A 275,532-nucleotide genomic window follows, 5' to 3' on the forward strand; every position below is an offset into this window, starting at 1 on the left:
TGGGAGAAAAGCAGGAGCGAATGATGCCAATAATTCAAACACATAGTCTAGTTAAAAGGTAGTAATTGTTGCAGAGAGAAGTAAAGCAGGAGAGGAGTTGGGGAGCGCTGGCGGGGGCAGTTGGAAAGAGTGATTCAAGAGAGGGATATGGGAGGAAGCCACGTGACTATCAGGGAGAAAGCTCCGAGCTGCAGCAACAGCCCATGCAAAGGTCCTGGGGTATGAACTGTGAGGAGGCATGTGGGGAGAGGCAGCAGGACCCCGGGGCCTTTGCCCCTGAGATTGATGACAGCCACGGGAAGGTCTTGAGCAGAGATGTGGCCCGAAATTCCACCATCTGGCTCTACATTTGTTCCCAGGCCAACCCCCAGCGCAGGCACCCTCCAGGTTGAGGGCAGGGACAGGGCCAGGGGCCGCAGCTGGGTCGGGAACCTGAGTGGCTGCAGGTGGATTCCAGCAGTAAATCAGGATTTCCTGGGCAGGCACATTCAGGGAGCCTGGGTAGGGGGAAATGGCTGCTTGCCGGAGCACGCCCGTGGAGACAGGGATGGGGGCAAATTCTGGGCACATCTTCCGCACGTGGCAGCTCCATCTGCTCCCTGCAGGGCCAGGCCCGGTGCCCAGGTCGCTGGCATTCCTCGCCCAGATTTTTGCCAGTGGAGGGACAGGTGTCTTAGATCTCTGGAAAACGTCCTCCAAAAACAAACCAACGAATTCTATGCTTTTCTGTTTCCTTGTCCCAACAGATCTCCGAACCGCTTTCTGTCTTGCAAAACATCTTCACTGGCTTTTCCGATTCTAAAACCACCACACGCCAGCGAGTGCCACAGCACCCTTCCAGGGTGAGAGGAAAAAGGGCCCTTTGTTCCCCAGCCCCCAGTCTTCCCTGGAATCTTCTGTCTCCCGCGCTGGGCAGCGGCGATGCACCGAGACACTGGTGTTTCTTCACACCGAGTTTTGCAACGGCTTTTTTCCACTCGACAATAGAGGGCCCCACAGCTTTTATTTCCAGAAACTGGAAAATGAAGCGTGTCCGGCCCCCGCCCGCGCACCTACCACGGGCTGAAATTTAAGCCACGTGAAGCGGCCGGGCCAAGGTGCCAGGAGCAGGCAGACCCCGACGTGCCAGGGGGCCAAGGTGAAGAAAGGCGCAGGGCGGGCAGCTCAGGGATGCCAGCTTTCTGTCACCTGGCTTCTCCCCACTCTCCACACAGCAGCCCCCAGCACCATGACGATGGGCAGGAAGAGGCCAGTTCTTAAAGATAACCCAGGAGGGGAAACTGAGGCCCAGAAAGGGCCAGGGGCCCAGGCCTGAGGGTTTCCACCCCACTGCCCACAATTCTGCCCAACAGAAACTCTCCAGCGTTGCAGGAGGATGAGGGAAACGCACCAGTTCACCTGAAGAGGGTGCCAGCGTTGGCTTCCTTCTGCAGAGCAGATGACTGGGACCCCAAGAGGTGGCATAACTCACCAAAGGTCACCCAGCTGCTAGAGGTCAAAGTCTATTCTCTGAAGCTCTTGTGGTCAAGAGCTCTGGGGTCAGACCGATGGTTCCAGCCCAGCTCTACCCCTCGGGGGTTGCAGGGTGGATTCTGACTTTAAATGAGGCCTTCTGGAACATTCTAGAACATTCTGGGGTTGGGAGAAATTGCTGCTCTCTGGAGAGAGCAAGAGCCAAGGGAGGCTCAGGGGTATTTTTGGTGGTGTAGGGGGATGAATTCCAAACACTCTGTGAGCCTCAGTTTCCCTGTCTGCACAGTGGACACTCGGTAATCTCTGCAATGCCTTTGACTGGGGCCGGGTGAGAGGATGGATGGGGCACTGGTGGGTGAGGGTTTGGGGGGCCTAGAGGGCCTCTGCCAAGCCCGCCAGTAACCCCAGAGCTGAGCCAGCCCCACTGGCCCATCGCTCACCCGCCACCCACATTACGCACCTGGGGCTGCTCTCCTCACTGGCTGGCTGCAAGCCAGGGGTCCTCGGAGGCCAGGCCAGGGCTGCCTTGCAGGCTGGAGCAGGGCCAGTCCCTGGGGTGGGAGGCATGGAGTGGAGCCGAGGGACCCTTTGTCTGTAGGGTCACTGCCTCCGATTGAACTGATGTGTGAGGGCTGAGTATCTCCCTTGTTCTGGAAGTTTCTCCAAGGCTCAGAAGGGAACCTTCCTTGGCCCCGGCCACCTGGGCCAACATCAGGGGATGCTAGAGTGACCCCATCGTGCCCAGGCACCATGCCTGCACCCCCGTCACCTTTTCCTGTGCCTCAAATCACACATGTGGTTCATTTCTCACCCATCCCAGGCCAAGGGGGCCCCTGCCTGCCTCCTGAGCCGCCAGACACCCTTGGCTCACAGCCCTGAGGCCCCAGGGGGAAAGAAATTTCCAGCAGGCTGGCAGCTCCTTCAAGCACCCAGCCCCAGGAGCAAGGCACTGGGGGGTCCGATGTAGGCAGAGACCCCGGCTGGGGAAGACAGACGGCCCTGCTCATTCCACACACGGGTGCCAGCTCAGCCTGAACCCAAAGGAGGGGGGTCCCCCCAGTCTGGGCTCTGGGACCAGCTTCCTTCCAGGGAGGCCTGCCTGGCATTGGCTACACAAGCCTGGCCCAGAGAGGGTCTGGCAATCTCTCAGGTCACACAGCAAATCCAGGATAAGCACCAGCTCCCTCTGGCTTTTGGCAGGAGGGGTACTGTGACCTGCAAAACCTGGACCCCAGGGGGTTGACTTTTGGCCCAGCTGCACATCCTAAGGCCAGTGGGTTCAAATGCCAACACCCCCCACCCCATCCCACTTCCCAGCTGTTTGGAGCAGACCATAAAAATAGCAAGAGTCGGAAATCAAATTTTAAGCAGAACAGGTGGTTTGGGCCGTAAAAGGAAATGAAGGGAAGGACCATGGCCAGAGGCCCCAGGGGCAGGTGGCACATTGAGAAGGAGGAGAGTAAGGGCAGGGAAGGGCGTGCCAGGTGGAGGGAGCCGGTGGGAAGGGCTTGAGGAAGGAGTCGGGGTAGGCGCCGGGGCTGCCAAGGGCGATCACTGTGCCAACTGGGGTGGTTGGGATGTGATCCGCCCCTGCCTGACCCCTGTTATACCCACGGACTTCATTCCCAGTCTCTGTCGAGGGGCAGAACTCGGAGGGAGGGGGCGAGCGGGCAGAAGCAGAGTGACCCGGTGCCTGCAGGCCTCCCATGGACCCCGGTCACCACCTCCCCCTTCTCTGCGGTTGGGGAAGCCTGGGGTCAGGGGCTCAGCCTGGCTGCAGTCGCTGAGCCCAGGAGCACCTCCAGCCTCCTGGTGCCCCATGGGGCGCTCGGACAGTCAGCTTCGGGGAGCCGGTGCATGCAACATACCCATCAGCCCCCCAGCCTCGCTGCCCCTGCTCCAGTCCACACCCTCCTGTGACTCCGTGACAGATGGCCAGAGCACCGGTGCGGCTCGAGGTCCAGTTGTGCGTGGGGACCCTCGGGGGACAGCACCACCTCCATCCCCTCTCTGGCCACGGTGACAAGTGGATCTGACCCAGAAGATCCAGGAGCAGGTGGGACAGGGGCAACGGGGGGGGGGGGGTCTCCATCTGGCTGCTCTCCCAGCCCAGCCTCTTGGAACCTTCCTGGCCTGGCCCCAGTGGGGATAAGCACCTCCTCGCTCCTCTGGGGCATCTGAAAAGTGCTGGGGAGCCCTGACCTCCACCACAGAGCCAGCCTGCTTGGATCCTTCCCTAGACAGGGCACTCACTCCTTCTGGAGGAGTCATGAGCAGAGCCAGAGATGGGTCACGCCTCAGAGGAGGGACGTGGGGCCCTGAGCACAGCCACCTGGTCCAGGGTCCCTCAGGGAGTGAAAGGCAGGACCAGGGCCCCAACCCAACACGCTTGCCGTCATAGCCAGCCAAACTCTGATCACACGAGTGGAAGAGACAGAACCCAGGCCCTCCACTAAACGCCTGCTCTGGGTTTTGGATTTTTTAAGATTTTATTTTTAAGTCCTCTCTGCACCCAAGGTGGGACTCAAATTCACAACCCCAAGATCAAGAGTCGCACGCTCTACCGACGGAGCCGGCCAGGCGCTCCCAGGTTTTCAATCCTTGAGACACAGCCTCACTTCTTACACTCTCTTCAAGCCTCTTTGGTTCTTCGGCTTTTCTGTCCCCGTGGGGCTGTCGGTTGAGCAGAAAAAGCGGCACGGCGTGGCCAAAGCTCCCATGAGGACAGACCTGGCCTGAGCCAGGGCGTAACAAGGGGACAAGGGGCGAGCAGTGTTTCTGGAAGAGCAGCTTCAGTCTCTGGTGGCTCCTTAGTGCACAGGAGCTCCAGGTGACCTGCGGCACAGAGTTCCCCTAGGGACCTCCATTGCCTTACCAGTAGGGTCGCCGTGGGAAGGCTGGCATCTCGCCCTGGCTGTGGGCGGGTACACAGTGACATTAGCACCGACAGCCCTGTGACTTATAATTTAATGAGCCGCCAGACAATTCCCCCTGCGGGAGAGTGAGCCATGAGTAGATTTGGGTCAGCCTCCTGGGTCAATGTCTGGCCCCATGAGACCACCCGCCTCCCAGAACCTCCACGGGCCGAGAAGAGCATCTCACAGAAATGGTATCCCGGCTGGGGACAGGGTGACTCCAGGAGCCAACTTCAGACTTTGGCCAGCCTGGAGCAGCCTCTTGTTTCCTGGTCTCCCTGTCTCTGCTCTGTCTCCAGGAGCCTGTCCTCCACGTGGCGGCCTGAGAGAGTCCCAAGACAGGAGGGGATGTGGTGACGGCTCTGTTGGAAGCCTCACATGGCTCCCTATCCCTCCCCCAGACCCCCGAGCATTGAGAATCCCATTGCTGACCGTCGGCAGACACGGCTCCATGTGGCCTGGCCTCCATGCCAGCTTTAACCTCATCTCCTGCTTAGGAAGACCCAGCCTTACTGAATTCCTCCATCCCTCCTTTCCTTGCAGCCTGTCTCAGGGCCTTTGCACAGGTCATTCTTCTGCCCAGAAAGCTCTTCCCTCCTTTTTATGAAGAGAACTCCTATGGGGCTTTAGCTAAGTGCTCACACACCCAGGAAGGCCGGACCAGGTCCCATCCACCTCACTTGGTACCAGTTATAATTTTACATTCACTCTGAGTTCCTTATTTGTGGGTTTGGTTTGGTTTGGTTTGGTTTGCCACTTGCTTCCTGCAGGATCCCGGGGGCCTAGCACATAGCCGGTAGTCAAGAAATGTTTGTTGACCCACTCAACACGGGAGTGGGATGTAGTGGAAGTGAAGGTGGGAGCTGGAATTTCTGCCCACCTGCCCCTTTCCACCATCCAAGGAAGCCCCGCCCACCCCTGGACAGAACCCACTTTGAGAACCAGTGGTTTTGGTCATCCTTTTCCCCTTATGGATGGGCCGGCCCCAAACCGGGTTTTGTGTGCCCAGAACCACACAAGCCTCAGAGCACTGGTACTGCCCGTGATGGGGTTGGGGTTCCCACCCACGCCCACAACACCAAGTTGTTTCTTTTTTTTTTTTTTTAAAGATTTTATTTATTTGACAAAGAGAGATCACAGTAGGAGAGAGGAAGGGAAGAGATCACAGAAGAGATCACAGAGAGAGAGGAAGGGAAGCAGGCTCCCCGCTGAGCAGAGAGCCCGACGCGGGACTCGATCCCAGGACCCCGAGATCATGACCCGAGCCGAAGGCAGCGGCTCAACCCACTGAGCCACCCAGGCGCCCCAACACCAAGCAGTTCTAAGAGAATTCAGGTCGAGGCCAACACATCTCCGCAGAGACCGCGTCGGTGCCGCCAGGCTAGGGGCTCTGGCGCACAAGCCTGCCCCCCACCCCCACTTCAGAAGCCGGCCACAAGCCCAGGCCATCGCCTGCGCTTTTTTCTTTTTAAAGGTTTTACGTATTTATTTGAGAGACAGTGAGAGCACACGAGCAGGAGGAGGGGCAGACAGAGGGGGAAGCAGGCTCCCCGCTGAGCAGAGAGCCCGATGCGGGACTCAATCCCAGGACCCTGAGATCATGACCTGAGCCGAAGGCAGAGGCTTCACCCACTGAGCCACCCAGAGGTCCCCGTCACCTGATGCCCAGCTAGAGAGGGGAGGTTCCAAGGTCCCGCTCCTTGGGCTTCACGACTTGCCTGGGGTGGGTCACAGAACTCAGGCAAACACTTACCTTTACCAGATTTTTAAAGGACGTAATAAAGGATGCGAATCAAAAGTCGGACGGAGAGAGGCACAAGGCAAAGGATGGGCTTCCTCGCCTTTCCAGCCAACAACGCTGGCCACCTGCTCACCAGCCCGGAAGCTCTGAGCGCCTGGTCCGTCTGGGGTTCCCGCATAAGCGTGACTGACTTACACACCGGTCATGGGCGGGTTCAACTTGCCCGCACCCTACCCCCAGCCTTGGGTGGGTCCCAAAGTAACCTTGGTGAACAAGGCACCCGTTTCACGTTTAGGGCTCTGAAAGCTTTCCGGGACCGTTGGATGAAGAGTGAACACATCCGAGAAATAGATTTGGGGGATTCAAATGATCAAATACGCGCATACTCCTTATAAATCATTATATCACCGCAGAGACGGGGCGGGGGCTCCCACAGGTGGCTTTTTGGTGATGGTCTGGCTGCTGGGAGCGGACACCTGGGTCACCTGATGGCAGGTGTGGGGGCTGGACTGAGCCGCGCACCCTCGATCGGGCCATTTCCTTCTCCTCCCTGGTGTGGTCTAATCCATACCCTGAGAAGCCCATGCCTCCATCCTAAACCCGCCGACCGACTGCCAGCTGCCCCGCATGCCTCCTCTCCCCAGGCAATGCCTCCGAGGCAAGTTTACCCCCTCCCGGGATGCAGTGGATGCCCCCTAGACAAGGCCTCGTGACTGCCATCCTGGGGTCTTTCTGGGTCCAGGTGGGGCCCAGGTGGCGTGGGGTGTGAGCCGCCAGAGCCCTGGCCTCCATCAGCAGCCCAGAGCCCTTCAGAGTTCTTGACCTTGGACTCTCTCCAGCCCATCCGATGGGAAAAGGGCTTGCAATACAGGGAGATTTGTGTTGGGTTAGGGTTTAGTGTCTTTCTTTCTTTTCTTTTTTTTTTTTTAAGATTTTATTTATTTATTTGACAGACAGAGATCACAAGTAGGCAGAGAAGCAGGCAGAGAGAGAGAGGGGGAAGCAGGCTCCCTGCTGAGCAGAGAGCCCAATACGGGGCTGGATCCCAGGACCCTGAGATCATGACCTGAGCTGAAGGCAGCGGCTTAACCCACTGAACCCCCCAGACGCCTCTAGCGTCTTTCTTTCTGTCTTTCAGATTTTACGGGGACACCTGAGTGGCTCAGTCCGTTAAGCAGCTGCCTTTGGCTTGGGTCGTGATCCAGTGTCCTGGGATTGACTCCCACATCGGGCTCCCTGCTCGGTGGGGAGCCTGCTTCTCCCTCTGCCTTCGCCTGCCACTCTGCCTGCCTGGGTACTCTCTCTCATGAATAAATAAAATTTTTTATAAAAATCTTTAAAAAGATTTTACTTATTTACTTGTGACAGAGAGTGAGTGAGAGAGAGAGAGAAAGTTAGCAAGCATGCCTGGGGGGCTCCGCTGAGCAGAGAGCCCGATGTGGGGCTTGATCCCAGGACCCTGAGATCACGAACTGAGCGGAAGGCAGATGCCCAACACACTGAGCCGCCCAGGTGCCCCTTAATGTCACATTTTATTTACTTTATTTTTTTAAAGAGAGAGAGCACGTGCACCCTTGTGAGCAGGGGGAGGGGCAGAGGAAGAGGGAGAGGCAGATTCCCCTGAGCAGGACCCTGAGATCATGACCTGAGCTGAAGGCAGACCCTTAACCCACTGAGCCGCCCAGAGCCCCAGTATCTGTCTTTTTAAAAAATTATTGTTATTCCGATCTTTGCAGCATCCCAGCGCAGCAACATTTTCATTCTGTTTTTAGGGAAAAAAAAAAATCTTGGGTTCAACTTGGATAGGATCCCCCTGCCCCCTAAATCTGTGCTCTTCAAGGTCACTGCTAAGAATCTCCTGGCCCCTAGGAGGGGCCGCTGTAAATCCAGAGCCCCTACGGAAAAGCACAGACTATATTCACTTTATTACATTTCTATGTATTAACCTTTTGTGCCCGGCCACCAAGCCCTGAGGCAAAAGTAGCAAATGGTCAACTTTCAGCCCCTTCCCACTCCTGCCAGGGGATATCTCCTGGAAGGTCTATCTGTTGGGTCTCCTTCCAGAAGTGTTGGCACCAACACGTGATTCTGCATTCCGCTCCTCTCCGTCATTCAAGGCCACCTGCCTGTTGCCGCCCTCCCCCCGGGAAGCTTTGCCCAGCTCCGCCACGGGGCACAAGCCTGCCAGCCACTGATGACCTTTCTGAGACCTACTAAAATAAATAAAATAAAATAATACAAAATAATAAAATAAAATAATTAAGTAAAAATGTTGCATCATTTCAGAACCTGTAGCAAAATCCATATGACGGGCAATTTGCCATTTTACCCACAGTCAAGGGTGCCACTCAGTGGTTTTGAGAGCATCTGTGATGGCGTGTGACCATCCCCACTATTTCCAAGACGTCTTCGTCACCCAACTAGAAGCTCTGTCCCCAGGAGCAGAAGCTCCCAGCTCCCTTTCCACCTCCCAGGCCCCTGGTAATCTTTAATCTACTTTCCATCCCTTCAAATTTACCTTTTCTCGATGTTTCTCGGACGTGGAATCCCAGAACGTGTGTCTGGTTTCTCTCGCTGAGCCAGTTCCCTCCAGGTTCATCTTACCGTCGCCTGTGTCAGAGTGTCCTTCCTTCTAATGATGATAATAATATTCCAGCGTGTGGGTGGACAGCATTCTGTCAATGCATTCGTGCCTCAGGGAGGGTCCGGGCTGCCGGCGAAGGTTGGTGCTTGGGAATCGAGCTGTTCTGAGTACGAGGGTCCAAGTAACTGAGTCGTTACGTTCAGTTCCTTTCGACAGACATCGGGGAGTCTGCGTACAACATTCACACGAGGCCCACGTTTCTGAGAAGCAGCCAGACTGTTTTCCCCCATATGTGATTTTCACTGTTCTAGCAACTGTATTAGAAGTAGAAAGATGGGGGCCGCCTGGGTGGCTCAGTGGGTGAAGCCGCTGCCTTCAGCTCAGGTCATGATCCCGGAGTCCTGGGATCGAGCCCCGCATCAGGCTCCCTGCCCAGCAGGAAGCCTGCCTCTCCCGCTGACCTCTCTCCTCTCATGCTCTCTCATTCTCTCTCGAATAAATAAATAAAATCTTTAAAAAAAAAATAGAAAGATACCAGAAAAGTTCATTCTAATAATATATGTAATTTTACCCAATGACACCCAAAACATCGTCTCAATAAGTAACCGGTAGAGAAAGGTCAGTCTGGGATATTTTATATTCTTTGCTGTGAATTCCGTAGGACCCCTGGTCCACTTTACATGGCACACCCATCTCTGTTTTGATAGTAAACCCACAGGCTCCTGGGAAACCCAGATCTCCGCTGAGGATCTGTGCTGATGCAGGGTTTTATTCCTTCTGCGAGCTGCCCAGTATCTTACTGTAGCGAGACACCCCAGTTCAACCAGTCCCACCATGGCAGGCACGTGTAACTTGTCCCAAATGCCCTGCTAGGCACATCTGTGGCATTTGGGCCAATCCCGGTGGCCAGGGGGTATGGGCATTTTAAATTATGATGCTCACCAGTTTTCCTTTGTTAGAAATTCTAGAGCAGCCCATGCTTTTGGGGAGGGAGTGCCTGAGTGGCTCAGTTGGTTAAGCATGTGCCTTCGGCTCAGGTCATGGCACCAGGGTCCTGGGATCGAGCCCCACATAGGGCTCCTCCTGCTCTGCGGGAGCCTGCTCCTGCAGCTCCCTCTGCCTGTTACTCCCCCTGCTTCTGCTCTTTCTCTCTCTCTAAATAATAAAGAAAATCTTTTAAAAAAGGAAAAAGAAAACAAAATGTTTTTTTTTTTAATTTTTATTTTTTTACTTATATTTTTGAGAGGGAGCAAGTGAGTGGGAGCGGGGACCGGGGCGGGGGATGGGGTGGAGATCAGGCAGAGGAAGAGGGAGAGAGAGAATCCCAAGCAGACTACGCCCAGCAGGAAGCCCAAAATGGGACTTGACCTCATAATGCTGAGATCATGACCTGAGCTGAAATCAAGACATGGATACTTGGGGGCACCTGGGTGGCTCAGTGGGTTAAGCCTCTGCCTTTGGCTCAGGTCATGGTCTCAGGGTCCTGGGATCAAGCCCTGCATCGGGCTCTCTGCTTGGCAGGGACCCTGCTTCCTCCTCTCTCTCTCTCTGCTTGTTTCTCTGCCTACTTGTGATCCCATTCTCTGTGTCAAATAAATAAATAAAATCTTTAAAAACAAAAAGAGAGATGAATACCTAACTGACTGAGCCTTCCAGGTGCCCTAAGATTTTATTTTATTTTTTAGTTTTTTTTTTTGTTTTTTTTTTTTGACAGAGAGAAATCACAAGTAGGCAGAGAGGCAGGCAGAGAGAGAGAGAGGGAAGAAAGCAGGTTCCCTGCGGAGCAGAGAGCCCGACGTGGGGCTTGATCCCAGAACCCTAGGATCATGACCTGAGCTGAAGGCAGAGGCATTAACCCCCTGAGCCACCCAGGCGCCCCAGATTTTATTTTTTAAAGTAATCTCTAGGGACACGTGGGAGGCTTCGTCAGTTAAGCCTCTGTCTTCAGCTCAGGTCATGATCCCAGGGTCCTGGGATTGAGCCCCACATCTGGCTCTCTGCTCAGCAGGGGGCCTGCTTCCCCCTCCCCCTCTGCCTGCCTCTCTGCTTGCTTGTGATCTCTCGCTCTCTCTCTGTCAAATAAATAAATAAATTTTTTTAAAAAAGTACTCTCTACACCCAGCATGGGGCTCAAACCCACAATCCTGAAATCAAGACTCACAGGCTCCGCCAATCAGCAGGCTTTCGACAGAGCCACACATGTATAAAATACTTTTCTAGTAGCCACATTTTCAAAAATGTAAAAATAATATGGTGGAATTAATTTTAAAAAGACTATCTTGTCCTCAACCCAATAGATCCTAACTAGTATGATTTCCGTGTATAATCAATATGAATTTCCTGAGATATTTACATTCTCTCTCTGATCCTGTGCCTTGGAAATCCGGTGAGTCTTTTACACTGGGTGCACCGAGAGTCTGGAACGCGGTTTTCATCCGCGATTACTGCTCAGTTTTTAACTCCAGAAGATGGACAGTTGAAGAGGCAGATTTGCACATCTGGGACATTCCACATATAATTCCAGGTTTCCAATCATTGAATTGACTATCGGAGGTTGCTTTCGGTTTTGTTTGATCTTTCTTTTTATTTGTTTATTTCTTTATTTTTTATTTGTCAGGGAGAGGCAGAGAGAGAGCACAAGCAGGGGAGCAGCAGGCAGAGGGGAAAGCAGGTTCCCCACTGAGCCAGGAACCTAATACAGCATCCCAGGGTCCTGGGATCCCGACCTGAGCAGCAGGCAGATGCTTAACCGACTGAGCCATCCAGGCGTCCCTGATCTTTCTTTTTATTTAAAGACTTTATTTTTAAGTCATCTCTGAACCCAGCATGGGCTCAAACTCACAGCCCCAACATCAAGAGACCTTGAGGCCTCAAACCTTCAGCTCGGCCCTGACGTTCCGCAAAGCCTGCTGGCGGCAGCAATGGGACACCCCCACCAGACGGCGCCCAGCAGAGCCTCCTGGCTCATGTGGGCTGGCCTGCGTTGGCCGTGGACTGCTCCAGAAGCACCAGCCAGGGACCTCTCTCCCGGACGCATGACTGCTGGGGCCTCCCTGAGCAGGGACATCACGTACCGGGCACCGCAGCTCCAGAAGAGCCACTCCAAGGAAACTTGCCTCCAGGGGCCTCACCTCCAGGGGGGTCTTACCTGCCAGGGACGTCAGCTGTTGGGGACCTCGCCTGCTGGGGATCTGAAGCCAGTCACCTAGCCTCCCTGAGACTCATTGCGAGAGCCCCTCTGAACGGGGGCCTCACTTACTGTTCCCCTCACCCACTAAACTCCCCGGGGAGAACTGGCCTTGGGGTCCCGCTCACTGGTGACTGGTTATCGTTGCTGTCGCCAGCCACCCGCGGGGTACGCAGATGGGCAACGCTGACTCCGTACTCCACATGGGAATGCTCCCGGGAAAACCACTGTCTCCTCCCTCATTTGATAGCAGCAGCTCGCACCCGGGCGCCTCCGCCTGCTCGGGCACACTCGGCAAAGACTCAGGAGGCTTGTGCTTGGCACAGAGGAGGTGGGCTGAGAGCATCGGGTGGGAGGGGGCCAGGGATGCTGTTCACAGCCTACAGGCCCAGGAAGGCCCCCAAAGCCAAGACGGCCTGGGTGCCCATGCCAAGAGGTGGTAAAACCCTGAGGTCAAGCCCCACAGTGGGCAGGAGTGAGGACCAGGCTGTCTGGGGACCCATGGGGGGCAGGAGTGGGACAAGAGTGGAGGAAGGGCAGGGACTGGCCCGTGAAGGACGGGGAGGGGAAAGATTGTGGTGCTGAGCACGTGTAGACCAGAGAGTGTGTGTGACCAGGGCTGACCATGGCGGGGGCGGGGGGGGGGCAGGGACTGTCCTTGGAGTGAGGCCACAGGGGAGAGATCCCACTGGGTGTGGCCGAATACCAGACCTTCCCATGGTCTTGCTCATGAGAGGGGACACTGAGGGGTGTCCCTCCTCCTGTGCGATTTCGACTGTGGAAGCATCTGGGCCATGTGTCCCCATGTGATCAGATCTGCTAAGCCACTCTCTGCGCTGAGTGAGTGTGCCTGTGTGTGCGGACTGCAGACAACCCCACCCCCAGGCAGCTGTGGGGGCAGCTGAGTCTCTCTCCAACGCTCTGGGGGGCTGGGCCAGCGCCCCACGGTTGGGATGTTGGAACTGAGCAGAAGACAAGGAGGTCCCAGAGACCATGAGAGGGTGCACACACACACGACCCCAACACACACACACACACACACACACACACAGGCAGACAGGCTTCAGGGGCCACAGACGTGGGCTCCAAGGTCAATTTTCCCACTGTGTGCACTAGGCTGAGGAACTTCCGCCGCTGTGGCTCAGGGCCATCTGGGATGGGGAAACTGAGGCTTGGCTTCTGACCCAAGCAGTGGACCCCAGCCTCTCTGCGACAGCTGGGCCGAGTCAGCCCAGAGGAGGGGTCCACCACCCCAAACCTCAGACGACGGGCGACGGAGGTGAAGGGAGGGTGGGGGTATTCGGGGGGGGCGTGTGGAGACCCCAGACAGTCTCAGCCCTGAAACTTCCTACTAAGCAGACCACCCTTCGGCCAAGCCCTGCTCTCAGGACTGCCTGGAAGTCCTGCATGGTAGCTGCCTCTAGTGTCTCCAGCTGCAGCCAGGGACTAAGTAGCGGGGAACAGGGGATATTCCCATTCGGCTGGGTGATCCTTCCCGAGACAGCTTCCGACGGGGCCCTCCAGCTTCAGGAGGGGGCCTGGGCTGGGTCATGGTGTTTAGATGGCGGCCCTAAAATCAGATGTGTGGGAAAGAGGGGAGAGGGCAATCTAGGAGAACAGTGGAGGGAAAGGGCTCTGTTCCTGGGAGCCTCCCTGGAGTTGGGGTGAGGGAAGAAGGGAGGGGACCATGTGCTCAGGAAGCTGTCTGGGGTGGGAGGGGCTTGTGCCCTCCAGAACCCCACTCCAGGTGCAGGACAGGAGGGTCCATACACACTGGAGTCCAGGGTGTGGGGTTCCCCAAAGGGCCCTACCTCCAACCCTGGGATGTGTAGACCCCTCCCCAAAGTCTGGGAACCCAATCTTCCACGCTGTCCCGGGCCTGCCAAACACCCAGGTGAGACCGATTTTTCTGTCCTCTGCGAGGACACATCGTAAATCCCCTCAGGAGCTCGGGCCAGGGCTTTAATAGGCCCAGGACCTAGGTCCTTGGGGACGGGGCTCTGCCCTAGCAGGCGCCGCTTTTGGGCTGGACGGGGCTGGCGCCCGCCCCAGACCTATCCCCACAGGGAGATGGGCAGCGCACATATATTTTTAGCTGGTGAAAGGAGATAGTGGCTCCGTGCGGGTACACGGGGCCTGAGGCGGCCCTTGGGGGGAGGGAGGCCGGGGTCCACCTAGACCTCAGGCTCCTCATCTGCCATTTGGCTCCCTCCTCCCATTCAGAAGCCCACCTTTGGGGGCGGTAGAAGCGGGACACGTCAGAAGGGACACACGGACCTAAAGGCAAGTGGGATGGACGGCTCCCGTCGACGTTGTTCCCACTCACACCCCTTTCCTTGGTGTCACCGCAGGGAAAGAACCCTCTGTAGGCCAAGCGGGTGGTTCCCGGCCCGTCCCCCTTTGCCCAGTGGAGCTGGCGCCGCGCCCCACCCCACGCAGGCTCGTGTCCCTCCGACAGGTGGGCTCCCCCGGAACGCGGAATCACACCCAAGCTCCATTTTCCACACTTTATCTCGGTGCAGTAACTGGACAGTCCCGACGCCTGGAAGGCACCTGCTGCGCACGCGCAGTCCGTCGCCGCGGGCCTGGCCAGGCCGGGCGGGTGGGGGCGCCGCCGCGCGGGCGTAGAGGGGGAGGCCGCCGTCCCGCCGGCCCGGTGAGGTAGGCTCAGACGCAGGCACACTCGCGCGCCGACAGCTCGTGGACCGTGTGGTAGCGGCTGTGCGCGTCCAGGAAGGACACCTCGTCCTCGTAGGCCGTCGGGCGACAGCAGGGCTGCGCGCGCACCCGCTCCCGCCGGACGCGCCTCCGCTGGCGGAGCCGCCGCAGCCCCAGGTCGTACACGCGCGCGGCCGCCTCGCAGGCGCCTGCGCAGTAGCGGAACAGCACCGTCTCGTCCGACGCGTAGCCCAAGCCCAGCTCGCTCACGCGCACTTCGAGCTCGCGCAGCCCGCACGGCCGCGCCCCCGATCGCGCGCGCGCGCGTCTGGGCCGGGCCCCCGCCCGACGGTGCGGACGCGGGGATCTGCCGGCCCAGGGCGTCAGCTGGCGCAGCTCCACCGCGTCCGGGGCGCCCTGCAGCAGTGCACGATCTGCGGGGAGAGACACAGAGCCGGGTGGGTCGGTGGGTAGCTGGGGGAGAGCTCCGACCGTCGCCCTGCCCCTCGGAAAACAGCCCCTTTCTGGGCCCCGGGGGCCTTCGCGCACCCTGCCAAGGCCAAGTCTCAGCTCACGGCCACTTCCCAGCAGGGCACCTAAAGGGTCCCTGTCTGGGGGCCCTGCGGGATGCCTGAGCAGAAGCCCAGGCAGGGCCCCATGTCTCCCAACGGCTTTCTCTGGACCCAGCCCCTGTGTTGGGCACCGGCCCTTCCACTGGGCTGTTAATGTGTCCCTAGCTCACTCTGTGGGGGCCCCACCCAACACCCGCACCCACCCCCCCTCCGCTCCATCGCGTGCTGGCACTCAGTTTCTCCGTGAACAGCACCACATCGGGCTGGGTGGGCTGTTCAGAACGTGCAGACAACAGCAGCAGACACCGAGGCCTGCATGTGGGGACCGCGTGGGGAGGCAGCAAAGGGATATCCCGGCCTCCCCCGTGTTACAGGTGAGACAACTGGCCTCCAATAGGGCAGAGCCTGGCCCAAGGCCACAGCACTAGCAGGTGACAGAGAGAGAGAGAGACGAGCCCAGGCTTCTTCCGGCCTCCCTTGTGTGGCCAAGTTTGGCCCAGGTCCAATTCTCTGCGCTCCCACGGTGCCGGGAGGTGCCCGGAGTCACAGATTCCCAGGGCCCCGGAGCCTAAATTTATTTCCCAGGCGGCTGGGCTGCCCCAATCCTCTGGAGAGCCTCGCAGGCATTCAATGGCAGGTGGCACTGATAGTGGAAAGGCAGGCGGGGGCTCCCAGCCTCTGAGCAGGTGGCAGGCATGCTTGTGGTTAGGAGAGGAGACCCCGAGTTTATCCCCTGCCTGCCCCACCCTGGCTCTCCTAGGAAATGGCTCAGGGAGACCCTAGGGAGAGGGTGTGTTTGTTTCCGCAGGGCATCTCAGGAAGCAGACAGACCCTAATTGTGACCCTTGCTCTGCCAGTTCCAGCCCTATAAAACTTCAGGCAGGTGATGGCCCTGCTCTGTGCCTCAGTTTCTCTGTCTGCTCAAGGAGCTCAGAGTATTCCGATCTGACTGAGGCTGGGGCACTGGAAAGTGGGGATCAACTGAGCATGTTTCCAGTTCTTGAAGCCCTGGGGGAGGACTGGGGTGGCCGGCGGCGTCTGCTCTGGGGTTAGGTTGGAGCCTACCTAACTAAGGGTGCCTAAATTTCCACACTGTAGTGTGCCCGCCCTTCAGGTATACATCCGCACAGTTATTGTGGGCGTGTTGGGGGCCGGGCAGAGGAGGTTGCCAGATAAAGTACAGATGCCCGGTTAAATTTGCTTTTCAGATAAACAGTGAGAACTCCCTTAGCCTATGTGTCCCTGCCTCTCTCCAGCGGGTCTGGCCACCTGCACAGGGTCTGAACACACAGAGAAAGGATGAGCAATAGCTCCCCCCAACCGGAGCCCCACCCATGTTCCCACCGCCCCAAGCCTGCAATTCCACCACCCGCGCATTGGGCTCAGAGGGACTCTGGGGGGGTCAGCGGCCACTCTCTTCCCTTAGTAGGACTGCGCCCAGGAACAGGCTGCCGGGTGGGCAACCCCCGCCCAGGGACCGAGAGCCTTCCCAGTGGGTGCCCGAGATCCCACCGTCGGTGCCGCAGCCTCAGGCTCTAAGCGCTAGGTTTTGGGGGCCCCACCCGCGTCTCTGGAACTCAGGGTCTTGGGAAGGATTTTGCTGCCCGCGGGAATAAGCGGACGGCGGAAGTGGAGCCCGTGCCTCAGGCCGCCCTTGTCCATTGTAAGGACAAGAAAGGAGGATTATGTGGGCCGAAGGGCGGGCGCGGACTTGCCCACGAACCGCACGCGGTGCAACCCCGCGGGCGCCATGCACGCGCCGCAACCGCGCCCACACCTCGGCCGCCCGCGGGGCACCCGCGTGGACACGCGCGCACTCACAGGAGGTCGGGACCCAGGCCCTACCACACCCACTCCGTCCGGTGGGCGGGGCAGTGGGCGGGCCCCAGGGAGGAGCGGGGATCAGGGGCGCGATGGCCACGCCCCTCGAAGGGGGCGGTTCTATATCGCCACCCCAAGGCATTTTCCCCTGCCCATCTCTCCCAACCTGTGTCTCTCTGTCTCTGAGCATCTCTGTTCTGTTTCTCCCCCCCACCCCATTTCTATGTCTCTCGGGGTTTCCCCCTCCCCTTGGTCCTTGTCCACTGGGCAGGTCCTTGGGGTCTCGGGTCCGGCCTTCCGGTACCTGCATCCCGTGCAGCACATGGGAGCTCCCCCACCGCAGAGGTTGGATGTCCCGGTCTAATCTCCATCCGGACCCCTGGCCCCTCAAGACCAGAACCTAATTCCTTGTGACAGCTGAGCCCAGAGACCCCCAGCTCCCAGCAACCCCTCCACCGCCACCCCTGCCAGGACCTTGGGGGAATTTGCACCCTCTCCACCCCATCTAAATTAAGCCTCTTTGGCCCCTAAATAGAGTTCCACCACTATGGTCGCCTCCCTATCAGGGCAGCTGACCTAAGTCGGGGACCCCCTTACACTGGGCCAGGCGGGCGATCCGGGCGTCCAGGGTGCGAGGTGGCCGGCGTAGTGGCGTCAGCGCGGGTCCCAGGCGGTGGCTGAGGAGCAGGCCGTCCCGACACATCCAGATGGAGAGCACCGAACTGCAGAGCACCGAGGCCAAGGCTGCCGCCTTCCAGCGCTGCATCCTCGGCCTGCGGGCACGTGATGGTCAGCCCCACGGCCTCCGTCTGTCTGTCTGTCAGTCAGGCAACAAACGGGAACAGAGAGCTGGGCCAGGCGCCGGGGACACGGTGGGGCCCCTGATTTCCAGCCACTTCTGCTTAATGATCAGTAATAACATAGACACGACTCATCAAGGAACCCCTGAACCAGCCTGTGAAAAATGCTGCCCAGGAAAGCGGTGGGCACTGTGCCAGGAGTAGCAGGGCAACCGCCCCCATCTGGGGCTGCCACAGTGCTTTCCTGAGCATTGACAAAAGCTGAGGCTTGAGCAACAAAGGCAGGAGTCCGCCAGGCACAAGAGAATGGCATCTCGCGCAGGCGGGAAGAGCCAGTGCAAAGGTCCTGAGGCTGAACCAAAGTTGGCCATGGAGCCAGGAAGCTGGAATGGCTGGAGCCCAGGGAGCCTGGAGGGGAGCCTGGAAGGAGGTGAGGGTGCTCCCAGCAGGGGGCACTGTGGGACTGGGGGGCGTGGAGAAGAGAATGTGCTCTCCTGTGTTCCTGACATTGGGGTCCTCCGGAGTACCTCCCTCCCCTCTCCGAGCCTGAGTTTCCCCTCCAGACAGATGAAACTACTGCCCAGGAGCAGGTGTCCATGGACCTAAGCTGCACTCGACCCACCCACCCGCAGGCCTTTGCACAAGCCCCTCCTCCCACCCAGCACAGTCTCTTCTCCTCCTCCCCACTCCCAACCCCTGTGAGTCTCAGCTTGGACAGCGACTCCCCCAGGAAGCCCTCTCTGGCTGCTCTCACCCGCGCCCTTCCCCCCACCCCAGCCCCGGGTCGGAGCAGGTGTGCACCCCCAGTGGCCCCAGCCTTCCCGCCGTTTCACGGATGACTCAGTGCTGGGCCCGCTCAGCACACAGTAGGTGTTTCCTGAGGCCTGCGCATTCCCGCCCACCCGGGCCAGAGCTTCTCCCCGCCGCTGGGCGGCCCCCAACCCGGGTTTACATTCCCAGGCCTGGCAGCCTGGTGGCGGCCCGAGCGGGGCCTGGCGGCCCGCCCGGTGTAAACATTTACACGGAGCGCTGAAAGCCGCGCTGGAGGCCGGTCAGCGCCTGGGCTGGGCTGTGGGGTGCCGGGAGCCCCCACGCGCGCACCTCGGGCGGCTCAGGCTGCTGGCCCCTGCGGGGAGCCGACATTTGCGTGCGATTTGCATTTCAGTCTGGCCTGAGTGAGTCTGGAACCACCTCTCCATGCTTCCTCCCAACCCGGCACCTCCGCCCCACGGAATCGCTGGCTTGGGACCTACAGCCGCTAGACAGTAGCAGGGCACATGTATTAAGCGCCTGCTGTGTACCCGACCTGGTGCTGAGCCCACCCAGGAGGCATGGTGAGCTCCACTTACAGCTGGGGAAAGGCGGCACACAGCGGCACACAGCAGGTAGGGGTTTAGGCAAGGGCACAGCTAGAAAAGCATCTGGGATTGGTATCTGCCTTCTTGGGTGGGACACACACGTGGGGGCTTTGCGGGGCTGGGCTTGGGCGCCAATGCCCGATGCCTGCGGAGTCCCCCTGAGGACCTGGCTGCCCTGCTTGGTGGTGTGTGGATCTGGCGTGCGGGAGGAACGTTGTTGGCCCCTGTGGCTGGAACAGAGTGAGGGACTGGGGGGGGGGGAGGAGGGGGGAGGAGGGGGGAGGAGGGGAGCCTGGGGAGGGGCCCCGGGGCGGGTCTCGCATGGCCTTTGTGGCCACGGGGAGCACATCTCATTGTCAGGCTGGTGCAGCAAGCACAGGGCGGCCTGGAAGTTGTCAGGTGCCCCAACCCGCCCCCTGGCCTGAAGGAGCATCTGCTTTATGCTTTGGGGCCATAAAGCCCTCTCTGCACGCCGCCCTGTGCTAGGCTCTGGTCCTGTGTTTCTGCGGAGGCCTTCCCGGGGGCGGGGGGTGTCGAGGGCCAGAGAGGCTGGATGGGCCTGGAGACAGCCTGATCCCCAGAACCCCCAGTGTCCTTGGAGCCGCGGACCCCCCGGAGCTCTGCTGGGGGGCAGGAAAGCAGAGGGCCAAGGGTGGAGGGGGCCGGTGGGTGCGGCTGATAAGCGTCTGTTGACAATGGGCCTTTCAGGAAGGGGGTCACCCAACTGGTTTGTGTCTGGCGCGGCCCTGACACCCGGAGGTGCTGCGCGTGCGGCCGAGGGCTCGGGGAGGGGGCCCGCTGTGCACCATCCGTGTGTCCGGGTCCCTGAGGCTCCTGGTCCCGGGTAGGTGGGCTCACAGCACACGTGGGGGCTCACAATCACTCACACTCGGCCTTCTTGTCCTCGGTCACGCACCTGGGTGCTCCCACTCCCGTGCACTCCCAGACGCTCCTGCGCGCAGACCCTGGGACACGCTGTCGCTTGCACCCTCCGACCCCGGCCCACTTACACTCCCTCCGTTCGTGCTCACCAACTCCTTCCGGCAGGGTGGGCTCACGCACGCAGGTGTTTTCACGCGCACACACGGGCATTTTCTCTCATGTCGGAAACACTTGGCCGTGCCCTCACACTCACACGGGCCGGTGTCTCACACGTCCATCCGAACGGGAGCACACTCACGCCCGAGGGCATTGTCACACACACTCCCGACGTTATCTCATTCATGTAACAAAACATGATTCAACAGACACACGGGGACACATCACACCCACATACCTCCCCCGTAGCACACACACGCACCGATGTTTTGCATTCACCTACAGGAACACTGACCCCTGGGCATTTTATCTTCACAGTCACTTTATGACCCTCGAAGATGAGGAGGTTCACACATCGCTGTATTTCACACACTCACACTCTCACATGTGGGCATTTTTCCTTAACATTGTTCTACACTTGAATAAGTGGATTTAAAAAAAAAAAATGCCAAGGTCTTGAGCCTACAGCATTATATTAATTTCAGGTATACAATATGGTGATTCAATAATTCTGTTTCAGCATTTCTCACTGGGCATCGGGGACCCCATCTCCTATCCCCCTTGCCCCCGCCCACCTTCCCTTTGGTAAACACGTGTGTTCTCTATAGTTAAAAGTCTGTTTCTTTGTTTGTCTCTTTTTTTACTTGTTTTGTGTCTTAAATTCCACCTGTGAGTGAAATCATAGGCTGTCTCTCTTTACCTGACTGATTTCACTTAGCCTAATACCCTCTAGATCTACCCGCCTTGTAGGGAATGACCTGATTTCATTCTTTTTTATGCCTGAATAATAGTCCACATCTTCTTTACCCATTAATTAATCAATAGACTCTTGGGCTGCTTCCATCATTTGGCTATTGCAAATAATACTGCAATAAACATAATGGTACACATATCTTTCTGAATCAGTGTTTCAGGATTCTTTGGGGAAATATCAAAGAATCATACGGTACTTCCATTTTTAATTTTTTGAGGCACCTCCATAATGTTTTCCGAGCTGCTGCACCAGCCTGTATTCCCACCCACAGCGCAGGAGGGCTCCCCTTTCTCCACATCCTCGCCAACACTTTTTTCTTGTGTTGTTTATTTTAGCCGTTCTGACAGTTGTCAGGTAATATCTCGCTGTGGTTTTCATTGGCATTTCCGTGACGATGAGGGACGCCGAGCATCCTTCCATGTATCTGTTGGACATCTGGATTTCTTCTTTGAAGAAATGTCTGTTCAGGGACGCCTGGGAGGCTCAGTTGGTTAGGCAGCTGCCTTCGGCTCAGGTCATGATCCCAGCATCCTGGGATTGAGTCCCACATCGGGCTCCTTGCTTGGCAGGGAGCCTGCTTCTCCCTCTGTCTCTGCCTGCCATTCTGTCTGCCTGTCCTCGCTCTCTCTCCCTCTCTCTCTCTGACAAATAAATAAAATCCTAAAAAAAAAAAAAAGAAATGTCTGTTCATGCCTTCTGCCCATCCTCAAGTGGGTTGGTCTTTGTTTGTTTGCATTTTTTGGTGTTGTTTTGTGCTTGTTCCTTATATATTTTGGATAAGAACCTCTAATCAGCTGTGTCACTAGCAAATATCTTCTCCCACTCTGTAGTTTGTCTTCTTGTTATGTTGGTCATTTCCTTTGCGGTCCAGAAGCTTTTTATTTTGAGGTAGTCCCAATAGTTTATTTTTACTTTTATTTCCCTTGCCTCGGGAGACCTATCTAGAAATACGTTGCTATGGCTGATGTCAGAGATGTTACTGCTTGTCTTTTCTTCTAGGATTTTTATAGTTTCAGGTCTCACATTTAGGTCTTTCATCCATTTTGAGTTTATTTTGGGGCATACTGTAAGAAAGTGGTCCAGTTTCATTCTTTTGCATGTAGCTGTTTAGTTTTCCCAACACCAAATGCAGAAGAGGCTCCCTTTCTCCCCATCGTGGATTCTGGCCTCCTTTGTGGATGATTAACTGACCATAAAATCGTGGTGTATTTCTGGACTTGAATAAGTGGTTTTATTCACTCTTCACAGCTGCCTAGTATTTTATTTTAGCGAGAGACCCTACTTTGACTAGTCTCACGTTGACGGACGTATATCTTGTACAGAACAGCCTGGTAGGCACATCAGTGATACTCGGACCAATGCATCTAGAGAGGGTGGGTACATTTTAAATTATGATTCCCGCCAGTTTTCCTTTCTTAGAAATTCTAGAGTAGCATAACATTTTGATAGAAATGTAAGGGTCACACAAATCCTTAATTTTTTTCAGTAGCCACATTTTCAGAAATGCAAAAAAAAAGTGAAATTATTTTTAGTAAGGCTGTCTTCAACCCAATAGGTTCTAACTAGTATTTTTCCATGAGTAATTGATATAAAGATGATTGAGTTATTGACATTGTATCTTTGTACACCCTGGAAATCTGGTGAGTCTTTTGCACTGGGTACGCCTTGAGTCTGGACACCCGGGTTTCATCTGTGATCCTTGATCTGTATTTAGACTTCATAAGGTAGACAGTCGAAGAGGCAGATTTGCACATCTGCGACGTTCCATATATACATCGAAGGTTTCCAATCATTGAATTGACTGAGGTTGCTTTTGGTTTTGTTTGATCTTTCTTTTCATTTAAAGGCTTTATTTTTAAGTCATCTCTGCACCGAACGTGGGCCTCGAACTCACGACCCCAACATCAAGAGACGCCCGCTCGACCGACTGAGCCACCAGGCACCCAATTTTCTATTTTGAAGTTGGTTTTGATTCACAGAAGAGAGTATTCGTTTTTAAATTTAAATTAGCATTAAAAACCCCATTTCTCAGACCCAACAGCCACACTGCAAGGGCTCCGCGGCCTCATGGGGCCAGTGGCCACTGAATTGCGGTGGTGTAGGGACAGAGTCTTTCCCTGACTGCAGAAAGGACAGTGTCTGCTCTACGGGGAGCTCCACCTGCAAAGCAGGAGAAGAGTTCGGGGTTAGGTCAAGAACAGAGACTTTATGTTCTGGACCATAATGGCTTGAGGGGGGTGTACTTGAGCAAGAGACATGTATGTATACCTGAACCTCAGTATTCTCATCTCTAAAGTGGGTGATCAGGGTGGCAGGGAGTAGAGTGGGCAGAAACAAGGTTCTAGATTTCTGCTCCAGGATTTGGGGTCTGGGGTCTGGGAGGACCATGCAACTGTCTGCGGGGAAAGGTAGGATCCGGGAATGGAGGGACCTGGGCCAGCCCACGAGACACCGAGGACCAGAGGGGCTGCTCTTCGAACACTAAGGGATGGACACTGAGTAAATACGTCCAGCTCATACTGGCATCTCCAGGTGCTTCCTGTGCTCCCCCCACACACTGGCCAGGCTGTCCTTCTCCTCCACACCTCTGCACTGGCTATTGCTTTGACGGGAACGCCCTGTCTCCCAAGCTGTATGGTACCGGTGAGCTCTGGCATAGCCTTCCAGACCCAAGGCCGTTGTACCCCTCCCAGATGGAGCCTGGGGTTCAAGACTCAACTCCAGGGCATTGGGGAAGTCTGAGAAAGCCTGAGGGGGCGGGGCGGGGTCAAGGCAGAACCCGAGAGCCCTTGGGACCCACTCCAGCTCCCTGAGGCCCCCTCCCCAGATACAGAGGCTGCACTGCCTAGTGGCTGGTGAGCCGGGCTCTGGGGCTGGGATTCCCACTCGGCCCCATCTCCCGCTGAGTCACGTGGCCTCCGTGAGCTCCTCTGTCCGCTGCCACAAACAACAGCGCTGATCCCAGGACTCACAAGTGTCACTTCGGAAATCCACCTGTGGCCGCAGGCATGGGCTGTCACATTTCTCATCAGTGATGTTGTCTCCACTCCCCGCCCCCTCTGCCCACTCTCTCCACATGTTTTACCTAGCTTTCGAGAAACCCCTGCATCCTGCCTGCATCACAGAGAAGCCGTGCAGGAATGTCCTGGAGGCCTGGGCCGTGCCCATGGTGCTCGTCCCAGCAGAAGGGACCACAAGAAGTTCCTGTCTCCTGACGCTTTCATCCATCCCAGAGCTCCACGGAACTGGCTCAGTTTCTGCTGGCGCCGGACAAGGACCATATGCACCGCCTCAGCTACCTCGGCTGGCTGGAGACCCTGTGGCCTGTCCCACAGCTCGGCCCTGACGTTCTGCAAAGCCTGCTGGCGGCAGCAACGGGAGGCCCCACCCTTCCTGGCTCACGTGGGCTGGCCAGCCTGGGCCGTGGACGGCTCCAGAAGCACCTGCTGGGGACCTCACTGCCGGGCGCGCGACTGCCGGGGCCTCCCTGAGCAGGGACATCACGTACCGGGCACCGCAGCTCCAGAAGAGCCACTCCAAGGAACCTTGCCTCCAGGGGCCTCACCTCCAGGGGGGTCTTACCTGCCAGGGACGTCAGCTGTTGGGGACCTCGCCTGCTGGGGATCTGAAGCCAGTCACCTAGCCTCCCTGAGACTCATTGCGAGAGCCCCTCTGAACGGGGGCCTCACCTACTGCTCCCCTCACCCACTAAGACTCCCCGGGGAGAACTGGCCTTGGGGTCCCGCTCACTGGTGACTGGTTATCGTTGCTGTCGCCAGCCACCCGCGGAGTACGTGGATGGGCAACGCTGACTCCGTTCTCCACATGGGAATGCTCCCGGGAAAACCACTGTCTCCTCCCTCATTTGATAGCAGCAGCTCGCACCCGGGCGCCTCCGCCTGCTCGGGCACACTCGGCAAAGACTCAGGAGGCTTGTGCTTGGCACAGAGGAGGTGGGCTGAGAGCAACGGGTGGGAGGGGGCCAGGGATGGTTCACAGCCCACAGACCCAGGAAGGCCCCCAACGCCAAGAACGGCCTGGGTGCCCATGCCAAGAGGTGGTGAAACCCTGAGGTCAAGCCCCACAGTGGGCGGGAGTAGGGACAAGGCTGTCTGGGGACCCATGGAAGGCAGGGGTGGGACAAGAGTGGAGGAAGGGCAGGGACTGGCCCGTGAAGGACGGGGAGGGGAGAGATTGTGGTGCTGAGCACGTGTAGACCAGAGAGTGTGTGTGACCAGGGCTGACCATGGCGGGGACGAGGGGGGCTGTACTTGGAGTGAGGCCACAGGGGAGAGATCCCACTGGGTGTGGCCGAATACCAGACCCCCCCATGGTCTTGCTCATGAGAGGGGACACTGAGGGTGTCCCTCCTCCTGTGCGATTTCGACTGTGGAAGCATCTGGGCCATGTGTCCCCATGATCAGATCTGCTAAGCCACTCTCTGCGCTGAGTGAGTGTGCGTGTGTGTGCGGACTGCAGACAACCCCACCCCCAGGCAGCTGTGGGGGCAGCTGAGTCTCTCTCCAACGCTTTGGGGGGATGGGCCAGCGCCCCACGGTTGGGATGTTGGAACTGAGCAGAAGACAAGGAGGTCCCAGAGACCACGAGAGGGTGCACACACACATGACCCCAACACAGACACACACACACACACACACACACACACACAGGCAGACAGGCTTCAGGGGCCACAGACCTGGGCTCCAAGGTCAATTTTCTCACTGTGTGCACTGGGCTGAGGAACTTCCGCCGCTGTGGCTCAGGGCCATCTGGGATGGGGAAACTGAGGCTTGGCTTCTGACCCAAGCAGTGGACCCCAGCCTCTCTGCGACAGCTGGGCAAAGTCAGCCCAAACAGAGGAGGGGTCCACCACCCCAAACCTCAGACGACGGGCGACGGAGGTGAAGGGAGGGTGGGGGTATTCGGGGGGGGCGTGTGGAGACCCCAGACAGTCTCAGCCCTGAAACTTCCTACTAAGCAGACCACCTCTCGGCCAAGCCCTGCTCTCAGGACTGCGTGGAAGTCCTGCATGGTAGCTGCCTCTAGTGTCTCCAGCTGCAGCCAGGGACTGAGTAGCAGGGAACAGGGGATATTCCCATTCGGCTGGGTGATCCTTCCCGAGACAGCTTCCGATGGGGCCCTCCAGCTTCAGGAGGGGCCCTGGGCTGGGTCATGGTGTTTAGATGGCGGCCCTAATATCAGATGTGTGGGAAAGAGGGGAGAGGGCAATGAAGGAGAACAGTGGAGGGAAAGGGCTCTTTTCCTGGGAGCCTCCCTGGAGTTGGGGTGAGGCAAGAAGAGAGGGGACCATGTGCTCAGGAAGCTGTCTGGGGTGGGAGGGGCTTGTGCCCTCCAGAACCCCACTCCAGGTGCAGGACAGGAGGGTCCATACCCACTGGAGTCCAGGGTGTGGGGTTCCCCAGAGGGCCCTACCTCCAACCCTGGGATGTGCAGACTCCTCCCCAAAGTCTGGGAACCCAGTCCTCCACGTTGTCCCGGGCCTGCCAATCACCAAGGTGACACCGCTTTTTCTGTCCTCTCCGAGGACACATCGTAAATACCCTCAGGAGCTCGGGCCAGGGCTTTAATAGGCCCAGGACCTAGGTCCTTGGGGACGGGGCTCTGCCCTAGCAGGCGCCGCTTTTGGGCTGGACGGGGCTGGCGCCCGCCCCAGACCTATCCCCACAGGGAGATGGGCAGCGCACATATATTTTTAGCTGGTGAAAGGAGATAGTGGCTCCGTGCGGGTACACGGGGCCTGAGGCGGCCCTTGGGGGGAGGGAGGCCGGGGTCCACCTAGACCTCAGGCTCCTCATCTGCCATTTGGCTCCCTCCTCCCATTCAGAAGCCCACCTTTGGGGGCGGTAGAAGCGGGACACGTCAGAAGGGACACACGGACCTAAAGGCAAGTGGGATGGACGGCTCCCGTCGACGTTGTTCCCACTCACACCCCTTTCCTTGGTGTCACCGCAGGGAAAGAACCCTCTGTAGGCCAAGCGGGTGGTTCCCGGCCCGTCCCCCTTTGCCCAGTGGAGCTGGCGCCGCGCCCCACCCCACGCAGGCTCGTGTCCCTCCGACAGGTGGGCTCCCCCGGAACGCGGAATCACACCCAAGCTCCATTTTCCACACTTTATCTCGGTGCAGTAACTGGACAGTCCCGACGCCTGGAAGGCACCTGCTGCGCACGCGCAGTCCGTCGCCGCGGGCCTGGCCAGGCCGGGCGGGTGGGGGCGCCGCCGCGCGGGCGTAGAGGGGGAGGCCGCCGTCCCGCCGGCCCGGTGAGGTAGGCTCAGACGCAGGCACACTCGCGCGCCGACAGCTCGTGGACCGTGTGGTAGCGGCTGTGCGCGTCCAGGAAGGACACCTCGTCCTCGTAGGCCGTCGGGCGACAGCAGGGCTGCGCGCGCACCCGCTCCCGCCGGACGCGCCTCCGCTGGCGGAGCCGCCGCAGCCCCAGGTCGTACACGCGCGCGGCCGCCTCGCAGGCGCCTGCGCAGTAGCGGAACAGCACCGTCTCGTCCGACGCGTAGCCCAAGCCCAGCTCGCTCACGCGCACTTCGAGCTCGCGCAGCCCGCACGGCCGCGCCCCCGATCGCGCGCGCGCGCGTCTGGGCCGGGCCCCCGCCCGACGGTGCGGACGCGGGGATCTGCCGGCCCAGGGCGTCAGCTGGCGCAGCTCCACCGCGTCCGGGGCGCCCTGCAGCAGTGCACGATCTGCGGGGAGAGACACAGAGCGGGGTGGGTCGGTGGGTAGCTGGGGGAGAGCTCCGACCGTCGCCCTGCCCCTCGGAAAACAGCCCCTTTCTGGGCCCCGGGGGCCTTCGCGCACCCTGCCAAGGCCAAGTCTCAGCTCACGGCCACTTCCCAGCAGGGCACCTAAAGGGTCCCTGTCTGGGGGCCCTGCGGGATGCCTGAGCAGAAGCCCAGGCAGGGCCCCATGGCTCCCAACGGCCTTCTCTGGACCCAGCCCCTGTGTTGGGCACCGGCCCTTCCACTGGGCTGTTAATGTGTCCCTAGCTCACTCTGTGGGGGCCCCACCCAACACCCGCACCCACCCCCCCTCCGCTCCATCGCGTGCTGGCACTCAGTTTCTCCGTGAACAGCACCACATCGGGCTGGGTGGGCTGTTCAGAACGTGCAGACAACAGCAGCAGACACCGAGGCCTGCGTGTGGGGACCGCGTGGGGAGGCAGCAAGGGGATATCCCGGCCTCCCCCGTGTTACAGGTGAGACAACTGGCCTCCAATAGGGCAGAGCCTGGCCCAAGGCCACAGCACTAGCAGGTGACAGAGAGAGACACACACACACGAGCCCGGGCTTTTTCCGGCCTCCCTCGTGTGGCCAAGTTTGGCCCAGATCCAATTCTCTGCGCTCCCACGGTGCCGGGAGGTGCCCGGAGTCACAGATTCCCAGGGCCCCGGAGCCTAAATTTATTTCCCAGGCGGCTGGGCTGCCCCAATCCTCTGGAGAGCCTCGCAGGCATGCCAATGGCAGGTGGCACTGATAGTGGAAAGGCAGGCGGCGGCTCCCAGCCTCTGAGCAGGTGGCAGGCATGCTTGTGGTTGGGAGAGGAGACCCCAAGTTTATCCCCTGCCTGCCCCACCCTGGCTCTCCTAGGAAATGGCTCAGGGAGACCCTAGGGAGAGGGTGTGTCTGTTTCCGCAGGGCATCTCAGGAAGCAGACAGACCCTAATTGTGAGTCTTGGTCTGCCAGTTCCAGCCCTATAAAACTTCAGGCAGGTGATGGCCCTACTCTGTGCCTCACTTTCCCTGTCTGCTCAAGGAGCTTGGAGAGTTCGGATCGGCTGAGGCTGGGGCACTGGAAAGTGGGGATCAACTGAGCATGTTTCCAGTTCTTGAAGCCCTGGGGGAGGACTGGGGAGGCCGGCGGCGTCTGCTCTGGGGTTAGGTTGGAGCCTACCTAACTAAGGGTGCCTAAATTTCTACCCTGTAGTGTGCCCGCCCTTCAGGTATACATCCACACAGTTATTGTGGGCACGGTGGGGGCAGGGCAGAGGAGGTTGCCAGATAAAGTACAGATGCCCGGTTAAATTTGCATTTCAGATAAACAGAACTCCCTTAGCCTATGTGTCCCTGCCTCCCTCCACGGGTCTGGCCACCTGCACAGGGTCCTAACACACAGACATGAGACAAGCAATAGCTCCCCCCGACCCGAGCCCCACCCCGCGTTCCCACCGCCCCAAGCCTGCAATTCCACCACCCGCGCATTGGGCTCAGAGGGGCTCTGGGGGGGGGGGTCAGCGGCAACTCTCTTCCCTTAGTAGGACTGCGCCCAGGAACAGGCTGCCGGGTGGGCAACCCCCGCCCAGGGACCGAGAGCCTTCCCAGTGGGTGCCCGAGATCCCACCGTCGGTGTCGCAGCCTCAGGCTCTAAGCGCTAGGTTTTGGGGGCCCCACCCGCGTCTCTGGAACTCAGGGTCTTGGGAAGGACTTTGCTGCCCGCGGGAATAAGCGGACGGCGGAAGTGGAGCCCGTGCCGCAGGCCGCCCTTGTCCATTGTAAGGACAAGAAAGGAGGATTATGTGGGCCGAAGGGCGGGCGCGGACTTGCCCACGAACCGCACGCGGTGCAACCCCGCGGGCGCCATGCACGCGCCGCGACCGCGCCCACACCTCGGCCGCCCGCGTGGCGCCCGCTTGGACACGCGCGCACTCACAGGAGGTCGGGACCCAGGCCCTACCACCCCCCACTCCGTCCGGTGGGCGGGGCAGTGGGCGGGCCCCAGGGAGGAGCGGGGATCAGGGGCGCGATGGCCACGCCCCTCGAAGGGGGCGGTTCTATATCGCCACCCCAAGGCATTTTCCCCTGCCCATCTCTCCCAACCTGTGTCTCTCTGTCTCTGAGCATCTCTGTTCTGTTTCTCCCCCCCCCCCCATTTCTATGTCTCTCGGGGTTTCCCCCTCCCCTTGGTCCTTGTCCACTGGGCAGGCCCTTGGGGTCTCGGGTCCGGCCTTCCGGTACCTGCATCCCGTGCAGCACATGGGAGCTCCCCCACCGCAGAGGTTGGATGTCCCGGTCTAATCTCCATCCGGACCCCTGGCCCCTCAAGACCAGAACCTAATTCCTTGTGACAGCTGAGCCCAGAGACCCCCAGCTCCCAGCAACCCCTCCACCGCCACCCCTGCCAGGACCTTGGGGGAATTTGCACCCTCTCCACCCCATCTAAATTAAGCCTCTTTGGCCCCTAAATAGAGTTCCACCACTATGGTCGCCTCCCTATCAGGGCAGCTGACCTAAGTCGGGGACCCCCTTACACTGGGCCAGGCGGGCGATCCGGGCGTCCAGGGTGCGAGGTGGCCGGCGTAGTGGCGTCAGCGCGGGTCCCAGGCGGTGGCTGAGGAGCAGGCCGTCCCGACACATCCAGATGGAGAGCACCGAACTGCAGAGCACCGAGGCCAAGGCTGCCGCCTTCCAGCGCTGCATCCTCGGCCTGCGGGCACGTGATGGTCAGCCCCACGGCCTCCGTCTGTCTGTCTGTCAGTCAGGCAACAAACGGGAACAGAGAGCTGGGCCAGGCGCCGGGGACACGGTGGGGCCCCTGATTTCCAGCCACTTCTGCTTAATGATCAGTAATAACATAGACACGACTCATCAAGGAACCCCTGAACCAGCCTGTGAAAAATGCTGCCCAGGAAAGCGGTGGGCACTGTGCCAGGAGTAGCAGGGCAACCGCCCCCATCTGGGGCTGCCACAGTGCTTTCCTGAGCATTGACGAAAGCTGAGGCTTGAGCAACAAAGGCAGGAGTCCGCCAGGCACAAGAGAATGGCATCTCGCGCAGGCGGGAAGAGCCAGTGCAAAGGTCCTGAGGCTGAACCAAAGTTGGCCATGGAGCCAGGAGGCTGGAATGGCTGGAGCCCAGGGAGCCTGGAGGGGAGCCTGGAAGGAGGTGAGGGTGCTCCCAGCAGGGGGCACTGTGGGACTGGGGGGCGTGGAGAAGAGAATGTGCTCTCATGTGTTCCTGACATTGGGGTCCTCCGGAGTACCTCCCTCCCCTCTCCGAGCCTGAGTTTCCCCTCCAGACAGATGAAACTACTGCCCAGGAGCAGGTGTCCATGGACCTAAGCTGCACTCGACCCACCCACCCGCAGGCCTTTGCACAAGCCCCTCCTCCCACCCAGCACAGTCTCTTCTCCTCCTCCCCACTCCCAACCCCCTGTGAGTCTCAGCTTGGACAGCGACTCCCCCAGGAAGCCCTCTCTGGCTGCTCTCACCCGCGCCCTTCCCCCCACCCCAGCCCCGGGTCGGAGCAGGTGTGCACCCCCAGTGGCCCCAGCCTTCCCGCCGTTTCACGGATGACTCAGTGCTGGGCCCGCTCAGCACACAGTAGGTGTTTCCTGAGGCCTGCGCATTCCCGCCCACCCGGGCCAGAGCTTCTCCCCGCCGCTGGGCGGCCCCCAACCCGGGTTTACATTCCCAGGCCTGGCAGCCTGGTGGCGGCCCGAGCGGGGCCTGGCGGCCCGCCCGGTGTAAACATTTACACGGAGCGCTGAAAGCCGCGCTGGAGGCCGGTCAGCGCCTGGGCTGGGCTGTGGGGTGCCGGGAGCCCCCACGCGCGCACCTCGGGCGGCTCAGGCTGCTGGCCCCTGCGGGGAGCCGACATTTGCGTGCGATTTGCATTTCAGTCTGGCCTGGACCCGGCAAGGGCAGGCTGGGCTCAGTGGGTCTGGAACCGCCTCTCCCCGCTCCCTCCCAACCCGGCACCTCCGCCCCACGGAATCGCTGGCTTGGGATCTACAGCCGCTACACGGTAGCAGGGCACACGTATTAAGCGCCTGCTGTGTACCCAACCTGGTGCTGAGCCCACCCAGGAGGCATGGTGAGCTCCACTTACAGCTGGGGAAAGGCGGCACACAGCGGCACACAGCAGGTAGGGGCTTAGGCAAGGGCACAGCTAGAAAAGCATCTGGGATTGGAATCTGCCTTCTTGGGTGGGACACACACGCGGGGGCTTTGCGGGGCTGGGCTGGGGCGCCGATGCCCGATGCCTACGGAGTCCCCCTGAGGACCCGGCTGCCCTGCTCGGTGGTGTGTGGATCTGGCGTGCGGGAGGAATGCTGGTGGCCCCTGTGGCTGGAACAGAGTGAGGGAGTGGGGTGGGGTAAGGGGGGGAGGAGGGGAGCCCGGGGAGGGGACCGGGGCGGGTCTCGCAGGGCTTTGGTGGCCATGGGGAGCACATCTCATTGTCACGCTGGTGCAGCAAGCACAGGGCGGCCTGGAAGTTGTCAGGTGCCCCAACCCGCCCCCTGGCCTGAAGGAGCATCTGCTTTATGCTTTGGGGCCATAAAGCCCTCTCTGCACGCCCAGCACCCTGCCTGCTCATCCTGCCGTGGTCTGCCTCCGTTTCCCTGTTAGGCTGGAACGAGAGCCCCGCCCGGTGCCAGGCTCTGGTCCTGTGTTTCTGCGGAGGCCTTCCCGGGGGGTGTCGAGGGCCAGAGAGGCTGGATGGGCCTGGAGACAGCCTGATCCCCAGAACCCCCAGTGTCCTTGGAGCCGCGGACCCCCCGGAGCTCTGCTGGGGGGCAGGAAAGCAGAGGGCCAAGGGTGGAGGGGGCCGGTGGGTGCGGCTGATAAGCGTCTGTTAACAATGGGCCTTTCAGGAAGGGGGTCACCCAACTGGTTTGTGTCTGGCGCAGCCCTGACACCCGGAGGTGCTGTGCGTGCGGCCGAGGGCTCGGGGAGGGGGCCCGCTGTGCACCATCCGTGTGTCCGGGTCCCTGAGGCTCCTGGTCCCGGGTAGGTGGGCTCACAGCACACGTGGGGGCTCACAATCACTCACACTCGGCCTTCTTGTCCTCGGTCACGCACCTGGGTGCTCCCACTCCCGTGCACTCCCAGACGCTCCTGCGCGCAGACCCTGGGACACGCTGTCGCTTGCACACTCCGACCCCGGCCCACTTACACTCCCTCCGTTCGTGCTCACCAACTCCTTCCGGCAGGGTGGGCTCACGCACGCAGGTGTTTTCACGCGCACACGGGCATTTTCTCTCATGTCGGAAACACTTGGCCGTGCCCTCACACTCACACGGGCCGGTGTCTCACACGTCCATCCGAACGGGAGCACACTCACGCCCGAGGGCATTGTCACACACACTCCCGACGTTATTACACTCCCGGAAGTTTTCACAACTCCCCCCCTCAAGGAAGATGACACTGACAGACACAGACACAGTCACTAACGAGTGCGTGCACACTCATATCTTCCAACACGATCACACTCACTTATTGGAACACAATCGCGCATTCAACCATTCTCACACGCCCTATCACTACCTCACCTACATCCTAGTGTCCTGCACTCGGAAGCTTGGGCGTTCACACTGAGGCATGTTCACGCTCACACTCCCGTGTTACGGCAGCCTTGTTTACTTGCTAGTGTAATTCACGCTCTCACAGGGTCCCACTTGGGCAGTTTCCACCACACTCGTAGGTTACCGTGTCTGAACACAGCCCTGCTCACACACTAGCACGTGTGCACACTTGGGCACTCACACAGCACAGACCGGCTGCCCTTGTCCTTCGGAGCGCTCACCCTCCCGGCCCCTCGGGTGTTCTTAGCCTCTTGCACACCTGGGAGCCCCTACACAAGCGTTTTCACACTCTCAAGAACAACACACATGGTCTCTGGCACACTGGCCCAGAGAACAGCAGGTCTGGCCATGCAGGCTTGTCGCCCCCCGAGCCCTCCCCTGAGCACTCGACCTGTGCACACTCAGGGACACACACCTACAGGCGTGGAATGTCCCACATTGTTTGCACGCTTGGCCTAGGACCGAACTGGGCCCGCCACCTGCTTGCCTCTGCCATTCTCACTTCGTGTCCACAAGCTCACTCTCATGGGGACACACTGGTCCAGGGCCTCCCTCACTGCTCAGACAGGGCCTGGCCGTGGTGTCCTCTCAACTCTCAGAAAATGTCCAGACCCTGGAGAATCCTCACTGCCCAGGGAAGGGAGCCCACCCATTTCTTGGGGTCCCTGACAGTCTGAACTCCAGAAAGTCGGATCGAGGATGACCTTACTTCCAGCTGCAGGCCACAGAATGCCCAGGGCTGGGACGAGGCCCAGAGAGGGGTGATGAGTAACCCAGAGTCCGACAGCCAGGTGAGCCCTTCCTATCTTCCAAGGAACAGACAGTCAGGGTGAGGGTGTGTGTATGTGGGTGTTTCTGGAACCTTTCCTTGGTAGTGCCAAGAAACTCTGCTCATTATCCTGGTGCCCAGGCAACGCCCTAAGGCTCCACCTTTCCACGGAGCCTCCCAGGAGACACAGGCCAGGCATTCCTGTTCTCGAGGTCAACAGCCTCCTTCTTGCAGAGCTCCTGGCCTCAGGGAGGCTCTGGTTTCTTGCTCATTCCCAGGGAGAAGAAGGGTGGGACAAGGCACTTCTTTCCATCCACTCGTCTCTCTAGTGTGAGGGAGGTCTTGAATCCGGGCCTCCCCCCATCTGGTAAACTCCTACTCATCCTTCAGAGCCCTAGCTCCTATGGGACCTCCTCCAGGAAGCCTTCCTGGCTTCCCATCTTGGATCCCCAGCTGTGGGTCCCTCCCTCTTAACCAGCCCCACTGGCATAGTGTTTGGACCCACATCTGTCTTTTGTGGACTGGGGATTTTTGAGGGCTAGCCCGGCCTGGGTCCTTTTAAGGCACGGGCAGGCGTCAAGAATTCTGTTCACAAAGGTATGAGCTTGAGCGCCTGGGTGGCTCAGTCAGTCAGGCGTCTGCCTTCAGCTCAGGGCATGATCTCAGGGTCCACGGATTGAGCCCACATCGGGCTCCGTGCTCAGCAGGAAGCCTGCTTCTCTCTCTGCCTATGCCTGCCTCTCCCCCCGCTTCTGCGCTCGCTCTCTCTTTCTCTCTGTGTCAAATAAATAAATAAAATCTTCAAAAAAAAAAAAAAAAGGTATGCTGCGGCTCCTTGGTCTCCGTACTTGAGCCCATGTGGGGTCTCCTTCCACATACATCCTTCTCCTTCGCCACCGCACTCCTGGACACCTCCTGGGCCTTCCCAGAGGGGATCTCCCTGAAGGGTGCTGCCCAGCCCCGTGGGAACTCGAGGGAGGACACGGAGGAGCTGGACCGGCGGCTGGTGGGGCCGCCGTCACTGCCCGCGGGCAGAGTGAGCCAGGCCCCGAAGCGCTGCAGGGACGGCCGCGTGTGCCCACGCGGGTGAGCGGGTGTGCACGGGAGGAAGGGCTTGTGTCTGAGCCCCCACGGCACCCGGGTCTAGATGGCTGCCTTAGGATCCCTGCTCTGCCTCTTCCTTGCTGGATGACTCAGGGCAAGCCCCTCCCCCTCCCTGAGCCTCGGTTTCCCCCTCTGCACAGGAGCTGCCTGGGACACCTCTGGTCTCATCGGGGAGGGCCAGCTCCTGCATTCAGGGCAGACCTGCGGGCCTGGCCGGTGGCAGCAGCGGGCCGGGCCTCGGCCCCCGGGGCTGACAGCAAGGGGGCTCCCTGCTCCTCTCCTTCCCCCTAGAAGACCCCTGCAAGTTCCGGTGGTGGGGAAACTGAGGTCGCAGGAGGGGCAGGACTTGGCCTCCGTCGAGGCAAGACTCAATGGTCCCTGCAAAAGAAGAACCAAATTCCAGAGCCCGCAAAAATGTGCCCCCTCCCTGGGAGGCCCCAGGGCCCAGCCCCGCCCCATGGTGGAGATGGGGAGGCCAGGGCAGCCTCGAGCCGGCGACACACATCTGGGGGTAAACCAGGAACATCTGGCTAGCGCAGCTGGTTCCGATGCCGCGTCTGCAGGGGCCTCATGGGGGTGGGGGGAAGCAGTTACAAACACCCCAGCCAACCTTCCATGCCTAGCTGGAGGTGGGGGCCCAGCCTCTCGTCTTTTCCCCACCCAGAAGCTCTCTGTTGCCCACTTGCTAGAACCATCACTGGCTCCCTGCCTCTTTTTTTTTTTTTTTTGATTGATTGATTTGAGATTGATTTTTTGATTTGATGGATTTGACAATCAATCTGACCTCCTGAGCTTCCATGAAGGGGCTCCAGGTCTGTCTTCACCAGAGGGAAGCCCAGAGAGGCACAGACAGAATGACATCTGGGGGGGGGGGGGACTGTGCTGATCGCCCTCTGACAATAATAGCAGCAAAAAATAAATAAAACTAAAACTAATAGCTCACACTTGCACCAGCGCACGCCGTACTGGTGCTGTTCTAAGCACTTTACACAGAATAATTCACAGCAAAGTATGGACTATTTTATCTCCATTCTGTGGGTGGGTAAACGGGTCCAAGAAGTGACATTATTTGCTCAAGATCAAACAGAATAGAGTGTAAGTGGCCAAGCTGGGACTGGAACAGATAGTCAGGTGAACTCCTACTCATCCCTCAGAGTCCCAGCCCCAATACCCACTCCACATTCTTAATCATGGTACCGTATGGCCTCTCTAATAGCAACAATAATAACATTAACGCCCCCACCACGCAGGCTATTATGTTTACGTAGTGTCAAGTACTGTGCTAAGTGCTTTCCACAGGTTTAATGGTCCCCACAGTCCCTGGAAAAGATGTCGTTTCCCCCCACACAGCTGGTTGAGCATCTGACTCCTGATTTCGGCTCAGGCTCTGCACTCAGTGGGGACTCTGCTAGAGCCTCCGCCTCTCCTCCTGTCCCTCCTTCCCCACTGGTCCCCAAGAACGCACTCTCTCTCTCTCTAAATATAGACAAATAAAATCTTTAAAAAAAATAAAGAAAAGAAAAGAAAAAAAGTGCCAAACTGAGGTTGAACCTGGGTCTCACTCCAAACGTATCCTCTCAAATGCCTCCCCAGTCCCTGGGTCCTGGTGGCCAGGGCCATGGGGAGGGGGTGGGGAGCAGCGGGAGGGCACCATAGGTCCTGCTATCTGGGAGAAAGGGGGGCTGATATCCATGGAAATAAGAGGTTTTCTCAACGACCCGTAGCAGAGCAGAGCCAGCAAGTAAATAAAGTGTCCACATGGCAGCAAGCCCCGTGTGCCAGGCTGAGTTCTGCCCCCAACACACCAGATCAACACTTACTGAGCGCCTACTGTGTGCTGGGCCAGGCAGGGAACCGAGGCTAACCTGCGCCCCACCCCCTCCAAGCCCCCCCTCATCCAGTCAGGGAGGGGGAGAAGAAAGAAGAAATGAATAAGGTAGTTTAGATGTTGGCAGTAGGGTAACAAAACAGAACACAGGGAAGTCATAGTGACTGGGGGAGATTTGGGGGTGAGCAGCCAGGGGGGCTTCTTAGAGGAGGCCGCCTTGCAGCTGAGACCAAGTGAAGATTTGGAGAGAGTGTTCTAGGTGGAGGGAGTTGCAGGAGCAAATGGATTTTGGGGTCAGTGCGGGGAGATGAGGTAGGGGAGACAGAGGACCATGGGACCTGCATGGTCAGCTCTCCAATCCACCCTCCCCAACCACCACCAGTGCCTGGAATTCTCCTCCTGAACCTGCTGCCACGCGGGGCATGTTCTCAGGGAGACTGGGCTGGGGAGTGTGGGGGGCGGGCAAAGCCGCCAGCTTTTCTGGCCCAGCCCTCATCGGCTGGCCTGTAAAGTTCTCACCTTGACCGTATGTAGCAGGCTGGTCTGCCTAGCCAGGCTGGCCTGGGGCTGGCCTTGCAGGCATCTGGGGCGGGCAGGAGGGGGCTCCCTGGGGGGGTGGATAACAGGATCAGCCTAATTAAGCCTGGCATGGGTGAGCAGCTGGTGTGGGGCCGGCGGGTGGCACAAGAGACTTGGGTCCTCTGGGAGAGCCAGGAGGACACCGCGCAAAGCTGGCCAGCGGACAGAGGGGGAACAGAGGCACAGAACTTGGGCCTGACTCAAACCCTACCATTGGTTTCCTGGGAACCTGGGGACCTGAGTCATCTCTTCTACCTCCCCAAGTGCAAATTCTGCACTTGGTCCTCAACACATTGAGCTTTTTAGGCACGCTCTCTCGGGTGTCGGTCCCCAAAGCTGGGAAGTGAGACTACCTACTGCAAACAGGAGCCCCTTGTCTGATTTCTTCCAGGACCGACCTGAAGCCTGGTTTCACTTGGATTTGAAAAGAAGATCTTTCCTCTCCTGAATACCTTTGCTGAAGTGCCCCATTCTCCCCTCAGGCTTCCTTTGTAGCTGTTACCTCCCCTGAAAGTAACTTCGCCTGAAAATAACTTCCCACAAATATTTGTTGGTCAGGGAACGGTGTGGCCGTTGGGGTCAGGGCTCCTGGGCTTTGTCCTCCAAGGAAGACAGACTTGGACCCAGGGTGGGGCCCCGTGTGGGGAACAAAGTGTCTACATCAGGGTAGTAGGGTCGGAGGAGATTTCCTGGAAAAGGGGATTGAGGATGGGGCCGTGAAGGATGAGTAGGAGTTTCTAAGTAGGAAATGAGAAGTCATTCCAGGTGGCAGGAACTGCACACGCAAAGATCCGGCTGGCTAGCTTGGAAACCTCTCTTCCACTCCCTCACCCACCCCCAGGTGTGTCAGGCACCAGGCCCATCTTATCCTGTGCTTTGTCCTAGCACAGAGCTTGGCACACAATAGCTTGATGCTTAGAAAATATATGGGGCAAGAAGGAAAGATCCCTCCGGCTCACACAGTCTCAGTTTTCTCATCTGCAAACTGGGGAGAACCAGCCTCCTGCCGGGCCTGCCCGATGCTTACTTGGTGCTCACTAAGCAGAGGGAAAACCCCATCTGCCCGTCCTCTATCTCCCCATGTGGGCCTCGCCCCAGAGGCCCAGACTCCTCTGTCCTACCTTGGGGACCAGGAAAGATGTAGCTGCATTGGAATTTAAAGTCTCAGCAAAGAACTCTGGGCCCAGTGGTGCCAGATGCATTAAAGACCCATTCCTCTCTGCTCTGTGTTTCCAGCCCTAACTTCTAGGAATCTGGCCCTGAATGCCCCAGGCCGGTTTTTCCTGGGCCAACCTCTTGGAATGGTCTCTCCCTCCCATACTCATCCAGACACTGGATTCTCCAAAACCAGTTGTGTTTTTACCTGCCTCCAGATCTCTGAATGTGCAGTTCCTGCTACCTGGAATGCCCTTTCTTTTCCCACTTAGAAAACTCCTATTCATCCTTCACAGCCCCAGCCCCAATGCCCCTCCTCCAGGAAGTCTCCCTTGATCGTCTTACCCTGAGGTAGACCCTTTGCTCCTCACTCTGGGCTCCACTCTGGGCTCCACCCTGGATCTGTCTTCCCTGAAGGACAAGGCCCATGAGCCTGGATACCAACAGTCAGCCACACCATCATCATCCAGCAAACATTCATGGGAACAATCTCTCGATTGTGTCCGTGTGCCAGGCTGCAAACTCGTTCCTTCTCCTGCCCAGATTCTTGAAAGCTATATCCTCTGCTTCTTTCCCAGAAAACTGAGGTCTGAAATCTGAGGGATAGTCCCGATGGTGGAATTCCAGCCAGGTGCCCTGCCGCTGGGGGGCTGCTGCTCACTTTCCTGCACAGCTAGAACTAGCTCTTTGTAGCTCGCCACTAGGAGTAGTCTACAAGGCCCAGGGGTGGCTTCAGAACCCTGAACTTCAGGAGTCCTTGGATGAAGGGAATGAGGAGGGGTGTCCAAAGGGCCCCAAGGCAAGGGGGCTGGTGGCGGGGGGTAGGGGGGACTGGCAAAGCTAGAAGTCTTCCCTCCACTGACATCCGCCTAGACCAGTCACGCCCCACTGGGGCTTCCTCAGCCTGGGGCACTTGAAGACAGACAAAGAGTGTCATGGAACACACAGAGAAGGATTGAGCAGAGAGAGGGCAGGGCAGGAAGGCAGGAGTGAGGAAAAGTCAGGAGTCTGGCCTCCAGCAAACCCCTCCCTCCCAGGACCATGGCCATGCTCCCCAGATCTGGGTTGGGGTCCCAGACTTGCAGGTAACCACAAGCCCAGAGCCCAGCCAGTGACACCACGATATATACAGTTACTTCTTGGGGGAAGGAGTAGTGGTACCACCCAGTCCTGGGAGTGGCTGTTTCTCTCTCCAATCCCACCCCAAATCTGTCCCCGTCTGTATCCACCGCTGCCTAATGACTCCTAACCCACACGCTGCACCTTCTGCGAGAATTCCGAGACTATCCTGAGCAAGAGATGCCTTTTTTAAAAAGCAGGAGGCACAGCCCCCCCTCCTTCAAATATACTCTTCGCCCTTAAGGGACTACCCTCCCCCCAAAAAGGGTTTCGCGCCCTCTTGTGGCTGAACAGGCGGCTCCCAGAGCCGAGAGAGCCGGGCCCTTACCGGAGGACACCGTGTCCCCGGAGGCGGCGGCGGCTGGAACGCGCCACTGACAGATGTTTACTTCTGCGCGCAGCTGGGCCGCGACGGCAGCTCCCCGGCTGGGGTCTGCGGATCCGAATGTCCCCCACAGCCCCTTGCACACCACAAGGCAGCGCGTGTGTCTGGGTCTCGCCCTCCTGGAGGCTGGGGAGGGGATTCAGGCTGCCCCCGCTTCCACCCTGTTCAGACGCACATTTGGGGGGTCCAAGGAGGCAGAGGCGCGCCCGCCCCGTCGGACAAGGACCCTGGCCAGATCCTGGCTTGGAGAGGCGCCCAGGTTCGCCCTGCCCACCTCTGCCCCCCCTGCCATGCGCGGACCTGTCGCCCCCTAGACCACACCTTCATACACATGCCGGTTCTTGGCTAGAGGAGGGAAGCTACCGGTCTATCCGGAGCCCCTGGTAGCCCCCAGATCCCCGTCCACGGGGCTGGTCCTCCCCCAGCGCCGGTCCCTTACGGGTCCCCAGCCTGCCCTTGCTTACCTGCTCCGGGTGCCCGACTACCCGTCAGTGGTGGCCGCGCCTGCCGCCCGCGCCGGCCCCAGCCCCTGCCCCTGCCGCCGCGACCGCCATCCGGGCCGCCTGGGCCCGCGGCGCTCGGGGGGGCCCGGGCCGGAGGGGGCGGCCGCGGGGGGGACGCGGCGCGGGCCGGCCCATGGCCCCCCCCGGGCTCGATCAGCCGCGGGCTGCGGCCAACCCGGCGGGGCTGGGGCTGGGGCTGGGGGCGCCCTGGACGGCCCGCGGCTCGGAGGGCGCGGAGCGCGGGGGCGCACGGACGGCGCGGGCGGCCTGAGCGCGCGGCGCTGGGCTCCGGGGCTGCTGCGCGAGGGGCCCGGGCTTTCGGAGCGGCTCCACGGCGCGCTCTCCCGCCGCCTCCGCCGCTCCCGCCGCGGACGGCTTGGCCGTCTCCGGGCGGGGGGCGGGGCTGGGGGCGGGGCCAGGGGCGGTGGCTCGGGTTTCCCGGGACGGGAGCCGCCCCCGCCCAAGGCGGGGGCCGGCGGAGCGCAGGTGACTGGGGTGCAGGGGCCACAGAGCCCCCTCTAGAAGGTGATCTCCCCGGGCCCCCGGAGACCACGGCGGCGCCCCTTTAGGAAAGCCACCCCCCCCTGACGCCGCCTCCCCAAGGGCCCTCTTCTGGGATAAGAGGCACAGCGCCCCCGACGCCAGTATCCGCGGCCTTGAGCGCTCCACGCTCTAGTGAGGATCTGATTTTACTGCCAGACTCCTGGGTCCTGCCTGGTCCCCTTTCGGAAAGCAGAGTCCCAAGAAGTACCCTCACCAAGGAAGCCCCTCAAGGGAGCCCCGAGCAGGGCCCCGCTAACTAGCTGTTTCCCACCCGTATTCCAGAGACCCGGACAGCGCATCTTCGAAAAGTCTGGGGCCCCGAGAAGCCCCTCCCCAGATTCTCCTCGGGGGAATGAAGAGCTCCAGCACTACCCCAGACGGCGGTTACAGCGGCTACAGTTTCCTCTTACCCCGCTGAAGATTGTGGGGTCTTCCTAGTCCTGCCCCAGGTCCTCTTTTTAGAAAGTTGAAGAAGCCCCCGGTGACAAAGCCATTCTAGAGAACTGAGACTCTTAAGTTTTTTCCTAAGACCGTAAGTGATACCCTGAGACTGATGATACCCGCTGCCCACAGAGCCCATCACCAAGGGGCAGTTCTCCCCAGTCTGGCCTCAGAGCCCTGCGGGGGATCCCATCCCTGGCTCTCCACCGCGCTCGCAGGGTACCAAGACCCCGCGTTGCCCCTCCCGCCAGCGCGCCCAAACCCACCCGGCCCCCTCCCCGACGGCTCCGCGTTCCTAAAGCGCCCCCTGGCGGCCCCAGCCAACAGCGGGGAGGGTGGAACCGCCGTGGCCCCGCCCCACCGCGGCCTAGTTACCGAAAAACACCCTCCCTACAACCCCGCCCTCGGCCTCCGCGACCGGCTTTTTCCCGCGCGCCGCCTGCGTTCCTGGGGCCCCGTGCTCTGGTTTCTCTCTCCTGCCTCCTGATTTCTTGGGGCCTCCTCGCTCCCGCACAGGCCGCCTGCCTTCCTCTGATCCCAGACGCCCTGGGATTCGTCTGGCTATTAGACCTTCCTAAGACCAGCGTCCCGTCTCCACGCCCTCAACGCGTGTACACACACGCACACGCACACACACACACACACACACACCCAAGGGGCCTGTACAACTTGCACTACAACGCAGTGTAGGCGGTGACAGGAGACACTCAGGCAGTCTCACTTCCTGTACTCAGGCTCATGCGGGTGGGGGGACGTCGGGGTCTGCGCACAGCCCCCAGGAAGGAGTCCGCCAGGACGTGAGCTTGTGGGTAGGGTGGGGGCATAAGGATGAGCGGGTGTCAGAGCTGCCTGGTCCTGGTCCAGGATGGGAAGGACAGGTGTCTGCTCTATGCAGCCTTGGGCCCATCCTTCTTGAATGTGCCTCAGTTTCCCCCTCTGTAAACGGGTATTATGCGTAGATTCTAATAGGGTTGTGGTAGAGATTGAGTAAGTAAATAGGAGTGACCATCCCTGGCTTGTGGTGAGCGAGGCCCATGCCACCAGTGTCTGCCATCGTTGGTGTCACCACATGCTCCCAGTGACTTCCTGGTCGGAAGGGAAGGGTACGGTCCCTGTGGCCTTTCACACACAGATGCCCAAATCTTTGGCCCAGGCAGGCTCCAGCCAGCGCCATCCTTATTCTCACACACACTGGGGCACACGGATGTCCAGCAGCATCCCTAACACACACAGAGTGGTCACAACAACCCATGTCCTTGCCAAGGACAGGCATGGATGCACACACACACACACAGCACATTCACACAGGAGCCCACCGGCCCTCCAAGCAGCCCCTTGGTTGCTCGTGTCTGCTCACGCACACTCGGTGGCTTGCCCTGCACTCCCATGCCGCCAGGTGCCAATTTGCGCCGTTAATACACACGCCGTGCGGCCCGCTCCACACCCACTGCTGGGACACATGGCCACGCGGAGACAGCTCCGGTCCCTGCCGTGTGCACACACACAGCCCCCACGCAAACGTTCCACAGTCACTCGTGGTGCACACGCCCCCAAGGGTGCAGTACACACCCCACAGCCACCCAAGCGCAGGGGCCTCGGAGACACGATCACGCGTGCACACAAGCACGCACACACGTGTGAGGCCAGTCTGTGGGGTACAGCCCTCTGCACACAGGCGGCCCGGCCAGGAGCCCATCCCCATGTACCCAGCCACCATTAAGCTGTCACCAGCCACCCTTGGCCACCTCCCACTCACCCCACACTGCTGGTATCCCCCTCCCCACCGTGGCTGGGGCTGTGGGGGTGGGGGTGTGCAGACACGTGGGGTGCAGGACACACACATGTGCCCACCATGTGGACGCTCGTAAAATGGTTGCCCGGGCAACAACGACTCGACAACCCTCAGGGCTTCCTCTGGGGTGGGGGGGGCACAGGGTGAGGCTGCGGCCAGGCGACACAGCAGGCTGGAGGTGGGACGCCAGCACACACCACCACCCTCTACCGCGGCCAGAGACCCCATCACGCTCAGGCCCCCGGGAACCCTGTTGTGCTCGGGGCCAGCCCCACGTGGTCACAGGAGACACATGTCCATGGCGTCCTGACACCACCACACGTTGCTGCGTCACCTCTGGACGCTGTCACCAACCCACAGACTTTGTCACCCCCTGGACAGGCGGTGACAGACACCCTGTCGCACCGGTTGACTCACACAGCAGCTGGGAACTGGGGCGCACGCAGACACGCCCACCCTCTGGCCCCCGCCCCCCTCAAAGGAGCTGTCTGGGCCCGGCTGTCTGGGAGGCCACGGGGATTCAGGGGCTGGTTCTATTTGCAGGAAACACGGGTATTTACAATGCTTTATTTTTAAACCCTCCTTCTCCCAGACTGTGGCTGCTGTGGGGCGGGGGTGGGTGGAACAGAGCCTTGAGCCTCCCCTGCTTCTAGAGCAGCCTGAGGGTTGTGCGGGGCTGTGTCTCCCCAGCGTGCAAATAGGCACAGAGAAACTGAGGCCCAGTGTGGAGTAGGGGGCATCTGTAGGCCACATGGCCAGTGTGGCCGATTTGAGCCTGCTGGCCCTGGGGTCAAGGCCAAGGTAGGGGTGCGACAGCGCAGGTGCACCCAGAGCCCAGGCCCTGTCACCTGTCAGCCCTCCATGGTGTTTGCCTGGAAATTGGTTCCGCTCCCTCGCTGCCTCCTCAGATGTCCCCCCACTCCCCCGCCAGGTAGCTCCAGGCAACGCCCCCGCCCCTGCAGTACTCTGTGCTCACTTGGCAGCTGTGAAACCTGGGGATCAGAGAGGTCAAGAGGATGGCCTAAGGTCACGGAGTAGGGGAAGAGGCTCAAACCGGGGCTGGATGATTCCAGAACATTCAGCCATGGCCATGGCCCCTCCTTCAGCCCTGACCCCCGAGGCTGGCCCCCCTGCCCTTGCTGCACAGTCACGGCTCCCAAGGGGAGTGCTCTGTTCACTAGTGGAGGCCCAGGCAGAGCTTCTGGGAGGCCAGCGGCCGCTGGCCAAGACATGGACTTGGCCGGTGGAGAAGTTTCCATCTTAGCACCAGGAGCTGGTCCAGGCCCTGCAGGCCCCGGGCTGTACCTCAGGACCCCCAGGAACCAGCACCGCAGCAGGGGAGGTGGCCAGGAGCCCTCTGTGTCTTCTGCCTCTCCTGCACCCGCCCCCAGCATCTCCATATTCAACCTTGCTCCACTCCACAATGAGCCGGTCACGGAGATGGCTGGGCCTCTTGGCTCCTCAGGGAAATTGCTCCCACAGCCGTTCTGTGCCCAGTGCAGACCCTCAGGGACTAGCAGTGTCGTTCTCCTGCGGAGAAGGGAAAGGGCTTGCCAGGGGTCACTGGGACAGCTCAGGAACGCCAACTGCCAGCCAAGAGTCTCCCCTAAAGTGGGCTTCAGTTCTCAATTTAACATCCTGGCCCCAAGCTGGAGGATGCTGAGCAGAGAAAAGCCTCAGCCCCGATGGGACCTCAGCCCAGGTCAGAGAGAGGGCCCCGGGGGGCCAAGAGGAGCTGGTGGCCTCGGCCAGCATAGGGCCCCTGAGGCCTGTGGGCGGCGGGAAGGAGCTGGCCAGTTCCAGGCAAGGGAGGATGGGAAAAGCAGGGCCGGCGGCCGTCCCCATAGGGCCATTTGCAGCCACAGGCCACAGGTCGGGGGGCCCTCTCCCTGGGGGCCCTGGGTCAGCAAGGTGGGAAAGCCATCAGGCCAGCCCAAGGGAGAAAGGGCAGCAAGGCAAGCGGCCGGGTGGGGCCTGGGCGGGTGGGGGGGCGGTGTGGGCACATGTGGAGCAGGGCAGGGGCTCACACAGGCACAGCCAGCCACACCCCCACACACAAAAGCCACAGATGTGTGCACACTGCCACACACACACACACACACACAACACACAGACACACATAAACACGTGCACTCAGAAACACAATTATATTCACAGCCCCCCCCAAATCAGACACACTCCCCAGTCACATAGCACAATAGATGCGTATACACCATCACACGTGCAAAAGCCATAGACACAACACATACACACTCACACACGCAGCAGCCCCAGCTGCCAAGGCTCACTGGTGCCCTGCGGTATGCCCCCCCCACCGCACCCTGGCTCTTACCACCCTCCGCCCAACCCTGCTGTCTCTCGTCCTTGGCCTGGGCTGCCCTAATCCCTGTCTCGTGTCCTGAAGCCAGGAGATAAGGGGCAGCTGCAGCCCCAGATAAAGGAGGCGCAGCCACAAATCCGGGGTGGCCCCGGCAGAAACAGGCACTGAGCCCGGGCCGCACCTGTCCTGCTGCTGCCTCCCCATCCGGCCTGGCTGCCTGGCTGAGAGGGCCAGTGAGGGCAGGGGAGACAGAGACACAGGGAGGGAGCCGGGGACAGAGAAGAGAGACTCAGAGGGAGAGAGGAAGGCAGAGACCAAAAGAAGCAGAGGCGGGGGTGGGGTGGGGGTGGGAAGGGGGGGGAGTACAGGCAGCGCCTTCCCCAGGCCCTGCCTCCCCCCATCTGAGTGCCTCAGTGTCCCCACTGGCACTGGCACCCCTGGGCCACCTGCCTCCTTTCTGTTCTCCGAATCAGTCAAGATAGGGCATTCAGAGGACGACTCAGGCCTGAGTCGTCCCCACGTTCTCCAGGGTGACACCTGGGACGTTCTCATCCCCCTGCCACAGCCTCAGTGAAGGCAGGGCCCCCTAAAGCAGGTCCTGGCCCCTCTGGGCCTCGGTCTCCCAGCCGTGGTAAGACGCACTCAGCATTCCTTGGGCACCTCCTGTGGGCTGGGCCTGGTCCTGGGTGCTGGGGACACAGAGTGACTGAGGTGGGCCAATTCCCACCCTCTCTGAACTCAGTACAGTGGGGAAGATGGCATGTGGCCAGGTAGCACCAGGATGGTGAGGGCCAGGATTCCCAGGGGATGTCTGGATGGCTGCCAAGCCTAAAGGGGGCCGTATCCCCAGTATGGGGCAGTTAGAGAGGTTTCTGGAGGAGGAAGGTGGGGGAGGAAGAGGAGGAGGAGGAGGAGGAGGAGGAGGAGGAGGAGGAGGAAAAGGAGAGAACTAGAGGGTGAGTGGAGATTGGGAGCAGGGAACAGACTTCTTGCAAGAGGGAATAGCACATGCAAAGGCCGAGAGGTACAACTGCCTCATGGAATGTCTGGAATGAACTTGGTATTTGAGTTTAGGGTGTGGGGGGTGATGAGGAATGAAACGGGAAGGTAGCAGGGGCTAGGAACTGCAGGAACTTGGGGGCCGTGGTACAGGGCTGGGACAGTAGGGAGACATGGAAGCACTGGGAGCAGGGGTAACGCCATGGTCAGATTTGTGCCTGGGAGTCTGGGCTTTGGGGGTAGGATGGAAGATTGAGGCTCAGAAGTTGCGAGGGGGTGTGATGGGAGAGGGGATGGGCTAGAGAGAGACTCTGAAGGGCAGGTGGTCAGGACACAGGAACCCACAGGCTGTGGGGAGAGGGGCAGGGTGGGGAGGCTGATGCCCTGGTCTCTGGCTCAGGACGGGTCGGCAGTCCCTGGGCCAGGGACCTCTGAGATCCTTGGATTCAGGTGGGTTGGGGATGAATGCCTGCTCCCTCTGCACAAAGTCAGAGTAGAATAAGTGAGTTAATGGAAAGGGCTTAGACAAAATTGGTGGTCAACAATTGTTTAGCTACTGGTAAACAATTAATACTACACCATTATAATAATAAGCAATTAATATTGCATCATTGGTATTAATGTTGTCAGTGGCCAATCCACAGTCATACCCCTTTCCCCCGCTTACAGGAGGCCCTCCTTGATTGCCTCACACAGAAAATACAGGCCATCGCAAGGCAGACCCAGGGAGCCCTTAGAGGCCCAGAGAGGGGAGGCTATGTTCAGACAGCCCTCTGCGGGCCTCAGTTTCCCTTTCTATCCAACTGCCTCCCCGGAGGGGCCTGGGTGCCGTGGGAAGGTGGGGGGAGACTCCAGGTGGAACCTCAGAGAGCAATGGGACCGGCAGTCTAGGAGGGAGGATGGAGGAGGGAGCTCGGGCCCCTGGAGGTGGGCACGCACAGCCGGGCTCGACGTCTCAAGACTGGACGCCGCAGGTCCTCCGTTTATCCCCAGACTGTCCTACAGAGGGCAGCCGAGGCCAGCGCTGGGAGCCAGTCCGCTCCCCCGCGAGCTCTCAAGGGCAGGGTGCCGCCTGTCGTCGTCGCGGGGGCTCGCCCGGCGTCTAGGACCGCCTCCGGCACGCAGGCTTTCAACTGTCGATAATGCCCCGCAAAAAGTGAAGTTTAAGCTTTTTTTTTTTTTTAAAGCCCCCGTTTTAAGGTTCTTCGAATACCCTTGTGGGTGGAACGCAGCCGATCAGAAGAAGCACGGACCGTTTCCGGGACCTGCAAACAGCCCCGCGGTACCAACCTTAGCGGCACCGAGGCTCCACCCCCACCCAGGCTCCGCCCCCTTACGTAGGCTCGCGAACAATGGCGTCACTTGGAGCGCCCTGGGCATGCGCGTTTCCCCAGCCCGACGGGAAGACGCTCTCGCGACCCGGAAGGCCTTCCCGCCGCTCTCTAAGGCCGGCGTGAGGGGGGCTGATGGCGGAGGGAGCGGCGGAGGCCCCAGCAGACAGTGGTGGCGGCGGCAGCGATTCGGGAGCCGGCGCACCGGAACCGGGGGTGGCGCCCATTAAATCTCGGTGAGTCGCCGGGGCCGGGGGAGGCCCTCACGAGGCCTTCCCGGCATCTACAGGCGGTGCACGCCGGGTGGTGGGGCAGCGGCTCAGGTGGGAAACTCGCCGGCTCTTCAGCCTGGGCTGGTTCTGCACCCGCAGGGTCGGAGCTGACAGCGCACGTTGGGGGCTGTCACGTGTGCGAAGGACACCACGGTGCTTGTAGGGGCGCGCAGGGTTGGAGGCTGGGGCCCGCAGTGCATGCTGGGGACTGTAGTCCGGGCGTGTGGCGGGAGTAGCACTCGTGCACCTGCCGCTAAGCGAGGGCCGTGGGCATGCTGGGGAATGTGGCGACCGTGGCCCTGTTGCAAGGCATGCTGGGACATGTAGTTTTCTCTAGCCGAATGTTGTCGGGGATATTCTTGCTGTTTGTAGTGTGGCTGGACTCTGGGCAGTGAGACCCAGGGACAAAATTCAGGCTCTGCCTGTGGCCTAGAGACGCGCCCCGACTGGCAGCTGGCCGCTTCTAGGTGGTGTACTCCCCATCAGCAGACGCACCTCGGTCCCTTTCCCCAGTGTCCCTTGCGTCTGAGCCGGAGAAGGGGTTCCTTCCACAAGCGCTCTTCCCGCTGCCTCTCTGCTGGCAGGTATCTCACCACCAAGGAGCAGTTCCACGAATTCCTGGAAGCCAACGGGCAGGAGAAGCCCAGCCAGGGAGTCGAGGCAGGAGACCGCGGTGGCAATGACCCGGCCGAACCTGAGGCCAAGCGCATCCGACTGGAGGATGGGGAGGCGGGGGAGGCGACCGAACCCGGGGACAAGCCGAAGGTTCAGAAGAGAGCCCGCGGCCAGAACAAGGGCCGGCCCCACATGAAACCCACCCACTACGACAAGAATAGGCTCTGCCCCTCCCTGGTCCAGGTGAGTGTAATTGTTGCTTGAAAGTCCTCACGACCTTCCATCTGAGCCTCTCCGCTCCCCATTCAGTCCTCCAGAAGCTGGGACGTTAAGTGTTGCTGTCCCCATCTCGTCCCTGAGTAAACTCAGGCTTGATGGGTTCCTGACTTGCCCTGGGACACCCACCAGGAGGGGAGGGCCTCTCACCCAGGCTGCCTGCTGGCCCAGCGTGCCCCCATCCTTCCTCGTGGCCTCTTGGTTCCCACGCAGGAATCAGCAGCAAAGTGTTTCTTTGGCGACCGCTGCCGCTTCCTGCATGACGTGGGCCGCTACCTGGAGACCAAGCCTTCGGACCTGGGCCCCCGCTGTGTGCTTTTTGAGACCTTCGGCAGGTGCCCTTATGGCGTGACCTGCCGCTTCGCCGGTGCCCATCTGGGACCCGAAGGCCAGAACCTCGTGCGGGAAGAGCGGGTCCAGGCCCCGCCAGTCCGCAATGGCCTGGACAAGGCCCTGCAGCAGCAGCTGCGGAAGCGCAAGGTCCGCTTCGAGCGCGCGGAGCAGGCCCTCCGCCAGCTGAGCAAAGGCCACCTGCCAGGCCCCTCCCCGGAGGCTGCGGTCCCCGACGTCTCGGGGGCCGAAGGTGCCCCTGGACAGGACAGCGGTGACACCCAGCAGGCCCTCCTGGAGCCAGCTGCTGATGCCCCAGTCAGTGGCTCGGGGCGGACCTGTGGACCCCTGACAGATGAGGATATAGTCCGGCTGCGGCCTTGTGAGAAGAGGAAGGTACGTGTTGGGGGCTTCTTGCTGAGGGTGCTGGGAGCGTGGGGGCAGAAAGAGCCAGACACACCCCCTCAACCCCAGATAGTTGGGGCTGGGCGGGAGGGAAAGGAGGAGGGAGGGGAAGTCTTCCTGGAAGAAGGGGCATCAGGCCTGCGGTTTTGACGGTTGAGCAGAGACTGAAGCAGAGGTGAAGACGGAGTGGTCTGCGCACAGGGATCCATTGGCTCGTGCGGAGGCCCAGAGGAGGACTGCGGGCTGGGTGGGGAGCAGGGAGCTCCAGAGGCCTGGCGAGCCCCCCTGGGTTTTCTTTTGCTGCAGCTGGACCTCAGCGGCAAGCTGTACCTGGCCCCCCTCACCACGGTAGGTCAGCCCAGCAGGGCCCTGTGTTAACCCATCTGGTGGGTTTTGGGGCTGCGATTGGCGTCCGGGGTTCCTGCCTGCTGCCCCTCACATGTGCCCATGGCCCCCAGTGCGGTAACCTGCCCTTCCGGAGGATCTGCAAACGCTTCGGGGCTGACGTGACGTGCGGGGAGATGGCCGTGTGCACCAACCTGCTGCAGGGCCAGACGTCTGAGTGGGCCCTGCTCAGGCGCCACCCCTGTGAGGATGTCTTCGGCGTGCAGGTCGGTGCCGCCCCATTTTTTTTTGAGGAAGGCAGGAGGGACAGAGGGACTCTCGGCTGGCTGCTCGCCCTGGGGCAGGTTTGGGGTTGGATCTTCCTGACCGCAGGCCTGACTCAGTCACTCTCAGACCCGTCTTGCCTCAGCTGTGGGCTCAGGGGCTGACCCGATGCCCCTTTGTGGGTCGGTGGGACAGGGAGGGCCCCTGGCTGGATCCCCACAGTGGGCAGGGCCAGCCTGGGCCGGCCCCTCACTCCCTGCCCCGCCCCTGGCCGCAGCTTGAGGGCGCCTTCCCTGACACCATGACCAAGTGCGCCGAGTTGCTCAACCGCACCGTGGACGTGGACTTCGTGGACATCAACGTCGGGTGCCCCATCGACCTCGTGTACAAGAAGGTAGTAGCTGCACAGCCCTGGACCTCCATGGTGTGGGTGGGGATGGGAGCCTGGGACCCGGCCTTCCTCTTGCCTGAGTGTCTGGGGGACCCGTGGGTGCTGCTGCGCCCTGGTTTCCCCCATTTGGCTGGCGCAGGCAGAGAAGGGTGGCAGGCCCGGCTCGCATTCTGCCGTCCCTTGCTCCAGCCCCCCATCTCTCCCAGGGCGGGGGCTGTGCCCTGATGAACCGCACGGCCAAGTTCCAGCAGATCGTCCGCGGCATGAACCAGGTACACCCTCTGCCGCCGCCCCCCTGCCCCTGCCCCGGCCGGCCCAGGTCCCGCTGACCGCTGCCGCCCTCCCCGCAGGTGCTGGACGTGCCGCTGACCGTGAAGATCCGCACCGGCGTCCAGGAGCGCGTGAACCTGGCCCACCGCTTGCTCCCTGAGCTGCGGGACTGGGGCGCGGCCCTGGTCACGGTGGGTCTCGGGGCACGGAGGGCGTGGGGGCCCCCACCGGAGCGCGCGGTGGGCGGCCCTTCCTAACGGTCTCTCTCTCCCCGCTCCTTCCTCCTGCTCTCTGGCTCTCCCTCCGTCTCTGTCTCCGTCTGTCTCTTCATCTCTCTGTCTCTCTCTCTCAGCCCGTTCCTCTTGGTGTCTCTGGGTCTCTCTCTCTGTGTCTGATCCTCCACCCCCCGGACCGGCTCTCCCTCCCCGCGCGTGGCTTCTCCTTCAGCTCCACGGCCGCTCCCGGGAGCAGCGCTACACCAAGCTGGCCGACTGGGAGTACATCGCGCAGTGTGTGACGGCAGCCAGCCCCATGCCGCTGTTCGGTGGGTCCCCCGCCCCCACCTGGGACCCTGCCCCGCCCCCGTGGGCATTGCTGGGCTGCCAGAAGCTCCCCCAGAGCTCCCGCCTGCCCCCGGCTCCCTGAGACCCCGCCTCTGTCCCTCAGGAAACGGGGACATCTTGTCGTACGAGGATGCCAACCGCGCCATGCAGACTGGCGTCGCGGGGGTGATGATCGCTCGGTAAGGGTGCTCTGTGCCTGGGGCGCGGCGAAGAACTGGCCGGCGCCCCCCCCCCCCGCCTCCCTCCCCTCCTCCCTGCTCGGTGTCACTGGCAGGTGGCTCTGCCGGGGGGCGGGGGGCGAGCAGCGGACCTCTGTGCTCTCAGGGGTTGGAACTCTTGGGCTTCGAAGGTTGGCTGAGCCTGGCGGAGAGGCAGGGCCCCGGAGCCCTCCAGACCAGCGCTCCCTACCCCACTCCCAGGGGTGCCCTGCTGAAGCCGTGGCTGTTCACGGAGATCAAGGAGCAGCGGCACTGGGATATCTCGTCGTCCGAGCGCCTGGCCATCCTGCAGGACTTCACGCGATATGGCCTGGAGCACTGGGGCTCGGACACGCAGGGCGTGGAGAAGACGCGCCGTTTCCTCCTCGAGTGGCTGTCCTTCCTGTGCCGGTGGGTGCAGGGCCACGCGCGGGCTGGGGGGGTCCCGTGGAGGGGACCGGCCTGGCCTCACCCCTGCGCGCCGCCTGCAGGTACGTGCCCGTGGGCCTCCTGGAGCGGCTCCCGCAGAGGATCAACGAGCGGCCCCCCTACTACCTGGGCCGCGACTACCTGGAGACGCTCATGGCCAGCCAGAAGGCGGCCGACTGGATCCGGATCAGGTGCCGGGAAAGCGAGGCGCCGGGCTGCGGGAGGCCGAGGGGCCCCTGGGCCGCGGGCCTGACCCCGCCCTGTGCCCTCTCCACAGTGAGATGCTGCTGGGACCCGTGCCGCCCAACTTCGTCTTTCTGCCGAAGCATAAGGCCAACGCGTACAAGTAGCTGCGGGCTGGGGAGGGGGCGTCTGAGGGCCCAGCGGGGCCTCCTGCTGCATGAAAACACAATAAATCTTATTCTTTTAAAACCCAGGCCTTTCTGTGACCCCAAGGCTGCCCCGTCCCACTCTGGGGTTTTGTCCCCATGCAGGGCCGACCCTCTCCCCAGCACTTAATTGTCCTTTTTCATTGACAAGAGTCTCCCAGTCGCCCCCATGGGTCCAGCCCTGTGCTGGCCACCACGGCTCCCCAGAGCGGCTTTACCCACCAAGAACGCGCTAGGCGCTCACGAGGCCGGGGCCTCGGCCTACGCAGGTGTGGATCAGGGCAGGCTGCCTGGAGGAAGGAGCCCTAGAGCTGCCCAGAGCATGGAGGCAAAGGCAGAAGGTGGCAGACTGAGTTCAGGGTCTGCCCCGCTTTCTGTGAGTCCTGTCTCTGACTGCCTTGGTTTCTCCCTCTGCCCCCTGCCCCCCCACCCCCCCGATACCCGGAATCCCGACCAGTGGGCGGGCCATAGCCTGGAACCCGCTGCCCAGAGTAACCAGGCAAACAGAACTCGGCAGGACTGAGCCTGCTCTCCGGGTGGGCTGCCTGTGCTCCCACCTGCTGCCCCCCCCGGCCTGCCCAGGCTGGCCCCTCTGTCTCCCCATGCAGCACCCCAAACCCTTCTATGCGCCTCCAGCTCCCCAAGAAGGCTTCAGCCCCCGGGGCCTGGATGGCACCGAGGGGTCAGGCAGCCAGCCTGCTCCCGCCTGCACAGAGCCGCTTCCTGCTGTGGGTACGAGTCGGAGGGTGTCGGGTGTGGTGGGTGTCGGGGTCCCCAAGGGGGTGGGGCCCAGGGCTCAGGACCCTGCCCAGCCACCTACTTTTGTCCACAGGCTCCTCCAACCTCTATCAGCCCCCAAACCCGGAGAAAGAGGTGTTTCCAGGCCCTCCGGCAGGTACCAGCCTCCCCCCAACCCTTGATAGGGATTCGGGGGTGGGCTGGAGGGGTTGGGGCCTGTCCTGCCCATGCCCCTGACCTTAGGTGGCCCCCAAAAGGTAAGGCCTATGTCTCTGGTCCCTCGAGTAGGCCTTCAGGGGCAAAGCCTATGCCCACCGTTCCCCGGACAGGTCCCCAAAACAATACCCAGGTCCCTGACTCCCAGATGGGTCCCCCAAAGCGGGATCTCTGTCCCCATTCCTCAGACGGCCCCCCAGGCCAGGTGTCTATCCCCTGTCCCACAGATGGGCCCCCAGGGTTTGGGCTCTGCCCCTCCCCTGCACTCCTTGCCCCAGGTGGGTCTCAGAACGCCTCTCAGGGCTGCCCCTCCCTGGCCTGCAGGTTTCCAGATGGCCCCCTGCGGGTGCTTCTTTGACCCCCGCATCTACCGAATCGAGTGGGCCACCACCGACTTCGGCCAGTCGTCCCTGTACAAGCTGACGGCAGTGGGCGGTGGGGGACCCCCTGGGGGTCCGGCTGGGGGTCCCGCCTCTCCAGGCACCTACCTCCTAGAGCCCCAGCACTACCTCAAGGCCCCCGTGCCGGCCCCACCGCCCCCGCCATACCCACACTACCAGCCGCTGCCTGGGGGCCCCCAGTACCTCATGCCCTACTTCCCCCCTGAGGGGCCTGGGCCAGAGGCTCTGGGCTTTGTGGGTGATGGGGGGCCCCCCGCCTACATGGAACTGCCCCCGCCCCTGCTCAAGGAAGGCCTGGGGCCAGCCGTGCCGCCACCCCCAGCCCCGCCCCCACCCCCTGTGCCCAAGGAGAACAAGCTGCCTCCCCTGCTCATCACGTTCCCCACGGAGGCCGTGTTGTCCCCTGGCGCCTATGGCCACCTCAAGGGCCGCCTCAGTCAGTTCCACGGGCCCAGCGAGCCGCTGGCCTTCCCCTCCAAGGAGCTGCCGGGTGGTGGGGCTGGGCCGGCCCTACTGTACCCGCCGGGCCTCGGGGAGCCCAAGGTGGCGGAGGCAGAGGCCGCCCCCCTCGGGGCGGGTGAGGCCAGGACCCCCGAGGCAGCCAGGGCCTTCGTGCTGCCCGAGAAGGTGCTTCTGGAAGACGCCATGAAGCTCTTCGACTGCTTGCCGGGCAACGCTGAGCCCGATGGGTCCCCACGCAAGGCCCCTGGGCCAGCCCTGCCGGACAGCGGGGGCGGCGGGGACGACTCCTCCAGCGACATCCGCTCGCTGCACCTGCCGGACGAACTGCTGTCCTTGGACTACAGTGTGCCTGAGATCCTGGACACCGTGTCTAACGTGGACTACTTCTTCAACTTCAAGGCCTTGGATGAGGAGCCACCACCCCGCCCGGGGCCCCCCGTTGGCAACACCGCGGCCCCCGCGGCACGACCCGAGCTGCCTGGCAAGAGGAAGGCCGGCGCCTCGTCCGCCAAAAAGGGCAGGCAGGGGGGCAAGGGCAAGCAGGCTGCGGGCCCGGCCAGCGTCGCCCCCTCGGGGCCCAGGCAGGACCTGGGAGCCGCCCCCCATTAAAATGGATTTGACCTCTCAGCTCACTGTCGGCTTGGTGGCATCGGGGCCTGGGGACAGCAGGCTGACGCTGGACGTGGAGGACGGTCCCCTCCTGCACCGTCGCAGGGGTCACACGGGGTCACACGGGAAGGCCCAGCAGGCCCGCAGCACCTCCCGGGTGAGCCGGGCAGCCCTACCGTCCCGAGGAGTCCTGAATCCCTCCTTTCCACGCCCCAGAAAGTTGGGAGTCCGCCAGCAGAGATGGAGAGGGGGGGCTTCTGCAAGGTGGGGAGACGCTGTCCGGACTGCACTCGAAGGATCTTTCGGCCAGGTGTTTGCTGGGGAAAGGGTTGCTGGAGAGGGCCAGGAAGTGGTCTGGGGTTGAGGCCTACCCTCCCCCGCACCCCTCCCCCAAGCTCCTGCTCTCCCCACGCAGAGGACCAAGGGGCCCTCCTGCCCCGGGCCCTGAGCTGGGTCCCTGAGTGGTCGGACTCTGCTGGGGCAGAGCCCCGGGGGTGGCAGAGTCGGTAGCGAACCCGGGACTTTCTGTCTGCCGAGCAGGGCGCCAGGAGCCTGCTGGGCTCACCTCGTCGCGCGCTCATTCCACACAGACCGCGGCACAGTCTGCCCCGCCCGGCCCGGTTCTGTGCCCGGCTAGGGGAGCCTGGAGCCCGCTGCCCTTCCGCGGCCACGTTCCGGATATTTTTGAGATTAAAGCCAAATGCGCTTGACGAAGGGAAGGCCCTGGCGAAAGACGTTGGCGAATGGGCTTGGTTTCCTCGAAGGTCAATGCGAACGTTAGCGGCTGGCCTAACGTGGAGAGTGGCCGCCGTCCTGCTCACCGGCTGGGGTGGGCTCCCTGCACTGTCAAGGCCACGATTCCACGACCGGACTGAGGCGGGACGGGGCCACGAGGCGGACCTCACTGAACCTCAGAAGAATCAGGAAACTCACGGGACCCCCCGAGTTCTCCCTTGGGATGAGCTGGCCGTCCGGGCCACCCGGGAGTCAGAGTGAGGTGGTGGGAGGGGAGGGAACCCCCCCCTGGACGGCTAGGGAGAGTGCACAGGGCTGTGTACGTTGTGTATACGTGCACACGCGTGCGTAGACACGTGCGCGGTTGTGTATACTTGCCGTGTGTGCAGGTCTGTGTATCTGTAGATGTGTAGACGTGTACACGCGTACACACATGTTCATGTCCTGGGTAAACACCTGTGACTGTGTACACACGTTAGGGATGCATGCCCACACGTATCCACGCCACCAAACACCCGTGTGTGCGTCCCTGCACACTATGCCTGTGCGCCTTGCCCAGGCACACCCATGTACATGTGTGCACGGGCATGCCTGCGCCCATGCCGTAGGCACGCGTCCGTACGTGTGCGCGCACATGAAATCACGCTTCCAAACATTCCTCCAGGGACACAGCAGAGCACACACGTGCGTGTTTGTATACACGGAGGGTTTATGCCCCAGAGACGGACTCCCGGCAGTGGCTGCCTCCTCCAGACACCCCGTGCCCCCTCGAACAGGCCACGGGGCTGTGTCTTAGGCCTTTCAGGGGACCGCCCTCTCTCCGTGGGGTGCTCTGCTCCCTCACCTCGCCCGCGTCCCGTTGAGGGTCTGGGCTGCCCCGCTCCCAGCGCAGGTGCCGCAGGGCAGGGGAGCTGCGACAGGATGATGGAAGGTGGGGGGGAGGACACAGCACGCTCCCAGCACGCGGCACGAACACCGCCACCAGCCGCTTTATAGAACACTTTAAGGCCACGCGGGGCTCCCCCGGTGCACTTAGCACCTGCCTCGGAAACACGCACAGGCCTTTCGGCACCTCTTGCACAGATAAATCCAGAAGCCCTTGAACTTGAGGCCCTTCTCCGTGTGCAGCAGTTTGGGGATGGCGTAGGCCAGCCACACGGACAGCAACATGACCGCCACGAGCGGGATGATCGTGGCCGCCGCCAGGATGACGGACAGTGGGAAGGCGCCGTACACGTAGATGCTGAAGGTGGTCTCCAAGTGACAGTAGCTGCAAGGGGCGGGTGGAGAGAGGCCATGGGGCGCTGTCCCGTGGGGCCCTGCCCTTCGCCCCATTGAGTGTGCTAAAACCCACAGAAAGGAGTCCTGGGCCCCGGGTGCTGAGCTGGGACGCCTGGTTCCACTTCCATCCGTTTCCGCTCTTCTCCAGTCCGAGTCTGCTGTCCTCTCTCTGCTGGCAACAGTCCTGTCCTCCCCCGGGTTTCCTGCGGCCCCCTCCTCCTCCGGGGACCGGCTGTCTCCCTGGCTCCATGCCCACACACAGTCTAGAGAGGCGAACTAACCATCCCGCTCCCGAGTGGAAGCAGAGGGCGGGCGTGATGGGGCCACAGGTGTCCACGAGGTGGGCAGCGAGCGCCAGGGTGTAGCAGGCCGGGAGGGAAGGGCACCCAGGAGACGGGACCCAGGGTAAAGGAGATCTTGCTGGACCCACGGTGCGGACAGAGGAGCGGATGGGACCAAAGGCCGTCCTGTCTCTCTTGATATGCCACCCCGTCCCCCACCCGTTGGCCATCCCAGAGCTGCCCCCCTAGATCAAGGCGCGGGGTGTCAAGGCAAGTTCTCCATGTACTTTGGGGAGTGGAGTTCATATCCGTCTAGAGAGGACAGATGACAGGGGGAAGGATATTGTCCCGCACGCACCCCCACAGTGGGAGATGTTGGCAACCTAGGCCAGCACACCTAGAAACCTCTTCGCACAGGTGGGTAGTAAATATTCAACAACCAGCTCTAAGGGGAAAGGCTGAATTTGTAGGGTGTGCCGAATCCCATGGTGTAAATTCTCCCACCGTGGCTGATTCCAGGCAACCAAGGGAAAGGCAATTGGCTTGCGAGATCCCTGGAGATGTAAGGGTGTGCACGTGCACTCCACCCATGAGGTGGGGCTTGAGAGGGGCGTGGCCACCCGCCACTGCTGCCCCCGCCCCCGGGAGCTCCCTGGGAACCCAGCTCCCTGGGAACCCAGCGTGGGCTCTGAGTAAGGACTTATTTAGGGAGTGAACAGATGTCATCTAGAACTTCGGATGCCACTCTTCCCAGGGACAGTCTGGGCTGCTGGGAACATTGATGTTTATCCAGGACCCATCCAGGGGAGGGAGAAAAGTGGGTCCCTCGCCTGTGTGCGACCCTCCCCGGGAGAGCCAGTCATCCCCCCCAAAGGTCCCTGGCATGGAGTGACTCGCCCCTGCTCACCTATAGTACGGATCCACGATAGAAATGTAGAAGATGTAGATTCCATTCCTCTGGTTAAAGATAACCTTGTTTGCCGTCGGGCCTCCCAGGATCTGATACGGGACGTTTGGCCATCTCAAGGGGGCTTCATTGTCGGGGTCATGGCAGCTCACATAGTTCTGGGGAGAAGGACAGAGGCATGCCCAGTAGCTCCGGGGGCTGGGGAGGGCCGGGCCCGTGCCCACAGATGTCCCCCCACTGCAGGCTGCGCCCCACCTGCAGCTCACCCAGCACCCATGGGAGCGAGTCCAGGGCCAAATGCCTGATGGGCGGGTGGGGCGTGACCTTGGAGGGACACTGTGGGTGGCTGCCCTCCTGTATCCAGGCCTTGAACCCCCGAGTCTGGTGTGAATCAGATGCCTCTATTTCACGTACTCTTGGTGTTACGGCCTGACGTGTTCCCCACATACACACACACACAACGAGCCCACCGCCAATGAAATGCTGGAATCCTAACTCTCAGGGCCTCAGAATGTGACCTTATTCAGAGATGGGGTCTTTTTCAGGTGATCCACTTAAAATGAGGTTGTTGGGGCGCCCGGGTGGCTCAGTGGGTTAAGCCTCTGCCTTCAGCTCAGGTCATGATCTCAGGGTCCTGGGATGGAGCCCCGCATCGGGGTCTCTGCGCAGCAGGGAGCCTGCTTCCTCCTCCCTCTCTGCCTGCCTTTCTGTCTACTTGTGATTTCCGTCTGTCAAATAAATAAATAAAAATCTAAAAAAAAAAAAAAAGAAAAAGGTGGCCCTTGATCCAACAAGTTTCGTGTCCTTATAAAAAGGGGAAATTTGGGCGCCTGGGTGGCTCAGTGGGTTAAGCCGCTGCCTTCGGCTCAGGTCATGATCTCAGGGTCCTGGGATCGAGTCCCGCATCGGGCTCTCTGCTCAGCGGGGAGCCTGCCTCCTCCTCTCTCTCTCTCTCTGCCTGCCTCTCTGCCTACTTGTGATCTCTCTCTGTCAAATGAATAAATAAAATCTTTAAAAAAAAAAAAAAGGGGAAATTTGGACCCAGACATGCCTGCGGAGAACAACATTTGTAGACAGAGGCAGAAATCAGGGTGAGTATCTACAAGCCCAAGAACGCCGGAGATGACCGGGAAAACACCAGAGGCTGGGAGCCTGGAACAGATTCTCATTCACCCTTAGAAGGTACCGACCCTGGCAACACCTTGATCTCAGACTTCGGCGTCCAGAACTGGGAAAGGATCCATCTCTGGCATCAAAACTACCTGGTGTGTGGTGTTTTTGTCACAGAAGCCCTAACTCCCTGGTGCACCTGGGAAGTCTGAAGGTAGAGAGGGCACAGAGCCACCTTCCTGGGGCTTCTCCGTGGCGCTACTGCCAAGCATAGCCACAGCGTCAAGAAGTGGTCAGGGGGTACCAGCAGCTTCTCGGCCCAGTCTCCAGGGCCCAGGATATTGTACGAAGGGGAAACACCCTTGAACCCAGCTGCTTGCCCTTAACCAGTACATCGTGCTGCCTCCCTGAGCAGAATAACTTTGCCCTTCTGCGCTATTTGCTGGTGGACCCAGATGGGAGGGGGAGCTAGGCTTATAAAAAGCAAAGACAGAAAATGGAAAAGCAAGAAAGTCAAAGTGATGGGGAGCCCAGCGAAGGGTTGGGGCGCCTGGGTATCTCAGTGGGTTAAGCCTCTGCCTTCGGCTCAAGTCATGATCTCAGGGTCCTGGGATTAGGTCCTGCATTGAGCTCTCTGCTTGGCAGGGAGCCTGCTTCCCCCTCTCTCTCTGCCTGCCTCTCTGCCTACTTGTGATCTCTCTCTCTCTCTCTCTCTCTGTCAAATAAATAAAATCTTAAAAAAACAAACAAAACTGAAGGGCTCCTATCATATGGCATCAGCAAAAACCCAGAAGACATCACGGACACACCATGGGACAGCTGCACTGCATTGCAACAGAGGGTTAATCTCTCAGCTCTAGAAAGAGCTCTTGACAAATGAGCAAAGGAAAGAAGTGAAAGTGGCTCTCAATCAGGAAAAGGCATGAAGCCCGAAGCCTGGTCTGCAGCAGAAGTCAGACACATGGAAATGGACAAGTCCATCCTGCGGTGGTACACCCAGCTGGTGTGCTGTGGAGAGAGGTGCGTGGTGGGAGGCATGTGGCGCCGGCCCAGACGGCGCATGCGTGTACCTTATAACCCAGCCAGCCCTTCCCTGCCTGTAGACAGCTCCCCAGGACAAGGGACCCATGCAGATGGATGGAAGTGAGAGACTGGATATAGCCCAAGATCATGGGTGTGGCAGCAGCTTAACAGCTTGGAAGCACCAGACTTTGGGGGTCTGGTGGAACCCCAAGCCATGCTGTAAGGGAGCCCAGGCTACCCTGCTGGGGAGAGAAAAAGCACATGAACAGACAGCCCGGCTCCTGCCTAACAGAAGCCCCACACAGGAGAGAACCTTCTCAGACCTGCCAGCTGAAGCCCTGCAGGGCCACCCCACCCATGCCACAGGAAAGCACCCTGCTGAGTCGGGGGTGGGTTGTAATGGCCAGCTGTCCATCTTACTGCTCTTCCAGCCTTTCTGCGGGTTCGGAAGTTCTGATTAAAAACCAGAACACAAATGCAGAAGCAATGTCCATGGTGTGGATGACCACTGGGGTGTATGCTCCCCAAACCCAGGCCCTGCCCGCCTCTCCCCACAGGTCAAGGGATGGGGTGAGGGCGGACCCCTGATTTCACCTGTGCCCCAGCATCTAGCAGCCCTTGGATCTCAGCCTCGTGGCTGTTAACAGCAACACGCCCTCCCATCTGTCAGCAGCTCCCTGCGTGGTGGAACCACACAGTGCCCCACGAGGCACCCCTCCTCCGGGTCTCCCTTGGCTTCCTTGGCAGACGCATCCCTAAGTTAGCACCCCAACAGGGCCGGTTCTCATACCCATGCCAGACCTCACTTGTCCGTATGTTTTGCCTCTGGCCTCCTCTGAGTCACCTCTGAGCTCCCCCATACAAACAAGCTCTGTATTTGCTTCTGCTGCTCCCGCTTCATCCCTATGATGTCACTGGCCCCAGGGTCTGCCCAGGAGCTTCAGGCTGGAACGCCTGACTCTGCCCCTCTCCTCCTACATCATCCCGTCCCTCCCCAGGCCCTGTTGGTTGTGTCCCTGTTAGGCACCGAATGTGTCCCCCGGCTCCCCAGATTCATATGTTGAGACCCTAGTCCACAGTGGAATTTGGAGGTGGGCCCTCTAGGAGGTAATTAGGTTTAGATGAAGTCCTGAGGGTGAGAACTGAAAACAGGGTCTCAAAGGAGAGATTTGTATATCTGTGTTCACAGCAACATTAATTATCCAAAATGCCCAACGTCCACTGACAGGTGAATGAATGGTGTCCACCCAGCCGGTGGAATGTTATTCAGCCTTAGAAAGGAAGGGACTCTGACACCTGCCATGATGCGGAGGGACCCCGAGGACAGTGGGCTCGGCGAGAGGAGCAGACACAGTCACATCCCACAGGACCCCACTCCCAGGAGGTCCCCAGAGGAGTCCTGTCCACAAAGAGAGGAGACTGGGGGAGCCAGGGCTGGGGCAGGGGGTAGGGAGTCTATGCTTTGTGGGGACAGAGTTCGGTTTGGGGAGATGGAAAGTTCTGGAGACGGAGGGTGGGGGTGGCCGCAGGACAGTGGGTGTGTGCTTCATGCCACTTAAAATTATTACAATGGTACATATTAGGTTGTGCATATTTTACCACAATTGAAAACATTTTTTAAATCCTTAATTTTTAAAAGGGGTTTGGGGCACCTGACTGGGGCCAGTCAGTACAGCATGCAACTCTTGACCTCAGGGTCGTGAGTTTGAGCCCCACGTGCAGTATAGAGCCTACTTTATAAAAAAAAGGGGGGCACCTGGGTGGTTCAGTAGGTTAAAAAAATCCTTCAGGAGGCACCTGGGTGGCTCAGTCAGTTAAGCATCCAACTCTTGGTTTCAGCTCAGGTCTTCATCTCAGGGTTGTGAGTTCAAGCCCCACATTGGGCTCGCATGGAGTCTACTTAAAAAAAAAAAAAAGGTCTTTGGGAGTTAAAAAAACAACAACCTGGGTCATATAAAGACCACAGGAAATGGAAAAAGGAAACTATTTCTTAGCCTCTAAAGCCCCATTTATACTGACAGAGCCAGCTGCACCTGGTTTCGGTTGCTGAGTGGCTTATTACAAGCAGTCCGCCCAGACGTGCTGAAGATGCAGGCATTCAAAATTGCCAATCACTGGCACTGGTGGAAAAAAAAGTAAGGGGACCACCTCCTAAATGCACGCTACTCTGAATGACGGCCCTCGCGAGAAGAATGCAATACTCCGTATGGGCACAGTCGGAAAATACAATAAACGCGAACCACATATGTGTGGCTTTCTCTATTTAAAAAAAAAAAAAAAAAGGATCAGGGACGTGGTGCCTGTACAGCCTGGCGAGTGCACGGAACCGATTGTGGCAGTGAGCTGCGCAGAGCTTCGGAGGCGCGGGGCTAAGAAAGGAAGCGCAAGAAAAGGAGCCGAGGTCTGCCCGCGGGGCCGGGCTGCGGGCGTGGGGAGCGAGCGCCACCTGTTGGCCGCGTCGCCGCGCTGTGTCCGCGCCCTTGGCCTTGGCCTTGGCTGGGAAGCGCACCCCCGCGGGTTAGCAGCCTAGCGGCGGCCCGCGCGGCAGCTTTTCCTTCCGCAGCACCGTGCGCTCGTTCCTCGGTCGTGCAACGCCCCCGCCGTGCCCTGAGCCCCCAGACGCGCACCCCTGGCCGACCAGTCCGCGCGGTCTGACCGCCGGCCCGCAGCCCGCTGCTGGGGCCTGTCTTGGAAAAGGAGTGCACGCTACCTCTCGGTCCCAGGCGAAGGGCCGCCTGTCGCCCGCGGTCTCCATGATGGTGGTCCAGTTCTGCGGCTGGGCCTTGCAGAGCGCCGTCTGGGCTGTCAGGGAGTAGGTGTACGTGAACAGTCCGTGCACCTCCAGTAGGACGAACTCTGTCTCGATGACCTCCTGGAACTTGCCTTCCCGCCACCTGGGACACAGGCGCAGGGCCGGGCTGAGGGGGCATGCGGCAGCCCCCGGCTGTGAGGAGCCCATGCTGGAGGGGTGGGGGAGAGGGGCGGCAGGAAAGGCGGTGCTCCCCTCCCCCGAAGCCTCCCCAGGAAGCAGCGGCAGGTGGGACAGGGGAGGGCGGGGAGGGGGGGCAGGTGGGGGGCGCGGGCCCTGTTTCCCCGCTGTGTCTCTCTGCCTCTTAGCTGAAGTCTAGAGCCAAAAACCACCACTTGTAAAGAAATAGATTGATTAGATAATAAGCAAGTCAACACACACACACACCCCTTCAGGCCTGTCCTCTGACACTTTTCGGAGGCCATCTGCCAACATTCCAAAGGGATATATTTAGGGCTGTTGATTGGGGTTGTTCTAAAAATCATGGGACACACCGTCTGTGATCTCCTGGCAGGTGGGAGCTCCGGCCCTTCCCCTGGCTGGTCGCTTTCCTTGATCTTTACCGAATGGGGGCTTGCGTCCCCGCACGTGGCGGCCCAGAGTTTGGGGATCGATCCGGCATGCCCGGCCCCACAGTCTTGCCAGTGTGTGGGATTAGGGCCACGGGGAGCAGAGACGTGGTGTCCGAATGACCCCGCCTCTTTTCAAGGGTAAGCCGGTTTCTGCTGTCGCGAAGTCAGCGCGCTACTATTGAGTCTGACGGTCTGCGGGGCACAGAGCTGTGCCCAGGCCGGCACATGCCTTGTGTAAGTCAATTACCAATAAGGAAAATGGAATAGCCAGTTCCTGGAGTGCCCTGGCCACACTTGGGAGTGCTCGGGAGCCACATGTATACTGACTGCGGACAGGGCTGCACGGAAGGATGGAGAACTTCCACTGGGCAGTGCTGGTCTGGGGCAGCAATGAGGTAGCTCCCTCCCAGGGCAGTGTGGCTCTGGTCTCCCCGGGCCGGGGCTCCAGGGGGGCACCACGGGCTGGTCGACCCACCCACGACAGTGTGGAAGCTACGCGCGGCGGGGTGTGCAGGGGCTGTGATGAGGAAAGGCAGCAGAGTCCACAGAAGGGGGAGTGACGTGAGAGCCATGGGCTAAGTCGTGTCCCCCCAGACTCCCACGTGGCAGCCCTAGCTCCCCACGTGACTGTGTTTGGATGTGGGGCCTTTAAAGGGGTGGTTGAGTATGACCGAGGTCAGGAGGGTAGGCCCCGATCTCTCCATCTCTCGGGAGGAGAGCAGAAGCATGGCTGTCTTTGCTCCCTCCACCACCTGAGGACACAGCAGAGTGTACACCAAGGAGGGAACCTCGGCGAACCCAGCCTTGCCGCCCTCTGACCTTGGACCTCCAGCCTCCTGGACTGCGAGAAAACCAGCGCCCATCATTTAAGCCCCTAGCGGGTGGTATTTTGTTATGGCTGCGGGAGGTAAGACATTGCAGGAAGACATTGCAGGTTCAGTCGCTTGGGTGTCCAACTCCTGGTTTCGACTCAGGTCAGGATGGATCATGAGACCAAGCCCGCATGGAGTCCCCTGGAGCTTCTCGCTCCTCTGCCCCTCCCCCCACTGGTGTGCTCGCTCTCGCTCTCTCTAATAAATAAATAAATCTTAAAAGAAAAAAAAAAAAGACATTGCAGGGAGAGGGCATAGCAAGGGTGGGGCCTAGGGGGTCCACTGGGGGTCCAGGCTGTACAGAGAGGGGTGGGGAGGCCGGCAGGGAGGAGGGAGCGCTGTGGGAGGGAGCAGGAGGATTGGAGGCCCCCGGGGTCTCACAGCTCCAGCGTGGGCTTCCAGGGGTTGTCCCAGTAGACGAGGCTGGGGCAGCCCAGCTTCTCATACTTGTACTGCACCAGCAGGTCCTCCGCGGCCTTCTGCCCCTGGAAGCTGGGGTCGTAGGCATCCCTAGGCAGAGATGGGGTGGGAGGCGCCGCAGAGGGCCGTTCAGAGCCATGGACCGAACGACCCCAGGAACCGTGCGGCAGTTAACGTCTCGGGCCCCCTTGGCGGGGGCGGCAAGCCCGAAGCCCGGCCGACGGCCGCTGGACTCGGACTGCAACAGTTCCCAAGCCTGCGGCCTCCCGCATCGGACTGTGGACCTGCCAAACCTGCGCACTGATGGGAACGGACTCCTTAAACTCTCCCTCTCTCTGTCTGGCTCTGTCTCTGTCCCTCTGTCTGTCTCTCATGGTCTCTTATCTCTCTACGTGTGTCCCGTTTACCTGTCTTTCCGAGGTCCCGCCTCCCGCGCCCCTCAGTGCCCCCACGAGGTCTGACTGCGGGCTTCCTGGTCAGCAAGTCCAGCAGCGTCAGGATGGGCCTTGGCCGTGAGTGTGGACAGGGGCCTGACCCCTGGCTCATGTCTGAGGGGCTGTGGTGTGTAAAGCACACATGTGTCTTCCCGTGCTGGGGGTCGGGGCTCTCTGTGCCCGGGGGCCAGGCAGGGCCAAGTTCGGCCCCATGCTCTCTCAATGGCACTCAGGACCAGCCACGCCATACAGAGGGTCACCCTGGCCCTCACCCCCTCCCGCTTCGGCTGACGGGGTCTGGCCCCCTCCGCTCGCTCAGGTGAGCCGGTGCCCAGGCTCCAAGAGCAGGTGGGAGACTGCAAGATGGCAGCGGGGGTGGCCCGGTAGCTGGGCGGACCTGGGCTGGGGGTCCTGCCACATCGCACCGGCTCCCTGCAGACCCGCACCTCCCCTACCAGTCCCCTCCCCGCCTCAGATTCCCTATAGTCCAGATATCGATCTAAAAATGATTTCCAGGGAGCCTGGGTGGCTCAGTGGGTTAAAGCCTCTGCCTTTGGCTCAGGTCATATTCCCAGAGTCCTGGGATCGAGCCTCACATCAGGCTCCCTGCTCAGCGGGGAGCCTGCTTCCCTTCCTCTCTCTGCCCGCCTCTTTGCCTACTTGTGATCTCTGTCTGTCAAATAAATAAATAAAATTTAAAAAAATAAATAAAAATTATTTCCAATTAGCCTTTGGGGCTAGGGGGCAGTCATGGGAGGGAGGGCGTGAACGGAAATCTCGGGCTCACCTCTCAATGACGTAGCTGTAGTTGTCCTGAAGGCCCACGGGGTCGAGGATGTTGTTCTGACAGGCTGAGATTTCGCTGTGAGTGACAGAAGATGGTGAGAAGTTCCCTATCCCCATGTAGCACCGAAAGGATCGTGAATTCTTCCCTTGGACATGTACACCCCGGCTGGTTTCATTTTTGAGTCCTTTCTTACTTCCAGGTTCAGTCTGCATCTTCCCTGCCCACAGTCTCCAAGGAGCCTGAGTTCATGTGGGAGAATGATTATCCGAGCCCAGACCTAGGTGCTGGGTGTCCTGACTCTTGAGACAATCATTTCCTGGATTTTCTTTGTAGCATTAGATCTGGGCATGCCTCCTTAGGCAACACGGTTTCTTTCTGCCTGATTTGGGGTTTTAAAGACTAGAATCACGTTGTGTGTGTTCTGTTGCTTTCTGTTCCATGTTTCTACAACCCCATCCAGGCAATTCTGCCTTGACGGTTTGCGTGGCTGGGACAGTCCGTTCATCCAACCACCGTACCTGTTTGTCCATCCTATTGAGGGATTCGAGCTGGCTTGCTTCCAGCTAGAAGCTATTAGGAATAATACTGCTCAGAACATGCTGGAACCCTTGCCAGTGTCCACATGCATGACTGGAATTGCGGGGTCAAATGACGTGCTTTCTAAAGCACCTGAAAAATGTACCTACCCACCCACAAAGTTGGTGCGTTCTGGAGGCTACCTGGGGCTCCCCTTGCTGACCAGCCCTTGCTACTGGCCACGCTCTGTAAATTTCACCACGCTGGTGAGTGAATTTGGCCTCTAAGAAAATTTTCTTTTTCTTTTCCCTATTATGTGAGGTTGGCCACCCTTTCAGCACTTTTACGAAGCATATGGATTTCTTTACTTTTTCTTTTTCAGAAGTGCCTGTTCAAGGCTTTCGCCCCTTTTTAAAAAATTTGTCTTTTTTAAAATAATGATTAATTTGTAGGAATTCTTTATAAAGCCTGGATACAAGCCTTTATTGGTTCCACGTGGGACAAATATCTTCCTACTCTGTTTATGGCAGAAGCTATGTGTATATTGTTTAAAAAATATTCCCTGTACACATGTTCTAACTATACAATTTATTGATTCAACAAAATGTTTCCATCTGGGGGAAACGTGGTAAAATCATCGCCTGAGTTTATCATTGCCCTCGAGCAGTGGAGAGCTGAAGCCAGCCTCGACTAGCTCCTGAAAGCCAAGTGTTAAATCTTCTGGAATTTTGTGGGCCAGCAGAAGCTGGACGACAGGGTGGGCGTATTCACATCACAGGAATTGGCACGTGCTTGGACTTGGGGCCTTCCCCTCCACCCAGAACCAATTGTTATACATTTATCAGCACACCACTGCCTGAGGGGGGAAAAGTATGGCAATTTGGCCAATCTTCTGGCTTTTTTTATTTTTAAAATTGGATTCTCATGGCTGCATTCCCTGGGGGGTAACTATGGATACTGAAGGCAAAGTTCTGCAAAATTTCAGCAACCAATTAAAACCCAAAACCCTAAGCAATTTTAATCAAAATGAGGAATTCAGGGACTCATAAAAGAAAGAGAACACACAAAGGATTAGAGAAGAGGGGAAATATGTAAATATCACCAAATTGATAAAGGAGGGGAGGCCACTGTGCCAGAAGACCAACTTAAACCATTAGTATTCATTATTTGACTATTTTCTATGGAAATGTTAAATATACACAAAAGTGGACAGGACCATGTCACTCGACTTCAACACACTTACTTCTGAATGACGATCTTTTTTTCCTGGTCACAACCCACTGAAATGAACGCCGTCTGTGGAGGAGAGAGGCGGACACGCTGACCTGGGTCGGTGAGGGCCACTGATGGTCCAGCCACAGCAAGCACTCACACCCAGGGGAGACTGGACATGATGAGCACAGATCCTGACACTGTGACCCAGGCTCCTGGGACTCACTGGTGCCAGGCTTGGCTGTTGGAGCTTTCAAGCCCTAAGACCCTCCCAGAGCTATGGGGTGAGCCTAAGTGTCCCCTACCACTTAGCTCCAACCAGAAACCAATTTATAAATGCAGGATAATACTTGGCATATAGAAGGCTGGGGAGAAGAATGAATGAATGAATGAATGAACCAACTAATGAATGAGTGGATGGGCTTCAATAAACAAACAGGAGAAAAGAGGAAAAAGCTATTTGTGCTTCTCAAAAAGCTAACACAATCTTTATATTTTTATATTAAGTTTTTATATTATTGTCTTTATATTAAAACAAACATGGATTGGGGCACTTGGGTAGCTCAGTGGGTTAAGCTTCTGCCTTCACTTCAAGCCATGATCTCAGGGTCCTGGGATCGAGCCCCACATCAGGCTCTCTGCTCAGCAGGGAACCTGCTTCCCCCTCTCTCTGCCTGCCTCTCTGCCTACTTGTGATCTCTCTCTCTGTCAAATAAATAAATAAATAAAATCTTTAAAAAACAAACAAACAAACATGGATTTATCAAGGAACAGAATGCAAGGTTTATATCAGTTTTACAAAAATTGTGGTATAGAATATATATAACATAAAATTTGCCATCTTTTTTTTATTTTTTAAAGATTTTATCCATCCATTTGACAGAGAGAGAGAGAGAGCACAATCAGGGAAAACAGCAGGCAGAGGGAGAGGGAGAAGCAGGTTTCCCACGGACCAGGGAGCCTGATGTAGGAGCTCAATTCCAGGACCTGTGACCTAAGCAGACACTCAGCCAACTGAGCCACCTAGGCACCCCTAAAATTCACCATCTTAGCCATTTCGAAGGGCAAATCACAGTGGCATCAAGCGCATCCATCCTCCTCCAGAACCTTCCATCTCCCCACAAAGACTCTTTCCCCACAAAGGATGGACTCCCCACCCCCTGCCCGAACCCTGGCTCCCATGGTCTCTTCTCTGTGTGGACGGGACTCCTCTGGGGACCTTCTGGGAGTGGGGTCCTGCAGGATGTGTCCTTCTGGGTCTGGCTTCTCTCACTAAGCCCAGTATCCTTGAGGTCTATGTTGTAGCAGGTGTCAGGATGTCCTTCCTTTCTAAGGCTGAATTCCAGTGTGAGGATGGGCCCCCATCTGTTTATTGATTCACACACAGGTAGACATTTGGGTTGCTTCCACTTTTTGACTACTATGAAAATGCCACTATGAATACTTGTGCACGGGTTTCTGTGTGGATGTATATTGTTTTCTGTTCTCTTGGAGCACCAAAGAGTGCTGTGACCAGAGTCAGTAAGTCTTGTTCTGGGGATATCTAACAAGGAAAGAGACTATCCATGCACCTGCTCCAAGGATGGTGAATCACAAGGGGGCGCCCTGGGGAATGCTGTCAGGGGGAAAGGGAGTGACCCTGGCAACTGGGACAGGATTACCTCCATTTTCAGATTCTGATCATGGGCTCAGCCAGCCCCTCAAGGAAAAGATAGAGGAGGCCCACTGCCATTATTCCTTTTTTTTTTTTAAAGTAAGGTCCACATCCAGCATGGAGCCCAACGCGGGGCTTGAACTCATGACCCTGAGATTAAGACCTGAGGTGAGATCAAGAGTCAGATGCCTAATCGACTGAGTCACCCAGGTGCCGTGCCCACCCCTCACCACTGCCATCATTCTTAACACTACCAACAAAGAATATGGAACAAAAATTTTACCAGCGGCTTGAGGTCCACACATGAAATTTCCTTGTTGGCTATGTCCAGAGTGATGGTAGATCCTGTGGGTCTCTTTATGCTGCAAGGCAATGGGATTGTGTGGTATTGCACACCTGTGTCACACATAGGGTCAGTGTTAAAAATAATCACTGACTCATCAATTTATTTATGCATGCATGCATCCATCATCCATCCATCATCCATAATCCATCCATCCATCCTCCCTCCATTTGTCCATCTGTCCGTCTATCCATCCATTTGTCCATCTGTCTATCCATTCATCTACCCATCATCCATCCATCATCCATCCATCCCTCCATTTGTCCATCTGTCCGTCCATCCATCCATCCCTCCATTTGTCCATCTGTCCATCTATCCATCCATCCATCCCTCCATTTGTCCATCTGTCCATCCATCCATCCGCTCAGCCATTTGTTCCAGAACAGTGACAGAGAACCTCTCCTATTACATGGCGGCCCCACCCTTCCTTGAGTTTCTACCTCTTCTTGAGTCAGTTTTGTTCATTTACATATGATAACCTGTTGAAAACATCTGAATTCCAATTTCATTATCCCCGAGCTACATTCATGTTTTCTTGTTCTGTTTTTTGCTGAGGTGTAAGTGAAATACAATACCATATTTGTTTCAGGTCTATGACAGAGTTATCTGAGGCTTATATACATTGCAAAATGATCACCGTAATAATCCTCGTTACCATCTGTCGCCATACAAAGTCAGCGCATTTTATTTTATTTTATTTTATTTTATTTTTTTATTTTTTTCAAAGTCAGCGCATTCTTATTGACCATATTCCCCTGCTGGACATTACAGCCCCGTGACTTGTTTATTTCATAACTGCTAGTTTGTACCTCTTGATCCTCTTCACCTGTTTTGCCCACTCCCCATTCCCCTCTCCTCTGGTAACCATCAGTCTTTTCTCTGCATCTATGAGTCTGGTTTTGTTTTGCTTGTTTGTTCATTTGTTTTGGGTTTTTTGGGATTCCACGTGTAAGTGAAATCATATGGTATTTGTCTCTCTCTGCCTTATTTCACTCAGCACAATGCCCTCAAGATCCATCCATGTCGTCACAAATGGCAAGAGTCCACTCCTCTGATGGCCGCGTGATATGCCATTGCACACATACACTCCATCTTCTTTATCCATTCTTCTATAGATGGATACTTATGTTGCTTCCATAATTTGGTTACTGTGAATAATGCTGCTATAAACATAAGGGTGCATGATCTTTTCAAATTAGTGTTTTTGTTTTCTTCAAATAAATATCCAGAAGTGGAATTACTGGATTGTATGGTGGATCTATGTTTAACTTTTGGACTAAACTCCCTATTGTCTTCCGGACCGGCTGCATCAGTTTGCATTCCCACCAATGGAGCAAGAGGCTCCCCCTTTCTCCACATCCTCGCCAACATCTGTTGTTTGCTGTGTTGTTGATTTTAGCCATTCCAACAGTGTGAGGTGGTATCTCGTTGTAGTTTTGATTTATATTTCCCTGAGGCTCACTGATGTTGAGCATGTTTTTATGTACTATTGGCCATATAGATGGGAAGTGTCTATTCAAATCTTCTGTCCATTTTTTAATCGGACTGTTGCTGTTGCTATTGGGTTGTGTGTGTTCTTTACATATTGTGGAGATCAGCCTCAGTATCTTCTCCCAGTCAGCAGGTCGCCTTTTCACTTTGTTGATGGTTTCCTTCGCTATGCAGGAGCTTTTTAGTTTGAGGAAGTCCCCCCCCCAACTATTCTTTTCATGGGTTCTGTGTCCATACTTTTCATTTTCTATTTCCAATGTTCATTTCGCTTCCTCCTCCTTTGTCAGTATCACGGGGTCTCATCTAGTGTACTGGTCTTCTGAAGAACCAGCCTTATACTGGTTATATATACTTGATACTGTTCTTTGGCCTCTATTTAATACATTTCAGGGGCTCAGTGGGTTAAGCCTCTGCCTTCAGCTCAGGTCATGATCTCAGGGTCCTGGGATCGAGCTCTGTATCGGGCTCTCTGCTCAGCAGTGAGCCTGCTTCCTCCTCTCTCTGCCTGCCTCTCTGCCTACTTGTGATCTCTCTCTCTGTCAAATAAATAAATAAAATCTTTTTAAAAAAATAATACATTTCAGATTGTATCACTGTTAATTCCCTTCTTTTTGTGGTTCCCCTAGTTCTTTAAGTTAAATATGTAGTTCGTGCATTCTTAGCCCATCTTCTCCCTTAATAATAAAAGTGTCAAGGTACTCATTTTCCTGAGTACTTTAGGTGTGTTCCATGGATTCTAAGATTCAAGGATTATCTAGAAAAGTGTCTCTTAATTTCCAAGAAAAGGGTTTTTTGTTATTGTTGTTGTTGTTACTGGTTTTACTTCTCTGGCTGTTCAGTTCTAGTTTTGTTGGATTAAAGTCTGAGCATGTGGTCTGAAAAATCTCTCCTGGGAGGTCTGGTGGATATTTCTAATGGCCAAGTACATATAAAAAATGAGTGATTTTAAAACAAATTCACCATAAGTGTGGGAGAGAAGAACATGCATTCTATATTAATAACATACAACGTACTTTCCTTTTTAACTTTCTATTTACATTTTTCAACTTCACTCAGGTAAAACTGATAAATAAATTGTAAGACCGTTAAGGTATATAATGTAATTATTTGGTATCTGTGCATTTTGTGGAAGGATCCCACCCCCCAACACACCCATCACCTCACATATTTACCTTTGTTTGGGGGTAGTGGTGAGAATATTTAAGTTCTACTTAAATTATACTATACAGTGGTACAAAATTCTAGATCTAGAATTAAAACTTTTTCAACTACATACTCTGGGGACCTCCTGGGAGTGGAATCCTGCAAGACGTGTCCTTCCAGGAGTGGATTGCTTTACTGGGCAACTTGAGTGTCCTCAAGGTTTGTCCACATCGTGGCAGGTGTCCGGATGTCCCTCCTTTCTAAGGCTCAGTGATGTCCCGTTGTGTGGATGGCGCCATTGTGTTGATGCAATCCTCTGTCTGCGGACACAGGGCTGGCTTCCATGTTTTGGGGACTATAAATCATGCTACTGCGAACACCGGTGTGCAAGCATCTGTTTGAGTCCCTGCTTTTCGTTCTTCCTGGTGTAGACCCAGAAACGGGATTGCTGAATCATATAGTAATTTTAGGTTTAATTTTTTGAGGAACCCACCACTTAGAAACTGTTTTCAATTATTCTGGTCTTACTGTCCTTGGAGGGAGGGAGTCTGGATCTTGGCCCCGGGTTCCCAGTTCCCATTAAGGGAACCCCTTAGATAGCCTGGGCCACCACTTCCCCACTCCGGTCTAGGTGACCGAGCACATACCTGGAGGTGAAATTGGGGTCGGCTCTGCCCCAGTGGTGCTGCTGCTTCAGGGAAATGTTCTGTGGAATCAAGGGTAAAAGGGTAAGTGACAGCCTGGAGCCACGCACAGTCAGGGCTCGGGGGAGGTCGAGGTAGGACGGGGGCCCTGGGAGGAGGAGCCTGGAGAGCGTCCAGCCCTCTCCTGATTCTTTTTTTTTTTTTTTTAAGATTTTATTTATTTGACAGACAGAGATCAAAGTAGGCAGAGAGGCAGGCAGAGAGAGTGGGGGAAGCAGGCTCCCTGCTGAGCAAAGAGCCCGATGCAGGGCTCGATCCCAGGACCCTGAGCCGAAGGCAGAGGCTTTAACCCACTGAGCCACCCAGGTGCCCCAGCCCTCCCCTGATTCTAATTGTACCACTGGTGAAAGACTTCTAGAAGCTCATGGAAATGACCACCCCAAGCCCTTGCATTTCCTTGCTGCCTTTGTCTGGAGGACCTGTAGTGAGGGGTGACTGTCTCCCCTCTTCTTTAGAAGGTGGCAAGGACTGGTCCAAAGGCTCTGTTGTGGTGGACTGATGCCCTGCCCTTGCCCCCTGGAAACCTCCCAACCCCACCCTAGGCTTCTGGCATCAAGCACAAAGCCCGCAGTGCGACCAGGAGGCCTGGCTTGCCCTGTGGATCCTCCAGACCCCTATTTGGCTAAGCCTCTCCTGATCCCCCTAGGTCACCTCCATCCTGATGCCTCAGTTTACCCAACCACCCACATTTCCCCAGGGCTGTATTAGGCTCCCTGCCATGGCCTCTGAGCTTATCCCCGTGAACCTTAAAGACCTCACTTGTCCTGGGAGACTGCTGCCTGCCTGCGGGGAGGGGCCCGGCTGTGTCCTCTCCAAATTCCCCAGCACCTTACCCCGCTGTGTGCTGTGTACGAGGAAGGAAAGGAGGGAGGAAGGTCAGGCTGAGGAGTGCTTTAAGGTGGCCGGAGTGGGCTGGGTGCCCACAAGGCTGTGCCCTTCCTCACGTGCACCTGGGGCTGGGGCTGGGGCGGGGTTCGGGGCGCAGCTCACCATCCTGTGTTTGGTGTTCCCGTCATAAGTGTAGCCGTCCTCATAGATGATGGCCTGCAGGCCCAGGGAGTGGGGGTTGCTCACCATTGCCTGGCAGGGGCCAGAGAGGAGAGGCACACACAGATGTTCTGGGCTATAGGCACAAAGGGGTGCCACAGGTGGGGGGGGAGCGGGTCTCGTCCACACGTATCCTCGTGCACCTTCCCACCAAAAACCAAGCTTGCTCTGCAAAAGCGGGTGCCCCTCTGATTCCCGAACGTGCCGCACTTCAACTATTCCCCAGCTGTGGCCACACAGAGACACGGCTGTGTCTCTGCAGACAGCTCAGAGCTGCAGCTCCGTGACCCGTCCCGGGTGCCTGGAGAGACCCAGAGGCCCGACCTGCACAGGAGGAGCTGGGAAGGAGAGCCCGAGATAAGAGCCGGAGCCAGCCTGGTGTCCGCTTCCAGGCACTGCTCCCGGCGGGCCGGACGTCGTCCCATGACCTTGCATTAACCGCCCCGCCCCCACCGTTTCCAGCTCTTCTACTGGTACCGGGGGTTCCAAGCTTAGACATTTGGGCTTCAGGTCCGGGGAGACCCACTGTCTCTGGAGCACCTCCCGCTGCCTGAGGGAAGGCATGAGTCAGGCTCCGGCCAGACTAAGAGGAAGAGGAGCTTTTGGGAAGCTCGGGGCAGCCCCAGAGAAGGGTGGAGAACCAGGCGCACAGGTCCCGGGACAGGAAGCCAGACAGGCAGAGGGTCATTGAGGAGCGGGACAGGGCATGTCTAAGAAGCATCCTGAGCAAGGTCTCCCCCTGTGGATCCCCGGGGACTCTGAGAGCCTGGGACCCTGGGGAGCACCCCATCTCAGGAGCGCCCACCAAATGCGGGAGGTGGCCTTACCAGCGGGATCAGGGACTTGCCGGGCCGCGGGATCATCAGGGCGGTCAGCTCCAATTTGCTGTTCATGTCAATGGTGTACATTTTGTTGTCAAATTCTCCTTCCAGAAGTTCCGCCTGAGCAGAGATGCCAAACAAATCCATGAATTAAACCAAACTCCTGTTCCCAAAAGCAGAAAGGACAAGCAGGTGGGTGGCCCTCAGTGGTCTCCGCCAGGGATGGAACTTTCCACTCTGTCACTCATGCCAGTGTCTTCCCGGCTAGATCCTGCAGCCCCCTGAAGACCCTCGAGGTCCACCCCATCACCCCACCACAGGGCCTCCTCTCTGCAGAAGTGCTCCCCCCAACACCTGACTTTTTCCACCATCGCTTTCTTGCTACGTGTGCATCCCTAGGTGATGCGACTTAGTCCTGCCCATTTTCAAACGTTGCTCTCTCGAAGGCTCCTTCAATCCACAGGACCCCCGCCTCGTCCCTTTCTTTTTGTTTCTATGCAGCTTTGAAGCGCCCAGGAAGCTGGACCTGTAGATTCCCACAGTCTGGATTTTCCTGGCGCAGGTAGGCATGTTGCTTTGTGCTCAGAGTTTCTGGCAGATCGGCGGCTGGATCCGCTGGGTTTGGGTTGGATCGTGCTGGCAAGACTCAACGGGTGGTTGATCCTCCATCAGCAGCGCCTGGGGCCAGCTGCCACCCTTTATGGTGTTGGGGTTGCCGCCAGACCACATTCTATCATCTCGTCTGCACACATGGGCCGGGGGAGTTTTACAGACTCTCTCCCACTTCTACTGTTCGCCGGCCCATTGGAACAGTTGGAAGGGAAGATGGGATGAAGGCTTGCATCTTGCCTTTTATTTACCCCACGTTCAAGGAAACGAATTGGCTTCCTACCGTCCTAGCAAGGCAGCCAGCCAATGAGATGCTTCTTGGAGAAGCGGCTGATTCCAGGTCTGGGGTGGAGAAAAGGCCAAGAGAACCTGGGACTTCCTGTCCTTCCTACAGGACTGTCGAAGTGGATCCCATCTCCCGGCTAATATGGTGCTTGCCAGGCTTCTCCACGACCAAGTGGTACTCCCTCTTTCCAGACTGTTGCCTGTGGGCTCATGACGGAGACCAGTCCAGCCTCAGGCGGGGGGTTAAACTCCTCTAGGAGGGAGTGTATGCAAGCACATTACTCAGAGTTCTTCTGTAGCGGGAATGTGTCTCTGCTCCCTTATTTACTCAGTCACTTATTTATATCCCTGTGGACTCAAATTATCCAACTAATTGCCCCAGCTTTCTCTTTTTAAATTAAATTAAATTTACTTATTTGACACAGAGAAAGCATAAGCAGGCAAAGTAGTAGGCAGAAGGAGAGGGAGAAGCAGGCTGCCCACTGAGCAGGGAGCCCGATGTGGGGCTCAATCCCAGGACCCTGGGATCATGACCTGAGCTGAAGGCAGAGGCTTTAACCCACTGAGCCACCCGGGCGCCCCTGTCCCAGCTTTCATCCATGGGCTTTTTGCTGTTTGTTTTAGTCTTGGTTTTTGTTTTTCGTTTTTGGTTTTTGTTTTGGAGTAGGCTGCACACCCAACGTGGGGCTCGAACTCACAACCCCAAGATCAGGAGTCACACGCTCTTCCAACTGAGCCCACCAGGCCACCCATCATCCATGGGTTTTTGTTATGCTATGTAGTTGCTGTTTGGGTGCTTTGTATTTTTGTTTTGTATGTTGTTGTCATTTTTGGTGGGATTTGGGAAAACTTCTTGCTAGTAGCAAAGCTGCCTTCCTCAGAAGAGTTCAAGGGGCCAAGCATTTGCACAAAAGCTTACTACTGCTCGCTCTCGATCTCTCTGTCTCTCCTCCATGTGTGCCTAAGACCAGCAATTTCCAGACACGGGATTTCAAGAGCCCACAAGGAAATCCCCATGGCTAGGGATGGATATTTTACAGTGGCAAGTCAAGAAAACAAGAAAAAAAAAAAACACACTCCCATCTATCAGCACCATCGTTTCACAAAAGGGTATTTTAATAAATCGATATCCTGGGGCACCTGGGTGGCTCAGTGGGTTAAAGCCTCTGCCTTCAGCTCGGGTCATGATCTCGGGGTCCTGGGATCGAGCCCCACGTTGGGCTCTCTGCTCAGCAGGGAGCCTGCTTCCTCCTCTCTCTCTGCCTGCCTCTCTGCCTACTTGTGATCTCTGTCAAATAAATAAATAAAAATCTTTTAAAAATAAATAAAATTTGTGAAATGGGGACTGGGTGGCTCCTTCCATTAAGCATTTGCCTTTGGTTCAGGTCATGATCTCAGGGTCCTGGGATGGAGCCCTGCATCGGGCTCTCAACTTGGTGGGGAGCCTGCTTCCTCCTCCCTCTCTCTCTCTCTCTCTCTCTGCCTGCCTCTCTGCCTCCTTGTGATCTCTCTCTCCGTGTCAAATAAATAAATAAAATCTTTTAAAAACGAAACGAAAAAATTAAACTCATAGATGCTGAGAAAAGATTGGCGGTTGCCAGGGGTGGTGGACAGAAATGGGCAAAATGGGCGAAGTTGTTCAAAAAGCTCCAAGGGTTCGGCTGGGAGATAAAGCGGTCGTGGGGATGTCACGCCCAGCGCGGCGACGGCAGGTAACAGCCCTGCACTGCGCGCGGGGGGGGGGGGGGGGGGGGGGGGAGTGCCAAGAGAGGCGACCCTGAAAGTGCTCATCACCGGAAAAAAGCAAGTGTGATTGCGCCCTGGGGACAGTTTAAACACTCAAAGTGAAAGAAATGGTGTTCTCCTGCACTTCTGACCCATGGGATCGCCAGGGTCTGCGGGAGTGGCTTCGGGAGGGGCCCCGAGATGCTACCGTGCTACTTCTGTCCCGGGGCTGGTCTCCTCCCCAGGGTATGCGCATCCCCTCCCGCAGACAGGTCCTCGGCTCATCCTCCGCAGATGGCCTGGTGGACTGACGTCATTGCTATCCGAAGGTGTGGACGCTGACGGGCTCACCCCCAGCCCTGCGATTGGCGCGGAAGTGGGCCTGTCATCTCCCCTAAGCCAATGAGATGCGGGAGACACTCGAGGGGGCGGGGATTTCTCACGGCACCTGCAGAGCGCGGATGAGAGGTCCTGTCTCTTGCCGGGGGATACCGTGCGAGGCTGCCCGTCTGCACCTGCCAGCTCGATGCCGCGGTGTGAGAACCCAGGGCTTCCCAGCGGCATCTAGATGGATCTTCAGGGTGAAGCAGGGAACACCCCCGCAGGCGGGGTAGACAGATGGACAGGAGCCTCCTCCTTGCTGGCCTGACCCGAGTTGCTGAAATCAAGCCTCGCCCGAGGTCTTCCCCCATCAGACCTTCTGGCTGCACGGGGCAACAGTTGCTTTTGGAGTAACCCCATTCGATTGGGACTTTCTGTTACTCGCAGAACGACGAGTCAAAATTGATGCATCCATGTTTCCATAGTTGTAGAATTTCCCCCCGCCTTGAGCGAGGGTCAAGGCTGACCCCAGGGCTAGGTGGAAGCCTTGAGCCCAATCGAATCTCCCTCTCCAGAGCTCTCCAGGTCAGATTCCGGAGAACACTGACTGTTCCTTTGCTGGAGGAGGAAGCAGGCCCCGCAAGCACATCATTTACTTTATCCTCTTCCAAACCATTGTTAAGAGATGGCCGGCTTCCGGGGCGCCTGGGTGGCTCAGTGGGTTAAGCCGCTGCCTTCAGCTCAGGTCATGATCTCAGGGTCCTGGGATTGAGTCCCGCATCAGGCTCTCTGCTTAGCTGGGAGCCTGCTTCCCTCTATCTCTCTCTCTGCCTGCCTCTCCGTCTACTTGTGATCTCTGTCAAATAAATAAATAAAATCTTAAAAAAAGAAAAAAAGAGATGGCCGGCTTCCTTGTTACAAAGAGTGTCTACTAAAGTGATGTATGTTTCTATCCGAAACAAGGGGCATGAAACCCACATGAGGCGAGGGCGCTAGCCTTTGGGGGCAGTGGTGGCTGGCTGCCAGATTCAGTCATTTAGGTGAAATTCGGGAATAAGTGCCCGTCCCGTCCCGTTTTCCCCCAGCAACACCCATCGGAGCTATACGGTGTGGTTACCAACCACAAATGCCCAGCTCTGGCTCTGTGAGGTTTGCTATTTTTTTTTTTTTAGAAAGAGTACCCAGAACATTGATCCAAACAGCGATGATCACATACTTTGCAAACGTCGACTTCGAGTTGGGGATCCATGAGAATCGCCTGGATGTTCACAGAACACTTCTGGAAATCAAAAGCTGGAAACATCAAATCGGGGATTGGGGTCAGTATTTCTACTCTCCCCACATCAGTGAACATCAAGGCTGCGTCCTGGGTGCAGATGTTTTGGCCTGCAAACTAAGAGGAAAGCGATTTCAGGAATCAGGTCATTCTAAGTCGTTTTTGAGGATGCCAATTTTATCTTACGTTTCAGGTTTAAAGAAGGCAGACCAAACAAACAGAAAGAAAATCATCGGCACACTTTATGGAAATACCTGCTCTCCAGCTTTATTCATTCCTTGGTATGAATAACGGAAACTCTGTCTTTCCTCAGCAGAGAGGGTAGGCAGGAACTAAGTCTAGACTTATGCACAGGTCCTGGATGGCTCTGGAGAGTCAGGACGAAGGCTACAGACCTTCACCCAGAAGACGCCCTGGGCGTCAGAAGGTCAGGGTGAAGGCTTCAAGGAGATGGCCCTATATTCCTTGTCCTATCCTATGCCAATGTCAGGCAGCCTTCTGTAACTACAGTGTTTGCAGCTCAAGCAGCAAAGGACCAAAGTAGGGATCATCACACGTAAGGACTTTTCTGGCTCAGCTGCTGATGAACCAAGGGGCCCGAGGAAAGAGGCAAACTTCAGTTTTTCCTCCCTTGTAGAAGTTGGATGCTATGCTCTCCTTCCTGGGGCATTGTGAGAATGAAATAGAAGCAGATAGGCATGATGTCTAAGGCAGTGTGAAATGACCTCTGCCTGCCACCACTTCCTACCTCTCTGTGCCTCTGTTTTCCAGTCTGTCCAATGGGGACCATATAAGGCTCTACTTCTTTTCTTTCTGGCTTTTTTAAAGTTTATTTATTTATTTATTTTAGCCCCTCCCCCCGGGGGCTCAAACTCATGATCCTGAGATCAAGAGTCACATGCTCTCCCGACTGAGCCAGCCAGGTCCCCTTAAGGTTCCACTTCTTAAGATGCTGGTTGGGATTGTGTTGCCTGGGTGTCTCAGTTGGTTGGGCCTCTGCCTTCGGCTCAGGTCATGGTCCTGGGATCCTGGGATCTGGTCCCGAGTCGGAATCCTTACTCTGTGGGAAACCTGTGTCTTCTTCTGCCTGCCCTTCCCCATGCTTGTGCTCTCTCTCTGACAAATAAATAAATAAAATCTTAAAAAAAAAAAAAAAGATGATGGGGGCGCCTGGATGGCTCAGTGGGTTAAGCCTCTGCCTTCGGCTCAGGTCATGATCTTTGGGTCCTGGGATCAAGCCCCACATGGGGCTCTCTGCTCAGTGGGGAGCCTGCTTCCCCCTCTTTCTCTGCCTGCCTCTCTGCCTGCTTATGAGCTCTCTCTCTGTCAAATAAACAAATAAAATCTTAAAAAAAAATGATGGTTGGGATTAAATGAGGGAGCAGGTGGAAAAGGCTCAGACCAGCACCTGCCACATTCCCAGGGCGCAATAGGTTTTAGCTGCTGTCGTGATTTTCACAACCAGTAAAATCACTATTAATGTTAAATTTTTTCAATATTAATGTTAATTCAATATTAATTAAATTATTACTGTTATTGAAGTACTACGATTGTTTCAATAACTAGAGTGATTTCTAGCCTTCAGAAAAAGGACAGAAGTTTGAGATTAGCCAGGCGCGTGGCTGGCTCAGTGGGTTAACCATCCGACTCTTGATTTCGGCTCAGATCATGATCTCAGGGTTGTGAGATCAAGTCTTGCTTTGGGCTCTACTTTGAGTGTGGAACCTACTTAAGATTCTCTCCTCCCGGGTGCTAGGGTGACTCAGTCACTGGGCACCTGCCTTCGGCTCAGGTCATGATCCCAGGGTCCTAGGATAGAGCCCCACATCTGGTTCCTTGCTCAGCAGGAAGCCTGCTTCTCCCTCTCCCACTCCCCCTGCTTGCATTCCCTCTCTGTCTCTCTCTCTCTCTGTCAAATAAATAAATAAAATCTTTTTTTTTTAAAAGATTTTATTTATTTATTTGACAGAGAAATCACAAGTAGATGGAGAGGCAGTCAGAGAGAGAGAGGGAAGCAGGCTCCCTGCTGAGCAGAGAGCCTGATGCGGGACTCGATCCCAGGACCCTGAGATCATGACCTGAGCCGAAGGCAGCGGCTTAACCCACTGAGCCAACCAGGCACCCCAATAAATAAAATCTTTTAAAAAATTTTCTCTTCCCCTCTCTCTCTGCCCCTAGCCCCCACCACCTGCTTGCTCTCTAAAAAAAAAAAAAGAAAAAGAAAAAAAAGGCTTGAGAACAATATATTTCCTCACTGACAGGTAACAACACTACTTTGATTTTACCTACTTTGATTAGAGAACTTGACAGGATTCCTAAGCTGCCGTAATACAAATTGTTCTCCTGGGTTAAAACTGCCAGTTCATATTCATCTAGGAAAGACCAACAAGATGGAACGAAATTGAAATGAGGTTGTTTCAATGGACAAAAATAGAAAAAATAGAAGAGGTTTATTATAATTTTTTTAAGAGACAGAGAGTGAGCGGGGGTGGGGGCAGGGAGAGAGAGGGAGAGAGAGAATCCCAAGCAGGCTCCACGCTCAGCATGGAACCCGATGCAGGGCTCGATCTCATGACCCTGAAATCATGACACAAGCCAAAATCAAGAGTCAGACGCTTAAGCAACTAAGCCACCCAGGTGCCCCAAGGGACTTTAACTGTACTTGGAATTTTTTTTTTTAATTCTTTAAAGGACCATGCACTACTGGTTTAATTATAAGAGCATTTTATAACACGGATTTCTGTAACTCTAAGTTAACTTTAAACAGCTGCAGGGACACAGACGGTAGGATGTTATGGGATGATCAGCAAACAGGGGAGACACTGACTTAGCACCCAAGTGACCCCCCCAGTGTGTCTCACTCTCTGCCTCTAAGTTTGCAGCTCGGGAGCTGTGTGAGGAGAAACACTAGTCAGGAGAAGCTCATCTTTGGGGATAGCAGCGGGACAACAATGGAGCAGCAAAGAAATCCTGAGATGCTATTTGTGATGGCTTGAAATGGGTCCCTTCCAAAAAAAGGTATGTAACAGTCCTAATCCCCAGGACCTCAGAATGTGACTGTATTTGGAGATCGGGTCTTTAAAGAGGTGCTAAGTTAAAATGAGGCCATCGGGGTAGGTCCGAATCCAGGAGGACTTGTGTCCTTGTAAAAAGGGGAGGAATTTGGACACAACCGCGCACAAAGGGATCGCAGTGTGGAGACACGGGGTGGGGGGCGGGGTGCAGCTATCTATAAGCCAAGGAGACAGACCTGGGGCAGATCCTTCCCTGGAGCCTATGCCCGGAGCGCGGCGCTGCTGACACTTGATTTCAGGACCGTCTGTCGTTCTATGGCCCCCAGTGCGTGGGCATTGGCTGCAGCGGCCCCTGGAAGCCAACACCCCATCCCCTCCTACCTCACGGTGCAAGAGGACAGAAGTTTATGCCGAGAATTGTTCTCAAATATGCGATAATCATGTCTGGGTTTGGGTTTAGGTTGGTCTGGTTTGGTTTTGGCTGGACGGGGTCTAGCGGGTCAGTGGTTAGCAAGCCCGGGAGAAGGCACTTCTAGAAAACTACCCATAGGCAGGGCACGCACTGGCAGCAACGCTGTGGATGGTGATGTTGGCTTCGGAAATGGATGAATACAAGGTGTTCGGTCCCTCTCGCACATGGACAGGGTAGACGAGCTGACCTGTGAGACGACACAGCGGAGTCACGAGGAAAGGGACCCCCCACTGCTGACATGCAGAGCGATTCCGCCGCCTGCCCAGTCCTTGGTGAGGGACTCAAATGATGCCTGGTGGGGGAAAACACAGCACCGGGGCGCAGGGCAGAAGGCGCCTGGGTTCCAGAAAACCAACCCCGTGCGCCCCCATGGGACAGGAACGCGGCACATCGCTGCGGAGCTCACGAGAAAGGCTGTCTCATTGCAGGAGGCGTGGACGTCCTGGAATGCCTTTCACTGTATGCGTAACATATGTAAGGAAGGAGAGCTTCTCCAACGAGCTCTCCAAACGGACAGGCCAGCCCTGAGCCCTTCTCTTGCTCGGGGGTAGGGGGGTGGGAGAGGGCGGGGGAGTAGGGGGGGAATCGATGGTGTTCAGGACGCCTGGCTGGTGCTCAGAGTGGGTGGTCTTGCAGACACACCTGTGCCCAGGGGTCCCCGACGGTACCCCTTTCCTCCTGGGGGGGGGGCTGCCTTCTGCTTCTTGTCTCATGCTTGCTGGCTGACATCGCTGGGATTCCTCAGCTAGGCCAGCGGGAGGAGCTGTGCTGTTTCCGCGTTCTCTCTGGCCAGGGGAAGTCCAAGTGGGCAGCCCTGAGCCAGGTCCCAGAGACGCAGACCTTGGTGCCAAAACAAGGCTTGTGGTTCTTGGAGGGAAGACTTGGACTCTGCCCTAGGTGACCGGTGGATGACTTTCAGACCCTGCCCATGTGGCCCTAAGAACTCCAGGGGGCAGGAAACGGCGGGGGGGGGGGGGGATAGGACACAGCCAGGACTGCCATCCAGAATGGGCGGGTCCCCGTCTGTGGGAGGTAGGAGAGAGAAGAGCTAGCGGGACACCCAGAGCCTGGGCCTGGCTCACCTGAGTTTCTGGAGACCAACAGGCTCTTCTCGAACCAGAAGATGAGAATGCCTTTCTGGCCTGGGGTGATGAGGATGCCCAGGGTTCCGTTGTAGTCGAAGGGCAGCCCAAAACTGCTGTTCAGGGGGTGTTCTGAGTAACCGAACCGAGCCTGAGAGGAAAGATGACGGAATTTGGGAGAAGACATCACGGGCTCAGCGGTAGCAGGGGTCCAAGAGTTTGCGGCTTTGCTGTAGAGACTTCCTTCAGACCTTATAATCTGGGCTGGTGTTCTCAGCTTGGGGCAGCCCTGCCCTCAGGGGACACTGGACGATGTCCCCAGGGAGATAGGAGGGGATGTCAGGACTGGGGGTGCTTCCAGGATGGCGTGGGGTGGGGGGCTTCTCCACACCCCACAGTGCGTGGGATGGCCCCCAGACACAGAACTCGTCCTCGTTCAATGCGCACAGTGGGAGGCTGAGAAGCCCTGTCCTCTCCTTCTGGGCTGCCAGACACACGGCGCCCAGGGCAGGATGGATGGCGCTGGACCCCCAATGAGGCCACCTCCCGGACACGGCAGTGGGGAAAGATGGATGGATAGTTAGGGGGCACCTCAATGGACCTTAGGCTAGGAATGTAAACGTGCAGGGAGCGGACCTCTGGAGCCTGCAGCGCATTTGCTCCGCACCCCCGTCCCAGGTGTGGTGGACACGCCAGCCAAAGCCCACAGTGGGTCTGCCCACCCTCCCAGTGTGGACACACGCCAGCCAAGGCCTGTGGGATTGCGGGTGGGCAGCCTGAGAAATCGTGCGTAGGTGGTAACCCTGGACTCTGCCGTCACTCGGGAGCAGAGCAGGGCCCCGGCACTTGATGCTAATGAGAGCACTCTGGGCAGGGACTATGCTACTGAAACACTCTGGGAGGGGATGGGACCCAGCATGTGGTCAGAGGGTGGGGACTTCCACCCCAGAGGTCAGCCCAACCTCCCGAAGCTTCCTGACAGCTGGGCTCCCCTGAGCCCCCAGAACAGCACATCCCACCTATGCAGGGTGCAATACCGTACTTAACCTTTTTCTGCCTTAATAGTTTTTCTTCAAATGCAGTTTACATGGACTGACTCCTCTACTTAACTTAGTCTTATTCTAAATAACGATACCCGTGAGGTCACAGGTATCAGGTACTGAACTTCCAGATACCCATGAAAATAATCATTAACAAAGAGTTCAGTGTGAAGCATTTAACACAGTCTTGTGCATTGTCAGCGAAAGTACACTGCACTTTGTATCTTATCCTTAGTGTTCAGCACAGTGCTTAGCCCCTCTAGACACTACTTAAATACTGCCAAGTGCATGACTGAATGAGCAGATGAAACAGGGAGGAGGGTGGTAGTTTGTGAGTGGGAAGATAGGCGCGTGGGTGAATAGGTAGGTGACTAGGTAGGTGAATTGCTGAGTAGGTAGGTGCACAGGTAGGTGGGTGAATGGATGGATAAGTAGGTAAGTGGATGGAGGGAAGGTCGAGGGAGGAATGGATGGACAGATGGATAAGTAGGTCCGATAGGAGGGTGGGTGGGTGGATGGATGGATGGTTGGTTGGATGGATGGATGGATGGATGGATGGTTGGTTGGTTGGATGGATGGATGGATGGTTGGTTGGTTGGATGGGTGGATGGATGGATGGTAGGTTGGTAAGGTAGATGGATACATGGATGGACAGGTGAATGAAAAGCTAGATGGATTTCAGATATGAAAATCCAAGTGTCTCAGTCTTTTTTTTTTTAAGATTTTATTTATTTATTTGTCAGAGAGAGAGGGAGCACAGGCAGACAGAGAGGCAGGCAGAGGCAGAGGGAGAAGCAGGCTCCCTGCCGAGCAAGGAGCCCGATGTGGGACTCGATCCCAGAACGCTGGGATCATGACCTGAGCCGAAGGCAGCTGCTTAACCAACTGAGCCACCCAGGCGTCCCCCAAGTGTCTCAGTCTTAACAAAAACCTGGCTGGGGGCAACAGTCCCTTAAATCATTCTTCCTAGTCCAAAGTGACTCACCTTTCCTTGATCAATGAGAAGCAGCCCAACCTGCGACACGGAGTGAAAGTAGAAGGTCCCACCCAAAGACCCAACTAGTTCTGCCTATAAAACAAACACACAAAAAAATCACACATGAATAAATCATTAATGCATTTGATTTTCACTCCAGATTACCTCATAAGCTAAAATGAAGCAAAGCTTTTTTTTTTTGTTATGATATATTTCCCCTCTATGGAAATGTAGCATGTAGGATAGAACCTTGAATGAAGATAGCTTTTTTTGGGGGGGGTTGTTGGAGGAAGTGGTGTGGACCCAGACTGTTAGATGGTTGTCTAAATCCTTCACTCCTGCTTTGGTTCCTCATACCTGATTTTGAATGGTCAGCAAAGCATCCAGAAGCCAAGTGGGAGCATAAGACCAAGGGCCCTATCCTCGGGACAGTGGGACAGCCCAGCTAACTGTCTCCAGAAATCTTTCAGGTAAGAGAGAGAGAAAGACTACTATTTTATTTAAGCCTCTTAGGTTATCGTGGGGAGTTTTCTATTATAAACAGCACCATGAACTGAACTGTCTCTCCCCCAGTTGTGTGTGGGGGGGACACACAAACATTCAAACTAGCATCATCAATGGGACGGTCCTTAGAGGTGGGGCCTTTGGGAGCTAAGTGGGTTTAGATGAGACCATGAGAGTGGGCCCCAAGGATGGGGTTAGTGTCTTTATAAGAAGAGACAGCAGAGCGCCAGGGCAAGAATTCCCATTGGAAGGGGCGCCTGGGTGGCTCAGTCAGTAAAGAATCTGCCTTGGGCTCAGGTCATGATTGCAGGGTCCTACTCAGCGAAGAGTCTGCTTCTCCCTCTCCCTTTGCCCCTCTCCCACTCATGCTCTCTGTCTCTGTCTCTCTCTCAAATAAATAAATAAATAAATAAATAAATAAAATCTTTAAAAAAAGAGAGAGAGAGAGGGAGGGAGAGAGAGAGACCAAGCATTCTCCCTTCTTCATGTGAGGACACAGTATGGAGATAGCCATCTGTGAGTCAGGAAGTGAGCCCTCACCAGGAGCTCAATCAGCCATCATCTTGATCTTGGGTTTTCCATCCTCCAGAACTGTGAAAAATAAATGTCTGCTGTTTACGTCACCTAATCTGTGGTGTCTATTAGGGTGGCCTGAGGTGACCCAAGACATAGAGTCAACCCATCCCAACTGGAACAGGTTGCTGGACTTCCCAGCCCATCACCTCCCTACCAGATGCCCCAACTCCTTCCCTGCTGGCAGAACTCCCAAGGAGATGAATCAGGAACGTCAGCCTTCTGGCCTTGAAAAGAATAGTAACCGCCCTCCCTGCCACACACACACACACACACACACATATGCAAAGAGCAGGACTATTGTATTAATAATTGGTGTTTGAGTGAAGGGGCATCAAAGAGGAGAGTAAACGTCACACAGAAGGGAGAAGTGCATTTGTAGTTGTACTTGGGATGGTTGTGTTGTGTTGAGTGGAATGAAGACCTCGTTAACATCTCTATTTGGAGGTTAAGGGCGGTTGAAGGAGATGCATATAGGCGCCAGGCTGACAAGAGGTGGACTTGGGTTGGTTCATTTTATGTGTCAGCCAGACTGAGCTAAGGTATGCCCAGGTAGGTGATAAAACATTCTCTCTGGGTGTGTCTGGGAGGGTGATCCTGGAAGAGATTTGCATTTAATTTAGTTTAGACCCAATAAAGATCACTCTCACCTATGTAGTCGGGCATCACCCAATCTGTTGGGGGCCCTCATAGAACAAAGAGGAGGAGGAAAGGTGAATTTGGTCTCTCTTCTCGAGCTGGGGTGTCCTGTCCATCTTCTGCCCTCAAACATCAGAGTTTCTGGTTCATGCGCCTTCGGATGCTGGGACTTCTACCAGTGGTTCCCAGGTCCTCAGGCCTTTGTCTTCAGACTGAGCTATGCTACCAGGCTTCCTGGTTCCCCAGCTCACAGATGGCAGACTGTGGGGCTTCTCTGCCCCCTTAAGCATGTGAGCTGATTCTTACTGTCTATCTACCTACCTACATCAGTTTTTTAGTGATGATCAATTCCAACTGAGCACAGATGTTAAGTCCTTCAAGCCTAATTTTGAATGCAAACATGGGGTCAGTTAGGTTCTAGGCTCCCTTTGGCTTCCTGGGCAGGGCAGAGAAACTGCATTCAGAACACGGTCAGAGCTGGAGAGCAGAGTAGGCTCCCTGCCTTGCTTTGCACATACTTTCCGAATGTTTGGGGGCAAAGCCACTCTCTGCCTTAGAACATAGCAACCTCATGCCCTTAGCTACCAAGGATCCTGTCCACTTGAGCTGTTCAGATCCCAGCTCTGCCAGGCTGTGTGGTAAAGGCCCCGCACCGCTCCATGCATTCACCCCTGTATCCGTGTCCTGGGGCTGCCCTGTGCTTGATGGCTTCAAACGACAAAAATGTACCATCACATTGGTGGAAGCCGGAGGTCTGAAATCAAGGTGTTGGCAGCGCTGGTTCCTCTGAGGAAGAAACCTCGCCATCCCTCTCTTCCAGCGTCTGGTGGTTGCCAGGAGTCCTCGGCAACTCCTGGCTTGCAGGTGTGGCCCTGCAATGTCTCCTGCAGCATCACAAGAACTTCTCTGTGTGCATCTCTCCATGTCCTCTCTTCTTAGAAGGACACCAGTCATTGGGTTGAGGACCCACCCCGATCCAGAATGATCTCAGCTTAAATTATTAAATCTGCAAAGACCCGATTTCCAAGTTGGGTTATGTGCTGTGGTTCTGGATGAATATACTTTGGGGAGGGGAGGAACTGAGCCAGGACTGTTCTGTCCTCTGTATAACTGGGATGTTGATGGTACCCGATGGTACTGAGTTTTGGGTGGACCTGGGGTTAAGTGCAGACTTTACTGTGGCCACAGCTTTGTTTACATGAGTATTCCAGAAGCCATCCAATGCCCTAACACCTTTTGAAACCCTTCCTAACTTCCTACTCTCCCTAGCCAGCTCCTTTGACCTGAATTGTTCCCTACTCTCTTCAGCCCATCAGACTCTTCAAAAGAGAAAAGCTCTTGCTCACCCAGGGATTGCTAATGACTCCTACCATGCAGGACATAAATATATATTTATTATTTTGCTGTTCATTTTTTTTTTACCAAATTGAACATACCTGTCTTTCATAGGCAAACTTCTGAAATTTGTATCCCCGGGTGTTTGAGAAATATATAGTTGTCTGAGATATCTGATCTCCGTACAAATAAGCAAAAACTGAATTACTCATATCCTGGAAGAAAGCACACATTCAAAAGGAGATAGAGGGTTAGGGTTGTTGGGGAAATGTTCTTTAAGGGTACAAGCTTGCAACTGGTAGATAAATAAGTTTGAGAGATCTGATACACAGCATAGTGATTACAGACAACAACTCTGTATTATACGTTTCAAAGTTGCTAAGAGACTAGATCTTAATTGTTCTCACCACAAAAAGGAAAAACAAAGATCATGTGATGGCGGTATTAGTTAATGCTATGGTGGTCAATCACATTGTAACATATAAATGTATCAAGTAAACACACTGTATACCTTAAATGTCTACATTGTTGTATTTCAATTATATCTCAGTTTTTAAAAAAAGGAGATAGATGCCCATGATCATGCTCCTGGGCATTTAACCCAGAGATGAAAACTTATGTGCAGACACAAATGAATGTTCATTGCAGCTTTACTCGTAATAACCAAAAAGTGGAAACAACCAGATACACTCCATGGACTATTACTTGACAACAAAGGGGAATGGAATAGATACACGCAATGAGTGGGAGGAGTCTCCAACCAGTGGGAGGAGTCTCCAGTGTGGACAAAAGCTAATTCCCCAGAGTTAAATGTTGTAGGAGCCCTGGTAGAAAATATTCTTGAAATGATGAGATTATAGAGATGGAGAACGGGTTAGTTCTTGCCAGGGGTTAGGGACCATGGGGCAGGGATGTAGGGAGAGCTTTGGGCTGGTGGAAGAGTCTAGTATTTCGCAGGGTGTAATCTTTCTGTGACTTCACACATAGATAAATGGCACAGAATTAGATGCACACAGATATTTCCATGTCAGCTTCCCGGTTGTAGTTTTTTACTACAGTTACATAAGGTGGAACCATTGGTGGGATCATTGGTGAAGGGCACGTGGGACGTCCTGCAGGGTCTATAATCATTTCAAAACAACAAGTTTAAAAAAGGAAGGTAGGCGGGTATATTCCTAGGGTGTCAGCCAGGTGATCCCGTATCTCAGGTCCTCTCTGAACCCTGGGGCAGGGACCCTGCCCATGTCCATTATGGAACCTGATGCCCCAGCTGTCATGTCTCTATTTTCATTCATAATCATCTATGAATAATAAAAAGAATGGCAGGCTCCACACCATATACTCACCACACAAAATGGATGTCTGCTGTAACAACAGTTGTCACCAGAAACATGTGAAACAGGGCGTTCTATACCTAAAAGGACAAGATCATTTTTAAAAACATGAGCTTCTGGGGTGCCTGGCTGGCTCAGTTGGTGGAACATCCAACTCTTGATCTCAGGGTTGTGAGTTCGAGCCCCACGTTGGGTGTGGAGCCTACTCTTTAAAAACAAACAAACAAATAAACCATGACCTCCATAAATTTCAGAGAAAAGGGTAGAGCAGGGTTTCTCAACCTTGACACTACTGACATTTGGAGCCAGATGGTTCTCGGTTGTGGGGCCGTCCTGTGTGTATGGTACTCTGTCCTGCAGCAACTTTGTCTCTGCTGACTCGATGCCAGAATGGCACCCTCCCCCAGTCTTAACAACTAAAACTATCTTCAAACATTGCCAAGGGGGACATACCTGTTACATGTGAGAACCACTGGTTTTGCAGACACTCTTAGGACCCTGCCAAAATGGCGGGAAGGGCTCCTTTCTCTTAGCTCCTTTCTCCTTCTCTTAGGGAGGCATTCTTTGATTCTATTGTAAAAGCAGAAGTTTCAGCTCCAAAGAAAATATGCATGTGGCCCACAAGACAGAGAAAGGTGCTCTCGGCATCACCGATCATCAGGGAAATGCAAAGCAAAACCCCAGTGAGATGGCACGCCCATGTATTGGGATGGTTATTATCAAAGAATCAGAAATCAAGTGTTGGCGAGGATGGGGAGCTTAGGAGCCTCGTGCACTGTTGGTGGGAATGTAAATGGGTGCATGTGGTGTGGGAGACAGGATGACAGCTCCTCAAGAAACTGAAAATAGAAATCTGGCAGTCCCACTTCTGGGTAGACCTACCACTCCCAAGATTCGAAAGCAGAGACTAAAAAAGATATTTGCATGCCCGTGTTCAAGGCGGGATTATTCACAATCACTACAACGTGGAAGCAACCCAGGTGTCCGTTGACAGATAATGAATGGATGAGCACAAATGTCATGCAGACACACAGTGGAATATTATTTGGCCTTAAAAAGGAAGGACATAGGGCGCCTGGGTGGCTCAGTGGGTTAAGCCGCTGCCTTCGGCTCAGGTCATGATCTCAGGGTCCTGGGATCGAGTCCCGCATCGGGCTCTCTGCTCAGCAGGGAGCCTGCTTCCCTCTCTCTCTCTCTGCCTGCCTCTCTGCCTGCTTGTGATCTCTCTCTGTCAAATAAATAAATAAAATCTTAAAAAATAAATAAATAAATAAATAAATTCGATCCTCAAACACTTTAAAAAAAAAAAAAAAAAGGAAGGACATACTGATACCTCCTGCAGCCTGGATGGACCTTGAGGATATCGTGCTCAGTGAGAGGAGCCAGGCCCGAGGACACACCCTGCATGAGTCTACTTGTATGAGCCCCATCCACAGAGACAGAGGGTAGATGTAGGAGCTAAGCTGGGTCAGGGGGTGGGGAGTCAGCCCTTTGGATGCTGTTGAAGAAAGCGATGGAGAGAAGAGGAAGACGAGAGGCTGGACCGACTGGCATTATGAGGAGCCCTTATGGTCCCTCAATACTTAAAACATGGAGTTTCCAGATGGCCCAGCAATTCTACTCCTAGGTTAGGTTACTCCAGAGAACTGGAAACTTGCATCCACATGCAGACTTGTACAGGAATAGGCATCGAAGCCCTATCGCACAATGGCTCAAAGGATGAAGCAAGCCAAGTGTCCAGCAGCTAATGAATGGATAAAAGTGGTTCATCCACACAGTGGAATATTATTCAGCCTTAAAAAGGAGCAAGCCGCTGACACACGCGAAAATGGGAAGGAAGCTCAGAAACACAATACTCGGAGAGAGAAGCCAGACACACAAAAAAAAGCCACAAAGTCTGTGATTCCATGCGTGTAAAACGTGCTGAAAAGGCACGTCCATGGAGACAGAAAGTGGCTGTGGGGTTGCCAGGGGCTGGGGAGGGCTGGGAAGGGACTGCTGATGGGGAAGGTCTTTCTCCTTGGGGTGACGGAATGTTCCAAAACTAGATAGCAGTGATGGGGCACAACATTGGGAATGTACTAAATGTCACTGAATTGTGCACTTTAAAATGGTTAAAATGGTCAGTTTTATGTGGCTTTTATGCTCCCTTCCCCCCTCCAAAATGAGAAAGGCATGAAATGTGAGAGAGAAAAGAAGGGATGCCGGAGGGGGTAGAGAGGCTGGCAGGGCAGCAAGGCAAGAGCCAGCTCAGGGGTGAATTTTGGAGGCAGGGAGGTAGGGGGAAGCAGGGAGGGCTGTGCAGCTGTTTGGCTCCAGGCAGTAAGTTCTGCAAGGAATGGATGGACTCGTGTTTCAGAGGCAGCTGGGTGTTTGATTTGGATGTGACAGTTGATCACGTGGCCCCCAGACTGGTCAGAGCAGGTTTCTGGGGCTTGTTTCTACAGTCCCTGAGGGAGGCCCGGGGTCCCAGCTCCATCTGGGTTAGATACATTCTGTACCCGCCCAGCCGCCGCGCATCATTCACTCAGAATCCCCAGGTCACCTTGTTGCTGAGGGCCAAATCCCAGCGCAGTAATGAGAAGTCAGACGGGGGCCCAACCAGTGTGTGGCTCTTCTGCTCTGCTTCTCTGTCCCTCCCAGGGGCTGTCAGCCCCTCTCCAGCCAGGGCTCAGCAAGCACCTGGCAGGCACTGCACTGGCTGGATAAGGTTCCCTCTCATGGGGGCCACAGTCTTTCACCAAAACTAATATAAGTGAAGCAAAAGAATAACACATGGCAAGATGGTGATCTACCAACCCTTATGGCTCTCAACTGAGGAGATTTTGACTCCCGGGGGACACTGGGTGATGTCTGGGGACGTGTGTGGTGTCAGGACATGGCAGGGGGGGCGCACTCCTGGCAGGGGGTGGATGGGGCCAGAGATGCTGCCCCACATCCCCACGGTGCCCAGGGTGGCCCCCCAACAGCCCCCACAGAGAACGACCTGGCTTTAAATGTCAGCAGTGCTGGGGCTGAGAAACCGTGAACTGACTTCTTGCCTGTCCTCTCCTTGTTAAATTTTTTTAAAGATTTATTTAAGAGAGAGAGAGAGCAGGAGAGTAGGGAGGAACAGAGGGAAAGGGAGAAGCAGACTCCGTGTTGAGTGTGGACCCCAACATAGGGCCCGATCTCTTGACCCTGACATCGTGACCAGAGCCACAATCAAAAGTCAGACGCCGAACCATCTGAGCCACCCAGGCACCCCAAACTGACCTCTTCCTCATCACAACGGGTACCCAACCATCCCTCTTCCCTAAAGAATGGCATCTCCCTTCTCTTCCTTCTTGACCTCCTCCCCTCGCCTCCTGCAGGAGGGTTCTCTCCTTTCTCTGTCCTCATACAGCTTACCTTCTGTCCTGTTCCCTGTCCCTAATGGGCAGCAGGTGGGACTGAATATTCCCATCGCCCAGCCTTGTCACCGAGCACGTATGAGCCACTCTCGGCCCTCCTCGGTCCTCCGACACCCACCCTAACACAATTCCCGCCGGAGTCCCTCATTTACTCCAATCACGTCAGAGCAGGCTTTTGTGGTGTGTAACTACAATCCCCAACAGAAACCTGAGGTTCCCACCGTATGAGCAATTTTCATTTGAATTTTAAAGGACAAGGTAGTTGTCTAGGGGCTGAACATCCAGGGAGCAGCTTTGTTTCTAGTTCCCAAATTAATAAACCTGTTCTTGGATGTTGGCGGATTGCAAACAAAATAAGAAAAAATACAAAACACATATACCTAGAGATGTGTTCCAGGAATTTGCTTCATAGTCATAAATATAGACTTTTTGATTCACTACTAACACCAATACTGAGTCAGCAATATGTGCCGATGTTAATTCTGCTGTGCCAACCTGAAAATAACGACACAGGACATCAGGAAGTGCATCCTTTCTGACGGTTTGGAAACTAAGACGTCTAGATGCACATTTAGGAAATATGTGTGCCAATAAGTTGTTTGGTTCCTCGGTGTTGGGAACTGAATATTCTGGGCTCACCTGGGACAAAAACTGAGGGCTCAGAATTGGTGTTTGGTGCCCTCAGATACCTCCTTCCTCCTTATCAAAACGTTCTCTGAGGATAAAGCTTAAAGTGTAAATTATGAACGATGAACATAAGCAATAAATGTGTTGCTTTCAAGAGAAACACTGCTCTTTCAATAGATGGCAAAGCCTTCTTTAGTGGAGGGGCCAGCGGTAGAATTTCTCAAGATACTGAGAGGGTAAAGGTTTTTTCTGTTTTGGTTTAGGACAATTTAGGGAGGCCCTGAAATTAATGCATATAATCAATCTATTCATAATGCACAAACAGTTATAAGGAGCACTTCCAACAATTCTGCTTCAGTGAAAGAAAAAAAAAAAGCCTCTCTTAGTCGTGAGGGCAGAATACAATCAAGCCTTCTTCTGGCTTAGAAATTGCTCTCAATATCTTTTAGAGGTATTTTTTAATATAAGCCCCCAAACTAACAAAAACAGACCAGTGTGATATTTCCAACCTGTAACTTCTCCCCGAATGGTACTTATGTTGAGAATCCTTCAGATGGTTCAGTAAAATAACTACCTTCAGGGATGCAGGGATGGAAAGTGGAAGGAGACTACTTCGGAAATTATCCGTCGTGAAAAAGACTTGTCTTCTGAAAGACAATAAAAGAGTTCAATTAGGACAATTTCACACAAGAAAAGAAAAAGGATAATGTCAGACACTCTAAAAATGTTCTACTCAAACAAAATTCCTTTAAAAAAAAAACACATTTTATTTGAGAGAGAGAGAGAGAGAGAGAGTGTGTGTGTGTGTGTGTGTGAGCAGTGGGGAGAGGCAGAGGGAGAGAGAGAATCCCAAGCTGACTCCCCACTGAGCACAGAGCCAGACATGGGCCTCGACCTCACAATCCTGAGATCACAACCTGAGCCGAAATCAAGAATCAGATGTCCAGTTGACTGAGCCATCCAGGTGCACCCCCTCCTGCCCCTGCTTTTTAAAGACAAGGTTTGGGTTTTTTCTTTTTTAAGATTTTATTTATTTATTTGACAGACAGAAATCACAAGTAGGCAGAGGCAGGCAGAGAGAGAGAGGGAAGCAGGCTCCCTGCCGAGCAGAGAGCCCTAAACGGGGCTCGATCCCAGGACCCTGAGATCATGACCTTAGCCGAAGGCAAAGGCTTAACCCACTGAGCCACCCAGGCGTCCCCAAGGTTTGGGTTTTATCTATCTTTGCATGAGTAAACTTCTTTTTTTTTTTTTAAGATTTTATTTATTTATTTGACAGACAGAGATCACAAGTAGGCAGAGAAGCAGGCAGAGAGAGAGGAGGAAGCAGGCTCCCCAGCGAGCAGAGAGCCCGATGTGGGACTCGATCCCAGGACCCTGAGATCATGACCTGAGCCGAAGGCAGAGGCTTTAAACCACTGAGCCACCCTGGCACCCCTGCATGAGTAAACTTCTATAGACTGGGTATTTGACTTATTGAAATAATATTTTTAAAGTGTGACCATGCCACATATAAAATTATATAAAAAGTACTTTAAGCAACAGCTTGCCTTACTCAGGATGAACTTCAGCTTTGTCATTTATATGGTTCTGACCCCACTAAAGTAAAAGGTTTCAGGCCAGGAATCTGTATGCATGAAAGAAAAAATGTGTCCCCTCAGGGCAGGAAAGTTTTAAGAAGTGAAAGGCCATCCTTGGAGATGGTATACTGCCTCCTTATCCAGGTCTTTTTCTTCTGCCTCCTTCAGGAGGGTCTTATGGTTTTAGACAGAGAGGAACTGCGAGTTATTTCTTAGGTTTTAAAGTGTTTGTTGCTATTGGGAATGATGTTTCTCGTAACTAATTTTCTGAGTCGTCATGGCTAGCTTACAAGAGAGGTGTTGATGTTTTCAACGTCTGTGTTGTACTTGGCCCTCCGGCTGCACTCAGTTATTACTCCGAGGAGCTGACACTCTTGGTTTTGGCAAATGTTGACTCTTTCTTTCCAATGGGATTTTACATTTCATGTATTTATCTAGTCATACTGCATTGGCTGGGAACTCCAATACAAAGTAAATTAAGAGTGATATGATTCTCTGTTACTTTTACCTTTATGTTGTCTCTTTTACAGGGCTGAAAACATTCAGCAAATACATAGTCGACATCAAAACCAATAAAACATTGGAGGAGAAGGAACACTGAAGCACAAACCGAGGAATATTATTTTATTTGTTTATTTACTTTCAGGTTTTGTTTCTCTTACTCTCTTTTTTTTGAGTAGGGGCCGTGCCCAGTACAGAGTCCAGTGTGGGGCTTGAGCACATGACACGGAAGCTGAGACCTGATCTAAAGTCAAGAATCAGATGCTTAATGGACTGAGCCAGGCAGGTGCCCTTGGGTTTTGTTTCTGTTTTAGAATCTGTCACTGAGGTTTGTTTTGTTTTGGGTTTTGTTTTGTTTTCTCTTCTTTTCTTTATTTAAAATTTTTAAAAGATTTTATTTATTTACTTGTCAGAGAGTGAGAGAGAGCCCACACAAGCAGGGGGAGGAGCAGGCAGAGGGAGAAGCAGGCTCCCCACTGAGTAGGGAGCCGGATGTGGGACTTGATCCCAGGACTCTGGGATCACGACCTGAACCAAAGGCAGACACTTAACTGACTGAGACACCCAGGCCTCCCTTTGCTTTTTAAGAGAAAGAGAGAGTGTGCTCGAGCGAGCCAGGGGGGGAAGGGGGTGTTGTTGGGGAGGAGGGGCAGAGGGAGAGGAAGAGAGAGAATGCCAAGCAGGCTCTACGCCTAGCACAGGACTTCATCTCATGACCCTGAGATATGACCTGAGGCAAAATTGAGTCAGATACTTAACCAACTGAGCCGCCCAGGTGCTCCTAAGTATTCTAAACAAAAGTTTTCTGAACTACTATAAGGTTTTCACCTATTTTGACCTTTTTGTTTTTTAAAACAAACTCTAATTCATTCATGCATTTGGTACCCCTTTGTTGGATACCAGGCTCTGATGCCCAAACACTGTTTTTACCTACAAGACCTTCTTTAGGTCACTAGGGAAAAAAATATAAAGAAACAAGTTTGGGGTTGAAATAAATATATAATGGTTCACTTTTTCAGGAACCTTAGCTATTAGAAACCTAGTTAAGAACCTAGAAGGAAGTAACCGCAAATTCAGCACATGCAAAATCAACAATTTTGTTCACAGGCTAAAGTTCAAATACCTTAGTAATACGCTTTCCTTCAAATTTTATTTGGTCTGGTTTTAGACACAACTTGAGCACAGTAAATCAGAGGCGCACCTGGGTGGCTCAGGCCGTCAAGCATCTCACTTTCGGTTTCGACTTAAGTGAGGATCTCAGAGTTGTGAGGCTCTGTGCGTCTCTCCCTTAAATAAATGAATCAAATCTTAAAAAACAAAAAGAAAAGGTTTGAAACAGTAAATTAGAAAGTAGGAGACTCCCAAGACAGTCTTGCAAAAGACTGGCATGTGGTCAACAAAATATGATGTCTGTAAACATGGGAAAGAAATAGGAAACATGTTTAAGTTAGATATATCGGGGCACCTGGGGGCTCAGTCATTGGGCGTCGGCCTTTGGCTCAGGTCTTTGGCTCAGAACCCTGGGATCAAGCCCCGCGTTGGCCTACCTGCTCAGCAGTAAGCCTGCTTCTCCCTCTCCCAATCACCCTGTTTGTATTCCCTCTCTCGCCATCCCTCTCTCTGTCGAATAAGCATTTTTTAAAATCTTTTAAAAAATTAGGCATATCATGATTTTATAGCAAAAGATAACAGCTAGCTCCAAAGGCAGTGGCTGCTGGTGTTAGCCAGGCCACACTCCTACTTAGAAAACTTGACTCGCTACCTATATCCTAAAGAATCAAGGGCAAGATTTCTAAACTGGCCTGCAGGGCGGTCCATTATCTGAACTCTACACATCTCCCTACCCTAGGGCTTCTTGCCCTCAGCACTATTGACCTTCCCCACTGTCATCCTGATGGACTGAAATCCTACCTGGGCTTCAACTAGTCCCTGATGCCCCTTCCTCCATGCAGCCTTCCTTGATTGCCCCCAAGCCCGCTCCTCCTCTGAACCACTAGATTTCATGTCTGACTCTCCTAACCCTATCTCCCTCCAATCCTGCCTCTCTGGTCTCTCACTGTGCTATAGCCCAGCCCCTCACTTGTGTCCTTCTGCTGTCTCACCTCTCTGCTACCTGTTTGTCACCCAACAATCAACAGTCATTTAAAAAAGAAGTTAGATTGCTTCACTCCTCTGCTTAATCTCTGGTGGCTTTCACTGAAATCCAAAGGTGTCACCACACCTTACAAAGCCCCACGTGATCTAATGTGGACATCTCCCTTCACTCCTTCCCCTCACTCATTGTCCTTGAGCTGTTCCTCCAAAAATCAAGCAAGGTCCTGCCTCAGGACCTTTGCTCATGCTGTCCCTCCCACCTGGAATGCTCTTCCCCCCTGACTGGAAAGGAAAGGACACTCCAGGGAGAGGTTCCAGATGGGACAAAGGGCTCAGGAAGCACATGCACGAGCAACATTTTAGGTTAACTGCCAAAAAATGGGGTCCTTGTGTCTGAGAATGTGTGTTGAACATTTTGACAGATTCTGCCAAACTGTCCAAACCCACTTAGCCTCATCCATGTTTGTCCTCATCCTCACCAGCGCTCCCGGCAGAAAAGTGACATTTTCATCACTGTAATAAGCATTAGAATGTCTCATTGCCAGAAGCTGTTGGAATCAGACCCTCTCTGACTCCAGCGTGCTGTGGGGATCAGGATTTCGTTTAAGCATGTTATGCTCTAAGCCGGGTGTCTGGCAAACTTTTCCTGTAAAGGGACAGAAAGGCCATAGTTTAGGGACCCCAGAGCCTCTGTCTGGACGGCTGAACTCTGCTCTTATAGCACAAATGCTTCTGTGGACAATTAAAACCTTATTATGGACATCAAAATTTGAATTCCACGTCATTTCACTGCCACAAAATACGGTTCTACTCTTGACTGCCTTTCAGTTGTATAAATATATAAAGACTATTCTTAACTTGCCAGCCACACACAGTCAGGTGGCAGGGCTGAATCTGGCCGGGGAGGCCACTGTCTGTGACTCCTGCTCTAAAGCAGAGGTGATGAGGGGACCATTCTGCTCCTGGGCTGTCCCACACGCTTGCCACGAGCTCCGCTGAGCGCTTGAAATGTGCTTCGTTTGCGTGGCTTCTACACTGCCTTTAATTTTAATCAACTGAAAATTCTAATTTTTTGAACTGCAGTACAACACACACAATATAAAATGTGTGTCTCACAATTTATTTTAATTGTGATAAAATACACATAAAATATGCCATTATAATTGTTTCTAATGTCCAGCTCAGCAGCGCGAAGCACACTCCCACTGTCCTGCAGCCACGCCCACCCTCTGACTCTAGAACTTTCCATCTCCCCACACGGAGACTCTGTCCCTGTGAAGCACAGACTCCCCACCCCTGCCCTAGCCCTGGCTCCCACCATTTCCTGTCTCTGTGGACGGGACTCCTCTGGGGACCTCCAGGGAGTGGGGTCCTGTGGGACAGGTCCTTCTGGGTCTGGCTTATGTCATTGAGCATAACGTCCTCCAGGTTCATCCACATTGCTTGCACCAGGTACAGGAATGTCTTGGCTTCTGGAGAGAGTGACATAAACCTTGGACCTCTCCGCCCTTGCTTTTTCTCCTGTATGTACCACTGCTTTGTCAGCTGCTTCCCCACCCACGTGCCCTGACTTCTCTGTGACATTCCTCTGTCCTCCCTCGCTCCTGCCTTCCCTAGCTTCTTGGGTCTCCTGGGTTCCCATTTCCCTTTCTCTTCTCCCACATGCTCTGTATAATCAAGATTCACCAGAACCTCCGGCCGATGAACATGAGATCACTGGGTGACGGCCCACAGCCAGAACTAGCACTGACAGGTAGAAGACCTACTGTTCCCAGCTTTGACCTCACGTGTCCTCAATGCCTCACAAGCAGCAAGCCACCTCACATGGCCAACTCTCTCCCCCACCCTGTTCCTTTTTTTTTTTTTTTTAAAGATTTTATTTATTTATTTGACAGAGAGAGATCACAAGTAGGCAGAGAGGCAGGCAGAGAGAGAGAGAGGAGGAGGAAGCAGCCTCCCTGCTGAGCAGAGAGCCGGACACGGGACTCGATCCCAGGACCCTGAGATCATGACCTGAGCCGAAGGCAGCGGCTTAACCCACTGAGCCACCCAGGCGCCCTCCCCCGCCCTGTTCCTTACACCAGAAACTTGAGGGCCATCTTAGACGGCTCGCTCACCTCCGATCTCCACACCCCAGGAGAACTGACACATCCTGCCGTGTCTTCTCCTGTTTGTAGCCTTGCCTTCTGTTTAGACTTTAGCACATTGTTGTTTTGTTGTGTTTCTTGTTTTTTTGTTTGTTTGTTTGTTTTTGCCTGGGCTCTTGAAATCCTCCTGAACACAAACTGTGTAGCTCCCAACCCTCCACTGCCCTTAGGATGAGGAGTAAACATTTCAGTATGCTGTACACAGCTGGTTTCCTAACCTTGCACCCTGATGACCCCAAGTGCATGCTGGGCAGAGTATCCCCATTTCTTTGAATGCACCCCACCTCCATGATGGTTAATTATATCCAAGATCTGCGACAGGTGATACCATACCACACTGTAATTCTTTTATTTGCTGGTTTCTCTATTTCTCTTGCTCTGACCCTCACCCTGACTATGAACTCCCTACAGGCCAGCAACCAGCAACACCCATCTGCCTTAATGTTTGTTGAATGAATGAATGAATGAGGTCAAATCTAACATTTTACTAAAAAGGAAGTTAACAGTACATAAAACGGTCACTTACCCTAGATACAGGGCTACGTTTTTCTTGCAAGGATGTTTAATCAACTGTGCTCTCGGAGATGAAAAATACAGTTGGTCCTAGAGAGAGAATGTCACACAATAATATCAGTAATAATGAACGGCTGAGAAAAATAATTTCCTGATATAGAACATTGAAACTGTAAATGTGAAGTTGAGGCAAGTGCGTAATAGGAATGCAATGTAATCCTCCTGTTTTCCTAGTACACTCTGGTGACGTCAGATGTCAAGGGGAGGATGGGGAGGAGGGTAGAGAAGCTGGGTGAGCAGTATCTGAGACATCTCTGTGCTCTATTTGCCACTTGCTGTGTATTTATGTCAAAATAAAAAATTATGAGAGGGGCGCCTGGGTGGCTCAGTGGGTTAAGCCGCTGCCTTCGGCTCAGGTCATGATCTCAGGGTCCTGGGATCGAGTCCCACATCGGGCTCTCTGCTCAGCAGGGGGCTTGCTTCCCTTCCCCTCTATCTGCCTGCTTCTCTGCCTACTTGTGATCTCTGTCTGTCAAATAAATAAATAAAATCTTTAAAAAAATTAAGAGAGATTAACAGGATAATTACTGATATCACATTCCTTGTCCATGTTACTGCGTATTTACAGATCATGAGTTATTTGTTAGAGACGCCAGAGGGTGAGGAATGGTAAAGGTAACATGTTAGGGACCAGGCACTTGGAGATGATTTAGAAATGCAGATATCACTTTCTGAAATAAGGCTGTGTCGACAGGAAACGTATTTTAACAGGTGAAATATTTCTTCCTGCATTGTAGGCACACACAGGGTGAAAAAAAAAGTTTGTTCTTGCTGGACCTAGTGCAAGCCAAGTAACGGTTTGTTTCTTATTATCCGAGAGTTACAGTGTAGCAAACGAACACTGAAAAGGAGTATCTGAGTTCTAAATCCACTTCCACCTCCTGGCTTTCTTCATGTCATTTGATTACTTGCAAGTTTTTTTAGTAAAACGGGAAAGATTAAGCCCTACTTCCAAGTGCAATGGTAGGAATTAGATAATGCTCTATACCTAACACATCACGGGCACTGAGAAATACTGAGTGTTAGTTCTGAAAGTGAAGGACAGAGAGAGAGCGAGAGAGCGAGAGAGAGAGAGCAGTACGGAGCCACATACCCCTTGAATTTGCTGTCTGATATGAAACACCTTTCCTGTCCTCACCATGTGATTACTAGAGATAAGTGACAAGAAAGACCACCTGTCATTTTTACCAGTTATTCAGCATGACTCCTACCAGGGTACACACACATGTACATGCAACAATGGAGATTTAATTTCTGAGAGCTCATAAAGGCTCATTTGCAGATCTCAGATTAGGAACTCCTACTTCAACCCCAAGGTCTTCTTTCTCGCTCTCCTTTTTTTTTTTTAAGGCTGTGGCCAGGCCAGGGGTGGGGAGATGGATGGTCTTGGCAGCTGGAGAAGGTTGGTATGGTTTATAACTTATAGCAGAGTTTGTCCAGCTTGACATGCACCGGAAGCATCTGGAGGCTTGATAAAGGGTAGACTGCTGGGCCCCACCTCTGAGTCTCTGATTCAGTAGGTCCAAGTCTAACAAATTCCCAGGTGATGCTAATACTGCTGGCCCAGGACCACACTTGGGAGAACCAGTCCGAGGAAATGGGAGAATTGGGTATCACCCATCTTTCCAAACTCTGGGACAAATCCCATTGGTAAATCGTACTGGAAAACTGCTTTTTGCTTACTAGCTATGTGCCTTTAGTTTGGTGAGTCTTTAATTTCACTGGATCTGTTTTCACATCAATAAACTAAAGTTAAGGAATCATTGCTCCGTGAACTGTTGTAAAGCTCAAGTTAGGTCATGCACCAGGAGCGCACGTTTACTATTTCATGGGCAAACAGGGTCCTGCAGAATAGGACAGCTTACTCCAGGCAGGAGTTCCCTGAGGGCAGGAACTGGGCTTTCACATTTCCCTAATCCCTGTGGAACCCTCCACACAGTATCCACTAATCTAATATACACTGAAATCTAAAAATGTTCTGGGTAACGAGTGAGTGAGATAAGTACTCCACATCCTCATGGAGTTCACATTCTAGTGACAACATCAGACAAAAATTTGTCAAAACAGTAACAGAAATTAGCATTGCTAGGAAAAAGACATTGCGGGGTGGGGGGAGAGCTTTATATAAGGAGATGTGCGGTTTAAGTCAGGATCCGATTGACCTAAACCAGGATCAGGAACCAGACATGGAGAAATCTGGAAGCAAAGTGTGCCAGGCAGAGAGGATACCAAGCACCCTCTCCCCTGTCCCCAAGGCTGGCCAGAGTTTGGCTTGTTCAAGGGATGGTGTGACTGGGGCATTGATTTAGGGAAGGGCAGGCACCAGACTGGTGGTTCTCAAATTCCCTAGGCAGTGCCTAGAAACATTCTTGATAGAAGTACTATGGCACCCAGCAGGTGGAGGCCACGGACCCTGCTCCACATCCTACACGCACAGGACGGCCCCACCCCAAAGCGTACTCAACGTCAGCAGCGCCGCTGTTGAGAACGCCCGGGCCAGATCATGCCGGGGGATTCAGGAACTTGGGTTTCTTCCCGGGCGCCACAGAGAATCGGGGCAGGCGAATGACGGGATCAGATTCTTTTACCGATGATCCCCCTGCCTGCGGCACTGGGCGACGGAGAGGAGCGCACGGCCAGGGCGGCGGCAGCGGATGTGGCTCCCAGAGTGGGAATCGGACCCAAGTTTTGAAATGGCAATGGGGGGGGGGGCGTGGTGATGGGCTGGAGGGAATTGGGGTGAAAGAACGGGAAACATCAAGTTCAACTTCTAGAACAAGAAACTGGGAACCCTTAACGAGGTTGGGGAGCCTCCGCTCAGGGACGCGCCGGCCCCCTCCGCGACCCCGGGCAGCACCCCTCCCCGGGGAGGGCAGCCCCACCGGCACAGCGGCTGAGCTCTGGCCAGCAAGCAGAGTCGCAGGGTCGCCGCAGCCACCAGCATCAACACCAGCATCTTGCACAAAGAACCACCGCCACCAATGCACCTCAACCGCCGCTGGGTGTCGCCTCACAGTCTGGGCATGCGCACCCTGAACCTGAGCTCGCAGCTGCCGGCGGGCGGCGGGCGGCGGGCGGGGGGGGGGGTGGCCTGCTGGCATCTGAGCATGCGCCCCTCGTCTCCCGGGGAACGCCTAAGCTACACACAACACGCCCCCCTTCTGGAGGGCCGGGCTGTGCGCTCACCGCGGCTCACGCTCTCCCCAGTCTGAGCATGCGTTCATCGTCTCCCGAACGCGCCACCAGGGAGGGCTCAGGCTGGCGCGCACAGCTGCCCGAGGGCAGGCTCGTTGGGGCATGCGCACGGTGTCTCCCGGGAAACCCGAGTCCACCAAGCAGGACGCGTTCCAGAGCCGGAGCGCGTGTCGCCGGCGCGCCTAAGCGAAGTGTACGCACAGGGCTGCCTACGCGTTCTCGCAGCTGCGTTTGCAGCACCAGGGGCTCCCTTTTCAGAGGCGCTGGGGCGTGCCCACAGCCCTCCACGTGAGCCGACGCGGCTTGCAGCTTCCCCGCTGGGCGGCCGGAAGAGGCGGAGGCAGTGAAGAGGCTGAGCCCCGCCTCCACGCTTCTTCGAGCCCCACCCCCGCCGCTTTCCGTTCCGGGTCACGCCCCCCCGCCCCCCGCCCCGGGTCCCTGGGCACGCGCGGGACTTCACGTGCGCGCTAGCGGGGCGGGGGGAAATGACGCAAGTCCTGTGCGTCGCTAGGATGGCCGGGGCATGGCGGCGGGCACAGGCTACGTGCGGCTGTGGGGCGCTGCGCGGTATTGGGCGCTGCGGCGGCCACTGTTGGCCGCCGCCCGGGGGCGGGTTCCGACTGCCGCTGGAGTGTGGTTGCCCAGAGGCCGGCGGGCCTGCGACGCCTTGCCTCCCTGGGTTCTGTGGGGCCGAGGCCCTGTGGCCGCGGGCCAGTGGCGGGGACTTTGGGAGGCGAACAGCCGCGGCGGCGGTGGCTCATTCTCCGGCGGCGAGGATGCCTCCGAGGGCGGTGCTGAGGATGGAGCCGCGGGCGCCGGGGGCAGCGCGGGGGGTGGGGAAGGCCCGATCATAACGGCACTGACTCCTATGACGATTCCGGACGTATTCCCGCACCTGCCGCTCATCGCCGTCACCCGCAACCCCGTGTTTCCGCGTTTCATCAAGATTATCGAGGTAATGAGCGCCCCCCGCCGTGGCCTCCAGTTTCCCCTACTCTCCAAACGGCAGGTGGAACCGAGGGATCCTTGGGCACCCTCATGTTACACAACTTTTTCCACGCAAGAACGTTCTTAAAAGTTGAAGTTCGAGTCCTTGTCTTCTCACTAGTTCGTGAATTTGAGCCAGATTCCTCCCCCTTTGAGGTCCCTGATGAACCCAGTGAGTTTAGGACTGCCCAGTTAGAGCCCTAGTCATAGAAATCTCCGATGCTGGGAAGGACCGGACCAGAATAGTCTTTGCCGTCCAGTAACTTTTCAGCGGGTTTTGGTAAATGTTTCATGACACTCTCACTCGGGGCGGTTTGCAGTCTGGTTGCGAGCCCCTTTGAGATTAGGATTCATTCCTTCCTTAAACATTTCTTGCCGGCTTACCAGGGGCCAGGCACGGTTCTTAGGGCTACAGCAGTGAACAAGAGTGATAATTCCTGACTTTGGAGCTTCCGTCCTAGCGGGATACAAGAGGCAATAAACCAGATTAGTAGGTAAATTTCATGTTGGAAGGCAGTGACTACTGGGGGATAATAGAGCCAGGAATAGAGTACGGGAGACTTAAGAGGTATGTGGGGGAAGGATGTTCTCAGAGGGGAGCAGCCATGGTTTATTCATTCAGTAGAGTGTTTTTTACTTGTTATGTAGCAGGCACTGGGGAAGCAGACAAGCCACATGCAGTCCCTGTGCCTAAGGAACTTGTGTTCTGGTGGAAGAGACATTAAGCAACATCATTTCAGACTAAGAGCCAAGGGGATGGGGAGATGGACTTGGGTGATGTAATAGAAAGCAACACGAGTGCAAGGAACTTGAATTTTTAGGATAGGAAGGACCCGAATGCCTTCTTTCTTCCCTGACCCTTCCCCCACCCCCACTTTTTTTTTTTTTTTTTTTTAACGATGTGGAAATTAGAGTCCTTGGTGAAAAGTTATCTGTTAACAGAGCAAGGTCGTACAATGAGTCAGCCTCCGCATTCACTCTCCAGCCTCTCCCTCATACTTGAGTCTCTGCTAAACAAATCTCGGGTCGGGAGGAGCCCCTTCTACCCCCTCTCCCACCTGCTGATGGTGTGTGTTCGAGCTACTCTTCCAAGGGCCTTCCTTGGTTTTGAGTGGTGGTTACTTGTGGGCCCCAGAACTATGGGTTCATATCCTGGCTCCACCACTAGTAGCTCCTTCACCTTCAGAAAGCTGTGGTTCTGGGCCTCCATTTTCTCATCTGTGCAATGGGTATTATAATCAAACCTCAATTTTTAGAGCTGGTCGGGGAGGTAAGTCCACCAGTGTCGGGGGTATGGCCCCATACCTTAATCAGAAGCTGCTGCTGCTCTTTCCTGTGTGGTACCCTCCTGACATTTCAGAAGCTTGCCCTTGAGGCCTTTTTTCTGTCCTTGACCCCAGTCGACCTCTGGGGCCAGGAGTGTTCAGCTACAGTCCCCTCAGTCCTGCAAAGTGGCAGATGCCTTTTTTGCTCTTTGTCCAGAGAGAGAGGATTCCTCCAGGAGATTCTCTCTCCCCACCCGGCATTAGCTAGGAGGGTTGACTGAATCGCTGTGGAAAGCGGGAGACTGGCACGTGTTGTTGTTACCTTGTCAGACAACAAGAAATCCTGCCAGAGGGAGGAGGCAGGTGCTAAGATGCAGCAGTTATCATCAGAGAGGAATGAGGGAAACTTCCATGGCACTGGGTGAAGGTTTCTGAACCTGTTAGCAAAGCTCTGTTCACTCTTGCTTCTGTGGTTGACACGGCCTGTGGCTAAATTGCCCCTGTAGTTTCTCCCCTTATTAGTGGCCTCTCAGTGTAGATCAATGGCTCTTAATTTGTGATGGGTTGGGGTGCCTGGGGGACTCAGTGGCTAAAGGTCTGCCTTCAGCTCAGGTCATGATCCCAAGATCCTGGGATCGAGCCCCACATTGGGCTCCCTGCTCAGCGGGATGCCTGCTTCTCCCTGTCCCACTCCCCACTGCTTGTGTTCCCTCTTTCGCTGGGTCTTTTTCTGCCAAATAAATAAATAAAATCTTGAAAAAAAAAATTGTGGTGGGTCATGTACCCATCCTATGGCCGTCATGGACCTTTTCCCCAGGGAAAAATGCATCTGTAGGGTCAGGAATTCCTGGATCATAAGTTAAGAGCCCCTGCTGAGGGATGAGTTTATAACACTGGTTCTCAGGCCGTGGTGCGGAGGCGGCAGCGTCAGCATCACTTGGGAGCTTGTGTGAAGTACATGTTCTCAGGCCCACCCCAGGCCTCATCTGTCAAGACGCCGAGGGCTGGGGCCCAGCCACCTGTCTTACCAAGTCCTCTAGGTAGCTCTGGTGCTGAAGTTTGCGGGCCCTGAAATGTAATCAGAGTCTGGGGTGGGAATTGATGCCTGCTGGAAGGAAATCACTTGGCCTTACAGACGTCGCTCCTGCCCATCAGATGTTGCCTAGAAGATGTTAGTCCTCTCCCTGCCGTTGAAATGACATCAAGATGATGCGTTGTCATCCCGGGGCTTTCGATCCTTGATGAAAAGGGTGTAGACGTGATTAAGAGATACTTCCAACGCGAATTGGGGGAAGTTACCAGTCTGTGGGATGGGCCACGGTTGAATCACACACATTTAGTGTTGTCTTTCTGGCGTTGATAAAATCGGAATAGTCTAGATTTTCAGGCCAAGACACTTCACTTCTGAAACAGCTCTTAAAATCGGAAGTTAAATCAGTTTCTTGGTTCTGGCTGTTGGTCTACTTTGAGTTTTCTCCAGAAGGTGGTGGGGCCCACCGCGGCCTGCAGCCCTGTCAGCCTGTCCCACCGCATTCTCTACGCCTTCGTGTGTGTGTGTGTGTGTGTGTGTGTTTGGTTTGGGGCTTCCTGGACTGTGTTGGTTAATGTCCTGGTCAGCCTGTCCCACTGCATTCTCTACGCCTTCGTGTGTGTGTGTGTGTGTGTGTGTGTGTTTGGATTGGGGCTTCCTGGACTGTGTTGGTTAATGTCCTGGGTCAGGTTAACATAGCTTTGAGAATCATCTTGAAAACGCCAGAGCTGTTGTCAAAATGTCAGCTAGGAAACCTGGCCTGCGTTTTTCACTTTGGGGTCATTGTCATGCTAGGTTAAAAATAAGAAGTTGGTTGAGCTGCTAAGAAGGAAAGTCCGTCTTGCCCAGCCGTATGCCGGCGTCTTTCTAAAGAGGGATGACAAGTAAGTGTAACTTTTCCTTCACTGCTTCGTTGAAGTTGCCCTGGAGTGTAGTTGACCACAAGTCCTGCTCCGTAGAGTAGCCGGGACCTCTGACCTCTGACTGGGAAGAAATCAAGCAAAACCTTCTGAGCACAAGGCCAAGAGCCGAGCCATCTTTTTAGTCTGGGCTGAAGACTTGGCTCAGCTCTAGGTTTCATGTGGTCAGTTGTTGGGGAGGGGGGAGGGGGTGCAGGTGTTAACCTCCAGGACCTTTGGTGGTGACCCCACTTGTGAGGTCGCTTCAGAGCAGAGCTAGGGGAGCAGATAGGGCAGCTCCAGGAACACCCACCTTGACTCTAGGTGAGAATTAGTTCCACTTCTGAGTTAGGAGGTAAATTCTTTAGGGGGAAGTGTGGAATGAAATCTCTTCCATCCGGGCCTGTCTTTACAGCCAACTTAGCCCATGATCTGCTCACCTGGGTGCAGTGGCGGTGGATGCCAGGGGCCACGCTCAGCCCGTAGGTGCTCCTCGGGGCTTTGCAGCACCTGTGGGAGCGAGGAGGTTGCCCTCGGGTTTCCGTGGAGGCTGGCAGGGGTGTTTCTCTTCTCTTCCTCCTCCCTCTTCACTCAGGACACCCCGTTGAGAATTGGGGCCTGTGACCATGCACCTTTGTGTCCCTGTCCCTTAGCAATGAGTCTGACGTGGTCGAGAGCCTGGATGAGGTCTACCACACGGGGACGTTTGTCCAGATCCACGAGATGCAAGACCTTGGGGACAAACTGCGCATGATCGTCATGGGACACAGAAGGTGAGGGGCCCCGAGAGTCTGGGGTGAGGCAGGAGGAGAGGCCCTGAGTGTCCCCAGGTTCCTGTCCTGGCCATCCTTCTTGCTCAGCCCTCCTGCCTTGTCACTGCCAGGACTAGACCAGAGCTGGAGGTGGCGGAGACAGGTCACTTCTGGGTGCCTCTTCTTTTTTTTTTAAGATTTTATTTATTTATTTATTTGACAGAGAGAGAGATCACAAGTAGGTAGAGAGGCAGGCAGAGAGCGAGAGGAGGAAGCAGGCTCCCTGCTGAGCAGAGAGCCCGATGCGGGACTCGATCCCAGGACCCTGAGATCATGACCTGAGCCGAAGGCAGCGGCTTAACCCACTGAGCCACCCAGGCGCCCCTCGTGGGTCCCTCTTCTTAAAGTGGCTGTATGGGTGGCCAGAGGCAGGTTGTATCTTTTATGCACGTCATTCACACAAGCGTCACAAATACAAAGTAGCAGGTTGCCTCATGTCCCGTGTAAGGTGTCAGCCGTTCACAGTTGGTGTGCTTCTCCTCCAAGTGCCCTTGTCCGTGTCTGGCCGCGGATCGTGCTGGATGTCCAGCTTAGCACCGCGGGTTTTGACTCAGCCAGACACATCGCCTTGCCAACAAGGCAGCACACCCAGGGAAACAGGGTGTGGCAGGCACTGGCTCTGTCCCGGGTCCTGGTAGTGGACTTACTTTGTGAAGCCCCTTCTCCGGTCCTCATCTGCTCATGTTAGAGGCTGTTTTTAGGATAGAGGCTGCCGCTCTGTCTCCTGCGGGGGATTCGTGAGCTGGAGGGAGGAGACGATGCCACAAAATGACTAAGAGCTTGGTCTGCTGCTAAGTGCTGTCCTAACCTGCAAGGTGCCTCATGGAAGGGTTCCCACTGGCTCTGGGGGCCAGACCTGCTGTTCCCGTGCGGTTTGCTGGCGTCAGCCAGGCACTGGGTCCACATCCCGCCAGCTCTCAGGCTAGTCCTCTGGAAAAGGTGGCATTAGTGACCCTGTGGGACAGGAGGGAGCTGAGAGGGGAGGTGGCAGGTTTGCATTCACATCACTTAAGCCCTGGTGTCTGCTGGGTACTTGGGTGTGTATGGAGAAACAGGCCTGGGGCCCACTCCGCACCCTCAAGAGAGGTGGCCGGGAGCATCAAAATGGGCTGCCAGCTGAATTTTTTTTTTTTTTTTTTTTTTTAGATTTTATTCATTTATTTGACAGACAGAGATCACAAGCAGGCAGAGAGGCAGGCAGAGAGAGAGAGAAGAGGAAGCAGGCTCTCTGCGGAGCAGACAGCCCGATGTGGGGCTCGATCCCAGGACACTGGGATCATGACCTGAGCCGAATGCAGAGGCTTTAACCCACTGAGCCACCCAGGCGCCCCCAGCTGAATTTTTTTTAAGATTTTATTTATTTGACAGAGATCACAAGCAGGCAGAGAGGCAGGCAGAGGGGTGCAGGGAGCAGGCTCCCTGCTGAGCAGAGAGCCCAATGTACGTCTCGATCCCAGGACTCTGGGATCATGACCTGAGCTGAAGGCAGAGGCTTTAACCCACTGAGCCACCCAGGCGCCCCTGCCTGCTGAATTCTGACAGTGGTGGGAGCTTTTCAGGGAAGTGAAGATGGGCAGGGTGAGGGGTAGGCGTAGACGGGGGCTGGACCTCACATGGAGTGGACAGGGAGGGCTTCTCTGTGGAGGTGCCCTCGAACTGAGGTCCGAACAACAGAAGGAGCCGCTGTCTGGTGAGCTCCAGGCCGAGGGCGGGGCAGGTGGAGTCCTAGAGCCGGGCTGTGCTTGGTGATGCCCGCGGCTTGTGACGGGCCCCATCGCTGGCTGCTGCTGGCTCGCCGGGCAGACTTCAGAGGTGCGTGGGGGACAGTGGGTTGTTGGTGTGGAACGCAGAGTGGCTGGGGCAGCAGGAGCCCAGCGGTGTGCCCAGTGCGGGGGTGGGAGGTTGCCGGTCTTGGGGTTCTGAGACGGCAGCTTGGTCTCCAGCCCCGGGGCCCGGCACATCCCTCCGTTATCAGCACTGGAAACCCCAGTAGCTTCACGTCTGCCCCGTTTCCATCTTCAGGATTCACATCCACAAACAGCTGGAGGTAGAGCCCGAGGAGGCCGAAGCTGAAAACAAGCAGAAGGTCCGCAGGAAGACGAAGCGGGGCAAGAAGGAGGCGGAGGAGGAGCTGAGCGGCGGGCCCCTTGCGGAGGTGGCGGCGGAAGCTGCCTCGGGCCCCCTCGGTGAGGTGCTCATGGTGGAGGTGGAGAACGTTGTCCACGAGGACTTCCAGGTCACCGAGGAAGTGAAAGTAAGTCATTGCTGCGGCCCACGGGGCCCCCTGAGCAGGGGACGTGCTCCCCGAGGCTCTAGGCCGTTCGGCTGTCAGGCTCTTGTGGAATGCAGAATGTGCCTCCCCAGCCCCACAAGTCCTAGGAAGAAACCGGCAGCCAGGAGTGAAGGATTGGAACCTGGGTCCGGCCCCAGCCCATGTTGGCTGCGCAGGAACCCCCGGGCTTCTTTCCATACTGGCTCCTTCCGCTCAAGCCCGGGGCGCTGGGGAAGGGGAGCAGGGCCCACTGCCCATTACCCGTGGCTCCTCGGCAGGAAAGCAGCAGCCTTCTGGCCGCCTTGACCCCAGGTGCAGGCCTGCTTGCCACCTTCGTAGCCTGGGGAGCCTGCTGTCACGGTGGTAGGTGCTGTCCTCTTACCTGTTCTGGGGCAGGGAGCAGCAGGGGGCCCGCCTCCAGGGGTGGGTGTGAAGAAAGGCAGAGGTTACGGAAAGCCCCCCACCCTCTGCGCAAGTTCCGGCATCGTCCTGCCTGGGGGAGAGCGCACCCTGCGTAGCCGGCCAGCAGCCTCAATTGGCTCCTGCAGCACCATGTCGAACAGAGTTCTGGGGGCTTCTGAGTTGAGGGAAGGAGTCCTGCGGTCCGCAGGTGACATCTGCCCCGGGCGCTGGGAGGGCCTTGGCTGCGTCTGCCCGGGGCAGCCTCACACCATGCAGCCATGCTGTCCGGAACTCACCGACACGGTCTCTGGTTCTGCGCCATCGGCCCCCGGCGGCTGTCAGGCGCTCCATCTGTGGCTGGTACCACCGAGGGACAAAATGTCAGCTTTTGTCTTGATTCTAAATTATTTAAACCTGGGTGGCTCCCCCGGCGGCTGGACTGGGCCTCAGAGCTTCCTTCCTCTGAGGAAACTCGCGTAGTGGGGGGAGAAAGACCGCGAAATGCATAGGTGCCACAGGGAAAAGAATCAGGGAGACTTGAGGAGGCTTAACGCTCGTGCTTGTCTGCGCAAGCGATGGGCCTCTAACTGCCCTCTGCAGGTTCCTTCTGGAAAGTCCCATCGTTTGAGGGACAAACCCGTAGCTAGAGGCTGAGTGCTTGCAGTGAAGGAACGCACGGCGGCCGCTTCCCGATCCCTCCTGTGCCCTCGTTGGGGTTTGGTGTGCTGGGAGCCGCCTTCCGGAAATCGCCAGGGGCCGGTGGTCGCACCACCAACTGCCCTTGGTCCCGCCAGGAGCATCCTGGCCTTTGTTGTGGCGGTGATGCTCCTGGTGTCCACAGTGTGTGGTGGGGGTGGTCCTCCACCTCCTCGGGGAGTCTGGGCCCAGGGTTCTGGCAGGGGACAGGCTGACAGCCCCGGTGACGCGCAGGGACCTCCCCAGACGGGATTTTCAAGCCAGGGTGTGCTGACGTTGAGGACGCGGGTGTTGGTTGTGAGGCTTGTGCTTGAAATGAAGGAATAAAGAAACCCGCGTCCCCCTTTTTCCTCCAGATGGCTCGTTCTAAGGTCCAGGTTTGACAGGGTGTAAGGAGCTAGGCACTGGTGTTTGTTTTTATGGTCTTGATCCCAAGCCCCCATGGCTGGTGGATTCAGGGTCCACTCCTGGGCGTCTGAGGCCATCCGTGGCCTGGGCCAGGCGGGAGGGGCTCCTTGGGCCACGGCCCCTGCTGGCCCCAGGGATCGATGGCCGCCTCCTTGTTTGCCAGGCCCTGACCGCCGAGATTGTGAAAACCATCCGGGACATCATTGCCTTGAACCCGCTCTACAGGTCGGTCTTCGGTGCCATTCCCCAGGCCTGGTGTGCGGTTAGTCCTCCCTGAGGCCAGGCGGGGGTCTGCCTGCGTCTTTCTGCAGCTGGGTCGGTGGGAGGCTTTCTCAAGAGTGTCGTCCCGAGAGAAAACTGGGGGTGGCCCTGCGGTGGGAGGGTGGAGGGAGATGCCTTACGCAGTGCACGTTTTTTGAGAGCGTGGGCTTGCCCGGAAGCCTTTTCATCATCAGCTGAGGTAGATGGGGGGAGTCTCGTGCGGGGGTCCCTCCACGGCCGGAGGGGGCTTGTGTCTGGCATGGGGTTGTGAGTCTCATGGCTTTAGGACGGGAGGCCCCACCGGCCCGCACCCGGCGCTCCGTGAGCATCCCAGACCTTGACTGTTGCTGCCGGGAAAGGGACAGGCGGGCCAGCGCTGCTGCCGGGCCGGCCCCAGCTGCAGCAGCGCGCTCTGTCCCTGCAGAGAGTCTGTGCTGCAGATGATGCAGGCGGGCCAGCGCGTGGTGGACAACCCCATCTACCTGAGCGACATGGGCGCCGCGCTGACCGGAGCCGAGTCCCACGAGCTGCAGGACGTCCTGGAGGAGACCAACGTGAGTGCGCGGGCCGGCCTCCCGGCCTGGCTGCTTGTCCGGGCTCGGCTTTGCCATTCCACCTCGCGCTCCCTGAGGCCGTCAGGCCACCCCCGCCTCTCAGTCTCTGTGGCGACAGCGGCCGTTCGCTCCGGGTGGGGTCTTTGTTCATCGGGGGGCGTATTTAGCTCGTCACCAGTCTTCTGCGGGGACCAGCGACAGCGCTATGAAAGTTCTCGACCACAGCTTGCAGACGTGCTGGCCTTTAACTGTAGGAGAACTGGGACAGAGGGGGCTTGTCTGCACTTGGGGACGCGTGGCTGGGTCGAGCTGCCCTTGTGCGTCCGTCGGGAGGGGCCTGCTCCCCCCCCACTCCCCCCACACAGAGATGCCCATTTCTGACCATCACTTGCATTTTCCCTTTCTCGGCAGATTCCCAAGCGGCTGTACAAGGCCCTCTCCCTCCTCAAGAAGGAGTTTGAGCTGAGCAAGCTGCAGCAGCGCCTGGGGCGCGAGGTGAGTCCCGGGGAGGGCGGAAGGTGGGCCTCACTCTTGTCCGGGGCGGCGAAGCTCTCTGAGAACCCAGGGCTGGTCCCGGCGCTGAGCCCGGGGCCTGCAGCCCCCCGGATGCCCTCCGTCGCTGTGGAGCTGCTCTCCCGTCCACGTCCTGGGAAGATGCTGGGCACGGGAGCCAGTCTGGGAAGGGGTGGAGCTGTTTCCCGAGGCTCTGCTGATTGTGGCCCAGTCCAGGGGCCTCATGGGTGGTCGGTTGCTTACCGCGCGTGTCGCTTCTCAGAACTGACTTGCTTTTTCCACTTTATTTTCGAGAAAATTTTCAAGTCACATCTTTACGTGGAAAACTTTTAACACTGAGTTATTAGCCCAAGGCAACTTCTTTAATTTTTAATTTTTTTTAAAGTCTTTTTTATTTGAGAGCGAGAGCACACGCGGGGGAGGGATAGTGGGAGAGGGAGAAGCAGGCCCCCTGCTCGGGCCCAGCTTGGGGCTCTATTCCAGGACCTGAGAGGATGACCCAAAGCGAAGGCAGATGCTTAACTGCCAGCCACCCTTTGTGAGGCTCAGACTCATAACCCCGAAGTCCGAGTCGCATCTCGACCAGCTGAGCCCGCACGGTGCCCCGGCACAAGGCAGTCCTTAACGCACCTCCGGTAGGAGACAGGAATGGGGCTTGTAGGCGGGCCTGGTGCTCGGCGGCCTCCGAGCCGTCACCCGCCGCCCTGTCCACGTGGAGGAGCTCCGTGCCCGTGGCGGCTGCACCAGCATCAGGCCGGCTTCACCTGGTCATGGTCAGGACGGAGGATCGAATCCGCTCCTCACCTGGAACTTGGCATCTTTATTTCCAGCTTGGGGAGACTGGGTTCACGGGGGAGGGAGCTGGAGACGGGCTTCCTGTGTCTGGAGGAAGCTGCGCCCCTGGCCCGCGGGCCGTGTGTCGTCCCCCACCCGCACCGCGCTGACGGCTGTGCTCGGGCCGCAGGTAGAGGAGAAGATCAAGCAGACGCACCGGAAGTACCTCCTGCAGGAGCAGCTGAAGATCATCAAGAAGGAGCTGGGGCTGGAGAAGGAGGACAAGGACGCCATCGAGGAGAAGTTCCGCGAGCGGCTCAAGGAGCTCGTGGTCCCCAAGCATGTCATGGACGTGGTGGACGAGGAACTGAGCAAGCTGGCCCTGCTGGACAACCACTCCTCCGAGTTCAAGTGAGCCTCCCGGGGCGGCCCGGCCGTGGGGCGTCCACCCTCGAGGGCGGCCCCCATCTTGCGCCTCAGGCTCAGAGAAGCTGGTGACCGCCAGGGGCCGGGAGGGAGGGTGGGTGCCTTGGCCACTCTCCAGTCACGATGGAGAAACCCAAGAAGCACTTGGCATGTGGCGGTCCGCTCTCGGTGCCCCCGAAAAGACACACTTCTCTTTGTCACTCGTTTCCCGCTGGGCAGAGGCAGCTCAGAGAAGTGGAGTCCGTGAGCAGGGCCTCTGTGCTGCTGGGTGGGGATGGGGCTTTGAACCCAGGGGTGTCTGGCTTTAAGCAGTGCTTCCAGCCAGGGCCCCTCCTCTGCATGGCCTTGAGAGCCTGGAAGTCTCTTGCATCTTCCTGGGTGCTCAGCCTTGCCCTGTGGGTGTGCAGCTCCCAACCCGGGGTCGCTCTCGGGGCAGCGCTGACTGGCCACCAGCCGGGCCTCTGCCACGCATGCCCTGGGAGGGGTCATCTCCCATTTTTACCTCTGCCGCCTCTGGAGCAGGATTCTGAGCAGTCCCTGTGCTGCCAGTGTCCAGGCCCCTGTCCTGGGAGCCGTGTGGTTCCCATGTCGAGGCCTTTGCCGATTACCGGCTCCTCCAGCTGACGTGCCCGGGCGCAGTTCGAGCGGCAGGGGCAGCGGGCGCCGGCACCGTGGATTGGCAATGGCAGCACCAGGCAACGGGCTGGGCTCCGCTCACCGGGTCTGGTCTGTCCCCCGGCAGCGTCACTCGTAACTACCTGGACTGGCTGACGTCCATCCCGTGGGGCAAGTATAGTGATGAGAATCTGGACTTGGCTCGGGCCCAGGCGGTGCTGGAGGAGGACCACTACGGGATGGAGGACGTCAAGAAGCGCATCCTGGTGAGGACCCCTGCGCCCCACCCTTGGGTCCCAGCCTGCCCCCATCTCCATCCCACCCCGTCCCTGTGAGGCCCCCCGCGCCCCTCTCCTAGGTCCCAGGCCTTCCCCCACCCCACCCTGCCTGTACCCCTCCTGCATGTCCTGGGGCACGGGCCACTGGAAGCCTCCGCTGGGCGCCACAGTCCCACCTCCCCGGCTCTTGTTCTGAGCATGCAGGGCGGGCACTGAGCAGCAGGGTGTGTCATCATCTGGATTCCGGACCCAGGATTCCCCCATGGTGGGGTGGGGTCCCAGAGGAGTGGTTTGGGGGGTTTCTGGTCTAGGGTCCAGGAGGGCCTTTGCCGAGGCAGGGCTGGCGGGGTTGGCAGAGGCTGAGGAAGGAGAAGGTGGAGGGCTTCAGGGGGAAGGACTGGCATTGGAGCAGATCAGAAGGCGGCAAGGGCACCCTGGGCCGGGCACACTGCTCTAGGGGCCTCGGATTCCTGAGGGGAGGGACAAGAGTCGTGCCTGAGACAACAGGTGATGGGCCCGGCTCAGGGCCAGTAATTTGTGGCCGGAGCAGCAAGAGGGTCAATACGTTCCAGGATGTGGGAGGAAGGGGTTGCTACCAGCTCATCCTGGCGCCCTGATCACCCAGTCGGTCACTGCAGTCACCTCGGCCCCTCTGGGACATGCCTTGTCCCTTCCACAGCCCCCCGAGGTCTGAAAGGCAACGTGACAGTGGCGAAGGTCACAGCAGGCAGGGCTCCTGAGCGAGGGCGGCGCGGGTCTCATGGGAGCCGGCCTCTGCCCACAGGAGTTCATCGCCGTCAGCCAGCTCCGAGGCTCCACCCAGGGCAAGATCCTCTGCTTCTACGGTCCGCCTGGCGTGGGCAAGACCAGCATCGCCCGCTCCATCGCCCGTGCCCTGAACCGCGAGTACTTCCGCTTCAGCGTCGGGGGTATGACGGACGTGGCCGAGATCAAAGGGCATAGGTAGGCCTGGCCTGGCTCCATTCCTGTGTGTGCGAGGGGGTGTCAGCGGCGAGTGGTGGCCTCCGCTCATGCTGGGCTAAGTGCCGACGAGCCCGGGCACCGCTGCCTGCAGGCCCGGCGGAGTCCGGCCGCTCAGACATCGGCTCAAAATCTTGGCCTCTTGACCAGTAGGAGGGTGGACCCCCAGGAGCGTTTGTTTACCAGGTTCTTGGCAGATGGTCCCCGCCAGTTCCAGCTCCCATCCTACCTGGTTCAGCTCCCCCAGCGCTGCGGCCAGAGTTCCGGAGCAAGGCGCTCTCCCCACTGAGAACAGGGCCGCACGCCCGTGAGGCCTCAGCGCCTCTCCTGATTCTTTGCTCCCTCACCGGGTCTAGCAGGGGCTGGTGCTCTGGGTCCAGGGTCTGAAGACTGCTGGGCTGTGTGCGCGCGCCCTCCGGTTGCAGCGGGCATGGCGTGTTCTCCTGGGGCTCGCATCCTCATGCCTGGTCCTGCTCTGCCCTAGGACCTTTGCACAGACTATTCCTGCTACTCAGAAAACCCTCTTCTTTCAAGTACCCGCACACCTTGTTGCTTCACGTTTTTTTGCTGAGAACGTCTCCCTGAGACATTTCTTGTTCCTGCTTTAATGCCCCTGAGACCGTATTCCAGGTCCCCTGTCCCATCTTACTTTTGTAGCACGTATAAAGTTCATCACACCTCTGAGTTCCTCCTCCATCTCTCGTGCCATTTGTCTGCCCTGCGGGGCCGTATCTCTCAGGCACAAGACTCGTGTCTGCCTTACTCTGTGAGTGCCAGACCTCCGCACCTGAGCTGGGACAGTAGAACAAGGAGGTGGTCAAGAAGCACCCCGACAGGTGCCAGGCAGGTGCGGGCCGTGGGCCCCGGGACCCCAAGGCCTAGGAGGCCATGCTGTGCCCGCGAGGACCTGGGTGGGGAGAGCATTTCTGCTGCCAGCATCGGGCTGCTGCTGACCTCTGTTCTGTTACATTGGGCAGTGTGCACTGGGTTTCACCGTCCGGATAGGAGGTGCTGGCTTCGGGGACAGGTTTGTGCGAGACCTGGTTTTGCATCTGTACCCGGCCCAAGTCAGAGCTGGGGTGAGATGGCGACATTGCCATTGCTGGAGAGCCACAGGCCATCGGGGAGGCCATCAGCCGGTGCCACACGCATCACCTCCCCGTTGGCCACCTCTGGGCGGCCCTCCTTGGAGGCCGAGTGCTACACTGAGAATCTGTGCGCTCTGGGAGCCGGCAGGGGAGGAGCCGACCACTCCAGCTGTGCTCTGCCCCCCAGGCGGACATATGTGGGTGCTATGCCAGGGAAGGTCATCCAGTGCCTGAAGAAGACCAAGACGGAGAACCCCTTGATCCTGATAGACGAGGTGCGCATTGGCTGGGGGCTGGGTGTGCGGCGGGGCTCAGGGCTGACACGGCAGCACGGCTTCTGTTCCTAGCACCCTTCCCCGAGGTCAGACGTCCCTGAGGCCTTCCTGGGCCAGAGCTCCAGACAGTCCCAACCATCTCTCTGAGATCGGACCCATGTTCCCCGCCATTTCGGTTGTCCCCTAGTCCCTGGGGGTCCGCACAGCTACTGGGCCACTTCACACTTCTGTCCTTGTCCTCGGATGACCCCATGGCAGCCCTCCTGCTCCAGGCTCACCCAGTGCCGGGCCCTAGTGCTGGTGAAATGGGGTCCCACCCTCCTCCCTCCTGCCAGGAGCGGGGACCAGTGCCCAGAGCACCCACCTTGCGCTGCCCCTTCAGGTGGACAAGATAGGCCGGGGCTATCAGGGGGACCCGTCATCAGCGCTGCTTGAGCTGCTGGACCCCGAGCAGAACGCCAACTTCCTGGATCACTACTTGGATGTGCCCGTGGACCTGTCCAAGGTGTGTGTGTCCTGCCGGGGAGCCGGGCCCAGTGGGGAGAGGCAGGGGGGCTGGTCCTCCAGAACCTTCCTGCCGGCCTCCCCAGGTGCTGTTCATCTGCACAGCCAACGTCACCGAGACCATCCCCGAGCCGCTGAGGGACCGGATGGAAATGATCAACGTGTCAGGCTACGTGGCACAGGAGAAGCTCGCTATCGCAGAGGTTAGGGTGGGACCCTCGCCCCAGCTCTGGACAGACGGGGGTGCCCACTGCAGCTGGGGGTCGGGGCATATTTGAGGCCAAGTGCCAGGCCCCTAACCAGAGCTGCAGGGGACAGTCCATAGTGGTCCTGCTCGGAGTAGGGATGGCCAGGGTCTGTCCACTGGTGTAGCGTGAGCATGGCCAGGAGCAGCGGCGCGGCCAGCTGTGAGCTGTGTAGCCGCGCACGGGTGACCCCTGCGTGGGCAGGTCCCCGCCCCACCCGCTTTCCGGCTGGATGTCCCATGGCTCCCATTTGCCCCTGCCCGGGCCTGGCATCAGACCCCTGGGCTGTTCCTGCTTGGGGGCTGGTTGTGCATTGCAGGGCTGGCTGTCCTCCGACCGACTGTACCTTGGGGGTTCCCACACCTCGTGTTTGGGTTTGGCGGTTTGCTATAACAGCTCCCAGAGCTCGGGGCCACAGTCTGCTTCCTCACCAGTTTGCTACAGAGGATACAGCCAGGGAACAGCCACGACCATGCATCAAGCCCAGCAGGGCCACGGGCTTCTGTGTCCCTGGGTGCGCCCCCCTTCCAGTGCTGCCCAGTGGGCCCGCCTTCTCCCAGCTCTGCGGCCCAGGCTATTCAGGGAGGCTTCCGATCCTGTGCATTGTTGAGTAAATCATGATCCGCTGGTGCCGGACTGGCCCTCTAGTCTCTCCTCTCCCTGGGGGTCAGGACCGAGGCTGACCAGTACCCACCCACCGCACCCCACCCACCGCACCCCACCCCGGCCCTCAGACCCCCACTCCAGGGGCCGCCTCACTGGTGCAGGCCCCGGTAGGGTGGCAAGGGGCCCTGGGAGGCAGCAGCAGCTGCGCTGCTCCCCCCGCTCTCCTGTAGACCCACGCTGTACAGAGTTCTCCTACCCCACTCTCCGGGCTCCAGAACAGGAATGAGGGAGAGACCACCGTGAAGGTGACGTTGGAGGAACACAGCAGGGCTATCCATGCACTGTGGGGGGCCGTGTGCTGGGCCCTCCTGGTCCCCTCCCCCATTGGTGCCGCTCTCTATCCCGCTGCACAGCTGTCCCAGGGCCAGCACCCCTGCCGCCCGTCTTCCCACCGGCTGTGGGCCTTTGAGTTCTGTGGCCGCGGAACGCTTGTCCGAGGCCCAGGCTCAGCCGGAATTCAGGTCTCTGCGTTTCCTAGACCTTACTGGTCTCCTGGCCGGGGGCTGGCTTCCTACCCAGAAGAATGTTAGAGCAGAGCCAGGTTTCTCTCTAGAGCCAAAGGAAGGTATTTCTGACTTGTGGTTTTCTTGCTGGAAGGGAGTCGAGCACATTTTTTACTGAGCCCATTTCAGCCCTCAGGTGCTGGGCCCCAGCTCTCGGGGCCTGCTAGTGGCCTCCTGTCCCCTGCTCTGGGAGGGGAGCCAGAGGAGCTCTTGGCTGAGTTAGTTACAGGGGTCCTGGGGCCTCCCCCGCCGGCCAAGGAGCGGGGCAGGTTTGGGGACCTGGACAGGGAACTTCTTTTAAAACTTTGAAGGGGCGGGACGCCTGGGTGGCTCAGTTGGTTAAGCAGCTGCCTTCGGCTCAGGTCATGATCCCAGCGTCCTGGGATCGAGTTCCACATCGGGCTCCTTGCTCGGTGGGGAGTCTGCTTCTCCCTCTGCCTCTGCCTGCCATTCTGTCTGCCTGTGCTCGCTCTCTCCCCCTCTCGCTCTGATAAATAAAATCTTTAAAAAAAAAAAAAAAAACTTTGAAGGAGCAAGAAGAACATGGACTTACAGAGGCTTCGGGGCCAGCCCATGTCAGTTGACAAACGTACTGACGTGTAAGGTTGTGTCCCCCATGTTTGCATTGCCTTCTACCCCAGAGCTGGTGCTCAGGCCTCTCTGTCCCATGACTGCTGTATGGCAGGGGTCGGGCTGGGCTGTGAGTGACCTTGTAGCCTCTTGACCTTCCCATTCCTGTCTCTTCGGGGTGGCAACCCCGAGTGTGAGGGTGAGCCCAGGGATCCAGGAGACCTTCCTGGAGGGGTGATGTCTTAAGTGCCATTTGGAGGAAGGGCAGGAATGTAACCTGGACAGAGGACGGCCCAGGAGCAGAGCCCTGGGAGCTTCTGGAGGTGGCAGGCCGGGCCTCCGTGGGCTCCCAGGAGGGCCTGGCGCCCGCCATGCACTCTGCCCAGACTCCCTGCCTCCCTTCCTCCCCGCCCTGCTGGCTCCTTACCCTCAGGTCTCCACTTTGGTGCTCCCTCCTGGGGCAGCATTCCCCGAGCGCCCCGCCCCCCGAGCCCGGGGATGAGAGCTTGTGCAGACAGATGCTGGGGCCACCTCCATTACCTCTAGCCAGCCAAGGGTTGTGGGAAGGTTTCGGGGGTGAGTGGGGGTGGGGGCACGCGGGAGAGGCACCCGTTCCTGGTCCCAAGGCCCCGAGGGTCCTGATGGCGGCGTGCTCCTCCTGCCAGCGATACCTGGTGCCTCAGGCACGTGCCCTGTGTGGCCTGGACGAGAGCAAGGCCAAGTTGTCGGCGGACGTGCTGACCCTGCTCATCAAGCAGTACTGCCGGGAGAGTGGCGTGCGCAACCTGCAGAAGCAGGTGGAGAAGGTGAGCCGGGCAGCTGCGGGGAGCGGGAGGCCTGCAGGCTGTGCGGGCGGGTGGGGGCTGACTCAGGGACCTGTCCTGCCAGACCCCACTCCCAGGAGGTCCCCAGAGGAGGCCTGTCCACAGAGACAGGGAGGAGCTGGTGGGAGCCGGGGCTGGGGCAGTGGGTGGAAGGGTCTGTACTTCATGGGGATGGACCCTCCATTTGGGGAGATGGAAAGAGATTCACATGTGGAGACAGATGTGAATGTACTCGATACCGTGAAGCTGCAAACGCGGAAGTGGTTGAACTGGTCACTTTATGTACTTTATCCCGATGTTAAGAATTAAAAAGCGGAGTGCCGGGCGCACGCTCACGCTGCTGCCTCGCCTGCTCCAGGTGTTGCGGAAGTCCGCCTACAAGATCGTCAGCGGCGAAGCCGACCAGGTAGAGGTGACACCCGAGAACCTGCAGGACTTCGTGGGGAAGCCCGTGTTCACCGTGGAGCGCATGTACGATGTGACGCCGCCCGGCGTGGTCATGGGGCTGGCCTGGACCGCCATGGGTGAGCGGCAGAGTCCTCGGAGCCCCCTCGGCAGAGGGAGTCCAGGAGACCGGGGGCTGATCAGGGAGGGGAAAGATGGGCCCCCAAGGTGGCAGGAGTGCCCCACAAGCCTTATTTGCGTTGGGAGTCCCTCTGGCCTGGGGGCGGGGCTGCCACCCAGCAGTGGGGGCTTCCTTACGCAGGTGACGTCACTCCACCCCAGGCGATGGGTGGTGCCGTGGGAGGAGTTTGCAGACCAGGCGGGCTGAGTGGCGTGCTGCCTGCACATCTGGATGAATGTAAAGGAACTGGGGTTCGGCGCTGGGAGGCTGCACCCTCGCTGTGCCCACCAAAACGAAGCAGAGGGCAGCAGCCGCCCCAGGGGCAGTGCTGCATTGTGGAGAGGCAGGCGGGCATCAAACCAGGGAGAGGGCCCAGAAGGAACACTTGGGGTGTTCCCCAGGCACCCCACTGTGAAGGTTGGGGGAGGGGTCCTAGGATTCCCAGCCTCTGCCTGCTGGTTCCCAGGAGGCTCAACGCTGTTTGTTGAGACGTCCCCTCGGCGGCCCCGTGACAAGGATGGTAAGGGGGACAAGGATGGAAGCCTGGAGGTGACAGGCCAGCTGGGGGACGTGATGAAGGAGAGCGCTCGCATCGCCTACACCTTCGCCAGGGCCTTCCTGATGCAGCGCGAGCCCAGCAACGATTACCTGGTGACCTCCCACATCCATCTGCATGTGCCCGAGGTGAGGACCCACCTGGCAGCCCGGTCCCTGGTCCCTTGCCCCGGGCTGTGCCCACCTGTCATCCAGCCTGCCCACCCGTCATCCAGCCTGCCCACCCGCATCTCCCCACCAGGGTGCGACCCCCAAGGATGGCCCGAGCGCCGGCTGCACCATCGTCACGGCCCTGCTATCCCTGGCCATGGACCGGTCTGTGCGGCCAAACCTGGCCATGACAGGTGAGGTGTCCCTCACTGGGAAGATCCTGCCAGTGGGCGGCATCAAGGAGAAGACCATTGCGGTGAGTCTCACCCCCTCTGCCCCGGGATGGGTCTAGACTAGAGGGCCCCCAGGAGACACGGTGTCCTTGCAGAGTTGGTGTAGGCCTCAGGCAGGCAGGGAGGGTACTAGGGTTTGGGTCCGTGTTGAGTGTAGTGTCCAGCTGTTCTGCTCCGTAGCGATCCTTTGTCTCTCCAAGATTTCCATCTTGGCTGCTCTCAAGCTAGCAGGGCTTCCTGCTTCCTCAGCCAAGCACCAAGGATGGCAGAGGCAGAAAAAGCGGGAGAGTCTGGTCTGGGAGTACGAGGCCTTGTGTTGGCCAGTTAAGTCCTGTGCTTCTCCCTCAGTGCTGGGCTCCCATCCTTGCGTCCAACCCGTGATCCCGAACTCCTGAAACCAGGACGCCCCCATCCGTCCCTTGACCAGCCCACTAGGCAGAGTTCACGTCTGGGGACTTCAGAGGCTCTATACACTGTGCTTTCCCCGGTTGCAAAGTGGAAGAGGAAATAAGGCTGCATTCACTGTGTCCCTGGGTGGTGCCAGGTGGCCAGTGGAAACCATTGTTCCCCAGGGGGTAGTCAGGCAGGGTGAAATTGGGGCTGGTGGCCTGTGGGCCGAACACAGACCAGCATCCAGAGCTCACAGGTGCTCACTCGGGCTGTGCCTTGCTTTAATGCACTTCGTGTTCGGATCCTGTTTACTTGTAGCTGCCAAAACGCTTAACTGGCTCTGGTTACTGTCATTGATTAAAACCGGGGCTTCTGCGGGAGCAGTCTGCCGGAACGGAGGTCAGGGATGGCCCCGGGCTTCCAATTTCTCAGCTGTGAGGCCTGTGTGAAGGGGAGGCCGACGCCCCGTCCCATAGCCCTTCCATTCACCCTCTGGCCCTCCCTCCCAGGCAAAGCGAGCTGGGGTGACGTGCATCGTCCTGCCGGCGGAGAACAAGAAGGACTTCTACGACCTGGCTGCCTTCATCACGGAGGGCCTGGAGGTGCACTTCGTGGAGCACTACCGAGAGATCTTCACCATCGCCTTCCCTGAGGAGCAGCCGGAGGCCTTGGCCGTGGAGCGGTGACGGCACCTGGGCTCACTGGCATGGACAGGCCCGTTTGGGCCAAGCAGTCAGTGGACCAGGAGCCCGGGACCGCTGAGCCCTCCGGAGACCCGGCAGAGGCCCGAGGAAGGGCCACAGCAATGGCTAAATCACGGCGCCCCGCACGGATGATGAACTATTTAATTATGATTAAAACGCCTTTCCAGGACTGCTCGCCTGCTTGTTCTGTGCCCTCCGGCGCCTGCCCCTCCCCAGTGCGCGGCGAGGACTCCCCAGCCTTCACACCAGCACGACACCCCGAGTTCCAAAAACGCTTTATTACAGACGGGCGGGGGGCTCAGTCCTTCTTGGCCGCCGCTTTCCTCATGGCGGCGAGGACGTTGCTCAGCTCCTCTCGCTTCCTCTTGGCGCGGATGTGCGTCCCCACCTGCCGGGCAGGGAGCGCGCTCAGTCGGGGAGTCGGGGACCCGGGACCCCGAGCCCCGGCCCGCGACCCCGCACCTACCCTTTTCTTGATGAACTTGAGGGCGCGCTTGTCCTTGGACACCTTGAGCAGCTCCATGGCCCGCCGCTCGTACGGGGCGAAGCCGCACACCTCTCGGATCATGTCCCGCACGAACTTGGTGTGCTTGGTGAGGCGCTGCGGGGCGGGCAGCGCTCAGAGCCGGGGCCGCCCGCGGTCCTCGGTCCCGTGCGCCCGCCCCCCCTCGCCAGGGCGGACCTACCCGGGCCCGCGCCTCCTCCCGCGGCCGGCCTCGCCCCTGCGTCCGGGCGGGCCCCGCCGACCGTTCCCCGCGTAGGCGCTTCCCAGGGGTCTCCGCCCTCGGCCGGGGCGAGCCCTGCGTCCCCCGCCGCTCCCCCCGTCGCCGGGGCCGTGCCCTCCTCCCGCCAACGCGGCCCCCGACGGCGCGCGCCCGCACTCACCCCGCGGCGGCGGCTGTGCCTTGGCTTGCTCACGTTCTTGGTCACTTTGTGGCCCTTGTTGAGGCCCACGGCCATAGGGTAGCGCAGAGCCATGGCTGCGGACGGAAGTGGAGAGGGACGTGGGGCTGAGTCTGGGCTCGGCCCCCGCCGCCCGGAACCCCGCGTCCCGACTCCCCCGGGTTCGCTCGCGGCGCCCAGCCGTAGCCCGGAGCCGCGACGGGGCCCGGGAGCCCGGATGGCAGCAGATCCCAGTCGCCCGGCGCCCCACTAACCTGCAGCTCTCCAATGGCTCCCGCGGCGGAAGGGCTGTGGCCTCGCGGAACTCTGGGATTTCTAGCTTCCGCGGGTCGAGCGGGCCAGAGCGGCAGGAACCCCGCGGGCTCCCCCTGGAGGCTGGAGGCCATGCGGTTCCCGCCCCCCTTCCCCCAAGCGCATGCGCAAACCGTCTTCTGCGCACCAGTGCTCAGTACCAAAATTAGCCTTAGCTGGAGTTGCCATGGCTTCGTTTGCGGAGGACTTGAGTGTTCCAGTCCTACTTTCCGGGGGCTTGCGGACCCGTCGCCAGGGACTTCAGCTCCTGTACTTGGGTTTCCTCTTGTATAGAATGAAAATAATAAGGGCCGCCTGGGTGGCTCAGTCGGTTAAGCATCTGCCTTCGGCTCAGGTCTTGCTCCCAGAGTCCTGGGCTGGAGGCCCGCATGGGGCTCCCTGATCATGGGAGCCTGCTTCTCCCTCTCCCTGGTCGTGCTCTCTCTTAAATAAACAAACATTTTTTTTAAGTCTTTATTAGAATGAGGACAATAATAGCAGCTATTGCGAACTGTTTGAATAAGATATAATGATACTTGATACAAAATAAAACTTCCATAAATAGGGGTGCGTGGGTGGCTCAGTGGCTTAAGCCGCTGCCTTCGGCTCAGGTCATGATCTCAGGGTCCTGGGATCGAGCCCCGCATCGGGCTCTCTGTTTGGCAGGGAGCCTGCTTCCCTCTCTCTCTTTGCCTGCCTCTCCATCTACTTGTGATTTCTGTCAAATAAATAAATAAAATCTTTAAAAAAAAAAAACAAACCTTCCATAAATAGGTATCGGCTTCATTCTATATGACACCAAACTCTGTGTTAGAACTGAAGAGGATGATTTGGTATAGTAACCCCTGATGGCGTTTGATATAAGTTTAGGTCGTGCAGGGACAGGAGGTGTGGTAGAAATAAACAGAAACCACTTTTTTTTTTTTTTTAATGATTTTGTTTATTCATTTGACAGATCACAAGTAGGCAGAGAGGCAGGCGGGAGGTGGAGTGGAGGCAGGCTCCCTGCTGAGCAGAGAGCCTGATGCGGGCTGATCCCAGGACCCCAAGATCATGACTGGAGCCTAAGGCAGAGGCTAAACCCACTGAACCACCCAGGCACCCTTATCTTTTAATCCTACTCATCCCCCAAATGATGGTCTCCATTTGGGGCTAGTCTGGGGTTAACCCTTCTAACTCTTGCTAATTCTAGAGCCTTCCACATCCAACAATAGCTAGCATTTTGTAATGTTGTATTCATCCTCCAGTTGTTGTCTGTAAAGTTGTTTTTTCTTTATGCAAACCACATTAACTTATCATCTTAGAAGAACTGTTCATTTTTCACTAATTGATGTAAATATCCGTGAAGTGCAAATAGAAGTAGCCCAAACTTTAAAGCCCGTTGTCAGAATCCAACCTCCTGCCACCGACTTTCTCCCTCTGTTTTTTTTTTTCTCCCTCTCTTTTTTAAAGATACTATTTATTGGGGCACCTGGGTGGCTCAGTGGGTTAAGCCACTGCCTTCGGCTCAGGTCGTGATCCTGGGGTCCTGGGATCGAGCCCCGCATCGGGCTCTCTGCTCAGCCGGGAGCCTGCTTCCTACTCTCTCTCTCTGCCTGCCTCTCTGCCTGCTTGTGATCTCTCTCTGTCGAATAAATAAATAAAATCTTTAAAAAAAAAAAGATACTATTTATTTATTAATTTGAGACAGAGAGAGAGCACAAGTAGAGAGGAGGATCAGAGGGAGAGGGAGAAGCAGACTTCCCAGTGAGCAGAAGCCCAATGTGGGGCTCCATCCCAGGACCCTCGGATCACGACCTGAGCTGAAGGCAGACACTTCACCAACTGAGCCCCAAGATGCCCCTTCCTCCTTCTCTCTCAGCACATTTCTTTATCTATAAAATGGAAACAATGGTAGCACCAACTTCCGGTTGTGAAGATGCCACGAGACCACTCATGTCAAGGGCTCAGTGCCTGATACACATTTTCATCATTGGCACAAAAACCACATACTTTACACTGCAAATAAGACCTTTGGCCCACTGACTCTGTACCTTTTCTTTGACCCCTGACCTCCTGGGGTAGATCTATCCCTTTCAGCTTCCACTTCTCCACTGGCAAATAGGGTGGAGAGGTCCCTCTTTACCCACCTCCCACCAGCAAACTGGAGAAACAGAGCACCACGAACAACCTACGAGTAAAGGAAGAAGGGTTTTATTATGAAACAGAAGGCTGGGTCCAGCCCAGAACACATTCTTTCCCGCCTTCCCTGCCTTAGACCCCGTGGGCAGGTGGTCAGTTTGAAGGCTGTCCCCTGCTTGGGGCAAGGGTAGGGGGACGCTCCAAGGCTGAGCGAGTGCAAAGAGGATCAGAGATGCCCTGGTTCCAAGTGGGAGATGGACAGGGTTCCCAGGGTTCCCAGGTCTCAGGGGTCTAGGCAAGTCACGCCACCTCTCTGAGCCTTAGTTTACTCATCTGCAAAATGGAAGCAGCAACTGTGTCACCGAGGGTGGCCCAGAAAACGGAGGTAACGCTTTCCAAGTTGCTGACTGGCTGCCTGGCCCACCATTAGCACTTGCACACCCGCAGCTGGGGCTGTTTCCAGGGGCTGGTAGTTTTTCTCGATTGTCCTTGTCTGTCTTGATGACTCTGTCTTGAGCCACGGCCACCAGCTCAGAGGTGTTTCGGTTTGTGTCACCGCTCCAGGGCGGATGGATGGAGGGTTCCCCTCTGGAAGGATGAGGGCCACCCCCGGGAGCTCAGGCAGCAGCGGCAGCCGAGACATTGAGCTCCTGGCGGATGAACCAGGCCCTCGGGTGCGGCAGCCATCCCCGCAGCAGACAGAGCAGGTGGAAGCGCCAGGGGTAGAAGACGCCCGGGGCGCGGGTGGCGCCACCGCGGATCACCGCCAGGGCTGCCTTGGGCCCTGGGGCCGCCTTGGCCCTCGAGACGCCCCTGCGGACGGAAGGATGCGGGGGAGACTGCAGGCGGGCGGCCCCCCACCGCTCCCCTCCCGCCCCGGATGGCCCTGGGGCCTCACCTGACTCCCTCGGCGGTCGAGGCGCGATCCCGGAGGCCCAGGACGCACATGGTGATGGCCACGTTCACGTCCTGCACGTCCAGCTCCCGCCGGAGAGAGCCGAAGAAGCCGTCCAGCGCGAACTTGGCCGCCGAGTACGGGCTGGAGAAGGATGTGGGCACAGGGCCTAGGAGCGCGGGAGGGCACCCCTGAGCTCCCCCTCCTCCAGGCAGCCTTCCTGCCCTCTCCAGGCTCGCCCGCCTCGAGCCCTGTGGCCTCCCGACTCCCCGCCCCACGGGCCCGCACCGAGCAGCGAGGACACGACCACCAGAGAGCCTTTGCTGTCCGTCAGGCTGGGCAGCGCCAACGAAGTCAGCTGCACGTAACTCAGGAAGTTCACCTGGAGGCGGTGGTGACTGCGAGTCACCGCTTCGCGGACAAACTGCTGCCCGGGAGGGGCGGGGACTGGCGGCGGTGGGAGGGGCCTAGGAGGGGCCGGACCTGGGGTGGGAATTGAGAGGGGCGGAGGGTGCAGCCCGGGGATAGCAGGGGTGAGGCGCTGGGCGCGGCGGGGCGGGGCACCTGCAGGAGCCAGCGGGTCGCCTGGACGCTCCGAGACCGCGTGCCTGCCGGGGTGGCGCCGAGGTGGTTCAGCACGAGGTAGTCCAGCCCTCCTGGCCCGGAGACGCCCATCAGCAAGGACTAGTCCTTGAGGCCCCGCCCCTGGCCCAATTATCTTGAACTAGAGAGCTGGGGCCAGAGCACTGAGCCAGTGAGTTCCGCCCCGGGTAGCTCCCCGCCTAATATCAAAGAGATCAGGCCCTACTCCCCGGATCTTGCCAGGTTTCGTCCCTGATCCAATAAGGCCCAATGCCGAGCAATAAGGCCCAGTTCAGAGTTGCGCTCCCTGGAGGCAATAAGGTCCCACCCCCCTAGCCACGCCCCAGACAGCATAGTCCTCCCCCCACCGACTGCCCCCGCCCCACCGCCTTCGGGTCCTGCCCTTAAGGCCTAGGCCAGGGTCCCAGAGTGCAGGCCCGCCGCTCACCCAGCTTGTCCAGCGCAAACTGCACCACGCGCTCGGGCACCTCCGGGGAGGCCATGTCCGCAGCGATGAAGAAGACCTTGGGAGCGCCCAGCTTCCGGCAGTTCCCCACCACCTGGCGGGGGGGTGCAGAGCTACCCGTGGGCCATCCACCGGGGCTGGGCCCCTCCACCTGCTAGACCATTGGGGCCCCACCCTCAAGCCCCCTCCCCGACCTTGAACTCCAAGTGACATTCGACATTGTTCCCAAGCGCTGCCACTGGAGTCACAAACTGGCAGCCTGGGGGCCCAAATCGGGTACATTTTATTTGCTCAATACCAACATTTAAAACTCAGGAAACTTCATATAAATCTCGACAGTTCTGGCCTTTCTAGAAATTTTGCAAGGTTTGTCCCCAAGGACTGTAAATCTCCGTGGAGCCACAATGGGCTGCTGCTAAGGAGTGTCCACCCACCCCTCTTTTGAGAACCCTGGCTGTTGGCACAGGCTTTGGACACCACCAATAATCCCATTTTTAAGGAACACTCCCTGTTTTACACTCACTGTCTTAATGGATCAACCCAACACTGTAACCGGTGAGAAGGTACTTTTGTGGTCTCTGGCTTGCAAAAGTGGAAACTAAGGCTTAGGGACTAAGCTACGCCCTTAAGGCCACCCAGGGGGCCTGGATCTTGGCAAGGAAGGGCCCTGTTTTCCAGCCACTCCCCACCACCACTCAGCTGGAAATGGGTGGTCTCACCTTCTGCAGGAGGGCCTCGGTGTGGGCTGTGAGCACCAGGTGGGAGCCCAGGCGGGCGTAGTGATACGCCAGCTCCTCCCCAACGCCGGCGCTGGCCCCGGTCAGCAGCACTCGGGCTCCCTGGAGGCTAGCTAGCAGGGCGCAGGGGTGGTCAACCCGAAAGGGGGAAGGCAGCACGGGACAGCTGGCCGGATTCTTCCCTCCCCCACCAACAGGCACTCACCAGGGTCGAAGTTGTCATCCCAGTAGTAGGAGAAGAACAGGGCCCCCAGCCCGGTGAGAAGCAGAACCTTCATGGCCCACCCTGGGTCTGTAGGTTCTGCAGCGGGAGAGAGGACGGCGGGCAGGGACCTGGCCCACAGCCATCCCCATTCCCCCAACGAGGCCCTTGTTTGATGAAGATGCTCCCGGCCCTGCCCTCTCTCCTCCATCTGGCAGCCACCACCTGGTCCAGGGCACCACACAGCTTTCCCTGGGCCTCTTCAGGGTTTTCTCCCTCCGCCAGGCAGCCTAATTACATCTTGCCTCCCCGTTTCACTGAGGACAAAAGCCAGGCTCCTTGATGGTCAAAAGGGCCTTGGGGAGCGGGGGGGGGGGGGGGGGGGGGGGGACCAGCCCTTCCAGCTCACTCGGCTGTTTGCCATGCCCCGCCTCCTCACGGTTTCTCAGAACTAGCCAGTCTCCAGCCAGCCTCAGGGCCTTGGCATAGGCAGTTGCCTCTGCTAGGAATGCTCTTCCCAAATAGAACCTAATGAGTTGCTCTCTCACTTCCTGAAGTCAGCACCAAACGGACCTTCTCCAAAGGAAATTCCCTGGCCTCCTTCTCTAAAGCTACTCCTGGTCCCTGTCCCTCCCTGGCCTCGGTCTACAACGTCTTGACATGACCCGAAATTATCCTGATGGGTTGTTATATGTTCACTATCCCTCTCTCCTCCCTGGCTGTCAGCTCCAGGAGGCGAGAAGGAAATGGAAACCTGGAGCTGCTTGGTTCACTGTCGGGTCCTCGGGGCCCCAAATGGTGCCAGGCATGCTGTAGGTGGTCGGCAGATACCAGACTGACCCTGAGACCTGGAGTGATACGAGGAACATTGGAGGGAAGAGCTAGGGGCAGGGGGCAGGAGGTACAGAAAGACGGCTCTGTCCGGAGACACCCAGAAGGAATCTTAGGGCTCGGTAGGAGACACAGGAGCAGTATCAGTGGGATTAAGATGTGACTTCAGCTGTGGGAGTGGATTTACTTGTTCCAGAGAAAAAGTGAAAGAAAGAAATGGGCCAAATGCTTAACATTGGTGGGGGCCGGGGGCGTTCATGAATCTTCCCTGAGAAAGGCACAGGCCCATCACATCTTGGGGTTTCTGTCCTCTGAACTCAGTGGGACAGAGAGGAGAGGGAGACTTCCAGAACGGAGAGATGGTGGGTTGGGCTGTCCTGAGGTCTCTAGATTAGGTCTCAGTCCTTTGCCCCCTATTGCAAAGTCCCAGCTGCCTCCCCCCTGCCCCCCCTACCCTCCTTCTCCCTTCCTTCCACCCTATGCTTTTCGGGCAGCCAAAGCGATCTTCCAAAGAAATCTGATGTTCCCCTTCCTGCTCCAAACCGTGTTAGGGTTCGCCACTGCCCCCCATGGAGACCTAGCTCCTCACCTCAGTGCCTCGAGGGTCTGGCCCAGGCTCACCGGTCCAATCTCATCTTCCACCATTACCGTCTATGAATCTTTCTCAGCTCTCAGAAAGGTGAACTCGCTCTTCCCCAGTCATGGCAGCCATCCCACCTCTCCCCACGTTGCAGGGGAAACCCGTGGAGCCCCGCAACCTGACCCTCTTCCAACCTTGACCACAGCAGCCTCTCAGGGCAAGGTGCGGTGGGGCGGATGAATGGCTGGCTGGCCGTCTGGGTGGATAGATGGAGGGATGGAGGGAGGGATGAAGCGGCCGCCGGCGACCGGGGAGGACGTGGGAGAACCAGACCCTCGCAGAACGTACTGGTCCCCTGACCTCGCCAGGCCTTAGTTTCCCCTCTGGACAAAAAGGGTGTACGACGTGCTGCGCGCTCCCAATCTCGCACTCACCCGCTCGGGCCTCAGGTTCTCTCGCAGTCCAGCGGGACTGGATCCGGACCTGGGAACCCGGCGCGCACCCCTCGGGGCTCACTAAGAGGCCGGTTCGGCCGGGCCCCCGACCGCGCCCCCTCCCGTAGGGCCCAGGTCACGTGACACCGAGCCCACCTCCTCAGGGGGCGGGCCTAGCTACGAGAACTCCCTGCCCGAGCGTTGCCCGGCAACGGCCTTCCACCGGGCTAGCCCCCTCCCGGCACCGGTACTGATCCCGGTCCCGCCCCCTCGACGAAAGCCCCACCCCGGATCAGATCACGTGATTCAGGCTCCGCCTCCCTCGTTCAATTCCGACCTCGCGTTGCCATGACAATGTTATCGGTACCTTCTTCCTGGGCCTGGGCCCTCAGTCTCCCGCGCGGGCGCGGGTGGATCTCCCGGGCTCCGAAATCTTCCTGGGTCACTTTCAGGTCTCACTCTAGACGCCTGACTCCTCTTTCTCCCCCACGCCCCCCGGGCGGTGCCAGGCCGGACTGCATTTCCCAGGAGCCTCGGCGGCGAGGCGAGGCTTCCGGCGCCTCACGGGGCGGTGCTGACTCCATTTCCCAGGCAGCTTTGCGGCAGACGGGCTCTGAAGATCACTCCCCTCGGGATCCTTTCAATCCCTTCGCGGTGGGACTGCGGTCCCTCTTCTGGCGTCTCTGAGCCGTAGCGCGACTTCGACTCCCGCAGGCCTTTGCGACGCACCGGGACGACTACACTTCCCACAGGCCGCTGCGGCGCTGTCACCGGAAGCGGCGGGCGAGCCGAGTGTCCTTGCGCGCGGAGCCGGGCGACCATGGTTCCCCGAGTGTGGTCGCTGATGAGGTGCGTCGGGCTCCAGGGCGGGCCCCGAGCCCCGGAGCAGGTCCCCTCCCGTGGGCACCCCCTCTGGTTTGCTCCCAACTGGATCTCCGAATTCCGTGGTGTCAGGTCCCGCGTCGCGCAGATGGGGAAACTGAGGTTCAGGCGGGGACGGCCTTCCCGAGATCGCTTGTCGCGCGTCGTTCCCGCCTCCCAGCGAGCCCTTGCCCCTTGATCGTGTCCGAGCGCCCTCGGATCCCCAGTTGCCTCCTCTGTAAGGTGGGCATGTCACAGGCGCCCTGTCAGGAAGCGACGTATGACACACAGGAAGCGACCAGGGCCACTCGGAAACCCCTCGAGGGTGGCGCGCAAGTCGGGCCTGCTGGGGCTGGCAGGCAGAAAGCCAGGGCTCTCCGGTCTTCACGGTTCCCTGCTTTGTGCGGGATCAGGAGTGACCCCTTTTCCTCTCCGGGCCTCAGTTTACCAGTTAAATGAGGCCGAGAAGCTCTGCTTTCTTTGTGCAGTGTGGGTTGAGAGCTGTGCACAGTAGGTGCCAGGCACGCCTCTGGGCTGGGGGGATGGGGGGTGGCTCGTTCTGTCGTATGAGCTGCCTGGCCTCAGGTGTGTCACTGCTAGGGCTGCGGCGCCCGCGAGGCCGACTCCTCCCCACGACTGGCCGGCTGTGCCCGAGGAGCTGCTGAGCGGCTGTCCTTCCCCGACCACAGGTTCCTCATCAAGGGCAGTGTGGCCGGGGGTGCCGTCTACCTGGTGTATGACCAGGAGTTGCTCGGGCCGAGCGAAAAGAGCCAGGCTGTCCTTCAGAAGGCTGAGGAGGTAGTGCCCCCAGCCATGTACCAGTTCAGCCAGTACGTGTGTGAGCAGACCGGTCTGAAGATGCCCCAGGTACCCTGAGGCTGGGAGCGAGGCTGAGGCTTGGTCGGAGGAGGGTTTCATTTCCTGGGTGGCTTTTGGTCCCTGGTCCCTCCAGCCCTGCTTGGTGTCCTCCGCCTTGGGCTTTGTGCTGCCCTTCCCTGCCTGGGGAAGGGGCTGGGGCTGCTGGCTGGGCCTTCCCCTTTTCACCTGCCCCTTCTCGCCTCTCTTCCCAGCTCCCAGCCCCTCCAAAGTTTAACTTTCACATCCGCGACACCTGGAATTCAGGTAGGCCCTGGTCCCGGTGCTTGGGGGGTGGCCCCCGATATCCCCCAGTCTAGGACCCTCTACCACCCCTTCCTGGTCATTCCTTCCCGTCGCTCCCCGTGCTGCTCCGCGCAGCTCCCGTGGATCTAAAAGAGGAAAAGGGGCAGAGATCTCAGGGACCCTCTTTTCAGGACGGGTCATCGTGTGACCTCAGACAAGAGGAGGCCCTGCCCCACCTCTGCCTCAGTTTCCCTGTGTGGAACCGATGGAGCTGGAACGGGTGCCTCTAAAGGCCTTGCAGAGCTAGGGTTTCCAGGGGGCCGGTGTCGGTGTACTAAAGCCGGGGGCTGAAGGCGCTGGGCCCTCCCTCTCCACAGGCATCATTACGGTGATGTCCGCTCTGTCCGTGGCCCCCTCCAAGGCCTGCGAGTACTCCAAGGAGGGCTGGGAATATCTGAAGGAGCGAACCAAGTAGCCTGTCAGAAGAGGCCACCCGCCCCGGTCAGGAACAGGGGCAGGTACGCCACAGACCCGGAGACTCCAGACTGGGACTGGGACCCCACTCCAAGGGCAGCTCCCGGCCTTGCCGGCCCAATAAAGGACTTTGGAAGTGCTCCCCGACCCGTGTGCTGGTCCCGGGGACTTGGGTGGCCTGGCTGGTGCTCGGAGCGCAGGGTTCCCGGGCTTCTGGCGCCCAGCAGCTCCTCGGGCCATGGGTTCACCCTTCGCTGTCCAGGGCCCTGCCTGCTGAGTCCCCAACCTGGTATGGGAATGGGGAGCAGACACTTGGCCCTGGTGCCCCATAGACTGTGCGCAGGGCCCAGGAATGGGTTGGGGAAGTACTGATGGCCAGGCCAGGTTGGGGGGGGTTCTCAGCTCGTGGAGGGCTGAGCCCAGAGTGGGGTTATTCTGGAGGTGGGGATTCGGGGTGGGCACAATTCATCTCTTCACCGGTCTACATGGCCAGGAGTTCCTGTGGCCGCTGAGTCTCTGTCTGGCTCAGCTCACTGATGCCCGTGTGTCATCTCATCCTGACGTCCCTTGCCTGCTCTACCCGCAGTCCACCCTCCCCACCATCTGGGGATTCCTGGGACCACAGGCTTCGTGGTCATTACAATGGATGTGGGGGGCTCCCCTACCCTCACATGTCCGGCCTCCCAGCTCCCCCTGCTCCCCTGGGAAGGCTTTCTCACCCCACACTGGGTCAGCTGCCTGGTGACCTAATGCTCCTCCCCACCGGGCTGAAGCGCCAGGTGGGCGGGCCCTGGGCATACTCCCAGCCGGGAGGGCATCCCACCGTGATGGCAGTGGGAGGAAACCTGTGTCCCAGACAGACGGACGGTAGGAAGTGGGCTTGGCTGGGACCTGGAGACTCAGCCAAGACGCCTCTCTAGGAGCTCGGAGCACGCCTGGGCGACAGGGCCCTGAGCTGGCACAGGATCCTCTGTTCCTAAGAGTTCTGGGGGTTGTTTCTTGGTTTGGGGGACAGAGCTCACTGAAGCCCACGAACTAGGATGGTAGCTTCCAGTGAGGAAAGCAGAGACCAGAAGCCAAGACATTGCCCAAGGCGCTCCCTGGGAAGAACCCCTGGCGTGTGTCCTAGGGAGGTGTGGGGAGGGGTGTGGGGGAGGACAGGTGGCCTGGCTGGCAGTGTTTGGGGAGGCAGAGCCCAGAGTGACCTGTGTCACTGTGCTCTCCAGGAACAGGCTCTGGGTGGATCTCCCATGTCGGCTGTGGCACCTGGAGGCCACGTGGCTCCCTGTGCCACCCTGCCTGCTCATGGCCCCAGGGCAGCACTCACTGGCCCCAAGCGCTGTTTGATTGTATCGTTGGTGCCCACCAGCTCGCACTGCTTTCTGGATGGCTCTCAGCCTCCCGGGGCTTGGTTGATGGGGCGTAGCCTCTGCCCACATGGACGCAGCCACTAGCCCAGAGACTATGGTGCCATTCTTTTTTAATTTAATTTAATTTATTTATTTAATAGAGATCACAAGTAGGCAGAGAGGCAGGCAGAAAAAGAGAAGGAAGCAGGCTCCCTGCTGAGCAGAGAGCCCGATGCGGGGCTCGATCCCAGGACCCTGGGATCATGACCTGAGCCGAAGGCAGAGGCTTCAACCCACTGAGCCACCCAGGCGCCCCTATGGTGCCATTCTTGACCCCTCCATTCCCTTGTGCAGTCAGACCCAAATTCCTCTGTCCACTTGAATCCGTCACCAGTGCCAAGGCCTCCTCCCTGGTCTTCTGCCTGTCCCCTTCCGTCTGCTTCCCCAGGTCCAAGTCTGATCATGTCACTGCCCTAGTCGGAAACCTGTGGCTCCCTGCTGCCCTCCGCTTGAGCCCAGACTCCTGCGAGCGCTCTCTATTCCCAGAACACAGCTGGCTTTCACCACTGGCCTTGGCACAGCACTCCCGCACCCTCTCACTTGGCCGTCCTGACTCCTGCTCGCCTTGCCCACGGCTCAGCCGCGGCCTCCGAAATCCTCCCTTTGGGCCTCCTGACCGCCCTGTGGGTGGTCCCTTCGAGGCAGGAGCCCCCCACCTCAGCAACACACAGGCTGAGGCCCAGGCCCAGAACACCAGCAGCACCCTGTCCCCCTACTCGGGACAGTTCCAGATGTCTCCATGGGTTGGCAGGTGTCTGTCCTCTGGGGACAGTCATTCCAGCTGACCGCCACCACCCTGGGAGGATACAGTAGTCCTGTGACAAAGGTCCACAGGTTCAGGGGCTTGAAACCGCACACACTGATTATGTCACAGATCTGGAAGCCGTTAGTCCAACATGGGTCCCCCTGGGTTAAGTGTGGGTGTGGACAGGGCTGGCTCTCTCTCAAGGCTCCAGGGATTACCGTTCCAGCCTCTTCCTGCTGTGAGAGGCCACTGCAGCCTCGGCAAATCAGCCTGTTCACCTTCAAAGCCAGCCAGTCTGCCTGTCCGCCCCTCCTCCGGCTCCCCCGCCACACTGCTCCCCACAGAAGGACCCTAACGAGGACCCTGGGCCCACCTGGGCAACCTGGTTGACCCTCCATCTCCAGGTCCTTAACTGAATCCCGGCAGCAAAGCCCCTTCTGCCATGGTAGGTGCTGTGCGTACAGGTTCTAGGGTTTAGGGCGGGGACCCCTCCGGCCCCGCCAGGAGGGGTTTATGTAGCCCACCACACGGTCTGAAGCCTGGGTCACGTGTCTGTCTGCCCCCAGACAGGACTGGACTCCACTCTGATGTGACGAAGATGGAGCCCGGAGAGGGAGGCGACCAGAGCAAGAGGCAGCAGGCCTCCCGGCCAGCACGGCTCCCCGAGATGGGCGGACGGGACTCCCTCCGGGCACTAGGGGCACAGCCGTGGGGCCCCCGGAGATGGAGTCTGGCTGACCTGGGTCGGGGGGGCAGTGCATGGCTATCCGGTCTTACTCACTGGGATGCAGTTCCACGTAGCACATCTCAGGAGTCAAAGCCCGATGCGAGGAGTCGACGTGGGGGCTGGGGGCAAGGGTGTGCGGACCGGGGACAGTTGGGGTCAGCGAAGATGGAAGGTTCTGCAGATGGAGGTTGGGGACGGCTGCACAGCAGTGTGCAAACATGAACGCCACCGAGCTGGACGTGTAGACATGGTCAGAATGGGAAATTCCATGTTCTGTGTATTTTACATTAAAAAAAACAAAAGCACCGCGGCCGTTCAGCAAGGACTGGGTGCATCCTGGACACAGAGACAGAGCCTGGGGGACAGAAACACTGGAGCTACGGCAAAGGACCCAGGAGGGGGCGCTGTCAGCACACAGCTTCTGGAAACCCGAGGAGCCCCTTAAAGCTGCTCCTTCTGTCCTTTCCTTTTTTTTTTTCTTTAAAGATTTTATTTATTTATTTGACAGAGAGAAATCACAAGTAGATGGAGAGGCAGGCAGAGAGAGAGAGGAGGAAGCAGGCTCCCTGCTGAGCAGAGAGCCCGATGCGGGACTCGATCCCAGGACCCTGAGATCATGACCTGAGCCGAAGGCAGCGGCTTAACCCACTGAGCCACCCAGGCGCCCCCCTTCTGTCCTTTCCTGAAGGAACAGCCATGGCTCAGCAAGACCAAGTATAATTCACACAAGGAGATGAAATAAAGAGAGAAAACACTTTAAATAAAGGGTATGTGAACAGAAACACGTTTATTACAAAAAAAAAAACAAAAACAAAAAAAGAACAAAAAAACCAAAAACATTCACATTGTATTGAGCTACAATATGGCAGCAGATAAAAAAAATTATTGTACACAGTTTAAGATAACTCCTAACAGAACATACTCTTGTAGCCACGTGACAGAACACAGGGATCGGAGCACTCAGTAGCGGCGAGTGAAGCGGGTGTCGTTGGGTCGGCTCCCCCGGTTCTGTCCTCCAAAGCCCCCCTGCATTCCACCGCGTGGGATCACGTGGCCCCGCGACGCCCCACCTGGGGCGAAGCTGCCGCGCCTACGACCAACACAGATCCTGGGTCACGGAAGCCCGTGCTATGCACCCCGCGCCCGCCCGGCCCGCACGGTTTCTAACCTTCTCCCAGGCGAGCCACCATGCAGGGAGGAGACCGGTAAGAGGGACAAGCAGCACGCGACACCTTACCCTGACATCCCTCCCCGGTTCATCATGTGACCCGGCCCAGAGTGACCAGACATACTTCTTTCGCCACCTACAAGAGATCCAATCCAGACAGCGCCTCAGCGCAGCCCGTGGAATTCGAAGAACACCAATGTGGGGCTCATGGGGCTCCAGTCCCTTCCCGAGCTACTGGGTCAACCAGAACCCACGGGTCCCGGCCGAGGCATCAGCACATGAACCGCACACACCCGCTGCCCCGGGCAAGTCGGGGCAGAGAAGTGAACCCCCTCCATTTCCCCCTCCCCAGGTGCAGTCAGTGACCAGCAAGACCCTGTGGCCTCGGGGAGAGCCGAGAAAGTTCTCCCTGGCCTCAAGAAGCAGCTTGAGCTTTCCGATGCTTCTCCAGAGAGAGAGCGTCCCGGCGGAGAGCCAGGCTTACCTTGCCACCTCTTGTGGTCCCTGTCTATCATGCCTCCGTCGGCAGCACCCTGCCACGCACGGTCGTCCTCTAGTCTTCGGCCATGGTCCCCCCAGTCACGTCTGCCCCTTGGAAAAAGAGAGCTCTGATTTGGATTGCCCCTCTCTGCCTTTCGGGAGTAGCAGGGCTGGTGGGTTCAGCATTCTGTGTGCCCAGTGCCCATCCCTGAGTGGCGGGGGTCTGCGGGAGGCAGGACCTGGCTCCCGGTCCGAGGCTGCTCGGGGCTCTGAGGTGGCCCAAGCAAGGCCAGTGCGCTAGGGCTGGGGCTGGGGCTGGCCCCCATCTTTCCCTCAGGCCGATGGTCCTGAGCTGGACACACCAACCGAGCCAGCAGTGTGAGGCCTGCGCAGGCGCAGCGGGGTGCAGGACACAAACCTGGGTGGAGGAGGCAGCCCCCGGCCCTCGCTCATCCTCTTGTCAGAGCCGTAGCCGCCCCACCCGTCGCGGGAGTCCCGCCCGTGGCGCTCTGGTCCTCCGTGGCGTTCGGGGTAATGCTGGATATTAGAGAACCGGGAGAAAAAGAAAGCTCTGGTACCGAGCCTGGCTCCCAAGGCTGTTGGGGCAACGAGCTAATGAGGACAATGATGACAGCTCGGAAGTGCAGCTGAGCACTCAACGCATGGCCTCGTGCCACGCGGGTCTTTAGCCTGCGTGACCGCCACATGCCGTCTGCCCGTGGACCAGCGAGCAAAGTCGAAGAATGGAGTCACAGAATGGAGAAACTGAGGGCTGCGATTCGCCCTAATCTGAGTGGAGAGAACTCGGGCACCACAGAGAGAAGAGTGCCGGGCCCAGCGGCTGCCCTGAGCCAAGAACAGACAGCGGTACGCCGAGTGCCTGTGCTCCGGCCCTGCAGAACCACCGGAACGAAAGGGCCACTGGGGATCCCTGACCACACTCATTCTGGACCTGATGCCCCTGGGCCAGGCCACCGCCAGCCACCCTGGGGCCTCGCTCGTGGAAACAGCTTGCTGGCACAGGCCATGGGGATGCTCGCTTCCGTTCCGGATGCCATCTGAAGGATGGATGGAAGAGGAAGCCTCCCATTCAAAGAAAAGCCTGTTTTGAAGGTTTATTTGAGTGAGAGAATGAGTGAGCATGTGGGACTTGGGGGGAGCAGAGAGAGAGAGAATCCCATACGGACTCCCTGCTTAGTGTGAGCCCAACACGGGGCTCCATCCCATGACCCTGAGATCACCACCTGAGTCCAAAACCAAGAGTTAGACACCAACAGACTGCACGCCCCAGGCACCCCTAGGAGAAGCTGTTTGAAGTAAACGTCCGCCCGTCCTCCACCTGCACCCTGCCTGGAGTGCTGGGAACGTCCATGGCTCTTAGGGAGCTGGGGAGGTGGCTTTGGTTCCATTGAGGGTCTCACTGTCCCACAGATCCAACCTGTGGCCTTGGGGTCATTTGTGCCAGGATCACATTCTAAGTAGTAAGACCTAGAAAGGAATCCTGGTCGTGAAGCCCCTCAGATGAGTATGCCGGGCGCCCTGGTGCTGTTCCGGTCCGTGCTCATCTTCACCACTAAGACAGGAACTCCCGGAAGCCAGGGCGCATGCTCCCACGCGGGGAAGTCCCGGAAGCCGGACTGCACATTCTCCCACCCCGGGAGCCCTAACCACCTGGGGCCTCCACCCCGCTTCCCCTGGCCTCTCATTCCCAAATGTGTGCAGACATCTCGCTCAACTGTAGAAGATGGACGAAATACGGCACAGTTCCCTCTAGGAGCAAAATCAAAACCCAAGAGGGTCCAAGAAAAGTGCTGCCAGATGGCAAGAGCTGTTAAAATGAAACCCCAGAATAACATTTCCATAAAGAACCTTCAAAACACACCAACCAAAATAAAAAAATTTTTTTTAACTTCATCATGTGATTGAAACCATTTCCTTCACTTTTAAACAATCACAAATATTTAATAAAGAACAATAGAGCGCCTGGGTGGCTCAGTGGGTTAAGCGTCTGCCTTCAGCTCAGGTCATGACCCTGCAGTCCTGCGATCAAGCCCCACATCGGGCTCCCTGCTCACCGGGAACCTGCTCCTCCCGTGTGTGTGTAAGTCAAGTCTTTAAAAACAAAACAACAACAACAAAAAACCCCCAAGGAATAATCTTTTATCAATAGCCTTCTAAAAACACAAAGCTAAGAGAGAAAGACTTTTTACATAAGGCCCATTTCTAGTTCTAGCTGATGCTTCCCCACATAGCCACGCTCTGCCGTCCGACCGACCGACCCCTGTAAGGGTTCAGCAAGACCAGAAGTCTGACCAGAGCTCCCCTCTGTGTCCCCTGCCCCCGCCTGCCATGCAGGGCAGCACCGCTGTCTTACTCAGGACAGTGTGCAAGAGGAAAAAACCCGATTCAGGTCAGGGGTGCTCTGGCTACTAATGGTGGGCAAAGGAGCCCGCGGTGACCAGCAGCTGCAGCGAGCGACCCGGCTCACGTGGCTCTCAGCCCGCGCCGCCCCACTCCCTCGTGCCGGCGGGGAAGCCCCTCAGTCTCACAGCTGGAGACACCCGCACTGCCCATGTGCCGGCACCAGGGGACTGTGTTCTGGTCTGGAACCTGGACATTGAACCACCGCGCTCAACTTCAGAGAAACCGGAGACCAGGTGTCCATTTAACTGCGTCCCAGATTCACCTCCAGGAGCAGAGAAAAAGGAATCCTGTGAGGAGTCCCCCAGAGCGGGCAGAGGAACCCCCTCCATCTGGCCACGGCCGGCAGCCGGCCCCTACCAGGCCCTCAGGAAGAGGGAGGGAGCCAGACGGGAGCCGTCTGTGCTCGCCCCAGGGAAAGGACGCCCACCGGGCAGCAATTCCCACAACGATGATGCCCTGACCACATCCTTCCCTCGTTCCCCACGATCTTCCACGTAAGCCCGCGGAAGTCAGGGCTCTTTGGCGAAGTTCTCAAGCTAAGTCTAAGACAGGAAAAAGGAGCCGATCAAGCCCGTTTTCTAACGCACTCACCCTGCAAGGCACTCTGGGTGTGGCCAGAGTGAGCAGCCTCCCGAGGCCGCCCTGGACTCCCGGACTCCCGTGCACCGGGCACAGGCATCAGCCGCCCTGCCAGCCGCGCCCGAAGCTCGTTAGCCGGGACTACGGGGCGTTACTGGCTCTTACTCAGAGGCGGACAGAACCTCAGGGTCAGGACCCGGAGAGGCTCCAGAATACACGGCTTCTCCCCCTCAGCTGCAGAGAGAGGAGAAGGCACGCCAAAGGAGACAGAACCGATCCCACGGCAAAGCTGGATACAACTGGAGTTGCTGACTCACCTGTCCTTCTCTTTCTCCCATCATAGATCTTGAACCTTCTCTCCTGAAAAAGACAATTTACATAAAAATATTAAGAGAAGAAAAATTAAGTCGGTTAGGCCCTCCCAGACAAAACACTTCCCACACGGAAACCAGGCACTTCCTGCTCTGATGGTTCGAATGGGCCCGCAAAGCCTAAAAGGGCTGACCCCAGTTCTTGGGCATTTAGAAGAGAGGAGAACAGAGCAAGCGAGAGAGGGCACGGCCAGGGGACCCGGCTGACCTGTCCACAGAGTGGTCCGGGTAGCGGCCCCGGTCCCTGTGGTCAAAGTCGTGGAAGCGGTCCTGGCGGTTGAAGTCGGAGTGGTAGCGCTCGTCCAGGGCGGCCCGCTTTGCTTCGGGCCAATAGGCATCGTCGCGCCTGCAACGGGAAGGAAGAGGTGAACCTAGCTTCTCTCCCACCGTCGTGACCTCCGGGGGAGCTGCTGAGTCGGACCCTCCACCGGTCCTTGGCTCCTGTCACTTCCCAAAATGTGAACGGACTTTATTGGAGGGTCTTCTCTGCTACGGGATCTGAGGGGGGCTGGCAGGGTGACGTGATCCGACCCGCGTCGGAGCCGCTCTATTTCCTCCAACGTGCCCCGCGTCCCCTGCACGAAGAGCTGCGGCTTCCCCAACAGGAGTGCACCCCTGCGGGTCACCTCCAGAACTGTGCACGGCCTGGACCAGGACAGCTAGCGAGAGGCTGGACCCTGAGCTCTCCTTCGCACAAGGGCTCTCCTCCGAGGTGGACTTGTCCCAGCAAAGACACCAGTGGGAGGGCTTTGAGATGCACTTGAAACACACGGTTGGAAAACACTTAGGGCCGTAACGGACTCCCGTCATCAGTATTTTGCACAAAGGTCCTAAATCCAAAAATAGCACGAAGTCCCCGAAGAGCGGTCCTGCTGGCCGTCACCCGGGCCCGCTCTGAGCCGTGCAGCTGACAGCACATGAGGACAAACTGGTTTTTCCCAAGTGGGGACGCAGGCGGACAAGCCTGGATCGCACCAGTACAGGGACTACCACCCCCAACTCCCAACAGCAGGTCGGAAATCAGGCCCTTTTCAATGGGGCTCATTTCAGAACTCACACAGCACACCAGTATGTCTGGGAAACGAAACAATGTTCTTGGAATAAACCAGAACAAACCACTACAGTGACAACAAAGCCTAAAAAGGGGGCCCGAAGGAGCCGTTTTTTTGGTCTCCGGCCACCTGCTTAGCCCTCGCGTGTCCCGTGTGGCTCTGTGAGTCCGCACTCCCTCCTCAGGGGTCTGCGCTGGGACTTGAACTTGAGGCTTCAACAGACAGGTGCTGCTTTGTGCAACCATTTCTCCACCCACCCCTAACCACCTCCCAGGTTCCGGACGAAGACGTCCAACGGGGCTGTAGCATGTACCCGTGCCACCTCCGGAACAAGACTCTCCCGTTCACGTGACCCCCCCAATCCCGAGTGCCCCGGGGGGGCTAAGAGCAGCCCGACTCACCGGCCGTCCACGTCGTAGGGCCTCCGCACGGCCGGCCGCCGCTCCTGCTCGTAGCGCAGCTCCTGCTGGCGCCGCAGCTCCTCGCGCTCGCGGTGGATGCGCTCCTGCTCCCGCCGGCGCTCGTGCTCCACGTGCATGCGCTCGCGCTCCAGCCGCTCCCGCTCCATGCGCTCCCGCTCCAGCCGGTGCCGGTGGAAGGCCAGCCGCTCGCGGGCGATCTCCAGCCGCTCCCGCTCCTCCCGCTCCCACTGCGCCTGCATGCGCTGCTCCCACTCACTGCGCTCACGCACCCTGCGGGACAGCAGCAGCTGCAGGGGCCCCGGGCCACGGAGCTGCGGGACACACACCACAGCGCCCACCCCGGAGAACGCAGACCCGCCCCGGGGCGCGGCACAAATGCGGACTCGGGGCTGTGCCTCCTACTATGGGTCTCCAGCTCTTGCAGGCCCGCGGACGCGAGGGCAAGGGCAGCGGCGGCCCTGCCATGCCTGCTAGGCCCCGTTCCACGTGGTTCCTGCCCGGCGGGCCATGAGGGCAAGAGGCGGGTGCACGCGGAGGGGCAGCTAGAGTACGAGCTCAGCCTCGCTCCCTGAATGTTTTTTCTGGAGCTCCACACCTCATTCCACGAACAGCCCACTAACAAGCGACAGAACATACTTTTCACAGCAAATCAAGTCTCACCGAAAACCTCTGCTCCCTGACCCATGAGCTTCAATGAGTCCCCATGAGACGGGGCTAGGGCACTAGCATCGAAAGTTCTGGATGCAGCTGTACAAGTTCAGATGAGCTGACCAATCAGCAGGGGCCTGCAGCGGCTGCATGAGGTGCCGGCAAGGCTGTGCGGGGACCCGCGGCATCCACTCGGTCGCCAGTCTCCCTGCTGGCCCCTGTGCGTGTGGTGGCGAGGAGCCGGGGGCGACGGCTGCCAGCTGTCCTCCCACAAGCCCTGGCCACCCACTTACAGATACGGTCTATACCTGCAGAAATGCATACTCTGGCCTCACTGTGCTTGTGGTTTGGACCAAAAGAGCTACTCCTCTCACATGCACTCCTGATGCCCAGCGAGATGGAGCCCACTGCACGCCCAGTGGCATATGGCCTGACCTTTTGGCAACTCTCTTCTGTCCGCTTTCCAGTCATGTTACCGCTGCCTTATTGCACTGATTTCAAACTGCATTTGTTCCCATCGCTCATGTACAGAACTCATGTTTGCATTCGGTCAACTTCTCCTCTGTGACATTCTGAGCTGTCCAACCCTAACTCCTGAATTCGCCAACGTACACTTTCTGCGAACGCAGACATTATGTTTCACGTTCACGTTCAGTCACCAGTGTATGGGGAGGGTTTGTCACGGGCGTGAGCGGGAGACCCAAAGCACTGTGTAAAGAACAGCCAAGTTGGGTGCCTGGGTGGCTCAGTGGGTTGAGCCGCTGCCTTTGGCTCGGGTCATGATCTCAGGGTCCTGGGATCGAGTCCCGCATCGGGCTCTCTGCTCGGTGGGGAGCCTGCTTCCTCCTCTCTCTCTCTGCCTGCCTCTCTGCCTACTTGTGATCTCTCTCTGTTAAATAAGTCAATAAAGTCTTTAAAAAAAAAAAAAAAAAAAAAGAACAGCCAAGTGATAGCTACTCAGGCTCTAGTCTATCCTGTCACGTTCGCAGATTACACCCCCACATGCGCATGGGCCAGGTCTGCGGCTCTATCTGCCAGTTACCTCAAGAAAAGTGCCCGCTGACCGCTGCCTTGCCCTTGGAAGCAGGAAGCTGAGTGTGGACTAATTAAAAACAATGCTTTACCCCCTTTACTCATTCTTACTCTGTCAAGAGCACTAATGATTATTTTAGACTATGAAGTTTAGGGGTACCTGGGGGGGCTCAGTCAGTGGAGCGTCTGAGTCTTGGTCTCAGATCATGATCTCTGGGTCATGAGATCAAGCCCCATGTAGGGCTCTGCACTCAACAGGGAGTCTGTTTGATATTCTCACTCTCCCCCTCTGCTCCCCACCTGCCCCCTAAAATAAATAAATCTTTAAAAAAAAAAAGGTTTCTTGATAGACAAAATTAACTGTTGTAACTCTCTCCCTACATATATTCCACTGTTCCTTTTTCCCTTTCCACAGCTTCCGGAGTACATTTGGAACGTTTGCTAACTAGCATTACTATACCAGGAAGGCATTCCAGCTCCCTACTGTTACCTTCCATAATCTTTAATAAAGAGATAGGCAGGGGAGCCCAGGGGACTCAGTCATTAAGCTGCTGCCTTCAGATCAGGTCATGATCCCAGGGTCGTCGGATCGAGACCCACATCAGGCTCCCTGCTCAGCAGGAAGCCTGCTTCTCACTCTGCCCACCCCCCCTGCTTGTTTCCCTCTCTCACTGCCAAATAAATAAAATCTTAAAAAAAGAGAGAGAGGGGAGCTCAGCGGGTTAAGCCTTTGCCTTCAGCTCAGGTCACGGTCTCGGGGGCCTGGGATCGGGCCCTGTGCTGGGCTCTCTGCTCAGCAGGGAGCCGGCTTCCCCCCTCTCTGCCTGCCTCTCTGCCTACTTGTGCTCCGTCAAATAAATAAATAAATCTTAAAAAAAAAAATAGAGATGGACCTATGTGCTTCTCTGAGATCACTGAAAACAAAAACAAAAACAAAAACAAAACAAAAAAACCACAGGATTAAAGCCAAAGGAGTCAAGAGGTTTAACGCAATATTCCACAGAGGACTTTGGAAATACCCCCTACGACATGATTATAACTAGTCCAGAGATACAAGCAAACCACTAACACTCCTGGACATGAACTCACCTGCGGGACTCAGAGTCTCTTGACTTCCGAGGCTCTTTGACTTTATCAAAGGACACAACTGACCGCTTCTCTCTGCTGGCCGATTTGCGATCCTGGCTCTTGGAAACCTGGTTCACCAAAAACATCCAGAAGTTAAAGCAGAAATGACAACAGAAGAATCAGGCGGGTCCAGGTGAATGCATCCGACATGAAGGTTGGAAATGAACATTGTATGTTTAAGGGAACAACCAAGTAACATGGCGTTCCCCTCCTGAAAACTGTCACATTGGGGTGCTTGGATGGCTCAGTGGGTTAAAGCCTCTGCCTTTGGCTCAGGTCATGATCCCAGGGTCCTGGGATCGAGCCCCACACTGGGCTCTCTGCTTAGTGGGGAGCCTGCTTCCCTTCCTCTCTCTCTGGCTGCCTCTCTGCCTACCTGTGATTTCTGTCAAATAAATAAATAAAATCTTAAAAACAAAAAACAAAAAAAAACCCAAAAACAAAAAAAAAAAACCCGTCACGTTTTCCTTCTCATAATTCAAAAAGCCTTATCTCCATGCTCAACTACCCCCAGTACTTTCAACGGGGTCGAAACAGCAGCACTTCCACGCCAAAACTTATGATCGTAACCAATTTTTTAAATATTTTGTCTTCTGCATCTACAATCAATTCCTTACTCTTGTTCTTTTCCTTCCTTAACTAAACAGGCAGTGAGCACCTGACCACAGCTACTTCTGGTGTATCTGAGGATTCCCGAGTGATTTTTATGAGATCGTCCCATCTCAGCCCTGGAGCCTGTACTCCCGTTTTGGCCATTTTCCAATTACTTTACGTAAAATAAATGTAAAAGAGCTCACTTGTATTACAGATTTGCGCAAACACAAACAGACTAAAACCTTCCGTAACTGCAAGGCTGGCTTGCCAGAGCTTCAATGGTTTGTCACCTCGCAGCATGTGGTGGCATGGCCGGCCGGGGGCTGGCACCTGGGAACTTAGTGCCCAGAGCGCCTCCAAGCGAGAGCTCCCTGGTAAGGGCGGTTCACTGGGCCTAGACCATGCAAATGTGCTTTGTGCTGACCACCTGCTCTCAAATCTTGAACAGAAATTTGGTCTGTACCTGGCAGAACGCCTATGTAACCAGGCCCCAGTAAAAGCCTGGGGTGCTGAGGCTCTAACGGGCGACGGTGATGGGCGCCCTGGGCGGGAGCAGTGCCCACGTGCCGCGGCACTTTCAGCGCCGCGTGAGCCCACAGGCAGAGGAGAGCTCCAGGGAACCCGCAAGGCTCTCCCGCACACTCTGCCTGCGTCTCTCCCCCACGATCTGGCTGTGTGTCGTTACTGCACCACTGGAGTCCATCTTCGTTGGGCGTGCCACCACAGGGTAGCCCGGCGGTCCTTAGAGTGAATCACTGCAGGTGGGTGGCCTTGGGGACCCCGGACCCGAATCTATCAAAAATTGCATTTATGGACAACAGCTGCCCAAGACCCTAAGAGCAGGAGGAGTTGGTTAAGAACCCGAGATGGGTCCTTCTGCGAATTGTGTTCTGTGGAGCATCTCAAGGAGAAAGAGTGTGGGACTGAACCAAAATGGAGACCAGACTCAGGAAAGGCAGGAAAGGCTGGCTCGGTTGCATGTGAGTTTAGGAAGGCACGATGGCCAGCTGCTGAAACTTTCAGGGGAGGCAATGGAAACAGCCAGACATGGGCTGATTCGGGGCAGGGATGGCAGGAACCAACCAGTCCCATATTTGAATTTTTTTTTTTAAAAGATTTTATTTATTTATTTGACAGAGATCACAAGTAGGCAGAGAGGCAGGCAGAGAGAGAGGAGGAAGCAGGCTCCCTGCTGAGCAGAGAGCCCGACGCGGGGCTCGATCCCAGGACCCTGAGATCACGACCCGAGCCGAAGGCAGAGGCTCAACCCACTGAGCCACCCAGGCGCCCCACATATTTGAATTTTTTTAAGACCAGTGCTCTAACCCTTGATCTACTATGGAACCTTCTCCACCACATGTGAATTTTAAAATCAGCTTTAGGGAAATTAAAAAAACAAAACAAAACAAAACAAAAAAACAAAAAACCTCTCATCAGAAAAGAGTTAAGTATTTATAAACAAAAGCTTTTAAAACTCTTTGCTTTTTAGAATATCAAGCTGTCTACATTTTGAAAAGGTATACCACCTTTCTCTTAAACGAAGTTCAAGAACTGCCTAAACTCTACAGAAACGTAAATGAAAGAAATGCGAAATGAGGAAATACTATGCCCTAGTTAGAAAATTAGTACTCACCCTCTCTTTGGATCCTGATGTTTTGACGCTAATAACAGGCACGCCTTTCGATTTATCCATAACCACGGTCCGCTCCGTTCCTCGACTTCCTACAGGAGGAAAGGAGTTGTGTGACGTAAGAAACAAGAAACACTCAGATTAGCAAAAAGTACTCAACTCTATGGCAAAGAAATCCAGTCCGTGCTGTTGACGGACTACAGCGAACCACAAACCACACCAACCAGGAAGAGAGAAAACACAAGTGGTATCTCGGGCGACAACACCTGATTTCGTAGTCCGGGATCGCTCTGACGGGCCAGGTTTCTGATCGTCTTGATCTTTACTCTTTTCCCCGCCTCCATCTTCGCTCTTCTTAACATCCTCCTTCCGATCAGCTTTATCTTCCCTCTTAAGGTTCGCAGACCTAGAAGTAACGGCCCAGGACACACAAGCATGTTATGTCCCGTACTCAAGAACTGAAGCAGCCCAACCGGACCCTTGGCCCGAGCACCGCAGGACCAGGAGGCTGCCTGGGCCGGCACGAAGCGACGGTGAACAACAGGAAGTCCCCCCTGCTCTCCCCAAGCTCCCCTGGCATCGGGCCTGCAGGAAGGACCGTCTCAGCTGCCGCAGGTGAGACCCTTCCCCCAAACCTAAGAAAGGAAGGGGTGAGGAGCCCCGCCGCTGCCCCCCCCCCAAGCTGTGGAAAACGTGCTTTCCGGGAACTACAGGGAAGGCCCCTCTTGGCCACAGCTCCCTCGGAGCAGAGCAGTACCTGTCGCTGGTGCTGGACTTCTCCTTTTTCCCCTCACCCTCTCTCTTTTCAGAGGTCTTCTTCCCAGTAGGCTCATTTTTCGCCTGAAAAAGAGAATCAAACCCAAGTATTACCACAGACACATACACGTTACCTGATATATATATAAAAGGGTCACATCGCTGGAAGAAAATAGCGACATGCCTTTTCCACTGAGATCATCTTCCCATGGAGCTCTGTTTTGTGCAGGTGGTTAATGCACTTCGTGGCCTCCTCTGCTGTGGACATTGTAACGAAGCCGTAGCAGCGAGCTCCAGGACTCCGGGCATTTGTCACCACCTTGGCACCCACCACCTGAAAGGAAAGCACACAAAGGAAAGCTCAGACGGGAGCCCCCTCCAGCCCCCATGGGAAACGAGCAAGGCATCGCAGTTCCCGATGCTTCCCGCGGAACCCAGAGTCCTGGCGACCTCCCTGGGGTCAGACATCGGGGAGGCCGTCACCTGGCGCTTCACAAGTGGCACCTGACAGTGGGGAAGATGAGGCTATTGCCTCACTGCAACTCCTCGGAGGCTCTGCCCCCGACTTCCGGCCGCTCCTCCTGGGGACCAGGACGGCAGTGCCGAGGAGCGGCACGGAAGTGAGATGCACGGCACACGGCTGCCGGCAGCCCACCAGCCGCATGCGCAGTGAGGCAGGAAGACAGGCCTGCAGATGGAGCCCGACAGAGGACACGAACTCGGAGCAACCACGAGACGTCGTGCGCGCGTCCCAGCGCTACAGGCACATCACATCAGCACACATGACTCAGCTTTCCTGACAGCCCACGAGCCGAGGGTTGGCCCCCGGACTCAGGGAGGCCCCACACAGCCTATATTCCCATCCCTATTCCTGTATTAGGCCACAGGGAGACTCAGATCCAAGGGAGTTTCTGAAAGGGCTGCTCCCTGACTCAAATACCCAAAGCCTGCAATGTACCCAGGACACTGGAGGCCCCGGGTGACAGGTCCCTGCTGGGGGCCACAGAGAATCATCAAAGGGATGAGCCTCAGGGACTCGCTAGTTACTGCTACAGGCACGTCGTATTTAATGTTGCTCATCAGTTCTTGGACATCGATAACCAAAGTAAATACTATCAGTTTTCTCTGCTGTGATCTATTGAACCCTTAGTACGAATAAAAAGTCCGTGTCTTCGGCTTGCCCCAAAAGCTACATCTGAGACAAGGAGCCCAGGATATTGAGGACGAGTAGGGAAGCGACCCAGCACAGGTGCTGTGAAACACACAGGGACCCGCAGCAGGCCTCGGGGCCGGGGGGAGGTGGCCGCTCTACCCATCACAGCCACAGCTCACGGCTGAGCAGGGAGGGGGGACAGGCATGCGCTCCAGAGGGCACGTGGCCAGCGCTGGCCCAGCTGCGGGTGAGAGCAGGAGTGGAGAGTCACGGGGCAGAGGCACCAACAGCTCAGCTCCGGCTCCACACACCATCTGGAGGAAGCAGCAGCTCTGAGGGCGCCCAGATGTATAGTTCACGTGGGGAAGGGCCAGGCTCACGGCCACACAGCTGCGAGCAGCGGAGCTACGGCCTCCAGCTCTCCGCCCCAGTCTGGCTCCACAGGCCCCATTCACAACCCCCTTCCACAGCCTCACTCGGTTCTAAAATCTTCCCCACCACGCTCCGCTACGACCAGGTGCCCTCCCTGAGTTTAAGGCCCAAAACCACATAAATGAATTCAGGAAATCCTCTGACTGAAATGGTGGCCTTCGGCCGGGGAAAGGGAATTAAAAATATGAAGCTGATGTGGGCTCTGGGACCTTCCACCTCTCTCACCTCTAGCCGTGGACAGACAGACTGTCCATGGTCGTGAGCAAATGTGAGCTTCAAGGATGGCAACGTGTTGTTCAGAGCAGTCACCAGGAGGCGACAACTGTCTGCATGTCAAGGCCATACCACACTGGCTTCAAAACATTTTCTTCTCCAGAAGACCCCTGGTCTTACCTTCCCATATTTGCTGAAAAGATTCTTCAAATCTGTCGCTCTGGTAGTAGATGAAAGTCCACTAACCCAGAAATTTCTACCACAACTGCTCCGACCTATTTCGAAAGAAAAGCCTGGTCAGAAACACCAGACTCACAGGAGCCCAAACCTGGAAGACTGAAGGCATCCCAGACCACACACTTTCCCACCTCTCCCAGATGCCAGCTGGGGCAGAAGGGCCCGCCCCCTGCCCTTACAACCCTTGCAAATGCGCACGAGGCCCACCAGGGCTGGGAGCAACGCCACTTATGACAGTGAGTCGGGGCTATTAGGGCCATGAGAAGTTTGCTCCCTTACAAGTCACCCAATAGCATTAGGCAGCACACCGGGGCGGCTTCCGAACATAAAGCTGCTGTCAGGATGAACCCAACTCAGATGCTTCTCCTTCTTGTCACAAATACCTTCCCTCCTACATCCTTTGTTTCTAGGCTGCTAAGGACTCTGAACTGACAAAATGTGTTCTCCATTAGCGATTTTTTAATAAACAGAAATGGTGTTGATAAACCTGATGTGCCAGGTAACCCCAAGGTATCCTGAAACCGGACAAAAGCTTTCCATTTGCAAGTGTCCCTGAGGCTAAGGCATCAGAAAATGGGGGGGGGGCAGTCAGGGTCAGCGACCTCAGAGGGTCACGGTGCTCTAGCGAAAGCAAGAGTCAGCTTCAGATCGGTACCTTAACTCTGAGGACCTGGCCTGCTGCCTACAACCCAGAACCTGCAGACTGAATAGCAGAGGAGCAGAGAAAGGCTTCAGGAGAGGCTGAGGCAAATCTGGGTGAGAAACGCAGTATGCAGTGAATGAGAACCAGAAAGCCCACCACTGCCAAGGCCAAACATGGTGCAAGAGACAGACTGCTGTGGCCCCAGCGACCTACCCTTTTCCTCTTTGGAAAGCCTTTTTGTATCCGACTCATCTTCGACAGAACTAGAGACAAAAGATAATGTCACTCCAGAAGGAAGAAGCAGAGACGAAACAAACTCAAAATTATAGAACACGTGCTGAGGTTGCATACCTACCCGAAATTTAGTTCTGAAAAAATGATACCCCGACAAACTGGTATTGGAAATCTGACCTAACCATAAGATTTCAGACCCACAGGAGTTAATTAATTCTGCTGGGCTAAAGATAATTAGGAAGAATTAAAGAAAACAACCATGATAGGTTGAGAAAAGAAAAAAGATTATGTAATCAGTTTAAAATAAACAAAGAGAAATAAAACATGGTTCAGAAGTAAGCTACGACTGCATCAGTCTGGCTGGCCAATTGCAGAAAAAACAGCTTATGTGTGTCATTAAATGACCAATGGAAAGGAGATAGCGTCTGGTCTAAAACTGAGAAAAAACAAACCTCATTTTCTGATCAGCGCCCTCACTGGCTGAGGACTCTTTAGGAGCCGGAGGGACTTCATTACAAGCTTCAAAAGCAAACTTCTTCACGTCTTCTTTGCTATCTCTGGGGTCTGGGCTTGAGGCTTCCGGGGGCGCTTCCGCGGCCTCCTCGCTAGAGGCTTCCGTGCGCTCGGAGGCTTTACTACTCTGCTCAACCGGCTGCTCTAGCCCTACAGGCTCACAGTCCGTCCGCGCGCCACCGCCTGGCTGCTCCACGGGCTCCCTTTTCACTACCGCTAACAGGGTGTCTGCCCTGCTCGCCTGAGCTTGCGCTGTTGACTCGCTGGCCAAATCTAAGTCACCCTCCTCCGGGTGGCCGCTGCCAAAAAGGTCCTCTTCCTCCGCAAGCTTTCTGTCTGGCCCCACGCTACTTGTATCCTGTGCCAAGGGCTGCTCCAGCTCGGAACCTTCTTCTTTTACTGGCTCAGATTTACAAGTTTCCCCCAAAATGTCGAGTATTTTCTCATTTTCTACGGATTTAACAGGAATAGAATGGCACAAGGTTTAATTACCAGGGAAATAAAGCAATCACAAATGCGGAACTGGCACGGCTGCCACACTAACACGAAGAGAACCGCTAGCTACACAGAGATTGGAAAACCCGCGGGTACACAAAGTTACACCGGTTACACTACCTGCGCTCCAACCGACTGCTACAGTAAGCCGCTACGCTACATGGAAGAGAAAAGCATCCCAGAGATTTAACCCCCAAAACCTTCTGGCTGATTCTTGACAGTCTTCATTCTGTCGTCGTTTACATAGGACTCTTCCAAATTTAGCTTCCAAAGTCCAAGGTGCTTAACTGAATGTATCACCATTCACTGAACAGCTCAATTTCCAAATTTCTTTGAATTTCTTTTAACAGAACAGTCCAACATGAAAACCAGAATCTCTTCCGTCGGTGCTCTGAGATATTTGCAGTCCAGAAAGTGAATAGCATTTGTTTGGAATTCTCATGAAGAAACGCTTTCCTCTTCTGGAATCCAGTTATGTCTCAATGTTTTAAAATGCGTCTCCCTATAGCTACCTGCACTGCCTGAATTAAAAACCACAAAGTTAAGACACTGCCCAATATCACAAGATCTGTTTTGTGGGGAGCACAACAATGAGCTCGCGAGAGGCATCATGCAAACTTTCTACATACGTTTAAGTGCCGTTTACGTTTAAAAAGGCATGAGATCGGTTCGTCTCAATACATCCTGTGACAGGAGAAGCAAGCCACCTTCACAGATCTGGTGATACGGCTGGGTTTCCAATCTCTATGATCCTGGTCTGTTCTGGGTCGTAACCCTTCAGAACAATGTCTACTACAGTAAGGCAACTTTTTAAAATTAAAGAATTTAAATTAGAGAAGGTGGAAAGCTAGAATGGCTCAAACCCCCGCTGGTAAGTTTTTCATTTAACAGTACCTGGCTCCAAGGATGGCTCTTCAATTTCCTGCAACAAAAAACATAAATAAGATTGTGCCAGATGAATGAAACCTACAGCTTCTTTACACCAAAAACTGTAACTAAAAAGGGCACTTCTAAAACACATACTAGGAAACTCACAGACACGACAGGTGGAGAACCTAGTCACATTCAGGACAGAGCCCACACACGACAGTGCACCTGGCCCGCCTCCGCCCGAGCCCCGCCCCACCGAGGCTACTCTCAAGGGACCCAGGACCTGGTGGGTTCATGCTGCCTCGTTTCCCCAGCGCCTGGCAACGTTCTCACTTTCCATGGCAATGACCGTATCACATGCCCGTCTGTCCCCCTAGACTGAACTCTTAAAAGCCAAGAGAGCAGGGTTTTTGTCTACTTGGAGCACGTAACAGAGTGCCTGACATTTACCAGTCATGGTTTTCACTTAATGTGGTTTAACTTCTGAAAATTCGAAGGAGTGAGGGAAGAGAGGCACAGGCGGTTCGACCCCTGTTCTCACCTCTGGTCCGACCACATCTGCAACCTGGTCCCCTGAGCGCTCTCGAGGATGACACACTACTCCTCCCTTATCTCTTGCCCCAGCATTCCCCCTGGGCCACCTCTAATTCCTAAACATTCCTGAAACCCTTCCCAGGAGGCCCTGGCTGGCAATCCAGACCACTGCTGCTCCTTGCCTCCAAGGGCACCGGGTCTTACTGTCCCTACGCTGCCTATCTGCCACCATGGTGAGCACACGGTCCCCTGTGGCCTATAGCTTTCGGCAATGGCCCCTCACATCCACTCTCTCCTGACAGGCCCATCTACACCCCTCCTGATCCCCAGCTGAGTCCCACACATCCCCCAGCACTTAGCTCAGGGGACATCTCCTCCCAGAATGGTTTCTCCCAACGGCTTCAGCGGCCGCCCCGCTACAGAAGAGCCTCTCTCTCACTACGCGGTCCTCAGTGCCCACAGCCCCTCGGCGTGAGGCACTTTACCCTGGAATTCCAGCCACCACTGATGAGCGCGGACTAGGTTCCAGGCACAATTGTAAACCCTTTACATCCACGCAGTAATCATCAGCCCTAACGGGTTGGTACTATCAGTACCGTCCTGGCACAGGGTGGCTGGCTAACTGCCTCAGGACACACAGCAGAGCCACATTCTGCACCATGGCTGCGTGAGCGCGAGTGTCCATCAGCCCAGGTCTCTCCCCAGCCTGCTGGTTTGTACTGCACACAGGGAGGAAGGGCCCCGCGAGGATGGCGACATTCATCTCTGCACGCACGCCTGACACACTGCAGGCATGAACACACGTCTGGGAGGCGGGCGGGTGGTCTGCACCTTCGTGGCCGCTGGCCTGCCATTCTGAAAGCCCCGGGAAACTGTTCACTTTCTTCATACGTTCATTCTGTGTATCTTGTTTCTCAGGCAACATACCCTACTCTGGGACTGAACCCCGCAACTAAAGCCAAAGATCGTTCTAGGCAGAAGAATTCTCTCTGTAACTTTCTGCAGAGAGAAACAAAATCTATCCCTATCGGTGTCTGTAAGGGTTTATGTTTTTTCCACTTTAACACAGGAGTCTTGGACCTAGAAAGACTCGAGAAAGTGACAACACCCAAGCTCCCCCTTTCCCTTCAGAGCCAAGAGTGGGTGGTGTCGCTCTGCAGCTGGAGAGAGATATTAGCCCTAAAGGTGGGCTGGGTTCTCTTGAGGTCTGCAGCTTCCTTGAAGCTGGGATTCTGACTTCCCAGTAACTATCCTTGCCCCTGCCTGGCGGAAGCAAATGCAGATTGCATCTGAAAGAGGGTTCTAATTAAGCAGTACAAGTGAATAAAATATTCAGCAAAATACCCCCAGAACCAAAATCAGCAAAACAAAATCAGCAAAACCAGCAAAAATCAGCAAAAGCTGACTGTATTTTCCAATGAAAATCACACAGCTACCCAGGTTAAGTTTATGCATCTAGGTAGGCTGGCAGAAAAATTAAAAAGGAAACTCAAGACCCACATTTATGTAAATCCTACCTGAAAGTTAGTCCACATCTCATTTGTTCTCATCTAAGATTTAATATTTACACAGATGATACAGTCAAGATGATAAAGTCATCAAAAGAAATCTGTGCATTTTCTATGAGACAAATTCCCAAAGGCAGAACCAGACCCCACACCCCCAAAATTTCACCTTCCCCAGCTGTGATGTCAGTGTTCTGGCCATCCCCACCCTCCGGAATTCTCATCTGGGCCCCATTATTAGTATCTCCTGGGGTGGGGGGGAAGTGTCCCCCAACCCCCGCCACCATCTCCCCTTACAAGTCTTTCTGCAGAGAATGCCCCCCAGAACAGATCAGACAGGTAGCCTTTCCCCCGGCAATCAAATCAACATGAACTTCCCCAAACGGGCCCTCCTCTCAGCTGCAGATAAGCCACAGTGCTTGGAGCGGAAGTCAAGATGGTAAGTGCTTTGTGATAGGCCTGTTGGTATCTGGGGAAAGTGGAAAGCAAAGTGTCTGAAGACGCCAAGAGGGCAAACAAACCCTGCAAGGACTCCTACTTGGGAATGCCATACAATGTCTGAGGCGTTTGCAGAAATGGGAGGCTAACCTGATTCTAAAATTCCTGAGACATACAATTTACCTGTAATATAGTGAAGTCAGATGATGAAGTATCTAAATTGTTTAAGGTTTCTTTGTCCTCTATCTGTAAAATAAACAAAAATACAGTTTGCAATGTCAATATTAGGTAACACAACAGTACATCTGTAAGATGAAAAGAAAGAGCGATAAAAACCACTTATGACAAAATTCTAAACACAATGCAGGAATCCAAACAGCATTAGAGATTGACTTTACCTCAATTTAAAGAAACAGTACCTGCAAATAGACTGGGAAGCCCACTATGGTACCACTGAGGGTTTTAAGGTACAACCAAAGAAAGAAAAACAGAGTTTAAGTTGAGCAGAAAAGAGATTAAAATGAGACAGCACATGACTCTCCCAAGTCGACGGGAACTCCAGGTTTGGGGGCTGCTCTTCCGTGAACAACGACCAGAAGCAGACTCCTGAATGGATTCTTGGATCTCTGGGGCCACCACCGCTTCTCCGAGCCCAAATGCTATTGCTACTGCTACTGAACCCACTGCCCCAGGAGGACTCTGGCCCAGACTGAGATGGCATATCTGAGCACTGGCCTCCTAAATTTCCTAGAGTGCAGGGACAGGAACACAGAACTACCCAGGCAGGTGGCCCACGGAGGCCCCTCTGTTGGGGAAAAATGACTGGTATGTTGACCTCCTATTCCAAAAAGGGGGGTTCGCCAAACACATAAGGGAGGTTCATAATATTACTTTGTGAGAACCAAAATAATTTGAACTGCTTGCTGTAAAGTCCCAAGGCTGTTGTACTTTAGGGTAAATTATTTTGCAAACATTTTACCAACAACATGTCTGGCTATTACGATTACCGGACTAGGAACCACCCGTGCACCGCTCGTTCCTTACCCGACGCAACTGTCTTCAGACAGTCCAGGAGTGCTCACAAGAGCGCAGCACACATGCGTTCAAGACCCCCTCTCCTTTCTCCGTCTACACGAGTGGCAGCACATTCTGTCCCCTGCCCTATTTTCACTTCCCTCTTGAGGACTGTTTAGTTCATATGAACCTACTTACTTCGTTTACACGGTTATGTAACGGTAATAAATGTACTGTTGGAAGGAGGAATATAATCACACAGTAACAACACCGCTATGGTGTTGCTATATGCCAGGCACAGTTCTAAACAAGGTCAGCAAACTTTTCCTATCAAGGGGCAGAGAGTGAGTATTTAAGACTCTGCAGGCCAGACAGTCTCTGTCGTGACTACTGTTTGGGAAATCGGCCGCCACGGATGACTGCCACAAATGGGTATGGGTACGTTCCAACCGCTCACTGGCCAGTCTGAGGACTCTGGATCTAAGCTAGTAATAAATGTTCATCTATTCAATCCTCCCAAAACCTATCATTTTTACAAGTGAGGTCCAGAGAGATTAAGTAATTTGCCCAAGGTCACACAGCAAATCAAGTGTCAGACCTCTAGTGAATGGGCTTAATTCTTAACTTACCCTACTTCCATTAATATAATTTAACCATCACTGGCAGACATGTAGAATGTTTCCAGGCTTTAATGAGTAAAGGTATGAATTTTCTTTCTTTTTTTTTTTTTTAGATTTTTTATTTATTTATTTGACAGAGATCACAAGTAGGCAGAGAGGCAGGCAGAGAGAGAGGAGGAAGCAGGCTCCCTGCTGAGCAGAGAGCCCGATGTGGGGCTCGATCCCAGGACCGTGGGACCATGACCTGAGCCGAAGGCAGAAGTTTTAACCCACTGAGCCACCCAGGCGCCCCAAGGTATGAATTTTCTAATCAGAAGAGAAAAAAACAGCCTTTAGCAAGAGCAGCTAATAAGGGTATGCTTTTCCTATAACTGCGTGAGTGTTTCAGGTCCTTTCTAGGAAACCAGTGAATGGAAACTTAGACCAAAGTAAAATTATACACCCTATTTGTATCAAAATGAGAGCCATCTCAAAATCAAACTCCCCATTCAAAGATGACAGTCCCCTACTTCTCAGGATACTCAGGATCACTTCCAGGAGGAAATGCGAAAATATTCTAAGGCATGGCAGAAGCGGATCCACTAGCAGAGAACAGGGCTTCCGTCCCCTGGGGTGCAGGGGATACTCACTGCAAGATTGGAGCCACGAAGAAAACAAGGTACCTCCCAGCAACCAACACATAAGGATTTCTACTGAGATGCCCAAGAGCTTCTAATTTTCACAGCCTTTTCAGTCCACCCGACACGCACGCTTCCTCACGGAAAGTAATCTAATAAATTATTCGCACCAAGTCCACACGATGTAGAAGTTAAGCACACAGACTGTGTTATTAGCCTGGTCTTAATTCTTACTCTCTTCTGAGCTATGTGCTGTCTGGAGATCATTCTTTTTTTTTTTTTAAGATTTTATTTATTTATTTGTCAGAGAGAGAGGGAGAGAGAGCGAGCACAGGCAGACAGAGAGGCAGGCAGGCAGAGGGAGAAGCAGGCTCCCTGCCGAGCAAGGAGCCCGATGTGGGACTCGATCCCAGGACGCTGGGACCATGACCTGAGCCGAAGGCAGCTGCTTAACCAACTGAGCCACCCAGGCGTCCCTGGAGATCATTCTTTACCTGTTTACTCCCTGATTTCCTCAAGTGGAAAATCGGCAAAATACAACGTCCTGTTCTTGTTAAAAGTATTAAAGGACAGCTGCCTAATGCCCGGCAAACAGAACTCATTATAACTGTAGTATAATTAGATTTGTTTCTAAAATGAAAAAAACAAACAAACAAACAAACAAAACGAATGCTTTAAACACCACGTCAAAGCTCACTTTATGAGAGACTGACTAGGAGGAAGGCACAGACTGGTTCTTCATCAGGACAAGGTCAACTTTCAACCTCTTTCGCTACTTTCAAGGCGCGCGAACCAAACCACCACAGAGCAAGCTCCTCGAACAGCGAGGTCTCTGACAGCACCCCGAAATGCTTCATGACGACACAGCCCTGTTCACCAGTTCACCAGTTCGAGGCCAGTTCACGTCGGTGAGCTGAGACACTTCTCAACAAAGTGTTTCCAGAATGGTCTAGATTCTACACATGAACAGATTAAGCACAGTCCCACGGAACCAGCACCGCGAGAGCTCAATTCCAACCAGAAACCTCATCTCTCCCGACATTCACGGTGCATCCTAGAGCGACACTGCCGAGTTACCTACAGCATGTTCTTGAAGCTGCTCAGGAAGCTCTTTCATTTCCCCCTCGACTAGCTCTCTGCTCTCGGACAGGGACTCTGGGAGGTTATCCGCATCGTCGTCTTCTACACAGTCGGCGACGCTTCCGTTATCGATTTCTGCTTCATCCAATACGCTGATATCCATCATGTCGATGTCTTGCAAGTTCTCCAAACTAGTTTCAACATCCTCCTGCAACAAAACAGAACCCAACCGTCACGTGACTGCCAGAGGTCCGTCCACCAAGCCGATTCACTGACAGGCTGCACATACCTGTCCGTCCCCAGAATTCTCCTCCAGCCCGTTGTCCTCCACGCCCTCTTCTTCTGGTTTACGCCCTGAAGACAGAACAGTTTACAGAACCAGATCAATGACCTGTATCTTCCAGAAGCAGTAACTTTTACAGGCCCTAAGCATCACGGAATCAGACACCAAAACCTGTAGTACTTCCCAATTTCAGAACGGTAATCCTGTAAGCGTAAGCTCGCTCACAGCCCAAGCACGGGAGGTTCTGTTCTCATCAAGCTGGGGGGGCGGGGCACGAGTCTAAGGAGCTGGAAATGAGAGCGTAGGGTCAAGGTAGATCAGACCTGTACGAAGGCCTGGCCTTCGTGTCGAGTAGCTTTGCTTGTGGGAAAAAAAAATTTTTCAGACAGTGTATTGTTTTTTAGTTAAGAAACATGGGGCATATTTTCCAACAGAAACGGATATAAAACAAAATATAACTAAGCAGTAATAAGCCATTCATAATTTTACCACCTAGAGTTAGCCCCCACGTTACCCTGACACACACACAGACATCCGCCTCTATTCTATGTACAGACACGCACTACGCTTACAAAAATGACACTGTTCCATCATTCTGTGACCTTCCCAACTACTATGTTACTAATTTATTTCCATATTCTTTCACGGCACTATACAGAGAGAGTGCTGCTGATCTAATTAATACACGTGCACGGAAACTCAAGAAAACACTTATAAAGATGAACATCCCGACCATTCTTTTTGCACATAAGCAATTACCATTTTAGAGGATATTTCTAGAAATGGCATTCCTAAGGCAAAGGGCATGTATATTTTTAAGGCTTTTAGTAAAAACAAAGAACCCGCATATTATCAAGCTGCCCCAGAGGAAGGCTGCTCCGGATCCTACAGTTCCATCAACGACGAGTCAAGGCCCTGATCTTTCGGAATCTCTTTTAAAACCAGCTCTGATTTCTCACCCCTGCCAATGTTCCAGGCAAAAAGGGAAAACTTTTATACCTGAATATATCCTTAGGTTGAGTATTTTTTTGTTTTTCTTGTTCAGGAGGCTAGACTCATTTTCTGGCTCACATTTCAATTTTTGGACATATTTGACTCCATTGCTTTGAAAAATGAGGAAATCATTTCCCCTTAACTTCCGTCACTCAACCTTTTAGTATTTCTTATGAATAGATTTATTTTAGGACACTCACAATCTGTTCTGAAGATGACAGTTCACCGTGGGCAGGCACATGGGCACACTCCTCTAAATAGCTTTTATGTGGCCATTTGCCTTTATTTTTTTGTATAAATTATAAGGATGAATAAAAAAAGAAATAGGAAAATGTAAATGTTAATAGAAATGTCAAGGCTGAAGAGAAAATGGAGATCACTAGCCATGGTAATACTGAAAGATTGGGGAAAACTGAAGTTTGGGTCTAAGAACAGGCTTGCTACAATTAAACTTACTCTCTGCACCACAAGGAATAAAATCCCATGTATGACACATGAGACCAGGTGTCCAAAGCAGAGGGTCACGTGATGTGCTCTGGAGCTATAGCTCCTTATCACAAGGGCAGTGCTCAACTTCTTTTGTGACTTAGTCACAAAACGAAAAAACTCACTTCCCTCAACACCTTTTCCCCCAACATGAGCATCAATTTCTTAAGGGCATTAAGGGTTTTTTGAGGAATGTAAAGGAAATAGACACTACCTTGCTTATACTCAAGAATTAAGCTTGTAAGTATATGAAATGTGTAATATTCAGGGCAAAAAAGGGGGGGGATAAAAACCCAAACCCAGTCATTTATACCATAACTGAGATATTTTAAATTTTATGAATAAATAAATAACTCTCTCATGGATAAGAACTTCCTTATTACATGTGTTACCTCATTTTTCTATATATATATATATTTTTTTTTAAGAGTTTATTCAGTTATTCGACACAGAGAGCGAGCACAAGCAAGGACAGGGGCCCAGGGGGAAGCAGGCTCTCTGCTATGCAGGGACCAAGACTAGGGGCTTGATCTGGGATACTGACCTGAGCCAAAGGCAGACGCCCAACCGACTGAGCCACCCAGGCACCCCTGATTTTTCCATATTCTAATTTCATTCAGGAATATCTTTCAGGAAATCTGAAAGGTTTGTCAGGAATACATTATTTAAAAACAGAGATCACGACACTAACCGGAGACTTCAATACATTATGTGAAAACAGCCTTAGTGGCTGGCTGGGAAGACCATTGCCATTTTGTAATATCTATGACAAAACATGCCTTGAGCTTTTTTAAAAAACGTCTGGAACTCAACCCAATGGCCTTTATGTAAAGATATCAGGAAGTTGCACCAGCAGCATTTCCACAGACTTATATCTGATAAAGCTGAAGTCATTCTAAAATATATATATTGGCTTTTATCCAGTTCTATCCTAGTTACTAGGAAAAACCTAAGTAGGTCACCACAAATTTGCAATCCTTTCTTTCTCCCTTTCACAAGAGAGGCAGCAGGTTTCCAACAAGCAAAATCAGTTTTCCACTTTCACAACCACTTTTGCCCCAGAGGGTAGCACAGATATACTGCAGCCCAAACCCCCTGGGGTGGGGTGGGGGAGCTTTCTCAAGTAAGAAAGGACACAAGGGAATGAGTGCCCTTAAGAACATTTAGTCTTGGGGCGCCTGGGTGGCTCAGTCATTAAGCATCTGCCTTCTGCTCAGGTCATGATCCCAGAGTCCTGGGATGGAGCCCCCATCGGGCTCCCTGTTTCTCCCACTCCAGCTCCCCTGTGCTGTGTTCCCTCTCTTGCTACCTCTATCAAATAAACATATAAAGTCTTTAAAAAACAAAAACGGGACGCCTGGGTGGCTCAGTGGGTTAAAGCCTCTGCCTTTGGCTCAGGTCGTGATCCCAGGGTTCTGGGATCGAGCCCCACATTGGGCTCTCTGCTCACTGGGGAGCCTGCTTCTTCCTCTCTCTCTGCCTGCCTCTCCGCCTACTTGTGATCTCTGTCAAATAAGTAAAATCTTTAAAAAAACAAACAAACAAAAACACTTAGTCTTGAGTACATACAGAAGAAAGCATAACCCTGGCTGGAAAGCTGATCAAGAAGCACTATTTGGGAAAAGGCACCCTACTTTCTAGAAAGAAGAAAAAAACGTGCTTAAGCTAATGCAGAACTGATGAGAATGAAAACCAGAGCTCTCCCGAACAAAGCCAAGCGCTTGCTTCAGCACCAAGGGGAAAAAGGGGGCCCTCAGATCCTTCCTCCGGAGTAAGCATCATCCTCATTCGCAGCCTCCAAACCGGAAGGCACGGCTCTATCTGCCCCGCTCTGGCTTCCCTAACCTGGCCCCAGCCTCCCTGCCTGGGATCCCAGCTCCTCTTGCCCTGCGGAGCTTCTGCCTCCGGATTCATGTCCGAAATCACCGGTGGGACCGCCTCCCCCGACGTTGCCGGATTCCCCCACAGCACCCCGAGTGGGCAGGTCATTACTTTTAAAACATATTTGATCATAAATACACTGACGTACCTATGTCCTCATTTTACCTGAGTTTTACTTCCATGGAAGAGTGGTGCTCCTAAGGACCTTCCTGCAAGGCATGCGGACCCTCCTGCCTGTTTCACATCACGCCGCGCACGTTCTTCCGTTTGTGGCCCCCGTGCAAAGAGGCTTCAATTCAGCATGTGCAACGGCTGCCCACCTCTCACCCCCTTGCTAGCACGGGACACCGCGAGCAGTGTAAGTTTTCACGAGTGTGAGAGACAAAATGATAATTCTGCTTTTGTGTGCCTTCCTTCAATCCCTCCCGAGAGAACGTCTGTATCCACAGTCCATGTTTGTTTTTTCTCTAATCTGTGAACTGCTTATTCACAGTCTCTACTTCGCCGACCGGACTGCATGTTTGCCTTACTGATGTGTAAGAATACTCAACGTTTCCTGAATATTTGTATTCCACAACGCTGCTTCTAAGTCTGTTGCACTGGGATTATTTATGATGTCTTTTGCTGAGAGAATTACACCTTTCATGCAGCTGAGTTTATTTGCTTTTTTGTTTTACTTTTAGTGTCCTTTCAGGTCTCCCTCACCAAGGCGACTATAAAAGTACTATCCTAGCCAGAATGTCTTTTTTCCACAAAAGGAGGAAGAACATGTCCTTCCCCACCATCAGATAGAGCCAACTGCTCCAGCATCATCTACTGAAAAACACTTAGAGCCACCTTTTATTTATTAATTTGAGAGACAGAGATCATAAGTAGGCAGAGAGGCAGACTGAGAGAGAGAGGGAAACAGGCTCCCCACTGAGCAGAGAGCCTGATGTGGGGCTCGATCCCAAGACCCGGATAGCATGACCTGAGCCAAAGGCAGAAGCTTAACCCACTGACCCACCCAGGCGTCCCTAGAGCCACCTTTAAAATATATATATATTGGGCGCCTGGGTGGCTCAGTGGGTTAAGCCCCTGCCTTCGGCTCAGGTCATGATCTCAGGGTCCTGGGATCGAGTCCCGCATCGGGCTTTCTGCTCAGCAGGGGGCCTGCTTCCCTCTCTCTCTCTGCCTGCTTCTCTGCCTACTTGTGATCTCTGTCAAATAAATAAATAAAATCTTTAAAAAAATAAATTAAAAAAAAAATATATATATATATATTTTAGGGGCGCCTCGGTGGCTCAGTCGTTAAGCGTCTGCCTTCAGCTCAGGTCACAATCCCAGGGTTCTGAGATCGAGTCCCGCATAGGGCTCCCTGCTCAGCAGGAAGCCTGCTTCTCCCTCTCTCATTCCCGCTTACTTCTGTTCCCTCTCTTGCTATCTGGCAAATAAATAAAAAATCTTAAAAACCATATATAGGGGCGCCTGGGTGGCTCAGTGGGTTAAAGCCTCTACCTTCGGCTCAGGTCATGATCCCAGCGTCCTGGGATTGAGCCCCACATCCGGCTCTCTGCTCAGCAGGGAGCCTGCTTCCTCCTCTCTCTCTGCCTGCCTCTCTGCTTACTTGTGATCTCTGTCTGTCAAAGAAATAAATAAATTTAAAAAAAAAAAAAAAACAAACCATATATATAAAGTAGGCTCTATTCCCAACATAGGGCTTGAACCTGCGACCCTGAGATGAAGAGCTGCTCGCGTTAACAACTGAGTCAGCCAGGCAACCCCAATGCCACCTTTAAGACGAACAAATCTTCAAACTTCCCACTCTTTTGATAACCTACTAGTAAAATGAGAGGAACTCTATGTCACTGATTATTCAGAATTTCAGTTGTTATGCACTTTCTTTTAAGATCAGCTTCGGGCTGATCAACAACTTTCTAGCAAGATCATCACACCTAGGAAAACCTCAAAATTAGTCATGTCACAGGTCTTAAATATTTCCTTTTACTTTTATTTTGCCATTTAAGAACACTAAACGTGTTTTTTAAATATCCACCCTGCTTAAGTCCCAAATATGACTGCCACCTCCAAAATCCAAGAGAACCAGTTAGTAAACAATTTTAACTAGCTAGCAAGCTCAGTTGGTACACAGCTCATATTAGCCAGAGCTTTATTTTTTCATGTTTCTGAAGCTGTCACTGGCTAATCTGATTGCTTTACCAGGACTTAATTTCATGAGGCTTATTCAGTCCAACAGACCGTACACACCCAGCACTGGCCTACAAGGTACCACTCTCCACAAAGGACAGGGGAGCCTAGAAGAAATGGCTGATTCCCAAGGTGCAGCAGGAAGTACAAGAGATTGGAATGCCCTGTTCTGCCAGAACGAAGAAGGTGCTCGAAGACGGACAGGGATACATCAGAAAGACACAAAAGTCAGCCTATAGGGCTCTCACTGGAACAGTATGAACATTAAAATAATCATCACAAAGGTTTATAACTTACTAAACGAAGTAAGACTAAGTACACACTTATAAATAGGGAAGAAGGGCGAGTCACCCCTTACAGCAGAAACCAACTAAGAAATGTAGATAGGATAATAAATTTAGAAAATCAGCAACAGATAACAATCAGTGGGTGATAAAACTAGTGGAGGATGAACAAGATATTTAGAGAAGTCTTACAGTTTCTCCCCAGAGATAACATTACAAAGGGTAAGAGAGTAACTTTCCAGTGGAGAAACCTGACCAGCGGCCCTTTCAGGCGGTTCCTCAACTGGACAGCATGTGCCTTGCGAGGATGTGCGGAGGAACAGAGCACAGAGGGAGAGCAAGGTTTGTGGTACCGCTGACAAAAGTGTTTCATTTGGACCTAACGAGAGAACAAAATGAATGAATGAACAAATAAACCCCAATTCAGAAACCAGCCTTCCAAACAAATGGTCTGTACGCTTCAAAACCGGCAAGACAGGAACACCACGGAAGTCTCAGAAACTGCCCCGGGACACGTGACAACTGCACGCAATGCATGACCCTGGATGATTCTTCCTTTTGAGAAATAAAGAACCTAACATCTAAAGAAGATCTCAGCTTAGGCAACTGTATCTATGTTAATGCATTCAATTTTGATTAACGAGGCCTCCGTAATACGCTTGCTGCCAGGCGATAGGGAAGCTTGTGGGCCAAAGGGCTCCATGCCGGCCATTTATTCTCACGTGGTTCAGAAATGAAACAAAACACACATAAGGAGGCGGTGGGAGGATAAAGAAACTTAGTAAAATGCTAACATCTGGGGAGGCTGGATGAAGGCCACGGGAGAAATTTTTGATTCCTGCATCTTTTCCTTATGATTAACCTGTGTCACAACAGACAAACAGCACAGGATCGGTAAGAGCTAAAAAGCAAACAGATCAACTTTACTTTGTCAGTGAGGTTTGCTTTTCTGATAATTACTTTAAAAAAGATTATGCTTAACAGATTCCTGGCATGGAACGACTCTGGGGAAGTGCCAAGACCGTCTGACACACACTCGGACTGTGATTACGATAATCAGTATGCGGGCTTCAAAGCGTTTTCAGTTTGTTCACCAAGCGGGTCAGAAGAACGAACTTACTTTCATTAAACTCTTCCTAAAATGTAGCAAGGCTGCTGAAAACAATACAGCAGAACGCACATGCTCGCCCCAGCAAACCCAACATGGACTGCAATGCTCAGGAATCGAACAAATGACACTGAGCAAAGAACCAGACACAAGAGAGTTCATACTGAATGGTTCCGTTTGACATGAAGTTCTAGAACAGGCAAAACTAATTCATCATGAAAGTCATCACAACAAACTGTTTCTGGAGTGGGGTGAGGTGTTAGGGGGCTTCAGGGAGTGTGACTGGGAAAGGGCACAAAGAAACAGAAATGTTCTGTACTTTGATCCCTACCTACCTCACAGCACGTGTACATTCCAAACGAATTAAACATCCGAATTAAAAAAAAAACCAAAAATATTACTCTGCAACATAGAATACGTTTTATAATTTTAAAGCAAAAAAGGACTTTTCTTTCTCTTTTTTTTTTTGCTTTTTAAAAATAACATTAAAAAAAAAGATTTTTATCTATTTAGAGAAAGAGTGTGCAAATGTGCAGGAGCAGAGGGGGAGGGAGAGAATCTCCGCAAACTCTGCACTCAGCCCGCCGCGGAGCTCCAGCCCCCGTCCACCTACTTGCAGATGACGACCCGAGATGAAGTCAACAGTTGGATGTTTCACTGACTGAGCCACGCAGGCGCCCCAAGGAGGGCCTTTTAAAACACAACAAAATCTAGAAACCAGGGGTGCCTGGGTGGCTTGGTCCTTAAGCGGCTGCCTTCTGCTCTGGTCATGATCCCAAGGTCCTGGCACGGAGCCCCGCATCAGGCTCCCTGCTCCGCGGGAAGCCTGCCTCTCCCCCTGCTTGTGCTCCCTCACTCTCTGTGTCTCTTTCTGTTAAATAAACAAATAAAATCTTTGAAAAAAAAAAAAATCTAGAAACCATATAGAATAGTGTGTTCACAGTGCAGACTGTATTAAAGATTAAAACTCAAAGGACCAAAACATCATGCACAAGTCAGGTCAAATGACACACTAGGAAAAACAAGTGCGACATTTTAGAGAGCAAGCACTCAAAAATCAGTAAGACAAACTCAGCAGAAAAGTATGCAAAGGGCCTTAAAGGCAGTTCAGAAAGTTCAGATGGCCAATTACCAGAAGCAGTTTAACCTGTAACGAGATGTAAATTAACACTTTACCTGTGAACAAATGCAGATAAACATAGTAGTTTTCTCCTTAAACATAGATTTAACAAGATAATCTTCAATGTTCAGTAAGATTTTCAATAGGCGGCCCTCTCCCGGGTGCTGGTGGAGATACCAGCCAGCACAGGCTGTTAGAGGAGCTACTTGTCAGTAGCTATTTCAAAATGCACATATCCTTGACCCCATAATTCTACTTCTAATTAAGTTATCAAAAAATAGGACACCTGGGTGGCTCAGTCAGTTGAGCATCTGCCTTGGATTCAGGTTCTGATCCAAGGGTCCTGGGGATCAAGTCCTGCATCCGGCAGGCTCACTGCTCAGCTAGGAGTCTGCTTCTCCCTTTGCCTCTGCCCCTCGACCCTGCTTGTGCTTTCTCAACTCATCCCCTCTCAAAATATTTTTTTTAAGAAATCAAAAAATATGTTTCTTTACATATAGACATTTCTGGTTCATGGCAGCACTGAAAACTGGAAATGCCAAGTCAAAAATGGAAAAAAAAATCTCAACAGTTTAATAACAAAGGAGACTGATGAGCTAAACTGTGGTACACTGATCGGAAAAGTTACAATTACACTGTTTAAAAAAGAATAAAATCTTTTTATACTTTAAGGTACTATGGAAATATGTCCTTAATGTGGAAAGTAAAAGAAGCAATCTAAAAAATACTTTGTAAACTAAGACCTATTTCCTTAAGAAAAATACATGTGCATGGTTGTATAAACATCTTTACATATTTACTTTTCCAAAGATTTTATTTACTTATTTTAGAGAGCGAAGGAAACACAAACACACACACACACACACACAATGCGGGCACAGGCACAAGCAGGGAGAGCGCCAGAAGGAGAGGGAGAAGCAGGCTCCCTGCTGAACAAGGAGCCCAAAGATGTGGGACTGGATGCCAGGACCCCGGGATCATGACCTGAGCCAAAGTGAGATGCTTCACCAACTGACCACCCAGGCACCCCTCTATATATTTACTTTTAAAAGACTGCATACACACAGGAAAGTCTAAGAAAGAATGGCCCACCTTCTAATAATGGGTTACCACCGCCTTACTGGGAAAAAAGAGCTGCTTCTACATTTTACTTAATGCTTACCTATACTTAAAAAAATAAAATAAAATAATGAAGCACTTAAAGAAAGTACTTTTTTTTTTTTAAGGATTTTATTTATTTATTTGACAGAGAGAAATCACAAGTAGATGGAGAGGCAGGCAGAGAGAGAGAGGGAAGCAGGCTCCCTGCCGAGCAGAGAGCCCGATGCGGGACTCGATCCCAGCGGGGTCATGACCTGAGCCGAAGGCAGCGGCTTAACCCACTGAGCCACCCAGGCGCCCTGAAGCAAGTACTTTTTTTTTTTAAGATTTTATTTATTTATTTGACAGAGATCACAAGTAGGCAGAGAGGCAGGCAGAGAGAGAGAGGAGGAAGCAGACTCCCTGCAGAGCAGGGAGGCCGATGCGGGGCTCAATCCCAGGACCTTGGGACCATGATCTGAGCTGAAGGCAGAGGCTTGAACCCACTGAGCCACCCAGGTGCCCCACAATTATTTCTTTTATTAAAAAGAAAGTAAAACACAAAAGGAGGCCAAGAAGCTCTATTTTCTACCAGTATGACTATCTTTCTGGGATTTTCCAGTACTCTTACCCTGGCAAAGACATTTACTTGGGCAAAGCCAAAAAATGCACAATGTACTAGGGACCACAGAAGTGACTTCATTCCAAAGTGAGGTTGCCTGACCGCTGATGTCCAAGGGCTTACAGTGTGGCTGACCTTAGTCCCTGCCCCTTAGACATTTCAAACCCAATTCTTCACCACTTGCCAGGTAATATGAGTATTTCATTTTGTTGAGGGGTTCACGCAACAAAGCCACCAATTACCAAAAGAACTTTTAGAACAGTTCAAATGTCCAGTTTTAACGGATTCTTTCTTAAAAACAGTAGTTGAATGTTACTGAATGAAATTACAAGTAAATACTAAAGAAAACTGACAATAAAGATAGAGCCCCTGCCCCCAACAATCTCATTAACATGGGGCAGAGTGACATTAGCATTAAAGCAAGATCTAAGCGGGGGCGCCTGGGTGGCTCAGGCGGTCAAGGATCTGCCTTTGGCTCTGGTCATGATCCAGGTCCTAGGACTGAGTCCCACACTCGGCTCCTTGCTTGGCAGGGAACCTGCTTCTCCCTCTGCCTGCCACCCCTCCTGCCTGTGCGCTTCCTGGCAAATGCTGACAAATAAATAAAACCTTAAAAAAAAAAAAAAAAAAAAGCAAGGCCTAAGGAACCTGGTCATGACTGTGCAGAGGGTAAAGGGGGGAGGAGTTGCTACTGGTGGGATCACAGGTGTTTGGTGGTAAACAAGGACTTGACTGCAGACACATGGGGAGAGGGGTAGGCAGAGAACGTAAGCCTAGGCAAAAGAGGACCAAGACAGGGAAGCACATCTTCAGCACCTGACTAAAGCCCAGGATGCAGCAGAGGAAAGCTGAAGGGGAGAAGGAAATGGGAGATTTCGGTCTGATGGTAAAGGTCACTACTGCCATGTGGACTGGAGCACTTACGCACTAGGCAATTTTAAAAGCAAAGTCTGTGAAACTGACAACTCTCTTTCGGCCAGGTGGTATTTGAAAGAGAAATTACATTCCTCAGTCAGAGAAATAGGAGACCCAAGCAACCCTAAGTACTCTCTCTGTAAAGAAGGTTAAAAGTCTGGGTAAACAAGGGCTGCTGAGCGCCTGATGAATCAATATGCAACATCCCTTCCATCCTGTCAGAATTCCCAAGTACCAGAAAAAGAAAATACACTGGAGAGATCTTGAAGGAAACGCAAAGCTTCATCCCACGCCCTTTGGATTCACAGGGTAGTTCACAGACCCCAAACACGGCCAAGTAAACAGGCTCATTAGCAAAGGAAATAATTGTGAAGGAAGTTCTCAACATTAGCCGTGCTTATAAAATCCTCCATACCTTTGCTGGATCTCTTTGACGTCTTCTTGTTTCCTTCGGAGGTAATTTCAATTTCGTCAGGATTACCCCCCTCATCTTCAATTGCCTAGAGAGGAGGTTAAAAAAAGGTTTACCAAAAAAGGCAGCACACAGACTTGACTTTCACAGAAACTTCAGGTTGCTGATCTGGAAAGGGCCAGCCTCTACCCATTCGCGATCTTGCTCTCCCTTGGACAATGGCTCTGGAGTCAACTTATTTCTTGGTATTCACATCGCCACCATCTAGATCATCCTATTCCTGGACCCAAGGGACCTCAGGAAGGAAAAAGCACACTCTTTTCCCGAGACTTTACCCAGCAATGTGTTGTCTGACCCTCTGTGACTCCCTTTCCATGCCATGGCTACACTTGGCACTGTCTGGACAGATACTTACACTCACTCGGCTGAGATCGTACTGTGTGTGCCGTGAGGCTGGACATGACCCGCACTACCTCATCAGATCAGGCACATCTAAGACTGACTCCAAAGGTCTTGCTCTTAACCAGTAGGGGACTTGCCTGAAAGGGTAAGGAATTAAAACCATCTCTTGGTAAGCCCCACCTCCCACCCAAGAGCTCATCATTCCCTTGAACAGCCCACACCCACACTTGGCACAGTGCGGAGCACCAAGGAGGTGCACAGCAAACGATTACTGAGCATGTCCTCAGTGATATTCTTGGATACTGGACTTCGATTTTAGGTTTTACCGATAACCCTTTCTCTTCTTATCGCATTATCCTTCAAGTAAGAATTCTGTTTAAACCCACTTCAAATAGAATCTTTTATATGCAGACGGTTTCAGAAATTTCAGATCTTCAGGAGTTTCTCAGCCTGGAAGTCTGAATTTGCAAGAGCTGTGAATTTGTGGGCTTACATGCTCCATATCTGATCTGCACCAGGAACAAAAAAAATCTCTCTTCTCTCTGTAAACCAGGGTGAGGAGGAGGAATTGGGAGTTCTACTCTGGAATCAAGGAAAGCACAACCAGAATATCTGTCCCATTCTTCCCGGCAAAAGAGAATTCTGGAATACCACTAGGAGAACAGAGAACTGCTCCAGACAGGAGGTGTACCGTTTTGCCCCTCAGTAAGTCTCCTCTGGGTGCAGTGTTTACAGGATCATCCCTAGGGACGCTGCGGGCTATGAGTCATCCTTACAGAGCTCGGGAAACTACTCTTTGTGCTCCTTCCACCTTTTCCTCATTTGTCCTTTCTGGGAAAACGACCAAAAAGGGGGGACACTAACTAGATGGTAGAAGTAAAAGAAAAAGTCAATCAGTGATTCAGACTCAACTGCGTAAAGTAGCAGGTAAACATACAGGCTGCTGCTATTTACATGCTATGACCACACCCCTAAGAAAATGAAAACAGAAGAAATGAAAAATGGCTAGAAGAGGACAGTGATGGAGGCTCCTTGAAGTCACACACCAGTCTCAGCCACCAACTCTGACTGGAAGACGCAGTGCCATCCTATCCTCTTTGCCGGCTTGCAGTCTGGGAGTAAAAAGGATAAAAGTCCCAATTTCGCTTTGCTGACGGGAGACCCTGGTGGCAACCCTCAACCTTCCAGCAATTTTTCTAGATCATCTTTGAACTACCTGCGCTGAGGTGAACCAAGGGAATTAGTACCCATAGTGAAACAAACAAACTCAAGTTGTAAGAGCCCCACTGACTCTGGGCTCATCAAACCGCCATTTCCGAGCCCTAGCTTCCTCATTCGAAAAATGAGAAACAATCCCTAGTCCTGCTTAATGGTAATCAGTAATAAGTAACGCCCTGGTCCTCCGTCGCCGGGGAGCCAGGATGGCGGAAAGAGTCACAAGTCACACCGTCTGCAGGGGCTGGGTGGGGAGGTGGCCGAGGCTGAGATTACACCCAAGTCCCAAGATGAGAGAGGCGAACGGGAGAGGAGCACAGAAGCCAACGAGAGTCCGGGAAAGGGGAAGCAGAAGGCCCCGAACGTTTAATGAACTGCTCAGGCTTTGGCACCGGCCCCTCAGAACCCTCACGGCGGGGACCACAGTCCTGCTGCGGCACAGAACAAACGGAGGCACGCAGAGGCAAAGTGCATTGTGACAACGATCGCGTCTCCCGCGCCAGGCAGCGAGCCAAGCCCGGTTCATCCTAACACGAAAGCTCGCGCTTTGCGGCTCCTTCCGGCATATACAGGCCGAGCGCGCGTCCGACGTCGTCCGCGCCACGGAGACCCGGCAGAGGCCCCAGGCCAGACCCCAGAACGGGCGCCCTGCCTGCCTGCCTGCCTCCTGGCGAAGCCCCGCGGCCGTCCTCACGGCCCCCGCCGGGTCTCCCACGTTGCCGCTCGCTACCGCAAACAGCGCTTCCCTTTCCGCGTTACTCCCCCGGCCTGGGACTAGCGAGTCCACAAGCCGTCTTGTTTTGTTTTAACCCCCGAACTTGTTCCCGGCGCAGTCGCTCGGTAAACTAGCCCCTCTTCTCGAAAGACGTCCACCCGAACCGGTCGGCGAGCGTCGGAACCTCCGGGGAAAGCCCGGCGGCCAGCGCGGGCTCAGGAAATCGGCCGGCCTGTCGCCACGGCCGTGTGACCTTGGCCGAGTCCCCCCACCTGGCCCAGGAAATGAGGGCTTCCGGGTTTCCCGTCGTTTCTGGAGGCTGGGGTGGGCCGCTGAGAGGAAGGCCGCGCGGCGCGGTGGCGGGCGCGGAGAACAGGAGCCCTCGGCCTGGGTGCCCCGCCGCCCTCCACCGCAAGGCCGCGGCGCCGTCGCCGGGTCGCGCCCAGATGTCGCGCTCTCCCCACGGCGCCGCTGAGGTTCGCACCCCGGCCGCGCTGGGGTGGGAGCTCCCTCGTGGGCCCGGGAGAAGCCTGGAGCGCCAGGCCAGATGCAGGCCCCACACCGGGCCGGAGGCGGACCCCGAGGCCAAGGGGACCCCGGTCGCGGCCGCCAGGACCCCCCTTCCCACATCCTTCCCGCCCCCGCAGGGCCCCAGCTCTACCTTTTTGAGCCGCTCCATCAAAACGCTCTTGTTGCCGCTTGAGTCCAGATTCCGTTTCCTCAGCTCCGCCCGCAGATCGATCACCCGCAGGTCGCTGAGCCGCCGCGTCCCGGTCTCCGACGAGGCAGAGCTCAGAGCCGCTGCGCCCACCGCACCCGAATCGCCTAGGCCTGAGAGAGTCTCCGCCATTCCAGGGACCCTGGCTCCGCCGCCCACTTCACACAGAACCGGGCCGGTTTTATCTGGGCACCTAGCACAAAATGGCGCCGCCTGCGAGGGAACCGCTCCAGCCGCCCTGGCGCGCCTCGCTTCTGCGCAGGCGCACCCGGCGCGGAGCCGAAGCTGCCGGTCGCATTTGCACATGCGTGGTGAGCACTAAAAGGGAAGTGCGCAGGCGCATTGCATCTCGCCAGCCTCCCGCCGCGAACGGCCGTGACACATGCGTGCTGCAGTTACGGCGCCTGCGCGTTGTGGTGGGGAACGTGCGGTTGGTGGACGCGCGAGCGCGCTTGCTGTTAAGAAAGCTGGCAAGTGCGGCACGCATGCGCGGCCGGAAAGCGGGGCGGGAGGAAGCGAGTGCGTTTTCCTCTTAGGCGGCGCCATTTTGTGCTCAGAGCCGCTACAGCCGCGGGCGGTGTGGGAAGAGGGTGGCGGGGCCGTCAGACCTGGGATGGCGGAGACTCTGGCAGGGTCCGGCGAGTCGGGTTCTGGCACAGCCGCTGTCGGATCGGGTGCCTCGGAGGCCGGGACGCGGCGGCTGAGTGACTTGCGGGTGATAGACCTGCGGGCGGAGCTGAAGAAGCGGAATCTGGACACGGGCGGCAACAAGAGCGTCTTGATGGAGCGGCTCAAGAAGGTGAGGCGGCTCGACGTCCCGGGTTGGAGCAGGAGGCCGGGGCACGCCCCCGTGCCGGCCTGTCAGCGCGATTGCCGGACGCGGGCCCCCCTCCACCATTTCGCCTTGTGACCGACCCCGGCCCGAGCCTGCGGGGACCGGGGGGCCCGGCTCTGTGACCTTGGCCCGTCACCACCCTTCTCTGTACCTTGTTTTTGCTCCTCCTTGCAGCTGGTCGCCTCGAGAGTGCTGAAAGCGCGTCCTTTTAGCCGCCGAGCGGCCGCCTGGACTTCTTCCGGGCTCCGGTCGGAGACTCGGTTCTGTGACCTTGGATAGGTGCCTTTTTCTCCCCGCGCCTCAGTTTCCTCCCCTGGGGAACGGAGGAACGAAGAGCCTTTGAGCTCTTAAAGGGGTGGGGGTTGTGCTTGTTCCCACTCCAGGACTTTCGCTCCTGTCATGCCCTCCCCCCCCTCCCCTTCCAGGGCTTCTCCTGGTTGGTGCCTTCCAGGGCTCCTCTCTCTACCTGAGATGTCTCCCCGCGGGCTGGCTCAGGTGTTGCTCCCATCCGCCGCTCCCGGTGTTCATGCCCCACCTGGCCGCGCTCAACCCCGCGTTGAGTATGGAGGGATTGCTGACTCTCCCGCCGGCGCAAGCTCTTAGCTCGAGTTTACCATGGAGCGCCCAGTCCTATGCCCTTCTGGAGGAGGGCACCGAGCAGCACCCGCCCCCCCCCCAAACCCAGTCTGTCGGGTGGGGTTTTTCCCCAGAAGTCAAACATGGCTTGTGGAACCCCCCGCTCAGCCTTACAGATGGTGGTGTTAGCGCGGTGTCTCTTTGACCGTTATCAGTTATTAAAGTGGAGGTTTGGGCAAGATCTAGTTTAAGGGCCATTTTGGAACTAGACATTGACCCGCACCCCGGAGCCCCAGCTCTCCCATCCCTTTGTCTTTTGTGCTTAGGGCTCGGAGAGAACAGAGTTGTGCTGGGTTCATCCCGTGCCTTCTGGGCTGGCAGCCCAGATAGTAGGACGGGAGCTACTCCTCTTTGCAGGGAAGTGTTTGACTTTGTTTGCTAGGGAGTCGTTACTTAACAAAGAACAGTGTGTGCCCTGCAGCTCTCCACGGTGTTGTAGTCAAGTTTCATCTCTTCTTAATAGGCGGTTAAGGAAGAAGGGCAGGATCCTGATGAAATTGGTGTCGCCTTGGAAGCCACAAGCAAGAGGACAGCAAAGAGATACATTAAAGGTACCCGCACGTACTTATTGCCGCTGGAGGCCTGAGCGTGTAGAGAACTTACTTACAGATCGAATTTTTGAACACCGTTTCTGACCTTTGGGGCAGGAAAATGTCCTTGGCCTTCATTGTTCCCCTCTAACAAATAGGCTTGGTTTTTTTTCACTGCCTTACACGTAGCTGTGTCAGCAGTGCTGGAAGGAGTAGAGAGTTGTGCAAGTGCTATGTAAATTAAAATTGAAACATGTGTTAGAGACCTCTTGGCTCTTGTTGTTGGGATTCAGAGAGAACCAGCGTAAGGCACTGCCCCGAGCGAGCAACCAAATACACTACGTGGCTTCCTTGCTAGAAGTTCAAAACACGATTTCAAACCAAAGAAAACGACACCAGTCTGAGACAGAGTAGACCTCGGTATCTTTAAGGATCCAAAATAGATTGTTGGAGAATTTGCACCCAGCCTTTTTTTTTTTTTTTTTTTAAACCAGTGAGTTGTTTTTTGTTTTGTTTTGTTTTTAGAATCTTATTTTTAAGGGGCGCCTGGGTGGCTCAGTGGGTTAAGCCTCTGCCTTTGGCTCAGGTCATGATCTCAGGGTCCTGGGATCAAGCCCCACATCCAGCTCTCTGCTCAGCAGGGAGCCTGCTTTCCCCCAACCTCTTTCTGCCTGCCTCTCTGCCTACTTGTGATCTCTCTGTCAAATAAATAAATAAATAAATCTTTTTAAAAAAAAGATCTTATTTTTAAGTAATCTCTATATTAGATGTGGGGCTCATATTTACAACCCCAAGATCAAGATTCACATGTTCTACCTGCTGAGCCAGCCAGGCGCCCCACAGTGAGATTTTTTTTCCCCCCCCAAATTGAGGTATAGTTTATATACTATAGAATTCACTCATTTACAGCGTACACTTCATTGCCTTTTTTTTTTAGATTTTATTTATTTATTTGACAGACAGAGATCACAAGCAGGCAGAGAGAGAGGAGGAAGCAGGCTCCCCGCCAAGCAGAGAGCCCGACTCAGGGCTCAATCCCAGGTCCCTGGGATCATGACCTGAGCTGAAGGCAGAGGCTTTAACCCACTAAGCCCCCTAGGCGCCCCCTACTTCATTGCTTTTTTAATACATTCACAAAGCTGTGTTGCTGTCAGCACATTTGCAGTACCCTAAAAAGAAGCCCCTGTGCCTTTTAGCACTTCTTCCCCATTTCCCCCTCCTGTGTGGCCTCTGGCAGTGTGTCACTGTTTCATATAAATAGGGTCACGCAGTATGTGGTCTTCTGTGTCTCCTTATCCTGTTGAGCGTGTTTTCAAGGTTTATTCACTTTGTGACATAGACTCAAGCCTCATTTTTTTGTATGGATATTACTAGCTATTTTTGGAATCATTTAATCCCATAAAACTTTGAAACCTTGTTACCCTCCTTGGCTTTCATCCTCATTCATTTTTGCATGGGTAAGGACGATACAATGGGGAACTTTCGTGGGATGGGGATTATTTTCTTGAAAGGGACCAACACAAGAAATTGTCACGGCTGGACATACCCTGTTCATTTGAAGAAGAGTTAAATTTAGGCAGTGGAGGACGGATGCTTAGAAAGGGAAAGTAACTTGCAGCCTTTCCAGTAATTTTAATCAGCTTTTTTTTTTATTTGACAGAGATCACAAGTAGGCAGAGAGAGAGGAGGAAGCAGGCTCCCTGCTGAGGAGAGAGCCCGGTGTGGGGCTCGATCCCAGGACCCTGGGATCATGACCTGAGGCGAAAGCAGAGGCTTTAACCCACTGAGCCACCCAGGCGCCCCAAGGAGTTACATTTTAAGCTGAATTTGAACCCATCGATGTGTTTTTATTGATCTTGTAACGGTCGAGTGTAAGTGCTGACTAGTCAGGCGAGCGGAGGCTGAGCGATGTGTATCTGTCAGTCTAAAAGTTCTTAGTGGAAGTCTCTAACGTAGGCGCTCCCTTAAAACTTGAGAGGGTCAAGGCTTACTAATCAAAGTGTTCTTGGTCTTAACAGGGATCCTTGCACCATTAGACAAACCAAACCTCAGCCAGGGCTCGCAGCGCATGTCTGAATGTCTGCGTTACAGTTTAGGTGACGGTAAAACCACTTGGACTTACCATTTTGTCAAAAAAGCTTTGGTAGTACTTATTTTTGTTGGTACAAAGAGATGCCCATCCCAGGGTAGCTGTAGTGGGATAAGAAGGGCACTGGTCCCTTCCCTTTCCTTTTTTTCTGAGAAGTCGCCAAAAGCACAGAGAGAAAACAGGTGGCCCCGGCCCTGTTTGGTGGAGGTGGTGGGGCTGGGCTGTACTCTGTAGCAGTCTGGACACACGGTTAGTCACACGAAGCGCTGACCCTCGCGGTGTCCTGGTCGGAACCAGGTCTTCAAGATTATGTAAAAGTAAAAAGTAAGTTAAACTTTCTGAGAAAAACACTTCAGGTTGAGACAAGGGAACTTCTCTTTAGCTCGTTGAAACAGACACGTTTTGAACCTCGTGGGTGTGTTTGGAAAGATTACAATTTTGGATTAGGTTTTCTAGCCTCTCGGTCCCCCACCCCTGCAGCTTTTGTTACTGAAAACAGGTCCTTGGAGTTGGGGTCCGGACCTCTCTGGCAGCGTTTGTCATCCCCCCCCTTTCCTTCAGGGCACTTTGCAGTCTGCGTCTGTGCTGTTGGCGTCCTGGGTACCGCAGACCCTGAAAGTGGGTGCTGCTGCCACGCATGTTGAGAACCGCTTTTAAGAGGTGAACCGAATGCCTGTGTGTCGGGTGCAGCTACTAAGCCTGCTGGTGGTGTGGGGGCCAGTGACGGAGAGGCCACAGTGCCCCCCACAGTAAAGCCACACATCTTGAGTGAGTGTCGCGATGGCACAGAGATCGCGCCAGTGTACACACTGCAGTTCGGGTCTTTATGCAGAGATCGATGCCCCTTTGGTGTGGTTATTCTCGTTTCAGGAGAAAATTGAGAAATTTCAAGAGAAAAGTCTTGTAAAAAATTACAAGAACCATACTTCTAGATACTTTAGAAAACGTAAGAAGTATGCCTATGGAAATAAAATCATCTCTAATGTTATCACCTTGTATTTTAACCCCTGTTGGTGACTGCCTAAGTCGTTCTCGTGTGTGTATTTTATAAATGGTCTTTATCCTTGATTGCATCCATATGTGTATGCGCCTTTTAATGAAAGTGGAACTACTCTCTGTGGTTCCGACCCACCGTGGGCATTTTCCCATATCATTATTCCTTAGAAGTATATATATATTTTTTTTTTTTTTTTAAAGATTTTATTTATTTATTTGACAGACAGAGATCACAAGCAGGCAGACAGGCAGGCAGAGAGAGGGAGAGGAGGAAGCAGGCTCCCTGCAGAGCAGAGAGCCCGATGTGGGACTCGATCCCAGGACCCTGAGATCATGACCTGAGCCGAAGGCAGTGGCTTAACCCACTGAGCCACCCAGGCGCCCAGAAGTATATATATATTTTTTTAAGATTTTGTTTATTTATTTGACAGAGAGATCACAAGGAGGCAGAGAGGCAGGCAGAGAGGAGGAAGCAGGCTCCCCGCTGAGCAGAGAGCCCGATGCGGGGCTTGATCCCAGGACCCCAAGATCACAACCTGAGCAGAAGGCAGAGGCTTAACCCATTGAGCCACCCAGGCACCCCCATAATTTTTTTTTTTAAGTTGTAAAACGTTGTCTGGTGGGCCACCGTGTTTTGCCTGCTTGCTGCTGTTGACAGTTGGGGGTGGGTCATTCTTCCCGGCAGGCGCTGTCCTTCGTGCTCTTCTGTCGCACAGCATCCCTGGTCACTCCCACCCGCCGCTGGGAGCATCCCCGAGTTGTGACGCCAGAAACGTTCCCAGTCGTCACCAGATTCCCCTCCACTTCCCCTATTGAGGACAGCTGGTGGCCCACACATGAACACACTGGAGTGATTTGAACATTTGGGCTGTATACAGTTTCTAGATAGATGGGTTACGTTTTTGGTTTGGTCTCAGACATTTTAGCGCATGCCCTTAACTGGGGGGATTTCAAGAAAAAAAGTTACGCACGTTTTGTAGGCCAGAACCTGAGTATTAGCTGATTAAAAAATTATTTTGTCATCAGGACAAAAGATGGAGGAAGAAGGTACAGAAGACAACGGCCTGGAAGAAGATTCCAGAGACGGGCAGGTATGGGGCGTCCACGGCCGAGGCGCTAGCAGGAGCTCCGTGACCAGCCGCCCCGTCGCTGACGCCGTGCGTTCTCTTGGCAGGAGGATGCGGACGCAGGGTCCGACAGCTTGCAGAGCCTCGGCGTGATGGATGTGGGTGTGTGGGAAGAGAGCGAAGTTGAGAATCGCAGTGCTCCCGGCTTTGGGGAGGACGGCGCTGACAGCATTCTCGGTTCCCTTTGTGACAGCAAAGAATACGTGGCGGCCCGACGGCGAGAGCTCCCGGCGCAGCTCCCAGAGCACGCTGTAGGTGACTTGATGACATGGGGGAAGGTGGCGGCGGCCCTGGGGCTCCGCGGTGCTCCCGGGCTGCCGCTGGCGGATGGGTAGCACAGCACCCCGGTCAGCGGTCACCGTAAACACAGGGTACCTGTCTCGGGCCTCGTGGTAAATGATGTCTGTTTAAACAGCCTGCAAGTCCGGTGTTAGCTGGCGCCTAACTTTTCCACGGGCCTGAGGAGTCGTTTGATACAAGGGCGAGAGGCCCTTCCTCAACATGAGTCGGAAAAGGCTGACATTGTTGGTAAAAGTATTTTCCTTTGGAAAACAGGAAACCAAAAACAATTCGTCATGTCAGCATTTGGGTCTTCCTGTTGTTTTTTTTCTGTTTTAAGGGACGCCTGGGTGGCGCAGTTGGTTGGACGACTGCCTTCGGCTCAGGGCGTGATCCTGGAGTCCCGGGATCGAGTCCCACATCAGGCTCCCAGCTCCATGGGGAGTCTGCTTCGCTCTCTGACCTTCTCCCCTCTCATGCTCTCTCTCACTGTCTCTCTCTCTCTTAAATAAATAAAATCTTTAAAAAAAAAAAAAAAAAGATTTTATTTGTTTACTTATTTTATTTATTTGAGAGATCACAAGTAGGCAGAGAGGGGGCCAAGTAGGCTTCCCACTGAGCAGAGAGCCCGATGCGGGGCTCGATTCCAGGACCCTGGGATCACGACCTGAGCCGAAGGCAGAGGCATTAATCCACTGAGCCACCCAGGCGCCCCTTCTTGTTGGTCTTTTTAGGATGTGCTCTAGGCACAAGGTTAGATGGTTATGTTAAAAGACATGAGTGAGGGGGGCACCTGGGTGGCTCAGATGGTTAAGCCTCTGCCTTCAGCTCAGGTCATGATCTCAGGGTCCTGGGATCCGGCCCCCGCATCGGGCTCCCTGCTCAGCAGGGAGGCTGCTTCTCCCACTCCCACTCCCCCTGCTTGTGTTCCCTCTCTCACTGTCAATCTCTCTGTCAAATAAATAAAATCTTTACAAAAAAAAAAAAAAAGACATGAGCGAGGGAAAGTGCTCATGCCCTCGAAAGCACCCCTCCCGTGGGGAAGAGAAACCACTCTTAACATTCCTGTATATAAAGGAGGACTTGAATTCTATTAACAATGTTACTTTCTCGAGCTTTCGCTTCATTTGGTGAGGAATTCTGTGGCCATCCTAAAACTGATTGCCATTTTAATCCTACTACCTTGGTGCATTCAGCCTCTTAGTTTCCTTGATATTTTTTGTGTTTGGGTCAGGTTTTCTATTCTCACTGTTCTTTTTTTCTTTTTCTTTTCTTTCTTTTTTTCTTTTTTTTAAGTGGGAGGGGAAGAAAAAGTGCTCTGGGACTGGACTTTACACGTTACAGGTCAGAAGTCACAAACACCACTGCCCCTCAGCCTAGGGTGACGATGAGTAACTGACCTGCTGGCCTTGGCCTCTCTTGGTACAATCCTCCTGTGTGTTAATTATTTCCAGAGCGCGGGCTTGGTTTCTTACGCCTTGGTTAATCGAAGTATCCAGGTCATGAGCTTCAAACCTGTAAAAGGAAAAAAAAAACATTTGGGAGGGCATAGTTTTTGTATTTCACTTTAAGAAGTAAAAAGCTCTCAGGGCACCTGGATGGCTCAGTGGGTTAATCCTCTGCCTTCGGCTCAGGTCCAGATCCCAAGGTCCTGGGATCAAGCCCCGCATTGGGCTCTCCGCCCAGCAGAGAGCCTGCTTCCTCCTCTTTCTCTGCCTGCCTCTCTACCTACTTGTGACCTGTCTCTGCCAAAGAAATAAATAAAATCTTTATTAAAAAAAAGAAAAGAAGAAGAAGTAAAAAGCTCTCAAACAGTGACGTGTAAGATAGTAGTTCAGTTAAATGTTTTAAATAAGGCGCAGTAGGTAAAAGTTCCTGGTTATTGTTACTTTTTTTTTTTTTTTTTTTAAGATTTATTTATTTGTTTGACAGAGATCTCAAGTAGGCAGCCAGGCAGGCAGGGGTGGGTTGGAGCAGGCTCCCCGCAGAGCAGAGAGCCTGATGTGGGGCTCGATCCCAGGACCCTGGGATCATGACCTGAGCCGAAAGCAGAGCCTTAACCCACTGAGCCACCCAGGCGTCCTCCCCAGTTATTGTTACTTTTAAAAGTATTGTTAGCAGGTGAAATCAGGGAAGTGTGAAGGTTTTCATTTTCCTTCTGAGCTCTGCTCCGGAAATGGTGTCCGGGTTGCATGTGTGGACCGCCAACAAACAGACGCTGCCTGGGAATGGAGTGTGCGTGTTCCTGGGCCGGTGCCAACCGAGCACCTGCTGTCTGGGAGATCCGCTCAGAGGTTCGGTGCCGCCCGGCCCTGGAGCTGGCGGGGAGGCCACCAGAAACCCGACAGCAGCGGACTTAGAGGGGGCAGTGGGCGCTTGAGGGGAGTGGACACGTAGGCCGCTCAGGAACCGGTGAAGTGTCGGGCCGGCCCTCACAGCTCTGTCTCCACTAAGTGGTTCTCTGTTTCTGTCTTTCAGGTGGATGGGGAGGGCTTCGAGAACACTTTGGACGCGTCGTCACTGGACTTCAAAGTACCTCCGGTAAGTGATTTTCCTGGTGTTACAGGGCCGGAGACGCGACGCAAGTGCTTGCTTTTCCTTGGGGGGAGAGGGCGTGTGTTCGTGTAAGGAGGGTGCGTTCAGTGCTCATGCTGAGCCGAGTGCCCGGGGTGAGAGGTCAAGCCAAACAAGTAGTCTCAACTGTTTGCATCCTAGTGGGGATGGAGTTCATAATTAGGAAGGAGAAGTTCTTCCAGGGATAAGTTGAAGGGGTTGGGCTGTAAACGCTCCCAGAGGAAGCCCTACCCAAACTGAGGTCCCATCGGTGGGCCAGGAGGGAGACTGGCTGAATGTAGGCCTGGAGGCCACCGATGCGGGTAGGCCTGACTGCCCGAGTCTGTGGGTCAGGGAGAGGATTTGGCCCATTGTCTTAAGTTCAGTGGGCAGTCGGGAAGGTTTTGAGAGAGGTGAACAGATGGTTTTGTTGACAGGTTCCAGTTATAAATCACAGCTTACTTGGGGAGAAATAGAGCTTTCTCAGATCTGGTATGACATATGAGCAGTCGCTGTCTGTGTGACCTCTCGCTGTGGCTGTCTTTGCTCTCTCCAGAGGCTGCTAGGTCAGCCTAGTTGGGGCTGGGGCTACCAGACCCTCCAGGGAGAACGGAAGAAGCCGAGCGTCACTGCTGCCTACCTGGCTGTGCCAGGGAGAGGGCAACAAAATGGGCTTCTCACCGAATCCTCCCAGAACGGAATAGGGTCATTTTGAGTGGAAAAAGTTGATTCACATGTGATTGAAGCTATGTCTGCCAGGGAAATATATTTGCTCAGTTTTTAAGTGCCTTGTGGATTTCTTTCTCTTTTCTTTTTAAAACAGGATATTGAAGAAGCGCTCTTGGAGCCAGGTACTGATAAGAGAAACACGACAGTTAATGGTTTGAAAGTTTTCCCGCTCTTGTTTTCAATCTATCTATATATTCTAAGCTGTGTATGGTCGCGTAAATGATTTTAATGGTGGACAATCCAGATCGTACAAGGATCAGAGATTGGAAACCCAGGCGTATCACCAGATCTGTGGAAGTGCCCTTCTGGTTTCTGGAGGTCGAATATATTGGGTGAGATGTAGTGATTATCTTCATCTCTCTCACCGCTTAGAGGGGCATTTAAGTAATTCCCCCGGTGATTCTTCCATGTGTTTCTACACATGAAACAGATCTTGTGATATTTTGCTGCAGTCTTTTTGATTAATACAGTTAAGGCAGGATAAAGCGGTTGTCAGGGCACACATAACCCGAGAAGTGACTGGATTCCAGAAGAGGAAACAGAGTCTCTTCAGGAAAATTTCCAATGTGTTATTCCCCTTCTGGACTGCGTTTATCTCCCGCCGTCAGAAGAGTTTCTGGTTTGCGTATCGGACTGTTCCGTTAAAAGAAGTCAGAAGAAGCTTTGGAAATTGAGCTGTCATCGAATGGTGATCGCATTTGGTTCGGCACCTTGGACACTGGGAAACTAAGTCTGAAGACCCACACTTGAACAAAAACACGAGGAAGACTGTCGAGAAGCAGCCACGTGGTTGTAGGTGTTTGAATCTGTGGGGGCCTTTTCTCTTCCATGTAGCGTAGCGGCTTACTGTAGCAGTCGGTTGGAGCGCAGGTAGTGTAACCGGTGTAACTTTGTGTACCCGCGGGTTTTCCAATCTCTGTGTAGCTAGCGGTTCTCTTCGTGTTAGTGTGGCAGCCGTGCCAGTTCCGCATTTGTGATTGCTTTATTTCCCTGGTAATTAAACCTTGTGCCATTCTATTCCTGTTAAATCCGTAGAAAATGAGAAAATACTCGACATTTTGGGGGAAACTTGTAAATCTGAGCCAGTAAAAGAAGAAGGTTCCGAGCTGGAGCAGCCCTTGGCACAGGATACAAGTAGCGTGGGGCCAGACAGAAAGCTTGCGGAGGAAGAGGACCTTTTTGGCAGCGGCCACCCGGAGGAGGGTGACTTAGATTTGGCCAGCGAGTCAACAGCGCAAGCTCAGGCGAGCAGGGCAGACACCCTGTTAGCGGTAGTGAAAAGGGAGCCCGTGGAGCAGCCAGGCGGTGGCGCGCGGACGGACTGTGAGCCTGTAGGGCTAGAGCAGCCGGTTGAGCAGAGTAGTAAAGCCTCCGAGCGCACGGAAGCCTCTAGCGAGGAGGCCGCGGAAGCGCCCCCGGAAGCCTCAAGCCCAGACCCCAGAGATAGCAAAGAAGACGTGAAGAAGTTTGCTTTTGAAGCTTGTAATGAAGTCCCTCCGGCTCCTAAAGAGTCCTCAGCCAGTGAGGGCGCTGATCAGAAAATGAGGTTTGTTTTTTCTCAGTTTTAGACCAGACGCTATCTCCTTTCCATTGGTCATTTAATGACACACATAAGCTGTTTTTTCTGCAATTGGCCAGCCAGACTGATGCAGTCGTAGCTTACTTCTGAACCATGTTTTATTTCTCGTTGTGTATTTTTTAATGGGTGAATCTATTCCCTTTCTTTTTCCCAACCTACTATGGTTGTGTTCTTAAATTGTTAACTGCTATCTTCAGCTAAATGCAATTGACTTTTAAGAATCTGACATCGTATTTTGGGGGTCAGATTTCCTAGAGAAGCTTGCAAAGGTGTCTTAAGATTTTATTTCAGACTAATTTTCTGGTAGGTATTCAGTTTTTAGCACATACCATACTTTTAATTTAGTTCTCTCTCCTTTTGTTCCCATGTGAGTAACATTCACTTTTGTCTCTAGCTCTTTTAAGGAAGAAAAAGATATAAAGCCAATCATTAAAGATGAAAAAGGTATGATTCAACTTACGTGGCAGGGAGCCGACTATGGATCCCTTATTTGGGGAGGGAGGGGCCTGCAGGAACCCACACTGGGGATCCGATGGTTGGTTTCATTGAGGATTACTGGAAGTAACCCATCTACCAGTATCTTGAGAGACTAGATTGAAATGTTGGTGAGCTTCTGTGGTTTATGTCTCTGTTGTGCTCGTCCTTTATGGGATAGTGAAAATCCCAGTGCGTCACATCCTAGTACAGACCCGTTCTGTCCGTTAGAATAACAGAACAGAGTCGCAGAAACTGCCACCCCAGTTGAGTATTGGTCACCAAAATTCGTTTCTGTTTGTAACGGACGGGGACCTGAGGATTCCTCAAGTAAGGGGCCGGTCTCTGCAACCCGTAGTTTTGTCTTCTGTCCTGTAAATGCTCAGACCAGGGGAGCTGAGATGGGGTAGTTGGGGTTCAGGAGCGGGCTGCGTGCTGAGGCAGGTCATGCTTCCCGCTCGGCCTGGAGGCCAAGCCTGAACCCTTCCCTCCTGCGGCAGGTCGCACCAGCAGCAGCTCTGGCCGGAACCTGTGGGTCAGCGGGCTGTCCTCCACGACTCGAGCGACAGATCTGAAGAGCCTCTTCAACAAGTACGGGAAGGTACGTGCCCCTGGCACCCCGCAGCCCGGCCTCCGCATGGCGCCCAGTGACGAACGCAGGACTTCGGAGCGTTCTTTCTTCTGTCGTTGGTTTTTTTGGTCTTTTCAGTGTGTGTTGCTGTGTTTTTGTTGTTGTTGTTGTTTTCACAAGTAGGCAGAGAGGCAGGCGGCGGGTAGGGGAAGCAAGCTCCTCCCCAAGCAGAAAGCCCAATGCGGGGCTCGATCCGAGGACCTTGAGATCATGACCTGAGCCGAAGGCAGAGGCTTTAACCCACTGAGCCACCCAGGCGCCCTGACAGTGTGTGTATTTTTTAAAGCATAGAAAACAAAACCACAAGGGAAAAGAAGCCCACCTGGTTTTGGGTAGTGAGCCTCGTTTCCTTGCGGAGAGTCGGTAATAGCAGGTAGTTGACTGTGTCACAGAAAATGTGTGTAAATCGTTACAGTCTGAACGTTCTTGTGGTTCATTCCCATTGCTCGTAAAGAAACTGCTCTTTTTTTGGCCCATACAAAACTTAAAGAATTGGTTTTTAATATATCAGTATTTTCACGCCTATAGTTCGAGAACAGGAACATAATAGTGGTTTAAAAATAAATCAAGGAATACATGGTCCGCAGGGGTGGAAAGAAAATTAATACCACTCAGAAGCCTCTCAGGGACTCGAGGACTTCGAACGCCAATTTGCACTGTCCTGGAGTTTGTGAAACAGTCGCCCCTTCAGCCGGGAGCTCCGCGCTGGTCTGGTGGTGCCCCTTGGCCAGGAGGAGCTATAGGGAGCCCAGGCGGAGCTTGGCAGGGTGTCCTGGCTGCCCGGGGGGGGTTCTCAGCCCAAGTCTGTGTCCCCGAGTAGGAGCTGGTGAGTGCGTTCGTGATTTAAGTGGACAGGACCCAGAAGAAGCATTCGTGAGGTGAATTTTTCTTGACGGCGGATGTCTTTCGGAAAGGCTCACGACTGAGAAGCCGCCACCCGTCCTCAGTTTGCCTGCCTTCTTGGTTGGGGCAGCAGTCACGAGTGAGGGCGCTGTCCTCGTTCTTACGGGCTGCTGGAGACATGACCTCGGTAAACACAGCGAGTTCCGGGGACTCATGTAGGAATGTCCCAGCCTGCCGCCAGGGTGCGGGAGGGAGGCCGAGTTTAGTGGGGGGTCTTGCGTTCACCGCTCCTTGGGGTGCAGGAGCGCACGGAGCCCGGCACTGGACTAAAGCTGCGGGACTTGGGCCCTGTGATGGGACGCGTCTGGAACTCGACTGAACTGCTCAAAGGCTGCTGTGATGGCCGAGCGCGAGGCAAGGGGGCACAGGGACAGGGGAGGTGGTCTTGGATTCTGCGCTCAGGGCCATTGGAGGTGATGTCCTTGCAAGGATAAATAGTTTGATGGGAAGGTCAGGTGACCCCGTCATTGGCTCAGCTGCCTGATCTTGAAGAGAGAGGGAAGAAAGGGAAGCTTCCTAAGAGGAGTGACATTGATGTCCCTCTAGGGAGTATCTGTCCCCTTTGGCCATGTATGGGGTGCTCTGGACAGAGGGGGGCTTTCTTCGGGGAAGCCGGCTCCGCCATATCTGCAAGTGGGAACATGGACACTGGGGTCTGCCAGGACCGTAGCAGGGATGAGCACCCCATCCCACCCCCGGTCATCTCGCGGTTGGGGACCCTGAGGTCCCGAGAGAGGAGGGGCCTTTCTCACGTTGACCTGTGGCTTTACAGGTGGTCAGAGCCAGACCTACTAGGGCTCGTGTGTCCTGATGCACAGCTCCGTACCTGGCATAGGTGCTGGCCCTACCTTCAGTTCTCTCGCACGCCCTGCAGGAACATTGACATTTAACTCGAGTGTCCGTGTAGTGGGGCTTCCGGCTGCCATCTGGCTCCCTGTCTCCTCCCTGTTCTGTTTCTTGGATCTCTTGCTCCTCTGTATCTGCTGCCTCTTGCACGGAGTATTTTTTATGCTTTGTCGTTTTTTGGCTGAACTAGTATGTGTAAGTAGTGTTGCTGCGTCCTGGTTTCTTGAGGTGTGAAGTTAGCTAGCTTATTTGGGTTTTTTTGTGTTTTTTGATGGGGACTTAGCTCTTAACTGCTTTTGCCATACCCCGTAGGTTTTGCTGTGTTACATGCTTCTTTTTCATCTGTCTCAGGGTATTTTTTGTCTTTTGGTTTCTTCCTTGAGCAGTTGGTTGAACGAGAGCATTTTTCTTTGGTGGCTGCATTTAGGAATTCTGTTACTAGACTCTGTGCAGTCTCTCCTTCAGTGATTTTCCAGTCCTTGGGGGTGGGGGGACCCACGAACCTGGGGACAGTGCACCGCCCTCCTACCCTCCCAGCCTTTGTGGTGGTTTCAGCGCTGCGTAAATTCGGGTTAATAGACAACGTAGCATGTTTTTGGCTCATTGACAGGTGGGGTGGTTGGTTGGGTTTTGGTGTATTTGTGTCTTTGGTTTTTGAGGGGGGTCTTTTTGTCTTGTTTGCTTTAAACAATTATCTTTTAAGGAGTTACGTAAATAAGACAAATCACAGGCTTTTAGTTACCTCCGTGTTTACCTTTCAGGGTGCTCTTTTTTCCCTCTTGTTGATACCCAAGTTCCCTTTAGGTATTTTTTTTTCCTCCCTCTTTTTTTTTTTTAAAGATTTTTTTGTTTATTTGACAGAGATCACAAGTAGACAGAGAGGCAGGCAGAGAGAGAGAGAGGGAAGCAGACTCCCCGCCCAGCAGAGAACCCGATGCAGGACTCGATCCCAGGACCCTGAGATCATGACCCGAGCTGAAGGCAGAGGCTTTAACCCACTGAGCCACCCAGGCGCCCTTTTTTCTCCCTCTTTAAACCTTTCTTACAATACAGGGTTGCCCGGGATGAATTCCTGCTGCCTTTGTAGGTCTGAAAATGTCATTCTTTTGCTTCCACTTTGAAAGCTGTTCTTGCTCCTGCAGAATTCAGGGTTGGTTGGTGGTTTCTTGTCCTCCCTCCTCCTGGTTCCTGTTGTCTAACTGGCTCTGGGTCTCACCTTTGCTCCCTAGGGCATAGGTGTCTTTCTTGTCTGGCTTACCTGGCAGGTTCTCTTTATCACCGCTCTGGAGCAGATTGCACCGCCCATATGCTGTGGTTTCATCCAGGAAGGTTTTCCTGTGCTGCTTGGCTTTTGGCGACACCACAGGTGGTCTGACAGCCCACTGATGCTCTGGTGGTTTCGGTTTGTTTTCCGTCTTTTTTCTTCCAGTTCTTTTCAAGTAGCTTCTGTCGCTACGTCTTCAATTCCTCATCCTTTTTTCTGCAGTGTCCGCTGTCCGTCCCATCGCATGTACGTTCATCTCCAAAATCTTGGGTTGGGTGTTTTTAAATATCTTCTCTGTGTTTGCTTAACATGCTCAGTAGTTTCTCCAACTTCTTGAACACTTAAGATGCAGCTAAAATAACTTTAATATCACTGTTTACTAATTCTGTTGTTGGAGCGCACTCTGGATCTCTGTTTATTGGTTGGTTCTCTTTGTTAGAGTCATTTTCTTATTTCTTGGCTGCCTAGTGGTTTTTGATCGGACACCAGACGTTGTGATGTGCATGTTGTATTCTAGTTACTCGCGTGTCCCTGTCAGTGTTCTTAAGCTTTTGCTGGGACACGGTTCAGTTACTTGTTCCTCCCCAAGGCTGGCTGTTAGGCATCGTTAGATCAGAGCAGCCTTAGTTTGGGGCTAGCTCTGTCCACTTCTGGGGCAGGATCCTCCTGAGATCTTAGCCTAAAGCTCCATGAATTGCAAGCTTTTCCTTTCCATTCTGGCTCACTCCGGAAGAAGTGAACTCTATGAGTCTCTGAGCCTGCGGGGCTGTTTGCTCGCCCAGGTGGCGTTCTCCCTGGCCTCTCACGTGCGTGCTGCTTAGGGGCTCCATGAGCTCTCTGGGGCTGCCTTTATGCAGCACTGCCTCTCCAGGACTGTGTCCTGCTGCCTCGATTTCTTCAGATGCTGCTATGCTCAGCTCCCGGATACCACCTCCCCTGCTCACCTCCTGTCCTCCCCCCGCCCCCACGCAACCGGGAACCTCTAGGAAGTAAGTGGGGGCAACCATGCAGCTTGGTGTGTGTGTGTGTCCCCACCCCTGGGTCACCGTCCTGTGTGGCCTGGTATATGGTGTTTGAAAACCCCGGGGGCCTCCATTTCTCCAGTTTGCAAGGTTTTTTTCAGGCAGCAGGGGTGGGTAAATGCTTGGTGCGCCAACCTGTCTGGGAGTCGAAGTCCAGCTGGAGAAAATGATCCAAGTGGGAAGGACTTTTGATTAATTTTTTTAAGATTTTATTTATTTATTTGACAGACCGAGATCACAAGTAGGCAGAGAAGCAGGCGGTTGGGGGTGGCGGGGAGCAGGCTCCCTGCCGAGCAGAGAGCCCGATGCGGGGCTCGATCCCAGGACCTGGGATCGTGACCCAAGCCAAAGGCAGAGGCTTTAACCCACTGAGCCATTCAGGCGCCCCAGACTTTGGATTAATTAATGAATTGTGGTTGGTGAAGTTTTAAATGTCTTTAGCTTTCCGTGTTCGTTTTTTGTCACTCTGAAGGCTGATCTTGTTTCAAAAGCACATGTATTTTGATAGGATGAGGTAGAACCACTTCAATAACTAATTACGGCGAACCAACCATTTGTGGAGAAGTAAAACCTATTGAAAAGAATTCTGGTGATCAGTTAACTGCTAGTTATTTTTGACAAATCATGTGGTGATTTATATGGAAGAATACGTGTCCTCTCTCACGAAGGTTGTCGGGGCCAAAGTGGTGACAAACGCCCGCAGTCCTGGAGCTCGGTGCTATGGCTTTGTCACCATGTCGACATCTGACGAAGCCACCAAGTGCATCAGCCATCTCCACAGAACGGAGCTGCACGGAAGGATGATCTCCGTAGAGAAGGTGAGGCGACTCGCCTGCTGTAAGCCACCGAGCTCATGAGCGAGGGGACCCGGACCGTGGGCCATTTCTAACCCATGTTGTATTTTAGGCCAAAAACGAACCGGCTGGGAAAAAGCTGTCTGACAGGAAAGAGTGTGAAGTGAAGAAGGAAAAATTATCTAGTGCTGACAGACACCATCCTGTGGAGATCAAAATGGAAAAGTAAAGTGATTATTTAAAACCTTTCTCTTTCTGTCGGGTCGTGGGGAGGGGCTGGTCAGGAAGAGGGCAGGTGGCAGCCCCAGGGTCACTGCAGAGGCAAGCACGTGTCCTCCTCGCCACAGGCAGCCTCGCTGGCTTCTCACGTATGTATCACATCTGCGCATCTCGCCACCACTTCCACGGCCAGGTTTCAGTAAGGGTCCCTGCGCAGTCCCCTGGACCTCTCCAAACTGTCATTATAAGGAGCCTTAGTAAGTGTTTACGTCCAAATGACTCCGTGGGCTTTTGAAAGAAAATAACACACCCGAAAGGAAAGAATAGTAATTTTACTTCACTCCGTGTTCTGGGTCCTTGCACGACCCTCCCAGCGTGGAATCGTTTCCTGATGCAGACTGGGGTTCTGCAGTCCTCGCTTTTTATATCAGGAACTAACCTGATCTGGTGGTGAAAAGAACGACGTTGAGCTAGTAGTTTGTGCGGTGTCTAGCATTGCCAAGTTTTGCTGTGTTTCCGTCAAAACCGAAGCCTCCCGGGGTACCTGTGAGTTTTCTGTGGCCCCCGGGGGGCACCTTGGCCCGGAACTTTGCGATCGGTGGGTCTGAGACGGCGTCTGTAAAGGATGGAAATCGGGACTGGTCTTTCCAGAGCAGGCCCTGCTTGATAATCATTTTCTCAGAGTCGTCGGTCTGTCTTCTGGGGCAGGTAGGTTTTGGTGATGCTACTGATGGTGTAATTCTCAGGGCTGAGTACAGTGAGTTCACACTGTGAGGACCACTTACTCCTTCTCCCGGGCCACTCTCTCTAAAGACCAAGCCCTGTGCTGAGAATCGGTCCGTCTCACTGACTCCGCTGGCCGTTGTTTCTTGTGTTAAGAAAGCGTATAGGTGAGTGCACGTGTGGACTTCACTGACACTCCTAAGTGTACAGCTCCCGTTTTGAAAGGTTTAGTTGCTGGTCTTCATGCCAAAGGAGAGTCCTCAGGCCGGTGAGCAATGATGTCGGATTAAGCCTTTGTATATTTACAAGTGAGACCTGTCTCAGACGTGTTCCGTCTGCTGCCCTGAAAACCCCGCTGTGCTTGCAGACTACCCGTAGCTGCGCAGACTTGTTCAGAGTTCTCGTGTTTTGGGATGCATTTTCTTCATTGGTTTTCTGACCCACATGGTGAGACGTGTTTTCAGGAGAGAAAGGACTGGGGTAAAAGCTCACCTGCATCACGTGCTCTGCTGCATCCCTGGAAGGGTCCTACGTCGCAGGAGGAACAGGCTCCGGAAAGGGAAGTGCCCGGCTGAAGGGCACCGAGCCCAGCTAGTGAGGAGCAAGGCCAGGATTCAGTCTGGGCTGGCCGCCCCCAGTGCGGGGGCACAGAACCAGCTGATGAACTTGGGATCAACTGGCTTCAAGTGGTCTGATTAGGAGGTTGAGTAATTCAAAATACGTTTGAACAATAGTTCTTTCTTCTAGTAAACCTTTTTTAATCTTTTCTTTCGCTTGAAGAATTTCAAGATTCAGGAACACCTGGGTGACTCAGTCGGTTAGGTGTCTGCCTTGAGGTGGGGTCATGATCCCAGAGTCCTGGGATTGAGCCCTGCAGTGGGCCTCTTGCTTGTCGGGGAGCCTGCTTCTGCCTCTGTCTGCTGCTCCCCCTACTTGTGTGTGGATGCAGTCTCTGACAGATAAATACATAAAATCTTCAAAAAAAATTTTTTTTGTAGGTGCAATAGTCCGTAGTAGTAGTGAAATTGAAAGACTTTTCCAACCAAGTGGCTGGTCCTCCCCGGGTTGGATGAGTGATTTCCATGTGGTTGCTATTTGGAAAGTCCAGGCAAATGTCAAGTGTAATCCCACTACCTGAGGGTGGCCCTCTTCCGTGTGTATTCTTCCAGCCTTTTCTCCTGCTCATGTTTGTATTTTAGAAATTACTGTTTAACGTGGTGTCCAGAGAAGTTCCTTTGTGTCTGGGATGTGTCATGTGACTACAGACAGGCAGGGGGTCTCCTTGAAGAAAGAGGGCGCCCCCCCCCCCCAAATAGCAGCAGATGCACATCAGATGTGACTTGTTATGGCTTTACTTGGAACTGTGTGGTCCCCAGAAGCCATCTCTGTCCCATTAGAAGGGACATGGACTCCTGTAGCCGTTGGGGGGAAGCAGATGCACGGGTATTACCCGTGACAAAGCCTAGGGGAGAGGTGCTGTAGTGCAGCAAGCCCAGTGCCGTCCCCGTGCCGTCCCAGCCTCGCTGAGCCTCAGCCCAGGCCTGGAACCCAGTGATCGACCGCAAAGGCCCCATGGTGGTCATCCCAGGGAAATTGTTTGATGTACCTGTGGTATTTGGGGTTCTTGGGTTGTGTCTTTTTTTTTTTTTTTTAAATATTTTATTTATTTGACAGAGATCACAAGTAGGCAGAGTGGCAGGCAGAGGAGAGGAAGCAGGCTCCCTGCTGAGCAGAGAGCCCGATGCAGGGCTCAATCCCAGGACCCCAAGATCATGACCTGAACCGAAGGCAGAGGCTTAACCCACTGAGCCACCCAGGCGCCCCTGGGTTGTGTTTTTTTAAGCAAAACCAATATGCTAGAAACAAGTTCTTGATCCTGGTTATGCTATCACTTATTATGGTGTGTGTTTACAGTGTAAAAAAAATTTTAGGGGCACCTGGGAGGCTCGGTTGGTTGAGCGTCCAACTCATGGTTTCGGCTCAGGCCATGATCTCAGGGTCATGAAATTCAGTCCCATCGGGCTCTGTGCTCAGCAGAATCTGCTTGGGATTCTTTCCCTCTGCTCCTCCCTTGTTCGTTATCTCTCTCTCTCTCTCTCTCTTCTTGCTCAAATATTTATTTTTTAAAAAACTTCTACTTAATAAAGTTTCCCTTGGGACTTCTGGCTTGCTCCATTAGTGGCACATTCTGACTCTTGAGCTCAGGGTTGTAGGTTCAGGCCCCAGATCGGGTGTAGGGAGGACTTAAAAATAAAATCTTTAAAAAAAAAAAAAAAAGTTTTCTTAAAGTGAATATTATTTTAATCTTTTTATAAAATTTTTACTTATTCATTTGAGAGGGAGAGGGCATGAGCACAAGTTGGCAGAGGGGCAGAGGGAGAGGCAGACTCCAAGCTAAGTGCAGAGGACAACACGGGACTCGATCCCAGGCCCCTGAGATCACGATCTGAGTGAAAGCAGATGCTTAGCCTACTGAGCGATCCAGGGGTCCCAAAGTGGGTATTATTTAAAAGAGGACGGCTCCGAGGTGCCTGAGTGGCTTGTTCTATTAGGCGTCTCTGTTTTCGCGAAGGTGGTGAGCTCCAGATCTGTACGATTGAGCTCTAGTTGGGCCGCGCGATGGGCATGGAGTGTGCTTAGGATTCTCCCTTTCCTTCTTCCTCTGCCCCTTCCCATTCACCAAACCCCCAACACACACACACACACACACACACACACACTCTCTCTCTCTCCCTCCTTCGAAAAAAAAGATGACCGCTTTGTACTGTGGAAGCTGAGAGAGGAAGAGTGAGCTAGGAGGGGTTTCCTTGGACAGCCTGAGTTGTAGGGAACAGAGGGCGGGGAGCGCTGGTTAGGGGACCCCGAGGGGCCCGTTTTTCCCGCGCTGGACCCTGGCACACGGTGGGCATTTAATAAGTGGAATTCAATTACCCGAGACAAACAGCGTTAGGGAACATGGGAGACAAGTGTGCGTGGCAGTGATGATTCAGTTCACTGTGTAGAATAAACCCGGCTTCAGTGGAAACCTTACCGACAGGTTCTGTAGGAGCTGGCGCGTGGCGTGCCATTGTGGCTTCCCCCAGAGTGTGCAGCAGTGACCCGGTGCCAAGCGGAGGACGGGGGTCCCGCTCCTCCATGGCGCAGGCGCCTTAAATCCTCGTGCTCTGCCTCCGTTCTGTTCTGTGCCGTATTTGGAAAAAATGTTTACACAAACTTAAAAATCCCATCCAGAGTGAAACGCGAAAAGTCAGTTTTTCACAGGCATTCTTCTCTACTTGGGAGTGTATCTCACATGTGCCCGCGTGTCTGTCCTACAGACCAGTGCGTCAGGCAGTGTGGAAAACTGTCCACGAGCCTCTGTGCTGCCTGTTTCTGCGCGTAGCAGAGAACTCCGGGGGGGATGAGGGCCAGGTCCCAGGAGGGCATTAGATCATTTCCGCGGTTCCCCAGTAACTGTCCCTGTCCGCTTGCCGCCCGGCGGGTTGGTTGTGTGCGGGAGTCCGGATGACTGACCTGCGGCCAGAGTCCCAGGAACGCAAGCGTGATGACCATATTTTTAAACAGAACCGTGATTAAGAAGGAAGAGAAGATGGAGAAAAAGGAGGAAAAAAAGCCTGAAGACATTAAGAAGGAAGAAAAAGATGAGGATGAGCCGAAACCAGGGCCTACCAATCGCTCCCGCGTCACCAAATCAGGTGAGCGGAGCCTGCCGAGGTCTCCCGGGGAGGGTAGAGCCTGGCGGGAGGCGCCGGAGGAGGCGGGCGTGGGCCGAGGGAGCCAGCGAGGGCCTGTGCGCAGCCGGGCCGACTGCGGCTTCCGGGGACGGGCAGCCTTGAAGAGCAGCAGGGCCTGGGGTGGCGCGGCTTGTGGGCGTCGCTGCTGACATCGCACGCCTGGAGGGGTTGCGCTCCGGGATTTATGGTCACTGGCGGCTTGGGGACCGGGCTTCCTGATCTTCCCGAGTACCTTTGGCAGCTGTGGGAGGGAGAGGTGGCCCCCTTCTTGTCACAGATTTGATGCGGCTCTGCAGCATGTTCCACGCCTGCAGACTGCCTTGAGGCGCCACAGAATGTTTTGTGGAAAAAACAAAACCCAGTTCTCCCCGCCCCCCCCCCATAAAACAAACAAAACTCAGCCATCTGGAGCGTTGGAATTGGGTACAGCGCGTTACAAATTGGATCTTAAGCGTTCGGGGTAATTTACTGGCAGTCTCATGAGGAACGTGTTTTTAAAATGTTCCTCAAGTATTGCAAATCTCCCCAAATCAGTAATAGTCGCCGTGGTTAGAGTCTGGTTATTGTGTCGTCGAGGGGCAGACTCCATTTGGAAGCCTTTATTGCTGTACACGAATGAAGGGAAGCCCAGCCATCTGACTCAGAGCACAAGTGCCTGAGCTCTGCAGAGCTTTCCAGAATGTGGAGGGGGATGACAAAATGGAAAGCGGTTATCCTGGAGCCGCTAGGATTGAGCGTGCGGGTGAAGCCAGCGGGTGGGTCGGGTGCGTGTGCTGCCGAACGCGCCTTGACCTCGATTCACAGTGTACGTTGCGGGGAAACCACAGCCGCTCCATCCCAGGTGAGCGAGGCCCGGTCAGGGCACGCCAGCGGCCTCCTGTCCACGGTGCTCGCCACAGTTCAGGACGAGCGGGGAGGGGAGATGCGGAGGCTCCGGGGTTCGCTTGAGTCCCTCGAGGAAGCGGCGAGAACCCCCGGCAGCCTGGCTGCAGCCTGCCGTCGGGAAGCGGGGCTGTGGGCAGGTGTCCAGAACGTGTTTTCTCCCTGAAGGAAGCAGAGGAATGGAGCGGACGGTCGTGATGGACAAATCGAAAGGAGAGCCTGTCATTAGCGTCAAAACCACCAGCAGGTCGAAAGAGAGAGTAAGTATTGTGTGTCCTGCGTCAGGTCCCTGCGCATTTGTGGGTGGTTGAAGGACCGCTTGGATTCAAGTTAGGAAAACCGCATCGAAGTGTTCTTTGAAGCTCAGAGGCGCGTTCCTCCCTGTTTAGGCTGGATGTGCGCACCCAGGGTTGGGTTCTACGGCGTGTTTCACAACTGGGCTTAGTGTTTCTCCTTTCCGTGATGTATTGACCCTTTGCTGGTTCTTGGTCGGATTATAGAAGGAAACCGGTTCACAGCCCACCGTGGGGTGGGCCGGGCAGGACCCAGGCTGTTCAAGTTGGAAGGTGGGCTCTGCTGTGTGGCTGACCTGTGCAGGCCAATGCCCTTCTTCTGGGACGTTCATGGGGAAGAAAAGGGGAGCCCACTGCAAAACCGACTTCCACGTTGTCAGAGAACGGGCCTCCGTGTCGTAAGCGGCACACGGCTGGACGGACCGGTGGCTTCTCCTTTTGTTTTTTTTGCCCCACCCTGGAAAATGAAACCCTGTGCTTACCACCTGAAGGTTCTGGCTGAAACGTTCCTGAGGAGAGTTGTCCTCTTAGAACAAACAGAGCGAACGGTGTTCATCTACGAACGCTTCATCGTGACTTTGGCAGTGAACGTTTGCTTTCTTGAATACAGTCATCTCTAAAGTCATGTTTCTTATGGGCTACGTGAAAACTGCAAAAATTTTGAACTATAAAATAGAGAAATCTAAAGAAAGCCCCCCAAGACCCCATAAACTTACCAGCTGAAAAGCTCTGAAGTTAGAAAAAATAAATAGGAATAAAGTCTGCCTAATTGGAATCTTGAGATCACATAGGAGGACAACATGAGAACAGAAGCCTCTTTCCTGTCACGTGGACTCCTCACACTTCCTTTCCAAGGGCATCGCACGCGTGACACAGTGTGCACACTCTATTTCCAAATAATTATGGAGTCCCAGAAAGTTGCCAAAATAGTATGGAGATACATGTCCCGGTCACCCTGCTTCCCCCAGGGATTTCCGCTTACATAACCATAGCCGAGTTTCAAAGCCAGGGACGGTGACATTGGTCTGCGGGGTGTGCCACAGAGTGGAATGCCGGGACTTTTGGGTCCTGGTGGAGTCTCACGTGAGCACCGCTGCGCTCAGGATCCAGGGCCATCCAGTCACCATAGAGCTCTGCCGCTCGTGACCTGCCCCACCGGCCCAGGCCCAGCCCCAGCCCCGGGAAGCTAAGCTGTTCTCTGCCCCCATCTCTAGAATGTTGTCCTGGTGAGACTATAGCACACAACCTCAGGGTGGTGCCCTTGGAAGCTGTCCGGGGGTGTGTGTGTGTGTCACGTGCACGCTTTTCCGGCTGCACGGTGATCCTCTTTCCTGGTCCCTCGTTTAGGGACACTCGCTGGTGTCATGGCCCCTGTCGAGGACTGCTGTGGGGCAGCATTTGTGGACACGGGCCATGCTGGGCTCTGGGTCTCTAGGTGCTGAGGAGCACAGATGTTCCTTGGGACGGGTGTTCTCCGAGCGCCCTCCAGAAAGGAAACAGGATGCTACCGTCCCTGGTTGTGTAGAGCGCGCCGGGCTGCGGGGACGCGGGAGGCCCGCTGGGAGCCCAGGGCCCAACTGGGAGACTCCAGCGCGCCTCGCCTGGGCGCCCCCCGGCCTGCGGTGGTGTGATTAGACTCAAAACTCGGCCCTCTCTCAGGCGGAGTGTCATCCTGGTGTTTGGGCTCTGGTCTTTCTTTGTGATGAGATCGTCCCCTCTGTGCTGCTCTCTTTTTTCAGCAAAATCATCTAACTACGGCTTGTCTTTTTCTTGGGTTGGTCCTCAAAGTAATTAAGAAAATAACCTGGGGACGTTTTTAAAAATGTTTACCAAGCCCCTTCCCTAGAGACCGGGGGCAGGGGGGCTACAGGACACACAGGCGTCCCACGCTGTGAAAGCTTTCCAAGAGGGTGATCGTGGCCAGCTTGGGCATCCTAGCCCCTGAGAGCCTCAGAGGTGAGAGTCGGTGGGCAGCGTTGCCTGCTCACCCGGGGAGGGAGCAGCACGGCGGTTGCCCAGCAGGAGGAGCTCCTCCGCGGCAGAGCTGCTTTGGCCTGTGGCGTTTGAAGGCCTGAGGCCCGCCGTCCAGCGGGGCGGCCAGGATACAGCTCCGCAGCTCCGTGGGGCCTTGTTCTAGACGGTGCAGAGTCCTTGGCGCTGCTGGGCAGGGAGAGCTGCCTGTAGGTTTTGTGAGGTGTCCCCCCTCCTTGCTCTCCCGTGACCCCCTGTGATTGCGGTGTGAGAAGGCAGTTCTCCCAAGCGAGCAGTGTCTCTGGGCTGTGGGTGAGCTGAACTGCCTCCTGGGCCTTCCTGGAAGCCATGGGGGACGGAGGAATTTTAACCTACCCCAGAGAAACGCGTATCTAACTTCCACTGTGCACCGGCTGCATTTTTCTGACGTGAATGAACCAATTTCGGTAAACAGAGCTCCAAGAGTCAGGACCGCAAATCGGAAAGCAAAGAGAAGAGAGACATCTTATCCTTTGATAAAATCAAAGAGCAGAGGGAGCGCGAGCGCCAGAGGCAGCGGGAACGCGAGATCCGAGAGACGGAGAGGCGGCGGTGAGTGGGGCCCGGCAGGCCGGCAGGTGGGTGGTCTGGTCCGGGGGCGCTCCGCCCTTCTCCCCAGCGAGTGTCCTGTCTGGCCCAGGCTCGCCAGCTGCCTACTGTTAGCCGAGGCGAAAGGCGAGGATCAAGAGCGGTCGTGGTCAGCCTCGACATGACGTTTGTCAGAGCTGGTTTCATTCGAGACCTGAGCTGATACCAAGAGTCTGACGCTTACCCGACCGAGCCGCGCAGGTGCTCGCTCTCTGCTGTGCGGCGAGTCCCTTGGCCCGGGGAGCGGGGCTCACCCATGTGTGGCCTGGATGGAAGGGCCCCCGGTGTCAAGGTCTCATAGTCGTCCTGCTGCAGCCCCACATGCACAAGAGCAGGAATGCAGCCAGGGGACGTGGCACGTTTATTAGAGACGATGCGCCCCGGAGCGGCATCTTTGCTCAGATGCCGTTTGGCAGCCTCGGTCGCACACGACATTCTTTGTCACGTTTACCTCTTGTTTAGGAAGACAGTTTCTGGAAGTTGGCCTCTTCCCAGTTCTGCCTTGTGCCTTTTTCCGTCTAAGGCTCCCTTGTCATTTTTCTTCATACCTCACTTAGCGAAACGAAAGCTTTGTGTCACGGTGTGGGCGATCTTGCTTGAGTGAAGCGGGATGTGGAGAAACTTGTCCGGTTACGCTCCGTCGGCTTTCCCACGAAGTGGGACGCTAGCATCTCTGTTTACGCGGCCTTAGGAAGTCAAGACGCCGTTGGCTCTCCTCGTTTCCCAGTGGCCCACGCTGGCCTTGGAGCTTCCCAGTCCCCGGGTCGGGTGGGAGGTGCAGAGGGGGATGTCTCCCATGCCCCGGAGCCCCGGGGGTGTGGTGGCTGATGACCGAGCCAGGCCCCAGACCTCTGACCACCTTAGTGCGCCCGCAGCTTCCCGGTCCGCTGGAAGAGGCAGGGTCCCTAGAAAGTGCCGCCTTCTGGCGGGGCAGGTGGGAAGAAAGAAGGCCCGCTCCGGGTTATGCGGGCCTTGCTCCGGGGTCCTCCTGTGCCCCGCAGCCTTCATCGCAGCAACTACCCTCGGTTCTCTTACTTCTCTCCCCTGTAACCTGGGACTTCACTTTGTGCCTGTGCCCCCGGCCTCCCTGGGCAGGAGTGACAGGCTCACTCCTGGCTTGGCTCTAGCCACAAAGGAAGGGAGCGTGGAGGCGGGGGGTTGCGGCCCAGGCGCACAGCTCCGCGCAGTGGGGGTGGCGCCTGTCGCCGGGTCTCCGGGTCTCCGGTCACCCGGCAGGGAAGTCAGCGCAGCCCTCCATGTCCCAGCAGAGAGCGGGAGCAGCGCGAGCGGGAGCAGCGCCTGGAGGCCTTCCACGAGCGCAAGGAGAAGGCGCGGCTGCAGCGGGAGCGCCTGCAGCTCGAGTGCCAGCGGCAGCGGCTGGAGCGGGAGCGCATGGAGCGCGAGCGGCTGGAGCGCGAGCGCATGCGCGTGGAGCGGGAGCGGCGCAAGGAGCAGGAGCGCATCCACCGCGAGCGCGAGGAGCTGCGGCGCCAGCAGGAGCAGCTGCGCTACGAGCAGGAGCGGCGGCCGGCCGTGCTGCGGAGGCCCTACGACGACGGGCGGTGAGCCCCCGCCCCATTTCCCTGCCGAGTGGGGGACGTTGACGACCGAGCCTGGCGTCCCCGGGCGCCTACGCAGGACTCTCAGCGGCCACAAGCTCCAGCTTCTGGGGCCTGGGGTCCGCGGTCCGGGGGCTCGGCAGCGGTTTCCCTCACTTGTCCCAAGGAGAGTCTCGATAGTTGCCCCTTGGTGAGGTTTGCTGTGCTCGTTGAGGCCACGCCTGTCTTCACAGCGCGGTTCCCTGCGGAGCGTAACCGCCTGCCAGTGCGGCCAGGGGCGGCCGAGCCTGCGGTGAGGCCCGTGGGCGCCACAGGGCCGCCTGTCGGCCGGTGGAGGGAGAGGCACGGAATGGCGCTATAGAACAGGAAATTGCCTTCCCGTTCATGAAGTAGGTTTATTGGTCTTCAGCCCCTCTGAGCTGGTTAATTGACGGTCACCCATCACCCCACCCCCCCCCCCGTGAGCCCAGTGTTCTGGGGAGGATCAGGAAGAAGATAATTGGATGCCATCCCGAGCTGTATGTAGTTCACTATCTCCCCGTCTGATTCCCTTTGCTCTTGGAAAAAAACTCAGAGGGAGGTTCAGGTTCCTGTAGAAGACAGGAAGAGGGAAATGTGGCAGCTCAGAATGGCGTTGCAGAGGAATCAAATATTTCATTTCACTTGCATCTGGGCTCACACGGGGATCAAGGTATTAACAGCCTTGTGATGCAATTAGCTCCCAGCAGCCCTCCTTTCAGGACTGGCAGATGAGAATGCGGGCATGCCTCTTGGCAGTTTGGGGGATTTTAATTTATCAAATCAAAGCAATAATGATTGAATGTTTAGAGATTAGCCCTGCAGGACATTTTAAACGATACTGGGTCTGGAGAGAGCTCCCCTCCCCACCTCTACCTCCTTCCATTTTTTCTTCATTCTTTGTCATAATTGAAACTCATGTCCTTTTTAAAAATAAAAAACAGGCGAGATGATGCTTATTGGCCGGAAGGCAAGCGTGTGGCCATGGAGGACAGGTACCGTCCCGACTTCCCTCGCCCTGATCACCGCTTCCACGACTTTGACCATCGAGACCGGGGCCAGTACCAGGACCACGTGGCTGACAGGTCAGCACCACCCTCTCTTGCAGCTGTGGACGGAGCCACCTCAGCTCGACGCAGGGATGGGTCTCTGTCCTCTGACGTCTCATTTACTCGTGAGGCTCCCCGCAGCTGGCCGACCTGCTGCACGTGGGACTTACAGGGTCACGCCTGCAGCAGGATGTGGGACTCAGGTCCCTTAGGGCATCCCCAGCTCATTTCGCGCAGTGCCCTCTTCACGGATTGGTGGCGTCTGGGGGCAATTCCTGAGCCTCCGCTCTCCTGGGCCCCACACTCTGGGCCTCACAGCTCCCAGGACTCTCCCAAACACCCCTCCATTGAGGCAAGCCCCTTGGGAAGCAGGGTTTCAAGGAGGGTATGCCCAGCCTCCTTGTCTGTACGGGGAGGAAGCTGTTTAGAGAAAGAGCCTTTGCAGGCAGAGTGGCCAGAGTCCACGTCCCCAAGCTTTGCTGACCAACACAGGCTCCTCTGCCAGCACGCCCAGCTGAGAACCGACCCGCACGCAGGAAAGTTCTTGTTGCCTGGCTGGGCGGTTTAAAGGTTTGAGAAAGTTTTTTTTAGCCAGGCCTTTTTAAAGAAATAGTAATTCGTGTGTGTGTGTGTGTGTGTGTGTGTGTGTGTGTGTGATTTCAAAAGAGAAATATATATAGTTCATTAGAAAGGCAGCCCTCAATTTTCTAGTTTAAGAGTTCTCTATCTGGGTTTCTCATCATGCTCCCTTGGGCTGCATATCCCTGGGCCGTTTCACCGTTCATTAGCTCTTCAGTAAGGAAGGGAGCGCAGGGAAAGGCGGGCTGAGAATCCACTCGTGTAATGAATGGGGGTTTGGAGATTGGTGTGAATCACGTGTATTGGATCAAACCAGAGGTTGGGGACCCTCTAAGGCTTCCCTGGTAGACCTCGGATTTTGTCACCAGGCCACAGGCAGATAAATGAGGCGTGGGCTAGGTGGGGTGGGGTGCTGCCTCTGAGATCGCTCCAAGGGAATTCAGTTCAGTGAAATCTTTATTCCCACCTTCTTAGGCCGCAGCTTCACTCCCGTCCTCAGGGAGAAGGCTTTAGATGCAAGCCAGCTTTGTTTCACAGGCCAGTAAATTACAGTTCTTACTGGGTGGAATGGAATAAGTACCCCAATTGTGAAACTTGTGTGTGGGGCCTGCCATAGGTGGTCTGGTGCCACCGGCAGCCATTGGAACGAGATATTTCCCTTTTGCAGGAGGGAAGGTTCAAGGTCAGTGATGGGAGAGCGAGATGGGCAAGTAAGTAAAACCCAGACCCCAAGCCTGGGGCGCACCTGCTTCTGTGCTGCGGGGGCGGGGGGTGTGGACATGTCCGTTCTGACCAGTGAGTGGAAGTATATGTGACGGATTATTTTCTGATTAGTGAGTCTGTGTGTTTTTTGAATACGTAGGGTTTGTTTTTGTTTAATTGCATTCGGGGGAATCTGCGAGTGTTTCTGGGTCGCCCACTTGTTTAGAGGGTCTTTGAGTCTCGATACTGTGAGCCGCCCCACGATACCCCACTCAGGGGCTTAGCCCATGAGGTGTTTTTGCCCATGTTGGTGTGGGGGGTCCCTGTGTCTCTGGTGCTCTGCAGAGGGCTGCTCAGAAAAGAGGGTAGTCCTCCAGGAGAGAGGGGGTGAGCATCGGAATCGTGTTCTTTTAAGCCAGCAGTGTGATTTTTGAGGGAACGTGGTATGACTCCGTCCGGCTGCAGTGTGCTGGGTCCCGGAGCACAGGATTGGTTGGCCAGAGCAGAGTGGTTCCTGTCTGCCTTGCTGCCTCTGGTGTCACAGGGAGAGGCCGCTGACCACCCTGGGGGTGTGGGAGGGGCCCTCCTGTCACCAGCAGGAGGAGCTGTCCTGATTCTTCCCTGGAAGACTCTAAGGGACTCTTCGCAGAGGACCCTTCCGCGCCATAAAGTGCGGGGCTTTCCACGTGCACGGGGCTGGAGCGGCCTCTGCTGGCACTAGGCGTGGTGCCAGAGATGGGCTGTAGGGGCACCTGATGGTTCTTATGCCGGAGGGGACTGGGAGGCAGGAGGCCCCGTTCGGGTTCCCGTGGCGCTGTCAGGGTAGAAGAGCGTGTCTGGCGAGATGGGGTCAGGAGGGGCCTGGGCAGGTCCTCTCAGAACCGTCTCTCGGCCGGCTGCACAGACTCAACGGGCCTGTCTGAGAGTGACCTGGCTAGAGTCGCTTTGTCCCTCTTATGCCTTCCAGCACTACTCAGATGACCGCCATGGACACGGAGGACCGCCAGAGCGCCACAGCCGGGACTCCCGGGACGGCTGGGGGGTTTACAGCTCCGACAAGAGGATGAGTGAGGGCCGGGGGCCACCGCCTCCACCCAGGTGAGCAGATGGGCCGGCCGGAGGAGCCTTGCTGGTTTGCCCCCAACAGCCCTTCCCCACGCGCCTCAGCCCCTAGGCACGGGAGCCCCCGCCTGCTGATGGGGACAGCCCTGGAGCCCTTCTTATACTTGCCCCGGGGGTCCTAGCGAATAGAGAGGCTCTGCACCCCGACCCCTGCCCCCCAGTCCCTTGCAGGCGTTTGGGGGGGCTGCTTGTCAGAAGGTTCTGCCTCCCTGAGGTGTGGTTTTGGGTGTGGAGCAGAGGGCAGCACCGTTTTGCTAGATCGACGTGAAGTGCTTTCCCGAGCACCCTACTTAGCACTCGGTCCCGGAACACCGCATAGTCCGTTCTGCCTTAAGTACCTGCGGGAAGCAGGACCAGGAGAACTCCGGCAGACAAAAGGGAGCTGTGAGCGCCGTCACCCTCTGGCTGGGCGACAGCCACCTGTGCATGTGGGGCAGCCAAGCAGTCGCCCTTGAGGACAGGTGTCGGGGGCTCGATGGCCTCCTCGCCGCATGTCTCAGAACACGGGTCAGCCTGGGCCTGGGCGCCGCTGGTGGTGGCTGCCGCCCGCACTCCGGAACCCTGTGTGGGCTCGCACTCCCTGGAGCTTCTCTTTTTCGAAACCACTTGCTTGAGCCACAGTCCTGCGCCGTAGAGGTGACTCCCTTGAAGCCACGGCTGCTAGTATGTTCAGAGCCTTACACTCTTCCCCGCCGCCCCCTATAGAATGTGGTCATCACCCCCAAAGGGCCCTCGGTTCACAGTCCTCCCCATTCTGCCTCCCCCTGCCCCGGCTCCTGCGGATCCGGTCCGAGTCTGGATTTGCCTGCCCTGGGCATTTCACGCAAGTTGAAATCCCATTCTGTGGCCTCGCATCTGTCTTCTCTCCCTGTCGTGTTGGCAGGGTTGAGCCACGCTGTCTCACGGGTCAGAGCTGCGTTCCTTTCTTTGGCTCAGTAATGTGCCACGTGTGCAGACACCAACTCTGCTCACCAGCGGGGGGACATGGGCCGTTCCACTTCGGGGCTCGCACAGAGCCGTGCTGCAGTGTGTGTTCCAGTTTTTCCGTGAACACGTTTCCCGCTCCCTTGGGCGAATGGGCAGGGATGGACGCGGCGGGTCCCACGGTCACCGTGTGCTGTCTTGTTTTACTTTCTCGAACTGGCCACACGGCAAGGATCCCTGTTTGTCTACATCCTCGACAGCTCTTCCCATCTGTCCTTTGGACACAGGCCAGCCTCACGGGTGGTGCAGGGGTCTCACAGCTGATGCGCTTGCTTGTCGCAGTGGCCGAGCTAAGCTCCCGTTCGTGTGCTCGCTGGCCACGTGCGTGTCTTTGGGGGCGTGTCCTCATATTCTGCCCTCTTAGGAACTCTCAGTATAGGACAGGATCAGCTGGGCCACAGCCTCACCGTAGAGGCGTGCGGGGACCCTTACGTATCTGTTTTCTGTTTTGACGCAGGGGTGGACGTGACTGGGCAGAGCACAGTCAGAGGCTGGAAGAGCATCCGGAGCGCGCGTGGCCGGGCTCGGTGGACGCGGGCACAGCAGGCAGGGAGCACGCGCGGTGGCAAGGTACAGGCTGAAGGAGGGCCGCGCGTTTCCAGGACACTCCAGGGCGCACTCCCTCCCAGCAGTTGCTGAGGCTTCCAGGGGCTTCTGAGAAAAGTGTGTGCAAACACTTTCCTTTCTTCCAGGTGGTGAGAGGGGCCTCTCCGGACCCTCAGGGCCAGGACACATGGCAAATCGGGGCGGGATGTCGGGGTAAGGAGTTCTGTCCCTGCTCCTCCTTTCCTTTCCTGTTTTTGCATGTTTGATCAGCTTGCTGGTTTGAGTGTTTAGACAGCAAGCCCCCAGAGCCGCTCTGGGCAGCCCCCACAAGTCACACTCCCCAGGCGCCCGGAACGCGGTCCGTGATGAGGACTGCTCCCACCTGGAAAAAGCCAGACGGGCTCTAAAGGCTGCAGAGCCCTACGCTGCCCCACGTAACGAGGAAAACGTACAGCACTTCGAGGGGACAGAACGTGTGTCTTTGTTCTTAGGCGAGGCGGCTTTGCACAAGGCGGGCATTCCCAGGGCCACATGGTGCCCGGCGGCGGACTGGAAGGCGGAGGACTGGCCGGCCAGGACCGGGGCAGCCGAGTCCCGCACCCCCACCCCCACCCGTACCCCCACTTCACCCGCCGCTACTAAGCCCCACTCACTCCGAGCGTCCAGGTAGGCAGACGTACTGTTGACTCTGCCCGAGTCACCTTGAACTTGTGGAACCTTTTAAGAAACAAAAGCAAATCCTGCCACCATGTTGTAGCTCAATACAATGTGAATTCACTTTTTTTTTTTTTTTTTTTAAATAAACGTGTTCTCTGCCGTTTTTAAGACAAGATTTCTGTTACGAGGCATTCCATTTTCCATTAATAAAAGTTTATGGTTCGCACTCGTGTGTGTCACGGTGACTGCGGGGCCGAGGGCAGTGCCCACCTCAGCAGCGGCCTCGTGCCTTTGGGCCCGTCTGAGTGAGTCCCCCCAGCAGCCCTGCGCCTCCCCCTCACCCCTGCCACAGATGAGGAACCGGGTCCTAAGCATTGCAGTAGGGGCAGGGCTGGGATCCGAATTAGAAATTCTTCATGGCGGTGGGGGTTCTGCATCGTGGGGGCCTCAGACCAGTCACTTCGCTCCTCACGCTGGTGTGCCTGCGGTGAGGGTGGCTCTGGTGATGGTGTGCCAGGTTTGGGGCTCTGGCTGAGGGCAGGCCCTGCTTGGTACGGGGGCTTGATCGCCCCATTTTTCTGGAAATCCAAATTAATAGGTAATTTCCTCACATGTGATTACTAGGCCCCTGGCTGGCCCTCAGTGCTGGGCACGGCCCCTCTGTCCCAGGCCCCTCCAGCGTGACCCCAGAGAGCAGCTGAGCTGCGGCTGGCGGGGAGCTTGGGTGACCACAGGCTCATCGGGGTACCCAGAGGCCGATCCTGTCCCCCAAGCCCTATAAATGGGGTAAACCTGGGGCAGGCAGGAGGACGACCCACGAATCCTGGCCCTGATCCAGAGTGGGGAGAGTTAACCCCCCAGCGTCCCCTGCCAGGCACCTGGATTCCCTCCCTCCAGAACTAGGACAACCGCCCCGCAGGCTACCGAACAATTGCCAGTTCTCCCGGAGTAGCCTGTGTTCCCGCTGGGGTGTTTAGCTATAAAAGAGCAATCTGAAAGGCCTCCCCAGCCTGCCGCGGAAGCCGAGCGTTACAGGCAGGTCAGCTCTGGCCCTTGGTGTCCTCTGAGTCGCACCGAGGACATGCCACGTGAGCTTCCCCCGCCACGGGGGCTCTCAGAGTCATTCTCCAGTGACAGGCTGACAGGATGCTGTCTCCACGGTGCCTCCTGCACGGGGCCCGTCTCCTCCACAAGCCAGAGCCTGGAAATTGGGGTCTGAGCTCACCATGTGGGGTGATAAAAGCCAGACTCAGCCTGGGGTTGTGGGTGAGACCCGTTTTGAGATCTTGTCCCCTAGCGGCCGTGAAGCGACCCCCCTCCAGGAGGTAGGAGTGACTGACGTCCAGGAGCAAGACCAAGGGCCGTCCACCCCGAGTGCTGCCGCCAAGCTGCCCCATCGGGAGCTTTAGACAGCCTGGTGGGGTGAGAACACCCCCTTCCTAACAGCTGGGCCTGAAACTGGACTTGGTCTTTTTTTTTTTTTTTTTTTCTTCTTTTTTAGTATATGTGCTGCCGAAGCGAGCACTTTTTTCTTCTTTTTTGACACAGAGACATCACAAGTAGGCAGAGAGAGGAGGAAGCAGGCTCCCCACGGAGCAGAGAGCCCGATGCGGGGCTCCATCCCAGGACTCTGGGATCATGACCTGAGCCAAAGGCAGAGGCTTTAACCCACTGAGCCACCCAGGCGCTCCCAGACTTGTTCCTAACCTAGGTAAAATCTGGGCATTTGCTGGGGCTGTCATAGCACAGTGCTGGAAACGATAACTCTCTCACCGTCCCAGAGACCAGAAGTCTGGGTCAAGTTTCCCTCCGAGGCTATGACAGAATCTGTCCCATGCCCTCCCAGCTTTGGGGGTCACCGGCAAACCTTGATGGTGTCCCTTGGCTTGTTGACACGTCTCCTTGATCTCTGCCTGTCAGTGACCAGATTTCCCTTTTTCTGTAAGTACACCAGTCACGTGGGTCGGGGCTCCTCTCCAAATACAGCCACCTTCTAAGGTCCTGGGGCCAGCACCTCAACATGGGAGTTTTGCCAGGGTGCAGTTAGATTATGTTAGGTCAGATTTTTATTCCAGGAGAGAAAAGGGAAGTAGAACCAAATCTGTGTTTTTATTTTAAATGTTTGACCTTTTTTTGTGAACACAGCGTTTAGGTCTGTGGTCCGTCAGTCCTCTGTAGCACCCAGTGCTCACCAGAACTCGTACCTCCCTGATGTCCAGCACCCAGTAGCCCCATCGCTCCGCCCTCTCCCCCCAGCAACCCTCAGTTTGTTTCCTGCAATTAAAGAGTCTCACGGTTTGTCTCCCACGTCTGTGTTCTGAAGGGGCTGCTCATGGGCACGGGTGGTTGGCACCTTCGGCTCCTCTGAACGTTCATGGCCACGTGTTTGCCTGCACACCTGTTTCCCATTCGGGGTAGACACGTAGGCCTGGAACTGCTGGCTCCCACGGTCATTCTGCCTTCGGCTTTTGAGGAACCCTGTTTCCCACAGCGGCTGTGCCTCTCACGGCCCCACCAGTGACGCACGGAGGGCCACTCCGCCTCCTCACCAACACTGATTCTCTGGTTTCTGCGCATTTGTAACAGCCACCGTTAATGGGGTATGGGGGTGGTGTGGGTAAATGGCGCGGTCCAGCCGTAGTTTGAACACCTGCCACCGTGGGGAGGGCCTGCCCCGCGCCCCCAGGACATAGGATCGGTGGATGGAGCCAGGCACAGCAGGACCCATCCTGCAGGACCCCACTCCCAGGAGGGCCCTAGAGGACTCCCGTCCACCCCGACACAGAGGAGAGGGTGGGAGCCGGGCTGGGGCAGCGGCTGAGGGGGCCTGTGCTTCATGGGTTCAAAGTTTCTGTTTGGAGAGATGGAAGGTTCTGGAGATGGATGGTGGGGATGTTTGCACGATGGCAACGTGCTTAATGCCACTGAGCTGTGCACTTGGAGATGGTTACATTTTATGTGTATTTTATGACAATTTAAAATTTTGTTTTAGGGGGGCGCCTGGGTGGCTCAGTGGTTTAAGCCTCTGCCTTTGGCTCGGGTCGTGGTCTCAGGGTCCTGGGATCGAGCCCCGCGTCGGGCTCTCTGCTCTTGTTCTCTCTATCAAATAAATAAATAAATAATCTATTTTTAAAAAATTTTGTTTTAGGGACGCCTGGGTGCCTCGGTCGTTAAGTGTCTGCCTTCGGCTCAGGTCATGATCTCAGGGTCCTGGGATCGAGTCCCACATCCAGCTCCCTGCTCAGCGGGAGGCCTGCTTCTCCCGCTCCCGCTCCCCCTGCTTATGTTCCCTCTCTCTCTGTGTCTCTCTTCTCTGTCAAATTAATTAAATCTTTTTTTTTTTAAGATTTTATTTATTTATTTGACAGAGATCACAAGTAGGCAGAGAGGCAGGCAGAGAGAGAGGAGGAAGCAGGCTCCTTGCCAAGCAGAGAGCCCGATGTGGGGCTCGATTCCAGGACTCCAGAACCATGACCCAAGCCGAAGGCAGAGGCTTTAACCCACTGAGCCACCCAGGCGCCCCAAATTAATCAAATCTTTAAAAAAATAAAAATAATAATTTTTTTAAAGACGGCTTCTGTCGCGTACCATCAGACTGAGAGGCACTGGGTAGAGGCGGGCATGGCAGGCTCACAACCCCCCCCCATTTGCCCACCTGCCCACGGGGACTTCGTAGTCCTCACTTCTGCTTTCTTAACTGGAAGAATTTACCGTATTCAGTAGTAGTATTTACCGTAAAGGGTCTTTGTGAAGATGAAATTAGTCAAATACGTGAAAAATTGGATTTGTTCCTGGTATACAGTAAGTGCTTAATATTGACGGGCACTTGGGGGGGGGGGCTGCAGGGAAAGGTCCCGGGGTGCTCGTGCTGTCCAGAGAACTTGTAAGATGTTTTGAGGCCTGGAGAATAGGAAGGACGGGATTCTCTGCTCCAGATATAAGGAAAACTGCAAAATCAGAATTAATACCTTATCAAATGTCTCCACATCTACAAAAATGTGTCAACTTCATCAATTGCGAAATTTTGTACTCATACAGATTTCATTACATTTCAAAACAGTTGCTAGGTTAAATTTTCTCACTTTGCAGAAATTCCCAAGCCTGCATGATGATTGCCAGTCGTAAATTGCGTGTGTGACTCCCAGTCAAAAAACTTCAAACATGAAGTTATAAAAAGCCCTTTTGATTTTCAGAAAATAACAGCTGCAAAAGACAGCCAGTGGGGACAGAGGGCCTTTTAGCTGGCTGGCCAGGCTGAGGGGCGGGGGTCTCCACGGACAATCCTGGAGTTGACACCCGCCCCCCCCCACCCCCGACACACACACACTAATCAAGACCACCCCTCCCTGGGGCACGGTTCTCACAGGCTGGTGAGCCAGGGTTTGGACCTGGGCTCAGTGTGTTCACATTTCGGCTCCCCTTCTTTCATGCGCTGTGTGTCCTTAGGAAAGTGAGTCACCCCCTCTGAGCCCCCTGCTTTCCCATTCCTCAGAGGGGTGTGATACCTTCTTCATCCTAGGAGGATTTGATGGGCAACCATGGCAGGTCCAACGTGTCTGCCGGACGCCTCTTTTGCTCGGTGGGGCGCTGGGTCCCCACGGTGGTGATTTCCTCCTCTCCCCAAGAGTGCTATGCTCATCTTAGGACTGGAGTGTTGCACGCAATGCTTGCAAGATAACTGGGTGTGTGCATTTCCCCCAGGGTCCGTGACCTCAATCACATGTGCCACAGTCCCTTTTGCCACGTTAGGAGACATTGTCCCTGGTGTCAGGTATTGGGATATGGACGTCCTTGGGTAGCGGGCAGGACTTGACTTTGTCCATCACCCTGGGGCGTGACACACTCTGCTTTCGGGGTCGCAGATGTGAACACTGGCCGAAGAAATGAGACCTATTCGTGTCCTGTGGCCATGAAGACGTCCTCAGGCCCAGACATGCTCAGGCCCAGCTTTGGAAGTGACCACGCCTTTGGGCACCAGTGAACAGGCTGACTCGGAAGTTTATGGTCTACGCTGTTGCCTGTGTGTGTGTGTGTGTGTGTGAGAGAGAGTGTGTGTGCGCGCACGCACGTGCGTGCGTGTGTGCGTGCCTGACCTTTGGAGTTGACCTCCAGGGCAACTTGCTGCGTCCTTGATGGCGTCAGAGATCCCAAATGGCCTAAGTGAAAGTGAAAACAGCACGGGGTGGGGTGGGGGGGATCTCAGATCGCTCCTGGAAAGGCAGGTGCGTCCAGGAGCAGCAGGGTGGCCTGGGGCTGTTAGCTTGTACCTGTGCGACCTCGAACCCACAGCAGACGTAGCTGCCCGGGTCGCCTGCGGCAGCAAACACCAACACAACAGAGACTGTGCCCCGCTACACAGAAGGGCCCCCAGGACGGTGACCTGGCGAATTAAGGGCGGTGCTGGGGTCTCAGATTCCATCCCCTCCCCCAGCGCCCGCATACCGTCCGCACCCTGCCGCAAAGGTAGATGTCCCAGGCGTGTGCTCAGGCGGCTCTCCAGGGCCCAGCCTTTCCAAACCCAGAGCTCGGGATAAGGAGGGTACGGCGAGCCCCGCAGAGCGGAGAGGACCGCCCCCGGTAATGCTGGTCACACAGCTTGGGGGTGCCCTGCTGGCCCAGTCCATGGACTGTGCAACTCTTGATCTTGGGGATGTGAGTTCGAGCCCCGCACTGGGTGCAGAGATTACATTTTTAAAAATCCTTAAAAAAAAAAAAAAAAAGATGGTTTGTTATTCACTGTTCCCAAGATGGGGCAGGGAGAGGGGAGTACAGAAAGGACAAGGACTTTACTGTGGTTCTGCTAGCAGGAACAGCGAAGCACTGTCTGTCCGCAGGCTCAGGCCTGGCCAGTCTGAATGATCTCAGCGGGCTCTGGGGTGCGGGAGCTGGCCTCATTGTCTGGCCCTGGGCCGTGGGGCGATCCCAGCCCTGAGTGTGAGAGCCCCCCAGGGAACTTAGTTGCGGGGTCTTTGTGGGTGAGATTGCGCATGAAAGGCACACTGGGGGTGAGTCCTTTGCTATTAGCTAGCCCCGGGAATTAGCTAGCCCGGGACGGGCTGCCCCTCCAGGCTGAGCCAGGCCCCAGGATGTTAAAGCATCAGACACCCACTGAGGGTGGAAAATCCCCCTAGGTTAGTGTCTGAAGGTCTCGGTCTTGTGGTGTCTTCAGGAAACAGCAGGTGGCAGCTGGTGCAGTAGTAAGGCTGCTGTCTGTATGGAAGGACAGAGGGCCACCTGCAGCCAGAGTCCCCCAGGGCAGAGGCAGGTGCTAACCTAAAACGCAGGCTCCCGGGCCCCAACTCCGAACTGCTGATCTGATTCAAGCCTTATATCCAGTCACCCCTGGGGTCCTGACCGGTGAGAAGCGCCCGCGGTGGCCCTACCAGGGAGGTCTCCATGAGGGACGGAGACTTACTGGAGACCACGCTGCCCTTTGCCACCTGGATGACCTTAAACCAGTTACCCTGAACCCCTCTGACTTTTCCCGTAGGACAGGCTGGGTGCTTTCTGAGGGCACGACAAGATGATGCATTGATGGCATTTTGCACACTACTCAGCATACAGCAGGTGCTTAGCCAGTAGTCGGGGCCTCTGTGGATTCTTCTAGAAGACCTACGTCTACACCAGGGCCTTCCACCTCCTCGCCAGAAACCCCTTCCCCTAAGGATTCAGTGTGTCCTTCGGACTGGGGAGGGCGTCTGTCCAGTCTCCCATCTCAAGCACGCTGTCATCTACAGTGTTGCATTAGCAATTTTTTAGAACAGGAGGCCCCGTTCTGTCCTCGTGTTGCTGCATGCTGGGCGGGTAAGTGCCAGAAGCCGCCGGGGGCGTCTCGCAGCTCCCCGCAGCCCCCCCAGTCTTCCCCACCCCTTGCCAACCCGCTGCGAAACTGCCCGGACGCCCCACATACCCAGCCACAGAAACCTCGCGTTAGGTCCCCACAGGGAGGCTCGTAAAAGGCACTGGAGCTTCCCCCTGCATGGATGCTGCTGGCCACGGCGGCCCGAATATTTACGGACTCGGCTGAAATGAGACCCGGCAGGGTAGAATTCGCCTGGGGCCCAGGAAATGTCCCCTCATCCCCTGTCCCAGGGACACGGGGCACAGAGCGGGGAGCAGCCCACTGGGCCAGGGGGCCCCCAGCAAGGCAAGATGGGAGTTCTGGGCCTGAAGGCCCGTCCTGGAGCCCCGGAGGCCCTGAACCCTCTCTCTGGTGCTCATTTGTTTAGCGAACGCTTCCTGGACACTTCCTGTGTCCTCCCTGGAGGAGGTGACCGGAAGGGCATCTGGAGAGAGAACAGAATGTGGGGGGGGGGGCACCCAGAAAGGAAAGGGTGTGGCACCTTGAACGAACGGAGCCAGTGGAAGCCCAGGAGGCTTGGGGTCAGAGTGGGCTCTGAGGCTTGGGTTAGGCAGGGATCAGGTCTCCAGCCTATAGGGGATGAGGGGCCCGTGGTAGGTTTTCAGCAGCTGAGGAGATCCCTGCCCTCCCAGCAGTGTTCAGGGGGACCATCCTGCCTCTCTCTGGGCCCGCCCTTTCTTGGGCTTCCAAATCCTCTTTGTCCCCCTGCCCTCCCCCGCTCCCCCCCAAGCAGCCGGCTGTGGGGCCACGTGCGGCCTGCTGGCGTGGGGTCCCCTCCCCAGAGACCAGAAGGTAGGCTGGCAAAGCCGACAAGGTTGGCCATCATGCCTCGCCTGGACTGAGTCACGCTGGCAGCCACCGGTGACCGGAAATGCCAAGATGCCATGGGGCAACAGGGCACAGGTGACGATGCTGATAACAGGGGTGGGCAAGGAGGGGGTCACTGGACGCACTTGGGCTCCTCTGTGGAAGAGGTCCTGGGCTCCAGAGGTAGGGAGAGGCACGGGTGGGGAAGAAAAACAGAGACAGAGAGACACAGAAGAGACAGAAGCAGAAAGAGATGGACACTTCCAGAGAAGGGAGACAGGCTCAGACGCAGAAAGAGACACAGGCGCAGAGTCAAAGGCGCACACACGGACCCAGAGGCACCCGCAGACCCACAAAGATGTCGAGCTGAGGGGGCTGTCGTGCCCCCTGCCCCCTGTGCCCGCCGGGTGGCGCCAGAGAGCCGTGCTCTGTGCCCTCCGCCTGCCCGCCAGACCCTCCTGCAACCGGGCAAGTCCGTTTCTCGCGCAGCCTCTGCCTGCGGCTCCCCAACTAGTCAGTGCCCCCCCCCACTTAGTGGGAGGCCCCGGGCCCCAGGATGAATGGACAGAAATGGGGGCGGGAGCTGGGGCTGGGATCCAGGCTGGGAGATGTCTCACAGGCAGTGGTGTCTCTGTTTGTCTTAGGGGAGGCTGTTCATGGGTGTCCCTGCGTCTGTGTGGGGAGAAGGGGCCACTCTGTGTCGTGTGTCTCCCCGCCCCGCCCCCAGAAACACGCCATGACCACCTCTGTTCACCTTCCCTGGCAGTTCTCCTTTGAGTCACTCAAGGAACTTAAGAATTGAAACAGGAAGCAGTTACTGGTCCTCCATGGGAGGGACCACCGTCTCCCAGAGGAGGACGCTGGAGGAAATGCTTCCTTCAGAGACAAGAAGTGATGCCCACACACTCACTGAGAAAGATTTAGGTGCTACTAACCCTAAGCACTTACGACGCACCAGGCCCTAGCTAGGGTACTGCATTCACGTTGGGGACTCAGTTTCCTCATCTGTGAAATGGGCCTAACGTTAGTTTTGTTATTAAGTGATTGAGCTGAGTTTTGTAAAGCTCTTTGAACACTGTCTGGCACAGCCCAAGGACTAATAAGTGTCATAAATCATCTCACTTAATCCTTAGGATTACAAGCACATCCATTAAAACATGGGTCAGTGAGAGCCCCTGAGACTCCTCCCCGCACTGCTAGGGAAATGATGGTTGTCTTAAACACCTAAATAAGGTGGACACTCGGTATCTGTCTGTGCCAAAACTTCCCTTTTGGTCTAGTCTAGCTCAGTGTTTCTCAAACTTCAGGAAAATGAGCAGACTAGATTGTGCTGGGTACAGAATCCCGGCACCAGGAACTCAGCAGTGAACCAAACACAGGAGAATTCCTGCCCTAGGGGCGCTTCTGATCAAGTGGGGAAAACATAATAAAGGAAGTTGATTTGTGACTCAACAAAGGTGAGTTATTATAATGGCTTATTATCCATCCAAGGCTTCCAATATATTTAACCATCTTGCCTTCCAGAAAGATGGTACTAACTTATAAGGTACTAATTTATACTAGCAATGGACATGCATACCCATTGTCTTGCATCCTCAGAAATCTAATATTATCAGATATCAGGTATCTTTCTCAAATATAAAAATGGGGGAATTCTAGGGTGGTTAAACACTTTTTTTAAAAAAAGATTTTATTGGGCGCCTGAGTGGCTCAGTGGGTTAAGCCGCTGCCTTCGGCTCGGGTCATGATCTCAGGGTCCTGGGATCGAGTCCCGCATCGGGCTCTCTGCTCAGCAGGGAGCCTGCTTCCTCCTCTCTCTCTCTGCCTGCCTCTCTGCCTACTTGTGATCTCTATCTGTCAAATAAATAAATAAAATCTTTAAAAAAAAATTTAAAAAAATAAAAAAATAAAAAAAGATTTTATTTATTTATTAGAGAGAGAGAGAGAGAGATCACAAGTAGGCAGAGAGGCAGGCAGAGAGAGAGGGGGAAGCAGGCTCCCTGCTAAGCAGAGAGCCCAATGTGGGGCTCGATCCCAGGATTCTGAGATCATGACCTGAGCTGAAGGTAGAGGCTTAATCCATTGAGCCACGCAGGCACCCCTGGTTAAACACTTTTGCATGTGAGCCTTTCTTTTATAATTTCCCACTGACATCTGTGTATGCAAAGTAGCATCCATGTTCTATGCATGTGTCTCTCTATTCTTATTTATTTCTAACCACTCTTTATATAGGAAGGATGTCACTTTTGAACACGTTGGTGATGAATACCTTTTGCTTTCAATAAAGATAGATGAGAATAACCCAGTTTATCAACAGGGACCACCATGAGCCCTCATTTGCCAGACATTCTAGCAATGAATTCCTTATGAAATTTCACTGGAGAGGGACAGAGGTCCAAGAAGTAGTAGCTATGAAGAGAGCACTCTGACCTGAGGCAAGGCCTTTCTTAGCTAAGGATCAATGTATCCATCTTCTTTTTCTTTTCTTTCTTTCTTTATTTGTGAGAGAGGGAGAACAAGCACAAGCACAGGGAACAACAGGCAGAGGGAGAAGCAGTCTCCCTGCTGAGCAGGGAGCCCAATGTAGGACTCAAACCCAGGACCCTGGGATCATGACTGAGCTGAAGGCGGATGTTTAACCCACTGAGCCATCCAGGCATCCCCTGTATCCATCTTCTGAGATACACTCAGCGCCCAGGGACTTTTCTAATGTATAAAATAGATCACACCGCTCTCTTGCTTCACAACCTTCCATAGCTCCCCATTGCTCTTAGAAGAAAACAAACTCCTTTTTCCTTGCCTTTCTCAAAGCCATTCCCATATCCGCACCACATTTTCCTTTTTGCTTACCCTGAGGTAAAGAGGAGCCTGAGCCCTCCCATTAGTTCTCTTCTGCCTTGTTCCAGGGACTCGGCCCCTGCCTTCTGGTGTGGCTTTGGAGAAGTGATTTCTCTCTCCTAGCCCCAGCGTTCTCATCTGAGAAATGGGATAACAACAGCCAAAAGTGATGGGTGCCAATTTTCGTTCCAAGCCCTAGCTCTCCAATTCTAGAATGTCCTGGGGCATACATCCTGAGTGTCTTGAATGCCAGGCATTCCAAGATTCTGAGAGTCCACAATTTCGGTGATCCCATGACTCTGAACCTCCCAGGTTCCGGAGCTCAGGAACTCTCTGAGCTTGTCACTGTATGCCTGGGTCTTCCATAATTGCCTGTGACAGATAATATAGTGTCTTGCGGCAGAAACCATGATCCCTCTAATCCAGCAGCCCAGGCAGAGGGCTACTGCCTGCAGCCACCTGGCTCTTCTAACGGCTTAATGAGAAAGTCAGAATTAATTGGAACTGGCACCCAACGCTCACAGGGCTCGGCGTGGCTGGCTTGGCCTCCGTATGCTAAAGCCCGGCATCCCGGGGCCTTGCTCCTACCTGTTGGAGACACCAGCGGGTATATGATGCATGACGCCTGACTTACCCGGACGAGGGGGGTGGCTGGGACCGTGCTGACCTCGTTCTGCAGGAACAGCCAGCCCATGCACCTGCCTTGGAAAGAGTGCACAGCAGCCTGGGCCCTCATTCTGCCACTTCCCCTCTCTGGGCCTTAGTTTCCCTCCTTTGTGCAATGAGTTTAGCCTCAGACTTTGGTGAGGATTATGTGTAAATGGCTCAGCACTTGCGCTATCTTCTATCCTTGGACACATGGACCAATTCCCAGAAGGGCTACAGCCAGCTTATCCTTTCAATAGCTGTTATCAGAGAGATTATGTCTTTCATACTCCGAACCCCGATGTGTGAGATTGCCCTTTTCCCAAAATGGGGCCTGGCAACATGGTAAATTATCCAATTTTTTCATCTCAAGCAACTTGATAGATTTAGTTTTAAAAAAAGGGTATTTTCTTGGTAGTTTTCTTTTATATTTAGCTTACTACAAGTGACAATAATAAGTTCCTTTCACATGCTTAGAAGACATTTGTATTTCGTTTTCAAAAACTGTGTGTCTTTTGCTGATTTTTCTATTGGGCTGCTGGTCCTTATTGATTTCTGGAAGCTTTTTACATATTAAGGAAATCAGCTTATTGTCTGGTATGTCTTGGAAAAGTTTCCCTAACTTTGTCTATTGACCTTCGTGTGTGTGTGTGTGTGTGTGTGTGTGTATGCAGGAATTTTATATTTGTATGCAGCTAATTACTAATCTTTTAATTAAAGGCTTTAGGGCTTAATGTCATGCTTCAACACTCCGGGATTGCTATTTTGAACTCCCATGTTCTCTTCTAGTAGTTTTATAGTTTCTTTCTGTCTTTTTTTTTTTTTTCTTTTTTTTGGAAACCATGTTCAGGGGCCGGGGACCCATCTGAAATTTATTTTGCTTTTAGTCACTTTGTTTTTTTGAGAGAGAGAGAGTGCGCGAGCATGCCAGCAAGGGTGCAGGGGCTGGGGGCGGAGGGAGAAGGAGACACAGAATCTCCACACCCAGCATGGAGCCTGACTCGGGGCACAGTCTCACAACCCTGAGATCATGACCTGAGCTGAAATTATGAGTCCCATGTTTAACTGACTGAGCCACCCAGGCGCCCCGCTTTATAGTCACTTTTAATATCTACACCTGAAATCTGATGATTGTATATGGACACAAGCATGGTTGCTGGAGGCAGGTGGCTAGTGGAGCTAGGGTTCTGGCTCTGACATTTTCCATGATGTATCCTTAGCGAAGTCACGTAACCTCTCTATGCCTCAGTTTACTCATCTGTAAAACAGGTGCTAATAGTGTCATGTGAGAATTTCTTTCTTTCTTTCAGATTTTATCTATTTATTTGACAGAGAGAGACACAGCAAGAGAGGGAACACAGCAGAGGGAGTGGGAGAGGGAGAAGCAGGCTACCCGCAGAGCAGGGAGCCCAATGTGGGGCTCGATCCCAGGACCCCAGGATCATGACCTGAGCCAAAGGCAGACACTCAACAACTGAGCCACCCAGGCACCCCCCCCCCTTTTTTTAATTGAAAACCCCAAACACCACCTGTCACTTAGCAGGTCCCTTTTCTGTTTGCTTTTTTTTTTTTTTTTAAGATTTTTATTTAATTATTCAACAGATAGAGATCACAAGTAGGCAGAAAGGCAGGCAGAGGGAGAAGAGGAAGCAGGCTCCCGCTGATCAGAGAGCCCGATGCGGGGCTTGATCCCAGGACCCTGAGATCATGACCTGAGCCGAAGGCAGAGGCTCAACTCACTGAGCCACCCAGGCGCCCCTCTGTTTGCTATTTTTGTTTTTATCTGCTATTCTTTGAGGAGTCGAATTGCACTTCTGTGTGACTATCCTAAAAGCACAGCCGGTCGGTGAGTGGCCGCGCTTCAGGAACATTCTAAGTGTTTCCCCATAGTGGTTTCTCCTCACAACAATCGCACTGGATAGATGCGCATCTTGAAGACCGGAGAGGGTAGTGTCCTTCCTCAGGAACTTTCAAGGGTCAAGGTCAGGACTGGAGCCCACTCTCTGTCTTGCTCTGGCCTCAGCCTCCCTCCCTCCGTCCCTTCCTCCTACCTCCTGGCCACTGCTAGAGGAGGACTTACAAGCGGGCCCAGTGAAACTGGCTTCCAAGTCCAGACTTAGAGTCCTTGAGGTCAAGCCAGAATCATAGATTCCCAGAACTGGTCAGTCCTGTCCTGGCTGGTATGGCAGTGCGTAGGGACAGGCAGCAATCAGGGAAGGCTTCTGGGAAGAGGGTACTTGGAGAAGTGTGACTGGAGAGGTCAGCTGAGCCTTGAGAAAGGGATTGCAGGGGTGAAAGAGGACAGGCAAGAAATTGGGGGTGGGCGAGCCCTGCTCACAGCCTCCCGTGGCTGCTACTCACCATAAGTCTTGACTCCTCCTTTCCCCCCAACTAGGCACACACTGAACTAATAGCTGGAGACCATGGGCAGGTGCCTCTTTCCTGGGAGTGTTGAACTCCTACTCATCTGCCAGAGCCCAAGCTCTCATGCCCACCCATCTGGGAAGCCATCCCCACCTACTGGCTTTTCCCAGCCTGAGAGCTACTTTTTTTATTATTATTAGATTTTATTTATTTATTCGACAGACAGAGATCACAAGTAGGCAGAGAGGCAGGCAGAGAGAGAGGGGAAGGGAAGCAGGCTCCCCACTAAGCAGAGAGCCTGAGGCGGGGCTCTATCCCAGGACCCTGGGATCATGACCTGAGCTGAAGGCAGAGGCCTTAACCCACTGAGCCACCCAGGCACCCCCGAGATCTACTTCTTAAGCCTTGACCACATAAGGCCGAGAGAGTTGTCTGAGTGCTGCTCTCCGTTCCCACCTCCCCAGTTAGAGACCTTTCAGGGCCAGGCCCTAGGCTGAGATTTCTCTGGTGCAGGGCATGACCCCCGGCAGTGCAGACACAGAGTCAGCGCTGGCTGAATGTGTCTCTAATGACATAAGGGAATAAATGAGTAACAAATATAAACTTTAGTCACTTCCCGCCTCTGCCCATAGCCTTCCAGGGCTCCCACCTCCCTTGGGGTCAAAGCCTAAGTCCCCCTCCTTCCCTTTGCTCCAGGCACCCGGCCTCCTCCTCCCTGGCCTCCTCCTCCCTGTTCTTCCAACAGGCCTGGCAGGGGTTCCTGCCCCAGGGCTTTTGCACCAGCCCTTGCAGCAGCGGTACTCAAAACCATGACCTCTTCCCTAGTCCCTCACCACTCAAGCCACCTCCCGGGAGAGACCTCCCCTGACCCTCGTCTGCCCGCCTCTCTGCCTCTCTGCCTCCTTCCCCCGCCCCGGCCCTTCCCACGACCCGATGCACCGCGTCTGCTTCGTTAGTGTCTCGGTTTTGCGCCCTTTGGCCGCGGGTCTCCCGAGCGCGTCCCTCCGCCTCGTCTCGGCCGCAGCCGGGCCACCACCGCCACCGCCACCGCCACCCCCGCCCCCTCCCCCAGCCCGGCGTCGCCGCGTCCCGCCCTCCGGGGCCCCCGCCTGCTTGCCGGGCGTGCCCGGGCGGGCTGGCGCGGGGGCGGGCGGGCGGCCGGGCCGGTCGGGCGGGCGCGCGTGGCCGGGGCCGGGGCCGGGGCCGGGGCCGGGGCCGGGGCGCCGCGCGGGCGCCATGGAGGGGCTGCGGCGGGGCCTGTCGCGCTGGAAGCGCTACCACATCAAGGTGCACCTGGCGGACGAGGCGCTGCTGCTGCCGCTCACGGTGCGGCCGCGGGACACGCTCAGCGACCTGCGCGCGCAGCTCGTGGGCCAGGGCGTGAGCTCCTGGAAGCGCACCTTCTACTACAACGCGCGGCGGCTGGACGACCACCAGACGGTGCGCGACGTGCGCCTGCAGGACGGCTCGGTGCTGCTGCTCGTCAGCGACCCCAGGTGGCGGGGCGCGGGCGCGGCGGGGGGCCTGGGCGGGGTCCCGCGCGCCGAGGGGGGCTGCGGCGGGGGTGGGGGGCAGGGGTGCGGCGAGGCGACAAGGGTTAGGGCGGGCTGCGGGCCGCGGCTGGGGGTCGGGGTGGGGGGAGGCAGGAGGGCCCGGCGGCGGAATGGGGTGGGATGGGGGCAGCCCAGGGCCCGAGCTCAGGCCCTTCTGGGAACCAGCTGGGAAGAGACTGGAAACAGGCAGGGAGAGACCTGGGGCGGCTGGCTCGCCCCCCACCACCCCTGCCTCATTCCTTTTCGTTTGCTCTGCCCCCTCTCCTTGACCTGTCCGGGCTTTCTTAGGGTCCCTCTGTCTCCGTCCCTTCCCCACACAGTGGGGCTGTCCCTGTTTAGTTCATTTCCGGTCATTCTTCCTGTGTCTGTGTCTCTGTCCATTGCTGTCTGTGTTGCTTTCCTTTGTCTCCCTGGGTCTCTCTGCCTTCTCCTCCCTTCTCTCTCCCTCACCAGTCCTGTCCTGATGCTTGCTGTTCACCCTCTGATCTGGCCACGTGAGGTTTCCAAAGAGGTCCCAGTGGCCAAGGTGGCGCTGGAGGGGCATCTCTCTGCCCAAGGAGGGGGTCTGTGGAGAGCACGTGGAGAGGCCGGGGACAGCTCTGGGGAAGGCTGGAGGCCAGCCCATGGCCAGCCTGGTATTTGAGGTGGTGGTAGTGGGCAGGGGAGGGACCCGTGCCAGGATGTGTAACCCTAGAGTTTATGGGGGTTGCACTCACTGGGTTTGGCCCTTAAGGCTTGATCTGCCAAGCCTGGGGTGATGTTTGGAGAGCAGGCGGGGTGGGGTAGGAGGGCTGCCTCCCCTGGCCCTCTGGAAGGAGGGTGTCGGGAGGTCGGATGATTCGGGACAGCAGGGGTGAGAGTTATCATTTTCTAATTTTTTAAAATGTTACTTATTTATTTAAACATAACTTGTTTCTTCCACTTATTTTTATTTAAAGATTTATTTATTTGAGAGAGAGAGGGAGGGAGCACAAGCAGGGAAAGCAGCAGAGGGAGAGGGAGAAGCAGGCTCCCTGCTGAGCAGGGAGCCCGATGCGGGACTCGATCCCAGGACCCTGAGACCAGGACCTGAGCTGAAAGCAGATGCTTAACCGACTGAGCTACCCAGGCGCCCTGGGAGTTCTCATTTTGAGAAAAGGATTTATTTATTTATTCATGAGAGAGAGAGAGAGAGAGCCAGGGAGGGCAGAGCAGGACGAGGGTCAGAGGGGGAGGGAGAAGCAGACTCCCCCTGAGCAGAGAGCCTGACATGGGCTCCAGCCCAGAACCCGGAGATCATGACCAGATACTTAACTGACTGAGCCACGCAGGCGTCCCCAAGAGTTGTCATTTTTTTTTTTTTACATTTATTCATTTATTTGAGGGAGAGAAAGAGAGAGAGTGGGGGTGGGGAAGGGCAGAGGGAGACGGAGAGAGTTTCAAGCATACTCCATGCTGATTGTGGAGCCCGACATGGGGCTCAATCCTACAACCCCAAGACTATGACCCGAGCCAAAACCGAGTCTGACGCTCAAACAGACTATGCCACCCAGGCGCCCTGAGAGTTGTTATTTTTTTTTTTTTAAGATTTTATTTATTTATTTGACACAGAGAGAGAAAGATCACAAGAAGGCAGAGAGGCAGGCAGAGAGAGAGGAAGGGAAGCAGGCTCCTGCTGAGCAGAGAGCCCGATGCGGAGCTTGGTCCCAGGATCCTGGGATCATGACCTGACTCAAAGGCAGAGGCTTTAACCTACTGAGCCACCCAGGCGCCCCTGAGGGTTGTTATTTTAAACAGGGCTGTAGGGACAGCTTCACTTACACGGTGACGGTTTCAGTAAATTCCTAATGTAGGTGAGGGAGGGAACCAAGTGGATATGTTGGGGGCAAATGGTCTGGGCAGAGGGCACAGTCTGTGCAAAGGCCCTGGGGCAGAACCAGGTGTGGTGTGTTAGAGCAGTGAGGAGGCATGTGTGACTGGAGCAGAGTGAGGGGGAGAGAGGGAAGAGAGGAGGGTGGGGAGGGGACAGGGCAGGGAGTGCAGGGCTTTGGGGGCCCATGAAGAGGACCTTTACCCTGAAGAAGGTGGAGCCCTGGAGGGCTGTGGGTAGAAGGCAGAGCCTGATTCAGGAGCTCACAGGTGCCCTCTTGTGGCCAGTGTGGGGAGGACAGACTGTGGGGGGGTGGACGGCAGAAGCCTGGGGGGACCAAAGTGCAGAGTTGCAAGACAGCGATGGCAGAGACTGAAATAGGATTGGGCCCGCTCACTGTTCTTCCAGCTCTCTAGGCAGGGTTCTGCCTCAGGGCCTTTACACTGGCTGTTCCATCCGACCTGGAAGGCTTTCCACCTCCCTTCCTCGGTCTAGGGCTTTTGTTCAGATAACATCACAAAGCAGTCTTCCCGAACCACCCTGCTGACGTGCCCCACTCCCACCAGTGCCTTATCTTTCTCCCTAGCACTTACCAGGAGCTGAGTTATGTTTCATTAATTTTTTCACCCCATCTCCTCCCCCTGGACTGTAAACTCTCTGAGGGCACTCACTGCTGTCTTCCCAGTGCAGGGCCTGGCATGTAGTAGGTCCTCAGTAAATGTTTGTCCAATGTATTGCTCCTGGAGGTGAGGTTCGGGCTGCTTAGAACACTTTCTTGGAGCTCTAGCAGTCTCTGGAAGTGGGGGGAGGGTCTCAGGCCAGAAGTGAGTCCAGTAGGTGCCGGAAGACGCATTGGCCCGGCACTGAGTGGATCAGGCATTGAGTGTGGAGGGGAGGGCTGCACTTGGCCTGCAACCGGAGTCCTCCCCCCACCCCCCACGTCCCTTAGGTAGTTGGAGGAGGTGGAGTCATGACCCAGGAGACTGGAGGTGCTGGCTAAAGGAGCAGGCTGGGGCTGGGGTCACCTTCCAGAGGCACCTCCCAGGAGCCCTGACATCACTCTGGGTAAGTCTCTTCTTCTTTCTTTTTCTTTTTTTTTTTTTTTTAATTTTATTTATTTATTTGACAGAGTTCACAAGTAGGTAGAGAGGCAGACAGAGAGAGAGGAGGAAGCAGGCTCCCTGCTGAGCAGAGAGCCCGATATGGGGCTCGATCCCAGGACCCTGGGATCATGACCTGAGCCGAAGGCAGAGGCTTTAACCCACTGAGCCACCCAGGCGCCCCTCTTTCTTTCTTTCTTTCTTTTTTAAAGATTTGTTTGAAGTAATCTCTACACCCCACGTGGGGCTCAAACTCACAACCTGGAGATCAAGAGTCCCATGTTCTACCAATGGAGCCAACCAGGCGCCCCTTAAATCTCTAGTACTTCTAATGCAGACTGTGGAGATCACAGACGTGGAAACTGAGGCCCAGAGAGGAGAAGGGACTCGCCTTTGTTGACTATCACTGCACTCCATGCCCTGGTGATTTTTTGCCCCTTGGGTAAGGACATGGACCTTACCTTCCCACTTACTTTTAGACTAATATTTGTCGCCCGTAACTAATAGGAATGATGTTGCCCCGACTTGCTGTGTGACCTTGGGCAAGTCACTCCTCTCTGGGCTCTGTTACTCACTTCTTCCCCCAGAAAGATGGGGCTTTGGTGGGCAGGGTTGGTTGATTTGTGCTCTTTGCCTGCAATTCCAGAGAGCGGTCGCCAGGCGGCTCCAAACAGCCGAACTAGGCCCCCCGCGCCTGGGGGAGGGAGGAGAGGGCTCCCTGTGTCACTGTCCAAGTCAGGGATGTGGGGACAAGGGAAAAAGGAAAGCTGGCGTTTCACCCTTCCCCGGGCCTGGCTTGAAATTGTTTTATTCCCTCCTTGCTGCCGTTGCAAGTTCTGGGCTCCTGGGGTGCTCAGTGAAGTACTGGCCTGACCTCAGGACCAGCTGCTGCCTCGGACACACCCCCAGGCCCGGCACCGACCTAGCGTGTACCTGCTCAGGCCCAGTCAGCAGCGGGGAGCCTGCGTGATCCTGAGGCTGTGGCTGCCCCCGCAGGGCCTCCAGTGCCCAGTCTGCAGTGGGAGCCAGAGTGCGCCGGGAACCGTGTGCAGCCAGGGGATATGGCATGAAGAGAGGCGCAGAGGGGAGAGGAGAGGACCTCAGAGACATCATCCCTCCCGCCTTGTACATTTTCTGGGCCACACCTGTGTCCGGGCTGCGCCCCTGGCCTGACGCACCTTCCACACTCCTGTCTGCCACTCCAACTCATTTGGGATTCAAGCCTCCTCCACGAAGTCTTCTGGGATTCCCTCCTCACCAGCCAGTGAGCACTTTGTCCTCTGTGGCGCCCCCAGGAGCCCCCTCTACTGTGAACTGCCTTGACTGGGGGAGGGGGGAGTGCAGCCAATTACTGATGAAAGTTCCAATAACTACGGGTGGAGACTGGGGGACCCAGCCCTCCCCCAGCTCTCCAGCGATCCACGATGCATGCCCCCAGCCCCAAACACATCCCCATGGTGTGCCTGTGCCCACTCTCTTGACTGTGTCCTCATCCCCTAAACCCCTATGCGGGGTCTCCTGGTTGGGTCTGAAGGGCCCTGGGTAAGTGGGCGGGGCTGGAGGAGCCGGTCCGTGTCCGAAGAGCCATGGGCCACGGGCGGCGATCTCAGGGGCATTGCGGGTAGTGTGTCGCGGGAATTCTGGGGACGAGACCCGCCAGGTAGAACGCGGGGCCGGTTGGACCTCTGCCCTGCTCTGCGTGCTATCCCGACCTGGGAGGGTTGGGGGAGGCGCGGGGCCGGCGCACTCCCTCGAGGGCGGTGTGTATGGTCCAGGTGCTGGCGTAGTGTAGGGCAGAAGCCTGGGAGCTGGGAGAGCCAGGCTTGGACTGCCCGACACCTTTGCTGTCGCAGGGATGGTGCCAGGTGGTCCAGCCCTGCTCCCCTGCCCTCTGGGGTACAGCGTGGGTGACCCGGGTTCCACGTATGTTCCACCCTGGTGCCCAAGCCCAAGACCAGGTACCTCAAGACCTCTGTGCCTGTTTTTTAGGGTTCCTCTTAAGGCAGGGCTTCCAACCCCTGCTTTTGTGATGGGTAAACTGAAGGCACAGCTTGCGAGGAACCCTTGGGGTCAGCACAGGGAAGAAGCCCAGACTCCTGCTCCTTTGCTTTGGATCCACACATCACTAAGCTACACAGGTGCCCACCCACGGACAATTCTGTGCACACGTGGGGGCCTACCCAGAAAGTAGGGCTCTGTGATGATCGCCCAGTTCCATCTCTCAGTCCCTACTACCAGCTAAAGTTAAAATGGTTTATCTTGGGCAGTTCTGACTAACTGCAATGGGCTGATTGCCCCATGGTGGTGGCCGGGATTATGACCCATTTTACAGATGGGGTGTGCAAGGTCATCCTTCTCGGGGCTGCTGAACAGAGGGGCCCCAGCCCCTGCAGGGTCCCTGATCGAAGAAGGGGAGGGATTCCTGCTTCTTGATTGAGGGTAGGGGCAGGAGGGTGGGGGAGGCATTTCAGGCCCTTTTTGACATTTAACAAACACTATGCAAATCACATGCAAATCACTACCCATTTCTTAAGGCTCGACAGCCCAGGCGTGCACTGAAATAATAATGTTGGACCTGTCCGTTGGTGTTTGCCTGGAGGAGGAGTACAGAGCCTCTCCTTCCCCTCCTCCCTCCCATTCCCCTCCCTCCCTCCTTCCTTCCCTTCTCCCCCTCCTTCCCTTTATTCCCTTTACTGCTTTTCTTCCTGCATTTGGTTCCTAGGAGGCCTCCCAGTCCCGAGGTGAATGGAAAAAGCAACAAAAGTGGCTCCCAGCGTTCCCATCTTCCAGATGGGATATAGGGAGGCCCAAGTCTGGCCTGAAATCCCAGGGCCACATGAAAGTGGTGGCCTGGCAGGGCCTGGCAGAGCCCAGGGAAGTCATCCTGGAGGGTTTGGGCCTCAATGGCAGGCTGCCCCGAGCTTGGATCTGGAGAACTTGGACCTTGATGGACTGCCCCCCCCCCAGTCCTGCTTTCTCCTCTACTCCATCAGCGTGTTTTTTGTATTCTGTCCAACCCCAGGTTGCACGCCCTACCCCTCTCTCTTTGGCAAACTCTTATTCATCCCTCAAAGCCCAGCTGCAATACCCCTTTTCTTCACGCAGGCATTTCTGATTCTCCAAGAAGAGCCTCCACTTCCTTCTGGGCTTTGGTTACACTAAACCCTCTATGGTCCGGCCCTGACTCCTTGGGGGGCCACAGCATCCCAGCCCACTGGGCTCAGTTCTGGCACCTTCCTGGTTATGACATGGCTCAGTGTGAGCTCTGCAGTGGCCCCCGAGGGCCTCTGGGCCCTGCAGCCTCCATTCCTGCTGACTCAGACCCCACACAGGCAACTGGGCGGTGTGTTGGCCCTCCCAGCCTGAGGAGTGGAGCCTGGGGCCCCAGGGTCACAGAACAGGGTTGGGACCAGGTATAGAAGGGCTGTGTTCAAGTGCGTATGAATAAAAGATTAAGTCTTTCTTTCTTTTTTTAGATTATTTATTTATTTATTTGACAGAGAGAGAGAGAGGGAACACAAGCCGGGGGAGTGGGAGAGGGAGAAGCAGGCTTCCTGCTGCCTGGGGATCATGACCTGAGCCGAAGGCAGACGCTTAACCACCAAGCCGACCAAACCACCCAGACACCCCAGATTAAGTGTTTCAAAACAGAGTCAAGTTCAAGTTCCCTAACTTGGTCTTTGGTCTTCCTTCTGCCTGGGTGAGCGCCTCTTTCCACATGAGGGCTCTGCCCTCCGCAGGAACTTCTTTTCCCTTGACTCCTACTCTGGCTGACCCCAACCGGCCCCTCCCCTCTTTGGGCTGTGAAATAGAGGAAGCCTGCCCCCGCCCCCACCACCTCCCTCCCCCCACCACCTCCCTCCCCCCCCCACCTTCCTCCCCCACCCCTGAGGCGACTGGGGCTCCGGGCTCCACCCCTGGAGCAAGTCTGGGCTGCCAGGAGTTTCGAGTGAAACTTGGAGGCCACTGTCTCTTCCTGGGGCCCAAGGCATCCTGGGGAGGGGTTGCCTCCTGCCTCCCGCCTCCCGCCTCCCGCCTCCCGCCTCCTGCCTCCTGCCTCCCCTCCAGGCTGCCCACTTGGTTTGGGCTCCCAGAACCCTGGGGGTGGGGGGGCGGTTCCTGGGTAGCACATAAATCCAGGTGTTTCCCAGAGGAGGCATCGGTGGCTTAGCCAGAAACTGCCAGCACCCAGACTCCCTGATTCCGTCCTTCTCTGCTTCACTCTCTCCCTCCGGGACTCCAAGCTGGGTCATGGCGTTCTCTGTCTCTGCTCACTTGTTCCCTGAGCATTTATGGAGTGTCCTCTGTGTGCCTGGCCCTGGGCTGGCTGCCAGAAATAGCAAGACAGACCCTGCTCTGGCTGCCACAGATGGTGGGACAAGTTGGTCACTGCGCCAAAGCACCCAGCTGAGGGGTGAGAGGGCCCCAGGAAGGGGACACTTTCTGTAATTCACACAAAGGCCAAGACACCCGCCTGAGGACCGTCATGAGGCTGGAAGTTCAGCGGAAGAGCCATGATGCTGCAAGGTGGCAGGGTGCTCCTGGGGTCCTGGAGACCCCTTCTGTGGGCCTCAGTTCTCCCACCTGTTCAAGGAGGCGGGGGTGTCCGGTGGCTGCGCCAGGTGCTGCTCGCATGGTATAGGCTATTTGTTGGGAGAGAAATCCTGACTCACCCCTGCACTCAAATGGGTTTGAAAGAATCTTCCAAGGGGGACAGAGCTACAAGAAGAAACGAAACAGAAAATCACAGGATCAAAGGGCCAGCTGCCCAGTCTGCCATGTGACTCACCTGGAGTGGAAGCAGGTGAAACATCAGGGAAACTTGCCTATCTCTTCCCCTGATGGCCTCTGGCACCCACTGAAGGCTGCTGGCCTCCACGAGAAGGCTCCAGGCCTGGCTCTGAGGGCTCCCGACTGGGCACTGACCTTCCACCAGTGCTCTGAGCTCCAGACCATCGCATCCTCTTGCTGGGTCTCACGTGGGAGAAACTTCCTGGCCACAGGACCTTTGCATGTGCTGTTTCTCTGTATGCAGCACCCTCTCCCATCTTCACCTTCCATCTTCTGATTTGCACATTCATTGTCACTTCCTTGAGGAGGCCCTAAACAAGTTATGTCCCCCCAGTTTTGCGTTTTTGCACCAGTCTGTTCTTTCCCTTGGTAGCATTAATTATTTATATTATTACTTATTCAGTGTGTATTTTCCCCACCAACCTGTGGGCACTGGGAAGGCTGGGATGGGTCTTATCTGGTCACTGCTGGATCGCACAACATTTAACAACCCAGTGTCGGGGGCTGGTGAGCCAGGAACCCTCCCCTCCCCAGACTCAGTATGGGACCCCTGCCCCAGTTGCTGTCACCACTGTGTCCAACGCAAGGCAACCAAGTGGCACAGAAGCTTGGGATTAGGATTCCATGCACCCTGGCTCCTGCCATTGTGATAAATGGGGATAATTCAGAATGAATTATTGACTGCCCCGCCGAGCTGGTCTGATCTGGACAGATAGAGCGTCCTCGCTCCCATGTCTGCTCAGCATCTCTCAGGAGTTTCTAAGAGGTTGAGAGGCAGCTGGCTGGAGGATGGGGTTGGGGTAGGGGGGAGGCCCAGAAGGCAGTGGAGCCAGATGGACCTGGGTGCAAAGCCTGCTTCTGCTGGGCTCTTTTGGGGGAACTCACTTTTCTTCTCTGAGTCTTTGTTTTTCTCCTTTGCAAAAAAGGGGGGGGTAGAATCCTTGTCTGTTGGATGAATCTGTGGCAGGAATCACCTTGGATTAACAGAGTGTGGCACAGTCATTATGTAATAAATATTGCAGAATCTGTGAGTTGTCTCTGGAGTCCTAATTCTTCCTCCCTGACCCTGGCAGAATAAAATGGGGTCAGTGTGGGAGGCCAACTGCTTACCCACAGGAGGCTCTGTCTCCCTTAGCCAGTGAGCCGTGGCAGATAGAAAACTTAGGTCCGTGTTGTAAGACCTGATCCAAGACAACAACCACAAAGGAGCAACTGTCTTGACTTACTACTTCCTTCTTTAGATTCCAGAGGGCCAGACCCCACTGCAAGGGCACAGCGTCCCCTGGTGGGCAATGAGTCAGAATTTAAATACCCAGTGTTGTCTGGTCAAAAGATCATGGAAGCTATATGTAATTTAAACCTTTCTAGTAGCCACGAGAAAAAAGGTAAAAAGAAACAGGTGAATTTAATTTTAATATGTTTTATTTAACTCAATGCAGCCAAAATATCATTTTAACAGGCAATCAATATAAAAACCTGTGAAGGAGCTATCTTAACTTTTTTATTCATTCCAAGTTTTTGGGTTTTTATTAAGGATTTATTTATTGGGGCGCCTGTGTGGCTCAGTTGGCTAAGCGTCTGCCTTCCGCTCAGGTCATGATCCTGGGGTCCTGAGATCGAGCCCCACATAAGGCTCCCTGCTCAGCAGGGAGTTTGCTTCTCCCTCTCCTGCGGCTGCTCCTCCTGCTTGTGTTCAGTCTCTCTCTCTCTCTCTCTCTCTCTCTTTTTGTCAAATAGATAAATGAAATCTTATTTTTTAAAAGATTTTCTTTATTTATTTGACAGAGTTCACAAGTAGGCAGAGAGGCAGGCAGAGCGAGGGGGAAGCCGACTCCCTGCTGAGCAGAGAGCCCGATGTGGGGCCCGATCCCAGGACCCTGAGATCATGACCTGAGCCGAAGGCAGGGGCTTAACCCATTGAGCCACCCAGGGGCCCCAATAAATGAAATCTTAAAAAAAAATTATTTGGGGAGGTGAGGGTAAGGGAAAGGGTCAGAGGCAGGAGAGAATCTCAAGCAGACTCCCACTGAGCTCAGAGCCCTGTGTGGGGCTTGATCTCAAGACCCCAGAGATCATGACCTGAGCCGAAATCAAGAGTCAGATGCTCAAATGACCCAGCCACCCACGAGCCCCATCATTCCAAGTCTTCAGAAACTGATGTGTGTTTCATACTTGCAGAACATCTCACTGTGAACTAGTCCTGCTTTAAATGTCAGAGGCTCGCATGTTGGACAGTACAGAATCAGGCACAAGGTTATATGACCCCTATAGACTAGCGGGGTCCCCTCTGCTCAGGATCCCCCATCTTCCACCCATGCGGTCTCTCTTCCCGCAGCAGTCACTAGAGGGAGGCCGTGAGCACCGGCGGTCCCCTTCCTCCCCTGCCCACAGAACCCCCTTTGATCTGGTTGCCCTTGGGGGCAGGTCCTGCGGGAGCCTTGGGGGTCACGGGGAGGATTTGGACTTTAACCTCAAGGGAGGTGGGGCCCTGGAAGGCTGTCAAGGGTTCAAATCCTGCCTCTGCCTTCTCTTAACCGGGTGACCTGAGGCCAATGACTTGCCCTTCTGGGCCTCAGTTTCCCCTCTATGCAATCAGTCCAGGGGTAGACCATCTTCTGACAGTGGTGAGGTTCGAATTAGCTCCCGCTTCCCACAGCTGTCTTGAGTGGGATGAAGGTGGGCCAAGAGAGGCACCAGCCTCTATACAAACTTAGCAGGTACCGCCATACTCAGTCATGTAACAGAATACTACGTTTGTTCGTTTTTTTTTTGTTTGTTTGTTTAAAGATTTTATTTATTTATTTGACAGAGAGAGATCACGAGTAGTCAGAGAGAGAGGAGGAAGCAGGCTCCCTGCTGCGCAGAGAGCCCGATGCGGGACTCGATCCCAGGACCCTGAGATCATGACCTGAGCCAAAGGCAGCGGCTTAACCCACCGAGCCACCCAGGCGCCCTACTACTTTTTTTTTTTAAAGGTGTATTTATTTGTCTTAGAGAGAGAGAGAGTGCATAAATGGGAAGGGCAGAGAGAGGGAGAGAGAGAATCTCAAGCAGACCGAGCATATAGAGCCCGCCCCAGGGCTCGATCCCAGGACCCTGGCATCATACTTGAGCCTCAACCAAGAGTCAGAAGCCTAACTGACTGTGCCACTGAGGGGCCCTGAGTAAACACTATTTTAACACCACATTTAAAAAATGCAATAAATGCAGGGTTGCCTGGAGGAGCTCAGTCGGTGGAGGGTCTGCCTTGGGCTCAGGTCATGATATCGGGGTCCTGGGAGCAAGTCCACCACAGGCTCCCAGCTCCTGGCTAGGCAGGACGTCAGCTTCTCTCTCTCCCTCTGCCCCTCTCACTGCCCCCCGCCATGCACGGTCAATCTCTCTCTCAAATACAGAAATTAAAAAAAAAAAATACAATAAATGCAGAAACAGATACAATGAACAAAGTATCAAAGTGTGAAATTTTGCCAGGCTCTGACGCTGCGCTGGCTCCGCCCTGCCTTACCCGCCTCATCCGCCTCACCTATTCCTGCGACTGCGGTACCTGAGAGGCCGTGCCTCTGCCCGGCCTCCCCTCCCAGCAGGAAAAGCTTCTGATTAGACCTTAATTCGCCATGATTAAGCCCTGGGATCTGGGGGCCCAGCAGCACTGCAGGAGGGAGGTCCTGGCAGGGGCAGGCCAGGCTGGGCCTCCCTGGGGGAGAGGGAAGACCGGGAGGGAGGCCGCTGAGTGGCTGGAGCGGAAGCCCGAACTTAATGAGCCCCTCAGGATTAATTACGGGCCCAGGAGCAGGCTGAGAAATCTATTAGCCGAGCAGTTCCCGACTCAAGGCTTCCCTCATTCACTTCATCACTTTTTCTCTAAAACTCCTCCCCATTCTTTCCCAACAAAATATATTTATTTTAAAAATGCACCGTTATATCCTACCATGAAATCACAGATATATATATATATATATATTTTTTTTTTTTTTGAGTGATGTAAATGGTATATATTAATTTGGGAGGATAGACATTGAAATGAATATATAACTGTTAAAAAATGATCTGTGTGGTCCTGTTTGGAACCGTAGTAACAACAGCCACCTTGTGAGTACTTGAGTATGTGCTGAGTGTTTATACACTTCTCTTCACTTATCTCTTCCACACAATAGCTCTGGGGGTGAAAGCTGTTATTACCCCCACTTTGCGAGTGCTTGTCTGACTCTAGGATCTGTGTTCTTGAGCCCTGCTGTCCGCATCAGGGTGGGTTCTGACTCGAGAGGTTGACCTGCAAAGCCCTGCCAGGCTGCTCTATCCAGGCGAGCCACTTCAGGTTCTAGATGAGACCAGAAATTGTGATTTTTTTTTTCTTTCTTTCTGCCTCCAAGCATTTGCCTTGGCTATTTGCTCCACCAAGAATGGCTTTCCTCCCCATGTGTGAAGCCCCCTTGGTCTTCAAAACTCAGGGTCCATGTCTGCAGGAGGCTTTCTTTGTGAACCCCACACTGAGACTTTACCCACTCTTCCGCGGGGCACCCCGTCTTCCTCTGCCCAGCCTGACCACTTGGGCTGGGCGTCTCCCGCTGGTTCTGGCTCCCCCAGCTTGGGGTCCCCTCCAGGGCTGGGTCTCCCGGCCAGCTCGGCTGGATTTCAGCAATGGGGGAGGAGCGCTCATGGGCTCTTGGAGTCCGTGGGGACCTAGAGGAGCCATGAGTGAGGAAATTGTAATATCCGCAAAGGCTGATTCTATATCGATTTTTCTCAGGGAGGGTGGTGTTGTCCTCACACTCACAATGGCTGCAGACGAGGCCGGGGGCAGGGTCGGAGGGGCCCCTGCTCTCCCTTCTCCTACCCTCCAAACACTAACATCTTTCCATTTCACAGGGGCGGAAACAGGATGGGAGCGAACCAGGGACACGTCTGAGTCACACACGGGGGCCTGGGCACCGGGCCTGGAGGCTGATCCCTGACACTGTGTCCTGAACCGTGGCCTCCTGGATCCACGGCCGCTCCCCATTGTGTAGGTGGGAACACTGAGGCACGGAGAGGCAAGCCCACCTCGCTGAGGTCACTCGGCTGGTTCTGGGGGTGAGGCTGGGGACAGTCCCGCTGTCGGATCTGGTAGGGGGATCTGGAAGGAAGGTGGAAGGGTGGGGTTACGGCAGAGCTGGGGAGGGCGTGTCCACGGGGGGGCCGCGGCCCCGCCCCCTTCCCCGTCCCTTCCGCGTCTCCACCTCCGTCTCCCGCCTGAGCCTGTCTGCCGGCTGGTGGGGGAGATTTCGCCATTTCCTGGCATCGAGGGAGTGAGCAACTGGCGCAGGGCGGGGCAAGGTGAGCCCAGAGTGAGGGCCCGCCGGTCTCCGCTGGGCAGGTGGCAAGCCTCAGTCCTCCCTCTCTCGGCCCCGCCCCTCGATCTCGCCCCGCCCCGCCCCTCTCGGCTCCCGCCCCCGGCGCTCTGTCCCGGGGCGCTCCGCGTGCTCTGGAAGGGGTCAGTGACTAAGAGCCGTCCTAACGGTGGAAACTCGGGGGTGTCAGCCGGCAGCCCGAGCGGTGGTGGGTTCCCAGGAAGGGGCCGTGCGGAGACGTCTTTGCTGAGCCGGGGTGACGCTTCACCCCTTCGGCTGGGTCTGCTGAGCTCAAGGGCCAAGGCTGCTCCCATGCCTGGAGAGCCCTCGGGACACACGCACACACACACGCTCACGTGGGCACACGCGTGCCCCTACCGGGGCCACGCAGACGCCCTGCCTAGCCCGGTGCCGTTCCCCCTCCTCCCCGGCCCCGCGTGTCAGCCCCGCCCTGTGCCTGCTGCCTGGGAACAATTAGTGTCAGATATGCGCCTGCCACCCTTCGACGGCCGGCCTCATGTTTAATTCATCTCAGGGATAATTATAGCCAGGCTGGGGGAGGGGCACGGTAACCTTGGCCTCCCCCCCACCCCCGCCCTTGCTGCTGCCGGGGTGATTGGGGGATCAGTGGGGCGTCGGGGGGGGGCAGTTCGAGGCTTTGTGTCCCCCTCTTCGCCCCCAGTCGGGGGCCGAGGAGCCAGCCCCGCAGCAACTCTTCTCAAAGAGCATCTTTGGAGGCAAAGCTAATGGCAGAAACCCTAGCTCAGGGCGGGCGGGATGGTGGGAAAGGGGCCCACTGTACGCCGGCCTCAGGAGGCTCCCTTCCCTCCCTCCCTCCCTTGCTCGGAAGAACAGGTTATTACTATCTTCCAGGTGGGCCCACCAAGGCTTGTGGTCCCAACGCACAGGGCAGGTGCCGAGAGAGAACGACCCAACACTTAAAATCACTCCGCAGCGTTCGGAGCTGTTTGCGGCGCTCAGAAGATGTTAGCCACCCTGACTTGACTGCCGCCCTCCTTGAGTGTGTCCTAAGGTTCAGGTCCGGTTCAGAGCAGCTCTCCTGACGGTCACCAGGCCAGGATTAGGGTAAGACTGAACTTAAGCAGGTGCCAACAAGCCCAGTCAGCAAGGGAACTACTATTTTAAGTCATGTTTGCAAAAATTCAAACCAATGCAAGAAAGAGTCCACGCATAACAAAACAGCCAACGTTAAAGGGCAGGTGGGTAGGTCCCTGCATTGGTTGGACTTGTAGGAATGTTTTGATGGTCCCCACAGCCCCCCCACCCCCGGAGGTGGGACTGTGGTCATTGATACCCCACTTTATAGATGGGGAAACAGGGGGGGATGACCTTGGTGGGGGTATGCTCTTGGCCCGTCTGACCCCCTGCCTGCACTCCCCACCTCTTGGCCCAGGTGGGGCCTGGACCTCCCCAGCTTGGACCCCTCCATCCTGGCTCCCAGCTTGGCACCGTCACCTTGCCTGAGCAACACTGCCTCAAAGAACTATGGGTAGGAGATGCTGGTGGGGATCCCTGTACCACAGACCCATGCCTTCCACCAGAGCTTTCTGGCATCAGCATCCCGCAAGTCAATGCTCCTTGGCCAGGCCTCGATGTCCCCATTTGTCCCGTGTGGGTGTGAAGCCTCTCACCTCCTAATTCCCATAAATCAAGGTGGGGCTAAAAACCAGGTCCCCACCTGCCTCAGAAGCCACCATTTGCGAGGTCTTCCTTGGCGGATGAAGACAAACCCTCCAGGTTCCACTTGAAATATCTATGCCTGCGGGGCGGGGTGGGGGGTGGCTTAGTGCTAAGTCCGGTGGCCAGCTGGCCTGGGTTCAAATCCAAGCTCTACCACCTGCAAGCTGCGTGACTTTAGGCAGACCGTTTAACCAACCCCTCTGAATATGCCTCTGGAGTCAATGAGTAAAATTAATGCGTGGAACGCTTAGGACCATGCCCGGCATACAGTAGGCGCTCAATGAGTACATGGAATCACCGGGGCCAGGCGCAGGACTCTGCCCCGAGCTCCCAGCTCCCGGGTCCCCCGCAGTCCTAGCAGGTGAGCTCGTTTCAAAGACGAGAAGCCGAGGCTCCAAGCAGGGTGGGGGCGGGCTGGAGGTCGACGGCCGGGAGCTGGGCCGGGAGCTGGGCCGGGGCGGCGCGGGAGCAGGGGAGGCGGCGCGGAGGGCGCGCGGGGCCCCGCCCGGAGGTGGCAGCGCGGGCCGGGACCGGGACCGCGCTCGCGGCGGCGCTGAGCGTTTCCATGGCAGCCTGGCGGGAGGCGGCCGGAGCGATTAGGCGTCCCGAGGAGCTGCTGCTAAAAATAGCGCGCGCCGCACCGGGCTCATTAGCCGCTGGGCTTTCGGCTGCCAGGTACCCCCTCCCCGCCCGCCTTCCCCCTCGCGCCCGGGCGCAGCGAGGCCGCGGGGGGATGCGGGCGGGGACGCACGGCCGGGTCGCGAGCCAGCTCCCGCCCGCCCCGGCCTCCAGGCCGGGCCCCCAACCCCGCCCCCCTCCCGGCGATCGGCCCCCAAGCCAAAGCTGATCTCACTGCCCCACCCCCCACCGCCTTAAATCTACGTCCTTGGATCCCCATTGCCCTCAGCTCGCGTTACCCCTTGACTCCACACCCCCAGCTCTGGCGGCCTCTGCGGGGCTCACACTCACGCACCCACCTCTGCGTCTTGGCTCCCGCTCTTGCCTCCGCGTGGGTTCCCGCTGCCTTCGGCCCTTTGCATCACCTCCTTCTGGTCGCCAAGGGCCCAGCCTAGCTGGGGGGCGCCTCACCGCAACTCCGACAGGAGACCCTAACCCTCGAGCTCTTAGAGGGAGGAGAGAGCCTGCTTTGGTCCAGTGTTGGCAGAAGGACAAGGCACGAAGCCCTTGTTCAGAGTTTGGGCCATGAAGGAGGGGATGAAATGACCCAGCCCCGATGCAGGCATTTCCCGGGGGAATAGTGGTGAGCCTCCCAGGAAGGGAAGCCCTCTGCAGAGGATGGCCTGGCTGTGTGACCCCCCCGGGCCGCTGGCTGTCTCTGGTGCGCCTTCTGCCTTACAGAATCATCACAGACATAGGACTTGGAGGTGGAAAGGACTTGGAGCTCAGGTCTAGGAGAGCTGCCAACGTTTGGGAGGGGGACAGAGGGAGAGATGAAGGTAAAGAGACTGTAGGAGAGGCGGGCGTTCATGAAATATCTTAGAATAAAACTAAGTCTTTTGGGGAACCAGTGGGCAGCTACAGATGGGCAAGACTTCCCCGAGAGTCGAGGGGGACACTTTCCTGGCTGGCCACATGGTGGCACATCTGGCGGGGTCCGGCTGGGCTGTAGCAGTCTCTGGGAGATCAGGGGGTGGAGATGGGTGATGGGCGGTCTGCAGCAGGGGCCTGTTAGCTGGGAGGAGAGCAAGTCTGGGGTTTGCAATGTGGCCAGTGGTGCTGCTCAAACTTTTTTTTTTTTTTTAAAGATTATTCGTTTTCGTGAGGGAGAGAGAGAGCAAGCACATGCTGGGACGTTCAAAGGAGCATGAGCAGGGGGAGGGACAGAGGGAGAAGCAGGTCCCCCACTGAGCAGGGAGCCCAACATGGGGCTTGATTCTATGACCCAGGATCATGACCTGAGCTGAAAGCAGATGCTTAACCGACTGAGCCAGCCAGATGCCCTCAGAACTTTTGACTATTTATTATTTGAGCTCTTTGTTGCCATGAGTCTATGACCATGTCTGTGACACTGTGAGATCATGGCTTATGTGCAAGAGAAGCTCATCGCTCCTGTTCTCACAGTCCGGGCATCACCCCAGGCTTCACAGTGGAGGGTCCACAGTCATCAGGAACCAGACTTTTTTTCTTTTTTTTTTAACCTTGTGCTCCACCTCCTCAGTCGAACTTTGAACTGTGGCCCATACTGGCTGCTCCAGCTCCTGCCATCACAGCCAACTTCCAGATGAGGGGCCAGGAGGAATGAGAGAAGGGGTGGAGGAGGGCCTGTCCTCATGTTCTGAGATTACCACCTGGTGTTACATGCATGGTTTGAGCTCACATTCTGTTGTCCCCTATATAGCCAGATGGTCACACGGAGCTTCAAGGGAGGTTGGGCTTCAGTTGGGTGGGTTCTGTTTCTAAAGGGGGAAGCAGATCAAGGGCCAGCCCACAGCCTCTGCCACTGAATGGGCTGGGAAGGAAAAGTGGACATTGGTCACTGTTTCCATGATCCTAGCAGGGCGATGCCCCTTCTCCTTGATTTCTGGACGAGTAGACCTACATGACCTAGTCCCATTCCCTCTCTGCCCTCCCTCCCTCTCTCCTCCTTGCTCACTCTGCTCCAGCCACATGAGCCTCCTCGTGCTGTTCCTCCAGCATGCCAGACTCAGTCCTACCCCAGGGCCTTTGCACAGACCGTTCCCTCTGGAGGGATGCTCTTCCTCCACATCTTTCCATGACTTCCTCCTTCCCTTCCTTCAGATCTCTGCTCAAATGTCACCTCCTCAGAGGTCTTCCCTGAATGTTGCATTTAAAATTGCAACTTGCCCTCCCTCCCTACTTCTTGCCCCTTCCTGAGTCCTTCCCCGCCCTCATGCTCTTCCTAGCACTTTGCACTCTTGAAAGCCCTATAGATTTATTTGCTTATTATCTGTCTTGCCCATGAGGTTCTGAGTTCGACCCAGGGCAGGGGTTTCTGCCTGTTTTGTTCACTGTTGCATTGCCAGTGCCTAGAACGGTGCCTGGCATTCAGTCGGAGCTCGGGAAATATTCCGAATGAGTACACTAAGTGAATAAAGTTGGCAAAATCATCTTCCCTTTTACTGACATGGAAATAGGTCCTAGGGGATGGGTGACTCACACAAGGTCACACGCTGGTGGGTGGCAAAAGAGGGTTGTGTCACCTGCCTGGGACCCCTTCCTCTCTGTCAACTGACCCTGTTTCTCCACCTTTGCCTTCTACCCCGAAAATTCCTTATAAATTTCCGTTCTGCTTACATCTCCTGGAGCACATTTCTGTGCTTGCAGCCGAGAGCCTGGGATAACCAAAGAGGCACCCCCATCATGCCAGGCCCAGGGCTTGGTCCACCGGCCACCGGGTCCCTTTTAGTTGCCACAGAAGTATGAAAACATTTGTAAATCTCAAATCACACCCAGAGTGCTCCTAGCCCCAGCTTTTCAAGGCATGGGATGATGAAGCACCTTGTGGGGGAAGGAATGGTCCTGGAAACACAGCCAAGCGGAGACAGGTGTGGACTTCCATCCTCCCCTCCCCCCCCCACTGTTAGATGGGGCTCCCTGCCACCCAGGACAGTGCAAAGCTGGGTCCGAATCCTGGGTTCAAATCCTGGATTGGCGTGGCCTTGGACATCTTCCTCTCCCTCCCCCGGCCTCAGTTTTCTACTGAGAAATGGGATCCTGGGCCTATTGCACAGAAAGCCCCGCTGCGCACAGAGCCTGGTATTCAGAAGGTGCTCCCATGAGGCACAAGGTGAGGACAGCCACGGGCTCCCCCACCCCAGACCCTCTTTGCCTTCGCCACCTCGCTTCATATTCCCTCGGCTGCCCCGTGCCAGATTTCTGTTTAGTTTAATAATCTCCCGAAAGTTTAATTGTTGTTTTATTCATCCGTGACCTTTTTCTCTCATCTGGAGACGTATTATTGCTAATCTACAAATTTCAAGAACCAGATTTATTTGCAAAACCAATTACCTGCCTATGCAAATGACCTCTTTCAGCGCCCGCCTCCCAGGCCAGCTGGCTGGTGGGGGAGAGCGGGGAGCCGCTGCCTGCCCCCTTAGAGCTGCTGCTCAAACACTTGGATGCAAACTTATCTCTAATTCCTCCGAGCGGGGCAGCCCTCTCGGCCCAGGAGTTAATTAGAATCGCAGTAATCAAGGGAGGCCCTGACCCCCACATCTCTCAGCTCTGACCTCTTAGAGGGGCCTCTTGAAGTGGCCGGAGACTCTGATTGCCTTCCTACCTGGCCCTTCTGATGGCAATGATGCCTGTTCATTCATCCGTCCATTTCTTCATTCATTCACTAATTCAAAATTACTCACAAGTGCGTACTGTGTGCCAGGCACTGTTCTAGGCTCTGGTGGCAAAGTTGGGAACAAACAGGCCAGCCAGAAAAAGAAATTTCCATCTTTACGAGGCTTACAGTTGAAGACCGAGAAAATAAATACAATAAGGAAAAGGTATAGCATGGCACATGGTTTGAATTGCAGTGGAGAAGCAAGAGAGAAGGGGACTAGGAGTGCCAGGGATGGGTGACCAGGGAGCATGGACCCTGTTCCTCCACTTTCGCTCTGTTCCAGCCACATGAAACTGCTGATTCTTAAAATGCCAAACTTGGTCCTGCCCCAGGGCCTTTGCATTTGCTGTTCCTCCCACCTGGAGTGATTTTCTCGACATCTTGGCCGGATTGATGCTTCCTTCCACTGTCTCAGCTCACATGTCACCTCCTCGAGGCAGCCTTCCCTGATGACCCCAGCTGTGGGCATCTTTACCGAACCATTATATCCCTTTTCCCTGCTTTATAATTCGTACTGCTTCCCAAAATTAGAGTAGGTATTTGTGTGTTATTCTCTGTTCTCTTGCTACTTAAGTATCAGCTCCTTGAGGATAGAGGAGCTGTGATTGTTTTATTTACAACAATATTGCCAGGACCCAGAACAGTCCCTGACCACTCAATAATAATTTGTTTAATGAATGAATGAATGAATGAATGATGTGGAGGCCAGAAGGCCAGGCCAGTCATCATGCCAAGGACATGATAACTTCTCTCTGTGGTCATCTTGGCCTTGGTGCTTCCCCTCTGCCTCTGGGGCATCTGAAATGTCCTCATTTCACAGAAAGAACACGGAGGCTGCCAGATCAACATCTGAGGGGTCTCCCTCCGTAGTCCTCAGGGCTCCAGCAGCTGCCCAACAGGAGGAGGGGACAGAGAGGCCACTGGGCAGAGCCCAGGCTGGCGGGCAGGACCCACACTTCTCAGTCTGGGTGGTCTGGGTGAGGGGAAGGGATGGCTGGCCATGCCCAGGTCTCCTTCCCCTTGGCTTCGAGATCCCACCCACCCCAGTTTCCCTTTTGCCCCTGTAGTCTACTCATCTCCGTTGCCTCCTTGTCACTTCCTCCTGCTGATTCCTGCCCATCCCCCTGGAGACTCTCCAGCAGCCCCCAATCTGGGGGCAGCAACTTAGCCCCGCATCGCATCCACTCCTTGTCCAGGGTTCTCATGTCACGTCCAAGCCCCACTCCACATGCCCTGCCCTCGAGCCACTGGGCATCTGCCTCTTTGCATATGCTGTTCCCTCTGCCTGTGACACCGTTCCCCTTTGGAGCCCAGCCATGTCCTCGGACCTAAGGCTCCCCCTCCCCATATTAGATGTCTGAGAGCTGATGGAGCGTGTCTTGCAGAACCAGCACGATTTCCAGGAGCTGTTTTTTTAATTGTTTGCGTAGCAGTCATCTTCCCAACTAGATGCTTCCCCAGCTGAGCAGAGCCCTCGGCTCTCCCTGTTATCAACCAGTATCTCCCGGGGTAGAAATGGGCACCCAGCAGGAGCTTAATAAGTGTTTGTCGAATGTTTGGCCAGGATGGGTGGGAGGGGGGGGGATGGGAGGGCGGCGGTGGGGTAGGGGGGTGGCAGGTTGGGTGGGTAGCTCCGTGGGGGACAGATGGATGAGAGGATGGGTGGGGGGAGGGGTAGGTGGGTGGGGGGTGCAAGGGTGGCTGGGTGGGCGGAGGGTGAGGGACTGGGTGGCTGGTCAACAGGAAACAACGGAGCGAGTTGCTGAGCTGGGCTACCCCTGGCAGTGGACCCCCGGCGAAGCCCCCATCCCCGACCCTGCCACCTGGTTCTGAGGATTCAGCAGACTGTGTGTAGGAAGGGCAGAGACCCGGCGGCAGGAGGCCTCTGGCTCCTTCTGCAGGGCTCCGATCGCCTCATGTGGGGCTGCGGGGGGCGCCAGACTGCCCTGGATATTTCACAACCCTCTGCACCCCTCACCCCCGAGGCTGTGCCCCCACTGCCTAGAGCTAAGCGCATCCTCCTGGTGCGAGGCGGCTTTTAGCCTGAACGCAGCCGCCCCCCAGTCCACCCGCCTTTACCCTCTCACTTGATTCAATCCTGGGCCGCCCGCGGATTCAATTATTCTGCTGCTGGGGCGGCCGGAAATTTTCTTTTGGGGCTGGGAGGCTGCTTTGGTATCTGTTTGACTTTGAACAGCACCGAGAGAGAAACATAGAGACAGGGAGAAAAAAGGAGAGAGACAGAAACAGAGAGACAAAAGGAGACAGAGACAGAGAGAGACAAAGTGAGAGATAGAGGGAGGAAGAGGGAGAGGAAGGAAGTCAGTCTGGGATGTCCTCATCCTGACGGCCTCAGGCTTTCCAACTTGTTCGAAACTGCGGCCACTCTACAAAGATTCCAGAATTATTTCCCTCATGACCTCATTTCACTCCCCCATGCTTCAACACACACACACGCGCGTGCGCGCGTACACACACACTCCTCAGAACACAAAATTCAGCCCAGTCTTTGTTAAGGATGCCGCTAATGGCCAGAACAGCTCTGAGATGGAATGGGAGCCTATTGAAAGGTAGTGAGCTCCTCATCCGGAGAGGAATCCAAGCAGAGGCTGTGCACTAGATGTTCCTTTCAGATTCCAATGTGCTCAAGGTGCCCATTTATTCTGCATTGAGGCCGTTCCTTTTTTCTGAGCACTTGTTAAGTACCAGGGCCTGGGATGGAGAGACTGAGGGGGAGAGAGGGAGAGGGGAGGACAGAGAGGGGACTGGGCAGGACAGCTCAGGGTCCTGGCGACCATGGGGAGAACTTGGGCTTCTACCCCAGGGAGGTGAGAGGCCTTGAGGGCTGTGGGCAGGAGGAAGGGACCTGACTCAAGTTTCCCCTTGGAAGCTGCCGGGGACTATCTTGCCCCTCTTTGGCTTTGGCTGTGTGACCTTGGCCTTGCTCCCCCTCCCCTTGCTCTGGCTCCTGGGCCCCTCTCTCCACACAGGGCCATCTCTGTGGACCCACCTTGGCCCCCCACTCCGACCAGCCTCAGGGATCCTTGATGACTCCAGTGTCCTGTATCACGGGCGATTATCTGCGCACCAACCCTCCCGGGAGCTTTGCTGACAATAATGAAATCACCGAATCTCGTGATCGGAGACTTAACAGGGGGGAACGTCCTCAGCAGCCGGCACCTCTCCCCAGGGAGACGTTCCCAAGGCTCCCACAAGGAGAGAAGACACTTCCTTCTCATTCTGCCTCCCCTGCCGGGAGCTTGAACGAAATCAGCTGCTCCCTGGAGAGGATCTGGGGGACTTCCTTACTCCTTCGGGCTGTGTCAGAGTCCCTCGAGTCCTGGTCAGGCGCCCTCCTTGCTGGGCGAAGTTCTCCTGCCATCTGGACCTCCATTTCTCTAAACTGGTTCCTGATGCTGCTTCCAAGCTCCCCTTGAGCCAGGGGCTGCAATGTGGGAAGCATAAAGTGGGGTCACCCTGTGAGAGGCAAAACCTTTCCTTCTGCCACGCCCCCATCCAACCCTTTGCAATTGTGGTCAGATACATATAACATGAAATTCGCCACTGGAACGTGTGCGGCACAGTGGCACTGGGTACCTCCCGCTGTGGGCAATCATCGCCCCAGCCGTCCGCAGAACTTTTTTTTTTTTTTAATCATCCCAAACAGAAACTGTATCCATGACTCTGGCTTTGTTGCGGAAACAGTGAATCTTGGTGACGCTGAGGTTCCCCGCAGGTATGGGTGGGCCATCTTTCAAGGTCTAATCATTCCTTCATTCCTTCCAGGTTTTCTAAGCTTTCAACATTCCAGAGTTTACGCTCATGATCACTGCACTGTGGGGCTGGGAGCACTTGCTTTCTGGGGGGAGAGTAAACATACTGAGCTACAGGTAGGACGGCAGGACCCACCAAAAAGAGACCAGATGTGCTGGGGCAAGTCCACATCAGAGCTAGACCTTGAAGGAGGTCTAGGAGGTTTGGGGGGCAGGGGGATCAGGGATGGGCCCGGGGAGTGGGCAGGAGGCATCCTCTCTTTACCAAGCGTTCCTGGACAGTGACAAGCCCAAGCTCACTGGCGAGTCTGGACCGAGCCTTGACCTGAGGCTTCCTGAAGTCCATCCTGCTAGTCTCCAGCAGGTGTTTCTGGCCCCTTTGCCTTACGGGGGCCTCAGGGTTGGGAAAGTAAAAGTGAGGATATCCTTAGCAAACAAGCCTCCATAGCCAAGAGCTGGAAATCGGATGGCAGGGAGGGGCACTGTTCTGAGAGCCCTCGCCAGTCCCCGGTCCAGCCTGCGAGGCTTTGCGAGCATCCCCTGGTTCCCAAGCTCTCCCGGGAACGTGGCCGGAAGAGGAGGTTAATGGGATGCCTGGTGAGGTGGAACTTAACAGTTTTTAATCAGGACAAGCTGCCAGCCACCTTTCCTTTGTAGAGTGGAGACAGCAAAACTCCGTGAAGCAGAACTTCTTTATTTGGGGAGAGCCGACTGACTGATTCCTCCTAGTTTCGTTCATATTTCAATGGGAGCCTATCCTCGTTGTCATTGTGGACGATACTGTAGCAGATTGGATCTGTCAAGCCAGCCCCCGATGCAACAGCTGAAAGCACCGAGGGTGTTCTTTTGTTCGCAGATGAGCTGGGTGATTCTGCTTATCTCAACCAGCCTCGGTCCTGCCTCTGCACTCACCCTGGGGCTGGGTGCACAGCTCTGCGGATCTTGGCTGGGCTCTCTTGTTTGGGAGGTCAGCTGTGGCCGGCTGGGACCACTGGGTCTTGTGCCATGATCAACCTCCGCAAAGATCAAGGATGTTCTTCCGGCAGACTAGCCTGCGGTTGCTCGCACGGGGGCTGGGCTCCGAAAGAGTAAACAGAAGTGCACGAGGCCTCTTGAACTTGGGAGCAGACTCAGTTCCTTTTGAACCTGGAGATGACTGTGGCCTCAGCTGACACTTTGGTTGCAGCCTCTTGGGAAATCGTGGAGCAGAGGAACAGCTAAGCCGCATCCTGGCTCTCGATCTGCAGAAACTGTGAGATAGTAGATGTGTGTTGTCTAATTGCTGTTTGTGCCCATTTGTTATGCAGCGATAGCTAGCTAATACACCTCTCCCCGAACTCCTGGATGTGCAGAGCTTCTTCCCATCTGAGGTTCTCTCTGGGTTGAGGTGGCTTGGGTGGAGATCAAAGGGCAGGGAAGGGCATTTGGTGGTGTCCCGGTGGGGGCTTAGTCCTAAGGAAAGAGGGAGGGGACAGGATTCTAATGCAGGGCTTGGTGGGGATAGAAGTCCTACCTCACTCTCTTTTCCTGGCATGTTGTCTAGTCTGGTGATTAGGACCTGAACTCCTTCATGAATGCCAACTGAATGAGTGTTACCTCGAAGCCCCACTGGGGTGTGCAAGGACCTGCCTTAGGACCAGCAGGGTCAAGGAAGCAGGATTACACAAAACCATTGTCCAACATCACCACAGAGGTGAGAGCAGGAATGGCCTGTCCATCCCACCTTCTGGCCCTCTCTCTCTGTCTGATGTTTGCAAGGATGACCCCGCTGTGGACCGGGAAGGGTCTCAGGGGTCTTGGGCAACTGGAGGGAAATGTCAAGAGGTAGCCAGTGGGAACACATGAGATTTGTGAGAAGAAAGAAGGAGCTCTTACTGTATCTAGATGATCTTTGCTTTAGCCTGTCTTGCATCCTTCCTTTTTCTGGAATAGTGCCTTAGAGTTTTCCTAGGGGGACTTCCCTTGTCTTGCTTTCAATTCACAATGTTCAGGCACGGTTGGCTTCAGTCTGGACACCAGGCAGGGAAGATATGACCTGGTGTAGCAGCCACATCCCTGTCATTTTGAGCTCACCTTGCAAGATATGACCCGGTGTAGCAGCCACATCCCTGTCATTTTGAGCTCACCTTGCAAAACCTGCTCTCGGCAGATATCTTCCTGGAGGCTGGAGCTCACTCAGCCCAGGGCAGGCCAGGCCCAAAGGCTAAAGAATTCATGCCACACTCAACCTTTACAGATGGGGAGTCAGTGGGTAAATATGGCAGCTGCCTGATCTACTGTTGGGATAATTCCAAGGCATGTTCTCTGTAGTATCCTGCAGATGCCTCCCCTCCACACCACCTGCTCCGCATCACCCCTGTTTTGGCCATTTCCCTTCCAGGTCTCACTTTCCTCTACTCCTTGATGCTTCCTGGGATCAACCAATATCCTATCCCCCAGCCGGCTCAACCTCCCAAATCCTTGTCTCTGAGTTCCTTTTGGGGGAGCCCAATAAAGACACCCAGGGCTGGCCAATCAGAGGCTTCAGTGACTGGCTCAGAGCCACCCACCATGACCCAAGTTGGCCCAATCAGCGTGAGCTCCTGAACACTTGCTGGGTTTATGGGGGAAGTTTCGTGATGTGGGGGAAGACACTTGTTTTCCTCAGAGTTTGCTGAGCTGATGGAAGCCTGGTCTCCTTAGCACCTATCTGATCACCATGACGGAAACACTTCCCTGAGAACAGAGCTAATAGAGAGGAAAACAGATGATCTGGCATGATTTGAGCACCTGGATTGAACTGTGCCTGCAGCTGTTATTTTGTTTCACTAGCTGTCTTCTTGCTTAAGAAGAATCTGAACTGATTCATTTTTTGGCTTGTTTGTGTGTTTGCAGACCAAATGTCCTGAGTGCTGAGGCTCTGGAGCTGGGGGAGCTCTTCTCCCAGGCACCATATGAGTTTGCTGGGGCTGCCATCACAAAGTACTATAGACTGGGGAATTTCCACACCAGACATTTATTTTCTCACAATTCTGGAGGCTAGAAGTTTGAGCCAAGGCCTTGGCAGGATTTTTTCTTTTTTTTCCCGAGGCCTCTCTCTGGTTTGTCTATGGCTGTCCTCCCTGTGTCCTCACGCGATCTTCCCTCTGCGTGCATCTCTGTCCTAATCTCCTCTTCTCATAAGGACACCAGTCCTATTGGATCAGGGCCCACCCTAATGACCTCATTTAACTCAATTAGCTCTTTAAAGACCCTGTTTCCAAATACAGTCACATTCTGAGGTCCTGGGGGTTTGGGCTTGCACATATGGATTTGGGCACAGGGACACAGTTCAGCCCATCACGTGCACCAAGCGAGTGATCTCTTTCTGTGGAATCAAGAAAACCCCTCTCCCTGGACAGCTGTCTCAGCTGGTCCTGGGGGCTGGAAAGTTCAGGGACTGCTGGGGTGATGGGGGTGGGGTTTGTCTTCTAACACCTGGGAGACATTAGGGATGAGAGCGGCTAAGTGGGCAGCTTCAGGGCTGGAGCTGGCACCACCAGTAGGAGCCCTCCTGCCTCGGTGCCAGACTGCCTGGGTTCAAATCCCAGCCCTGGAACTTGCCTGTTCTGTGGCCCCAGAAAGTCAGTGAACCTCACTGTGCTTCTGACCACCGATATGCTTCTCTTAATCCTCGACCCCAGGTGCCTCACTGGGTCACTGTCCAGCCCCAGGCACCCTAGACTTTTTCATGGCTCCTCGTTCGCTACAGCAGACCCCCGACTCTTGCCACCTGGCGTTGGAAGTCTTTGGGTGCCTTTTCCCCCCTCTCATCTTGGTGCTCTAACAACCTGGTGTAACTTCCAGCCTCCATGCCTTTTGCTGAAGCCATTCCCCCTCCCCTCAGTTTCTCCAAATTCTCCCGCTATTTTAAGGCTCAGATCAAATGTTGCCTCTTCCAGGAAGCCTTCCGAGGCTACCCTGAAACCTCTTATGGCCAAATACAGGATTTATCTCCTGTAGATATCTGAAGTGCTTGTTGTAGTTCACATAACCATCCCATCAACCCGACAATGCAGATTCTTTCTCCTCAAACCCATTTTGCAGACGAGGGAACAGAGGCAGAGCAAGATGAATTCTTGGCCAGGCATAGCAGGAGGAGCTGAGATGAGGACTCGGCCCGTGAACCCCCACAATTTGTGCTCCTACCCCTACTCTCTGGCTGGCGAACCCGCTGCTGAGTGTTTCTGTGATGGATGGGATGGGTTGACCTTCCTTGCCTGGGCGTGATGCCTCCTCCAGGATGCGGGAAGCCAGGCAGAGACTGGGAAAGGGAGGGGTGAAGGGCGCCGGGGCGGAGGCGGGGGGGGGGGCAGGCAGTGAGAGGGACGGGGCAAGATTGATCATCTGCAGAGCCCTGAGGCCACGTGGCCACATGGCCAGTGGCTTTGGTGAAGATATGTCGCGTTGCAGACTCAGCACTTGGCCGGCTTCCTATGACTGCCGCTGCCCCAGCCTCTGTCAGGAGAAGGGTCTAGGGGGGCCCTGGGGCTGCCAGGGTTACCCGAGCAGGGTCCTCTGCAGCCTCTCAGGCTGTGGTTTTCTTCTTGGTGGCAGGGAGGCCAGTGGCCTGTCGCCAGATGGACTTGGGTTCAAGTTCTGTCTCTGCCTCCCTCTGGGTGACCTTGGAGTCCCCTTCGACCTCCCTGCTCCATGCTCTCCTTTGTAACACACTTCTCCAGAGGGTCAGCTCAAGCAGGAATCCTGGAGGCTGGTGCTGACGTAGTAAGTGGTCGTCGAGTGATAACAGTAATATTGCTATAGCCACGGTAATAGTCAGGATGCGAATCACAGGCGCGGTCATACACCTGGGAATAAAGAGGCACAGGCTTTGTGATCACGTAGGCATGGGTTCGAACTCCAGCTTTTGTAATTTATGAGACCACAGGCAAGTTGCTCCGTGTCTGCGGGCCTCAGTGTTCTGATCTGGGCAATGGGTACAGTGGAATTTCTCCCTTCGTGATGGCCCAAGAAGGTGAAGGCTGTAATGCCCAGAGTGCATTCGATTACATGGGCAGCAGCAATCAAGCAGGTGGCATGCAGGTTACTAGCTGGCTGACTTCCAGAGAGAGAGGGCATGCTGGAGTGTCCCAGTGGGCTCAGTGTAGTCCCCGGGGTCCTAAGATGTGGGGGGGGGGCTGGAGAGGGAGAAGCAGAGAGATAGCGGGGTGCGGACTCCGCCAGCCTTTGCTGCCTGTGAAAATGGAGGGAGGCGCCGGGAGGCAAGGAGTGTGGGCGCCTCTCGAAGCTGGAGTAGGCAGGAGACGGTGCTCCCCTGGGGCATCCAAAAGGAACCAGCCCGGAGAATGCCTCGGTGTTAGCCCCCCAAGAGCTGTGTCTCACCTCTGACCTCCAGAAGTGGAGGGTAATACATTTTCCTGCTGTTATTTTGCTAAGTTGTGATCTGCTGCAACACCCATAGAAAGCGAAAACAGGCATTGTTAGATGTGAGGGTCCAGGGTGTGACGGGATGTGAGATGTGACGGGAATGTCCGTCGTACTTGGCCTCCTTACACCATCATCCCGGTTTCCCTCCCCTGTGTGCCCCTGCAGGACTGAGCAGGTGGAAGGATGGCGCTCTGCCAAAGACTACATTTCCCAGACTCCTTTGCAGCTACCTAGCTAGGTGTGGCCATACGGTTGAGTTTTGGTCAATGAGATTTGGGGAGGGGCTCCTGGGAGGGTTCCTTAAAAGAGAGGGTCCTCTGGAGAAACGCTTTGCCCTTCCACCCTTCTTCCTTCCTGAGGCTGGAACGAGGGTGTGATGGTCAGGTTTGGCGATCATTTTAGACCATGAGGCGCAACATAGCAGACATACTGAGGAAGACAGAGGGCTATGTTCTTGAATAGTTGAATATAATATACTTGAATATACCATTCCTGGATGAATAAATAAGCCACCCATTTATCTTTATTTATTTAGTTCATTTATTTTGAGAGAGAAGCGGGGAGGGGCAGAGGGAGAGGAATAGAGAGAATCTTAAGCAGGCTCCAGGCTCAGCACCGAGCCTGACGTGGGGCTCAATCTCAAAGCCTTGAGATCATGACCTGAGCTGAAACCTAGAGTCGGATGCTTAACCGACAGAGCCACTCAGGGTCCCCATCTATTTAACAAGCATCTAATGAGCACCTGTTGTATGCCACTGAGCACATGAACACAACAGACAAAAATCCGCCCTGGGGGAACTGACACTTGGAGTGGATATGAGCAAACGCAGAGTTGGGATGTATTAGGAGCTAGGGAGAAAAAAAGAGAAGGGCTGAAAGAGAGAGCAAGCGAGCAGAAGCACTGATCAGCTCGGTTCTTGGAAGAGGCATTTTTTGAGCAAAGACCTTAGTGATTTGTTGTATAAAATGAAAAATGTTTTTTTCACTTTGAAGCGGAGTAACTTGGATTTTCCCGTTACTTGCAGCCAAAAGCACAGCTCCGAGGGCTCCTTTCTTTGAGTACTCTGGCCACGTCTGCGGCGGGGGAGGGCTATACCCATCCTGATTTACAGATCAGCAGACTGAGGCTGGAAGGAGGAGCTGACACGTCCTAGATCGCCCAGCTCATAAGAGGAAGAGCCAGGATTGGAAGCCTGGGGTGGGTGGCCTGGGGGTCACAGGGGGGTTGAGGTTGGGAATAACGCAGTGAGCTCTGTGTTCACCCAGTAAGAAGAGGTGAGAGCCGAGGATGCTTGGAGACACAATTCCTACCCCCGCACCTTTGCCTCTGCAGTGTCCCCTGGCCGTGATGCCTTCTCCTTCCAATCCCAGCTGCAGCCACACCTCCTCCGGGAGCCCCCCCACCCGGTCCCCACGGTCACCGGTCACCGTGGCCTCATCATGCCCCACAGCTGAAAGCTCAGAGTGTTTGGGGACAATCACAGTCCCTCCTCCCTTCCCAGCCTCCGCGCCATCATGTTTATGCATCGCTCTGGAAAAAACTGATTACATTCCAGCCTGACCTTCTCCCTGTCGGCGGGGCCCATTACCTCGTCAATCACACGGCTCAGAGGGGGAAAAATTATTTTATCTTTAACGATACTTAAAACGGCTCAGCAGGCCATCACGGGGACTACTGGGTGCTGGCGGCCGCTGGGCACTGGGCTCTGGATCTCCGTGTCCCAGGGGCTTCTCATTTGCTCTCTGCCTTACAGAGATGGCTGGAACGTTCTGATTTTACACTTAATTCCCACCGTCCGGGGCCACCCCATCTCCAAATGGGGTACAATCCTCTCTATTGCTCTCCCTGCTGTGACTCTGTCTTTCTGTCCCTGACTCCCTCTCTTGCCATCTCTCTTTTTGTCCCTAACTCTCTGTCTCTTTCTGTCTTTGTCTTTCTCCATCATTTGTTAGCGCTCCAGGAGACCCAAGGGACTCCCTCCCAAGGACAGAGGGCTCCTCCGGTGTGGGCACCCCCACACCATTTTACCCTCCCCAACGCTTTGTGATGGAGATACCACAATCGTGCCCATTTAGCAGTTCTAGAGACTAAGCACAGAGAGACGAGGCTCTTTTTTCAAAGGCACACAGCATTCATAAGGCTGTGTCTGGGCAATGTGGACTCATGTCTGTTTGTCACCAGACCTGGTCCCTGCAAACAGCCTAGCCTGTCCCTTTCCTCTGAAAGCAGGGTGGGATCTTGAAGGCTTGGCAAGCCTCAGACCCCAGGGATGGGTGTGAATCTGAAGTCAACTACCATGTGACCTTGGGCAGACATGGAACATTCTCTTGCTTCCCCTTCTTCAGCAGGAGAATGGGCCCTCCTGTGGGAGCTGTTGAGGTCCTGAATATCATGGTAGGATTGTCAGATAAAAGGCAAAATGCCCAGCTAAGTCACAAATAATTCTTACGTCGAAGTGTGTCCCAATATGGATGGGCTCTGCTTATGCTAAAAATCACTTGTTGTTTGTCTGAAACTCAGATTTAACTGACCCTCTATGTTTATTGGCCAAATTTGGCAACCCTTGCCATGGGGGCGCTGAGGCAATAGAGGCTTCTGGGCACGGTGGGGCTGGACTGATTTCCATCCCAGGGGCCAGGTGCGCTCAGGTGCCGTGGGTGTAAGTAGGAGGTGGGCAAACCCTGAGCACTGCCGAGATATTTCGGTCCATGTGGCACCCGGGCTGCCGTGGGAGCCGGGGCTGCCTTGGTCGTTTGGAAATGGTGGTCTCAGGTGAATGGTCTTCGTCCGTCTCAGGCGAAACTGACCCCAAGCCCAGTGTCTCATGAGGTGACAACAGATGTGGTCAGACTCAGGCTACCGCCTCCCAGGCCCGTCCTCCTGCCCATTGCCCCCCCCCACACCCCCGGGGCCAGACCCCACTAGCCACCCCACTGCAGCCCATCCCCAAGGCTGGTGGCCCCTTTCTCAAGGTGTCAGCTCCTCCCGTTCTAAATTTTGCCCCAGAAATCAATTAGGGCCCTGGGCGAGTTGATTATAAATCAGCTATTTTCATAATTGTTATGTCTTTAATAAATCAGAGCTGCGCACGTCGCCGGCAAAATGGAGCTGTTCTCTCCCGGGTCATCAATTACCTGGGGGAAGACAGCGCCGCGGCCACACTGCCCGGCCTCCGCCCGGCCCGAGCCGCGGACCGCCAGCCCGGGAGCTCCTGGACCCGGGCCGCGCTGTTCCATTACAGAATTGCTTAAGCAGCGTTTTAAATAACAAAAAGGGATATCATTTAATTTTTTCGCAACGCGGAAATCAATACGCTGTCCTTCAGATGGCATGACGGATCATCGTGGGCGCTCCTTCGAGTTAATCCAATTTCCTTGGGTCTGGCTGCTACGGGGCCGACCCGGCCGGGCCTCCCGCCTGCCAGTGGAGCCCAGCCCGGATGCATGGTCTCCCCCTGTCTTCCCATCCCTGGGCCCTGGGCAACAGCAGGTATAGACAGCAGCGGCAGCATGAGAGGCAGGGAGGTGGGCGGGGTTCTCTCGCTTATGGAAGGCCTGTTCTGGGACATCAGGGGTTGTCACACAGAGGAATGGCTGGCATCGGCTGGGTGGGGCCGGGGGCGCTGCCCAGCCCCCAAGGTGCCCACAGGACCGCCCCCCAAAGAGGGCAGCCCCAGGGAGAGGAAGCCTGCTTTAGGGCAATTCATGGAAGGGAATTTGGGGTACGCCTCCTTGTTGCCCATCTGCACTTTCTGAGCCTTGTGTCCTGGTTTTTCCAAAGCTGGGAGGGACCAGGTCTGCGGTGAGATTGGAGAGATCCGGGTTCGAGTTCTGAGTCTTCCACGGATGGGGCTGTTAATTCCTTCCACCATCCTGTGGCCTCTGGGTCCTCAGATCCCAGAGTCAGTGATTCAACCCAGCTACTCTAAATTGAGCACCTACTGTATACCAAGCACCCTTCTGGGTATTAGGGGTCCGGCCACTGAAATGGAGGAAATGCCTGTCCTCGTGTGGTTTCAATTCTGGGCAGGGGAGAGGGAGTTGGAGTGCAACTAAGGGAAAGAAGAAGGTGATTTCAGAACTCAGTGAGGGAGATAGAATGGAAAATGCCTGGGGATGAGGGGACTGGACAGGGAAGCCCTGGGTGGCTCCTCAGTCTGGGTCTCCAGGGAAATGAAACCATTAGGACGGATAGATATCTAGAAAGAGATTTGTTGTAAGGAATTGGCTCACAAGATTATGGAAGCTGAGGGGTCCTACAGTCTGTGGCCTGCAGGCTTGAAGCCAGGAAAGCCAATGATCCCGGAAGTCGCAGTCAGAGAGCGGGAGAAGACAGATGCCCCAGCTCCACCAGTTAGGGAGGGGCGGGGACAGAGGGAGGAAAGGGGTGAGAGAGAGAGAGTGGGGGAGGGAGGGAGAGAGGGAGAGAAGGAGGGAGAGAGTGAAATGACTCTACCGATCCCAATGCTAATCTCTTCTGGAAACACCATCATAGATGCACCCGGCAATAACGCTTAACCAAACATCTGGGCACCCTGAGGCCCCCCCAGGTTGACACATAAAATGAACCATCCCAGGAGGCTACCCCGAGGAGGTGACATTGGAGCAGGAGCCCTCTGGTGGCGGCTCTGGGAAGCGCAGGTTGGGGAGCTGCGGGGCAGAGGGCAGTGTGCTGTCCCAGGCCAGCGCTGATGGGGTTTCAGACCAGGATGGACGCAGAGGAGAGAGGAGCTGCCCGATTCTGGGTGGGTCTGAAGCAGAGGGGACAGGATTTCCCGAGACTGGATGTCAGATGGGCAAATGAAAGAGGACTGAGGACTGAGGGGTACTGAACACACACACACACACACACACACACACACTCACACACAAGGGTTTCAAGGTCAGGCTGCAGGTTTACGGCGGGGACAGGACTGGCCATGTGAGCGACCTCTCCTGGCTCGAGGTGGCACTGCAACCTCGCTCTAGTAGCCCCCGGTTGGGTGGGTACGGAGGCCAGAGGGGAAGAAAGGCGATTTGATCTGAAGCCTCCCTAGATAAGGAATAAATGAATTTTATTTTCTGGGCTTTGGGGAGCTTTAGGGAGGGACAGGGTTAGGGGAATCCTATGTAACAGGCACAAATCCTGGCGTCTGATATGGAACCCTGCTGTTCTAGTTTATTCCTGTGAGATTTGCAACAAAGTATCCTGTAGATTGGGAGTTTGAACAACAGAAACGCATTCTCACACAGTCCTGGAAGATAGGAGTCTGAAATCAGGGTGTTGGCAGAGCCCTGCTCTCTCCAAAGTCTCCAGAAGCTCCTTCCGTCCTCTTCCAGCTTCTGGTGGCCCCAGGCATCCTTGGTGTGTGGTGACAGACCTCCCCTCCAGGCCCCATCCTTCCACAGCCATCTCCCTCTGTGTGTGTGTGTGTGAGTGTGTGTGTGTGTGTCTTCACGTGGCACTGTCCTCTCTGGGTGTGGGGCTGGGTCTGAGCTTCCCTGTTCTTGTAAAGACACCAGTCACATTGGACTTGGGCCCGCCCTAATGACCTCATCTTAACTCAATTTTATTTGCAAAGACTCTATTTCCAAATAAGGTCATGTTCACAGGCATTGGGCGTTAGGGTTTCAGCAGATCTTTTTGGAGGGGACACAATTCAACCGTTAACACCTGGCTTTGGGACTTCCAACCTCTACAGGCAAGCTACTCTGACCTCTCTGAGTTTCCATTTCCTCATCTGTAAGACGGGGGATTGTAAGACCACTTTGACGCTTGAAATGACAGCACACGGGGGAAAACATAGAGCTCGGAGCCTGGCTGAGTAAATTCCCAGCAAGTAGAGCAGAACAGCCAGTGTAGACATCCCCCTCCATTTCTGCTTGCATTCCCTAGGCTCTTTTGTAATTTGGGGAAGGAGGGCGGAGTCTGGTGAGAGCCTGGGGGCAGCAAGGATGGAGATGGAGAGCTGGATGGTCCCAGTAGGACATAGCTGGCCCACTTGAATTCGAGTACTTTGTGGTGAGTTGAATAAAGGTGCTATTTCTAGAAGGGTGGTTGAGATGAAGAGAAATGCCTACGGGGACGGTTCAGCACCCTGGCTAGCGACAGCGGCAAGCTTGCCACTCTTAGACTGGAGCACGCAAGGGGGCACCGTTACCCGACGCCAGGGAGAGCTGTGTGGGGAGGGCCACCAGGCAGGTCCTGAGCCTCTGGGAAGGGGACAGAGAAACCGTGCAGGGGGTGAGAACTAGGGACTCTACTAGGCTCCTGCATGCCATCTAACCTACCTGCAAGTTTGCTAGACCATGTGCTGTAGGGGAAGCTGACTCATCCCTTCATCCCAGGAGAGACGTATGACTTATCTGAGGATGCTCCTGCCTTATTTATTCGTTCATCGATATGACCAAGCACCTGCTATGTGTCAGGCACTGTTGTGGGCATTTGGGAATATAGCCAAGCAATCAAATATCCCTCTTTGCAAACTGACCACCCAGTGGGAGAACCATAGATTCAAGTGCACTCAGTTCATGAATCTTCTCTCTCTCTTTCTCTCTCCATGGCTATCAACAGCCTCCCTCCATTAATCCTCCAGATTTAGGATTAATGTGGCAGAGGGAGTAAAGAGAGGAAATCTGGATTTTTACTGACCTGTTGGAATACTGGATCAAACCCTCCCTGAAGTCCACCCTACTCCAGAGTTAAATGCAAACCTGGCCCTGCTCTGCCTCCAACTGAGGTTGGAGGAAATCTAGGGAACCCACAGACTCTGTGGGAAGAAGATGGCAGGCTGGTGGAATAGATTTTTCTCTGGCACTGCCTATGACTTGCTGTGCAATGTTTTGCTAGCTCTGAGCCCCCAGTTTCCTCAACCAAGAAAATGAGATGAGAATCCTTATTTGGCAGGGTTGTCTTGGGAGCTGGATGAGCAAGCATGTGTGGGGTGCCTCGTAAAGAGTTCAGCACATAATAGGCACTCAGTAAATGAGTGTGTTGTGGTTATGAAGGCTGTTTGCTGGATTCCAGTTCTCCTCCTGCCAGGAATGGGGGACAATTGCACTTCCCAGCTATTCTGGGTTGGATTGTGTCTTCTTAAATTCATATGTTGAAGTCCTAAGCCCCAAAGCCACAGAAGGCACCTTTATTTGGGAACAAGGTCATTGCAGATGTAATTAATTAAGATGAGGTCATACCGGAGTACGGTGGGCCCATAATGCACTGTAACTGATGTCCTTATAAAAAAGGGGAAATTTGGACACAGAGACATGCACACAAGGAAAACGCTATGTGATGTTTGGAGATCTGCTCTCACGAGCCAAGAAACTACCAGAAGCAGGAAGGGAGGAACAGCTCCTTCCGTATGTCTTCAGAGAGAATGTGGCCCTTATTTTATTTTTTGGGGGGGGAAAGTGCATGCATGAGTGGGAGGGAGGGGCAGAGAGAGAGCATCTTCAAGCAGACTTCCCCCTGAGTGTGGAGCCTGACAGGGAGCTTGATCTCACAACCCATGAGATCATGACCTGAGCTGAAACCTAAAGCTGGATGCTCAACCGACTGAGTCACCCAGGCACCCCACACCCAAGTGCCTCTGGGCTGTTTTAAAGCCACTGAGATTTGGGGATTTGCCAGACTATGGTTGTGTAGATTACCTGAAAATGAAGTGGCTTAAAATCATCATTTATTGCTGCTCAGGGTTTTGTGGGTCGGGAATTTGGGGGTCACCTAGCTGGGTCGTCGTGACTTGGGATCTCTTACAAGGTCTCAGTCAAGCTGTCGGCTGGGGCAAGCTCATCTGAAGGCTTGAGCGGGGCTGGAGGAGCTGCTTGGAAGCGGGCTTCCTCGCACAGCTGTGGGAGGGAGGCCTCAGTTGCTTGCCACGTGCATCCCTATAGCTCTCCTTGACCTTCCCCTTGACATGGTGGCCAGCTTCCCCCAGAAGGGTTGATGCAAGAGAGCCATGAAGAAGCTGAAGTGTCCTTTATGACTCAGTGATGCTTCCACTGTGTTCCACAGACCACACGAATCAGCCTTGATTCAACACAAGGGAGACTCCAAAGGTTACGGGTACCGGGGGACTGGCTCTATAGGGTCCCTTGTCATTGTGCCACCAGCTGGTCCCGACTGACCAAAGACACTGCAGCTCTGGCTGGCTGGTGAGCTTAGGAAGATCCCTTCTGCTTTGTGAACCTGAGTCTTCACATCTGTGAGAGAATGAGGGGCACATGGAAGAACCTGCAAGGGGAGGGGGAACTCCCCAGATGGTGAGCCAAGTCCACGGACCCCATGACAAAAACTGGAGGTGCATTCATGAGAGAAAATCTCCCACCCCTTCTAGCCCTATCCTGGCTGCCTGGATTGAAGACTTGAATACAGAAATCTTGGTCAGGAGACCCAGAGGTGTGGAAGAATGGGGGTTAAGTTTGTAGGGTCTGGAATGAGATTGGAAGTCAAAGTCAAGTCCCAGCTCTATGGACTTTCTCTAATTTTCCAGGCTGGGACACTGAGGCCTGGAGAAGGGACAGACAAGACTGGGCATGGGTAGCAGGCAACTTCATGACCTCTCATTCCAGGGACCCCATGGCAATGCCGTCTTTGGACTTGACATTTGAGCCAAGGAATTAGGCAGAGGGGTGGTTAGGAAGCCCCCCCCCCAACCCCCGTGCTTCCAGGTGTGGGCAAAAACCCAGGGGGTGGAAAAAGTTGGCAAGTTTTGGGAAGAGGCTGTGTTTCGATCTCAGAAGAGAGAGTGAACTTTGACGCTTGATGACCTGCTGGACTGCTGGATCAAACCGCTCTTGAAGTGCGCTCTGCCTCTGAAATAAATGCAAACCTGGTCCCGCTTTGCCTCGTGGGTTGCTGAAGCTGGGGGAACCCCCAAACTCTGTGGGAAGAGAGCTGGAAAGCCGGCAAAACAAGCTTCTCCCCTTCGCTGTTTTTTTGTCAGGTTTTGTCAGTTTTTGTCAGGTTTGTTTGGACTAAAGTCTTCAGCAGCTGGGAGCTACCGAAGGTGCTAGAGCAGAGCACTAACCCCCTTAAACCTTTCAGTGATTTCACTGTTCTTTCTGGGACTGTCTTGGAGAAGGCCTCAGGCCAGGAGCCGGCCGGCTGGGACCCCCCAATCCTCCCACGTTCCCCCCAGACTGGCTGCTGGGCTGTCATCCCTGCGGGAAAGCCTGGGAACCGGAGACGAGAATGACCCTTGATTGTCACAGAGGCCTCTGCTCTAATTTCCCAGAATGGGTTTTGAGCGGCTAATGCGGCCCCCGCTGGGCAGGAGATGGAGCTCCCAGCAGGGCCTCGGAGACTAGAGCTGGAGGCTCATCCTGGGCTGGGGCCTTCGCCCTAACCTGCTCCCTGGCTCACTCGCTGCCCTGGGCCCCTGGAAACCTCCAGTCCTGGGAGCTCTGAGGGGGCAAGGGGTGGGGGCCAGGGCCCCTGCTCTTTTGGCCCTGGCCCTGCAGTGGGACTTAGGTTCGGGTTTACGATTTAGACGCGCTGGGCCTGGGAGGGGTCCAGTCTCTCGCAGGGAGGGATGTGGAAACTGTCGCCCCTGGCAGGGGAGCATCAGAACCTGCATTAGGGCTCAGCTGGAGTGGGGGCTCAGCCTGGTTCAAAGGGGATACCAGGCCAGAGTTTGTTGAATGAATAAAGGAATTTCCTGATGGCCTCGAGCGGAGACCAGACCTTGTGACAGTCACCATGGTTCTCTGCACACTCAGCCCCTGGCAGGACGGATGTGGTCATGCCCTTCTCCTTCCGGGTGTCCAGAAACTAGGTGGGGGCACTGAGGATACGTGGCTTCTCTCCCAGTGCCCCACCCCAGCCCTGGCAGGTGGGAGGGTTGAGGGGGAGGGAGGGCATCAGCAGCTTCCGGCAAGGACACTCCAGGTTTGGGGCAGGAGGCGTGTGGGACAGTGTGTGGGCTCAGCCAGGCTGCCAGGCTGTGGTCTAGGGTAGGGCAGAGGCTTAGTCAAGAAGGGGACGCTGGGGTCTGGCCAGGGCCACGCGGGAGGTGACGTTCACCTTGTCTTCCCAGAAACCTCAAAGGTCCACTTTCAAGATTCTTTCCATATGAGGTTGTGGACGTGATAGTCACACAGATCCAGGAGGGACAGATGTTTACAGAGAGCCACCAGGACATCCATCTCCTTTGGGGGGAAAAGCCCATGTCCTCCCCGTAGCTCACAAGGCCCTTATGACCTGCTCTCCTTACCTCCCTGTCTGTCCCTCCTCCTTTCCTCCTCGCTGACTCTGCTTCAGCCACATGGGCCTCCTCTGTCTTCTTCCAACATATGTGCTGTTGCCCCAGGACCTTTGCATATGCTGTGCCCACTGCCCAGACATTCATGTACCTGGCTCCATCTCTGCGTTCGACTGTCTTAGCTCAAGTATCACCTCCTTCAGGAGGCCCTCTCTGATTGCCCTGACTTAACTAGCATTCCCGTATTTCTTGACATCATCATTCCGTTTATTTTGGCTCTGAACTTAGTGATGGTCTGACATTGCTTGTCTGTTTATTTGCTAATGCATCCTTTCTCTGTCTCTCCCACTGGACCGTACGAAGGCCAGCAGTGAGACTCCCTCGGCCACCACCCAGCCCACAGTGCTGAGAATAGTACCGCATGGACAGTCGGTGCTCAATTCATACTGTCAGTGGAAGATCGCAGGAACTGGATGCCGGGCAGGCGGTGACCCGAAGGGCTCCACGGAGGGCTGGTAGCGCTGCTTTGTGCTGGGCGTCTCATGGTGAGAAAGCCAGACACACTGTTCCTGCAGCAGACGGGCCCGGGGTGCTGGCTGGGTGCCGGAACTCAGCAGGATGGAGACATTGGGGTCCCACCCTTACAGGCTCCCCTGGAGAAGGCGGTGACGGCTGATCGTGCTCCTTGCTGTAATGGGGGAGGCACAGGCACGGTGGGCACCCAGGGGGGCTTCCTGGCAGAGGTGTCTTCCAGGCAGAGACCTGGAGGGAGAATAGTGTGTAAGCGGGGGTGAGACTTTGCGGGAACTCTGTTCTAGGCAGAGCAGCACTCCACTGAGGCCAGGTTCAGACTAGCCCAGCCTCCTACCTGCAAGCCCAGCTGCCCCCCTGGCCTTCTCCCCTGCACATCCCCAGCCCCCCAACCCCTGTGCCTCCATCCTTAGGACCCAATCTGGCCTCCATGTCTCCCCTACGACCTCCCCCTCTGCTTGGGTTCCCATCTCCAAGGTGGCCCCATGTGCCCCGTCCCTGAGTCAGAGACCTGGATGCTGGCCACGCCTGTTTGTCCCTAGGTTCTGTCTGCCCTCTTTCCAAAGCCTCTCTCCCATCGGTCTCCCCCATGGCTCTGCCTCAACTGGGGTCCCATTTTTGCCTCCTCCCTGGTTCCCCCAGCATCCCTCATATGCCCTCCGATTGCCCAAGGGAGTGATAGTCTCCCCTCCAGCCCTTTGCTGCACCTCCTAAAATCCCCTCTCTTGGCTCTTCCCAACACATCCTTTAGATCTTCGCGCAGAGCCACCTCCTCCAGGAAGCCTTCTGTGATGCCTTCCCTCACTGGGTCCGGCCCCCTTGCCCTGGGCACCCACCTCCTCCATGACCCCCATCTCCCTGTTTTTCAGCCTGTGCATGTCCTTACACAAGGGCAAGCATTGAAAAAAAAAATCTGTTTCGGGGGCGCCTGGGTGGCTCAGTGGGTTAAGCCCCTGCCTTTGGCTCAGGTCGTGATCTCAGGGTCCTGGGATCGAGCCCCGCATCGGGTTCTCTGCTCAGCAGGGAGCCTGCTTCCTCCTCTCTCTCTGCCTGCCTCTCTGCCTACTTGTAATCTCTGTCTGTCAAATAAATAAATAAAATCTTTAAAAAAAAAAATCTGTTTCGGTCTCTTCCGTATCCTCCTGTGCTTTGCAGGGGCTCAGGCACACAGCAGGCGCTCAATAAATACATACTGAAGGAAGAAATACCCACAGGAGCGATAGCACGGGGTCAAATCCCTGCGTCCCTCGTCTCCCTGGCCCCTCGCAGGGTGTGTGTGTCCCGACAGGACATTGGGCAGACCTGGGGGGGAGGATTTCGAGCGACCAGAGCCCATGGATGGAACAGAAGAGCAGAGAAGCTCAGGGAGAGCAAAGCTCAGGGACTTGGGAACATTTATCTCCGACTTGAACCCAGAACCAGGGTCCCACACCAGCAAGCTTTTATTCTGCACTCTTTCCTACACAGAAGAAACGACATCCTAACACAAACCGCCTCCTTCCTTTGCCTCGGGGGATTGAACAATTCTGTGCGTGTTATTAAATGGTTTGCAACGACCGGGGCGCCTCCCGCGAACAGAGTCGTGATTAATTCAGCCGCCCTCCTGGAGGCTTCTGTGCCCCTCCCCTGCACCCCTCCCGCGCTCTCCCCTTGCGAGCCGTCCTGGGGTGTGGTGGCTCTGTCGAGCTCAGGCTGTGGCGGTACATTCCCTGACAACACGAGATTCCCCGCAGAGGAACAGGGGACCATGTATGTCATTGAGAATAAAAGCCAGGGGGCGGGGGGAGGGGGGGTGCGGGATCTTTAGGGGTGAGTTTTGCCTGGAAGTGAATGAGCCTTTGGCATCCGCCCGTTTCGGGTTCAAAGCCAGAGCTCGTCATGAATTCATTTGTTTCATCCTCCTGATATTGGCGCTGCCGTTATCCCCACTCTACAGAAGAGGAAACGAGGCCCAGAGAGGGCAGGTGACTTGCCTAAGGGCACACAGCACGAGGGTGGCAGAACTGGGGTTCAAAGGGGGGGGGCAAGCTGATCGTGAAACATCAGCCGGCATCTACCGCTGGAAGGTCCTTCTTGCCGGGAACCCTCCTGAGGCTCCCCGTGACCAATCTCTCCTGTCTCCTATTTGGGCCTCAAAGACACTAGGCAATGACCTGCCTCAGGGCCTTTGCACTTACTATCCCCACTTCCTGGGACACCATTCCCCCATTTCTCTATACGGCTGTTTGATCATAGGTTCCCGCTTCAGAGAGCCCCCCCCATGACCCGTTTGCTCCATCCCAACAGCCTTGCGGATATTCCCACCCCCTGTTTAATGTCCATTGTCCTGCCTATGGGTATGGGGGTCCTGTGTGTGTTCTGGTCACTGTTGAATATCTGGTGTTAAATGGTTGAGCAAAGATCCCTCCTCCTTGAAATATCCTTGGAGTAGGCTTCATGTACCGTAACGCACCCCAGAGTGAAAGGGGTTTACGTGGAAGGGTGGTGGGTGCCGGGAACCACCCCGCCCCCAGTCCTGGAGTCACATTGTCTGCTCCCATCCCCACACTGCCCCCACTTGTCCTGTGACCTTGGCCCAGCCAGGGTCCCCACCGAGCCGCCTCTGTTTTCCCATCTGAGAAATGGGAATGGACACGGCCGCTCCTCCCCCTGGGCGTGGAGAGCCCCAGAGACAGGCACCGCCCCAGCAGCACGCAGCCTCCCATTCCGCAGTGCAGCTAATGTGGGTTTTGGGTCTGGAATCTGACCATCTTCACCTCCCCGGTCTGCTGTGGTCTCCGTTCTGTGTCCCAAACACCTGTCCCTTCCGCCAGGTCCAGCCGTGCTGGAGGGAACTTCGTCCTCCCTCTTCACTTGGCTTTTTCTCGTTCATCCCCCGAAGACCTAGAAGACCACACACACACCTCCTCCGTGGTCCCTGATGACCCGGGTTACCACGGATGTGTCTGAGAGCGCCTCTGTGTAAGGCCTTGGTCACCCTGGGGCAGGAGCTGGCTGGGCGTATGACCATCTGTGAGTCCTGGGAAGGCTGGGCCCTTCCGCTTGGTCACTGTCCCCATTGTCCAGCCCACAGCCTGGCACACAGTAGGATCTCAGTCAATCTTCTGGCCTGAGTAACTGAATTAATCAACACACACTAGATGCATTATTATTACAGAAAAGGTCCAGAGGGGGAGGGGAGGCTCCGGAAGCCATCTGGGAAGGAGCCTTGGGATGATGTCGGAATGGTGGCTTTTGTCCTCTGTGTGGACGCCCCGACCAGGCTCCGTGGTCTCTGGTAAGGAGCCCTGAACTTAGAGCTTCCCTCTGCGTGACTTTGGGCAAGTACCTTCCACTGTCTGGTCACTCCCTCCAAGGTGGGAGCAGAAAGGGTTGATTGTTGGCAAGGCACAGAGACAGCAGTTAGATTCCTCAAGGTCACACAGCAAGTCACAGAAAAAAAGAGGACACTGGCCGCCAGGTGGTCTCTGCTTCTCGAACCCCAGCTCCAACTTCGGGCTGACACCCCACCCCCCCAGCCTACCTTCCTTCTCCAGGCCTGGGGGGCACTGATGGCCAGGTCCCTGGCATGGGTTAATGAATGCCCGGCAGCCAGATCTTCGGGAAGACAGGCCCGATGAATTTGTTTTTGTGTATATCTCAATGCAGCTTCAGGGCCAAGAGCGCCCGCCCCGATGCGGCGCCCGGAACCCCCCGCCCCCCTGCCTGCGCGGCACCCCTCGCCTGCCTTTGTCCGTATCTCAAAGTGCCAGGCGAAAATCCCCTTCCACGAACCCTCTGTCCAAAGCTCGGAGAATCTCTTTTATTTTACCCTCCATATTTATTTATTCTCACCACCCCCTCCCCTCCTCCCACAGCTCCGAGAGGAAGCGATTAACGCAGACAAGGCCAAGAAAAGACAGACAAAGGCGCCCGCATTCTGGGCTGGCCGAGAGCAGAATGGGGGATTTTCAGGCAAGAATGTGGCAGCCGAGGTGGACCGTGGAATCCGTGGATTGAAAGGAAGCCCGTGTGAGCCTAGGATTCTGCTAGCTTCGGGCACAAAAGCAGAGACTGGGGCCTCCTGGCAAAGCCGCCAACACCTGCTTCCTTTTCAGAGGCCACAATAGGGAAGTTAAGCTTCAGCCCCGACCTCCTGGAAGCCAGAGCCTTCTAGCCCATGGGGCTCAGCTGTCCCGGGGGTTGTAGGGACACGAGGGGCACAACAAAAGGGTCGCTGGGCTGAGCGGGAGGCTGGAAGTCCCAAGAAGCCGGTAGCCGAAGGGTCACCCGGCTTGGGTTGCAGTCCCAGCTCCGCTGCCATTCCGCATTTCCTTCCGCACCTGCTCTGTACGGGGCCTGGGGACCCGGGGCCCCAGCTGGGAATAAGACAGAGGCCCCATTCCCTGTCCTTGCGTTGGCTGACCTTCTCATCGACGGCGCGACTTTGAGGACATGACTTGGCAGTTCCGAGCTTTGGTTTTCTGCATCTGGAAAACGGGCTGGTGTGGGTGCCCACCTCACAGGAAGTGCAAATAGAAAAGCCCCCAGAAAAGCCTGGTGCAGAGTGAGTGTCTCCAGACATCAGGGTCCCATCGCCCCACCCCAACCCTGCTGACATCTCTCCTGGGGGGGGGGCATCGCCTTGGGGTTACAGAGCAGCATCTCTGGCCTCCCGCCCCCTTGATGCCAGGAGCACCCTCACCCCAGCTGTGACAACTACAAAAGTCTCCAGATATGGGCCTCCCCACCCCGGGGGTGGGGGGCAGAATCAACCCCCCCAACCCCGTGAGAACCACTGCTTTACATTGTTACTCATTCTTAGAAGAGACTTGGCCAGGCCACCCTGTGCTTGTGGTTTAAACACTTGTAGACGCTGTCCACTGGTCCTTCCGGTTTATACCCCAAATGGCAAAACTGTCAAGTTGTAACCATGACCCCAGCTACAATGGGTTCCCTGCCCAGCAGCCCACACTGCGGTTCCTACCCCACCTCTGCAGGAATCCAGCCTCCTCCTCCCCGCTCCCAGCCCCCAGCCTCCTAGAGAAGGGAGCCCGCACCCCTCGTCCTCGCGCGGGGGGGATCCAGGGGCTGGCTCGGGTGCAGAGGGGCTCCGTGTCACAGTCTGGGGAAGGGAGGGGCCAAAGTGGTAGGAATTGGGAGCTCTAGGCTCAGGGCAGAGAGGCCAGCTGTTTGAGATCCCCAGGGTCCCTGGCTCCTCCCATTCCCACACACTCCTTCCTTTCTTCCTTCATTTTTTTACCTCTTCACTGCCGCGATCTGTTCTAGGCACTGGGGACACCAGCAGTGACCAGGACAGACCCAGCCCTGTCCTCCCAGAGCTCCTGGTCCAGGCAGGGCAGAGGGACACGTGCCTGGGCAGCGGCGACATGAATACTGAGGACGATAACGCGGGACACACAGGCAGCCCAGAGGAGGCCCCGGGGGCTGGAGGTCAGGGGAAGAGGAAAGGGGGTGCATTGGGTGACGATGGCCGGTGGGCAGCCTGATCAGATTTTAGGAGCCTTTTGGAGAACTTGGATGGGAGGCTCGGGACTGGAGGCAGGAGGCCAGGGAGGAGGCAGAGGCTGGGACCCAGGGGATGCCGGTGGGGTAGTGGGGACCAGTGGGGGCCAGGCAAGCCTCGGGGTGTCCCTCAGATGGGAGCATGTTGGGGGCGACCTTGAGGTCTGATGGCCCAATAGAGGTCCCTCCAGGTCTGGGGGCCGCGTCGGTGACAGCGGTAAGCAGCCGTCGGGGTCCATGCAAATGGGTCCCGAGCAGGCCGACGACAGCCCAAGTGATGGGCCTTTATTAGCTCGAGAGCCGCGGGGGTTTAAAATAGCATCGTGAAGGCAACAAAAGCAATTTGCCTTCTGAATTTTCATTCTGAACGGGTGATCTGCTTTTAATCAAGCAAGGCGTCCCAAAATGCTCTTAATTACCCAGAGTCAAGGGCTCGGCAGTAATTTCGATGTCGACTTTCAGGCAGGCGTGATTTGGTTTTCACAAGACAGGTTCTGGGGAAGCGTGGCTGGCGAAGGGTGTTGGGGCGAACTTAGCACCAGCAGGCTGGAGGCCGGCCTCAGGCATGATGGTGGGGCCTTGGACAAGTCACTCTCCCTTTAGAAGCCTCAGTTTCCCCTCAGAAAATGTAGAGACCGATGGGGTCTGCAAGGGGATGATCACACGAGACTGTGCTTGAAACTTCTTGACATCAGGCCAGACCCTTCATTCATTCGTTCAACCAGTGTTTATTGAGCACCTACTGTATGCCGGGCCCTGTTTTTGACCCTGCAAACTCCGCAGGGACCGTGACAAGCAACCCCCACCCCCCAGGTCTAGCAGAAAAGACAGTCACGAGACAATGAACACAGCGTGTGTCACTGAATGGAAGACAAGCAATTTTCCTGTTCCAGCGTCTCTGTAATCAGAATGAGTTGTCTTTGCCTGGGCCCTGATTTAACGGGGCGGGGCTGTTTTCCTCCCTAGCAGGGTATAAAATAAAGGCGGGTTTTCTGTTTGCTTGCATCCCAGAGTCCACGGAATATTGTGATAAGCGAGTGTGTGGGTGTGTTCTGGAGGTGCGCAAAGCTATGGACAAGACGAGGTTTTCTTTTTTTTTCTTTTTAAAGATTTTGTTTATTTGACAGACAGAGATCACAAGTAGACAGAGAGGCAGGCAGAGAGAGAGAGGGAAGCAGGGCCCCCGCTGAGCAGAGAGCCTGATGTGGGGCTCGATCCCAGGACCCCAGGATCATGACCCGAGCCGAAGGCAGCGGCTTAACCCACTGAGCCACCCAGGCGCCCCAAGACGAGGTTTTCAAGACTCGGTCGCAAGTCCAGAAACCCTGCAGCCACCAGGCACCGGCAGAGCGGGGCCTGGGGACACCCGAAGCCCCGGGCAACTCATCAGTATCATGTGATGGCAACGCCCCGAGAAGAGACCCGGACAGCGAGAGTTCAGGGGTGCGCACAACATGAGGGCCTGTGGACGCACGGCCTTCCGCTGTGGTCCCAAGTTGGCTTGGTGGAGAGGAGAAGGCACCTGGCTGCTGATGCCTGGGGCTTCAGAGCCTGCCGGACCCCCGACTGTGGGAAGAGGCGGGCTCTTGAGTCAGACACGTCCAGAGGTCGACTGCGGCCCCACTGCTTCCTGACCAGGTGACCTTGAGAAAGTGACCACCCCTCCCGAGGCTAGGGTTCTGGTCCATAAAATGGAGACAACATAACTCGTACCCCCTCGCCTGGGTATGGGGGTGAGATGAATTCACTCAGGGGCACCTGGCTGGCTCCGTTGGAGGAGAATGTGTGTGACTAGTGATCTCGGGGTCGTGAGTTCAAGTCCACATTCCATGCGGAGATTTCTTTTTCTTTATTTTTTAAGATTGTATTTATTTGACAGAGAGAAAGACACAACTAGAGAGGGAACAGAAGTAGGGGGAGTGGGAGAAGGAGAAGCAGGCTTCCCGTGGACCAGGGAGTCTCATACGGGGCTCGATCCCAGGACCCTGCGATCATGACCTGAGCCGAAGGCACAGGCTTTAACACACTGAGCCACCCAGGCGCCTCCCCCCCCATATGGAGATTTCTTAAATCAATAAATAAACTTCGGGGGGAAAAAAAGGAACATGTTAAGCCATAGGAAAGGCTTGAAAAATGTCACCTCTTAGGGTGGGAAGTCTGCTTTTTGACGGGAAATCTGTACCACCTCTTTCTGCCTGAGCTATCCCAAATGTCTATCCTCACTACATACGGAAAGTCTTGGTTTCGCTGCAGTAATGGCCAGTCCCCGCATCTTGGAGGCTTGTAACATCCAAGGCTTATTTCTCACTCATGTCGTATAGTTCCTGTGTTTTTTTTTTTTTTAAAGATTATTTATTTATTTATTTGACAGAGACAGATCACAAGTAGGCAGAGAGGCAGGCAGAGAGAGAGGAGGAAGCAGGCTCCCTGCTGAGCAGAGAGCCCGAGGCGGGACTCGATCCCAGGACCCTGAGATCATGACCTGAGCCGAAGGCAGCGGCTTAACCCACTGAGCCACCCAGGCGCCCGTTCCTGTGTTTTTTTAATCAGGCTGGGGACCTGTTCCATGTCGCCTGACTCCAGGACCATGACTGACAGAGCAGACACTGGAAAATTGTTAGGCTTTGTGTTAGTCTTTGTGGAAGAGAGCTCTGGAGGGTCTCCCACTAGTGAAAAAGGTTCTGAAGTGACACAGGTCACTTTCCATCCTGGATGCCAGAACGAGGCATACAGCCCGGCCCAATTCACCTGGTCACAGAAGCCAGGAGTGCAATCCCATCCGGGGCTCATGCAACAGCCACCTAGTGCTGCATGACAAAGACTCACCAAGTCTCTTTGGCATTCCACAACAAACATCAGTTTCTCAATCTCACATCCTCAGGGCAGCTGGCCTCTGATCTAATCCGTGGACTGTGTCCAGATCTGGTCCATGTGTTTCTGATCTTCCTTGGATTGGTGACTCCTCAAGACATATTTGTCTCATGGCTAAAGGAACACAAGAGGGCCTGCAGAAACAAGTAGTCCTTCTTAGAGCTCAGGTTCTGAACTGTCAGACTGTCACTTTGGCTGCTCTTGCCTTGGCCAAATCATGTCACATGGCTGGGCCTGACCTCTGTAGGGCAGGGAAGTATATTCTTCCCTGTGGAGCTTGGAAAGAGGTTGAATGAAATTCGTTGGATAATAAGGTAATCTTCCACACCCCAGAAGGTGACGAGCAAAAACTATCTGGTGAGAGCATTATTGGTTACCGCGCAGAAGTCACAGCAATAAAAACCGACGTTGTAAGTGAAAATTCCTGGAGTATGTGAGTTTCAGGTATGGCTGGATCCAGAAGCTTGTTTCTCTCTGTCCCCCTGCTCTGCTTTCTCTGCATTGTTCTGTTCTCAGGCTCCATGTAGATGCCTCATGAGATGTCTGCAGCAGTGCTGCCTTCACCGTAGCCCCAGTCTGTGTAGAGCAAGACCGGCCTGCTTTGCAACATTCCCTTTTCAGGTGTCAGATCTCTCGAATGGCATGCGACAAAGAAACAGCAAACTTCATTACTTGACTGACAGGTAAAATGAGCAAATTATAGCCTTCTTTTCCCACCGCTCCCTTGCACTGCCAGTCCTAGCAAGCAGTTCGTCTTGTGCAGATGAACGGGTTCCCCTCTCCCAGTGTTTATTTATTCAGCACCCCCTTCCCTATGGGGGGGTCAGATTATACAATCCAACATCAAGGCTCCCACGGGCCCGTGTCTGAGTTTTTTGGATGGATTCCTGACCCCGCAGCCCCTTTTCGGATCTGCCCACAAGTACATTTGCTTGAACCCAAGTCAGCCAGGCCCAGCATGTGAGCCCCTTTACCGAGGTCAGAAAAACAGGGCAGCAGGCAGCAAGGAGTTTGTTTAATTGATTTGCTCTTAATTGGCTGTCTTCCCAGATGGCCCAGAGGAAGCTTTTCTTGGGCACTCGCTGAACACCCGCTTCCTCCCCAGGTTGTGGGGACTAAGAGCTGGAACCAGACACTCCCTAAGTGCCGAGGGGAGGGTCAGGGAGGGTGACCAGGTGTGGTGGGGAGACTCGGGTTCAAATCCATGCTTCACCACTTATCCACTGAGACCTCAGCTGAACCACCCAACCCTGCATGCCTCGGTTTCCCTGTCTGTATAAACCAAAGAAAGCAATAGCGTCTAACTTATAGAGCTGTTACGAAGAGTTAATTCATGAACAGCAGGGCCCATCAAACTTCTGTAAAGGACCAGGAAGTCAAAATTTTAGGCTTTGCAGGCCTGAGTCCACTCTGCTCTTGTGCAAAAGCAGTTATAAATGATATGGCAAGCAAATGGGCATGGCTGTGTACCAATAAAACTTTATTCATGGGCCCAGAAATGTGAATTTCATATCGTTTTTGTGCATCCCAAAATATTATTCTTTTATTTTTTCCCCCTCCAGCCATTTAAAAATGTAAAACACAGGTGCAGGGCTGTATTTGACCTTGGGCCGACGCTGGTGTAGATATAGCATTGATAGTCGTGCTTGGCACACAGAAAGTGCTCAACAGGTGTCACTACCGGTATTATTGTTGTTGCTGTGGTTAATCCTGAGGTCATGGAGGCAGTGTCAGAGTCAGGGTGTGAGAGCAGAGAAGATCCTCAGGGATCCATTTCACAAGCCAGGCTGCTCCTCTTCTCAGCCATGTGACCCAGAGAAAGTAACTCCACTTCCCTGAGCCTCAGTCTCCCCATCTGTATAATGGGTATGGTGTTACCTCCCTCAGAGGCAAAGTGATGACTCAGGCCTTTGCCCCTTTGCACGACGACACAACTCTGCTAGGCATGTACAGCTCTCTCCTTAATGTTTCCGGGACTTCAGTCCCTGCTGGTTTCTCCACCCAGACCCCGCTACTCCATCTCACTGTTGCCTCCATCCCGCCCTTAGGGGTCAATGGAGGGGCTTCCTCCTCTAGGGAACCCTTCCTGACCCTCCCTGTGGTGAATCACACCTTCTCCCCAGGAGATTCTGTGCACCCATCATGGTAGGTGTCACAGCAGGTCTGTGTCTTCTCTGGCCTGAGAAGGCTGGGAAAATAGGGAATAACAAAAATGTGTTGGGATTTAATGTCTTTCTCCCAGTGCCCAATCACTCTTACCTTCAGTTCCTCCCGCCTTCTCTTTTTCTTTCTTCCTTCCATCCCTGAAACCCCTCAGGGCCCAGAGCCTTTGCAGACATTCTGTCCCTTTGCTTCCTGTGGCAGACAGACCCTAAGATGGCTCTTATGATTCCTGCCTCGCCTCCTGGTGTCCACACCTTTGTGTGTCCTTTTTCCCTTGTCTGTGGCTGGGATGTCTGACCTGCTTCTAACCAGTAGACTACAGCAGGGGTGAGAGGATGTCACATAAAAGACTCTTATCTTGGGGCGCCTGGGGGGCTCAGTGGGTTAAAGCCTCTGCCTTCGGCTCAGGTCTTGATCCCAGGGTCCTGGGATCGAGCCCGCATCAGGCTCTCTGCTTGGCGGGGAGCCTGATTCCCCCCCCACCCCCGCCTGCCTCTCTGCCTACTTATGATCTCTGTCTGTCAAATAAAATAAATAAAATCTTAAAAAAAAAAAAAAAGACTTATCTTGCTAGAAGACCTGCCATTCTTCTCTCTCACTGGCAAGTGATCATGTTGGGAACAGTCCATAAAGAGGCCATGTGGCAAGGAACTGGTGGCTTCCAGAAGCCAAGAACCACATCCAGCTGACAGTCAGCAAGAATCCAGGGGCTTCAGCTTTTAGCCGTAAGGAGACAGATCCTCCCAACAGCCTGAGGGAGCTTTGAAGCGGAACCCTCCCTAGTGGAGTCCGTTGTCTTGCAACCAAAATTGCATCCTAGTGAGAGACCCTGCAGCACGGGAGCCAGCTAAGTCATGCCTGGATTCACCACCCGCAGAAACTGAGATGATAAATGTGTCGTTTGAAGTTGCCATGTGTCAGGTAGTTTGTTACGCAGCAATAGCTGACAGATACATCTCCCCCTAACCACTTCCCTCAGGGCTCTCCTACAGTTCAGGTGACATACAAGGAGTGCCAGATCCTCCCACTCAACCCCCCTGGGCCCCCTAATGAGGCCCCTGGGCATGGGGTAGGGTGTGGCTGTGCTGGGCCTAGGGAGTGTTGAGGACCAACAGTCAGAGAGAAGTGGCCAAGGACACAAGAGTCATCATCACCAAAGCCATGGGCCGAGGGGGTCTCATCTGGACATGGGCTCCTCCATGGTCCCCAGAGCCATTGGGCTGTGTCCACTCTGGGTGATAGGTTATCGAGTGGGATGCTAGTAAATGTGAGATGCTTATAAGATGTCATTTGTTGGCCCGGATGGGGTATCACATTACACAGAAGAAAGAAAACTTTTATTTTCTCAATTCTCTTTCAATCCTTCTAGAGACACACTGTCCAATACGGTAGCCAGTAGCTGCATGGGGCTATTTAAATTGAAATTGATTAAAATTAAATAAAATTTGAAAGCAGGGACTCAGACAGATGTTTGTACACATGTGTCGATCGCAGCATTGTTCACAACGGCCAAATAGTGGGCACTGCCCAGGTGTTCATCAACAGGTGAATGGTTAAACGTGGTGTGGTCCATTCAACATGGGAGTATGATCCAGCCTTAGGAAGGGACTCTGACACCTGTCACGACATGGAGGGAGCCCAGGGACACTGGGCTCAGCGAGAGGAGCCAGGCCCAGAAGGACCCATCCCACAGGACCCCACTCCCAGGAGGTCCCCAGAGGAGTCCTGTCCACAGAGACAGAGAGGAGAGGGTGGGAGCTGGGGCTGGGGCAGGGGGTGGGGAGTCCGTGCTTCATGGGGACAGAGTCTCCATGTGGAGAGATGGCAAGTTCTGGAGATGGAGGGTGGGGTGGCTGAATGACAGTGAGAGAGTGTTTCATGTTTCTGAGCTGGGCACTTAGACATGGTTAAAATGGTGAATTTTTTTGTGTGCTTTATCACAATTTAAAAAATTAATTAAAAAATGAAATAAATTTGAAATGCAGTTCACAGGTGCACAAGACCCACGTTAGTGGCTCGGAAGCCCGATGGCTTCCAGAGTAGACAGAGCAGAGAGACCCCATTTCTGTTATTGCAGAAAGTCCACCAAGAGTGCTTTCACACCTCCACACATGTGCAAATTTTCCTTTTCCAGAGAGAGGAGGCCTCGGGCTCACAGCTTGGG

At 55.2% G+C, this 275,532-nt stretch overlaps 11 protein-coding genes across 20 annotated transcripts; 5 read left to right on the top strand and 6 right to left on the bottom strand.

The window, feature by feature from the left end:
- Positions 1-14,393: 14,393 nt before the first annotated feature.
- On the bottom strand, positions 14,394-17,886 carry LOC122910810 (neurturin). Its single transcript, XM_044255444.1, has 2 exons — positions 17,549-17,886; positions 14,394-14,992 (listed from the first exon to the last, which is right to left on the bottom strand). The coding sequence occupies exons 1-2, from the start codon at positions 17,715-17,717 to the stop codon at positions 14,568-14,570; spliced, it is 594 nt and encodes a 197-aa protein (XP_044111379.1). The 5' UTR covers positions 17,718-17,886; the 3' UTR covers positions 14,394-14,567.
- A 9,130-nt stretch (positions 17,887-27,016) lies between these two features.
- On the bottom strand, positions 27,017-40,721 carry LOC122910812 (neurturin). Its single transcript, XM_044255445.1, has 3 exons — positions 40,635-40,721; positions 30,177-30,396; positions 27,017-27,615 (listed from the first exon to the last, which is right to left on the bottom strand). The coding sequence occupies exons 2-3, from the start codon at positions 30,343-30,345 to the stop codon at positions 27,191-27,193; spliced, it is 594 nt and encodes a 197-aa protein (XP_044111380.1). The 5' UTR covers positions 30,346-30,396; positions 40,635-40,721; the 3' UTR covers positions 27,017-27,190.
- Positions 40,722-48,139: 7,418 nt separating this feature from the next.
- On the top strand, positions 48,140-52,888 carry DUS3L (dihydrouridine synthase 3 like). The gene is made up of 13 exons (XM_044254456.1): positions 48,140-48,335; positions 48,956-49,229; positions 49,476-49,988; positions 50,304-50,345; positions 50,456-50,608; positions 50,884-51,000; positions 51,204-51,269; positions 51,348-51,458; positions 51,715-51,811; positions 51,934-52,009; positions 52,250-52,438; positions 52,519-52,647; positions 52,734-52,888. Exons 1-13 carry the CDS (start codon positions 48,235-48,237, stop codon positions 52,804-52,806), a joined length of 1,941 nt encoding a protein of 646 aa, XP_044110391.1. The 5' UTR covers positions 48,140-48,234; the 3' UTR covers positions 52,807-52,888.
- A 95-nt stretch (positions 52,889-52,983) lies between these two features.
- PRR22 (proline rich 22) lies at positions 52,984-55,289 on the top strand. Its single transcript, XM_044254457.1, has 3 exons — positions 52,984-53,577; positions 53,678-53,740; positions 54,124-55,289. The coding sequence occupies exons 1-3, from the start codon at positions 53,448-53,450 to the stop codon at positions 55,269-55,271; spliced, it is 1,341 nt and encodes a 446-aa protein (XP_044110392.1). The 5' UTR covers positions 52,984-53,447; the 3' UTR covers positions 55,272-55,289.
- Positions 55,290-56,946: 1,657 nt separating this feature from the next.
- On the bottom strand, positions 56,947-104,488 carry CATSPERD (cation channel sperm associated auxiliary subunit delta). Its single transcript, XM_044254459.1, has 22 exons — positions 104,415-104,488; positions 102,626-102,680; positions 101,486-101,562; positions 95,212-95,284; positions 94,391-94,505; positions 90,631-90,698; positions 89,386-89,499; positions 86,243-86,326; positions 84,218-84,368; positions 83,227-83,322; positions 81,939-82,021; positions 79,590-79,766; positions 75,440-75,553; positions 74,556-74,645; positions 73,509-73,567; positions 70,168-70,246; positions 68,262-68,314; positions 66,503-66,577; positions 65,243-65,371; positions 63,319-63,502; positions 58,476-58,633; positions 56,947-57,276 (listed from the first exon to the last, which is right to left on the bottom strand). Exons 1-22 carry the CDS (start codon positions 104,486-104,488, stop codon positions 57,039-57,041), a joined length of 2,346 nt encoding a protein of 781 aa, XP_044110394.1. The 3' UTR covers positions 56,947-57,038.
- Positions 104,489-105,240: 752 nt separating this feature from the next.
- Positions 105,241-125,341, top strand: LONP1 (lon peptidase 1, mitochondrial). The gene is made up of 18 exons (XM_044254460.1): positions 105,241-105,682; positions 108,805-108,893; positions 109,562-109,681; positions 111,743-111,974; positions 113,662-113,723; positions 114,184-114,313; positions 114,725-114,808; positions 115,791-116,011; positions 116,769-116,907; positions 117,704-117,882; positions 119,176-119,263; positions 119,646-119,768; positions 119,854-119,970; positions 122,417-122,557; positions 122,934-123,099; positions 123,607-123,824; positions 123,937-124,101; positions 124,978-125,341. The coding sequence occupies exons 1-18, from the start codon at positions 105,251-105,253 to the stop codon at positions 125,152-125,154; spliced, it is 2,883 nt and encodes a 960-aa protein (XP_044110395.1). The 5' UTR covers positions 105,241-105,250; the 3' UTR covers positions 125,155-125,341.
- Positions 125,342-125,430: 89 nt separating this feature from the next.
- RPL36 (ribosomal protein L36) lies at positions 125,431-126,413 on the bottom strand. The gene is made up of 4 exons (XM_044254461.1): positions 126,330-126,413; positions 126,058-126,152; positions 125,639-125,773; positions 125,431-125,560 (listed from the first exon to the last, which is right to left on the bottom strand). Exons 2-4 carry the CDS (start codon positions 126,148-126,150, stop codon positions 125,471-125,473), a joined length of 318 nt encoding a protein of 105 aa, XP_044110396.1. The 5' UTR covers positions 126,151-126,152; positions 126,330-126,413; the 3' UTR covers positions 125,431-125,470.
- A 2,130-nt stretch (positions 126,414-128,543) lies between these two features.
- On the bottom strand, positions 128,544-133,359 carry HSD11B1L (hydroxysteroid 11-beta dehydrogenase 1 like). Of its 4 annotated transcripts, XM_044254462.1 has the most exons (9): positions 133,215-133,359; positions 132,790-133,036; positions 131,373-131,686; positions 131,150-131,280; positions 130,413-130,543; positions 129,947-130,038; positions 129,671-129,764; positions 129,386-129,551; positions 128,544-129,300 (listed from the first exon to the last, which is right to left on the bottom strand). In XM_044254462.1, exons 3-9 carry the CDS (start codon positions 131,578-131,580, stop codon positions 129,040-129,042), a joined length of 1,083 nt encoding a protein of 360 aa, XP_044110397.1. In that variant the 5' UTR covers positions 131,581-131,686; positions 132,790-133,036; positions 133,215-133,359; the 3' UTR covers positions 128,544-129,039. The 4 variants fall into 4 exon arrangements, with proteins under 4 accessions (XP_044110397.1, XP_044110398.1, XP_044110400.1 ...); XM_044254463.1 differs by lacking the exon at positions 132,790-133,036; XM_044254465.1 differs by having other exon boundaries at positions 131,373-131,468; positions 132,790-133,359.
- Positions 133,360-133,800: 441 nt separating this feature from the next.
- MICOS13 (mitochondrial contact site and cristae organizing system subunit 13) lies at positions 133,801-135,790 on the top strand. The gene is made up of 4 exons (XM_044254466.1): positions 133,801-134,063; positions 134,765-134,942; positions 135,146-135,197; positions 135,554-135,790. The coding sequence occupies exons 1-4, from the start codon at positions 134,035-134,037 to the stop codon at positions 135,649-135,651; spliced, it is 357 nt and encodes a 118-aa protein (XP_044110401.1). The 5' UTR covers positions 133,801-134,034; the 3' UTR covers positions 135,652-135,790.
- A 3,502-nt stretch (positions 135,791-139,292) lies between these two features.
- Positions 139,293-176,101, bottom strand: SAFB (scaffold attachment factor B). 4 transcript variants are annotated; one of them, XM_044254469.1, is made up of 22 exons: positions 175,778-176,101; positions 172,788-172,872; positions 161,703-161,767; positions 161,415-161,621; positions 158,266-158,328; positions 157,657-157,689; positions 155,630-155,657; positions 154,180-154,690; positions 153,707-153,756; positions 152,794-152,888; positions 151,000-151,149; positions 150,817-150,899; positions 150,326-150,465; positions 150,063-150,151; positions 147,797-147,903; positions 145,007-145,297; positions 143,762-143,899; positions 143,500-143,542; positions 140,598-140,716; positions 140,184-140,284; positions 139,769-139,835; positions 139,293-139,621 (listed from the first exon to the last, which is right to left on the bottom strand). In XM_044254469.1, the coding sequence occupies exons 1-22, from the start codon at positions 175,964-175,966 to the stop codon at positions 139,492-139,494; spliced, it is 2,784 nt and encodes a 927-aa protein (XP_044110404.1). In that variant the 5' UTR covers positions 175,967-176,101; the 3' UTR covers positions 139,293-139,491. The 4 variants fall into 4 exon arrangements, with proteins under 4 accessions (XP_044110404.1, XP_044110403.1, XP_044110406.1 ...); XM_044254468.1 differs by having other exon boundaries at positions 140,184-140,290; XM_044254471.1 differs by lacking the exon at positions 157,657-157,689.
- A 234-nt stretch (positions 176,102-176,335) lies between these two features.
- On the top strand, positions 176,336-209,012 carry SAFB2 (scaffold attachment factor B2). Of its 4 annotated transcripts, none has more exons than XM_044254475.1 (22): positions 176,336-176,633; positions 177,769-177,856; positions 181,947-182,011; positions 182,095-182,298; positions 184,805-184,867; positions 185,703-185,730; positions 186,644-187,154; positions 187,582-187,631; positions 188,162-188,262; positions 192,996-193,145; positions 193,234-193,346; positions 197,628-197,758; positions 198,848-198,939; positions 201,398-201,534; positions 202,836-203,132; positions 204,092-204,232; positions 205,250-205,312; positions 205,443-205,485; positions 206,445-206,575; positions 208,041-208,153; positions 208,276-208,342; positions 208,621-209,012. In XM_044254475.1, the coding sequence occupies exons 1-22, from the start codon at positions 176,448-176,450 to the stop codon at positions 208,769-208,771; spliced, it is 2,925 nt and encodes a 974-aa protein (XP_044110410.1). In that variant the 5' UTR covers positions 176,336-176,447; the 3' UTR covers positions 208,772-209,012. The 4 variants fall into 4 exon arrangements, with proteins under 4 accessions (XP_044110410.1, XP_044110407.1, XP_044110408.1 ...); XM_044254472.1 differs by having other exon boundaries at positions 176,354-176,633; positions 202,839-203,132; XM_044254473.1 differs by lacking the exon at positions 205,250-205,312 and having other exon boundaries at positions 176,354-176,633.
- Positions 209,013-275,532: the final 66,520 nt, after the last annotated feature.

Source organism: Neovison vison, chromosome 6 (assembly GCF_020171115.1).
Source record: "Neovison vison isolate M4711 chromosome 6, ASM_NN_V1, whole genome shotgun sequence".
Classification (NCBI taxonomy): Eukaryota; Metazoa; Chordata; class Mammalia; order Carnivora; family Mustelidae; genus Neogale; species Neogale vison.

What these genes read in the sequence shown, in the direction of transcription:
- PRR22 (XM_044254457.1), top strand. Translation starts at nt 53,448, where the DNA reads ATGCAGCACCCCAAACCCTTCTATGCGCCTCCAGCTCCCCAAGAAGGC. An exon ending in AGAGCCGCTTCCTGCTGTGG is followed by an intron (nt 53,578 to 53,677) that starts GTACGAGTCGGA and finishes TTTTGTCCACAG; the next exon opens with GCTCCTCCAACCTCTATCAG. An exon ending in GTTTCCAGGCCCTCCGGCAG is followed by an intron (nt 53,741 to 54,123) that starts GTACCAGCCTCC and finishes CCTGGCCTGCAG; the next exon opens with GTTTCCAGATGGCCCCCTGC.
- LOC122910810 (XM_044255444.1), bottom strand. Translation starts at nt 17,717, where the DNA reads ATGCAGCGCTGGAAGGCGGCAGCCTTGGCCTCGGTGCTCTGCAGTTCG. An exon ending in GATCGCCCGCCTGGCCCAGT is followed by an intron (nt 14,993 to 17,548) that starts GTAAGGGGGTCC and finishes CTCTCCCCGCAG; the next exon opens with ATCGTGCACTGCTGCAGGGC.
- HSD11B1L (XM_044254463.1), bottom strand. Translation starts at nt 131,580, where the DNA reads ATGGAGGAGAGAGGGCAGGGCCGGGAGCATCTTCATCAAACAAGGGCC. An exon ending in CGACCCGCTGGCTCCTGCAG is followed by an intron (nt 129,765 to 129,946) that starts GTGCCCCGCCCC and finishes CACCGCCTCCAG; the next exon opens with GTGAACTTCCTGAGTTACGT. An exon ending in GGTCGTGTCCTCGCTGCTCG is followed by an intron (nt 129,552 to 129,670) that starts GTGCGGGCCCGT and finishes CCGCGCTCCTAG; the next exon opens with GCCCTGTGCCCACATCCTTC.
- LOC122910812 (XM_044255445.1), bottom strand. Translation starts at nt 30,345, where the DNA reads ATGCAGCGCTGGAAGGCGGCAGCCTTGGCCTCGGTGCTCTGCAGTTCG. An exon ending in GATCGCCCGCCTGGCCCAGT is followed by an intron (nt 27,616 to 30,176) that starts GTAAGGGGGTCC and finishes CTCTCCCCGCAG; the next exon opens with ATCGTGCACTGCTGCAGGGC.
- CATSPERD (XM_044254459.1), bottom strand. Translation starts at nt 104,488, where the DNA reads ATGCTGGTGTTGATGCTGGTGGCTGCGGCGACCCTGCGACTCTGCTTG. An exon ending in TCGAAGTCGACGTTTGCAAA is followed by an intron (nt 75,554 to 79,589) that starts GTATGTGATCAT and finishes ATCTCTGCTCAG; the next exon opens with GCGGAACTTCTGGAAGGAGA. An exon ending in GGAACACCAAACACAGGATG is followed by an intron (nt 73,568 to 74,555) that starts GTGAGCTGCGCC and finishes TTGATTCCACAG; the next exon opens with AACATTTCCCTGAAGCAGCA.
- SAFB2 (XM_044254475.1), top strand. Translation starts at nt 176,448, where the DNA reads ATGGCGGAGACTCTGGCAGGGTCCGGCGAGTCGGGTTCTGGCACAGCC. An exon ending in AATCATTAAAGATGAAAAAG is followed by an intron (nt 187,632 to 188,161) that starts GTATGATTCAAC and finishes CTCCTGCGGCAG; the next exon opens with GTCGCACCAGCAGCAGCTCT. An exon ending in AGGCCCTACGACGACGGGCG is followed by an intron (nt 203,133 to 204,091) that starts GTGAGCCCCCGC and finishes AATAAAAAACAG; the next exon opens with GCGAGATGATGCTTATTGGC.
- LONP1 (XM_044254460.1), top strand. Translation starts at nt 105,251, where the DNA reads ATGGCGGCGGGCACAGGCTACGTGCGGCTGTGGGGCGCTGCGCGGTAT. An exon ending in ATCGTCATGGGACACAGAAG is followed by an intron (nt 109,682 to 111,742) that starts GTGAGGGGCCCC and finishes TTCCATCTTCAG; the next exon opens with GATTCACATCCACAAACAGC. An exon ending in AACCACTCCTCCGAGTTCAA is followed by an intron (nt 116,012 to 116,768) that starts GTGAGCCTCCCG and finishes GTCCCCCGGCAG; the next exon opens with CGTCACTCGTAACTACCTGG.
- MICOS13 (XM_044254466.1), top strand. Translation starts at nt 134,035, where the DNA reads ATGGTTCCCCGAGTGTGGTCGCTGATGAG. An exon ending in CCGGTCTGAAGATGCCCCAG is followed by an intron (nt 134,943 to 135,145) that starts GTACCCTGAGGC and finishes CTCTCTTCCCAG; the next exon opens with CTCCCAGCCCCTCCAAAGTT. An exon ending in CCGCGACACCTGGAATTCAG is followed by an intron (nt 135,198 to 135,553) that starts GTAGGCCCTGGT and finishes CCCTCTCCACAG; the next exon opens with GCATCATTACGGTGATGTCC.
- RPL36 (XM_044254461.1), bottom strand. Translation starts at nt 126,150, where the DNA reads ATGGCTCTGCGCTACCCTATGGCCGTGGGCCTCAACAAGGGCCACAAA. An exon ending in GGCACAGCCGCCGCCGCGGG is followed by an intron (nt 125,774 to 126,057) that starts GTGAGTGCGGGC and finishes CCCGCCCCGCAG; the next exon opens with CGCCTCACCAAGCACACCAA. An exon ending in TCAAGTTCATCAAGAAAAGG is followed by an intron (nt 125,561 to 125,638) that starts GTAGGTGCGGGG and finishes CCTGCCCGGCAG; the next exon opens with GTGGGGACGCACATCCGCGC.
- SAFB (XM_044254468.1), bottom strand. Translation starts at nt 175,966, where the DNA reads ATGGCGGAGACTCTCTCAGGCCTAGGCGATTCGGGTGCGGTGGGCGCA. An exon ending in TTTTCAGCAAATATGGGAAG is followed by an intron (nt 151,150 to 152,793) that starts GTAAGACCAGGG and finishes CTTTCCTTTCAG; the next exon opens with GTGGTGGGTGCCAAGGTGGT. An exon ending in CCCTACGACGTGGACGGCCG is followed by an intron (nt 143,900 to 145,006) that starts GTGAGTCGGGCT and finishes TTCCCGTTGCAG; the next exon opens with GCGCGACGATGCCTATTGGC.
- DUS3L (XM_044254456.1), top strand. Translation starts at nt 48,235, where the DNA reads ATGGCGGAGGGAGCGGCGGAGGCCCCAGCAGACAGTGGTGGCGGCGGC. An exon ending in TCTGCCCCTCCCTGGTCCAG is followed by an intron (nt 49,230 to 49,475) that starts GTGAGTGTAATT and finishes GTTCCCACGCAG; the next exon opens with GAATCAGCAGCAAAGTGTTT. An exon ending in CAGCCCCATGCCGCTGTTCG is followed by an intron (nt 51,812 to 51,933) that starts GTGGGTCCCCCG and finishes TCTGTCCCTCAG; the next exon opens with GAAACGGGGACATCTTGTCG.